Source organism: Zootoca vivipara, chromosome 1, assembly GCF_963506605.1.
Source record: "Zootoca vivipara chromosome 1, rZooViv1.1, whole genome shotgun sequence".
NCBI lineage: Eukaryota > Metazoa > Chordata > Lepidosauria > Squamata > Lacertidae > Zootoca > Zootoca vivipara.
In genome coordinates this window covers 21,435,502-21,723,859 of record NC_083276.1, presented here as the reverse complement: position 1 = coordinate 21,723,859, position 288,358 = coordinate 21,435,502, and the positions used below count along the sequence as shown (strand labels likewise).

At 43.3% G+C, this 288,358-nt stretch overlaps 5 protein-coding genes across 15 annotated transcripts in view; 2 read left to right on the top strand and 3 right to left on the bottom strand.

The window, feature by feature from the left end:
- Positions 1 to 41,024, bottom strand: part of TRIP11 (thyroid hormone receptor interactor 11) — a 42,808-nt gene extending 1,784 nt beyond the window's left edge. Inside the window, exons 1-20 of one of the 3 annotated variants that reach the window (XM_035107268.2) lie at positions 40,579 to 41,024; positions 35,013 to 35,089; positions 34,746 to 34,856; positions 33,940 to 34,218; positions 32,393 to 32,461; positions 31,874 to 32,039; positions 29,827 to 30,168; positions 28,966 to 29,006; positions 27,655 to 27,861; positions 24,152 to 27,205; positions 23,459 to 23,599; positions 22,967 to 23,160; positions 14,755 to 14,918; positions 13,520 to 13,623; positions 12,738 to 12,837; positions 5,033 to 5,114; positions 3,438 to 3,552; positions 2,849 to 2,974; positions 2,440 to 2,584; positions 1 to 338 (exon numbers count right to left, since the gene is read on the bottom strand). The exon at positions 1 to 338 is cut by the window's left edge and continues 1,784 nt beyond it. In XM_035107268.2, coding sequence (XP_034963159.1) covers positions 118 to 338; positions 2,440 to 2,584; positions 2,849 to 2,974; positions 3,438 to 3,552; positions 5,033 to 5,114; positions 12,738 to 12,837; positions 13,520 to 13,623; positions 14,755 to 14,918; positions 22,967 to 23,160; positions 23,459 to 23,599; positions 24,152 to 27,205; positions 27,655 to 27,861; positions 28,966 to 29,006; positions 29,827 to 30,168; positions 31,874 to 32,039; positions 32,393 to 32,461; positions 33,940 to 34,218; positions 34,746 to 34,856; positions 35,013 to 35,089; positions 40,579 to 40,723 — 5,883 coding nt within the window. In that variant the 5' untranslated portion in view covers positions 40,724 to 41,024 and the 3' untranslated portion in view covers positions 1 to 117. Of the gene's footprint in view, positions 339 to 2,439; positions 2,585 to 2,848; positions 2,975 to 3,437; positions 3,553 to 5,032; positions 5,115 to 12,737; positions 12,838 to 13,519; positions 13,624 to 14,754; positions 14,919 to 22,966; positions 23,161 to 23,458; positions 23,600 to 24,151; positions 27,206 to 27,654; positions 27,862 to 28,965; positions 29,007 to 29,826; positions 30,169 to 30,894; positions 31,835 to 31,873; positions 32,040 to 32,392; positions 32,462 to 33,939; positions 34,219 to 34,745; positions 34,857 to 35,012; positions 35,090 to 37,110; positions 39,589 to 40,578 lie in introns of those variants that run through there. The other 2 variants (XM_060272246.1, XM_035107276.2) reach the window with 2 other exon arrangements.
- A 2,090-nt stretch (positions 41,025 to 43,114) lies between these two features.
- Positions 43,115 to 62,006, bottom strand: ATXN3 (ataxin 3). Of its 7 annotated transcripts, none has more exons than XM_035107304.2 (11): positions 61,952 to 62,006; positions 56,338 to 56,498; positions 56,013 to 56,057; positions 54,350 to 54,435; positions 53,786 to 53,852; positions 50,963 to 51,050; positions 50,544 to 50,676; positions 48,987 to 49,162; positions 48,520 to 48,646; positions 47,533 to 47,618; positions 43,115 to 45,659 (listed from the first exon to the last, which is right to left on the bottom strand). In XM_035107304.2, the coding sequence occupies exons 2-11, from the start codon at positions 56,383 to 56,385 to the stop codon at positions 45,565 to 45,567; spliced, it is 951 nt and encodes a 316-aa protein (XP_034963195.1). In that variant the 5' UTR covers positions 56,386 to 56,498; positions 61,952 to 62,006; the 3' UTR covers positions 43,115 to 45,564. The 7 variants fall into 7 exon arrangements, 5 of the variants coding, with proteins under 5 accessions (XP_034963195.1, XP_034963176.1, XP_034963187.1 ...); XM_035107285.2 differs by having other exon boundaries at positions 56,338 to 56,502; positions 61,952 to 62,002; XM_035107296.2 differs by having other exon boundaries at positions 56,013 to 56,054; positions 56,338 to 56,502; positions 61,952 to 62,002.
- A 3,380-nt stretch (positions 62,007 to 65,386) lies between these two features.
- Positions 65,387 to 70,106, bottom strand: NDUFB1 (NADH:ubiquinone oxidoreductase subunit B1). Of its 2 annotated transcripts, none has more exons than XM_035107249.2 (3): positions 69,889 to 70,106; positions 68,691 to 68,835; positions 65,387 to 65,473 (listed from the first exon to the last, which is right to left on the bottom strand). In XM_035107249.2, exons 2-3 carry the CDS (start codon positions 68,828 to 68,830, stop codon positions 65,437 to 65,439), a joined length of 177 nt encoding a protein of 58 aa, XP_034963140.1. In that variant the 5' UTR covers positions 68,831 to 68,835; positions 69,889 to 70,106; the 3' UTR covers positions 65,387 to 65,436. The 2 variants fall into 2 exon arrangements, with proteins under 2 accessions (XP_034963140.1, XP_034963147.1); XM_035107256.2 differs by lacking the exon at positions 69,889 to 70,106 and adding an exon at positions 69,633 to 69,779.
- A 132-nt stretch (positions 70,107 to 70,238) lies between these two features.
- On the top strand, positions 70,239 to 93,984 carry CPSF2 (cleavage and polyadenylation specific factor 2). The gene is made up of 15 exons (XM_035107236.2): positions 70,239 to 70,395; positions 72,615 to 72,769; positions 73,792 to 73,951; positions 74,073 to 74,178; positions 74,695 to 74,824; positions 77,405 to 77,520; positions 78,305 to 78,492; positions 79,129 to 79,419; positions 80,058 to 80,158; positions 81,182 to 81,382; positions 82,071 to 82,223; positions 88,593 to 88,818; positions 89,773 to 90,075; positions 92,745 to 92,879; positions 93,026 to 93,984. The coding sequence occupies exons 2-15, from the start codon at positions 72,621 to 72,623 to the stop codon at positions 93,116 to 93,118; spliced, it is 2,352 nt and encodes a 783-aa protein (XP_034963127.1). The 5' UTR covers positions 70,239 to 70,395; positions 72,615 to 72,620; the 3' UTR covers positions 93,119 to 93,984.
- Positions 93,985 to 167,687: 73,703 nt separating this feature from the next.
- SLC24A4 (solute carrier family 24 member 4) lies at positions 167,688 to 278,552 on the top strand. Of its 2 annotated transcripts, none has more exons than XM_035107222.2 (17): positions 167,688 to 168,735; positions 175,777 to 175,887; positions 233,111 to 233,187; positions 237,794 to 237,868; positions 238,358 to 238,442; positions 239,344 to 239,447; positions 242,037 to 242,111; positions 243,528 to 243,553; positions 244,282 to 244,335; positions 251,750 to 251,835; positions 259,948 to 260,117; positions 262,201 to 262,339; positions 266,777 to 266,943; positions 268,638 to 268,752; positions 270,306 to 270,418; positions 271,731 to 271,796; positions 272,588 to 278,552. In XM_035107222.2, exons 1-17 carry the CDS (start codon positions 168,579 to 168,581, stop codon positions 272,738 to 272,740), a joined length of 1,773 nt encoding a protein of 590 aa, XP_034963113.1. In that variant the 5' UTR covers positions 167,688 to 168,578; the 3' UTR covers positions 272,741 to 278,552. The 2 variants fall into 2 exon arrangements, with proteins under 2 accessions (XP_034963113.1, XP_034963104.1); XM_035107213.2 differs by having other exon boundaries at positions 251,750 to 251,892.
- The last annotated feature ends 9,806 nt before the right edge of the window (positions 278,553 to 288,358 follow it).

The following is a 288,358-nucleotide window of genomic DNA, read 5'->3' as shown; positions in this document are numbered from 1 at the left end:
AAAATGAACAAACAACTTTGTACAAAAGGCCTCTTTGCGGTATATTATATAAACTCAATTTTTCTTTCTTTCTCCTTAAAGTGCTTCTATCATTGCCATCCTTGGACCCAGAATTCTCTATTGCTTTAGCAGGTCTTTTAGTACTGCCCCACCACTAGCATCAGGTGCTACTGGCAAAGGTGTGAAAGATGGCAAAGCATCAGAAATGGGTTTCATAAGCAGATGCCCTGATCCGCCAGTTCCAAGATTCGTTGGGGTGATGAGAGGGACTGCTGCTGATCGGGGTGCAAGGAATGGATTTGCATCTGGTCTTCTGGTGGTTCCTGAGCCTGTTGCATCTGACAGAAAATGCAGTAGTAAAATTGTTGTTGTTGTTGTTATTTGTATATAAAAAAATAATTTTTACAGGAAAGTCATGGCGTAAAAGTGTCATTCTTAGAAAAACACCCTAACATAATGAGACCATACCCCCATCCATCTCCAAGTGCAGGTCATCCACCTGGGTGACCAAGGTACTGTTCCAATCCCAAAAGTACAGGTGAAACTCAGAAAATTAGAATATCGTCGAAAAGTGCATTTATTCCAGTAATGCGACTTATTATTTTTTCTTTTTCTTTTAATTTTTACAAATGCTTTCTTTTGGAAATTCCACAGCAATAAAACAAATAGTTACAATAATACAAAAATAAACATCGCTATTACATTTCATTAATTATATTCCATTTATAATTGACCCGCCTAACGAAAAATAATTACAATTACAACAAATAAAGGCTTGACATATCTTGCTTTGCATGTCATGCATCTATCTCATATATTGGTTTCACCTTTCAAGTTGCATTACTGAAATAAATGCACTTTTCAACGATATTCTAATTTTCTGAGTTTCACCTGTAGATCTGAGAAAACCTAATGAGTTGTTTTCCCCTTTCCCTCTTTCCAGGGCCCTTTCACCACAGCCACTTTCAAAGCCAGGAGGACCACTTCTTTCCCCAAGAGGAGCTGATTACTGCTGCCAACCAACAAGCTATTAAGGGTAAAGGTAAAGGGACCCCTGACCATTAGGTCCAGTCGTGACCGACTCTGGGGTTGCGCGCTCATCTCGCATTATTGGCCGAGGGAGCCGGCGTATAGCTTCCAGGTCATGTGGCCAGCATGACAAAGCCGCTTCTGGCAAACCAGAGCAGCACATGGAAACACCGCTTACCTTCCCGCTGTAGCGGTTCCTATTTATCTACTTGCATTTTGACGTGCTTTCAAACTGCTAGGTTGGCAGGAGCTGGGACCAAGCAACAGGAGCTCACTCCGTCACAGGGATTCGAACCGCCGACCTTCTGATCAGCAAGCCCTAGGCTCAGTGGTTTAACCCACAGCGCCACCTGGGTCCCAACAAGCTATTAGTTACAGCCAAAGGCTATCATCTTTCCTTTGCACTTTGAACACTGCAGACACACCCTCGTGAAAATCATGCAAACAGTAAGTGCAATGGTCTCTGGAAAAGCAACCCCACCAAAAGATAAATAAATTATCAGTTGTAATCAGATCAGTGTGGCAAGATTCTGCACACACAAAGATTTCCACCTGGAGAATTCACAATGCAGTTGCAACACCATTTTGTGTGAATTAGACCTTGTAAAGCTTTAACTACAAGCCTATGAACAGAAATATTGTTTTTCTTCTAAAAGAAGAAGAAGAAAGTCTGTCAGGAGTTAACATCAAGGTCACAGATAAATCTTTTGCTCACTGAGTGAAACCTTGAAAGAATGTATTTATGTCTGATAACCTATTCTTAATATATAAAAGAAATCTTAAAAACCCAAACAATTCTGGGATATAGAATGGGTGTCTGGTTCTATAGGACAATAATCCTGTTCCTGTGTGGACAAAGTCCCTTTGAACATTTTGTCCAGACAAGAAAACTGGGTGACTGCCAAACAAAATATGGCACCTTCAAGCAACGAGGACAAAAGGCATATAAAACATAAATTTATTTAAAAATGTAAACTTTCAAAGATAAGCTTTCAGACTGGAAATTCTCCAGCTTTACTGCAACAATTTGAAACCAAACATTCACAACGACTAAAGTTTAGTTTCAAAGTTATATCAAAAACCATATTCTGCAAGGCCTATTTAACTCATCCATCAGCATCATATAGTATTTATTTGTTGCTACATTGCAACCTGGAAATCCAGGTTAAAATTCATGGCCTTGCAGTAAAAAAAAATGGTAAGAGAACAGTGGCTTTCAGGTCACACAATGGTTATCGCTTTGCTATCCCCAGCTGTAACTTCGCAAGGAGAAAATTCTTCTTATTTTACTTGTCATCCTCCTTACACTGTGCATCCAAATAAATATAAACTTGGAAAGACAACAATCAACAAGTCATCACTCAGATTCAAAGTAACATTTTGTGTATTAGGAATATAAAAATACACTACCTGCAATGTTGCTAGAAGGACTAACAGTGGCTTTGTTGATTCCTGTTGATGCTAAAGGTTTCATGTCATGAACAGAGAGTGTTGGTGGGGGAAGAGTTGGACGGGATTCAGTTTCAAGGAACTTCACAAATAGCTCTGAGAAAGACTGAAAGGGTGGAGACAAATTAACCCCATATAAACATTTCGGGAAATAAATGATATACACCTGGCTCATCTGTTCAAGATGGTGCACAACTATCCTAGTAGCAATATGGTTCTAATTTTAACACAATCAAGTTATTTGACACTGGTTATAAAATGCAAACACCTTCAAGCCTTCTGCAAGTGTAACAATGACCTAGGTTGACAGCAGTTATAATATGGAAGTCCTGCATTTTCTATACAAAAGCAGACAATGGAAAATACTTACACTGTTGAAAACTGAGTGATGGGTTGGTCTCAGAGGTGTGTTGGGGACACTCTTTGATCCAGCACCTCCTCCACCGAACCACCCAGTCACCCACCGAGTAACACCTTTTTGATCTTCTGACAGCAACTAGAGAGCAATTTAAAACAGAAAGAAAAGGTTACAATCCACACCTACTTCTAAAACTTAGTATCAAACAGAATCTTTACTTCAATTTTATTAAAGAACAAACCAACCAAAGTTTGTTTATAAAATTTACTTGTGTAAAAATTTCAGCCAGAACAAAAACTATATACACTGAGAAAGCTACTTTCAAACAGACAATCTGGTTACGTATGTAAGAATTTAAGCCACACGATCAACATCAACAGATGTAGTCCTTTGGTCAACATTTACATTTTTGCGTGGATTTTATATTATTAAAATAATGGTAAACATTGTAACATGTTTAGAAAATATACATCTTGTTCCATTCCAGAATAGTAGATGACTGGCTGTCCCTTGTGCCTAACCCAGCAAAAGAAGACAGCATGCTAGTGTATTGATATTGCAGGAGAGGGGGGGAAATAGCAATGAGACATATCAGAATTACCTGTTCTAATTCATCCTTTTTTATTCCCAGGATACTTCCCATCAGCCTTAGCACTTCATGACGTTTATTCTTTGGGGTGTGGAAATGTCCAACGAAGAGATTCCTCATCAAGACTCTACCAAAGGGGACACAAAAGCAGTCAAAACATCGCTTGGCATTGCTAGTAACAGAGAAAAGAGAGGATGGAGCGCCTTTTCCACTCCAAAGCCTTGTTTATGGCACCCTATCATCCTGATGATTCATCAGTACAAAGAACATGAGGGGAGCCCAGTTGAAGAACCATCTCAGCCCCAGTGACAAAGGAAAAGGTAAAGGCATAAAGTGGACAGGCAAGTTAAACTCCTGAGCGAAAAGGTAAGTCAAGTTAAGCATGCATGTGAGGAAAAGGGAAGTACTGCCCAGATATTTAATTCATTAATCATCAGCTGAAGTTGAAATGAGGCCATCTTGTGGTAGGAGCTAAATCCCAAGGGGTACTCCTGTAGGAATTTACAGGTCAGGAACCTTATGGATATAGTTCCCTAGAAACACAAACTGCTGTGGCAGGGAATCCTTGTGTGACTGTAGTTAATATCAACCAGAAAGCTAAATTAAAACCTTTATTTTGGAAAGGGGGTGAAAACTAATACAGTATATAGTCCTATGCTGACCATATGACACAAGGCTGAACTGAGTATCTCTCTTTATTCTCAGGTGTGTACTTAGGGTTGGTTAAGTTGGCCCACAACAAGGGTGCAGGCCGTGTGCGTGTGTGTGTGCAAAACTCACGTCTCTCAACTCTGGTTCCAAGTGGCTAAGTGCCCACCCACCCACATGTGCATTCCCAGGTCATTCCTCCGCTGCTCTGGGTGGCTGGACAAGGCATAGAACTCTTCTGGGTGCCTCGGTGGAGGAATCTGGTCACTGACATGGGACATCACAGCAGCCCTGCAGGGGCTCCTCCCCAATTAGCCAGGTGTCACTATTAGAAGTGTGAGTGGAGTGTTCAGCAGGGCTCAGAGGGAAGAAAGATGGAGAGAGCCAGGGAGAGTTGCAGGAGAAAGAAAAGGGAGGGAGGGAGGAGGCAGAAGGGAAAGCAGTGAGCAAAGAGAGGCAGGTAGGAATATGGGACTGACGAAGACAGGAGGAAGGAAGGGAGGTAGAGCAGAGCAGACCCGACTCCAATAGCTGCTGAGGCAATGTGTGAGAGGCAACAAAAAGCAAACTTTTTGAGTTTCTGGTTCATGGTGTCTCCCTGCTTCGGAAGCACCGATACAGCTCCTTGCCAATCAGCTCATTGGGGACCCTTTTAAAAATAATCTGAATGTTCTTTAATCAATTTTTTAGTAATAAGTCAATTGAATGTCACAGCCTTAATAAAAGGGAGATAACATTAAACAAACTTTTACTCACATTAGACCCACTGAAATTAATGAACTGAGCTTAGTCATGTTCGTTTATTTCAATGGGTCTACTCTAAGTAAAACTTAATTGAATAACCACCCAGCCTGTTTTAACAATATCAGATGCCACCACAGCCATTATTTTACTGTGCCAAGCTTGTACTTCTCCAAATAACTTTACTTTCAAATTAAAAACACTTAAAAATCACTCACTTGTCCACTTTTCCTTCTGTGCTATTGATGAGGTTCATTAGCTTATTCTGTGCATCTTCTAACATTTCTTGTTTGAGTTCACCTACAGGGAAACAAACTTTTGCTATAATAATTTTATAAACAAAACCTAGCGGAAGAGTTTCTCAAAAATATGTGTTGTGCAAATATGAGTTTAGCTTCCCTTTTATCCATTCTGCTGAAAAATCATGGGTCAAAACTCTATCCCAGTCCCATTTTTCCATCCTAAAATGGAAAACCTGGGTTTTTACAATGAATCATGTTCCCTAGCTTTTGCTGATACAATAAAAGCAAGGCAAGGATTATAATGATGCCTTTTTGCTTTTTACAGTTTGAAGCAATCTGTCCAAATTTCTACACAATGAAAAGGATTATAAATTGGCACAGAGCAAATACTACGTAAGAGTTGTTTCAGAGAAACATGTGGAAAAAGCTTTACTTTTCAATTTGTGTTAAAATACCTGTCACATTACCCTGACATAGGCTGTGTTCGCAAGTCACTTCAAATGGTACACACTACTCAAAAGTTTCTACTCTGCTGTTCCCTGGCTCTTGGCCATCTTAACAACAAACCAAGGTTGGGGAGTTGTTGCTCACAGGGCAGCATGTCCAGGAATGGGGGAAAGCGAAGCAGGAGTTCTGAACAGTGTGCATCAGCATGTTGTTTGTCCATTTTAACCCACAGTTAGACACTCACTGTGATTTTATGCAACATGCAAACTGAGCCACTGTGTGGAGTAAGTCAGGGGCAGCAGGACAAATCTAAAACACATGGCTAGGAAAAACAACAACCCTCAAAGCAGTTTACAGAGAGTGTTAAGTTAGACAAATCCGGGCTTAATAAAGCAGTATATATTTGAACTCCACACACAACCCCTTTGTTCCTCTATTCATACAAGCAAGGAAATAAGCCAGGAAGCCACAATTAACAATAGCTTCACATTCAGTCCAAACTGGGAACTATGGCTAATGGTGTCCAAACAAGCTAGTGCACAAAACCATGGTTTAAAATGGACTTTTGCAAATTGGTTGAACATAACTCCCATATCAGACTGCATGAGAAGCTGCGGAGAACTGTAGCTTCCTGCTTAGCTTCCCTCTCACCCAACTGTGCTTGGGTGCACAGAAATTTTGCATATCCTGGTTGAAAAAGCTAGGATTTGATAATCCAGTCATTGTGAGTACATGTTGATTTTTTGTTTAAATAGGTCTGGTGGACTACATATATATATATATATATATATATATATATATATATATATATATATATGAAAGTTTCTTTTACAAACTACACTTACACCTATGATCAAGATTCACCATTTGAGAAGATAAAAGATTATAAGAATCAACAACCATTTGGCAGTATTTAATTAACTTTTTGGGCAACTATATAAGAATGAAGCTTTAAAACAAACTGAGTGGTGTCCCAACTAACTCACCCCAACAATTTCTGCTTGCGCAATGGAACTCCCCCACCTCCACATGCAACCTGTATCCTCCCCAAACCAGCTCTGGAGGGTTGTGAGAAACCCCAGAACAGTTTTAGGGAGCATGCAGGGGAAGTTCTGTTACACAAATGGAAATTCTTGTGCTGATGGAATGAGTTACTTGGATACTACCCACTGGATGTGCAATTAAAGAATAAAAAAATAGGCAAGGGCAATTTTAGCTAATGTTGAAGTCAGATTGAAACAAAGTACTCAATCACTCCTCTGTCTTTTCTTTGATATAAATAAAACTACAAAAGTAAAACCAGACTAGTGTATCAGACTAGGACTGCGGAGATTCAAGTTTAAATCTCCATTGGGCTATGAAGATCTCACTGAATGACCTGCGAACACCTACTATCTTTCAGCCCAACCTACATCACAGGGATGCTGCTATGATAAAAGAAGGCGGGAGTACCTCAAACTGTTTGGAAGTAAGGATGAATATAAATGAAACAAACAAAAAAAGATTTCTTGATAAATTATTGCTTTTATAAATGATATAATATTCAGCTTGATATTATACATCTACAATTAACTGCTAGGTTGTAAAATCCAAGCACCTTTTCTCCATTACTGGCTAATTCTGCCATAATATCTGTTTCTGAATATAATATGATGCAGGACAGAATAGAGCCAACTTTCAGCATGGGCTTCTGTAGACGAGATGTTTACAATGTTCTCCTGTAATCTGTTAACCATTTATGGAAATTCAAAAACCTGCATCTGGTCTTTCTTATGTTTTTCCATTAATATAATTTGTCCTGCCAAAACAATCCATTTAAAAAGCCTTTAGCAGCTTGGGCCAACAAATCTGTGTCTGGGAATGTATCTGGCCACTGTTCAACAGGACATTATATGTTTTCTTGTATAAATAAGATTTTTTAAATTCAGTCTCCTTCATTATTTTTTTATACTAGCATTCGTCATGTCTGATGGTTGGGGGAAGGGAAGGAGAGCTCCAATCCCATCCCCAACCCAACTCAATATGCACCACCACCACTTGAATTCATACTGTTAGTGTGCATTAGAGCAGGGGTAGGCAGACTTTAGGCCTGTAAAATATCCTCTTTTTTAAACAGAAACTCAAGATCTAGCAGGCAAAGCCAGGTACAAGAGACACAGAGTTAGAACAGAGTGCCCCAAAGAACATTCTGAGCATAGGAATTTGTTTTCGGTACCCAGACTGAACTGAGCTCATAGTCCTTCCTTTCACATATAAGTCTGCTCCCGGTTACCCCAAATTTTCTTCATTTCAGAATCGTTATTTAAAGAGGGAAATGTGCCTGCTGTTCCCAACTGCTAAACAACTGAGAGTCAGAAATCCTTGCTAATCTAACAAATCATTCAGAGATCTACCAAGAGATCCTGATCTGCTTTGTTCTCCATCCTTCCTTCTGCAGACATTCTCTCTTGTCTGTATGACACTCCTTGTGGCACAATTGCCAAAATGTTTACTATCACTGCTAAGCTAGCTACCTAGGAAAAATTTCTTCAACCCTGTACCAATCCTTACCCACCATTCCACAAAAGGTAAAGGGTAAAGATGGTCTGCAACTTCTTCTACCTACTATACTGACAGCCATTTTAAAAAAAGAAAGAATGCGAGAGTGAAAAGTAAGAGGTGCAGAATTCTTCTATCCCCAGCCGTCTCATCCATCTGAAGCCACTGCTACAAGCATAGTCAAACCTAGTTCTAGCTCCTGTTCAATTCAAACTGACCAAGTGTGCTAAGAAAGATAGAAGCGTCCAGAAAATAATGCTCTTCCCTTCTGGCAGATGGCAGCTGCTGACAGGCAGATTAGGAAGAGAATTTCCCCTTCCCCTATTGCTGTGCTGTCTTCTTCCATCATCACTGGGGTAGTTTTGCCCCTGCCCAATGCAGTGCTTTACTTTTCTCCGGAAGGAACAAATTTACAAAGAACGAAACATTTACTTATCTGGTATAAGGTCATGGCATACGCTCAAGTACACCATTGGGTAATATCATATTCTGAAGCAAGAAGCAGGCTTTGCCTCTCTCTTTAGACTGAAGATCTTTTACTTTCTTGCAGAATGCAGTAGCATCACTGAGAATTCTCAGTGCTTATCTGCATAACCCTTCTCAGTGTTCTATTTCTCATTCACAGTAGGGTGATGCAGGGTGCTGACAAGAGAGTAATAAAGATAGGGAATGCTGGGAACTAGTTATTATACGCATAATTATTCAGCCTTGAAGGTTAATGGGTGAGACTCTACTCTTCTTGTGGCTTTTGAATTCTAAACTTAAATTAACAGTAGTCTCCTCCTACTATATGGGTACAGAACAGCACCTGGATACTGGACTGATCAAAAGATTTCATTGCTCAGGCAGATAATCATGTTGTATGTTTAAAACCTTTAAGTTTATCAGCACAAAAAAGTGTTTTGCCTTCCCCCTACTTTCCATCATTTAATGAACTGCTTGGAGAAGGACTTGGTGAACTTTAATTAAAACGATACTTTTAGTTCTTTCAAAAGCTACTCAATCAATTCCTTGCAGAACCCTGCAGTAAGATATGTGTAGTACTAGGCAGCAACTTTTACCATGGGCAACACTTTGGGTTCCTATTGGAAGATGCTGCAGGTATATAGCAAATGGAACATAGGAACTATTTTGCCAGTATTTGCCCCCCAGTTGCTGCAGGGTTAGGGCAGTGGCAATCTTCATTCCTTCCCTGGTTAACAAATGGCATCATAATGGTATAAAATAAGCTGCCACCGACAAAGTTATTTCACTGAATATTTGACCAGCCAGCCAATTTAGTTTACTATCTGATTACAGCAAGAAGTTGTGTGTGCCAATTCCAACAGGGCATTTCAAAAGGTAAAAAGGGGGAATAAACACTTTGATATTTGGTTGCAAGATGCAGTGTGTGCTTTACGTGACATTATCCTACTTCAGCTATAAAAATCCAGACTGCAGTCACACAGCTGGAATTTAGGGCAATGTTTATATAACCAAGGGGTAAATATAATAGTTTTCTTGCAATGTGGCTGCTGATTTGCCATGGCCAAATTTCTTTATACCCTCCATAACCACTAATAGAAGAGGAAGGTGAAGTCTTTTAGTCTGTTAAAAAACAAAACTTCAAACATATGATGAATCCTCTAAGAGCTTTTATATCTTTTGAGATTCCTTTCCTAACTGGGAAGTATGATTGTAAAAATTACAGTTACATTTCTCCCCCTGCCCCCTCCCCAAATGAAGAGCAAAGAAAACAACCAGACAATGCGGCAGAGAGACTAGTGTGAACTGGAGGATATTCTCTCCTGAAGACATTCCAAATTCAGCATCTCAACACTGATTAAAAATATAAAAATATAAAATTTGGAGCATCTTTAATGGTCATCAGCCCTGAGCCATCAGGAATAAGGTAGGCTACAAACTGAAACGAAGATCAAGTGCTTAACACTCTCACCCAGCTTAATAGATACTGCAGCAGCATCTTTGCACAGCCTTGCTCACAGGACTGATGTGATTTGCATGGGGACTACCTTGCGTGAACCAATCTCCAGAAATGTGCACAAGTGCTACTACCTTTAGGTCGTGCCTTGTTACTCAGAGACATTCAAAAGAGCAGGCCACAGGGACCTGACAGAACTCCAAGGGCTATTTTTGCAAATCCAATGGTTAATTGAGCATCACATTAAAATAAAAAAGTAACTCCCCATAACATGAAAGCAGAAGGGAGACACAATTATAGATTTGCATGATGAAGGATCCATAGGGTTTGGCAGTATGTTTGGATTGGCTGATGATATTAATTCTCCAGCACGTATTATGAGAAGTGTCTATTAAGGCACGACTAAGTTATAAATAATTTTCCCACAAAAAGAGCCTTAATTACGTTTTGCTAAAATAGAAGTCCCTATTAATACCATTGGGCTGTCCTATCAAGAAACCATTAATCTTAAACTGGCTTATATTTCATTTCAAATTCTGTCACAAGGCAAAAACGAAAGAAAAAAAGAAAGAAAAAAGGTTTCTCCTGGCAAATCCTTCTACTGTCTGGCCAAGTTGCGTGTTAAAGAAAATACATTACAAAAGCATTTAATCAAAACTTTGGAGTGCTTACCAGGCCCCCCCCCCCCGGAAGTTTACATTGTAAGCAAACCCAACATGAGATTCTGTAGACTGGATTTATGCGTACAAGGCACAGCAGGGAAAGAGGGCACCTTAATTTTACAATTTACATTATTGTTGGCACGTGAGTGAATTTGTAAGCAAATCAGAGGATCTAATTGTTTTTGGAAAAGCGAATTCATGAGCCCTCTCTGGAGAAAAACAGCATTTAACTTCATTGTGGCTCCACACTACTTAGTAACATAGCACACATACAAATATATAGCTTATATGCCAAAATGGCTTCTACACTAGGCTTTAAAGTGCTGAAAACATTTTTGTGCATATTAGCTCAGTAATCTTTGCAACTCTGTAAGGTAGGCCATTTATTATTATCCCCATAAATCTCCTATTTTGATTCTGCTCATAGTTTGTTCAAAAAAAAGGTCCGTGATATTCCACTGCTGTTTAGCTATGGAGGGGGCCTACAGCCAAGACAAGTATGGCATCTCTGGAATATAGTCCACTGTTGTTATCAGGGACTGCACATGTTCAAGTGAATATAGCTAAGGAAATATATAGTAATTTATTATTTATACCCCGCCCATCCAGGGAAACTGGAAAAACAAGAGCCAAACCAGAGACTACAAATCAGGTGAAGTCATGGCAGGTCGTCAGTCTCTCCTCTCTGTTCATACACACAACACAGCATGTGAATACCCCAATCCCTTCTCTACAATTACACAATGCTCCAGTATGCTCATTCTGACAATGAAACTTTTCTCTCCCTGGGAATGTTGGTCCCATTTGGGAACCTTCCACCTTCCAGGCAGGTATTAGTTGAACCACTTGCAATTTAGTTGAATGACTGATTTAAAAGTAAGAACTTTGAATTCTCTTAACATGAGGAATATAGGATAATACAGATCCAAAGCCTTGTGTGATTGGAAAGGCACTTCCTTTGTGCAGTGTTCTCCATGCTGCCTGCCATTCCAACTCCTGGGGCCTGAATCCCATGTCATTTCAGAGGCACCCTTGGCCTTCAAAAGCAGACTTCCAGGGGTCACAGGAGGCTGCAGTGGAAGAGGACTCAGAAAGCCTGTTGCATGACTGGAACTCCACTGGTGTTTTCCTAGACTGAATCACCAAACTGGCTAAAAGTTCACCCTTGCAATGTTGTTGAATTTCTGACAAACTTTTCTGTTGAGTAGTTCAGAGTAAGATTTATGTTCGGGTGCACACAAAAATGGCTGTATATGTATACCGGTATGTACGTATATGATATAGAGCTGCATTTGGAACTCTATCTAGTACACCACCAAAAAATGATCTACAGTAGAGCATTAGCTTGTATTTGTTCCTTCTTCCACTTGCCCAGGAACCTGTGTGTTTTACCTTACGATGGAGAGAGAACCGGTAAGCAGCTGGCTTTAGTATCTCCAGAGATGCAGATTAAAAACTGGTGAGGAGGGGGTGAAGCCATATGTCTGCATTTGGCAAAAGTTTAAGGGCTGCATCCAATGCTGCACCAGTGGGGTTCCACTGGTACAACAAGATTGACGTTTCCTTTCCTCCCACCCCGATTCTGCTCCAGAGCGTCCCCTAACCCTCTAGAGTTGGTTTTGAGGGTGCATGGGAGGTTGAAGGGGACAAAAGATGAAGAAGCTCCATTGCATGCAGCACAGTCCACTGCACCGGTGGAGCCGCAGTGTTGATGGAATGTGAGAGAAGGAAGCAGACATACAAGTGAGGCTCTGCTAGGTGTTATGCAGGCTTCGGTTTGCGCCAAGGCCTCCTGTTTACCATCTAGCCCAGGCATCCCCAAACTTTGGCCCTCCAGATGTTTTGGACTACAATTCCCATCATCCCTGACCACTGGTCCTGTTAGCTAGGGATCATGGGAGTTGTAGGCCAAAACATCTGGAGGGCCACAGTTTGGGGATGCCTGATCTAGCCTGATGAAGAATTTTGGAGGTCTTGAAAGCTTGCACACTGTTTTGCGACATTTTTGTTGGCCTAGTAAAAGGCACTGCCCCCAAAATGCATTTTGTAATTTTTCTTATAGGCCAACAAAGATACCTTCCGGTTTTGGTGCATTGCTACCAAATTCTGTTACCTTGTTTTTTAAGGTCCTCAATTTGATCCTCTTTAAGATCTAGCTGCTCTGCTAGCCTTGATGCAGATTGTAATGCTGCGTTTGCTTCCTCCAGGTTTTCCTGTAAGATGAGGTAGATCATCATAGCAACCATATACTGTGATAACTATGCTACCAATACAGCAGAACAGAGTTTATAATCAGGCTAGCCAAATGGATTAAACACATACATACCAGTATAACTCAGGTCAAACTTTTTAAAGTTTCCTTTAAGCATTATATTCCTTGAGTGATGCCACCAAAATGGGTGAATTCTTACCATATGTGATTAATAGAGCTGAACGTAATTTCTGGCATCTTACTAAGAACTCTGGGTCTTGTATTCTACACCTGCTGGGACGGCCTTAAATAGTTCACTTCACCTCACTGCATGGTAGGGCTGACCCTTTATTTATATAAAATTGTGACTGCAGTTTGATTTACTGCAGGTCTACCACCTATTTTCAAACTCTCAAGGCATACACCTTTCCAAAAATCATGTTCCTCCCCTATGGGAAGAATTTTGGTCTTGGCATGCAGAAAATATTTAACAGCATGATCAGGCAGATTCTATTCCTCTCTCAAATCCTTTCCCCCAATATTTCCTCATACCTTTCTATAGAAATAATCTAGTATCTTATTTCTGCTGCCTTCCACCCTTTCCCATCTGTCCGCTGCTGTCCGCTGCTGCTGTGGTTATTTTGCCATGCCAGTTAAAAGTTAAAAGAAACGAGGCTGCATTATAGAACCATTTCAAACATTACCTGCAATGAAACTACTTTATCTTCTAGTTGCTCTGTTTTTTTCTTCCATTCTTCAGTCTGCCTTTGGTGTTTATGTAGCTCGGCTGAATACATAGCTTTCTCTTCTAAAAATAAAATACAGTATGTACTTTTATTTTTATATATGTACTAGCTGGCCTGGCCACGCGTTGCTGTGGGTCATCCCTGTGACTGCCCCCACTCTGTCCCGACCCAATACCTATTCTGCCCCCTCCCCCCACCCCCAGTTCATCCCTGTGACTATCCCCACCCTGTCCCGACCCATGAGCCATCGCTCCCCGTCCTTACCCCATCCCCTGGCACATCCCTGTGACTGGTCCCAGTCCCCACCCTGTACCCCCCTCCTTCTCCCACCCTGGCTCATCCTTGTGACTGCCCTACCCACCCACCCCTGCGCATCCCTGCAATTCCCCCGGTTCCGGTGTCGGTGTATCCTGGCCTGTATGTCAGGTAATCGGCATTGGGGGGGGGGAGGCAACGGCGGGGTGTGTGGTTGTTTTCGGCCTGGGCTGCCTTGCTTGGTTTTTGCAGCAGCAACGAGGTGTGGTTTGTGGCAGCGGCAGCAGCGGGTGGCTCAGGGTTGCTGTGTCGTGGGCGGGTGGGGTTTGGGCAGCGGCGGCAGCGGTGACCGTTGGGCCTGGCCTGCCTTGTGGGGTTGTTGTAGTGCCGGCGGGGTCCGGTTTGTGGCAGCGGAAACAGGGGGCTGGGTTGGCTCGTGGGGTGCGTGCGGCGGCGGTGGGGGTCGGGCTGTCTCCCACAGTCTGCCTTTAAGGGGTATTGGCCGTTTTGGTGGTTATAGCCTGTCTGGGGGTGACATCATGATTTGGCCCTGCCCTCGGAGACACAGCTTCTGACTTCTTTTTCCCAGCATGCACTTTAGGGCGAGTTGTGAGTTCTGGAACACGGGGTTTGGGGTTTTTTACCTGGTGTAGGTGTGACATCTGTCTAAGGAAACAGTATGGGGTCACTCTCATATTCACATGGGATGTTGTGTCCAAATTTGAACGCAATCGGTCAAGGGGTTTCGGAGAAAAGTGGAGACACACCCACATGCCCAGTTTACATTTTTATATATATAGATGTATGTATGTATGCATTTTAAAAAATAGAAGCCTAATTATGAAGAGCAGATACCTGGGAGAATAGCTCAGTTTTATCACCAAAATACTATTAACTATATTTTTTAAATAAGCTAGTATAAATGCAAGTTAACTTACCCTGCTGAAACTGCTCTAGCACCATCTGCAGGTTGGCCAGGGACACAGCATACTGTTTCACTTGGTCTTGAGAAATTGTTAGCTGCAAGACAGTTTCATCTCTCTGCCTGGTAACAAAGTTCAACTGCTCTTGCAAGGATTCCACCTGCATGCTAGCCTGGTGGCTTGAAGTAAAATATGTAAAATCAACCAAGTTATTTGAAAAACACACACCAAAAAACCCTTAACTTCTGCTGCCCCTGGATCTTTCAGGGGTCTGGATATTTGGCAGTTGTCACCTCGGCTTCAAAATATAAACATGAAATCAGTTCCTGCAGATGTTATTTGCAGGAAGAAGAGCTTACAATTTTCTTCTTTCTTTCGAAAAAGTTTTAAAGAAGTTAATCAAATTTTGTTGTTAGACTGTTATTAGAAAAACAAACTACTCTCTTCTGGAAGCAATTCTAGCTATATATAGGTATTTCATTCTCTTCAGACTTATTATAACCCAGGGGAAAAGAGGGATTAAACTCGCAGAGGTCAGCAAACTTTTTCAGCAGGGGGCCGGTCCACTGTCCCTCAGAACTTGTGGGGGGCCGGACTATATTTTGAAAAAAAAAATGAACGAATTCCTATGCCCCACAAATAACCCAGAGATGCATTTTAAATAAAAGCACACATTCTACTCATGTAAAAACACCAGGCAGGCCCCACAAATAACCCAGAGATGCATTTTAAATAAAGGGACAGATTCTATTCATGTAAAAACATGCTGATTCCCGGACCGTCTGCGGGCCGGATTTAGAAGGTGATTGGGCCGCATCCGGCCCCCGGGCCTTAGTTTGGGGACCCCCAGATTAAAGTGACATCACTCAACAGAAATGCCAGTTTTTATAGTCAAATATTAAATAAATTATGAGATACTAAGCTGGGCTCTAAAGAAGCAAGTGTATTGTCAGTTAAATGTTTTTTCTTTTCTTGGATTGTTTCGATTGTATACTTTATGGAAAATACAAATAAAGGTACAAATTTTAAAGGGCCAATGAGAAAGCAAGTGCTTTGCCACTTGTATGTTTCTGCTATTTGAATGAGGAAGTCGAGAAGTCCGTAACAGCTCAGCTGCATCAAACCAACAGGGACAGTAAAGGCTAGCATCCTGCTTCTTTCAATGGCCAGCTGAGAACTTCCAGGACAAGAAAAAGGGTATGGAGGCAATGGTCCTCTCTTCCTATTGCTCCTCAACAACCAGCAGTCAGATGTGATTCACCTCTTAAGATGGAGGTTCCACTTAGCTCCTTTTCAAATAATCTAGCCAGTGACCATCGGCAAGTATTCCATAAATGAGGTCTGTTGCTTTCTTTGATCCATCCTGATCCATCAGCCAATCACTTTCATTGTCAGGCCGCAAGTTCTAGTGCTATGAAGGAAAATCCCCTTTTGCTCTCTATTTTCTCCACACCATTTTATAAAACCTCTTTCATGTTCTCTGTCTAATCTGAAAGCCTCCAGCACTTATAGCCTTTCTTGTGCTTTACCACATGTATAGATCAAGCAAGGCCCTTCAGGTCCCACCCTAAAGAATAAAACACCTCTCTCTACCAGGCATTAAGGTATGAATTATCCTATTATTGATGCACCATCTAGTTAAGGGGTTGTCAACCTGGTCCCTACCGCCCACTAGTGGGCGTTTCAGGATTCCAGGTGGGCGGTAGGGGGGTCCAGGGTACAAGCTGAATCCTCCTTCCACTGAGCACTGGTGGGCGGTAAGGAAATTTTACCATCAAGAAAGATGTGTTAGTGGGCGGTAGGTATAAAAACGTTGACGACCCGTGATCTAGTTGAAAATATCAGGACTTTCACCCAACCCTGTTTCGAATTCCCTTGCAAACCATTTCTTTCCCCCTTTCTTTTTCAGGCATTACCCTAATTATAAGCTCTTCTGGGCACCAGCATTCCCTTTTGCCTTTAGAGAAGGAGGGAAGGCAGGCAGAAAGGATGGAATAATATGAATGATAAAAATGTATGAGCGGGCCCTATGTTGCAGTTAAAAGTCTGAGCATGGTGACTGTAGTATAGGTAAAGGGTAAAGGGACACATGACCATTAGGTCCTGTTGTGACCAACTCTGGGGTTGCGGCGCTCATCTCGCGTTATTGGCCAAGGGTTCTGTCTTGGGCCCAGTCTTATTCAACATCTTTATCAATGACTTGGATGATGGGCTTGAGGGCATCCTGAGCAAGTTTGCAGACGACACCAAATTGGGAGGGGTGGCTAATACCCCAGAGGACAGGATCACACTTCAAAATGACCTTAACAGATTAGACAACTGGGCCAAAGCAAACAAGATAAATTTTAACAAGGAGAAATGTAAGGTACTGTTGTTGTTGTTGTTGTTTAGTCGTTTAGTCGTGTCCGACTCTTCGTGACCCCATGGACCATAGCACGCCAGGCACTCCGGTCTTCCACTGCCTCCCGCAGTTTGGTCAAACTCATGTTCGTAGCTTCGAGAACACTGTCCAACCATCTCGTCCTCTGTCGTCCCCTTCTCCTAGTGCCCTCAATCTTTCCCAACATCAGGGTCTTTTCCAAGGATTCTTCTCTTCTCATGAGGTGGCCAAAGTATTGGAGCCTCAGCTTCACGATCTGTCCTTCCAGGGAGCACTCAGGGCTGATTTCCTTAAGAATGGATAGGTTTGATCTTCTAGCAGTCCATGGGACTCTCAAGAGTCTCCTCCAGCACCATAATTCAAAAGCATCAATTCTTCGGCGATCAGCCTTCTTTATGGTCCAGCTCTCACTTCCATACATCACTACTGGGAAAACCATAGCTTTAACTATACGGACCTTTGTCGGCAAGGTGATGTCTCTGCTTTTTAAGATGCTGTCTAGGTTTGTCATTGCTTTTCTCCCAAGAAGCAGGCGTCTTTTAATTTCGTGACTGCTGTCACCATCTGCAGTGATCAAGGAGCCCAAGAAAGTAAAACCTCTCACTGCCTCCATTTCTTCCCCTTCTATTTGCCAGGAGGTGATGGGACCAGTGGCCATGATCTTGGTTTTTTTGATGTTGAGCTTCAGACCATATTTTGCGCTCTCCTCTTTCACCCTCATTAAAAGGTTTTTTAATTCCTCCTCACTTTCTGCCATCAAGGTTGTGTCATCTGCATATCTGAGGTTGTTGATATTTCTTCCAGCAATCTTAATTCCGGCTTGGGATTCATCTAGTCCAGCCTTTCGCATGATGAATTCTGCATATAAGTTAAATAAGCAGGGAGACAATATACAACCTTGTCGTACTCCTTTCCCAATTTTGAACCAATCAGTTTTTCCATATCCAGTTCTAACTGTAGCTTCTTGTCCCACATAGAGATTTCTCAGGAGACAGATGAGGTGATCAGGCACTCCCATTTCTTTAAGAACTTGCCAAAGTTTGCTGTGGTCGACACAGTCAAAGGCTTTTGCATAGTCAATGAAGCAGAAGTAGACGTTTTTCTGGAACTCTCTAGCTTTCTCCATAATCCAGCGCATGTTTGCTATTTGGTCTCTGGTTCCTCTGCCCTTTCGAAATCCAGCTTGCACTTCTGGGAGTTCTCGGTCCACATACTGCCTAAGCCTGCCTTGTAGAATTTTAAGCATAACCTTGCTAGCGTGTGAAATGAGCGCAATTGTGCGGTAGTTGGAGCATTCTTTGGCACTGCCCTTCTTTGGAATTGGGATGTAGACTGATCTTCTCCAATCCTCTGGCCATTGCTGAGTTTTCCAAACTTTCTGGCATATTGGGTGTAGCACCTTGTAAGGTACTACACTTGGGCAAAAAAAATGAAAGGCACAAATACAGGATGGGTGACACCTGGCTTGAGAGCAGTACATGTGAAAAGGACCTAGGAGTCTTGGTAGACCACAGACTTGACATGAGTCAGCAGTGTGATGCAGCAGCTAAAAAAGCCAATGCAATTCTGGGCTGCATCAATAGGAGTATAGCATCTAGATCTAGGGAAGTAATAGTACCACTGTATTCTGCTCTGGTCAGACCTCACCTGGAGTACTGTGTCCAGTTCTGGGCACCACAGTTCAAGAAGGATACTGACAAGCTGGAACGTGTCCAGAAGAGGGCAACCAAAATGGTCAAAGGCCTGGAAACGATGCCTTATGAGGAACGGCTTAGAGAGCTGGGTATGTTTAGCCTGGAGAAGAGAAGGTTAAGGGGTGATATGATAGCCATGTTCAAATATATGAAAGGATGTCATATGGAGGAGGGAGAAAGATTGTTTTCTGCTGCTCCAGAGAAGCGGACACGGAGCAATGGATTCAAACTTCAAGAAAGAAGATTCCACCTAAACATTAGGAAGAACTTCCTGACAGTAAGAGCTGTTCGGCAGGGGAATTTGCTACCAAGGAGTGTGGTGGAGTCTCCTTCTTTGGAGGTCTTTAAGCAGAGACTTGACAGCCATATGTCAAGAATGCTTTGATGGTGTTTCCTGCTTGGCAGGGGGTTGGACTGGATGGCCCTTGTGGTCTCTTCCAACTCTATGATTCTATGATTCTAAGGGAGCTGGCATACAGCTTCCAGGTCATGTGGCCAGCATGACAAAGCCGCTTCTGGCGAACCAGAGCAGCACATGGAAACACCGTTTACCTTCCCGCTGTAGCAGTACCTATTTATCTACTTGCACTTTGACGTGCTTCCGAACTGCTAGGTTGGCAGGAGCTGGGACCGAGCAACGGGAACTCACCCCGTCGCGGAGATTCGAACCGCCGACCTTCTGATCGGCAAGCCCTAGGCTCTGTGGTTTAACCCACAGTGCCACCCGCGTCTGACACTTTAATTACTTTCTGAAAGAGAGCAAAGGAAGTGCCAGCAGGACTTCTGGACAAAAGCATACAAGGGTGTTCTCACATCATCGCCCATCTCAATAGGATGTCTGGACAAAACATTTCAACAAAACTAGCTGCTGACTCCCCTTCATGGATCAATGCCTTGTCGTGGCGAAGGGGCTTGAATAACTCAGAGAAGCTATGAGCTATGCCATGCAGGGCCACCCAAGATGGACAGGTCATAGTGGAGAGTTTTGACTAAACGTGATCCACCTGGAGAAGGAACTGGCAAGCCACTCCAGTATCCCTGCCAAGAAAACTCCATGGACAAAGACAACAGGCATATAAAAGTTATGACGCTGGAAGATGAGCCCCTCAGGTCGGAAGGCGTCCAACATGCTACTGAGGAAGAGCGGAGGACAAGTACAAGTAGATTCAGAGCTGATGAAGCGGCTGGGCCAAAGCCGAAAGGACGCTCAGTTGCGGATATGCCTGGAAGCGAAAGGAAAGTCCGATGCTGTAAAGAAAAATATTGCATAGGAACCTGGAATGTAAGAACCATGAGTGGAGGTAAGCTGGATGTGGTCAAAAATGAGATGACAAGAATAAATATCGACATCCTGGGCATCAGTGAACTAAAATGGAAGGGAATGGGCGAATTCAGTTCGGGTGACTATCATATCTACTACTGTGGGCAAGAATCCCGTAGTAGAAATGGAGTGGCCCTCATAGTCAACAAAAGAGTGGCAAAAGCTGTAATGGGATGCAATCTCAAAAATGACAGAATGATCTCGATACGAATCCAAGGCAGACCTTTTAACATCACAGTAATCCAAGTTTATGCACCAACTACCGGTGCTGAAGAAAGTGAAATTGACCAATTCTATGAAGACCTACAACACCTTCTAGAAATGACACCAAAGAAGGATGTTCTTCTCATTACAGGGGATTGGAATGCTAAAGTAGGGAATCAAGAGATAAAAGGAACAACTGGAAAGTTTGGCCTTGGAGTTCAAAATGAAGCAGGGCAAAGGCTAATAGAGTTCTGTCAAGAGAACAAGCTGGTCATCACAAACACTCTCTTCCAACAACACAAGAGAAGACTCTACACATGGATATCACCAAATGGGCAGCATCGAAATCAGATTGATTATATTCTCTGCAGCCAAAGATGGAGAAGCTCTATACAGTCAGCAAAAACAAGACCTGGAGCTGACTGTAACTCAGATCATCAGCTTCTTATAGCAAAATTCCAGCTTAAACTGAAGAAAGTAGGAAAAACCACTGGGCCAGTAAGATACAATCTGGATCAAATCCCTTATGAATACACAGTGGAAGTGAGGAACAGGTTTAAGGATTTAGATTTGGTGGACAGAGTGCCTGAAGAACTATGGATGGAGGCTCGTAACATTATACAGGAGGCAGCAACGAAAACCATCCCAAGGAAAAGGAAATGCAAGAAAGCAAAATGGCTATCCAACGAGGCCTTACAAATAGCGGAGGAGAGGAGGCAAGCAAAATGCAAGGGAGATAGGGAAAGATACAGGAAACTGAATGCAGATTTCCAAAAAACAGCAAGGAGAGACAAGAGGGTCTTCTTAAATGAGCAATGCAAAGAAATAGAGGAAAACAATAGAATGGGGAAAACCAGAGATCTGTTCAAGAAAATTGGAGATATGAAAGGAGCATTTCGTACAAAGATTACCATAATCAAGGACAAAAGTGGTAAGGACCTAACAGAAGCAGAAGACATCAAGAAGAGGTGGCAAGAATACACAGAGGAATTATACCAGAAAGATATGGAGGTCTCGTACACCCCAGGTAGTGTGGTTGCTGACCTTGAGCCAGACATCTTGGAGAGTGAAGTCAAATGGGCCTTAGAAAGCACTGCTAATAACAAGGCCAGTGGAAGTGATGATATTCCAGCTGAACTATTTAAAATCTTAAAAGATGATGCTGTTAAGGTGCTACACCCAATATGCCAGCAAGTTTGGAAAACTCAGCAATGGCCAGAGGATTGGAGAAGATCAGTCTACATCCCAATTCCAAAGAAGGGCAGTGCCAAAGAATGCTCCAACTACCGCACAATTGCGCTCATTTCACACGCTAGCAAGGTTATGCTTAAAATTCTACAAGGCAGGCTTAGGCAGTATGTGGATCGAGAACTCCCAGGAGTGCAAGCTGGATTTCGAAAGGGCAGAGGAACCAGAGACCAAATAGCAAACATGCGCTGGATTATGGAGAAAGCTAGAGAGTTCCAGAAAAACGTCTACTTCTGCTTCATTGACTATGCAAAAGCCTTTGACTGTGTCGACCACAGCAAACTATGGCAAGTTCTTAAAGAAATGGGAGTGCCTGATCACCTCATCTGTCTCCTGAGAAATCTCTATGTGGGACAAGAAGCTACAGTTAGAACTGGATATGGAACAACTGATTGGTTCAAAATTGGGAAAGGAGTACGACAAGGTTGTATATTGTCTCCCTGCTTATTTAACTTATATGCAGAATTCATCATGCGAAAGGCTGGACTAGATGAATCCCAAGCCGGAATTAAGATTGCCGGAAGAAATATCAACAACCTCAGATATGCAGATGACACAACCTTGATGGCAGAAAGTGAGGAGGAATTAAAGAACCTTTTAATGAGGGTGAAAGAGGAGAGCGCAAAATATGGTCTGAAGCTCAACATCAAAAAAACCAAGATCATGGCCACTGGTCCCATCACCTCCTGGCAAATAGAAGGGGAAGAAATGGAGGCAGTGAGAGATTTTACTTTCTTGGGCTCCTTGATCACTGCAGATGGTGACAGCAGTCACGAAATTAAAAGACGCCTGCTTCTTGGGAGAAAAGCAATGACAAACCTAGACAGCATCTTAAAAAGCAGAGACATCACTTTGCCGACAAAGGTCCGTATAGTTAAAGCTATGGTTTTCCCAGTAGTGATATATGGAAGTGAGAGCTGGACCATAAAGAAGGCTGATCGCCGAAGAATTGATGCTTTTGAATTATGGTGCTGGAGGAGACTCTTGAGAGTCCCATGGACTGCTAGAAGATCAAACCAATCCATTCTTAAGGAAATCAGCCCTGAGTGCTCCCTGGAAGGACAGATCGTGAAGCTGAGGCTCCAATACTTTGGCCACCTCATGAGAAGAGAAGAATCCTTGGAAAAGACCTTGATGCTGGGAAAGATGGAGGGCACAAGGAGAAGGGGACGACAGAGGACAAGATGGTTGGACAGTGTTCTCAAAGCTACGAACATGAGTTTGACCAAACTGCGGGAGGCAGTGCAAGACAGGAGTGCCTGGCGTGCTATGGTCCATGGGGTCACGAAGAGTCGGACACGACTAAACGACTAAACAACAACAACAGCTGCTGACTAGGATTCTGGGTACCAATAAGGCTAAAGGAAGCAAAGTTAATACCTGGCATTCTCCACTGCAGTTGATGAAAACTGCAGCTTTTCTTCCAAAACCTGGACCTTCTTTTTAAGCTTAGATTCCCGATCCTCAGCTGCTAAAGCTTCTCGTGTGGAAGTGTCTTCCCTTTCTAAAAGGTGATTGCGCAATCTCTCCAATTCTTGATTCAGACGCTGCTCCTTATCACGTAAATGCTGTATCTGTGTAATTAATTGAGGACACGTTGCTTCAGCTTTTCTTATTCACCCTCAGCTACCCACTCTTTCACTCACTCAATTTTCATCCTTCGATGGTGCCACATGTTTCTACGGAGACTTTCCCTGGTGCCCAGAGTCCCCTGCTTCCCCACCCGCAATTAAGCCTGCAAGGAGCATTATATTGCAACCTACAGACCTGGCCGCAGTGTGTACTTGGATTAGGGGTGGGTGTGACACCCAAGAGTTTGTTCAGTTTGCAAATATTCTCACAAGCCCCCAAAGGTTGGCAACTCTTGCATACCTCATTCTGTAGGGCACTAGTCTCCATTTGTTTCTGCTTGAGTGCTAACATGACTTTATCTCTCTCCTGCTGAAAAGCAACAGCCTTTTCCTGCATTGATTTTGCTTCATTTAACAGCTGGTTCAGCTCTCCTGCTTTCCCCTTCCAAAAATAAAAATAAAGAGAGGTTATTGCATTTTGAAGCTCTATCTTCTTTTAATGTTAAAGGTGCAGCACTGTGACAGGGAACTTGAAAGGATATAAATGTGGAAGTATGGTGATAAATTTGAGAATTAAACTAAGGCTGGCAACCCCGTGAACACTTATCTATGCATAAGCCCCTACTGAACACTGTTGAATTACATCTGAGTACATATGCATAAGATTGCATTGCAAATCAGATCTCCACTAGAATTTGCATCTTTCCTCATTTACAAACTTTACATTCTAAAATATATGAATATTTAAAAACTGATACAAGTCTTTTCCTCAGGAGACCTGAAGATGTTCCTTAGTTTTCAGCCTCTGCAAAAGTATAGACATTTCTCAAGCAAGAATGTCTAGAAACCTACTGACATCCTTCCTGGAATTCTGCATATGCAATTGGGACCCTGCGCCAGATAACGAAAATTAGCATTGCATGTCTTAATAGCAATCACACCTTTCTCCCTTTGACCTTGAACAAAACAAGCAAAAATTCAACTCATCACATACCTGCTCTTTCTCTTTCAACAGTTTTTCAAACGTAAAAGCCTTCTCCTTCATGGAACTAGACTCAAATTCCTTCTCCTTCAACATCATTGAGAACTGCAGGTTAGTCTCCTGTAGCGCTCTAAACTCGGTTTCTTTCTCCTTGCATTTTGCCACTATTCTATCATTTTCTTCTTTTAATTTACGGATGTCCATTTCTAAAATCAGAGTTCTCTCCTTTAGGTTAGTTAAACCTTGCTTCAGCAGTTCATTTTCGTTCTCTTTATTACTAAGATTTTCACTGAGAGAAAGCAACTGATCACTTTTTGATTTTATTAACAGGTCTTTTTCCCTAAGTGACTTCTGCAGGACATCACACTTCTCCTTCAAGTGCTTTATCTCAAATTCAGACCCCTCTTGACCCTTTCTTTCCATCTCTGATGATGCAGCCATAGAATCAGACAGCCTCTGATTATTCTCCTGCAGAGTTCGGATAGTTGAATCTTTTTCTTCCAGTGCTTTACTCATGCGCTCCAGTTCCTCATTTAGTGGTTTGGAGTCACTAGTAAACATCTGAGAAGCAGCACTGTTGGAAGTCTCCGATGACTGTGAAGCAGTGGTAGACTTTACTGGCAGAGGAGGTGTTACCATATCAAGTTTCCCCAGAATAAAATCCCTGGTGTTGTTCAGCTCTCCTATGCTATGCTGAACTTGTGCTAATTCTTGGCTAAATGTTTTCAGCTTTCTCTCATTTTGTTCATAGCCTTGAATCAAGCCATTATACTCTATCTGCAGCTGAGAATTGTTCTCACTATCCATGGAGATCTGTGTTTGAAGCCTTTGCAGTTCCTCTTGGAGATGAGCAGACTCATGTTGCATATTTTGGACAGTGGTCATTACTTGTTTCTTCCACTCTTCCATTTTCTTCACTTGCTGTTTCAAATTATCGCGTTCCTGTAAAAGCTCCTCGAACTGATTGCTGTTAATCCCTCCTAACTCATTGCCTCCATCCACGCTGGATGTCTGGAGGACGGTCAATAAAGTTTGGCATTTTTGACTTAAAGCATCAATCTCAATATCTTTCTCTCGAATGATCCGGGACAAGTTCTTAATAGTTTCTCGGGACATATCTTGGCTGCTGTTTTCAAATTCATTGGCTAGTTTTTGATTTTCTTCCTGAAGCTTTTTCAGAGCTGCTTCCTTAGCTGCTACAATGTCCATCATCTTGTGATATTCTGTTCTTAACTGACTGTTCTCCCTAGTCTTTTCACTAAGAACTGCCAGCACTTGCTCCCTTTCCATGGCATAGGCCTGTAATTGCTGCTGAAGGTAAATAATATCCTGCCCATAAGATGGAGATGAAACCCTTGCATGGAGAGTTTGTATCTCTAAGTTTTTCTCTTGGATGATTTGTGTGAGCTTGCCAACTTCATCTTTGGATAGCTGATCAATTTGTCTACTTAGCAAGACATTCTTTTCATTCAGAAGTTTGATCTCCATTTCTTTCTCCTTGATGCCTTTCACCAGCCTTTCAATTTCAGCTTTAGATAAGTCATGCTTCTCATTTCCATTTTCACCATTAAGTGTCTGAACTTTGGTTTCTTGAAAGAGAGCAGGAGGATCTGGCTGAATGACTGTTCTCTGATTATGCAACTGGTTTTTAATTTGTTCTATTGTCCGCTGCAAGCTTTTGATTTCCTCATCCTTTTCCAAGCACACCTGTTTGTGTGTGATGCTCATTTGTTCACATTGAAATTTGGACTCCTCAATCTCCTTTTTATACTCCTGCAGGGAATGTTGAAGTTGGGCCATTTTCTGATTCTGATCCTCAACCGTTCTTTTGTTAAGTTTTACTTCGTCTTCAAGATTATTTTTATGCAGAGTTAATTGTGTTACTTCTGCTTCAAGTTCAGTGATAATATCTAGGGTTTTGGGCTCAGCCAAAGAGGACAACCTACTCTGCTGGTCTTTCACTCGTTCAATTTCTTCTTTCAAATGATTGTTCTCTTCTTTCATGGTTGAAAGGCTTTTCTCCTTTTCTTCTAAACTTTGTTTTAAAATGTCAAATCTTTTGGAGTCCTTAATATAATCTTCATGCTGCTGCTCTAGTTCAGAAGCCCTGGTTTTAAATTTTTCAACCAACACTTCTTTCTCTTTTATGAGCTCCGTCAGTTGTTTTTGCCCAGCTAAACTAGTCGTTAACATCTCTTTGGTTTCCTCATGGTCAGCTTCCATCTGTTCAATGCTCCTCTTGAGTTCTGCTATCTCAAAGTCTTTCTCTTGGTTGAGTTTAACTAAGCGTTCGTGTTCAAACTGTAACACCGTGGTATTCATGTTACGTGCATTAGACAGCTCCTCAATGGTTTGCTCATAATTATGAGCCTGTTCCAACAACTGGCTTTCAGTTTGACTTAGTTCATTTTCTAGCCGCCTTTTTTCTAGTTTCAAAGCTTCCACCGTGGTATCTTTTTCAAAAGCGATCTTACTCTTCTCACTACTAGCTTCCTGTAACTGCTGTTTCAGTTCTTCACAAGCCATTTGAAGCTTTTCCTTTTCCATCTGAAGCGTTGAAATACATTTCTCCAAGTCTGTATTTATTAGTTTATTTTCTGAAATTTGCTCATTCAGCTTTGAAAATTCTGCTTCCCTTTCTTTGGATGATTGAACGTGAAAACTACTGTTAGATTCTTGACTTCCACTGTTAGATTCTGGACTTATCTTGCTTAACTTATTTTGGAGTACAGAAATTTCTTCTTCTCTTTGTGTTAGGTTTTTCTTTAATTCTACTATTTCCTGCTTATTTTTGGAGCTACAGCGCTGGGATGTTTTTAGCTGTTCTTTTAGCTCTTTTATTTTGTTTTCCAGGTGTTGTTTAGTCATGTGCAAATCATTAAGTGCAAATGTACACTGATCCAATTTCTCTCTCTGGCTTTCTAGCTCCTTGCTCATTTCCAGCTTCTCAGCTTCTAGCTTCGATGTTTTTCTTTTTTCAGACTCTGTGTCCATTTTTAGCTGGTTGACAGTATTAGCGGTTTCTGCATTCTGCTTGGCTAACTGCTCTTTTAATATAATCATATGCTAAAATAAAACACAAACAAATGTTTAAAAAGTAGAGAAAGCCCATACATGCTAAATAAACAGACCTATAAAGCACCCTGAAGAGTGGAAAAACCACCATCATTTCATCATTAGTTTTTCAAAATACTAGAGAAATTATGTTATTGAATTAAGCATTAATGTCAACACCAGTTAGGGTTGTATTCAACTAACTTTTACTCAAGAGTAGATCCGCTGAAATGAATGAACCAAAGTTAGTCATGACCATTAATCTGAATGGGCCTACTCTGATATATTCCATCCAGCATTCTCTGAAAACCTGCATTATTTCTCTGCACAACAAAGCAAATTCACTGACGAGTAATACTGATAAAAGTGACCCAGCCAATAGTTTTAGATTTCAGTACAGATAATGAATATCCTTATACCCACCCAACCCCTTTAGTTTATTCAATATAAAAAAAGATTACCTGGGTAGCTTCTTGGTTCTGCTTGTCCAATTCTTCTAGTTCTGCTATTAATGTTTCTTTTTCAGCAATACTTTCATTAAATTCATGTTCTTTCCTTTCCAAGTCTTGTCTTAACTGATTTAACTCTAAGTTCTGTCCTTGAGTCGATACATATGCATCACTTTCACACGTTGGTTGTAAGCTTTCCAGTTTTGTTTGAAGCCCTTCCTTAATTTAGACAGAAAAAAGACCCTACATTTAATAGGATAAAATCAATTTGAGAATATTCATGAGTATCAATCAGTTGGGTTTTTTGTCTTTTTTAAGAGGCTTTGAAATTATTTATGGAAGACACAAAATTCACTTTAATGACTGAAAGTACTAAATTAGCCAAATGGGAAGACAATGCTATTCATTTGAAAAGAGAGGGCACCATTTATGTTATTCCTGTCCAGTTTGTAACAAGCTTAGAAAACAACCCCATGCCTGGGCACAAATTTCATATTGCATAAACCACTTTTATTACATTAAAAGATTTAAGTGTATTTGCAATTCATACACAGCTTTAGGAAATAAACATATTTCTGAATTTATGGAATTGCAAAAATTACAACATTCTGGAAGCATGAGATGCCCTTTTTTTAAGGGGATGCAAACATTAAATCAGGGAAGGCATGAACATAAATGCTTACTAACTTGCCTTGTCTGGTCAATTTATTGTTTGGTAAGGTCTGAAGAGGGGGAACGCAAGTGTCGCTGTGGTCTAAACCACAGAGCCTAGGGCTTGCCGATCAGAAGGTCGGCAGTTTGAATCCCTGCGGCGGGGTGAGCTCCCGTTGTTTGGTCACAGCTCCTGCCAACCTAGCAGTTCGAAAGCATGTCAAAGTACAAGTAGATAAATAGGGAAGGTAAATGGTGTTTCCGTGCGCTGTTCTGGTTCGCCAGAAGCAGCTTAGTCATGCTGGCAACATGACCTGGAAGCTGTCTGCGGACAAACACTGGCTCCCTCGGCCTATAGAGGGAGATGAGCGCGCAACCTGAGAGTCGTCCGCGAATGGACGATCAGGTGTACCTTTAAGGTCTGAAGATACTGTGCTATTGTGCTCTCTCCATCAGTGTACCATTGAGGACATAGTATACTACTATGCGCTGACAGAGATTGGGGAAACTGCAGCAACCTCCTAGTATTCACATAAATTTGGGTTCACATTTATCTATTTCTCAGTTGCATTAAAACAGAAGTAAGCAACACAGGGCATGTGTGGCTGTTGGAGCAGTTTCATACTATGGAAGGTTATTTGTAAAAGCATGAGAATTTAGTAATCTGTTTACCTGATCTGATTTTTTTAGTCTTGTTATTTCATTTTCCGCATCTGTAAAAACAATAAAAAATAACAGCTATTATTTTTAGAGGGAAGAAGGAGGAGGAAGAGGAGGAGGAGAAGTTTGTATTTGATATCCCGCTTTATCACTACCTGAAGGAGTCTCAAAGCGGCTAACATTCTCCTTTCCCTTCCTCTCCCACAACAAACACTCTGTGAGGTGAGTGGGGCTGAGAGACTTCAGAGAAGTGTGACTAGCCCAAGGTTACACAGCAGCTGCATGTGGAGGAGCGGAGACAGGAACCCGGTTCACCAGATTATGAGTCCACCGCTACACCATGTTGGCTGACAGAGAAGGGAGAAAGTATACAAGAATACAAAGGCAACACCTAAGGTTATAATAGCAAAGATACGATTTTGGAATTTTACATACTACCAAGTTAAAACAAAAAAGCTAGCATTAAAAATAATTGTGTAATTACTGTTTATTTATTTTCTATCACTCATCATTTCTGTGACAGCCACTCCGAAATAAGATAGAAACCAAGGCAGCCAAGTGAATTTCAGTATAACAACATACACATCTCTAATACCGTATGTATATTCTTAGAGGCACTCATTTTCATACACTTAGGCCAGGAACCAGACTCCTCAGCTTTCCTTTCCAGGCAGCAGCCTTATTCCTGAAAGTCAAGGGGAATTTTGGAATAGCATTCCATGAGAGGACACTACTCGAAGAGAAAATGGCCAAATCCCACCCCCATCCTCACATGGGGCTTTCTTCATATGTCTCTTTGAAGTGCATTTCAAGATTGTCCTAAAACTATATGTACATAATAAAATTAGACACAACATTACAGTGGCTTCATACCAAGAAGTGCTTGCTGTAGTCGGAGCACTTCTGCTTGCAGCGATTCTGCTGCAGACTTAGGGACTTCCACCTGTGTTTTTAAATCAGCCTGTTCTTCAAGAAGAGATGCCTGGAATTTATGGGAATCAGATCTGAGTCTTTCATATTCCTGCATTAGTTGACTTTTCTCTGTTTTCACCAATTCAAGTTCTTTCCAGAGAATATTTTTCTCTTCTGCTGCTGATGACAGTTGTTGACTTAAACTTTTTACTTTATCCTGCAAGTCCTTCAGCTGTGATGCTGTCGATTCAGCCACAATGTTCTGTGGGTCACATTCAGAAGAAGTGTCAGCAGCTGCACCAACTATAAAGTAGAAAAAATGCAATTGTAACATCTCCCAGATATAGGGCATTTCCCCATGGCAGTCACAAGATCTACGTGCCAAAGAAATGTAATAATGGGTTGGGTCCAGAGTCAAAACATGCATAATGGGGCTGACAAAACTCAACTTGTCTGCCTTTCCTTCCCACACCACCAGACACCAGAAAATGCTTCATCAAGGGTTTGAAGGGCCATGCAGAAAGATGTAAGCTGTGGTCTAGGGCGCTCGGGAAAACCCAATAACCCACTGACCATTAGTGGAACAATTTCAGGGGGCTGCTGTGGAGAGAGGGGGCAGGGAAGACTCCTTCCATGAGCCCCATTACATATATGTAACTCTGGATCCAACACAATAATTTTGGAATAGCAGGTATTTTCAACCTGTGAAAAATCAGTTTTTTCTCCAGCAGATATGTTGTCAAAAATCAATTATAAAAATCAAAGGTTTAATTAACACTGTTTGGCATTCATAGCTCAATTACAAGTGACCAATTATTCTGGTTCCTAAAATATCTATTTCTCACAAGTACAGAATTAATATTATGTGGCACCTATAGCAGTACCAGCTCTACATATGGAAGCAGCCGAGTTAGTCCCAAGCTGTTGGCTTTATGTATGAACCATAAAAATTGGTGGTGACGCTGATAGGCAAAGCATAAAACAATGACATGGTTCTTATTAGAAAAGACTAAGAAGCTTTTGCTTTACCAGCATGTTGGATCATGTCCCTAAAGATGGCTGAAACAGGAATTTCCAGGATCTACTTCCAACGCTTTTTGAGCCTGCTAGGTAGAAAGGGTATGTTCAAAGGGTGTGTTCAAAGATGAACTGCACTGTGTCTGTGTTTGTGAACCTAGTCATTATGTGAATTCTGTGGCTGCTGAATGTACAGACGTAGGTAGGTAGGATGTAGGTAACTTTAAAAATGACTTTTTCCTAATACAGATGCTAAAAAGCATGTGTGTGTAAACATGCACAGAATCAGGCTGCACATTTTTATTTTATCTTACATTCCCTATGGCCAGCATCACGCCCAGCTGTGTCCAGAGTTAAATGTCACATTGAATAAATAAGACGTGTGTGAGAACAAAACAAGTTTTCCACCTCTCGGCAAAACCGATTGCTAACCCATCACAGACTTGGTTAGGTATCTAGACAGAAAAGTCAGTGTAGGATACCTAGGAAACCATCATTATAATTTCTTCTGAACTTTTGATTGGTTCTTACAACTTATTTAAATGCACCAAGGCCAATAAATGTGCAAATTGTCATACACAGTGTCATACACATAAAGGGTACAGTGGTACCTCGCAAGATGAATGCCCTGCAAGACAAATTTTTCGCAAGACGAATGCGTCTTGCGATCTGATGGTGACTCACAAGACAAATTCGTTTTGCGAAAAATTCATCTTGTAAATCGCGGTTTCCTATAGGAGTGCATTGAAATTTAATTAATGCGTTCCTATGGGCAAAAAAAAAATTTCAATGCATTCCTATGGGAAACCGCAATTTGCAAGACGAATTTTTTGCAAAACAAATTGACTCGCGGAACGAATTAAATTCGTCTTGCGAGGCACCACTGTATTCTTGAATGCCATACATATTTGGTTCTCTCAAGAGCTAGAATCAATGACAATAGATTATCAACAATTCATTTAAAAACTCCCATCAAACCAATAAACAAGACCTTTCTGTAACTGATCCTCAAGTTCTTCTATTCGTTCCTCGTATTCACCCAGTTCTTCTCGATGACGTCGGCTTATTTCTGCTAATTTATGACGATGTGCATCCTGTAATACTGAAAGCTCATGTTGATGCTCATCTATTTCTTGACTCAAGTTCTGTTTTAGCTCCTAAAATGTGCATTTTAAAGAAAGTTACACCATCTGTCTAAGATACAGGATGCAGATTATGTCTTGTATTTTTAATGTGAGCAATAGTTCATGCAAGACTTCTGAAGACTTGGGCATGGTACACATTTTATAACTATATCTTTATATACGCAATATAACAACACAGTTTACTTGTAAGAAACAACACAACATCTTGTTTTAATTCACTCAGATAATTTCTCCACCTCACCTTTAATCGTAGTTTGTCCATAGTTAAGGACGTGAATATCTTGTTTTATGTGAATATTTACAAATTGAAAGAGGATTAACAGAAAATGTAAAGTAAGAGGACTTATTTATTAAAATAGTCTTACCTTGATAATATTTTGCAGCTTGCCGATTTCATTCTGATCTGTATTATTTGCTCCTTCTGCTTTGGAAAACTAAATAACAGGGAGAGAAAACTTTTAGTTTTGAAAATGCTGAAAGATATTCAACTACAATGTATGGGATCTGCAGCAGATTTTGGGAGAATATGGGAGGTTGCAGATGGAGAACGGAAGAAGGGGAAATCAAATTTGTGCAAGCCCATCCTGTGGAACTCTCTCAGATGTCAAGGAAACAAACAACTATCTGACTTTTAGAAGACATCTGAAGGCAGCCCTGTTTATGGAAGTTTTTAATGTTTTAATGTTTTATTGTATTTTAAATATTTTGTTGGAAGCGACCCAGAGTGGCTGGGGAAACCCAGCCAGATGGACAGGGTATAATTTTTTATTATTATTTTTTTTAAAAAATCATCATCATCATCATCATTATCAGAAATCCCACCAGGCACATGGAGGGCTCCATGGGGTAGGGGAGGGAGGGAAAGTGTCATTTGTACAAAAGGAAGTCCATTGTGCAAGAATAATGTTACCAACGGATACCACCCACTAAATGTTTGAAGAATTGCATGTAGTAGAAGCAACATAGAAATCAGTCATAAGTTTATTAGATTTAAATTTTTTAGAGTTGTCTTTAAGTTAGCCGTCTATTGATTTAAATGGGTCTAATGCTGGACCGCCATCTGTCATGGATGCTTTAGTTGAGATTCCTGCATTGGGGTCCCTTCCAACTCTACCATTCTATGATTCTATGATAATCAGAGTATGACTGAGCTGAATTAAACCCAAGAATAAGATTAAGAAATAGGTTAATTCTATAATTCAATGTAATCCAGTGAACAGAATGCCAGAAGAATCTACATTCAAATCATAGCTTAGTCTATTATTTATCAGCTTAAATGTTAACATCTCTCAGCCAATAATATACCACATATTTCTAAGGAAGAGAGAGAGAAGATTAGAAAAAAGCACTGATATTCGAATGCAATACATAGTAAAACAGCATTTTAGATATTCACATTTATGTTTCTTTTTAAAAAAATTCTCCAATAAATACATATAACTGATCTGCTTTGGATCCCCTTTGTCAAAAGAACAAAGCTGCATACATAAGATTCAAAGTTGACATACATTTCTATCCACTTTGACATGTCACAAACATCAAACCACAACACCTGAGAGCTTGAATGAAGCAAGCGTGTGCTTTTCAGAGCTTTACAACCCAAGCATTCAAGGCTAAATGCAGTTCCACCACAATCTTGCAGAGCTTTGCACTCCATGATTTGTAAGAGAAAGTTGGACACTGTCACCACACTTCTGCCATTCATGTATTTATATATATTATAAAGAATTACCCAGTTTTAGAAATAAGGAAGCCAATAATATCTCATTTAATGGAAAAGCCCAGAATAGTTATCTAATTCCTGACAAATCTTCCACCCCAGGAGGGACTGTAGCATGGGTTTTATTACCAGTTAACTCAAAAAGTGTTATAAATTCAGAACACTTGTACGTAACACAGGAAAGTGATCCACCTGTGCAATCTGTTTCCAATGGTCCACTTCCGATTCAAGCCTAGAAACTTCATTTGATAGTCTGTTTATTTCTTGTTGGGACCAGATCACATCTCCGAAGTCCATGTCATCTCCTTGAAAACCAGAAGAACTATGTCTAACCATAGGGACAAAGGAAGCTGATGGAGTGGTTGATGGAGAGGCAGCAGCTCCTAACTGTGCTGACTGAGCAGCTGACTGCACCTTCCGCAGTTGCTCCTGCAGTGTATTCTGCCTGGCTTTAAGATGGCTGATCTCCACCTAAATAGACAGGACACAGTTACATGTAAGATTCAGTATGAAGGAACAAATAATCTCAGAATTTACCTATCACCTGATAAAAGTATTCCCATCTGAGTGGAAGACTTCAGAGATTGTAATAAAGCAGGAAAGGGTCTATGCTACGCTACTGTCTCCTGGAGAAGGAAAACCACTCTGGGATTAGGGCAAACATAAAATGACATTCATAACGTATTTCTGTGCTTTAGTCCTTCATTGAAATTCCACCAACACTGAAACAATTCAAGAAGTATATGAAGAGCTGATTCAACAATTATCCCTATTTCTTTAGTGACAAAAAATTTGACTGGGTAAGCAAATTGTGGGTAGCCAGTGCAGCTTAACTCAGACAAAAAGCCATTGATATTATATTTCAATAAAAGAAACAGTAGTGCGCACATACACACAAAATCCTTGATCACCAACCCTTAGGGTGAAAACTTATAAATCTAATGAATCAATCAATGTACACATCCATGCTGAACAACAATTTCTGTGTCACTTTATACCTCTTTCTGCTGTAGCTGATTCCGGTATTCTATGGACTGTTGCTTTATTTGAAGCTCTGCTGCTTCATGCTTTTCTTCCATATCATTATAAGCCTTCTTCAGCCTCTCATTCTAGAAGGGGAAACAAGTAAACTGAATCGTCAAATAAAAGAATCCTAAATCCAATTTAAACCAGCATTCTACTGTAGTGAAAATAGGCCAAGAAGTCCAGGTTTAAGAACAGGTGTTATTTTTTTCAGTGTGCTTTTACAGATTTATTTTTTTTACCTCTGATCTCAGTGTTCCATGAATATTTTCTACATCCCGCAGACTGGAGCTGGATACAGGAAAATCTGCTGCAGAACCTGAAAGGAATGGAGAAAGGTAATACAAATGAAATCAATTATCACAACAGTATATGTATGTGGATAGGTTTAGTGGCAATATATTAAAAAGTGTCAATTGAAGGTAGACTATTTAAAAGGATTTCTTAGACTGAACTATTACTACTTCAGTACTGTATTAGTCCCCGAGAATCAATTAAAAATAACACAACATTTTAGAATTCATGTGTGTTGGATTTAAAATGGAAACAAACATATAATGGACCGACCATATTTTGGATATTTAACCACTTTTTCAAAACAACAGCAGCAAAAAACAGGAAGGTTGACTCCCTATAATTGTTTCTTACCTACATAAATCTCAGAGATTATGTGTAAACCATATTCTTCCCTTATGATATAGTGACTGTTTGTGTATAATAAAACATAATGCAAGTAGGGATAGTGCTGGAATATTTTATTGGTGCATTTAGTAAATACGTTCTCAACCTTTAAACTTCTATGTCACTGGCAGGTAAAAAGGACATTGATACAGATGCTTGAAAACTTACTGGAAAACTTGGTATTCAAGAAAGTCGCTACACATTTTAAATTCAAATGTATCTTCCAGAAACTGCCTAAAAATATTATGTTCTACTTGTTCTAGGCAACTGATATACTTTGCTTTTTTCACAACACCCTGTTGGAATAATGGATAATCTCCGGAATCTCACTATTATTTGACAAATGATAGAACAGTCACAGTATATAGACCTTTAACACGATGGTTGAACTTTGCCTTCTGAGTGTACACAGTGAAAAATGTCTTATGTGACATCATCTTTCTTTCTTTTGCATTTGAGTGTATATGCATTTCTACCAACAGAAAGATACATAAAAATAACGATGTGCAATACCGTAGTTATTAGACCAAAATTATTTTTGCTGTCCTCCTTTCCCATGTGCCACCTGTTCTCCAAAGCTCTTGACAATTTAAATTGCTTAGTTATGGATAACTTCTCATGATAAATTTGCTAACATTTTCTAAAACATACTATTCTAAATGAAACAAAGCCAACTGGCGATTAAATCAACCAATAAAGAAAACTACACTCAAGTTGCATGTTACTAACCAACACAATGTATTATAAATTGGTACAAACCTTTTATGGAAAGCATGTTTGTATTAGGTAAAGGGACCCCTGACCATTAGGTCAGTCGTGACCGACTCTGGGGTTGCGCGCTCATCTCGCATTATTGGCCGAGGGAGCCGGCGTATAGCTTCCATGTCATGTGGCCAGCATGACAAAGCCACTTCTGGCAAACCAGAGCAGCACATGGAAACGCCGTTTACCTTCCCGCTGTAGCGGTTCCTATTTATCTACTTGCATTTTGACGTGCTTTCAAACTGCTAGGTTGGCAGGAGCTGAGACCAAGCAACGGGAGCTCACCCCGTCACAGGGATTCAAACCGCCGACCTTCTGATCAGCAAGCCCTAGGCTCAGTGGGTTTAACCCACAGCGCCACCTGGGTCCCTCATGTTTGTATTACATGTTTGTAATTTATACTATAACTTCCTATGAAGTTTATATTAGTGGTGTGCTTTCTAAGACTGCCCAGGTATAGCAATATATACAGAGTGAACAAATGAAAACCAAATGCTAAAGGGGACAAAGCTCTGCCAGAAATACAGATATATTTTTTTTTGCCAGTGACATATACATTATCCTCACTTGATCCACAAATTCCACCTGTCATTAAAAATGTAATTTGCCTTAGGCAGTTGTTAAGTGTGAACTCAAAACGGTGGTAAATCTTAATCGTGGTTTAGGACAGAAAGCCTTCCAGATGATCCACTGTTTCCCCACTACTCCCACAACCCATGCTGGCTAGGATGATGGCAGCTGGAGACCAGCAGTGCCTGGAAGGTTCCAGGTTCCCCATCCCTGATCTACAGATAGCCCATTTTACACTTGATGTTTTTTAGAAAAGAAACTACCCCGATTTAGATCTTTAAAGCCCATTACACCAGCAAACAGCACAATATCCAAGGCATTTCTTACTGTTTTCTGCCAGGTGTTCCACACTGTTCCCTCCTTTATGATCTCCATGGTTGACTGCTGTTTTGTGATGTTCTTCATGAATGGTCCCAGTTTTAAAAGTCTTCTGAAATATCCTCATTGTACCTATCACAATAATGCCATTTCCCCCAACCCCCAATATCTAACCTGTTTGGTGCAAGTTTGTGTTTCTGTGGAGGTGCCAAAACAGTGCAACATCATACCAAAAGAACTTCACCAGGTCCCATTCCTGTGTGTTTTTTGGTGAGCAGTCAAGACTTTTCTTTTCAATATACTGTTTTATGAAAATTGATTCTTCGGCTACTTTTTGTGCATAGTGTGCTTTTTTCCTTTATTTAGAAAGGGCACTTTTAACAGTTTGCTTGTTTTGTATTTGTATTTGTTATTGTTTCCATTTGTTTACACTGTTTGTGGCCTTGCATATTTTTGGATGGGGTGGGCAAGATAGTACTTTATTTCAACATTTGTAGCTCCAACTCAACACAATTCTCCCCACCCTTTCATAAGCTTTTGATCTGACTCTGCTACCTTGCCTCCACATGAGAAAAGCTCAGGTGAATCAGACCAAAGGCCCATTTAGTCCAGCATCCTGTTCTCACATAGGCCAACCAGGTGCCTGTGGGAAACCCGAAAGTGGGAACTGAGCATGGCAGCACTCTTCCCCAACTGTGAATCACAGGAACTGTCATCTAACCTTAACTCTGCCATTTTTTTAAAAAACTTTACTTATTTTTTTTGACAAAGTAATAGTAATAAATAAATAAAAATAACAATGTGCACCCCACCCCCGTGACCATTCCATTGTAACTACCCAACCTCCCAAAATTTCAACACGACTTGCAATTGTTTGACCCCTTACCATTTTAACAGTACAAAATCTACAAACACCTTCTATATCTCCTTGAAATCATTTCTCCTACCATATTTCCCGTCTTACCTTAATAGAACATGTCAATTTACCATTAATAGCTACACCCCACACCTCTTTATACCATTCTTCTATTTTACATTCACCTTGCCCTGTCCTACCTACAATAATTTGGGGCAGCTGTCAACAAATTCGTGAGCAAGTCCTTCCTGGCCTGCGAAACTTCCACCCCATCGTAAATCGATTGACAATACTACTTCTGGACTTTCGAAACAAAATATCCCCCCCCCCCTTCCAGTAGCACCTTAGAGACCAACTAAGTTTGTCATTGGTATGAGCTTTCGTGTGCATGCACACTTCTTCAGATACACTGAAACAGAAGTCTCCAGACCCTTATATTTAGTGTGAGGGTGGGGAGGGGTATTCTCAGGAGGGTGGTGCGAATGGGTGTTTGACTGATAGGTGTGGAAACTCGTTGATGATTGTTAACGACTGCAATTTGTCTTACAGGAAAAAGCAAGGGGTGAGATGGCTAAAGATAGCTTTATCATTTATAATGAGATAAGAATCCAATGTCTTTGTTCAGGCCAGGTCTCTCCATGGACTTTTGGTCAGCTTTAACCCAGTGATTTCTCCTTAAACACACTTTGCCAAAATAAAAATAAAGTACATATTTATACCCTTAACTCTGTCATTCTGCCGTGGATGCTTTAACAGCTTGGTAGGTTTCTGGATGAAACATCGGCTCTAGATCCATTTCAGTCCGGCTTTCGCCCTGGTCATGGTACCGAGACAGCTCTGGTAGCCTTAACAGATGATCTCCGTAGACAGCTGGATCGAGGTGGGTCGGGACTGCTGATTCTTTTAGACCTGTCAGCAGCCTTCGATATGGTCGATCATGACCTTTTAGACCACCGCCTTGCCGACGTGGGGATTCAGGGCACAGTCCAACAATGGCTGCGTTCCTTCATCTCAGGTCGGGGACAGAGAGTGGCGCTAGGGAGGGAGTTGTCGCCGCGGCACCCCTTGGTGTGTGGAGTCCCGCAAGGCGCAATCCTTTCCCCAATGCTTTTTAATATCTTTATGCGCCCCCTTGCCCAGATTGTCCGGAGTTTTGGGCTGGGTTGTCATCAATATGCTGATGACACCCAGATCTATCTGTTGATGGACGGCTGCCCTGCCTCGGCCCCGGACACACTCACCAGGTGCTTGGAAGCTGTGGCTGGATGGCTACGTGGGAGCCGACTGAAGTTAAATCCTTCGAAGACAGAGGTCCTCTGGCTAGGTCGGGGCGACATGGGGTTGGGGGGCCAACTCCCATCTTTTGCAGGGGCTCAATTGGTACCAGCGCCTTCTGTCAAGAGTTTGGGTGTAACCTTTGACGCCTCCCTTTCCATGGAGGCGCAGGTTGCATCCACAGCAAAGGTGGCATTTTTCCATCTCCGCCGCATCAAGCAGTTGGTCCCTTACCTCTCTCGCCCCGATCTGGCCACAGTGATCCATGCGACGATCACCTCCAGGCTTGACTATTGTAACTCGCTCTACGCAGGGTTGCCCTTAAAGCTGACCCAGAAACTCCAGCGGGTGCAGAATGCCGCGGCGAGGCTCCTTACAGGGTCCCGGCCGCGGGATCACATTCATCCAGTGCTTTACCAGCTGCACTGGCTCCCGGTGGAGTACAGGATCAGGTTTAAGGTGCTGGTTTTGACCTTTAAAGCCCTATGCGACTTGGGACCCTCGTACCTACGGGACCGCCTCTCCTGGTATGCCCCGCGGAGGACCTTAAGGTCCACAAACAATAATATTCTGGAGATCCCGAGTCATAAGATGGCTAGATTGGCCTCTACTAGAGCCAGGGCCTTTTCAGTACTGGCCCCAACCTGGTGGAACGCTCTTTCCCAGGAGACCAGGGCCCTGCGGGATTTGTCATCTTTCCGCAGGGCCTGCAAGACAGAGCTGTTCCGCCTGGCCTTTGGGTTAGACTCAGCCTGACCCCTGTGTTTTTCTCCCTCATGGCTTGGATTTATGGCCTACTTGAAATGAGGCTGCACTTTAAATTTTAATACTGTATTTTAATCTGTATTTTAACTAATTGTTTTTATGTTTTATTGTGGTTCTGTTGATGTCAGCCACTTATGGCCTACTTGAAATGAGGCTGCACTTTAAATTTTAATACTGTATTTTAATCTGTATTTTAATTAATTGTTTTTATGTTTTATTGTGGTTCTGTTGGTGTCAGCCGCCCTGAGCCCGGTTTTTGACTGGGGAGGGCGGGGTATAAATAAAAATTTATTATTATTATTATTATTATTAACTGAGATTCCTGCATTCCAGTGGGTCGCACCAGATGACCCTTAGGGGGCCCCTTGCAACTCTACGATTCTAGGATTTTAACTCCACCCTTCCCCATCCCAAGAACACATTTGGCATTTATAGACAACTCCCAGCATCAGAGCTACTCCCCTCCGGTATTTATGACACTTTTGATTCCCTCCCCCCGTGTCTTTCTTTTGTCTTCTCTACGCTGAGGACCCCTGAGTGTTGTCACCTTCCCCTCCCTCCCTCCTTCCCACTTTCCTTACCTCCCACCTCCTCCGCGCCGCCTTCCAGCAGCATATCCTTGGTGAAGCTGGAGATCTGACCGGTCAAGGTGGACAGGCTGCCTCCCACCTGGCCCACCAGGGACTGCCCAAGTCCCGCTCCCAGGCCGCCCAGCCACGACGCCATCACCGCTGCCGCTCAGCAGCCGAAGGGGAAAAACAAGGCGCCGCCGCCGCCACCAAGAGCAGCTGCTGCTGCTGCTGCTGCCGCCGCTTCCCCTCAGCGCCGCTTCCCCACGCCCGCCTCGGGGAGCAGCCCAGAGAAGGGAAGGCAGCTGCTGGGCCTCCCTCAGAGCTACAGGGCCGCCATAAAGCACCTCGCGCTTCCCCTCCACCCGGGCTCCTTTCTTCAGTCAGCCGTGGGGCCTCCAAGTTGGGCTGCCACCTCGACGGCCGCCATGACACATCCCAGCTACACCATAGAGCGGCAGCCGCTAGCGCGCCCCTCCGGACGCCCAGGGACGTGGCCCGGAGAGCAAGGCCAGCCGGGATACGGGAGGATAAAGCGGCGGCGCGGCGGCGCCCTCAAGCCGCAAGTGGGAGAAGCGCAGGCAGCCCGGATTTCGCCGAGCTCCAGTCGGTTCGGAGGGCGGCAAGGCAAGGGCGGGAGGCGGCGTAACCAATCTGGGGCACCTTTACCATAGCTGCCAAGTTTTCCCTTTTCTCGCGAGGAAGCCTATTCAGCATAAGGGAAAATCCCTTAAAAAAAGGGATAACTTGGCAGCTATGACCTTTACTCCGAAAGGTGTACTGATTCACAGTCAAATGAAGTTTATTTCACTCCAACTATCTATGCCCCAATCTTATTCAATGTTAATGCAAGATTTCTTTCCCAGTCCTCAGCATCCAATCAACCAGGACTGTCAGCTGTGTCATCTCAAAGGAGGATGTTTAAATCCAGTGAAAGGCGACTTCGGGGTGTGGCGCTCATCTTGCTTTAGGCCAAAGGAGCCGGCGTTTGTCCACACAGCTAGCTCTCCGGGTCATGTAGCCAGCATGACAAAACCACTTCTGGCACAACAGAACACTGTGGTGGAAGTCAAGAGCGCACAGAAACGCTGTTTACCTTCCCACCGCAGAGGTACCTATTTATCTACTTGCATTGGTGTGCTTTTGAACTACCATACTAGGTTGGCAGAAGCTGAGACAGAGCAACGGCAGCTCATGTCGCCAGGCAGTCTCAAGCACGTCGGGCACCATGGTGCAGAGATCGCTCCAGCGCCCCCCGCCCCGCTCCTTGCCGCGACTGGTGGGCGGACACAGCGTGCAGCAGTTTCCGTGCAGCTCCCCCCTACCGGGCCGACGCCCTGCGCCACCCAGACTACCCCTAGAGCCGGCCCTGCATGTCGCGAGGTTTCGAACTGCCGACCTTCTGATCGGCAAGCCCAAGAGGCTCTGTGCTTTAGACCACAGTGCCACCTGCTCCCTCTCTCAAAATAGCACTGTCTTCAACAGGGTTGTTGATGAGCGATGCACACATTCAGTATCAATTTATTTAGAGAATTTTCACATGCGCACCCTAACACACGCACACTGCTGACATAATTCTGGTTTTGAAGGTAATGAATGTGCTGGTGGGTGAAGTATACCTCCATAGCTTGCTCAACAGGATTAAGAGAAAAGATGGCTGAATCAAAAAGCCTAGTCAAAGTTAACGCAGAACCTGGCTAGAATGTTCTGCGTTATCCAATACATATCAGCTTAACATTAGAGGCTTTGAAAGAAACCTGTTTACCTTCCTGCCAGAACTGGATTCTACATTCTCCTAATAGGGAAATTAGGCTATGAAATGAACAGAAGATACATTCAATGCTTCCCATGCTTCAGGTAGTTCTAGTTACAGGTAGGTAGCCGTGTTGGTCTGACGTAGTCGAAATAAAAAATTCCTTCCAGCAGCAACTTAGAGACCAACTAAGTTTGTCATTGGTATGAGCTTTCGTGTGCATGCACACAAAAGCTCATACCAATGACACACTTAGTTGGTCTCTAAGGTGCTGCTGGAAGGAATTTTTTATTTTGTTTCAGGTAGTTGTGACGCTGACATTACTGGACAACAAGTTTAGTTCATAAACTGCAGTCCAAACTAATGGAGAGAGTTCATGTAAGATTTTCAAAGGCTCAAGGCTTTCCGTTAACATAACCCTTAGTTAGATGACTAGAGGTCTGTGATGAAGGAACAACATATCAAGGTCAGGGGCTGCTACCATGCCTTTCAAAAGCATTTTAAAGCTAGTTTTTGCAAGTCTTGTTTCCATATAAAGAAGTCTTGTGTTTCAAAATAACTAAAGGCTACACAAATTCATGTACAGCATTCATTTTGTAAGGTGCGTAAGTTTGAACCACAGTATAAATTATGCAACAACAGACCTCCATCTCTGGTGTATTCTAAATGAAAGGTAGATTTAGAAACCTCTACACACCTTCCATAATTGATGTGGTCCATGTATATACAGTAATTTGTTCTTGGGATATATGCACTCAAGTAAAAGTATCTTGAAAAAAGTGGCCCTAAATTCCACCAGATTCAACTTGTTCAAAAGAACACGATTTATTGGAAAAGTACAAAGGAAAAAAAATCATTTTTACAGACTGGTATGATTTCATGTTTTATATGAATCCATTCACATATTTGTTTTCAAGTAATACCTTAAAAGCAAAAACAAAAAAATCAAAGCAGACAGCTTTTAAAAACAATGACTGTGCATTAAGTTTGGCAAGCTAATTTCTTCCTGTTAATAAATCAAGTAAATTGTGTAGCGCAAAACAGTGTTGCCTTAAGTTTATGGAAATGGTAAAGCTACCTGCATTCTTAAAAGCAATGCTTACCCTCAGGGCCAAATCCCATTATCCATACTTATGCAATGGTTTTTAGAGAGATCAACAAAACATGAAGCATGCAAGTAAGATAAATGGGATTCAGCTTCTATAACTAGCCAAGTATCTAAAGCTCACTGTTGTAAACAAACATTATCAAAATCCAAGTGTTCTTATTTGTAATGTATTCCTTTGTCGTACCATATATTTGCATACAGTTATCTATCATTCAGTAGCTAAGGATGACACTTCAAGATGGTGCAATAATATAATTAATTTTGAAAACATTATCAAAAGAAATTAACACTAGGTTTTGCAATATTTTTCTTGGTATACCTGGCAAATGCCTATGGTTTAAGCAGAGTATACAGTCTGAACACTGTAAACATCCCAAGACCATAGCCATAAGATATATATGTAAACATAATATATGCTTAAAGCACCATTTATAAAATAAAAATAAAAATGTTAAAACTGTTTTTTGTAATACAGAATGCCAAATGTGGTCATCCTCCCGTAGTACTCTTGTATACCTCAACTAACAGAATAATAATAAAAATAGCTCTAAGTTTGCTCCCCCATTTTCCTCAGTAACAGACATGACGATAGAAAAACAACAACTGTAAGGTGCATGAACAAAGGCCATTCATGAAAAGTGGCAAAAATCTTACAGGTAGAGGACATTCATTAACATCTGATAGAACACACACCCACACACATTCATTTATGAATATCCATTCTTAACACATAGGTAACCATGCAGGGTTCATTTCAGAAAGCAGGTATGCACGTTAACAGGTGGCACTGAAGTCATGGCATAAAAATGTTTCCTTATCTTCTTTACTCCTAAAAAAAGAAGCCTGGAATTCTGGGAAGGCCTTAGCTTAGCGGCAGAGTACATGCTTTGCATGCAGAAAGTCCCAGGTTTAACCCCAAGTTTCTCCAATTAAAAGAAACTCAGGTAGCAGGGATGGAAAAGACCTCTGCTTGAGACCTTGAAGAACCCACTGCCAGTCAGAGGAGACAGTACTGGACTAAATAGACCAATGGTTTAACTCAATTTAAGGCAGTTCCTTTTGCTTATCCAGTCTAACACTTGTATAGAAACACAGGAATGGGGAGAAAGGATAAAACGAGGGATCAGAAAACAATTCCCATGCAACAGAATAGGAATTAAAGTAACCGGTTCTGAAATATGCTCCACAACTTGTTACTTCAGCTATTCAACTAATGTTCAGGGAATCACGGAGTGCTAAAACAGTGCATTGAGGGCAGAACGGCCCAAAATTCAGCAGAAAGAGTATAACAAATGAAAATGTTCCCTTTCCTCCTCCAAAAAAGGGAAAAAATATTTACAGTTGAAAAAGATGCAAGATGGGCTTGTTAGTTTGTATCTCTTGCAGTCCTTAAAACAATCAAAATGTGGTTATTTGATTCAGTTCTGGAACCAGACCTTTTTTTGCATCTTCTCTTATACCGGTAAAAGAACTTTATTCAATTTCATCTATTAAAATAGTTTGCATGGGAAGGACTGGGAATACAAGCCAACTTTCCTTTTTTGTTAAATTGTGTAACAGAAATATCTTTCAGAAGTGAAAGGCAAATTATATTTATATAGACTTAAAATATCCAAAATACAGAGGAGGTGTTTGGAATGCCTTAAGGCATGTACATGAGCTGATGAAGCTGCAAGTGTCACCCAATGCTGGCTAGCATCCCAACAGAAAAGCCTCAGGACTGGACCTCTGTGTAACTGGGTACAGTTGATTTCGCTGTGCAGAAACCCACAAGAATACACCACCACAACTGAACAGGGCTCCTACCCCATACAACTATTTGCAGGAATCACTAACTTACCCTAAACATCTAAGGACCAGGAAGGTGAATTGAGATTTTAGAACAAACTGACAATCCTTTTGCTCACGTGCAGCAAATCTACCATCTTGAATGGAACTAGTGGCATGGGGAAGCTAAAACCTTGAGGTGAGAAGACTTTGTTTTTTTATTTGCCTTTTAATTCTGATCCTCAGCCCCATAGGTTTTAGGGCTATATCCTGCTTTGGTACATCAGTGAAATGAACCCTACCTTTATACCACCCGCATAGGATTAATACAGGATTTAGTGTTTTGATAAAATAAAACTAGGAATTTTTGTCATTTCTTTTCTTTTGTGTTCAAGCTGTTTCTAACAGTTTCCAAGGACATATTCATAGCTGCCTGAAGCATATCCTCTTCACTCATATCACCTCCTGGCAAAATAGAAGATAAAATGCATTAGGTTCTAAAATACAGCTATAAAAAGGGGAAATGTATATGTCATTTCTCTTTTTAGATTTTACTGACTTCATAATACCTTTTCCCTGATAAAATGCTCAGATCTTAATAGCAGTTGAGTTTTTAAAAAAATTTCAGCATGCACCCATCTGATAGAGTGTGGGGATTGAAGGGTTATCCTGGCTACTAGAGCATGTAACAAGCAGATCAATAATGACTTGCACTTGTCTTGATCCAACAAATACAATATGGAGAATTCCAAGAAAGGAGAAAATAGTGCTCCATATCAGTTTCTTCCCTGTAATGTGGCATGAAGAAAGAAATCAGACTTGCTTGCTCTGGAGATTAAACAGCATGTATGGCTGGGGTACTCTGGGCCTTCACTGGTGATAGTATACTGTAAGCAACCCCATTATGTTTTATGGCTGCAAACCCGCCCCCCCCCCCAAAAAAAGGTAGGAGGAGAAAGTGCCAACTAGTAATCAATGCATGTCAGAACTGAAGAGCTTGTTAATGTAGTTCTAACAATTTGTATTGTTTTCTTTGTTACGCTGGTCTTAAATGATGGTTTCTTTGGGTAACTACAGTCATACCTCGGACGTCGAGCGCCTTGCGAGTCAAACATTTTGGCTCCAGAACGCCGCAAACCCGGAAGTGAGTGTTCCAGTTTGTGAAGGCGGGTTATGCGGGTTCCGAATCGGAAGCCACGCCTTGGTTTCTGAACGTTTTGGAAGTTGAATGGACTCCCAGGACGAAGGGAATCCGTCCCGGGAGTCCATTCAACATCCGTGGTACAACTGTATATATCTCTTAAGATTTCAAACAGTTTGAATAATATTTTGTTTACACATCAGTAGTTGTCTTTTACAGTTTTGATTCTCTGTAGGTTGTTCCTGAAGAACTTCAGTTCTGCAAGTTTCTCCTTTTTTGTATTCTTTATAGGTGCACGTGCAGTCATGGCTAATGATGAGTTAGTCATTGCTCCAGATCAGGCATCCCCAAACTGTGGCCCTCCAGATGTTTTGGCCTACAACTCCCATGAATTCAAAACATCTGGAGGGCCGAGGTTTGGGGAAGCCTGCTCTAGATTGCCTCTTGATTGACTGAATCATGAGGCTAGACAGTTAGTAGAAAATACACAAACATGCACCGTATCATTCATTCACCTGCTAAACCAGGCATCCCCAGACTATGGCCCATGGGCCAGCTATGGCCTGAGGCGGCAGCTGCCGCCCGCTCTTACCAGCATGGTGTGGCGTTGCAAGGCTGTCCACTTCCGGGTCGCAGGAGCACCGGAAATACCTTGCGCACATGCACAAGCGTCATTTCCAGTGCACTTCCGGGTCGGAGGAGGCCCGTGCGCATGCACACAAGCTATTTCTGGTGCTCCTGCGACCCGGAAGTGCGCTGGAAATAGCGTGTGTGTACCCTCCAGCCCCCCGCCACACAATCGGCGCTGCAGGCACTGGCCTGAAGCCCTGTAAGTTTGGAGACCCCTGTGCTAAACTATACAGATAGCCATACCAAATCTTCCCAAGTCAAGACTGAAATGATGACCCACCAAGTTAGAAAGATCCTAGCTTCATTAACAGGATGATGATGATGATGATGATTATTATTATTATACCCTACCCATCTGGCCACTCTGGACACCTCCCAGCAGAATAGTAAAAACACAATAAAACATCAAACATTAAAAACTTCCCTAAACAGGGCTGCCTTCAGATGTTTTCTAAAAGTCAGATAATTGTTTTTTTCCCCTTGACATCTGAAAACATCATGTAGAAAACAGTAGGCAGAACAGTAAGGTAACACATATATGGTAATATGATAGAAGAAAAGTAATACCTGGATCAGTGACCAGTGTATTTGAATTTGTAACTGGTGCAGCGTGGAAACCCGGGTTGTGAACTTGCTGATGCAACTGCTGCTGTCTAGAACAGTCAATAATAGTTTTAAAAGTGGAATCTACCATAAATATGCAGTTCTAATTTTGACTAAACAAGTTCTGTGATGTTGTAAAGTAAGGGTAAATATTTATTCACATACATACCAGTTTAAATAACATTCACAGCAAGATCTGCCTTTGGCAATGTTATAAAGGCCTGCTACCTGCGTTGTTCATTGCATTCCCATCTTGGCTTTAAGAGTTTCATTCACTGCTGTTGCCTGAGTGGAACCGATTTCCCATTCGCAGACCTCTGCTTGTGCAACAGGACATCTTCTTCCCATCCTCCCCCTGCTCCCCCCCCCTCCAACTGCCCCAGGCCTTGGGGGGGTTCTTTCGGAACAGAATTCTGCTTGTGTGACATCGGATGCAAACCCTTGGTTTGCTTCATTTCCCTTTTCAGTAATGGAACAGTATTTGTGCTAAGATTGTAAAGTACTGACCTAACAAGAGTGATGAGTTGTAGCAGTGCTTTTTTTTGACAGTCAATTATATACATTTTTTAAAAAAATCTACCCAATTCTAAAATATTTATTAGGCAGGACAGAAAAACCTAGCCCAATCCTGTGCCACAACCAAGAATAAAATGAATCAAAAGCAACAAGCTGTTATTTTTGCTGCAGGAGACGAACACAGCTACCCACCTGAATGTTTTTACAAAGTAATCAAGACATCTACAGAATTGAGGAAGCATTTACTAGACAACCACTGATGTGAAAATAGTCTTCAATAAATTAACTGATCTTAAATCAATCAAATGTGATGAGGCCAAGGAGAGGGAGTTACAGATACCAGTAAAACACTGGTATTACTTAATGCAATGGCCAAGTAATGAAATACTTCTGGGACTGCTACGAACAAATCCCACTTTGCAGTCTCTACATTACTTTTCAAAATAGGACTGTCTTCTCCGCCGCAGCTCTTCTGATGTAAGGGATTCAGAGTGGCTTGTTGCAGATGAATGTGGGACGCTTTGTGTGCAAGAATCTGGGAAACCACTTCTAAGGCCGCCTCCTAAAATTCAAACATGCACACACACCATTACTGGGATAGAGCAGATTGAATTCGAAATGATTTTAATTTTCTACTCTTCTATTTACAGTTTTTCAGTGGTTAATAATCCAAATTCCTCCTAAAAAAAGTAGCAGTATATATAAAAAACCCCACCACCAATCCCCTGCTTGGCAGGGGGTTGGACTGGATGGCCCTTGTGGTCTCTTCCAACTCTATGATTCTGTAACCCACTGAAAGTCTTCAGAGAATAAAAAAGTCTTGCCTGTTAAAAAGGATGGTGACAGCTGGGCCTACAGGGAGGTGGGCATTCCAGGGGCAGCAAACTAAAAGTGCTTCTTACCTTGCATACTAAGTTGAATGGCCCTACGGAGATCTGCTTCTTCATCCTCCATATCTATTTCCTGTCTGCTGAGAGCAAGTGCTTTTTGGAAATTCTCTTCATCTTCATCTAACATGCCTGTACCATCGAAGGGAGGATTAACATCTACAGCTGGTTCGAGGTCTGTTTTTTGTACCCTGCAAGGATTACAAAGTTAAAAATGGCTTCACTCTAATGTCAATGATTTCAAGTTATACAACATTTTCAAAGCAGTGGAAAAAACATGTAAGTTCTTTTTAAAAAAAGATTCAAACTTATCGATTCCCCCACCCCACCCCACATAGCACATACAACAGTAGAAAGAGTAGAAAACAACATGAAGAATCTGATGGAGCTACTTTGAACAAAAGCATGCTAAGTATCAAAATAACTCTCAAGCTGAATTCCCAGCTCTAGCCCGGAACATAATAGAGGATAACAGGGAATGGGGTTTTCTTCACGTCTATAATTCTGGAAGAGGGAGGCACTTCCTCCACCAAGTTAGGCAGTGTTGCCACACACCTATTAAACTGCACTACACTTTGGTTAACTGAGTTAGGTTTTCTCCATCATAGTGATAGCTAGCATTCATGTAGTGGCATTTATGTAGTCAGAGACAAGGGTTGTTTTGCCATTCTGGAAAGCTGCAAAACAGGTAACCAGAGCTCAAAATGATGTGCTGACTTAAGATACAGAATATACTTGTATGAATCTAATAACTGAGGATGCCTTTCAACAGAGGTGTGGCAGGAGGAAAGATGGTGAATATCATCATGGGTGGGCTCTTTGGAACAGCCCTCTTTGCTTGGAACCCTTGGTAGATTTGCATTCAGATGGATAGCTATAAACCTAGGGAAGCATGCTCTTTAGAGTTTCTATACAAATGAAGTTTTCCCCACCCCCCCAGCAGTGCACTATACAGACATAACGTAAAACTTGTAATTCCAAATTTGATATATAGGCAACCCCTGATTTGTGTGGGGGTTGTGTTCTACGTCATAGCACACTTCCATGAAAAGGGGTGTAATTGAAAAAGCCTGCAAACACCCCGTTCTGCCCCCGCTACCTACTCTGCCCCCATTCCACCTTCTTAGGGGCGGCTTTTATTACGTTTCTGGGTTACTTCTGAGTTTGGTGCGATGCGCATATACATGGTCAGACACATATTGAACACACGTCAATGGGGGGCTGCCTGTACCTTTTATTGTTCTTATACAACCTTCCCACTGATAAGCTGGCATAGGGAAATATATGTCCTACTTAGTATTGTGTGGAGTGGAGGACAACAGCCACTAAGTCGGAAGAAGTGGCAAGTGAACACTCAGGGACAAGGAAGCTACGGAGTTCATCTCTAGCCTACACAAAAGAGTTTTGCAGATAAAAGCAGACAGAGAGAAAGATGTTTCGAATTACTCTCGCTCCTGCTACACAAGGGTAGTTGTTACCTCTTACTGTATTTCTTTGCTTACTTTCAGAGTTCAATGTTACTCACTGCCAACACTCAACACTGATTAAAATACAAGTTTTTATTTACCTTACCTCTGATCTCTTGATTGCAGTGTCTCTTCCCCAATCAATTTTGGCCGCTGCATCTGCTGCACCCGAACCATTTGCAGTAACTGGTCAGCCTCACAATCTGGAAGGTCACCCTTTACCACAAATATTGAATAGCCTGAAAATAGTAAAAGCAAGTAGCCCAAATATGAGAGACCATAACTTATCAAGAAACAGTACAAAGGGGGAAAAAAGAGGAGGAATAGGGAAGAGAATAAAACTGTCATTTGCCAGTATTTTGCATCCTGTCTTCCCTTCATTTTAACTAGTACACTTAGTGGATGTCATTGTTTTATTCATAAAATTAAGGAAGACAGACTTCTTGCATGAACATCATTGGTTGGCCTTTGAATTTTACTCTTGCTTTCAAATAACAGGGCTCAATATTTCAAAGTTAGCATTACCTTCCTGTTGTAACTGGGCCAGGAAAAGTGCAAGATAAGTATCAGATATTAGTTCTGGACCCGTCAAGAGAGAATTCAAGTTGAACCACTGTAATTTTAGAAAAAAAGATTTCAAATAAAAGTAGTTAACATGTGATTTAGTCCATTTATTTTTGTACATGGCAAACACCTGTCTGCTCTATATGTAATTGCTATGAATACACATAACTTTCAAGCATGAGTGAATGAACTGAGTACTGCTTATTGCCTGCTTCATCTGAAATTTCAGTAGGGTTGCCACTATAGCCTAATAAAAAAAACTGAAAAGTAATTATCTGAATAAAGCTAAACTGATGCTTGGATATAACTTCTGAATTGGTCAAAACTCCTGTCGCCTCCAAAGTTTATGGGTGACCTGCAGTGGGAGCTTTAGCATTTAATCGGGTGGTGGATCTAGGCTAGGCTCAAAGGAAGTGCCATCTATGCATGGGAGAGAACTGTGCACATTGCTGTTTCTGGTGCAGAAGTTTCTATGGCCAAAGAGAAACTACATTAACAATTAGCAACCACTGCATCAGAAATACAGTGGTACCACGGGTTACAAGCACCTCGGGTTACAGACACTTCAGGTTACAGACTCCGCTAACACGGAAGTAGTACTTCGGGTTAAGAACTTTACGTCAGCATGAGAACAGAAATCGCGTTGCGGCAGTGCAGCAGCAGCGGGAGGCCCCATTAGCTAAAGTGGTACCTCAGGTTAAGAACGGATTCAGGTTAAGAACGGACCTCCAGAACGAATTAAGTTCATAACCAGAGGTACCACTGTACCATACAACAACTCTGGTTGCTTCTGTCTAGGAACACTGATCAATCTGCAGGTTAGGGGACTAGTGTACTGAATAGACAACCCACAGAGAAATCAGCTGCAATGCTTTAATATCACAGAGGTGTCAGCTTTACTGAATAGATGGGGGGGGGGGCATTCAGCCTTAGTGACAAAAACTGGTTTTGAATTGGAAGAATGAGCAGGTAGAAGCACAGAGATCAGAAACTGTCAATCATGGCATGCCATTTTGTTTGAACCCATCAAACCATTAGCAAATCTTTGGTTTGTCAGAAATCCGAATCAAATATTGCGAAACCTGATACACACACAAAGACGAAACCTGTGAGCCTGAGGCTTGGTCCTGCTCCTTCTCTTAACATCAAACCATGGCTTTGCTTTACTTCTAAAGCACCATATCAAGATGTATTCTGGTAATAGTCCTCTCTGCATATTGGCTTAGAGCAGTGTGAGAAAAGAAGGTTTGGAGTGTTGTTATTTATAGGAGCTAATATTGCCTTATGTGTTACATACATCGTTTCTTAACAGCGTATAAAAGGCAGAGAAAACTGGACACCAGTCACAAAATAGCATCTAACTAAGAAAGCTGTGGAATTTGGGTACTTCCAAGGTATAACCTATTAGCAATTAATTTAACATTAAATTTCATTGCCACAACTAAACTTTCAACCTAGAACATCCTTTGACTGAACTGATATAGGGTGCATTTTTACGTCTCCAAAACACTTTATGTTCTGGAAACTGTCATGCCTCATTCTTTGCAATGCCCCATCTCCTAGCTTGGGCACAGTTCACCCATACATTCTAGAGTTTTGATTACGTCAGCCAAAACGCTCATGTGATCTGTCAAGGATGCTTTAGCTGAGATTCCTGCACTGCAGGGGTTGCACTAGATGACCCCTTGGGGTGTCTTCTAACCCTGCAATTCTATGATTCTATGTAGCATGATTTGGCTGTTCGCCTAGACCTCAGAAGAAATGAGCAGCACAACAGGCACCTACCAACTAGAGCAGGAGATGTCAATAGGTGACTAAAAGTGTTCTAGGAGTTCATTTTTAGCAACCCCAACACTGTGTTCTGGCACTATTGAACTGATTGTTCCCCTCATTTGTTCATCTTGCCTTTTTTGTCTGACAGACTGAAGACAGGGCCTGTATCTAACGTTTGTTGGTGTACAGCACCTGCCATCAAATTTTTAATGAATTTTTTATATGAATCGGGATACAGTTTTACATAAATGCCCAACTAAACGTGCAGTCTTTGTTCATTTATTGAAGGCAGTCCAAATATCTCATGCTTCTGCTGCGAACGCCCTGTGTTCATGAACACTCAAGGTATAACAATTTGTACCCCCCTCCCCAAATGTTGTTCTGTCCACAGAGAACACATTAAGACTGTAACTGCCTCGTGGAATGTAGTTGCCACACTATTTGGAGCATATTATTTTATGTAACTTGTGACATGGAGGATGAGCAACAGCTCTTCAACATGCCAGATTATCTTATTTTTATTCTCTCTTATTTTTAAGTGGCAAATACTAGCCCTGTCTCCTCACAGGATAAGTTGTTGTTGTTTTTTAAGTGGGTTGCTTAATTTATTTATTTTTAAACTCTATCTCATTTCATTTAGTTCTTTGCATGCTGTGCAGCCGCTGTCAAACACTGAAGTGCTCCCCCATTCTCGCTTTTTTTAAAGAAATCAACAATACAATCATCTCCCCACTCCTCCCAGTATTGGTAGATGCCGTCATGCAATTGATTTGAAAGGAGACTTAAAGAACTGTGGCCCAAAGGCTGGAATGTTGTTGGGATGCTGCCCTTATGCACATTTATGCCAAACTACATGGTTGTTCTGTGATGCAAGTAAACAGCTGTGAATGTTATTCAATTACAGTCTTAGGCTGTCAAATATGCAATTACAATACTTGGTCCCAAAAGCAACATTCTTCTGACACCCAAGCTTGACGTTAATTTTTAAACAAGAAAAAAATAGAATGTCACCTGTTTTCCTAATTTTCGAACTGTAAACCAGTGTTCCTTATAGTTACAAATAAAAGATCTTTCATTTCTAAAAGAAGAAAAACACAACGTATACAAAGAATTACTAGAGCTCGTATTTTAAAGGGTTTTTTTTTGCTATCACTGGTGTCACCATTTTTGTATTTTAAGCATTTTATTAATTTCAGCTATAATTTCAATCAGATATTTGATCATTTAAATATTTTGATGGTTCAGAGTATTCAGATAGCACTCTTTTGATGATATTTTGTATATATAAAGCATATATATTAATAAGACACACACCATGATGTCATAAAGCAGATATGATGCCACATACCATTCAAAGTCAGCATTCTGTGACGCCACAGATACTGAGATGTCATGAAGGCTCAGAGGACAAATGGACATGTAAGGCCTCAATAATATGAAAAAGAAAATGCTGAGGGATAAAACCAGAACTTGATACACTAATTTTCAAAAGGAACTCTGAGGAAAATGATAGGGTTTCTTTTTCTTGCATTTTTTTTGTATAATGGAAGCAGGGAGCTAAAAAGAAATTCTTACATAGGGTCGATCCCGAGCCTCTGATACTCTGGGCTGTTGAAGAGGATTAGTTCTAAACCCCAAACTTTCAAGGCATTGCTTATAACCTGTCAAAAAACAGCACTTTTCATGAGACAAACCAGTCAGTTATAAAATTTAAGCAATGCAACCATTTTAGCCACTATAAAAACAAATATATTGTTTTCACAAAGCTGGGACTGAAAAAAAATTAAGTTTTATTAAAAGGAAACCACTGGGGTGAGAAAATTCAAAAGTTAACCTTCATGAATCTACATTCAGCAGACCACATATATAATACATTTAAGGGTGAATAACGAATACACAATTTGATGAGGAAATTCTCAAAAGGCATAAAACTCCTGAACTGGTGTTATAAACAGCTATACAATTGTCACTTTGTTTTGTTTTGCACTTCATTTATGCCAATTGCCTGAACTGTATGTTGGCAAGCTATTGAGAGGCGATTTGCCTAATTCAGCTAGCTCCATAACCACAATTTTTTTTACTGCAAGATGGTGGCGATCCCTTTGTCTTTTGTATGCTCTAAGATACAAAACAAATACCAACCATGTTCTAAGCAGTTCAGGATATTTGCACAAGAGGTATACTATCCAGAATTACTATTGAGACCTTCCCAAAATACTTTCTGCACGTTTTTGAAGAATGTCAAATACATTTGATTTTACATTTTCAGTTCAAAATACAGTTTTTGGCACACACTTTTTAAAGCAGTTGGGAAATCACAGAGACAATTCGCCTCAGACACCCTGTACAAGAGGAATACTATTTAAAGCAAAGCAGAATTATAAGTTGCAAATTGTAATTGCAAGTCTGCCAGTTTCAAGGATTTCTTTCTTTCTTCTACTTTTTTAACACTGGTGTTTTCTGTAGCATACGTGTGAAGTGTGGAGCTCTCACACAGTTATGTAAATGGATCTGAAGCTCCTGGCCTTAGTTATTTACTCAATATTTTCTTGGCACAAGTTAATTACTAAATATATAGTCCATCTTTTAGTCTAAGATACCCATGAAACAGCTTACAATTCAAACAAGAGAAGTGATTCTTCAGTGTGTGTGTGTATCAACACATCTTTCACATTTTGCATGCCTGATTCAGGAAACATCAGTGTAAACACTAAAACTGTTAGATAGGCCTTGCACAACATGGAGCTGCAATTATCACTTTCTTGCTGCACCGTTCAGAAAAACGAAGAAATATTTCCATTAAATATAAGCCTTAGAGGACCCATGGGCTGATCTATTTACCAAGAGCACAAATTGAAGGGAATTATCTCACATGACCAAACAAAATGAAATTGTATAACTGCATATTTCAATTGTGTAATAAAAGAATCATTCACCACTTTAATGCTTTTGCCACTTTGGAAGATACATGTAAGCCACTAACCCCAAGTACATAGAAGACTTCTGATTTAAAGGAAACGTCTATAAAAACTATAAGGCTGCCTAAATGTTACTGAAAAATTAGTGGCATATAAAGATCTAAATTATCTGTAGGGTTGCAGCCACAGGGATCTGAACTGTCTCCTAAACAGGCTCAAAAATGTGAACATAGATTGAACTCTCACTAAAACACACTGCATTTTCAAAATGTAAACATTTTACTTTTTTTAAGAAGGGAGACTACAAGGAGAATGCTTACTTGAATAGAGAAGAAGCCACTGTCATCCATATTTCCAGAAGGCTGCTGTTCAAAAACAAATGGAAAAGGGGGAAGGTGATTAATCCATATTACTAGAAAGGCTTCTGAAAAAAAAACCAGAAGCTGAGAATGAGTTATGCCCATTCTTCACAATTTATTCATGCTTAAATATATTTTTAGTAAACCGCAAACCACCCTAGGCAAATGAAACAGGTACCCAGGAAATATATTTGGGTGACCCATCCCATTTTAAGCATATTAAATTTGCATAAAACAAGCTGGTGAATTAATGCCAGGTCATCTGAAGAGTTTTAAAGGCTGTTACCTGTAAAAATGTTTGATATTCTTCACTAGAAAGTCCTCCTTCTGCCATCCTTATTCGCTCTTCTTCATCCAGTTGCTGTGCAATAGAAGACAGTTCTACAGGAGTGAAATATTCCCCTTGTAGTAAGTTATTCAAGCAATGCTGGGCACACAGGGAGCCTTCTTGCTAACGAATGGAAATGTAAGAAAAGAAAAGAACGCCACAATAAACATTACAATGTCTTGCCATGGTTTCATTGTTCAAATGCTGGGTTTTTTTAAAGGACGTGTTCATTGAGCTTTCAAAAACAACATTCAGACAAGATACAGTGGTACCTCGACTTACGAACGACTCGACAACCGAATTTTTCGACTTGCGAGTGGGGCAAATGGTCACACGTATACGAATTTCTCGACATCTGAACGGAAACCGTGGTGGTTTTAGACAGGGTTTTTTCGACTTATGAATTTTTAGGTGGGGTTGCTTCGACTTACGAATTTTCCATTTCCAATGCATTCCTATGGGAAATCGTGTTTCCAATGGCACTTTTTCGACCTACGTAGGTGCTTTCGGAACGGATTAAATTCGTAAGTCGAGGCACCACTGTAAATAATAAAGATAAGATAAGACAATGTTTATTATCATTGCCCCCCTGCGGGAACAGCGAAATAATAGGAAGCGGCAATTGGAAAGTAAGAGTCACATACCAATAAGGTAGTCTCATCACACAGAGGCATATGTCATGGGTGGAAGAGTCTATGAACGTGCTATTTTTATTTATAAAGTGTATGAACAGAGACTGTACTGTGTACAACATAAAAATGGTACTGCTTTGTAACCCCTTTTAAAACCCCTGTGATGGGTTAATGCTCACACAAGGCCATGCCTCACATCCTCTTAAACCATTCATTCCTTGATGGACCCGACCCAATGCAGACCTCCAATGTTTGGTGATTTAAGTCTAGCTGCTAGCTTTGCTAACTCCTTCCAATGGCCAGGAGAGCTAATGTTGGTTCCAGGGTTAGAGACCGATTTTTTTTATTGAAGAAAGATTGGTGAATATGGACTACCAATAAGCACACTGACCCTTTAAATTGCCCTGAGGACAGTAAACACATGTATTCAAATGAGGTTTGGGCCTGAATGCCTTCCCCCTTGTACAGTACAGACCTCATGAAAGACCTAGTTTGGGTTATCTTAAACCAACTATGCTTTACGTTGGAAGGTACTGAAAGGTATTAACTCAAGTTACACCTAAGGAATTGAGAATTCTCCATTAATAATCAGCATAATAATAATAATAATTTATTATTTATACCCCACTCATCTGCCTGGGTTTCCTCAGCCACTCTGGGCGGCTTCCAACAGAAATATTAAAATACAATAATTTATTAAACATTAAAAGCTTCCCTAAACAGGGCTGCCTTCAGATGTCCTCTAAAAGTCTGGTAGTTGTTTTTCTCATCAACTGCTTTAGCTGGAATGTTGTGTTTTAAAAAGACTTCTGTTTTGTCACTTTGAGAAATGCTCTCCCTCTCTTGACAGCGAAATGGACAGGTATAGAGACAAAGTTGAACAAACCATTTTCCAATTTCTTCAAGAGCTTTTAAGTCATTTCCATTTTTATTATAGAAGCATTATCCAGCAACTGAAATCCATGCAAAGGTACGTCACAAAAATTGTGCAACAGCAGAAACCCAGTCCCAATCACTTGCACGTTTTTGAATTGCCTCTTTAGGCCTCTCTTCTCTTGGCCTATCAATCCCACATATTTACTGTGCAGCTGCTAGCAAACTAGGCCATGCATAACAGTGTTGCACATATTGGATTCTGTGACAAAATATACACATCAACTGTATTATATAATAAAGTTTACCACTGCTCCAAATGAAGAGAAAATGGACAGGAAAAGCTATTGAAAAAAGTATTTTTAATAATTTGGTCTCCTATTAGGCAGACTGAGGTACAACTCCATCAAGGACTGCTGTAGTGCCAAATGTCAGCAGGCATGTGAACAGCAGTTAACATTGTCAGGCACACATCTATTCATAAATATATGGGATTGGAATTTTCGCTCTTCTTCAATGTGGTTGTCATACTTGATTGAACTTCCCAATGCCAATTATGCTAATAGTCACAGGATACAAAAATATTTAAGTCTTTGGGTCAGCAATCTTTTGTCATATTTTCAACCGAAGACTGAAGGGTCAGCAACATTACCTCTACCCACCCAAGCAATACTTTCAGCCAGCCCAAATCCATTTGCAGCTCCTTCTTATCCCTGCCTCTGCAGGGGAAAACCTGGCATGTGGACCATCAGGTGCCAGAAGGGACTGGTATACTCAAGTATCCTTCCACCACCATCTTTTTAATGGCTTGCAAGCTATTTTGACTAAATAGTGGAATATAGTTAAATTAGTTGCTTGCTTTCTAACCCAATCCTCCTCAGCAGGAAAAGCAACAGAAGCTTTAATACAATCACTCAAATATTCCAGGGATTGCCATGCTTCAATCACTTCTGCTGCTCACAACAGAAAACTGAAAAAAAATACCGTAAATACAGTGGTACCTTGGTTTAAGAACAGCCCTGTTTACAAACTATTTGGTACACGAACTCCGCAAAACTGGAAGTAGTGTTCCGGTTAGCGAACTTTACCTTGGTTTGCAAACGGAAGCCAAACGGTGGAAGGACACCAGTGGCGGGACGCCTCATTAGGGAAGGCGCACCTCGGTTTAAGAACGGCTTTGGTTTAAGAACCGACTTCCGGAACGGATTAAGTTCGTAAACCGAGGTACCACTGTAATCATCACCACCTCCCGTACTAAGACCGCAATCTACATGAGAACAAGCATTACTAACCATGGTTGGGCTTACTTCAGGATAAATATGTATCAGACTGCACTCCAAGTGTGACCACGAACAGAGGCAAGAAAACTAAGCAGCTCCCCACCATGCACAAACTACTCACAGGCAAACAGAGGGATTTATATAATGAGGACAGAGAACTTATTGTGGTTCACAGCTGAATAAGGTATTAAAGAGCCCATTTCCCCATTTCTTCACTTGCATGGGAGCAAGTGGCTAAAAGGCATATGTAATTCTGGGGATGGGAGAACAGTCCTTGGCTCAGGGCTATACTAAGGGACAAATAGGAGGCCAGTGGTGACTTGACTGAATCTTCCAGGCATCAATTGCTCAATCATACTATTGAGTTCAAAATGAAGTAGCAAAAACTTCCTAATTTCAAGAAAAGTATTGATGACAGAACATTTTCATTCAGCCTGTATATAGGGCTGCTTTGCAATGAACGACAATGTCACATTCCAGCTTAGAAGATGAAGAAATAGGGTGTGCACAATGTTTTGTCAGAAAGAATGTGTGTAGGATGATTTATCTTTGAGACATATAATTATATTTGTGCCTTTATGCAATCATAACTGATTTAGCTAAAAGGCTTCTATATCCCTGTGTATTCTTACTTTAGAAAATAGAACATGAGCTCTGCATTTAAATTTCTGAAAACATTTCATACAAAGTTTTTCTTTTCTTTTCATAGAAATGGAATCTTTTCTGAAGAACTTTTTATCATTAACATGGAGCTCAATTTGCTTCTCACACTGTCAAACTGGACAAATGCTCTGGAGCTGCTTTTTTGAAGGCATAAGAGACTACAGCTGTAGAAGGGGGTCCTGAGTAACCTCATTGTGTACAGAAGTGTTTTCCACCTATGTTTGCTATAATCTATTAAACTGTACCCAAAACCTTGGAGGGGGAGTTACTTTATGAGAATATTAATAAAGTTTAAGGCCTGGAAGGAATATCAAGTGGCATCTAGTCCAGTTTCCACTTAATGGGGTGTCACACAGAGTGTTTGACTAGAAAAATAAATTTGCTTTAAATTTGTCTCAGTCCTGAACAAGTCACATCATTTCAATCTGAACTACCTTACAAGCTTGTTGTAAGAGATCAAATTAGTTAGCCTATGAACGGTACAAAGAACTTCTTGGAGCAAGGACAGGATATGAATGTGGTGAATTATTTCCAGTCAATTAACACAAGCAATGCAATATACTCTTGAAGCTAATCAAGTTATGTTATACCAGAAGTGAAATGCAGGAGTGACTAGGATATATCACACTTGCTAATAAATTGATAAGGTGACTGCACCTTAGAGGCAAGCATGTTTGCCTTATCACTAGTAGATATCATGAAAAAATGAAGGATGAAAAAAGTTGTGCCAAAAGAAAAGAAAGTCATGTTATCATGTGCAACACTATTATCAAAGTATTGAAAAAATCACATGTTTTCAAAATAGCAGGCTGGTCATATGTTTAGGACAGAAAAAAATATTTAATTCTGTACAAGTAAAGTACCTAAGGCACAGAAAAGATACATTATACAGGTGTCAGTGGAGCGGACAATGTTTTGAACTAAGCAGCGCCCTTCAAACTAGGATTGTGACTCACCCTCGTCCTTATAGCTGAACCACCACTTCCCTATTTTGTACTCACTGCCACTATCAGCAGGGTTAGTTGCCTCGCACTTGCCCCACCAGCCAGGAACAAAAAGAAAAACACCCCTCTGTGCCACCCTGCTTACAATTAGATGAACATGCTTTAACGGGGGGGGGGGGGTGTTAGCCGTTTCCAATGATCGTTAGTATCCTGTCAGTAGAAAAAGGCGGAGGACAAGAGTTTACTTCATTATTGTTTTCAGACTTTTGAGATCACCCTTCCTCTAACAAATACCAGGGTTGGGTACACAAGGGTGATCTCGAAAATCTCTCTCTCTAAACATTCTCACCTTTCAAGCAATAGGACACAACGATAGTATAGAAAAATAGTGGCTGGGGAAACCCAGCCAGATGGGCGGGGTATAAAAATTATTATTATTATTATTACTACTACTACTACTACTACTACTACTATTACTAAGAGTAGAGGCCATAAAAGCAATTAGGATTGATTCATCCCCGCCAACATTTTACGGCTGAAAATAGAGACGTCCCATTCCATGATGATAATTTCACTATTTATACCCCACACATCTGACTGGGTTGCCCCAACCACTCTGGGCTGCTTCCAACATATATAAAAACATAATTAAACCTTAAAATAAAAAACCCACTTCCCTATACAAGATTGCCTTCAGACGGCTGGGGGGTCGGGGGGTCGGATAACTCCATACCTCCAACATTTCTCCGATGAAAATAGGGACGCTCTAAGGAAAAGCGGGACATTCCTGAATCAAATCAGAAACCAGGACGGCTTCTGTAAATCCGGGACTGAGTGTCCCTGGAAAATAGGGACCCTTGAGGAGGGTCTGCGGATTAGGGAACTCTTCTGCTTAACCTGACCCCCACTAAGTGTCACTGAAGCGTCCCAAAACGAGGCCCCCCGTCGCCCCTCACAAAACAGAAAGTCCATAAACTTGTGCTCAAGCGGAGAGGCTTCCCCAGGAGGCTTCCAATGCAGCCCCTGGAACAGCAAAGATCCGAAGCCACGCGGCTTCCCCCTCGACCTCCCCTCTCTTTGCAGGCAGGCCTCTCCCTCAGGAAAGCCTCTCCCGTTTCCCCCAAAGGCCCCCCGCCTCCGCCGTCACTCTGGGAGCCGCAGGACCGCTCGCTCCGCTTACCCTCTCGTGGAAGATGGCCTCCATGTTTATTTGTCTCCCACCACAGCCGCCGCCGCCGCCTCCACACCACATGATGTACGCCCAGCCAATCCAAGCTTCACCCCGTGACCCGCTGCGGCCAATCGCCGTGGATACCGCTCCCTCCCCATAGGCTGGGCTTCCCTCTCCCCCACGCCGCCACCTATCTCTATGAACGCAACAATCGCCCCAAAGAGGTACGCGAGGGGCAGAGAACGCTCGTGGCTAACCCGGGTAGTCTTCACTTCCGGTTCCGATTGAAAGGGGGGGAGACAGTAAAGTGCGGTGGAAGAGAAGCGTATAGAAGAGAGATTCCCTTTCGACGCCGTGCTTTGAAATAACCCTGACGTGCCCCTCAAAAAATTGATCTTGCTCAGTCGATGGGTCAGCGCCATCATAGTGTGCATGCACACGAAAGCTTATACCCAGAACAAACTTAGTTGGTCTCTAAGGACAATTTATTTATTTCGATCATAGTAGAGAGTAACAGTTCGAGTTGGGGTGGGAGAGAGAGCCTTGAGTTCCCAACAGCCTTATCCTTTATATATATTTAACCCTAAAAGCCTGACTACTAGACTCACACCAGCTGCTGCCCTTTTCATTTCTATCCACTATTTTCCTCCTTCCTTGACAGCTGCACAGCTCTTTTTTTGCTTTTCAAAAACAAAAGCCCAGTGTGTTCGAAAGGGCATTAGTAGCAACATTTTGATCCCTTGTTATTGTTTAGTCGTTCGTGACCCCATGGGCCATAGCACGCCAGGCACTCCTGTCTTCCACTGCCTCCCACAGTTTGGTCAGACTGTTGGTAGCTTTGAGAACACTGTCCAAACATCTCGTCCTCTGTCGTCCCCTTCTCCTTGTGCCCTCCATCTTTCCCAACATCAGAGTCTTTTCCAGCGAGTCTTCTCTTCTCATGAGGTGGCCAAAGTATTGGAGCCTCAGCTTCAGGATCTGTCCTTCCAGTGAGCATTTTGATCCACTTCAATGTATATATATTCACTGGAATGTCAGGGCCACACTGGGAGTATCATTGGGCTCAATATGGTTTACTCCTGAGTAGACACAAGCAGGATTGCACTGTACACTATAAGACTGCTACACAGTTGCCCTCCAGAAGTTGCTGAACCACAACCCCCATCAGTCCCAGTGATGGGAGTTGTAGTAGAGCAAAACCTAGGAGGCAACAGGTTCCCCACACAGGCTGGAAAAAAAGGGGATAAATAGTACATATCCTTAAAATTAGGATTAAAATTCTATTGCAGAGATGTTTGAGAGAGAAATAACAGCCTTAGATGCATGTTTCATAGTTGTACCTGCCACTGCTACATCACAGGTTTTGTGCTAGGGCCTATCAAAAGTTTATCAAAAAATTGGAACTCTCTGCAAATATTAATGAATTCTGTATTCATCCATAGAAGTCAGGATCCTTGTGTGGATTGACGAGAAGTGATTTGCAGGGTGGGGTGGGCGCTTTATGGCATGTGATTACATTGTTATTAACTGTACATGTTAGGCTCATTGAATAGTTATGTACATTATTGGTCAAATTTTCATTATTGCTTCATGCCATCAGTTCAGGCTGGGTCTACACTGATATAAAAAACGCTAAGAAAAAGTTATACTATATACAGTGGTACCTCGGGTTACGAACGCGATCCGTTCCGGATCGCAGTTCGTAACCCGAAAACGCCATTTTGCGCATTCGCAAAGCGCTATTTTTGCTACTTTCATGCTTTGCGCATGGCGCTTCTGCGCACGCGCGCACGGCGAAAATACTTCCGGGTTTGCGCAGTTCGTAACCCGAGGTGTTCACAACCCGAGGTACGACTGTACAGTGTTTCTCCGAAAATAAGACACCATCCTATATTTATTTTTCCTCAAAAAAACACACTATGGCTTATTTTCAGGGGATGTCTTATTTTTTTCCTCCTTCTCCTGCCGCGGCCGGCATTGCTGCTGCGCCTATTACTATGTCTTATTTTTGGGGTATGGCTTATATTCCTTGAATGCTTAAAAATCGTGCTACAGCTTATTTTCTGGCTACGTCTTATTTTCGGAGAAACTGGGTAGCTCTCAGCACAATTTTCCATTGACTGCTGTACAGCGCGCCCTAGAGTCACATTTTCATAACACATTTATGTTATAACTCACCAGTCCCGTCTTTTTTAGAGATTGTGTGTTATTGCAACTGAGTCCTATCATTTTAGGTATTTTTATCCTTCAAAAACTGCTGCCATCTTTGCACATGTTGCAAGAAGCTATTTTTGCTGCAGCCCCACAAGACTTCAAGGACACCACCATTGTACTGATAGCCCATGGAGCTATCAGTACATGAACAGCCCAACTCTTTGCAATGAAAGAGGAAAGCAGCGTTCTGTTAGTAGAGTGGGTTTTTGTGCTGAACCAGTGGTCACAGACACATGACCAAGTGCTTTCCTTTGGCAGTTCCTCCCTCAGTTGTATGATGGCCAGGGCATGATCAGTTTCACCCAGCAGTATATTGAGTGTGAAACCGCCACTGCTCCAGAGTCTCTCTCCCACCAGTACCCGGCTGTTTTGTTTTTCCTTTGCTGCGCAGAGCACTGGTGGCAGGAGGGACTCAGTAGCAGCCACAGGTTCATTCATGATATAACACTGAGTGAAGCCACCATCGCGGTCTGGCCCTCATACCGGTCCAGGCAATGTATCAATACATCACCCAGGCCTAACCAACTATTTCCAGTGTCAGGTATAAACTTATCTTTTTCCAGGCTTCTGATAGACTGTGATGATGAAGTTTTGCTGTTAGCTTTCTGCTGCCCTTGGGAGAGGAGCAGGAGAGAGGATATTATTTCCTGTATTTTTTAATGAACTGCATATGTTTTTGTGTGAATGTTTCAACATTACAATGTATTTTTATTTATGCTGCAAGTCATTTTGAAACTTCTGTGAAACAAATGACTAACAAGTCTAATAATACTCTGAAAATGACTTTGTTGGTTATCACCCCCCTTTTTTAAAACTCCAAATGTCTGTTTAAGTGGAATGTTAAGACATTTCTTTATTTTAATGGAATGAAAAGGGCCCTGCTTGATCTCCCCAGAGAAGGAATTCCACAATTGCAGCATCACCACCAAAAAGGGCCCGTATCTAGCATCTACCAAAATGTTTTATTTTTCTGTTGGAAGCCGCCCAGAGGGGCTGGGGAAACCCAGCCAGATGGGCAGGGTATAAATAAATAAATTGTTATTATTATTATTATTATTATTATTATTATTATTAAATTGTATGGCCAATTGAAGTGTGCTTGAGAGCAGGGTACATGCTTGCTCATGCACAGAGAGATACCGTAGTCCTTCAGGGTTACACTTTAACTGGCTGGAAAGTGCCCATATATTTCTTCATTTCCTCATTTCATTTGATAACACAATCACACACTTCTTATAGATACAGATTTAATTATCTGGAAGCATTTCTCATTTAATACATTATCGCCATGTGACTTCTTCTCCAGGTTTCAATTCCCTGTGAAAAAGAAATAGAGGGCCACAGAATTAGGAATGAATTATTCCAGAACACAGCTTATAAATCTAAAACACGTTCTGTTAAGTAATTAGATGCTTTGTAACTGATTTGGAAAGCAAGACTTAACTTCTGCACTGTTATGTCCACTACTTCTCAAAGACATGAATAAAAACATCATTAAAAACAACAACCACCTTCAAATCAAATTTGTGTAAACAATTTCCCTTTTCCCTTTTATTTAATCAAAGGCATTTAGGTAGTTGTCATTACCCCTCACATCTCCCCAAATTGTGTTCATGACTCATGGCTCTTTATACAAAACTGACTATCCCATTTTATCTTTGTATGAACCCTATGAAATAATTAGGCTGGGAGACAGAGATTGGCAAAAGGTTACCCAGTGAGCTTTACAGCTGATTGGGGACTGAAGCCTAGCTAACTGAAATAGGGGAGATCCACTGCAATGTAGCCCAAGCAACCTGCGAGTTGATATTGTGCAAATGGTTGCACACAAGCTGGTCACAAAGTATAATTTCAGTAACAGTGCTTGGGCAACGTTTTTCACATGCACAGGTCACCCATTTGTACAATTTGTACCTATTTCGGGGGGTTGGCAATAGAAGTGTCGGTCACTTCTATGTTCTACTGAACATAAAGAGAGTCTGCTAGATCAGGCCAATTGCCCATCTAGCCCAGCTTCCTGTTCTCACAGATCCCTGTGATAAACCTTCAAATGACCCCAGCACAAGACCACTTTGCCCTCTTGCAGTTTTCACCAACAGGTATTCAGAAGCATTACTGCCTGACTATGGAGGCTGAACACTGCCATTAGGGTTAGTAGCCACTGATACCCTGTTTCTCCGAAAATAGGACGTAGCCATAAAATAAGCCGTAGCAGGATTTTAAAGCATTCAAGGAATATAAGCCATACCCCAAAAATAAGACATAGTGATAGGCGCAGCAGCAATGCCGGCCGCAGCAGGAGGAGGAGGAGGAAAAAATAATACATCCCCTGAAAATAAGCCATAGACGGTGTCTTATTTTCAGAGAAATACGGGTAGTACCGTACTATCCTCTATGAATTTGTCTAATTTTCTTTTAAAACCATCCAAGTTGGTTGCTATCACAGCCTCCCAAGCCTTTAAAAAATCTGTTGTAGTTTTCTCTGTGTACCTCATTCATCCAAGATGAGAGATGTTATCACCAAGGGAGAAGGTTGGTTGTTTTTATTTTCACCCTTGTTTTAGAATGCCCTCTCCACAGTGGTTTAGATGTCCAGTACAGTGGTACCTCGGGTTGCGGACCCAATCCATTCCACCCCGAAAAGTCTGCAACCCGAGCGGCGATAGGAGCGCATGCGCGAAAGCGCAATAGAGCACTTCTGCCAATCAATCTGTATAAGTCAAAAGAGCCTAACACAAAACCTAAATGGCTCTTTTGACTTACTGCAGATTGATTGGGCCATGCCAGCCAGGGTATAACTGGACACAATTTTGAATAATAATAATAATAATAATAATAATAATAATAATAATAATAATAATAATAATATATTTATACGCCGCCCATCTGGCTGGGTTTCCCCAGCCACTCTGGGCAGCTTCCAACAGAAAAATAAAATACAGTAATCTATTAAACATTAAAAGCCTCCCTGAACAGGGCTGCCTTCAGATGTCTTCTAAAAGTCTGGTAGTTGTTTTTCTCTTTGACATCAGATGGGAGGGCGTTCCACAGGGCGGGCGCCACTACCGAGGAGGCCCTCTGCCTAGTTCCCTGCAACTTAGCTTCTCGCAACGTGGGAACCGCCAGAAGGCCCTCAGTGCTGGACCACAGTGTCCAGGCAGAACGATGGGGGTGGAGACGCTCCTTCAGGTATACTGGTCCGAGGCCATTTAGGGCTTTAAAGGTCAGCACCAACACTTTGAATTGTGCTCGGAAACGAACTGGGAGCCAATGGAGATCTTTCAAGACCGGTGTTATGTGGTCTCGGCGGCCGCTCCCAGTCACCAGTCTAGCTGCCACATTCTGGATTAGTTGTAGTTTCCGGGTCACCTTCAAAGGTAGCCCCACGTAGAGCGCATTGCAGTAGTCCAAGCGAGAGATAACTAGAGCAGGCATCCCCAAACTGCAGCCCTCCAGATGTTTTTGCCTACAACTCCCATGATCCCTAGCTAACAGGACCAGATGGGAAGATGGGAATTGTAGTACAAAACATCTGGAGGGCCAAAGTTTGGGTATGCCTGAACTAGAGCATGCACCACTCTGGTGAGACAGTCTGCAGGCAGATAGGGTCTCAGCCTGCATACCGGATGGAGCTGGTAGACAGCTGCCCTGGACACAGAATTGACCTGCGCCTCCATGGACAGCTTTGAGTCCAAAATGATTCCTAGGCTGCGCACCTGGTCCTTCAGGGGCACAGTTATCCCATTCAGGACCAGGGAGTCCTCCACACCTGCAGTTTCAGTCCCATTATGCGGCCTGAATCCCAACAGGAAGGGATCCAAATGGTCCGGCGTGCCTGGAGTTGTTCAGCAACCACTTGCTCAATCATCTTGCCCAAGAATGGAAGATTTGAGACAGGGCGATAGTTGGCCATATTGGCTGCATCTAAAGATGGTTTTTTTCAAGAAACGGTTTAATAACCGCCTCTTTCAGCGGGTCTGGGAAGGCTCCCTCATGGAGAGAAGCATTCACCAACCCGCGAAGCCCATTGCCCAGCCCTTCCCGGCTAGCTTTTACAAGCCAGGATGGGCAAGGATCAAGGAGACAGGTGGTTGGTTTCATTCGTCCAAGCAGCCTGTCCACATCCTCAGAGGTAACAGATTGGAATTGATCCCACACAACTTGACTAGACAGACCTCTAGCACTCCCCCACCCCTGCTCCCACAGTGGTCTACCTCTTCCCGAATCTGAGCGACTTTATCTGCAATTTTTTTTGCAAAATCGTTGCAGGAGATCATGTGGCCCATGCTGGGCCCCGATGGAGCAGGTGGTTCCACTAAACTGTGAACCACCTGAAAAAGTCTCCTGCTGCTGTTTTCTGCAGATGCAATAGAGGCGGTGAAGAAAGTCTTCTTCGCCGTCGCTACCGCCACTTGGTAGGCTCAACATTGAGCTCTAACCCGTGTCCCGTCAGATTCAGAAAGAAGCAGGTCTGTTGTTGCAAAATAGTGTTAATATCCTATCAAATAACACGTCAGTATTTCACTTAACTAACCTTTGAAATAACTTGCTTTTGTTTCTGAAGAGCGCCATTTTCTCATCATTCTTCCTGTCCAAGTAACACCCCACCACAAATCCTATGGGAACCAAAGTCATGGCCCAGTGGTCTCGCACAAGTTGCAGAATATTCACCATAGTTACTAATAAGAAAGAGAACCAAAAATAAAATAAAATCAACAGATAACTTATGGATGCCTGAAACATTTAAGCCACTTGTAAACAGTTAAACAAAAACCAGAAACATCCTAGAATAAAAAAAAATTAAGGCTGCAGTCCTATACCAACTTACCTGGGAGTCAGCCTCATTTAACACAAAGGGACTAAGTAGACACATAGATAGAGTATGCTTGAATCTCCTACACTGCAAATCAAGTTTAACTGAATGTCCACAAATTCTAGTGCTTTAATGAAAAGGGAGCAAAACCTTTCCTTATGCACTGCATTCCATCATGCATAATTTTAAACATTTCTGTTACAGCTGAAGAAAAGCCTCCCATGATCATAAGGAAGGCCAATTGAATAATCTTGCTCTCAGTGGCCAACCAGCTGCCTGCGGGAAGCCTGCAAGCAGGACCTACGTGCCACTTGCACGTGCACCTACTTGCCCTCCTTGTGGCTTCCAGCCAGAGGCGAAAGAAACTAGGCTTTATTTCACCCACGTCAGTTCGGTACACGCACAGGCTGGCAGCCTCAATGGCGTCCCTCTGGAGGCTTCACCCGGGGCAGGAAATAAACAAACAACCCCGGCTAGCCCCCGACCCCCATAGCTACGGCACTGCTTCCAGCAACGGGGTAGCATTCAGAGGTGAGGCAACCAGGACTGGACACGGCATTTCAAGCGAGGGTGCCCCCATAACTTTGTGTAAAAAATGGCAGCCAGTCTCTTCGTAACAAAAACACGGAATTTGCCTTTTGCTGCACCCCTGGGGGTACACACCTTCACCCCAAAGTCTTGCCGCTTGTCAGTCGCTGCTGGTTCCTACTCCGTTGGCGCCACTGTGAAATCCGTGGTTTTCCGTTCCTTACTCCTGGCTTAACACTGAATCGCAATCGCCCCCTTTTTATGTTTTGTTTTTACACAGTCTGGAGAGACGCGCTAGGAACTCCTTGCATTCCACGCCCCCGTTTTTTTCTCGTTTTAACCCCCCCACCGCTTTTTCCCCCACCGCGCTCTTAATACGCCTAAACCTTACCTGGCCTGAAAGCCTACAAGCGCATCACCGACCTGAGGGCCTCAACCAACCAAGGACGCTTAGAGAGCCGCGCACTGAGCCTCCGGTGACCAGAGCCGGAATGAACCATTCACCGAGCCGAGAGGGGTAGGCGGCCGAAATTTTCTCCGCCGCTCGCAGAGGGATTCCTTCTCCATGGCTTTGAGACTTTTCGAGACTCTGCTTAGAACTCCAAATGAACATCAGGGGCGGGGGGGCATCTTCATTAATCCAAGTTCTCTCCTTCTGGTTCACCCCCCCCGTAAACGCCTCTGATAGTACAGCCCGCTCCTTGGTTCGCTTTCAGAAGCGGCGGAAGCGGCTCCCCCGCCTCCTTCGGCGCGCTCGCCGGTTGTTTCCTCTCGGGCCAAAATGGCGGCGGCCGCTGGAGAGGAGTGTGGCTGAGGCTACAGAGTCCCCCGCTTTTTCCCCTTTCCCCTTCCTCCTCCAGGCTTCCACTAGGTTTTAGGGGGGCCGGGAGTTAACAAGGTAAGGTTGCAATGAGTCTAGCGTGCTGGGGAAGGGAGCAAAGAGGCTTCCCTCCGCTTCCCCCAAAAGTGGCTTCGCATACACTCCTTGGATGAAACATGCATGATTAGTTCCCAACCCGTCTCCTGGTGGAGGATTTGAAAGGGCTACCACTGCAGGGCAGGTGGTGGAATGCAGGTCTCGTTTCTGTGCAGTTGGGGGGGGGTGATTCCTACATTACCTTTCTCCTTTCGCATCCAGACCCTTTGCTGGGTGTCTGAGCCAAGTCTTGGAGAGACACGATCTTACACACATATATGAGGGATCAGAATGCATAAGTGACTTAGTATGTAAAAACAAAATATCAAAAGGTGGCATCCCCATATCTGTTAAAAATCCTCTAGCTGACAAATCTAAGGAGACCCTTAGCTGGGGTATTTCTTTAATTGATGACATATATATCGTATTCTTCCTTCCTTCCAAAGGAGCCCAGGGCAAAGAAGAGAATAAGCTCCATCTAACCTTGTATTTGTCGGGAAAACTATTGGCAGAGTGGCCTTATTTTCATGACAAGGGTTGGGGAGTAGTTTAACTGGTAGCATTCACACTAAACAGAATTCTACGTCAAGTGGGACTGATGGGAGTTGTAATCAGTTTTTAGTTGATTGTATTTATAAATCACCTTATACAGTACAGTGGTACCTCGGGTTACAAATGCTTCAGGTTACAAACGCTTCAGATTACAGACTCCGCTAACCCAGAAATAGTACCTCGGGTTAAGAACTTTGCTTCAGGATGAGAACAGAAATTGTGCTCCGGCAGCAGGAGGCCCCATTAGCTAAAGTGGTGCTTCAGGTTAAGAACAGTTTCAGGTTAAGAACGGACCTCCAGAATGAATTAAGTTCTTAACCAGAGGTACCACTGTATAACCAAAAGGAGCCTCAAAGCAGTTCACAAAGATTTATTAGAAGTCCAAAACACCTGGAGAACACCAGGTTGGGGAAGGCTGACTGAACTAGATGGTTCCTTTGTATTGCCTGTCTTCCCAGCTTTTATAGAACTTGAGCATCTCTTTTGACTTCTTTGCATTCTTACAACTTAAGACATAATTGATTTTTATTGAATTAGAGGTGACTAAAAATTCTAATGCAGTAATAACAACAACAACAACAACAATAAATGATAACAAGGCAAGTGGAGTGTGCATGGAGGGAGGACTTGTATATTGCAGTTCCCCATCTGCTTTCATTTTCAGTTAGTTGCAGCTTATTGTTATGTATGAATCCAAAACTGATAAATCTGAATTATGGTTTTGCAAAACATGCCAATGTCATAAACTACAGTTTGAAGATGGCATGTTTCTCTAAACAGGGGTGTGGAACCTGTAGCTCTCCGTTTGTTGTTGCACTACAACTTCCACCATCCTTTTCCACTGGCCATAATTTGGGATCTTTAGTTCTGCATTTCTAACCTTTCCTATATCTAGAACTTGATACAGCTAAGACCTCTATGGCCATGTTCACATGTAAGGAAAAGCCAGTTTCCTACTTAATGTGAACTTACTGTGAATAAGTAGCATGCTTCTGCACACTACCTGATTGTTGATGCTTCACACCTCCCCTGGTGTAAGCAAGATAAACAGACCAGGAAGCCTGGACTTGCCATAACACCCAACCCAGAGAGTGTGATTTGTTCCCTAATCTACAATTATTATAAGAAGAGCAATGCTGGATCAGACCAGAGGCCTATTTAGTATCCTCTTCTCACAGCCACAAGCAAGACCTGAACACAGCAGCAGATTCTCCCCACTTGCACTCCACAGCAGCTGGTATTTGGAGACTTGCTGCCTCTGACACTGGAGGCATAACATGGCCATCATGACTAGTAGACATTGATTGTCTTATCCTCCATGAATTTGTCTAATCCTCTTTTAAAACTGGTCAAGTTAATTGCCAAGCCAATAACAAACCATGGCTGAAGCTGGGCTTGAGATCATGTCTTGTTGGAGAGAAGCCGCAACCCCTGATCTGGGTGTAATGGGAAACCAATATCAGGTTTGTTTATCTTGTTTGTGCCATGAAAGGAATGAAACAGGAGTAATCGGGCAGCATGCAACTGGCGTGATGTTTATTCACAGTAAACCATGATCAGTTATAAAGTTCGAATTATCATTATGTGTGAATGTAGGCAATGGCAAAGTCTTTTCAGCTTTGTAACACATTTTATTCTCTTTTGGGAAGGAAAAAATGACTTCAATTATCAAGCTAACCACCCTTTCAGGGGTGCAGGAAGAATCTGCTCTGTGTTACTTACTTCAAGTAGATGAATTTCGCTTTCTGTTGGATTGTGGCTGGGATGAGAATTTTTCTATGGACATCATTGATTCCCTACGAAAGTAAGCTAGAACCTGACTTTAATTAAACTGTTATTCCTTTGCAAGCAAGCTAAAAAACAGATGTAATTATTGCATGCTTTATATCCTGATATAAGGAGACATCAATTGTTAACATGTTTAGAGGGATAGAGCCCAGTAACAACAAGAAGATCAGAGAGAGAGAAGAACCAACTAAGCTGTTATAATTAGACATATTTTCCCTTATTCATGCAATGTTGTGCGCATGGAACAACTATTCAATGCATGTGACCTACTATGTCAGGGGTCGGCAACGTGCGGCTCATGGGCCAGATCCAGCCCACAAAGACTGTTTTACCGGCCCATGAGCCGCCCCCAAACCGAGCTGCCCACTCAGCGAGTCCCCAGTGCAGCACGGGGACTCGCCGAGCGGCGCAGGAAATTGCATCTGCGCACGTGCAGATACCGGAAATCACCTGCGCATGCCCAAACGCCAAAAATCGCTTCTACACAGGCACAATTTTTGGCGTCTGGGCATGCGTAGACGCAATTTCTGGCGTCACGCTGTGCCAGTCCGGCCCATGGACGATCTTCGCGGAAGTGATCCGTCCCATGTACTATGGGGTCCCATGCATGTGAAAGCAAAAGCTTTTTGCCTCTGTTAACTTGCCCATTTGTTCTGATTTGGTTCCAAGGCCTTATCTTAATTTTTGCCACACAGCTTTTTTTAAATGAAACATTCTAACGTATGAAAACAATGGCATGGGAGACTTTTGATCCAGTGGAAAATCGTACTGGCAGAAAGGGGAAGGTCATTTTTCACTGATTTCAATACCCTTTCCCGCTTTTCAGAAGATTCCCCAATTCTGCAGTAAAGATTTTCAGGGGGCAAAGGGAGAAATTGGCAAAACACTGTTCACAGGGTGCTCCTGCCTGCTGTTTGGATTAAGACTATGGCAGGTGCAGTCTTTCATTGATGTGCTTTCTTCAGTCACTAAAACACTGCAATTTCTCAAATGATGGAATGGCATGCAATTTTCTCCCTTATTGTTTTTCTTTTATAGACATGTGCACCAGGTTGATGCTGTACTTCTTTCACATCCTGATCCTTTACACTTGGGTGCACTCCCATATGCAGTCGGAAAGATGGGGTTGAACTGTGCTATTTATGCAACTATTCCTGTCTACAAAATGGGCCAAATGTTCATGTACGATCTCTACCAGGTATAGTTCCCTTGAAACTTATTTTTCCTTCCTTTTTTATATTTTTACAAACATAACTGAAAAACTCACTGAATATGATCGTTATATCTTAAGAATAATTTCATGTTCTTTTGTTTGGTAGTCACGTCACAATACAGAGGACTTCACTTTGTTTACCTTGGATGATGTGGATGCAGCTTTTGATAAAATACAACAACTAAAATTTTCTCAGATTGTCAATTTGAAAGGTGAAGAAATAATATTTTAAAGTAATGATCATTGTATTGTCTGTAATTTGCTGTTCATTTTGCTCAAACCCAGATTTTTCTGTCTTCAGAAAAATAAGCCTTGAAAATGGTTGTATGGATGTCAAATGAAGAACTTTAGTCAAAATGAATACTCTGTTTTTAGCAGATTTAACATTCTGCTTGCATACTTCTTTTAAAAAAAATCTTTGTACACTTCTCCAAGGTTAGGAGCTCTAGAGCATTTCATGGGCTTAGTTGCCATAAAAGGATAGTTCACAAATCATTTTCTTTGTCATAGATGTAGAACAGCTTTGTAAAGTTCATTTGTGCCTTGGGAAATACTGCAGAACAAGTTGCTTGTGAAATGCCATTTTAATGTGACTATAACTTGACAATAATGTGACTATAATTTGACTGTAACTTAAATACTAATGCCATACTTTTCACCTGAGATTACTATGTTCTACCACAAACCTTATTCGTCTATGACTGATATGCTGCTCTCCATTCTCATAGGGAAAGGTCATGGCTTGTCCATCACACCATTACCAGCAGGCCACATGATAGGAGGAACAATTTGGAAGATAGTTAAAGATGGAGAAGAAGAAATTGTTTATGCAGTTGACTTCAACCACAAGAGGGAGATGTATGTACACAATATTGATATCGCCTACTGCTGGTTAATTTTATTGCTTAAATGGTTCTGATTTTTAAAGACGACGAGAGAGATCCAGTGCAGTGTGAGTGGGCATCCATTTGTGCAACAGGGCTTCTTGTTCTCCCTCTTACAACCCCCCACTCCCAAAATATTGAGGGACTTTATGGAGCTGATTTTGGGGGTGATGGGCTGTCAGGGTGAAAAAATAAATGGGCAGTTCTGATGCACAAGTGGGTGAACATTATAGAAGTTTGCTCATACAGCCTTTTTTAAATAGAGCACTGCAAATAAGGCTACAGAAATTATTAGCCTGCAAACACATTATGCCCGAGTTCATTATATGTGGAATATCAGTGACCTGAAAACCAGCTCATCTTTATTTTGCAAAGCATTCCAGTCCCTGTAGATAAGTGCTTATTTACAGGTCTGAATCAATAACAAGAATTTTTCATGTCTCCAAGTATGTGGCAAGGATTGCATGGACTTGCGTTATAATGTAAGATCAGTGTTCACTGGAGAAATAAATGATCCTCTTTAAATTACAAGACTTAAAGTTTTAAAAATATTTTGAAATGTAACATAGGTGAGAAAAGTTTGAAGATTCTCTAGGTAAAGGTAAAGGGGCCCCTGACCATCAGGTCCAGTCGTGTCCGACTCTGGGGTTGCGGCGCTCATCTTGCTCTATAGGCCAAGGGAGCCGCCGTTTGTCCACAGACAACTTCCGGGTCATGTGGCCAGCATGACAAAGCCGCTTCTGGCGAACCAGAGCAGCGCACGGAAACGCCGTTTACCTTCCCGCTGGAGCGGTCCCTATTTATCTACTTGCACTTTGATGTGCTTTCGAACTGCTAGGTGGGCAGGAGCTGGGACCGAGCAACGGGAGCTCACCCCAATGCAGGGATTCGAACCGCCGACCTTCTGATCAGCAAGCCCTAGACTCTGTGGTTTAACCCACAGCGCCACCTGGGTCCCGTTGAAGATTCTCTAGGTAGCAGCAAATGCCATTTTTAGCTATCTGTTTTAAGACAAATCCTAAACAATCAAAACCACTTTCCTTAAATCCCATTTAAAAATAAACTGCCTTACTGCATGAGAGAGGAGCTGTCTCTTATATTGAATTTCTTGAAATAAGTTGGTACATCTATCAATAGTACTGTTATAGTGTTACCTATGTTCTAAGTACAGATGTAAATCCCAAAATTTGCGTATGCAAGTTTGTATGATTCACATGGAGAGTCGTAGATTGGGTTTATTTATAGGAAGCTGCTGTGTTCTAAATTCTCTTTGCGGGTTTTATTACAATGCTATTTTCATACTTAGGAATGTTCACAGCTGATTTTTTAAAAAAAGAAACTAAGAATAAGGCATATGGAACAGAGTGAAAATGAGGAAATGGGTAAATTTCTGGGCGACCAGTAAATTGAAAAATTATAACTTAAGAAGTACATTGATAAGTGTTGAGATCCTTAAATGAGAATGAGTGCAAACCCCTCATTGTATAGTCTTACTTTTAAAAATTATGGCACATAGACTAATGCTCAGTTCAAATTGTCATCTTGCTTGTTGTCACTGAAGGCTGACAAGAAGCAAGGAGAAGTGCAGAGAGAAGAGATCCTTCTAATTCTACAGTTATATAATTCTATGATTTGCAGTCTGATTATAGTAGTTTTGTTCATTTTTAAGGATAGTACACAGTTAAACCATCCTGTTAGCACAAAGATTTCTGCTTGCACAACAGGACAGCCCACCTCACCTTGCTCCCTGCCTCTGTGCCTGTGCTCTCAAATCTGTTCCAGAGGCAGAATGTTAATTTAGCATTTCACTGGATTCTACCCTAAGCAAATAGATCAAAATACTACAGTATGCCAGTTACATCGATCCTTCCTTATGCTGTTCTCTGCTTGGCTTTTCTGCCCATATTTTCATTAGGTGTCATCCGGTGGTGTCTGTCTGCTAGTGTTTTCTCCAGTGTTGAGGGACCCTCCAGAGCAGATTGAAGCAGGGATGGGAGGGGCTGCAGAAGGAAGGAGAGAGCAGGTGAAGTCCCATTGCACAAGCAGAAATTTACTTGTGCAAAGTTGGATATCACCAAAAGTCTATTTTAGAATCCTTGTGATAACAATTGACTGATTCTGCCTGTAAAACTAGGTTTTAATGTATGCTACATAAATAATGCTGTATGTCATGTAGAGTGGGACCTTGGTTGTCAAACTTAATCTGTTCCGGGAGTCTTTTCGACTCCCGGAACTGTTCAAAAACCAAGGCGCAGCTTCCAATTGGCTGCAGGAGCTTTCTGCATTCAATCAGAAGCCATGTCGGACGTTTGGCTTCTGAAAAACATTTGCAGATCGGAACACTCACTTCCGGGTTTGTGGTGTTCAGGAGCCAATTTGTTCGGGAGCCAAGCCGTTTGACAACCAAGGTACCACTGTACTTGTGATTAAAGTGATAGCAAATTTTGTTGTTACGGAAACTAACTTTATAAAAAAATTCTGTTACATATTTAATTTGATCATCACCTTTCTTTAACTAAAGCACTGCAATTGTTTGATGTAACTTCTCTTTTAGCCATTTGAATGGATGTTCCCTGGAAATGCTAAGCAGGCCTTCCTTGCTTATCACTGATTGCTTTAATGCTACTTATGTACAGCCAAGACGGAAACAAAGAGATGAACAGCTACTAAGTATGTATTTTTCCATAGCAGCTGGGAAAATTCAGTTTCTAATAGAATTTTAAAACCTAACTTCCATGTGGTGCTCATGAATATTATAAGAAAAAGGAGAAACAATAGTCTTTTTCTCTGGATGAGATTGTGAGTTTCGCACACACACATGCACACACCCCAGTTGAATAGATTTCTAGAAAATTAGCAGCTTAAGATGTTTATAACTTTAATTTGAAATTGCATATTTTGTGTGTGTGTTTAAAGAAAGCCTTTAACACACTGCATTAAAATCAACTGCTTGTAAGTTCCCTCTTTTTCAGGAATTAAGATTAATCTGGCGACATTCTAGGGACTTCTCTCTTGTGGGCCCAGTGCTATATTTTAAATAAATATATATGTTAAATAAATGCATTCAATAAATAAATCATATGGTGAAGCCCAAGACTCCCTACAGAGTTCTAGGAAGTGTGTAAAAACATTTCTTTTTTTTAATTCTTGGGGGAAATAATTTAATTTGGAGTATTTAACTATTTTCCTGAATATGGAGTTGTGAATATGATTTTTAAAAAACTTTATCCAATTTTAATGTAATGTGATGTGAAATTATATTGTTTTTGAGAAAGCAGTTACTATTATTTAATTAGAATCTGATTTGGAAGCCACGTGTAGATTAAAACATACCGTAACCCTTATGCTAATAGGGTTTTCCTCTGATTATTAAAAGGAAATGATTTATATATATACATATTAATTAGGATTCAAATGCTGCCACAAAACTAATACATTGTTTTCTTTTTTCCAGCAAATGTTTTGGAAACACTGAGAGGTGATGGAAATGTCCTAATTGCTGTGGACACTGCAGGCAGAGTTTTGGAACTTGCCCAATTGCTTGATCAAATATGGAGGACAAAAGATGCTGGTTTAGGAGTCTACTCTTTAGCACTTCTAAATAATGTCAGCTACAATGTTGTGGAATTCTCAAAATCTCAGGTTGGTTTTGATAGCAGAATATTAGACTGACTTCTGTAATTATATCAAGCCTTTGCCCATGTCCATAGTATTTTACAGCAACACTGTGTTGCTAACCACCTGAATCGCGCTAATACAGAATAGGTATTTATATTATCCCACATTGGATAACTTAAGATCAAGGAGAACAGTGGGTAGTAAAAGTGGAAAGTCCTTCTTATACTATGACTTGGGGTAGCCAGTTGGAGTAGAAAGTGCTTACAGCATGTAGGCCAGTACAGTTGTACCTTGAAAGTCAAATGGAAGCCGTCCTGTAAGTCTGTTCGACTTCCAAAACATTTGGAAACCAAAGCATGGCTTCTGATTGGCTGCAGGAAGCTCCTGCAGCCAATTAGAAGCCGCGCAGAAGCCCGGTCAGACGTTCGGCTTCCACAAATAATTTGCAAACCGAAACAGTCATTTCTGGGTTTGCGGCATTCGGGAGGCAAAACGTTTGAGAACTAAGCTGTTCGAAAACCAAGGTAAAACTGTAGTCTGATGCCGTATTAAGTAGTTTCATATGTTTGCAAGTACTATTTAAAACACTATTTAAGCACTCTTTTCTACATAGGTGTTGCAACTCAGTACAACTTGCTTTCCCCCCCTTCCCACATACAGGTTGAATGGATGAGCGACAAACTGATGAGATGCTTTGAAGATAAGAGGAACAATCCTTTTCAGTTTCGTCATCTCTCTCTCTGTCACGGGCTTGCAGATTTGGCGCGGGTTCCTAGTCCCAAAGTTGTCCTTGCCAGCCAACCAGATCTGGAATGTGGGTTTTCAAGAGATCTCTTTATACAGTGGTGCCAGGACCCTAAAAACTCTATAATTTTAACATATAGAACTACTCCTGGCACACTAGCACGTTTCCTAATAGATCATCCCTCTGAAAAAGTTACAGATATAGAGGTAAGAAAATTTGGCCTGTTCCGGGAGACTGCAGTCATATGGACCATCATGGGAATTTTGCTTGCTTTTGTTGACTAACTTATGTTGGGAAAAAACTGGTGAAAAGAATACACATCTTTATTCATTTGATGAGAAGGAAATACTCTTTCTCCCTCAGCTTCTTTCAAGAAAACAAGAAGTAAAATCGTGTATGGTAAAATAGAGATTTAGTAAGATCATAAAAATATGTGACAACACTTGGGAACTTGTAGGGCTGTTTCGAGCATTATTTTCTTTCATGTGGATACTTAAGACAGTAATGTATGTATGCACCAGACATATGTTTGGAAATGTGCATGATTTCCCATTAATTGTTCAGCTATTTTTTTATTACAAAGAAGGCATGCTTTTCCATTGTCTCCCGAGACAGGTAAATGCCAATGGATGTGGAAGATTCATCTTGAAGACCAACAATTAGATTAAACTTTGTGTTTTCACATATGTGGCATTGCAAATATGATGCCGCCTTTGTGTTCTGATGTTTCTACTTGAATCTATAGTGTTTATCACTCTTTAGGAAATGTGTTGAGAACTCCTGATAAAAGGTTGCCGCTTATGTCAGCAAACATACCCCTTATTTGCACATGCTTTTCTTTTAGCTGAGGAAAAGAGTGAAACTGGAAGGGAAGGAGCTTGAGGAATACCTGGAGAAAGAAAAACTGAAGAAAGAGGCAGCCAAAAAGTTAGAACAGTCCAAAGAGTGAGTACCTGTGGTGGTTGCAAATGGCCTTTTGAGCAAATACTCAAATACTTTGCCGTTTCTACAGCACCAAGGAAAAAGCACTTTAAACAATTCTAAGCTTATTTGATGTGACCTCAGTGAAACTTACAGCCATAATGCCTTCCAGGAGTATCATAAGTCGTCTTGTCATTAACTGAAACTAACGCATCCCAAGATAAGTAGTAACTCCTCGTAACAGTTAACTGCAATTTGAAGATGGAGTGTTGATGTACACTTTGGTATTATGTTCCACAATACTCTTCTAGTTATCTCCCGCTTGGACTACTGCAATGCGCTCTATGTGGGGCTACCTTTGAAGGTGACTCGGAAACTGCAATTAATCCAGAATGTGGCAGCTAGACTGGTCACTGGGAATTGCCGCCGGGACCAAATAACACCAGTCCTGAGAGATCTGCATTGGCTCCCAGTACGTTTCTGAGCACAATTCAAAGTGTTGGTGCTGACCTTTAAAGCCCTAAGCGGCCTCGGTCCTGTATACCTGAAGGAGCGTCTCCACCACCATCATTTAGCCCGGACACTGAGATCCAGCACCGAGGGCCTTCTGGCGGTTCCCTCATTGCGAGAAGTGAGGTTACAGGGAACCAGACAGAGGGCCTTCTCGGTAGTAGCGCCCTCCCTGTGGAACGCCCTCCCATCAGATGTTTAGGGAAGTTTTTAATGTCTGATGCTGTATTGTTTTTAATATTCGGTTGAAAGCTGCCCAGAGTGGCTGGGGAAACTCAGCAAGATGGGGGGTATAAATAATAAATTACTGTTGTTGTTGTTGTTGATGATGATGATATAGAACTATATGGGCCTAATTGTGTGTGAGCACCCAGGACTGTAGTGTTGTTGGAACTAAGTGGTTGTCGAGCTGGTGTGTCCAGATGACAAAGAGTCCTGGAACCACTCTGAACTTTGTAACATTAGGATAGAAGTATAATATTTTGGTGTTGTTTGCCTTGTGTTTATATGAAACTCTATTTTTGGCTCACATTCTAGAGCAGATATTGATTCCAGTGATGACAGTGATGCTGAAGAGGACGTTGATCAACCATCTGTTCATAAAGCTAAGCATGACCTTATGATGAAAGGTGAAGGCAACCGCAAAGGAAGCTTCTTCAAACAGGCCAAAAAGTCCTACCCTATGTTTCCAGCTCCAGAAGAGAGAATTAAATGGGATGAATATGGAGAGATTATCAAGTACGTGGGAGAAAAGAGATAATGTTTTAAAGTGTTTAAAATTAACTGTGCACCAAGGTAATAGGTGCCCATTTAAAATTTAGGGGAACCTTGCAGGTTCCCATTCAGTGTAGGCAGATGGGATGTGCCAGTGGTCTGACCTAGTGTACAGCAGTTGCCTTTATTGCCAAGTGCTGGTGCTATAATCACACAGAAACTACACCGAAGCAGTAAGCCAAGAACAAACCACCCTAGCTTCCGTTCATAGCTTGTTTGGAGAGAAACAAATGATGAGTGCTGGTTTGTGTATAAAGCTAAGTTATTTGATTTGTTTCCTCCCTGGCATGTCTAAGTCAGGAGTGGGACTTTGGGGCAGCAGGCACTAGCACACTGCTCATTCGCATTCAACCAGGGATGTGAAACCCACGAACCTCCAGAAAAAGGAACCTCTTCCTTTTAAAATATGCCACAAAGAATGCATATTTTTCAATATAATTCTAAAATCGGCAAAACCTTATTTAAAAGGACATTTGTTGAGCCTCTTCCATAGATTTCTGGATGTGTATCAGTGGTCCTTTCTTGAGCTTTGATGTTGTTAAATCTGTTCCTCTTCATTTAGAGAATAGCTATTACGTATATTGTCTTCTTTCACCATAGATGTTTCCTTAGCATTTCCCTAATTAAGTATTGACAACAATCCTTTGTTTAGACCAGAGGATTTCCTTGTTCCAGAACTTCAGGCAACAGAAGAAGAAAAGAACAAATTAGAATCTGGACTTACAAATGGAGAGGAACCTATTCACCAGGATTTATCAGATGTTCCTACCAAATGCATTTCAGCAACAGAATCAATGGAAATAAAGTGAGTGTCTTATTGTTAGTTGCAGCTGGAGGGCGCTATTGGCAGATGAGTAGTGATGGTTAGTTCATTGCAATCTGTCACCTTTTACCAACTGAGACTGCCTGATAACTTGGGCTGGAAAAATTTCCCCATTCCTAATCTATCAGAACACAGCATCTAGATTTTCACGTTCAAAGATTTATGAAAGAAATCGTGTTGATGGCTTATTCTGTATGTTTAACAACATAATGTACATATTAAGAAAACGAATCCCCCTTTGAAGTGAAATGTTGAATCATTCTGTTAAAGTTCAGTACTGTAATGGTGCCAACCTAACCCTGTTTAGCAGAATGAATTGTGAACATTTCCAAACTTTTTCTCAAGGGAATGCTTTGCTTGCATAGTATTTGCATTCTGATTTTGCAGCTGCAAAAAAACAAAACAAAAAAACTTTTCAGTTGAATTTGTTTGTGTGAGGGACAGGGGATATCGCGAAGTCCCTCCCCTCCTGAGTTCAAGCCCGTCCCCGAGCAAAGGGGAAAGCAGGGAGAGTTCCGATTCCAGTGGGGAAGCAGGAAGTCGTGTCCGAGGCTCAGGCAAGGTAGAGGAGCCAGGGTCCCAGGTGGGACAGGAAGGGGCAAGCAAGGGGGGAAGACCCATCCCTCCAACTCCAGAATTACGCAGGAAGAGGAGGGGCAAGAGGATGGGTCTGCCAAAGCTTTTGTGTTGGAGAAAGACGCGCCAAAAGTCATTAGGAGGTTCTGAAACCGACTGACAACATCGCTCCGTGTAAATAGCAATGACTTGAGCACTGTAAATACGCAGCACCAATAAAAGAATAAAATGCAGAGCTGCGTAGCGTCGTTACTCTGAAGTAGTCCACTCCGGCCACTGTGACAGCAACCTCCTAATCATTTTTGGGCTACTTCGGAGTTGCCGGGATGAGCGTGTCCGAGGCGGAGAAGTGGCGGCAGATCGCTGAGCAAGCCCAGCTAGAACTGCAACAGCTGTCGCTGCAGGCGCAGGGAGAATTGAAGGCAGCTAAAGAGGAGACTAAGAAGGTCCAGGACGACCGGCTACAACTTGCGGAACAGGTGAGAGAGCTCCAGGAAAAAGAGCAGCATTTAAGGGCGGTGGCGGTAGACCTCCAAAACAAGCTGGATGCAGAGAAAAACAAGGCGGGAGGGGCTCCCCAAGTCCAAGTGCTGCCAGGAAGGAGAGCAGGGACCCTTGTAAGCAAGTTCAATGGAGACCCGAAGGAGTTTCAGGGCTTTGAGACTGAGATCGTGTATGCTCTTGAGCTGCACCAGAATGAGTTCCCCGATGATGAGCACAGAGTAGCGTTTATTGTGGAACATCTCACCGGAGCAGCCAGGGAGTGGCTAAGACCATTAATCGCAACCAAGAATCCTTGCATGAAAAATGTCCAACAATTTCTAGAAGGTTTGAGGACGATGTATTCGTCCGATAGTCATTTGGACCAGACTAAGGAGGAACTGCATAATTTACGCCAAGGAAATATGACAGTTCGCGCATATTGGGCGAAATTCACCATGCTGGTGCACAGACTGGGGTGGGTTTTGGATTCGCCTCCCATGCAAGCTGCGTTTTACTTGGGTTTGAGCGAGGAGGTGAAGGATGAACTCTCGAGAAGTCCAAAGCCCAGTACTATGGATCAGCTGAGCAAAGCAGCTCTGGCGGTGGGGGTGAGGCAGGAATCCCGGTGGAACGACAAGCAAGCGACGCGCGCAAAGCGGGCTTGGTTCCCACGGTCGCAGGAGAAGCCACTCCCTCAACAACCCTTTCAGGCCACGCCTGGAGCCAGCCAGGACCAGGAGCCCATGCAGATTGATAGCGCGCGCGCGCGGGCTTTTCAAACCCCAGCGGCGCCAAGACGCAAGGAGGGAAGGGGCGGGAATTGCTTTCTCTGCAACTCACCCCAGCATCTCGTCAGAGACTGCCCACATCGCAGGGAGTGGCAAGGAAAGGCGGGAACGGTGGTGCCCTCCCCCACTGACGCAGCACCACAGCAGGGAAACGGGAAAGCCTGGCTGCAGGAGACAAGGGGCAGCAGCCAGGCACAGTCAGCAGACAACAGCCCCAGCCCACCCACCCGCACAGAGAGGAGCAGAGCCAGCCCACCCCTCCCAGAGCAGGAGTGGTTCTAGAAGTGACGCTCACGCTCCCAAATGGCTATCCCCTGACGGTCCTCGCCCTAATTGACAGTGGGGCGTCAGCCAACTTCTTCTCGAGAAACTTTGCAGAAGAGCACCAGATCCAGCTTCTGCAGCTGGATTTTCCTCTGCACGTGGCAACCATTGACGGCAGAGAGCTGCTGGGAGGGGCCATCACTCATCAAACCCCCCCCCCATGAAAATGACGGTGGGAAGGCACTCAGAGACGCTGGCATTCAACGTCACCACCATCTCAGACCCCCCCATCGTTTTGGGCATGAGCTGGCTGGCGCGCCACGACCCCTCCATCAGTTGGCACCAGAGGTGCATCACTTTTGGATCGGACTTTTGCCTGGAACATTGCATGCAGCACCAACCAGGGGAGGGGCCTCCGATAGCCACGGTGGCCACCATGCACGTCAAAGGGGGTGAGGCGATACCCAAGCCGTACTGGGACCTGCAGGAGGTCTTCAGCGAAGCGGAGTCCGACCACCTACCCCCACACAGGCCTTTTGACTGCCAGATCAACCTGGTGCCAGGGGCAACTATACCCCCAGCCAAGCTGTACGCCATGTCAGACCAGGAACTGGAGGATCTGCGCGCTTTCATCGACAAGAACCTCAAGCGGGGGTTCATCAGAGAAAGCAAGGCAGCAGGGGGCAGCCCAGTCTTCTGGGTGGACAAGAAAGACACGCAACAGCGCCGTCTTGTGGTGGATTTTAGACGGCTGAATTCAGTGACAGAGCCAGTGGCTTTCCCCATGCCCAGAGTGGATGATCTCCTGACAGCGGCACGCAGGGGCAAGATTTTCACCAAGCTAGACCTGAGGGGGGCGTACAACTTGATCAGGATCCGGGAAGGCGATGAATGGAAAACCACGATGTTCACGCCTCTGGGCTCTTTTGAATATCTGGTGATGCCCTTCGGGTTGCAAGGGGGCTCAGCATGCTTCCAGGCCTTCATGCACCACGTCCTGGGGTCCCTCCTCTTCAGGAAATGCTTGGTCTTCCTGGATGACATCCTTATCTATTCCGATGACCCAGTGCAGCATGTGAAAGATGTCAGGGAGGTGTTGCAGCGCCTGAAGGAGAACCACCTGTATGTGAAGCTGGAGAAGTGCAAGTTTCACACCAAGGAGGTGGACTTCCTGGGCTACAAGCTGTCAGACAAGGGGCTGGCGATGGACAAGGACAAGGTGCAGGCCATCCTGGACTGGCACAGCCCCAGGACGCGCAAAGATGCCCAACGCCTACTAGGCTTCGCCAACTTCTACAGGAAGTTCAATCAAGAACTTCTCTCGCGTTACGGCTCCCATCACTGACTGCCTGAGAGGCAAGCAGAAGTTCAGGTGGACACCAGAGGCGCAAGCAGCGTTCGAAAGCCTCAAGAGGGTGTTCGCCTCAGACCAGAACCTGTTCCACGTGGTTCAGGACGCGCCCCTACGCGTGGAGACAGATGCTTCTGATAAAGCTGTGGGCGCCATTTTGTTGCAACTGGACGCCAACAGAGAGTGGAGACCCTGTGCCTTCTTCTCCAGGAAGTTGACCCAGCCAGAGCGAAACTACACGGTGTTTGATCGGGAACTTCTTGCGATCCACGCTGCGTTCCAGCACTGGAGACACTTCCTGGTGGGCGCCAAGCACCCCATCCAGGTGTGCACAGACCACAAGAACCTGGAGTTCTGGAGAACTGCCAGGGTGCTCAACCAGCGGCAGATACGGTGGGCAGAGTTCTTCTCGAACTTCAACTTCTCCATACACTACATCCCGGGAGAGCAGAATGTCAGGGCGGATGCCCTCTCCCGCAAGCCAGAGTACATGGAGGAGGAGGCGCCACCGGCACCCAGGCACATTTTCCCCCCGTCAGCATGGTCCTGCGGAGCAGCAGTGGTGAGCGAGGCGGAACTCACAGCACTGACGGCAGCGGATGAATTTGCCAACCGCATCTTCAGAGAACTGAGAGGGGGGGGAGCAGGCAAAAGACTTTGCAGAACGAAGGGGGCTGCTTTTCTACAAGGGGGCACTGTACCTGCCCACCACCCAGCTTAGACGTACGGTCCTCAAGCAGATGCACGACAACCCAACGGCGGGTCATTTTGGGAGGGACAAAACCGCTCACCTAGTCATGAGACACTTCTGGTGGCCAGGGGTGCGGGAAGATGTTCGAGACTATGTATGGGGCTGTGACACCTGCCAGCGGGCAAAGGTGGTCAGAGCAGCGCCACCGGGATTGCTGGAGCCCTTAGCCACGCCACACAGGCCGTGGGAAGTGGTGTCCATGGACTTCATCACAGATCTGCCTTCTTCCAGGGGCAAGACCGCAGTGTTGGTGGTGGTGGACCTCATGTCCAAAATGTGCCACTTCATACCGTGTGCCAGGGCGGTCTCTGCAGAAGAGACAGCCAAACTGTTTGTGGATCACGTATTCAGACTGCATGGATTACCTTTAAGGGTTATTTCGGATCGTGGCCGCCAATTTGTTTCCAGATTCTGGCGGCGGCTCATGAACCTCCTGCAGGTGGAGGTCAGCTTGTCGACGGCTAGACACCCGCAGACCAATGGACAGGCGGAGAGGGTCAACGCCATTCTGCAGCAGTACCTGAGATGCTACGTCAGCCAGCGGCAAACGGACTGGGTGGATCGCCTGCCACTGGCAGAATTTGCCTACAACAATGCGGTGCACGTCTCCACAGGGGTGTCGCCCTTTAAGGCCAATTACGGGCGCGACCTCAGATCTTTCCCAGAGAGGGAGGGGGAGGAGGAGGAGGAGGGCCCACAGGCTGAGGATTGGGCAGAGGAACTGGAGACGGTGCACCAGCAGCTCAGAGAACACTTGGAGAGAGCCAAGGAAGCGTACAAGAAGGGGGCAGATCGCCACAGGCGACTGGGGGAGGTCATTAGGGTGGGGGACAAAGTTTGGTTGTCCTCGGAGGGCCTTCCCATCAGAGGGAGGTGCAAAAAGCTGGCGCCCAGAAGGTTGGGCCCCTTCACGGTCACGCAACAGGTCAACCCGGTGGCATACAGGTTGGCACTGCCAGAGGACATGAGGGTGCACCCAGTGTTTCATAGATCGCTGCTGTCGCCGTACAGGGAAAGCAGCAGGCTCCGAGGCAGCGAACAAACCCCTGAGGGAGGGGGGGAGAGAGAAGGCAGGGAGCAACTCAATGAGGCCACGGCCATCCTGGACTCAAGGAGGGGGGTGGGGGGCCTGGAGTACCTCATGGCATGGGAGGATGCTCCACCGTCCCAGAATGAATGGGTCCCAGCCACTCAGATACAGGAGGAATTCCTGGTAGAAGAATTTCACGCCCTCTTTCCCCATAGACCCAAGCCCTGGCGCATGGAAAGGGAGGGGGAGGGGGAGGAAACACGGGAGAGCAGTTCACCATGGCGCTGGGAAGCGGAGTTTGAGGAACCAGAGGATGAGGTATGGGTGTCACCGAGATCCACCCAGTCAGAGGAAGGAGCAGATTGGCAGAACATTTTTACCCCTACCAGCTCTGACGCCACAGACTTTTTGGGATTCCCGTCCTCCCAGGCGGAAGGGGGGGGCTCGCAGGACTGGGGGGAGGTGTTCACACCAACGGGCTCGGAAGGCACTGAGTTCTTAGGCTTCCAGTCGTCACCGACACCTGTGGGGGACCTGGGGAGGGGTGAAGGAGAGCTTGGGAGGGGGGTGGATGTGAGGGACAGGGGATATCGCGAAGTCCCTCCCCTCCTGAGTTCAAGCCCATCCCCGAGCACAGGGGAAAGCAGAGAGAGTTCCGATTCCAGTGGGGAAGCAGGAAGTCGTGTCCGAGGCTCAGGCAAGGTAGAGGAGCCAGGGTCCCAGGTGGGACAGGAAGGGGCAAGCAAGGGGGGAAGACCCATCCCTCCAACTCCAGAATTACGCAGGAAGAGGAGGGGCAAGAGGATGGGTCTGCCAAAGCTTTTGTGTTGGAGAAAGACGCGCCAAAAGCCATTCGGAGGTTCTGGAACCGACTGACCACATCGCTCCGTGTAAATAGCAATGACTTGAGCACTGTAAATACGCAGCACCAATAAAAGAATAAAATGCAGAGCTGCGTAGCGTCGTTACTCTGAAGTAGTCCACTCCGGCCACTGTGACAGTTTGGTATTTGTTTTATTGTGGATTTGGATTCGTTTTTGTCAAATTAGTCAATAATGATTGCAAAGATAAATAGCCGAGTTGTTTTTCTCCTTACATTGCATTTTAGAGCTCGTGTTACATACATAGACTATGAAGGGCGCTCAGATGGGGACTCCATTAAGAAAATAATTAATCAGATGAAGCCACGACAATTGATCATTGTCCATGGGCCCCCTGAGGCCAGCCAGGATCTTGCAGAATCCTGTAGAGCTTTTGGTGGAAAGGACATTAAAGTATACATGCCTAAATTGCATGAAACCATAGATGCAACCAGTGAGACTCACATATACCAGGTAAGATTGTAGAATTGGGTTAAAAAAATATTTGGCAACCATCCTCATAAAAACTTGTATTTTTTGTTGTATTCCTAGCTTGTGTTTAATTTAATTTTGTGAACTTCCCTGAGATCTTTTGAGGAAGGGCGGTATATAAATCAAATAAATAAAAATAAGAATAACAACTAGCCAACATGCAATGGAAGTGCTAATTCCTTCTAATCAAGTACCTAATCAGAAATACTGTTCATGCTTGCCTGTGACATGCTGGTTTATTGAGAGAAGATGGTTAACACTTTGTGGGCTAGAAAAGGGGTTTGCATAAACCTGCAAGGCTGCTGCATTCTATTCAAGAATAAGGAAGTGTGTGTCTATGTAGCTACATTTCCTTTGGTGAGAACAAAGCTAACACAAGCTTTTTACCTCAAGCAGTTTTTCCCCTTCTCGAAGTCCCCTATGTGATGTTTTCTCCAGGAGTCTCTTAAGTAGCTGGTTGCTGTTGGTACACATAGCTGTTTACCGGACTCAATTATACAGAAGAAAAGGAGTTGCAAAGACTGGGAAAAAATCTTGCCTGTATGCAACAAGAAACACAACTTGTAAATCCTCAAGATTACTTGGTGGTGGAATGATAATTAACACATACATGCCTAAATTGCATAAAAGTTTTATGCCCATAGCTCTAGGAACAAAAACTTTTAGTTTCATTATGTGATTTACTAGTAGTCTACTTGTCCAAATTTCACCATTCATTTCCACGTTCTTGGAAAGTCTTACTTATTTCCTCCCTGAGCTGTTTTGTCCCCCACACTAGTACCATGATTATAAAAGTGCTATGATATGCTGACCATAAAGTTCTCTTCTTAAGAGCGTGACTTTCTGTTGACTTCAAGCATGTAACGATACTGAATTTAACGTATAAAACAGACTCTGTGGTTCAGTAATATATTTTATATATTTGTTTGTGATTAGGTCAGGTTAAAGGACTCGCTGGTCAGTTCCCTTCAGTTTTGTAAAGCCAAAGATGCTGAACTGGCCTGGGTTGATGGAGTCCTGGACATGCGGGTATCAAAAGTGGACACGGGGGTGATTTTGGAAGAAGGGGAACTGAGAGATGATGGAGAAGATACAGAAATGCAAGTGGACGCACCCTCGTCGGATTCTAGTGCTGTTGCACAACAGAAGGCCATCAAGAGCCTTTTTGGAGATGATGACAAAGAAATATGCGAGGAAAGTGAGATCATTCCTACTTTGGAACCCCTGCCACCGAATGAGGTAGAAAAACTAGTTCCTCAGCTAAGCTCCCCCCCCCCCAATGCTTTTTATTAGTTTTCTCACTTAATAAACAAACACATACAATAAAGTAACCAAAATAATAAAATGACAACAAGAAACAACCATATATCCATAAGTTCTTACACATGGACTTATGTCACTATATTCTTTATTCCCAATTCCTTTTCTTCTCTGATAGACTTCCATCTTCCTCAAAGTGGGTCTGTTTTGTCTGTTTGTTAAACTGCTTCTTTTATCATTTCGTCATTTCTACTGTTTTCCAAATACTATACTTATAACCCATTTTATGATTTGGGAATATTAAAGCAAATCCAGGTTTTGACTTGGGGGGCACTGGTTTTTTGAGTTATCTCTATAAATTTTCCATTCTTTTGGAACTTTTGGTTAGGCTATCTCCTAATTTTCTCCATCGTTTTTGCGAATTCGAGATATTCAAATAATTTATCCTGCCATTCCTTTTTTGTTGGTACAAATTCACTTTTACAATTTCTGGCTATTTTGTTTGGGATATCTGAATCTAAAGTACCCAAAAGGAAAGCTTCTGGTTTCTTTATGAAGGTTTGCTTAAACATTTTTTTCAACTCGTATATAATATCCCAAAAGGTCTTAATTTTTTTGCAGGCCCACCACGTGTGGAACAGTGTCCTTTCTGCCTGTTTACACCTCCAGCCAGTATTAGATCTTGTTTTGTACATTTTGGATAGTTTGCTAGGAGTTATATACCCTGTTTCTCCTATTTTAAGATGTAGTCATAAAATAAGCCATAGCAGGATTTTTAAGCGTTCAAGGAATATAAGCCATACCCCGAAAATAAGACATAGTGATGGGTGCAGCAGCAATGCCGGCCGCAGCAGGAGGAGGAGGAAAATAATAAGACATCCCCTGAAAATAAGCCATAGTGTGTTTAATAAATATAAGACGGTGTCTTATTTTCGGAGAAACACGGGTAGCACCTCTAGAACATCTCCATTCTTTATTCCATAATCTTTCCCATGCCGGTAGTTGGATATTTTTACCCAAATATTTTGCCCACTTAATCATTACTTCTTTCACTTCCTCATCTTTCACCTCCCATTCTAAAAGCAAAGCGTTTATTTACTTCTCTGCAAGTTGGGTGGGGTATAAACAGCCCACATAAATATTGCTTTGCATTGTTATCTTGTATGCAGAGGAGATTCTTCATATCCAAATAAAGTACACTTAGAGTTGACCCACTGAGATATATCAGTTTCAGTGGGACTACCAAGTATGGTTAAGGGACGTGGGTGGCACTGTGGGGTAAACCACTGAGCCTCTTGGGCTTGCTGATCGGAAGGTCGGTGGTTCAAATCCATGCGACGGGGTGAGCTCCCGTTGTTTGGTCCCAGCTTCTGCCAACCTAGCAGATCGAAAACAGGCAGTGCAAGTAGATAAATAGATACCGCTCCGGCGGGAAGGTAAACGGCGTTTCCGTGCGCTGCTCTGGTTTCACCAGAAGCGGCTTAGTCATGCAACCCCAGAGTCGTTTGTGACTGGACTTAATTGTCAGGGGTCCCTTTACCTTTACCTTTACCGAGTATGGTTAACTTTGGATATGACTCATGTTCTTCAGTGTTAGAATTCAGGGATTTATTTGTTTTTCGAGCTCTTATATATGTAGCCTGGTTACTTGACAAATGGCCTTGCCCTTATATATCAGTGCAATCACTGCAGTAATTGGGAACGGCACTTGTATTCTTATATAGCCCTGAGTTCTGCTCTGGCGACATGGAGCAGCAGACTTTTAGCATAGCAGCCCCAGTGTTATGAAACATACTTCCATTCAGCATCAAACAGAAGCTGACACTTTTGGGATTTCAGCAGCTTTTGAATAATTTTTTTATTCCACCAGGCCTCTCAGAAGGATAATCGTGGTCTGGTTATTGTTGATTTTGGAACACCATAATGCTCTTGTTTTTAATTTGATTTAATAGGCTTTTATTTGCTTATTAGTACATTGTATTATATATTGATTTCTGTTTTGCACTCAGCTTTGACAGTCTTTAGTGACTTTAAAACAACTCTCATATTGCAAAGTCAAATAAATTGTATAAAACAATAAAGAATCAGTTTACTTCATGAACATATGATAAACAGCATAGTTGTGTACATACTACCTTTGTATTTATCGAAACCAGGAATGGCCAACTTGTTCTGTCTGGTTTTAAATGCATTTGCTGTTTTTGTGTTTTTAACAGTTTTATTTATATTATGTGTAAATCACAGAGTTTTTAAGAAGGCGACTAATAAATTGATGAAGAGAATAATAATGACCATCTTCTCCTTGCACACAGTTCAAGTCTGAAAGCAGAACTTTAGTCTTCTAATTGTGCCATGAAGTATGGAAAGGACTGTTGGTACAAAGCACTGGTCACTTCTATGGTCTTATGGGAGTTCCATGCATTGCCCTGAGGTCTTTGGGGGGACAGATTCCTAGTGGGTTTTGTCCTGTGAGTCCAACACAGGACATAATTGTTAAATGGGTAGATTGCACATGATCTCATTTACTTGAGGCTGAATCTTACCGCTTGTATGAAATGATTTTGATGCTTGTAAGAGTATTTTCATCTTTCACTCTTCTCCCCCTTCTAAAACTGTCAATTAACTTCTGTTTTGCACCTTCACAAAAGGTTCTCGGACATCAGTCTGTCTTCATGAATGAGCCAAGACTGTCTGATTTTAAGCAAGTTCTCTTGCGAGAAGGAATTCAAGCTGAATTTGTAGGAGGGGTTCTCGTATGTAACAACGTGGTGGCTGTTCGCAGGGTAAGCTCTCTCTCTCTCTCTCTCTCTCTCTCTCTCTCTCTCTCGTGTGTGTGTGTGTGTGTGTGTGCTTGCTTGCTTTTATGTGCCAATCATAGCAAATCTCTGTACAGTCTCTAAGTAATTGGATGTAACATGTTTTCTTGCAGACTGAAACTGGACGCATTGGATTGGAGGGCTGTCTCTGTGAAGATTTCTATAAAATTAGAGGCCTTTTATATGAACAATATGCCATTGTCTAAAGGAGGACTGTAAATATGATAGATATGGACATTTTATTTTTATGGAATCCTTCTGCGGCACACATTTGTAAGGGCAATTACCAGCCATTACCAAAGGTTTCCAGCAGAGGAACCCAGCATTGGAACAATATTGGATATATTAAGGTAGCTGTATAGGTATCCTGTACATTTTGCCAGTTTTATTTTTCAGATTTTTGTTAGAAAATACCTGTTAGATTGTTTCACAACATTTCATTTGCAGATATTCTTCTGAGAACTGTTAAAAAAATGAGTTTTATCCAGATTAAGTTAGTTGCACTTAGGTTAAGACATTATGAACTTAACTCCATTGATTTCAGAGGGAGCTAGGTATAACTAACTTTTCCTTAATGGGCTGGATCCAGACTATTTAAGAATGTAAAACATTATAAGTTAATGTTAGATATCAGTTTTGCAATTAAAATATTTCCTCCCATCCTTGATTTTTTTGTGTTTGTGAGGGAATTGTACATTAACTGTTTTGTTAAAACCAAATACGATAGACCATTGGCAGTTAGTCTGTTTCTTGTTAATAGTTTCCTCCCCGAATATGAGAAATCACCAGGAAATCAAAAGTATTTCTTGGTGATGCTTTCAATGTATCTTTCTTCAGTGTTTGGTTTATCCATTCAGCCATTATTGTTATTAACCAACTGGACACTTATGAAAAATTATATGATGTGACGACCCGTGTCCCACTCTACCTTACTATCACTGCGACACAGGAATCCTAAGGGGAAAACACCCACCCTCTGGTCCTGCCGCCTCAAAAATAAACCCCTTTTACTAATGGGTTTCTAAGTAAGGAGAGCCTTCCAGCTTGCGTGGCCTGGTACCTTAAGAAACTCTAGGCTGTCCCCCAGGAATAACCTCTTGCCTCCAGTAAAGGGTCTCCCTCAGTTGGATTTCTCCACTGTAGAAGTTTGCCCTATGCACTCTGGCAACTTCTTGGCACCTCAGGTTACCCTTCTAAGCCTCCTCCGTGTAACTTCAGGACACAAACCACCACCTCCCTGCCTGAGGTGAGTTTGGCCCTCTCTTGAGTCACCACGGCTGTGAGTCCTGGTACCTCGCTGGAAAAATACAGACGGACCTCTTGTTGGCAAAAACAGAGATGAAGTTTTATTGTGTTAAAAACATAAGTGATTCTTTAACGTGTCATTTATTAATTAGCTTTGTTCCAGTTGTACAAAATAAACTCAGTCAAACATTTAACTTTAAGTTTTCCTAGCCTCTTAACTGTCTTCATACAAGCCACCTCATAACATCACACCACACCTTCCTCCCTCTCCCTCCTAACTCACCAAAACCGACACTCCCTCCTTTCAAACCGGGCACAGTCCCGCCCCCATCAGAGTTCTATGCCAGTCAGGCTGGAGGTGGGTTAACTCTTTGCCAGCCGGGCAGAAATAAACATTTTAAAAGTGCTTCAATTTGTCACATATCTCCCCCACCACAAAGACATTGCGTCGGCTTGCTCTTAACTAACTAGAGCAATGCCAAAGCAATGGGCTTGGGGTCCAAAATACTTCAAGGCATTCTATAACATTCATATTACAAAGTCAACTAAATTAACATCTCATAAACTTGTACACAGATAAACCATGTTTGGCTTGTGTCAGATTATAACGCCTAAGCACAAATGTTCTGCTAGGGTTATCACCGTTTCATATAATCATTTGCACCATCGTATACCTCTCAAAAATACCTGGATAAGGCGTCCGCTATGATGTTTTCCTTCCCACTTATGTGCTTACCCTGTGTCTATTACATGAGTTGCTAGGTTGGTCCTCCCTGGGATGTTTGAGAAGATCTGAGCAAACTGAGCAAGGACTAATTTTAACTGCTCCTTTTGCTCTGGGGTCAGACTTTCATCGAATGACACCTCTGCTAGAGTTGTGCCCTTACTTAGCTCTCCCCATCCAGTTAAATGAATTCCTTGGGTCACCTTCCCCTTTACTTGCAACACCAACTTATTTCTGTCAAAATAAGGCTTAAGTAAATTTACATGAAAATTCTTACATCGGTTCCCTTCCCCATCTAACTCTACCAAATAGTTCACCGCCGATATCCTCTCGACCACTTTGAAGGGACCGTCCCACGACATCTCCAACTTCTTTCGACGTCTTGTTCTTAACACGAGCACACTGTCACCGGGCTGGAAAGATCTGTCTCTTGCGTGTGCATCATACCACTGCTTCTGTCGACGCTGTGCCTGCTGCAAGTTGTGAGCAGCTTGCTCCCGTAGCTCTTGAAGGTCGCTCTGCAGCTCCTGTAGATACGTCACAACATCAGGGCTGTCGATCTGCTCCTCCCCTGACCACGCTGCTTTCATCAAGTCTAGGGGTCCTCGTGGCTGTCGTCCAAATAGGAGTTCAAAAGGACTGAACCCTGTGCTCTCCTGCGGCACTTCGCGATAACCAAATAGGAAGTGTTGCAGCCTCTCATCCCAGTCGTTAGGATGATTGATGGAATAGGTTTTTAGCATCCGGCTCAGGGTCGAATTAAATTTCTCCGTCAAGCCATTCGACTGTGGATGATAAGCCGTAGTTTTAACATGCTTAATTCCACAAAGAGTTAAAAGCTCTTCCATGGTCTTGGACGTGAAGGATGTCCCTAAATCTGTTATAATTTCTTTGGGGAATCCCAGCCTTAGGAACACCGACATGAGGGCTTTTGCTACAGTCTTTGAGTCAATGTCCTTTAGAGGTATTGCTTCTGGATAGCGCGTAGCATAATCCACGAGGCATAAAATAAACTTATTCCCCCTTTTTGTAACTCTGGAGATAGGCCCGAGGATGTCCACTCCTACTCTGGAAAAGGGCTCAGTAATTACGGGAATAGACTGTAACAAGCCTCGCGTTTTGTCTGCTCTTTTGCCTGCTTTTTGGCAGATCACACAGGACTTGCAATACTCTTTGATGTCTTTGCCCATCCCAGGCCAGTAAAATCTTGCTTGGATTCTATCACTAGTCTTTCTAATGCCTAGATGCGCTGCTGAGGGTGCGTCGTGTGCCATTTGTAGCACTTGCAACCGGTAAGCTCTTGGCAACACTAACTGTTTCTTCCTTTCCCAAACAGCAGCAGTTTTCCTCCTCCTAGAAATTCTATACAGTCTTCCCTCAATGGTGGTAAATAAGCAGGGGTTCTCCACAGTTACTTCTGCAGTAGGACTTTGTGCTTTACCCCACAGCTCTCTTATAGTTTCATCCTCTTTTTGATCACTCAAGAATTGGGCACCGTGCTCCTGGACCACTGGCACGCTAATCAGCCCTTCATCCTCACCAGGCTCTATGGGTGACTCTATAACTGCAGGAGGATTACTCTCAGTGACTTGAGACTGTGACCTAGTCATCACTTGAATACGGTGCTTCTGACTAGCTAGGTCATTCCCTATTAAAAAGGGTACCTCCAATTCATTTAGGATTCCTACTCTCCATTTGCCACAAAATCCTTTGTAGGTAATATCAACTTCAGCTAATGGTACTTCAAAATGTGGGCCCCATATGCCTTTTAAACTATAGGACTGACCCTTGAGGTACTGCTCCTTTGGAACAAATTGTGATTTGACAAGTGAGACTTCTGCTCCTGTGTCCCTCAAACCTAAACAAGACTGACCATTTAATTCAATTGGCTCCATGTAATCTTGGTTGCACTCCTGCTCAGCCCTCCAGACCTGTAAGACCTTAGAAGTAGTCTCAGCTGGACTGTCCGCTTTCTCTGAGCCTTCTGTCTGAGGCGAGCTATTTTCCTGAGACTGCATTACCAGTTTTACTTGTTTAGCTGCAGAAGGTGTAGTTTGCGACTTAACCAGCAGGGGGCACCTGGCACGTACATGGCCCTCACGATTACAGAAAAAACAAGTGATTTTCTTAGACCCTGTCTTGTCAGAAACTGATTCCCTGACAGGAAAATTTTCTTGCCTGTCTTTATTTTCTCTGTTTCTCCATGGATTACCCTTCTGTGAGTGTTTTGGGAATGCTATTTCATTGAAATCACCTTGTAGTTCGTCTAAGACCTCGGCAACCCCTGCCACAGTTTTCAGTTTTTTATCCCTCAAGAACCAACGCAAATTGCTAGGGATTTGCTTAAAAAATTGTTCTAAACAAATTAATTGTTTTAACTCATCAAAGTCCTTCACTCCACTCCCTTGAATCCATCTGTCAAGTAATTTATCTAAGCGGCTAGCTAGTTGGGCATAAGTCTCTTTATGTTCCTTTTTTGCCTCACGAAAAGCCTTTCTGCTTTGTTCAGCCGTGAGTCCACATCGAACCCTGACCCTTTGCTTAAATACTTGGTAACTTGACAGCTCTTCTTCCCTCAGGTCAGCATAAATTTCACTTAGTATCCCACAAATTTGAGGTCTTAAATAAAGCATCCAGTTCTCCTCAGGTATTTGAAATTCCACACAAACGCGTTCGAAGGTAAATAGAAACGATTCGACATTATCGTCCTTTCCAAATTTGGGGAACCTTTTTAAATTAATTGTGATACTATCATTATTAACTGGGCTACTAGTTAATTCTGATCGCAAACGTATCTCTTCAAGCTTCATTCTGTCCTGTTCTAATTGAACCCTTAATCTCTCGGACTGCATTCTCTCCTCAGCTTCCATTCTAGCTTTTTCCCTCTCACTTTCAGCTTCAATCCTAGCTCTTTCTCTCTCACTTTCAATTCTAGCTTTTTCCCTCTCACTTTCAGCTTCAATCCTAGCTTTCTCTCTCTCACTTTCAATTCTAGCTTTTTCCCTCTCACTTTCAGCTGCTATCTTTTCCCTCTCAGCTTCAATTCGGGCCATCTCAATTCGTAGTTTCATCAGTTCTACCTCAGAACCTGGGCTTCCCTCAGCCCCCTCCGTTCTTTCATCTCCTTTTGCCTCTCTGGGTTTTCTTACGTGAGTCATTTTCCTCACAGGAAAATCCTGACAGACTCAAACCAAACTAGGCGCGTGAGCTTTTAATTTCGATCACGACGCTGCCACCAAAAATGTGACGACCCGTGTCCCACTCTACCTTACTATCACTGCGACACAGGAATCCTAAGGGGAAAACACCCACCCTCTGGTCCTGCCGCCTCAAAAATAAACCCCTTTTACTAATGGGTTTCTAAGTAAGGAGAGCCTTCCAGCTTGCGTGGCCTGGTACCTTAAGAAACTCTAGGCTGTCCCCCAGGAATAACCTCTTGCCTCCAGTAAAGGGTCTCCCTCAGTTGGATTTCTCCACTGTAGAAGTTTGCCCTATGCACTCTGGCAACTTCTTGGCACCTCAGGTTACCCTTCTTAGCCTCCTCCGTGTAACTTCAGGACACAAACCACCACCTCCCTGCCTGAGGTGAGTTTGGCCCTCTCTTGAGTCACCACGGCTGTGAGTCCTGGTACCTCGCTGGAAAAATACAGACGGACCTCTTGTTGGCAAAAACAGAGATGAAGTTTTATTGTGTTAAAAACATAAGTGATTCTTTAACGTGTCATTTATTAATTAGCTTTGTTCCAGTTGTACAAAATAAACTCAGTCAAACATTTAACTTTAAGTTTTCCTAGCCTCTTAACTGTCTTCATACAAGCCACCTCATAACATCACACCACACCTTCCTCCCTCTCCCTCCTAACTCACCAAAACCGACACTCCCTCCTTTCAAACCGGGCACAGTCCCGCCCCCATCAGAGTTCTATGCCAGTCAGGCTGGAGGTGGGTTAACTCTTTGCCAGCCGGGCAGAAATAAACATTTTAAAAGTGCTTCAATTTGTCACATATGTGCAGAAAGAAAATTACAGTGACTTCAAATGACTGCCACCACTGTTTTGAAAATGTATGCTAGATATATTGGTGTGGATATATATCTATAAATTTATGCACACACAAATACATAGAGAGAGAGAGTTGCTTTTCCACTAAGAAAAAGCCTGTTCCATTCACAGAAGTGAGTGCTACCACTATAATTAGGTAGAGTTAGGCTGCTACTCAGGAGGTGCCATGATCTGTGTGTCTTGCATCCCCTAAGCTAGCCTGCTGCCATCAGGTGCAGTAGAGGTTGCTGTCCTGTTGCCAATGTTGAAGGAAGTCAAATTGGCTTTTGTATGTAGAATGGCTAGCAGGAACATGGGGGTAAGGTGGAGCAGGGTGCCATCTTGACTCTCACTTCGGGCAGCAAAATGTCTTGAGCTGGCCCTGGCTGATTCCAGTGCTGCAAAAGAGAAGTGATTCCAAATCCAGAGCAGTTTTTTTCCATCTGCACAAGCCTCTGCAGAAACTCTTCTTGATACCTTGTTAGGGCCCAACAGAGTTTCTGTGTCGTAGCCTAAATTTCATTCACCTCGGATACATTGTGGCACAGTACTTCCACTACTGCTTGGGTGAAAGTTCAAGGATCAGTGCTGATTCATTTTCTGCTTCTGTTCATGGTTCTTTGAATCCAAGCCACAGAATTCTAGATTTAATTATGTTTATGGGGATGTGGGGAAATAAATGTGTTCCTCTCTCTCTTTGTCACTTTGGATATAGGGTTGCCAGGTTAACATTGGACCGAAAGTGTTTTAAAAGATAGATGGGGACATTTTGGCAAGCAAACTTTTTCTATCACTGCAGCACTTCAGGCAACATTATAATTGCTGAACTCTTCTCAGTTTAAATAGAAACCTTTTGGTGTTGTGCAAGAGCATACTGGTTTCACTACTTCCACTCTAGTACATTTGTACCTTGGTTTTCAAACAGCTTAGTTCTCGAACATTTTGGCTCTTGAATGCTGCAAACCCAGAAGTGACTGTTCCGGTTTGTGAACTATTTTTGGAAGCCAAACGTCTGATGGGCTTCCGTGGCTTCTGATTGGCTGCAGGAGCTTCCTGCAGCCAATCAGAAGCCACACTTTGGTTTCCGAACATTTTGGAAGTCGAACGGACTTCTGGAATGGATTCTGTTTGACTTCCAAGGTGCGACTGTAGTGTCACATATTAATCCTTTCCAGTAACAATGTTATTTTAGTAGCAGGCAGCCTGAACGAAATATATTTGGTTCTTAAATGTATTTCACCATAGCAGGAGTTACCTACACAGTGCTTTTCAGATGTTGTACTGCCATCTGCCCCATCCAGCATGGCCAGTGATCATGGTGTGTGTGTGTGTGTGTGTAAGTCATAATCCAAACATTAGGAGGGAACCACGTTGGCTACCCCTGCAGTGTAGCATTCCCACCCCCCAGCATTCAGATCTGTTATGGCATCTTTATCTAATACAGGCTGAGGGCCTTCACCTCTGTACAGTTGCAATATTAGATCAGTTTTCATCCACTTTCTGATCGTTGTCTCAATGAAAAGTACTTTTAAAAATATGTACCATGTTCTTTAAGTTGGCAACCAAATTATGAATTAAAGTCACTGGCGTTTCTGAAACTTAATTTTATACCTGAGGGTTTTTTAAACAAAACAAAACAGGATACTAAAATCTATTCCAGATGTATAGATGCTGTATCTTAATCCTTAGGTGGAAACATGAGGGTTTTAAAAATATATTGTGCTTTGTTAAATATAAACTCTCCAGTTGTACTTCATTCCTCAAACAAGTCTCCTAATTTAATATGGCCTTTTATTTCATTTGACAGTTTACTTAATGGTGCAAGGATTTTCTGACAAACGTTTACTGTTACTGGTGCAGATTTATTACTGGCATCATGTGGTCACTGGTTTCAGCTCCATCTTGGTGACGAAGGCAGGAGCGAAAAGCTCTTTGGGAAAAAGTTTTTCGCTCCTGCTTTCGTCACCAGGATTCAGCCATAGTCCAACCCAGTGACCACATGATGCCATCACAAATCTACTCTTCAGGTGTGTACCAGTTGTACTTTTTCTATATACAGCTTTCTATACAACCAGGTCTTAATAAACTTGGGCCTAATTAATTAAACAAAGCAAATATGGAATAAAGGTTGAGGCACTTAGTGTACTAACTTGTTTTCATCTCTGTGTGTGGGCATAAATCGTACGATCACATCAGTTCGCTGTGCATTGGATTGCAGATTTAAATGATCCCAAAACAAAATGTCATATTCATGAGAAAGCCTCTTATAAGATTGGTAAAGATGTAACTGGCCTTCCTTAAAGTTGTATTTTAAGAGAATCAAAGGTAGAATTGTGTGCTCCCATCTAAAGAAAACTCCCTTCCTTTAACCACAGTCAAGGCTAACTCCTTTCTTTTTAACCACGTTCATGGTCAGGTTAAATAAACTGATTAGCTTCTGCTAAACTGGTGCCAATATATTCCTTAGCGGCAGTTGTGATGAAATGGGAGGAACTCGCTCCTAGAAAGGGAATTGGCCATGCAGGAGGAGTGTGTGATATTGTGGCCTTCTCCCATAAGAAAACCCTGTCTTCTAGTCTTCGCTTGCATTCAAATTGCATGCGTTCATCAGTATACGCAGATCTCCCATGTGAATGGATTTAATTGTTGGGGCCAGTTTTGTGCATGCAATGGACAGGATATGTAAACATGGAGTTTCGTGTGCAGCCCTTATAATAGCTTATATACAGCTCTTCTGTGAAACGTCATGGCAGTGTATAGGCAGCATAAAAGCATTTTAAACTAATCTGAAGCAATCTTTAAAATGACTAGTTACTCTTCCCACATTTAGAGTTCATGCACTCAACTCTGTAGGACAATTTCTGTATATTTGTACATAGATGGCACATAAAATATTAAGCGTTAGCATCCTGCTTGAAACCTGTGGTCCATCTTTTCTTATGTCTCCTGGTGCTGTAGTACAGAACTGTAAAGGGACCCCTGACCATTAGGTCCAGTCGTGACCGACTCTGGGGTTGCGGTGCTCATCTCGCGTTATTGGCCAAGGGAGCCGGCGTACAGCTTCCAGGTCATGTGGCCAGCATGACAAAGCCGCTTCTGGCGAACCAGAGCAGCACACGGAAACTCATGTTTGCCATGGGATGAATGACTCGAAAGCCTTGTCTATTGTATCATGTGAGACATCGTGCAGAGATTCCAGAAGTAAACATGCTACCAGTTAAGACCATACTGCTCCATCAAGCATTTTGAGCAGATGTTTATATTTTATTCCAGAATTAGAGGTTTTAATGAAATCTGTACTCATTGATGTTCAGCTCTGCTTTACTTGTATTGCATATGCCAACTGGATTTTAATTTTAGTTTCCCATAGACTCTTGAAGATATAAATTGAAAATCAGTTATCCTCCCCCCCTAAAATTGTTCTCCACCCATCTTCTAAGGAACTCAGAGCAGCATGTTGGCCTCAGAACAATATGTTCTGTCAAAAACAAACACCCCTCCCTATTGAATTGAGCAGTACTTTTCTAGGGCCAGCTGTTAGAGGTTTGCAGACCCAAATAGAAGGAGCAATTGTTGTAGCAGAGCTGACTGTGTTGCCAAGTAATTTTGTTCATAAATGGTCTTGTACTTCTGCCACTTAAATTGATCTATACCGAGACCAGTTCTGCACAGTCTCTTCATCCAAGTGACATGATGACTATCGAGTGGCAACACTTCATCCTTTGACCATCCACTTGTCTCCTTGGATTCAGGTTGTCCAAATAAGCATGACATGAGTGTAGCTTTTGGGATAGTTTGCTGTTGTGCTTGCGCACAGCTAAGTCTGTCTGTGTGTGGAAGTTGCCTCTAAAGATGGCTAGGGCTGGGAGATGTATTAATACATCATCCAACACCGGTTTGCAGACCACATCGGCACGGAGCCTGTGAGCTGAAGGCAGTCTTGTTGCATGAGTTGGGGGGGGGAGAGTGAGGCCAAAATTTGATGCCTCCCCAGCCCACTTTCTCAAAGCTGAGAAAGCACCAACTAGGCTGTGGGAAGGAGGTGGGAGAATTCTAATTTTTTAATAATCATTTTTATTAGTTTTCAATTACAATAAGCCAAAAATAGCCTCATTATATCAATGCCAAATTATAATACAATTCCTAATTCCAATCATTCAAAAGCCAAATTATATAATTTAGGTGGCCCCCTGTGTGCTAGAATTGATGGTTCAATGATTTACTTTGTTTCTGCGTTCCAAAATTTTAATTGTTTCAATTACATTCCAGTCATAATAGTAATCCCTTATACAATAGCTGCAATGTTTATAACTTCTATTCGTGTTGATACATTAAATGATTTATAAGACTACAAGTGAATACTGTATCCTTGTTTTCCCTGTGTGTGACATTTATTCTGTCCATATTGTTTCTTCCTGTCCCTTGTAAAATATTATGCCCATCTTTTCCCGGTTGTTGCTGCTAGGCATAAAGTTATTCCAAAAATTTCTCCCTCACTCAGTCCTGTGCTTCTTTGTTTTTGCAACTTTTAACAACTTGTTAATTGTTAGTTGTTAATTGTTAGAGGTGGGAGAATTCTAGGACCCTGTCAGAGCCCTCACGCCAACTCCCCAAATCCAAGCACCTGGCTTACCTGGCTTTGGGAAGACAGTGGGAGGGTTGTGGGAGGCGGGGAATCCAATGATGCTCAGGGCCGCTGAGGAAGGCCTCAAGGTATCTGAGGGTGATGGGAGTCGTAGGCCAGAACACCTGGAGGCTACCAGGTTGGAGGAAATTTGCTTACTCTTGTCAGGATTTGAGATGGGAATCTTCCCCACTCGTAACTTGAAGTACCAGGGATCGACCCTGAGACCTGCTGCACTCAAAACACATACTCCACACCTGAGTTGAGCTTCCCCTAAAGTTCTCGGTCCCCTTTCAAATGTGTGAACCTCCAAAAAACAGACTCGTGTCACTCTCTGATCAGAACAGCTTCCCATAAGAGAGCATCTCTTGACACAGTTCATGAGCTTTTATCTGTTTTTCACAACCTGGATGTGTTTATAAAACCGTTAGTGCAGAGCCCATCTCCCCTTCCTTTCTAGAATTGCCTAACTCCAACCTTGTTGCAACTAAGCAATTAAATGCACAATAAAGCAGCATTTTGAAAATACATCGCGGGGAGGGGGAGGGGGTTATATAACCGGTCTTTAAAATGATTATTTAGCGGCTGGAATCCAGAGAAGAGAGAAACAGCACCACATGACTGGGCAACATTGCATATTAATAAACTGGCTCTGCATGGGATCTATTGTGAAGTTGCTTGAGAGGAATGGAAACACGTTGTAGCTTAATGCATGCATACTTGCTTGGAAGCAATTCCTATGAAGTCCAGTGGAATTTACTCCCAGGTCAAGGATGCATGAAATTGCAGCCTTTAATTTTTTCTGTTCTGATATCACCGTGCAAGTAAGTGGCTGGTCAGCTGTTCAATCTGATTGCCAGATTCCCTTGCATTATCCTTTGGATTCAGCAGCTGTGCTTTGCAGGATGCTTGGAGAGGGAGGAGGTGACTGGGCTGCTTTCTCCCTCTGCACTTTGCTGGGTCAAATAAGTTAACGTTGCATAAAAACTGCGGCAATCTGTTTTCCTCACACGCCAGATAATCCAGCTGCATTAGCCAGACAGTCAGTCTTCCGGCCTCTGCTACTTCCATTCATGTAAGGCCCAAACCCTTTCCTCATATTACTGCGGAGGTAAACTTCTACCAACCTGAGTGAGAACGGGATTTTGCATATAGACCTACAGATAGTTTTACATAATTTCATTTATGCTTTGGAGGGCTCTCCCCTCCCCGGCCTTTATAATCCCTATGATTTGACTAATGCACAATATTGCAAATGCATTCCTACCCGGGCCAACAGCCTTTAAATCACTTGTGGATCTCTAAACCTCTTATGCTGATTAAAAGTGTTAAGGTTATTTTTTTTTATGTAACTAGAGCTAAATTTAATTTATGTTGCTGTCAAAGGAATACTCTAATATAGCCTAACATGTTCCCGATTGTGCTTCTGTTGGAGTCAGTGACAAAATCCTCAACTGTAGCTTGATTGGGCTGGATCTGTGATCTCGGGCTTGCCTGCTTCAAGCTGCAGCATTGTAATTCTGGAAAGCTCAGGAAGGTGGTGACTTAATTCCCCCACCCCCCACCCTGTATCATCTGTAAAACTAGTATGCAATTATTTTTCTTTAAAATGTATATAACACTTGATTGTAGAAAACCTCAAAGCCTTTACAAAAAGAATAAATAGGATTATTTCCAGACTCAAAAGAGAGCGGGGCAATTAAAGGCACAGAAGTCCTGTCCTCTATTGAGTCTGGCAACCCTAAACACACACCAGCATGCTAAGTATCTGGGTAGGCTAATCTAAACAAAAAAGTTTTTTAACAGGTGCCACAAAGAATACAGGCTCATGTTAATGAGCAGGGAGTTTCAAAGTGTAAGGCCTGATTCCCAAAGAAATCCGAAGACTTGATTTCTTACAAGTGCAGAATGAATATTATGTGGCACAATTTCCACAGATGTATTCCGCCCCTCAACCCCCGTTCTGACAACCCTGCACTATATATTGTGAGAGTATTAGAATTATCAGGTTGTGCTAGAGATCAAAAAACCTCCGAATTATTCATCTCCAGAAGGAAATGGAAAAGGGCAATTCTGAATTGCATCAATGTGTGGGCTGATAAAAAAAAAGTCCAATCAGGAATGAGAGAGGATGGAAAACGTAGATTTTGAGAGTTTAACTGCTAGATAGGCGGGGGGGGGGGGGGCGTTGTCTGGTAGGATAACCCTGATAAGTTCCTCGGGAAGGGTCCTAGAAAGTGGCCAGACTTGTTTTGCAGACAGGGCAAAGCAGATAGCCATAATATATTTCATAGAAACTTTTGTTGGAAGAGATTCATAAGTAAAGCTTTTGTTTAAACCTGCAACAACCTTTACGGCTGATCCTTTGCTAATGAAACCATTGCACATTATTGCTCATGAGTGTTTGTTAAATAACGTACAGTTTTGTTTCCAACACACCTCAGCTTTACACCCCAAACTGGGAGTAAACTACCTTAGGAACCCCAACACCAAGAGTCCTCGGTGCAGATTCATAGTGTACATTTACATTTACCACTCAGAAAGAATCCCTGAATTCTGTGTTGATTTCTACAGTAGGGGGCCAAGGATATATCTCCTCAGTCTTGTTCCTGTTGCCTTGCTCTCATCTTCACTGAGGAAGGTAGTCACTGTGGCCCAAGCAATATACCTTTGGTTGAGCTTCATCTGCCATTACTATTCAGCCCCCTGGGGAATCCCTCAAAGCCAGGGTTTCCCAAACTTGGGTCTCCAGCTGTTTTTGGACTACAGTTCCCATCATCCCCAACCACTGGTCCTGCTAGCAAAGGATGATGGAAGTTGTAGTCCAACAAAAGCCAAGTTTGGGAACCCCTCCTCTAAGCTTGATAAGAACCCCACAGTTCCCTGGAATGCAGTTTGAAAATTAAGACACAGACCGTAGAATGCAAATGTTGAGGCACTGCATTGACATGGAGTATTAACAGCCAGCAAGTGGGGCCTGGTGAAGAATGTGTGTTTAGAAAGCATGGCTTTATTTGAAGATGACACATCCCACCTCCCACATCAAGCCCTGTACTATGTAATCAGCAATTACTAATTAATTAGCTATTGTCCTTGTCACTGGCAATATTTATTATGTTGATGTTGCCTTGGTTGGAAAAGAAGCTACAGCATGTGTTTTTCCTCCCTTGGATGGGTAATTTATATGGAGTGTGAAATTTCTTGGAACGCATTCATTTCTAGTTTAATCATGTAACTTAGTGCATGATAAAGCAGGCATGAGACAGCCCTCACCCCAAACAGCACATAATTAGCTCCTCGGTTAGAAATTTCTTTCTTTTTTGTTCTCTGCGTCAACTCCCTAGAAGGAGAAGTGTAGCCTGTAGAACTGCATGGGAGAAATGTGGACACATCTTCAGGTGGTAACCTTATTGACAAAATAAAAACAGGCAAATCCCCAGGTCCAGCTGGCATCTACCTGAGAGTTCTGAAATAATTCAGATGTGAAATTGCTAATGTTCTAACAAAAAGAGGTAACTTGTCCCCGAAATTGGCCTCCGTACCTGAAGACTGTAAAGTGGTCGATGTAATACCTTAAAAAAAAAATGACCCAGAGGGGCTGTGGAATTACATAAGTTCTTGGAGAGTGTCAACGAGCATATTTCTAGTTACAGGTAGGTAGCCGTGTTGGTCTGATGTAGTCGAAACAAAATAAAAAAATTCCTTCCAGTAGCACCTTAGAGACCAACTAAGTTTGTCATTGGTATGAGCTTTTGTGTGCATGCACACTTCTTCACACAGAAGCTCATACCAATGACAAACTTAGTTGGTCTCTAAGGTGCTATTGGAAGGAATTTTTTTATTTTGTTTCGACAACAAGCATATTGATAGAGGTGATCTGATTGACTTTGGGTACTTTTTTGATAGCGCTCTGTTAACTTGATTCGTACATATGTTTTGATTTCTGAAGATTTATATTTGGGGTAAATGAAGATACAGAGAGGTGATGGGTAGAAGAGAGGGACCCTTGTGTGAGAGAGGCCAGAGTGGCCTTTCCTCAGGGTTGTGAGGCTGTGGAAGGGGGCAGTTCTCTCAGGTCAGAGCTGGGAAGACTCACTTCTTTGTATGTGGATTGAAGATTGAAGGTATAATTATGATAGGGGGCTATATACATATAATTTTGTGTTTTATTATGATTGTTACTATCATATTTTCTTCTCTCCCTCATTTCTCTCTTGCCTTTTTTTTATTCTATTTGTTCCAGATGCTATTTTATTGCATCGTGATAACTTTAATAAAAATCTTTGGAATAGGTGATGGTGGCAGAATTCCAGGGTTAGTGGCCAAATTGAAACACTACCATATTGTGGGAAATGCTCCATATGTGCATTTCCCACAGTGCACCAGAACAGGGGTTGGGAACCTTTTTCAGCCTAAGGGTGAGATTCCCTCTTGGGCAACTGTCAGGCTTCAGGGACCTCCCCCCCCCCTGCTTTAGTAGTAGATAAGCAGAACAAAGCAAAAGGAGTCTCAGTTAGAAATTTTAATGATCGCAGTGAGAGAACAAAAAATCCATTCCTTGGAATGAAGGTGCTCCCAATTAAGGTTTCCACCCACTTCCTCCCTAGTTCTCCCCATCACTTCTCCATCTTGTTGCCTGATCTCGCAACCACTGTGCTTTCTGTGCTGCCACCTTATCTGCTCTCCTTGACTTTGGGCTGAGCGGCAGGACGCTTTCCAGCAACAGTGAATGTTCTCTCTCTCCCCCAGTTCTCCTCCTCCTAGCTGTTCCCCACCCAGTACCTCCTAGCTTCTGCCTTCTGAACTATGTCCCTCTGCAAATCACTGTTCCAAATCTATTCTACTTTCCTGCTCCTCGGAAGATTCAGGATCCTGATCAGGAGCAGGGGGAGGGGGAGGCTCCCACCATTCCTCCTCCGTCCAACCTCAGCACAGTCCCTGACATCAATGTTCTGAGAGCCCTTTGCCAGTGGAGGGCAGCGCCAAGGCAGAGAAATGAATATAACTTTTACCTTTGTGCAGTAGGCTAATGTCCATGCGCACTCAACCTAACTACCCCTCTCTATCCTCTGTCCAAGGAAGCAAAAGGCATTATCAGAGTTCGAGGACACCTTCCAGCCAGGCAAAAACCCTCGGGGCCAAAGCAAAGTCAGTGAGGGTGTGGCCTGCAGCGAATTCTGAGGGCCATAAAGAGAGGGCTGGAGGGACACATCTGCAGGCGTAAGGTTCCCACGTTGTGGATGGGAGCATTAAAAGGATGGCTAAGAGATAGCTGCATTGTGCTCCTTGGAATGCGAGAGAACAAAAAATAATGGAAATGGAGCCCAGGGCAGGTGGTATCCAAGGTAGGTTCTGCCAAGGCACTGACTGGCAGCTGCCCAAGGAAGGCAAGTGCTGATGCTGAATCTGGCACTCAGTCTCCCCATTGGAAACAACTGAGACACAACATCACCATTTCCATCGCCACATTTCTTAGGAAGAAAGCGAGTTGAGCCGGGAACCCCTGATCTTGACAGAAGTTGTTGATTCTTTCTCAGCCAACTTCAGCTTCTGAGTCATCCTTTGAACGTGAACGGAATTTAGTGGCTGATATTACAGGGTAACTGATAGCATAAACAGACCCTTTCCCACCCTGCTTTAAATATCCTAAATGATGATGTTGCTTCGTTAGGAAACCTCAAGCCTATCCCATTCAAAAATAAAACAAACAGGCTTGAAATATGATTTATGTTGCAAGCTACTTGCCGCAAAATGTTAGTAAACTGACGATTACATAATTTGCTTTCCAGAAGGGATTAAGCAGGATAAAGCCAGCTCCTAATGATTATTTGTTTTGGATTAACAGCGGGAGAAATGCTGGATTAGTGGGAGGTTTGCAAGAATCTGGCTTCTCTTTGCTCATCAGAGGCTCCAAGTGGCGAAAGAGTCACACCTTCAGATTGAAAGCCCAGCCCCCTGTTCACACTTGCTGGCCTGATTGACTGGAAAGTATCACAATAACTTCCGAAGGTTTTATCAGAATCCATGTGCTTCCCAGATCACAGGAGGAATATTATGAACGTTCGTGTGCTTTGAAATGAGTCCCTGTTCTGTATTATTTTGGAGAACGTTCTCTGAAATGTTATTTATTTAAAGCATTTTTACCCTCCCCTTTTACAACCCCTCCATACATCCTTTTCATACCCTCCAGCATTTCCCCGATGAAAATAAGGATGCCCTGTTTAATAATAATTATGATAATTGTTGTTGTTGTTGTTGTTGTTGTTGTTGTTGTTGTTGTTAATAATAATAATAATAATAATAATAATAATACCCCATCCATCTGACTAGATTGCCCCAGCCACCCTGGGTGGCTTCCAACCCACACATACAATAAAACATTAAACATTTGAAAACTTCCCTATCTATACAGGGCTGCCTTCAGGTGTCTTCTAAAGGTTGTATAGTTACTTATCTGCCTGGCTCGGGCGTTGCATATCTCCATACCCTCCAACATTTCTCCAATGAAGGAAGAGCAAAACATTGAAGGATCAAATTAGAAACCAGGATGGTTTCTGTAAATCTGGGTCTGTTCCTGGAAAACATGGACACACTCGAAGAGTCTGCCTTTGTATTGTGCATCAATGATTATTTCTGCTTATGATGCTTGGGCCTTTATGTGTGATTTTGCTTTAAATACTGTTTGGCCTGTAGTAATTTTGGGGTGGTCGCACTGCTTCATTTCCATTCAGTACATGTCCTCTAACTTCCCGCTAAAATCATGCAATTTTTATACCACATAGATGTTCTAGTTTATTTTTGTTCTGCTTTTATTGCGTGGCCATCTTGCCAGGGATTATTTAGCTGTGATTCCTGCCTTGCAGGGGGGCTGAACTAGGTGACTCTTTGTGTCCCTTCCAACTCTGCAATTCTATGATTCTGTGTTGCTCTATAAATCCTCCGGACAATAGTAATAATTGGGGAAGCATGGCAGCACACAATCAAGCAGAATGAACTCACAGCAGTGCACTATTATTGTGCCAGGAGCATGTTGCTGAACACACATGCAATAAAACACCAATCCAGAGGGACTTAAAAAAGCTTCCAGAGCAGCTTAGAGATAAATGAAAACAAGGAATATGGTGGGTATGCTGCTTTGGCTGCAGAGACCGCTAACTTATAACTGCTGCCTCCTGTCTTGTTTTTGCTCCATTAACACCACCGAAGTGTGTATGGTCTTTTTAACCATCTATAGTTTGATGTGGTCAAAAATGAGATGACAAGAATAAATATCGACATCCTGGGCATCAGTGAACTAAAATGGAAGGGAATGGGCGAATTCAGTTCGGGTGACTATCATATCTACTACTGTGGGCAAGAATCCTGTAGCAGAAATGGAGTGGCCCTCATAGTCAACAAAAGAGTGGCAAAAGCTGTAATGGGATGCAATCTCAAAAATGACAGAATGATCTCGATACGAATCCAAGGCAGACCTTTTAACATCACAGTAATCCAAGTTTATGCACCAACTACCGGTGCTGAAGAAAGTGAAATTGACCAATTCTATGAAGACCTACAACAACTTCTAGAAATGACACCAAAGAAGGATGTTCTTCTCATTACAGGGGATTGGAATGCTAAAGTAGGGAATCAAGAGATAAAAGGAACAACTGGCAAGTTTGGCCTTGGAGTTCAAAATGAAGCAGGGCAAAGGCTAATAGAGTTCTGTCAAGAGAACAAGCTGGTCATCACAAACACTCTCTTCCAACAACACAAGAGACGACTCTACACATGGATATCACCAAATGGGCAGCATCGAAATCAGATTGATTATATTCTCTGCAGCCAAAGATGGAGAAGCTCTATACAGTCAGCAAAAACAAGACCTGGAGCTGACTGTAACTCAGATCATCAGCTTCTTATAGCAAAATTCCAGCTTAAACTGAAGAAAGTAGGAAAAACCACTGGGCCAGTAAGATACAATCTGAATCAAATCCCTTATGAATACACAGTGGAAGTGAGGAACAGGTTTAAGGATTTAGATTTGGTGAACAGAGTGCCTGAAGAACTATGGATGGAGGCTCGTAACATTATACAGGAGGCAGCAACGAAAACCATCCCAAGGAAAAGGAAATGCAAGAAAGCAAAATGGCTATCCAACGAGGCCTTACAAATAGCGGAGGAGAGGAGGCAAGCAAAATGCAAGGGAGATAGGGAAAGATACAGGAAACTGAATGCAGATTTCCAAAAAACAGCAAGGAGAGACAAGAGGGTCTTCTTAAATGAGCAATGCAAAGAAATAGAGGAAAACAATAGAATGGGGAAAACCAGAGATCTGTTCAAGAAAATTGGAGATATGAAAGGAACATTTCGTACAAAGATTACCATAATCAAGGACAAAAGTGGTAAGGACCTAACAGAAGCAGAAGACATCAAGAAGAGGTGGCAAGAATACACAGAGGAATTATACCAGAAAGATATGGAGGTCTCATACACCCCAGGTAGTGTGGTTGGTGACCTTGAGCCAGACATCTTGGAGAGTGAAGTCAAATGGGCCTTAGAAAGCATTGCTAATAACAAGGCCAGTGGAAGTGATGATATTCCAGCTGAACTATTTAAAATTTTAAAAGATGATGCTGTTAAGGTGCTACACCCAATATGCCAGCAAGTTTGGAAAACTCAGCAATGGCCAGAGGATTGGAGAAGATCAGTCTACATCCCAATTCCAAAGAAGGGCAGTGCCAAAGAATGCTCCAACTACCGCACAATTGCGCTCATTTCACACGCTAGCAAGGTTATGCTTAAAATTCTACAAGGCAGGCTTAGGCAGTATGTGGACCGAGAACTCCCAGAAGTGCAAGCTGGATTTCGAAAGGGCAGAGGAACCAGAGACCAAATAGCAAACATGCGCTGGATTATGGAGAAAGCTAGAGAGTTCCAGAAAAACGTCTACTTCTGCTTCATTGACTATGCAAAAGCCTTTGACTGTGTCGACCACAGCAAACTATGGCAAGTTCTTAAAGAAATGGGAGTGCCTGATCACCTCATCTGTCTCCTGAGAAATCTCTATGTGGGACAAGAAGCTACAGTTAGAACTGGATATGGAACAACTGATTGGTTCAAAATTGGGAAAGGAGTACGACAAGGTTGTATATTGTCTCCCTGCTTATTTAACTTATATGCAGAATTCATCATGCGAAAGGCTGGACTAGATGAATCCCAAGCCGGAATTAAGATTGCCGGAAGAAATATCAACAACCTCAGATATGCAGATGACACAACCTTGATGGCAGAAAGCGAGGAGGAATTAAAGAACCTTTTAATGAGGGTGAAAGAGGAGAGCGCAAAATATGGTCTGAAGCTCAACATCAAAAAAACCAAGATCATGGCCACTGGTCCCATCACCTCCTGGCAAATAGAAGGGGAAGAAATGGAGGCAGTGAGAGATTTTACTTTCTTGGGCTCCTTGATCACTGCAGATGGTGACAGCAGTCACGAAATTAAAAGACGCCTGCTTCTTGGGAGAAAAGCAATGACAAACCTAGACAGCATCTTAAAAAGCAGAGACATCACTTTGCCGACAAAGGTCCGTATAGTTAAAGCTATGGTTTTCCCAGTAGTGATGTATGGAAGTGAGAGCTGGACCATAAAGAAGGCTGATCGTCGAAGAATTGATGCTTTTGAATTATGGTGCTGGAGAAGACTCTTGAGAGTCCCATGGACTGCTAGAAGATCAAACCTATCCATTCTTAAGGAAATCAGCCCTGAGTGCTCCCTGGAAGGACAGATCGTGAAGCTGAGGCTCCAATACTTTGGCCACCTCATGAGAAGAGAAGAATCCTTGGAAAAGACCCTGATGTTGGGAAAGATTGAGGGCACTAGGAGAAGGGGACGACAGAGGACAAGATGGTTGGACAGTGTTCTCGAAGCTACGAACATGAGTTTGACCAAACTGCGGGAGGCAGTGCAAGACAGGAGTGCCTGGCGTGCTATGGTCCATGGGGTCACGAAGAGTCGGACACGACTAAACGACTAAACAACAACAACAAGTTTTAAAGAAATACATACTTATGTTTATTATTATTCTAGTCTTTCTTCGATTCTTGTCCTGATTTCTTTTGGGGGGTGAGAGGGAGCTCTTCATTCTGGAGCAGTAAGTATAAATATACATGTCTGTTATCTATCTATCTATCTATCTATCTATCTATCTATCTATCTATCTATCTATCTATCATCATCTATCATCTATCTGTCTGTCTGTCTATCTATCTATCATCTCTCACCACCACCACCCCATAGCAATAGACCAGTCGTGGGGAACCTTTGGCGCTCCAGAGGATGCTGAACAACAGCTCCCATCATCCCTGGCCATTCATTGGCCATGCTTGCTGGAGCAGATGGGAGTTGTCTTCCAGCAACAGCTAGAGGACCAAAGGTTCCCAACACTTGCAATAGCTGCCAAGTCTCCCGTTTTTCATGGGAAACCCCTGTATTTTAAACCGTTTCCCGCTGGCAGCCCGGATTGGGAAAAATCCCGTAAATCCCCCGGATTTCCTACCTGCCAGGGAGGCTCCATTTTGGGTCCTGGCGCTGCCCGATTTCCGGTGCCCAGACATGGGTTGCGCAGCACCGGAAGTCACTTCTACGCATGTCCGGACATGCGTAGAAGCGACTTCTGGTGCTGCGCCACTGCTGATCCTGCATTTTTCAGCGGGAGACTTGGCAGCTATGGCAATAGGGTTATATGACTAGTGTTGGATGAAAGGGGATGGAGAATGAAAGCTCACACACAGAGCAATGAAAACTCAAATGCAGCAGCCATCAAAATGACCATGCGCTGCTAAATGGGCTACAGGGAACAGCACACGGTGGAGCAGAGAGACCTGTGGTCTAAGTTAAGAAAGATGTGCTTTGGCACATTAAATCCAGCCCCTTTAATCTTCCAGCAGTGAGGACAGCAGATTTACATCCCCAAACAAGCTGCGTCTGAAATAGCCAGTGGGACGGAGCTCCCAGCAGGGATTTGCAGTGGCTTTGGCCAGCAGCCCACACTCAAGATATTTTCGCCACCAGGGTGCTCCTGGTAAGGATCACAGCTCTAATATGAAAGGAGCGTTAAGAAATGGAAAGCATCTTTTTCGCCACTGGGATTTACTTGCTACTCTCACACTTGGCTGGGGTTACGAAGGCAGTTCCCTGCCTGTCTTCTTAGCTGTTGATCTATTAGCCCAGAAGACTTAAAAGGAAGGTTTGATGAACCATAGACTGGAGAAATCACGCTGACTTTCCACATTCTTCTGCTGCAGAGTCTCGTCAAAAGTGGGAGAGCACAAAGCCCCTGGTCAGCGCTTACTGAAGGGGCATGATGTAGGGATGGGGGAGCAATTTGATTTAGTTCCTATTTAAGATGAATTAGCCATTTTGAAAACAACACACAAAGTATAAAACACAGCCATCCTTAGCAAACCACACTTCTCAATATTTTGCAATGTAGTTCTGAGTAATGTGCAAAAACAAAACAAAAAGCATATGCTAAGGTAAAGCATGCATAGAAATGCATATATTAGAAAATATGACATTGTTGTTTAGTCGTTTAGTCGTGTCCGACTCTTCGTGACCCCATGGACCATAGCACCCATGGACTCTTCGTGACCCCATGGACCCTTCATGGATCACTGCCTTGCCGTGGCGAAGGGGCTTAAATAACTTAGAGAAGTTATGTTTTGACCAAACGTGATCCACCTGGAGAAGGAATTGGCAAGCCACTCCAGTATCCCTGCCAAGAAAACTCTATGGACAAAATATGACATATGATGGGGCATTATATTAGGGGAAATGCCTTTGCAAAGATGTGTACATTAGTAGGGTTGCCCCCGGGATGTCAGTTCTGCCTTTAAAATCCCAGCAATGTCCGAGAAAATCCGCATATATGTCAGCCCTAACATTAGGCAAAAGTAGCAATATGGAGAATTCAACTAAAGATGGGAAAGATGTGGATCTGAAATTGACAGGTTCACCCAACCTTGGGTGCCCCATAGCTGCAGGGTCTTTGAAACTGCCTATCGCTATTTGGCACTGGGCAGTAGGCACAGACCAAGCAGGCATATAGGACACCCCCACTATGGTGAGACATATTTCTATATAACAGAAGAACACAAGAAGAGCCTGCTGGGCCAGGTCACTACCTGGATGCCTGCAGGAAACCCTCATCTCTCTCTCTCTCTCTCTCTCTCTCTCTCTCTCTCTCTCTCTCTCTCTCTCTCTCTCTCTCTCTCTCTCTCTCTCTCTCTCTCTCTCTCTCTTCTCTCTCTTCTCTCTCTCTCTCTCTCTGCAATACTTTTCACTAGTTTTCAAATAATTTATACAATTAAGTACAGAATACAATGAAGTGGCAGAAAAACAAGAATAACCTTAGCTTTGTGTGACACATTCATCTAATTACACAGAGGGTGTGGTAAGCCTATTAACTGCAAACTGGAGACATGAGTTTCCTTCTCCATCTTTCATTTTCCTTTCATCAGGGGCAGGGGTGATTCATCCAGAGTTCAAAAGCGTGCTGTAATTGTAACCAAACATGGGCATAAGCTGGGGATGGAGAACGACCGAGTGAGCTTCTCAAAGAAGCACTGGCTGCCAAACCTTTGCATACTCCAGATCTACATCCTTAAGGTCCGTCCAATGCCTTGCTGTCGTCACTCTGGCTACTAAAAGTAAATGGCTTCATAACGCTTTGCTCCTTATTTCTAATTTTGCTTCTAAACATATAAATTAGCCGCTGCACATTTTATGCAACCCTCTTTTTCTGGTGCTGTGTAACTGGCCATCCTAAACTAAGGTTGCTACCTGACTAGGAAACACCCTCCCTGACCTTACCTGTAGTTCCTAGTCAGGCATAAAAGCAACAAGCAAGCCTAGGTTTCTCTCTTTACCTCCCATCTCTTAAAAAACTATACCTTAGCTGAATAAGCAGCTTTTGTTCTGGGCTCTACTGAAAACCTTTTGGCTCCACATCCAGACCCACTAAAAAGTGCTGCACTATCTATGTCAGGTGGCAAAGGAACCAACCCCCATGACAGGTTGCCAGGAACAGATAAGACAAGGAAAAGTCCTTACCATCTGCTTTTTATTCAATATTTACATAGAGTGGTTTGGAAACCCAGCCTCTTGGAATAGTGGCATTGTCCCGAGTAAATCTCCACCCCTTTCTTCATTCGTCAACAGCACCACCACCCCTACGGTTGCCGCTTAGGGCCATCTGTCTCTCAGCTCTTTGCTCTCCTACTTTTTTAAAAAATAATTTTTATTAATTTTGCATATTAGCAGAACAAAAAACACATATACAATAGGTAACATATTTTCCTCCTCCTTCTAACCCACCCTCCATGAGATCCCTCCTGCCACAAGGTATTCCCATGGACAGTGCGCAGTCAAAGGTGGTGCATTTTATAATTAGGCTTGTCCCCACCCCCCTCTCCTCTCCCCAGAAACCCCCCCTGCCACCGAGGGGTCCTAGGGTAATAAGAAGAGAACAAGTGGGTGTCCACCCAACTATTTATCTAAACTTTATCAAAAATCACCCCCCCCAATGGAAAACACAAAAAAGAAAAAGAAACAAAAATAATAAAAAAGAAAAAAGAGAAAAAAGAACAAAAAGCAATTAATAATTATTCCTTTCTTTTCTTTAAAATCATTGTCTTATGGGCTTCCCCTACCTCCCCCTTTTTCTGATTTTCATTTTTAACACCATTTTAGCAGTTTTCTTATCATATTCCCCATTCTATTTTCCAAATTCTCCAATCTTATATCAATAGTATCCTTATTTCTATTAAGTTTTTTCTAACATCTTTTCCCATTCCCTCCCTCCCCTCTCCCCCCAGCACTCCCTCTGCCACAGAGAGTCCCAGAGGAAAGAAGGGGAGAGGCGATGGTTCTTTTTCCAATTGGGACTTCCCTCCCTTCCCGCCCTCCCCGCCCCAGGAGCCCCCCCTGCCACCAAGAGCTCCCCGCACGCAGAGGGCCGACAAGAGGTTTAGAACTCCCAACCGTCCCTTTAATTATTCATCTTACAGAATTCTCTTTTTTGATACTTCTAAGTAACTCCTAAATCTTATTTCTGACTTATCAACCTTCCTTTCCTTCCCATGCCCCAATTTTTTCCCAAAAACTCCCATATTTTTAAAACCTTTTTACATTCCCAATTCTAAATTTTTCCTTTATCCTCAATTCTTTCCTCTCTGTCCCCTGATCTTGGCCTTCCCCTTCCAGTCCAGCAAGTACCAAAGTCCGTGATCCAGTTTTCAGTCCTTTTTTATCCATCCTATTAAACAACATATATTCCTCCTTCATCCCACCCCCTTCCTGACAAATTTTACAATCCAAACTTCTCTGTTCTCCCCACCCCCATAAGTCCCTTCTTCTTTGCATGATGCTTTTCTTGTGGGTTTTCTGTCTCTTCAAAAATTCTTGCTTGTTCCCCTCCTGAGGAGGGGTATTCCCACTCTCAGCTAAATCTTTGTTCATTGGCAAGTCCTGTATTTCATCCTCATTTACTTCAATTATATGGTAAATCAATTCATCTGTCTTTTTGTCCTCTTGCACCATTTCTTGAAGTATTTCGACGTCCTGTAGATCTTGGTTTGTTCCTTCCGATTGTTGTTGAGTCTTATACATATTAATTCTCATTTCCCACAAGAGTCTCAGAACTTTCTCCTGGAAGCCAGGTGTGTAATCTTTTGTTGACATTTTTCTAGCTTTTCAAGGGCAGAGCAAGGCTTGGAAAACAGGAAGTGGTTACAAGTTGCAATTCTTCCACATAGTCCAAACTGGATACAATATATTCCATGTATTATAACCTCAGCTTTTTAATTATTTCCAACAGCTATCGAATATCGAACCAAAAGTTTTTAAAAGTCAAGTCCTTCCTTTCACTCACCCCATTATATTCCACTCGCTGTTCTGTTCGGGGTGCCGAATTTCAGGGTACAGAGGGGATCTCTTCTTCAATTGAATATATTTGCAGGGATTCTTATTATCTAAAACAGTTCTCCCCCTTTACCCTGCCTCAGGAGGAGAATCTTTGGTCAGTCCTTGGAAATATTCAAACAATAAAGTTATTAACCCCTGGCACTGGGATTCCTCCTTAAGCTGCTTCCTCTTTAAATCAGTAGGGGGGAGATCGGCTTCCGTTTTTTAAATCTCACCCCCGTTCCAAATTTCATATCCAATTTTATTTGAATCCTTTTTACTCACAGTCTCTCAATTTCCCGAGTTCTTCTTTGGAAAAATCCGCCTCCGGCACAGAGCTTCTCTCTGTAAGGGTAGCGATGGCGCTCCAAAATGGCCCCCGCGACTGCGACCCTTCTCACTCTGGAGCTCTTATTAAAGCCTACTGGAGAGTTGGGGAGTCGGGATTGGGGCGCTGCTGGACTATTTCTGCCCCCAGAATGCTCGATCTGGGGTTCTTTGGGGTGCAGCGGTGCTCCCGCTGCTTCCCCCTCCCTTGCAGAGTCGGGTCGCCTCGGAGCTCAAGACGGACCCCGCCGGACGGCGCTGGCGCTGAACCAGAAGCCTTTGCTCTCCTACTTTTAAGACTTGCCAGGTTCTGGGAGGTAGTGGGTCTGGAATGCTTTCTAGTGATAACATGTCAGCCAGCTGCTCCGGCTCTGCCTCCTCCTCTCCCATTCTTTCCCAACTTTCTCCCTGATCTTCCTCTGATTTGTGACCTCCCTCAAACCCCTGTTGTAATGCTGAACTGTCTTCTTTTCCTCTGCAAGTGTCAGGCTGGGGAGGCTGTTTCCACCATTCCTCCTCTGCCCAATCCCTGACAATCTATGTCTAGGCCAAGGGTGGGGAACCTGTGGCTCTACAGAAGTTGTGGGACTCTGACTCCCATTAGTCCTAACTAGCATTGCCAATGGTTAGTGACCGGAGTTCACTGAACACAGACCCTCCAAGTGTCCCTACCGTGTTTCCCGCTTTTTAAGACGTAGTCAGAAAGTAAGCCATGGCAGCATTTTTTAGCATTAGTGAGATCTAAGACACCCCCCGAAAATAAGACATACCTCCATGCGAGACCGCCGAGCGCCCCAGCCAGCCAGAGGGGCCTGGAACTGGCTGCTGTTGCTGCAGAGAACGCATGGAGCGCCCTGCAGTGCCTGGCCTCTTCTTTTCTGTTCTTTTTTTTGGGCTGCCCGAGGCCTGCCGCCCCGCCACCAGAACCGGCGGTTGCAGAGCGGAGCGCTCCGAAGCAGCGAGCGCTCGGAGCGCCCTGCAGCGCCTGGCTTCTTCTTTTGCGGGGGGGGGGGGGGAGCTGCCCGAGGCCTGCCGCCCCGCCGCCGTAACCGGCGGCTGCAGAGCGGAGCACTCCGAAGCGCCGAGCGCTCGGAGCGCCCTGCAGCGCCTGGCCTCTTCTCTTTTTGTTTGGCTGCCCGAGGCCGGCGGCTGCAGAGCGGAGCGCTCCGAAGCGCCGAGCGCTCGGAGCGCCCTGCAGCGCCTGGCCTCTTCTTTTGGGGGGAGAGCTGCCCGAGGCCTGCCCCCCGCCACCGGAAGCGGCGACTGCAGGGCGGAGCGCTCCGAAGCGCCGAGCGCTCGGAGCGCCCTGCAGCGCCTGGCCCCTTCTTTTGGGGGGAGAGCTGCCCGAGGCCTGCCCCCCGCCGCCGGAAGCGGCGGCTGCAGAGCGGAGCGCTCCGAAGCGCCGAGCGCTCGGAGCGCCCTGCAGCGCCTGGCCTCTTCTTTTGGGGGGAGAGCTGCCTGAGGCCTGCCCCCCGCCGCCGGAACCGGCGGTCTGCAGCGCCGAGCGCCCGGAGCGCCCAGCAGTGCTGGGCGGAGCGCCGAGCCAGCAGCCTGCCGTCTCGGTGCCGCGCAGAGCGCCCAGCAGCACCCCGAACCAGTGGCCTGGCCCCTCCAAGGAGGCCTTAAGGTACCGTACAAGACATCCCCTGAAAATAAGACACCGTGTTCTTTTTTGAGTAAAAAAAGTTATAAGACGGTGTCTTAAAAAAGGGGAAACACGGTATTTTCCAGGGACAGTCCTGGATTTACAGCAGCTGTCCCCACTTTTCCTGTTTAATGTTTTGTTATGTTTTCATATATGTCGGAAGCTGCCCAGAGTGGCTGGGGCAAACCAGTCAGATGGCCAGGGTACCAATAACTAGGGATGTCCCTATTTTCATCAGAGAAATGTTGGAGGGCATGTATCAGTTGCTGAGAATCGCAGGTGGAGCAGAGTGCTTATGCAATCAAGTCCTGCTTGTGTACTTCCCCAAAGCATCTGGTCAACCACTGTGAGAATGGGATGCTGCACTAGAAGGGTCATTGGACTAATCCAAGAGGCTGGTCTTACATTCTATGTCCTTAAGCACATGCTGCAAACGCAAGCATCGCCCAAATGACAGCTTCTTCCAATTTTATACAAATCTATCCACGCTGGATAATGAAGCTCAGGTGTTGGTTGTAAGTAGGACTCAGATTTTGCCAGCAGATTTTCTGTGCAGCTTAATGGGTCCCATTATTCAGTCTTACCCCCTTCCTTTCTTCCCTCCCGCAGCACTGGCAAGCCAAGGCAGCCCCTTGAGCATTTTCTAATATTCCTAAATCAAATTGTTGCAACATGTGAACTTGTAGTGACTCACGGCCTAGAAGAGATATGCTTTAGTTCCAGGAAAAAAGTCTCTCCCTTTATCTCTCGGCATGGGAGAGAAGGTTAAAGCAAATTTCAAAATCCTCACTGTGCCATCTGTCCCCTTTATTACGGAGCTGGCAGCTTCTGTGTGGTTAATTTGCCATCGGTGCTCGTTTTTGTTGTTGCTCATCAGAGTTGATTTGCCTTGCTTATGGGTGAGAGCATGACTCTCATGCATTCCTTTGGGATCAGGTCCTCATTCTCTGCAAGCTAGCCATACTTTCCTTGTATACTCCATAGAAACACTGTTGTTGTTGTTGTTGTTGTTGTTGTTGTTGTTGTTGTTGTTGTTGTCGCTGCTGCTGCTGCTGTTTTTCCTGCCCTTCACTCTAAGGTCCCAGATGTGGGTTACAACCATTCAAACAACCATTAAAAAACGGTCTAAAACAACAATCACAGAAATCAAGGGTCTGGAAACCAAGCCTTATGAGGAATGGTTGAAGGAGCTGGGTATGTTTAGCCTGGAAAAGAGGAGACTGAGAGAAGAGATAAAATAAAAAATTCCTTCAGTAGCACCTTAAAGACCAACTAAGTTTTTATTTTGGTATGAGCTTTCATGTGCATGCATACTTCATCAGATACACTGAAACAGAAGCCACCAGACCCTTATGTATATTCAGAGGGTGGGGGGTGGGGTGATGGGAATGGGTGATGGGCTGATAGGAGTGGTAAACCTGTTGATGACTGTTAATGACTGCAATTGGTCTTGCGGGGGGAGCAAGGGCTGAGGTGCTAAGGAAAGCTTGATCATGTATAATGAGATAAGAATCCTATGTCTTTGTTCATTCCAGGTGGCTCCATGGTTTTAAGCTTGCTAATGAGTTGCAATTCAGCAACTTCTCTTTCCAGTCTGTTTCTGAAAATTTTCTGTAATCTTGTATAGAATGTCCTGGGAGATTGAAGTGTTCTGCTACTGGTTTCTCTGTCTTGTGGTTCCTGATGTCAGATTTGTGTCCATTTATCCTTTGGCGTAGGGTTTGGCCTGTTTGTCCAATATAGAGAGCTGAAGGGCACTGTTGGCATTTGATGGCATACACAATGTTAGAAGATGAGCAATTGAATAGTCCTGAGATGGTATGTTGGATGTTGTTGGGGCCAGTAATGGTGTTGTCCGGGTGTATGTTGCAGCAAAGTTGGCATCTGGGTTTATTGCAGGCTCTGGTACCAGTGTCCATGTTAAGTCTGGTGGTTGTATTATTGTGGGTGAGGAGTTGTTTAAGATTGGGTGGCTGTCTGTAGGCAATGAAAGGTCTTCCTCCCAGAGCTTGAGAAAGAGAGCTGTCATTGTCCAGGGGAGGTTGCAGATCTCTGATGATGCATTGTACTGTTTTAACTTGGGAGCTGTATGTGATAACTAGTGGTGTTCTGTTATTTTCTTTTTTGGGTCTGTCTTGCAGCAGGTTCTCTCTAGGTATCAGTCTGGCTCTGTTGATCTGTTGTTTAACTTCATCAGGTGGATATTTTAGTTCTAAAAAGGTGTATCAGTGTATCTGATGAAGTGTGCATGCACATGAAAGCTCATACCAAAATAAAAACTTAGTTGGTCTTTACTGAAGGATTTTTTTTTATTTTGTTTCAACTCAGACCAACCCGGCTACCTACCTGTGAGAGAAGAGATGATAGCCATCTTCAACTATCTTAATGACTGTCATGTGGAAGGTGAAGCAAGCTTGTTTCCTCCTGCTCTGGAGGTAGGACCAAACCAATAGCTTCAAGTTACAAGAACAGAGATTCTGACTAAACACCAGGAGGAATCTTCTGACAGAAAGAGCTGTTCGACAGCAGAACAGTCTCCCTCGGGAGGTTGTGGCCTCTCCTTTATTGAAGATTTTAAAGCAGAGATTGGATGACCAGCTGTCATGGACGCTTTAGTTGAGAGTCCTGCATTGCAGGGGTTGGGCTGCTACCATCACCCTAGTCTCAGACTCTAGGCTTGCTTTCATGGGCAGCCTCCAAAATTGATGAAGATTCCTTGGACTGCCCATTTGGTTTGATGAGTTTCCTAGGAGGTCCCAAGGGTGGCAAATAGGACACCCCTCCATTCCTAGTTCCTTTCTCTGGCCTCTACACCTGCAGCACAATTCCTTCCATAATAACGCCGTTGGGAGCTTATGCCCATCTTTTCTTTTAGACTCAGAACAGCAGCTGGAGTCACATCAGCAATGACTCCACACTGCATTTTCCAGGTGTTAACCGCTGCACGGTTCAAGCCTGCTGTACCTTGCTTCATCCTGAAGTAAGTCTGAGTAAGCCTCATCCATTGGGACTCGCTGTTTTTGCCCGCCAGAAAGCAACTGTTTGCTAGCTTTGCGTTGTGTGGGTGGTCTAGGAACAGGTTGCTGTCTAAGCTGTTTGTTGGCGGAGGCTGCTTGTCTGTAGCACCGCCCTCATTAACTTCTGCAGAAGACCAAGGTCTAGAAGATGCATACAGAGCCTTTCCAACCAATTAGCTGTCAACACCACCTACACTCCTATCCAGAGTCAAAACCAACACATGCCTTCACCCTCTTTTCTTTGAGTTACATAATCTGTTTCTACGGCATTGCACTCACTATAACCAGAAAAGGGCCCACGTTGTTCTGAAGCAATTGTTTAGCCAACAGCAATAAATATAAAAGGGGCAGCGGCTAATGAGTTGGAAGGAGCCCAGCAGATGAACTGGGAGAATTGAGTTATATGATTTTTGTACAAGTTAACTGGCATTAAATTGAATGCAGAGAAAAGGAATGCCACGATGCATCTGCAGCAGCACAACTGGACACCTTCACGTGCCCCAGCTGCAACAAAACATGTCTCTCCGCTATCGGTCTCTATAGCCACAGCAGGTGCCGCAACCTTCCCACAGTTTGAGTTCACCCCCAAAGGTGCACTCCTCCATTGTCTCTAGAGACGGACGGATGCCAACCAAACCGACATAAAATTTCTTTCCCCTTTCTGTGTCATAATACTACTACCAGTACTAAGCATTCAAAGTTTTCAAAGCTCTTTGTGTACTTTATCTAGTGGCAATCCTTACAACAGCACTGCAAGGGAGGGCTAACATCTGCCCTACAGATGTTGCTGGAACACGACTCCCATCATCCCATCATCAACTATTGGATATGCTGTCAGGGGTTGATGGGCGTTGGTGTAAAGTGAATTAGGATTATTTTACACACACACACACACACACACACACACACACACACACACGTATGTATTGTAGATGGGGAGACTGAGTGCCTAAGGCCACCTAGTGGGTTCATGACAGAGGTGAGATTTGAACTGAGGACTTCCTGATTCATAGTTTAAAGGCGGTGTACACACCATATATTCAGAGCACACACCCTTCCACAAAGAATTCTGGAAACTGTAGTTTACCCCTTAAAGAACCCCTGACAGTTAAGTCCAGTCGCAAACGACTCTGGGGTTGTGGCGCTCATCTCGCTTTACTGGATGAGGGAGCCAGCGTTTGTCTGCAGACAGTTTTTTCATGTCATGTAGCCAGCATGACTAAGCCGCTTCTGGCGAACCAGAGCAGCACGCGGAAACGCTGTTTACCTTCCCACCGGAGCGGTACCTATTTATCTACTTGCACTTTGACATGCTTTTGAACTGCTAGGTTGGCAGGAGCTGGGACTGAGCAACGGGAGCTCACCCCGTCTCGGGGATTCGAACCACCGACCTTCTGATTGGCAAGCCCTAGGCTCAGTGGTTTAGACCACAGCGCCACCCGTGTCCCAAGTTTACCCCTTACTGATCTACAGTTCTCAGCACCTTTAACAAACTACATACAGTTTCTTTCTTCCCTTGGCCTCACCCCCACTGCTGTTGACGCAGAAGGAAACACAGCACAGCAGCAGTGGTGCTGTGGGAAGGACAAAATGGACAAAAACCTTCTCCCCTCATTCTCCTCCCCGCCCCTGCTAGCAGCAGTGACAGGAGGAGCACGGGAGACCACCCTGCACTGATTCTTTCAACCCCAGACATTGGAGGTTGAAATAATTCATATGGGGTGGCTTAGATCTTCCCCTTTCCACCCTGCTCACCTGTCTCTCTCCACCTCTGGTTCTCCCCTCACTGCCCTTGCTCATCGACTCTCACTTCCCTACTCAGCCAAACTGTGGCCCAGGCACCCTTCCCTACCCCCCCCGCCCTTAACATTGCTAAAGTCAAAATGGCATCATCAGTGTGAGGTGGGCAGTAGCAGCAGGGCAGGGCAGGTGTTGGGGAGCTGCTCTTGCCTGTTCCTCTGCACTTCTTCTGGACTACCCACCACCTGTGCCACCTGCCTTCTGTTCTGTTGTCATGCTGCAGTTCATGTGATGACATCCTTCTAATTTTATTATATACTAGCTGGCCTAGCCACTCGTTGCTGTTGCTTCGTCTGTGAAATGGGTTCTCAGAGTCCCCCTTCAGATTCCCCTCACCTTCAGAGTCCCCCTTCATTTAGTTGAAATGTTTTTGGCATTGCTGTGGGCATCCCTGGGAGTCCCCCCAGGGTGTCCCAAGGCATGAGGTATCTCGGCTCCTCCTCCCCCTTCCCCTGGCTCATCCCTGTGACTGTTCCCAGGGTGTCCTGGTCCATCACCTATCCCTCCCCTGCTCTCCTCATCATCCAACTCATCCCTGTGAACCCCCCCACCCTGTCCTGACCCATGAAGTATCACGCCCCATCCAACCCCGGGGTCTGGCCTGTGGTGGGGGCGGCAGTGTCGTCGGGGCCTGGGGTGACTTGCGGTGTTTATGCGGTGGTGGGTGAGTCTGGCCTGTGGTGGGGGTGGCAGTAGCGGTGGGTTCTGGTGGGGGTGGTGGGGTGAGGTCTGTGGTGGAGGCGGTGGCAGAGTTAGCGGCGGCCATGGGGTCTGGCCTGCCTTGGGTTGTTTTTGGAGTGGCAGCAGGCGTCACGGGGTTGCTGTGTTGGGGGTGGGGTCTGGGCTGCGTTGGCAGCGGTAGCGGCGGCCATGGGGCCTGGCCTGCTTTGCAGTGCTTCTGTTGTGATGGCGAGGTCCGGTTTGTGGTGGCAGCGACAGGGGGTGGGTTGCGTAGTGGGGTGGGTGCGGCAGGTGTGGGGCTCGGCCTGTCTCCCGCCATGTGCCTTTGAGGGGTAATGGCCGTTGTGGCAGTTATACCATGCTGGGGGGGGGGTGACGTCATGATTTGGCCCTGCCCTCGGAGACACAGCTTCTGGCTTCTTTTTCCCAGCATGCACTTTTGGCTGTGTGATGCGTTCTGGAACAGGTTTTTTTTTGGGGGGGGGTTACCTGGCAGAGGTGTGACATCTGTCTTAGCAAACTTTCTAAGATCCTTCGGACATTCACATGTGATGTTGTGTCAAAATTTCACCTCAATCGGTCAAGCGGTTTTGGTGAAAAGTGGAGACACACCCAGATGCCCCTTTTACATATAGATATAGATATAGATATAGATATAGATATAGATATAGATATAGATATAGATATAGATATAGATATAGATATAGATATAGATATAGATTAGAAAAGATATGAAGATCACCATTGCTCAGGGAGTAGAAGGCAATGCCTATGTGGTGCCCATAGCCTTTCTAAAATTGTAGGGATGTTTGAACCAGGGCGCAATCTAACTAGCCGGACCAGTTTTGGAGTTGTTTCTGCAGAATATATGTAGCATTAACCAAGGCATTGGTTGGATACTGTAATTGGGGTTTCTGTTTGAATCAAAGCCCTTCTGTTCCCTTGATGAAATCTGATTTTTTAAATATATGTTGTGTCAAAAGTTCCGATTGATTGCTTTCCTTTGATGCACATGTCAATGGCCTGGAGTATCTCAATGATTGGTTTCAAAGAAAGCAGCAACAGAACTCCTAAGTAATTTTCAGCTCGAATACTCATTGCAAAAATTGCTTCAAATGGAGAATAAATGGCACCTGTTTTGATCTCCTCTAAATACAATCTTTCATGATCTGTCATATTACCACTGCTGAGGTTTCAATCAAAGGGGGACCTTTGAAAGAGAAAAAAATGCTATTTTGGGAGGACAGTTATTTAAGTGTGTTATAGTTTTGCTGTTAGCTGCTCTGCTTTATGGCTTTGTTGCAAACGGAAATGGCAAAGTTTCAATTCATAATTTGCGAATTCATTGTAGGAAAAATCTATAATCCCAAAGCAGGCAGGAATTTATTATTTTGTTCATTTGGATGTGCCATGTGCATTTAAGAGTACAATTTCTCATGCATATTTCCCCATAGTTGCTCCTCTGTGGAGGAACCAGTGGGTAGTTTACCAAATATCAACTTGCCCTGGTGAATCTGCATTGTCCTATTGAGTAGCAAATAACATTTATGTCACACTTCTGGGCTTGACAGTGCTGCTCTCTCAACCCCCACAACAAAAAGCCACTGTCCTAATACTTATAGCACACCTTGCCAATGCAACAGCCATATATTTTCTGCCAAATTGCAGGGACGACTGCTGCACACAACTCAAGTTCCTTCCGTACCTGAGGTAGGTGTGGCAGAGTAAATGGTCTCCTGTGTTGAGGTGCTCTTTCTCCAAGGATCCCAAAGTCCTCCTCCCACCATTTTATCATCACAACACCTCTGCAAGGCTAAGAGAGTGATTCACTCAAATTCACCCGGTAAGCTTCATAATTGGGGAGTTGAGTGCTGGTCTTTTCAGTCCTAGTCCAATACTCTAACTCAGGAATGGAAGACTCATTTTAAACCTGAGGGCCACATTCTTTTCTGGATAATTTTCTGGGGGCTGTATGCCACTGGTGGGTGGGGTCTGGGGCAAAAGTGGGCAGAGCAATGTACGTAGATTTTAATGCCGTGCAGTAAGCTAGTTTCAGCATAGCTCCACCCTGCTCCAACTCTCATCTAGGCAAACAAGAGGCATTATCAGAATTCACAGATTCATTTCAGGCAGGCAATAGGTTGGCCTAATGTTCTTTATAAGCCATGTTACAAGGGAGTCCTTTGGGGACTGAGAGCAGGGGTGCCAATATGAATAAAATATTGAGGGGGGCAGGTAAGCCTTGCATAATTGATCACTTGTGGTGAACACACAACTTTTCCCATCAACCTTGGGGGGGGGCAACCCCCTCAAATATTTTATTGGGGGGCGCGCGTGAAGGAACGTTGGACCGTAGGAGTTGGCTCCTGTGACTAAGAGTGTTTTGGATATTCAGTCCCACCAATAAATAAAGCAATAACAGCTGATTTGTGACTGAATCGGTCGCCCTGGTCAAAGCAAACTTGTTCCAGGAAATAAAACACAGGAGCCATTACCACCCCTTTCTTGGCAACCAGAGGCGCCAGCTTGTGAGTGTAATTGGGGCTGACATCACGTATGTGACATCACACATGACATCGCACACGCAACATCAGGATGTCAGGAGATGATGGGGGTGGAGCTGAACTTGGTGGCAGAGCAGCTTCAATGGCCAGCAGCTTCTCCTCCTCCTCCTGCCGCTGCTACTGGCAGGGGCTTGCTTCAATCCTCCTTCCCTTCCATAGCAGGAGAAGGAGCTGAACACTGAAGTCACACTGGGCTCTGCATTTGGCCTCCTCTGCCCCCTGATTTGTTTTGGACATTTGGGGATCCTCAAATATTGAGGGTATCTGAAGAAGTGTGCATGCACACGAAAGCTCATACCAAAATAAAAACTTAGTTGGTCTTTAAGGTGCTACTGAAGGAATTTTTTTTATTTTACTCAAATATTGAGTTCACCCTAAAAGGCTCAGCCCCCAGGAGCTGGCGCCCCTGTTCCCCGCTTCCTGTTGTGTACACTTGGCAATGATTCATGCAAACCAGAACACTTTTAAGTCCCATTGATTTCAGCGAGAGATTGAAACATGTGCTTCAGGGTCATGAGGCAGCCAGGGAAATCAATTTTAACACCTCCGAGTTGGAAAACTATCAGGGCTTCTATTACAGACCTTGTTTGGCTATGGTAAAGCTGTACCCGTAAATCCCCATAAAAGCCACTATTATATTTCTTAACTGCATGGCCTGTGAGGCAACTTCTAGGAACCTAGACTGAGTGCTTTCACATCCAACCACTACAACCACTTGTGTTCGTAAAAGCTCACATTTACATACACTAATTTGGCAGATTAGAATGGCGTAACTCACGAAATACCCAGTTTTTCTTCATTTGTGTAGGTTGAAAAGTTCATACAAAGAGTGCCCAAGAAAGCAGATGCTTATGCGTAGAAGAAAAAGTGGAAAATGAAACACAAATAAAAACATTACTAAGGCTTTTTCTCAAACATTTAGCATAGCTGCCAAGTTTTCCCTTTTCTCGCGAGGAAGCCTATTCAGCATAAGGGAAAATCCCTTAAAAAAAGGGATAACTTGGCAGCTATGACATTTACCTGTGAGCCTGCTTTCTCATGACAAGCCAATTGAAATATCTTCAAATATTGTATGGAATTTTGCTTTTATTCCTCCACTTCTAGCTAAGGATGATGCAAGTGTGAGAGCGGCAAGAGAAAAACTGCAGTTTGAGTCAGAATAAAAAGGTCTAAGTGAGACAGAGAAGGCTGTACCCAATCAAGTTCTATAGCAGACCCACTAAAATAAGTGGATATATCTCATTTAGGTCTATTAATTTCAGTGAGTAGAACTTAGTTGGATACAACCTAGAGAAATGAGTTTGGGCTCTGTGTGGTCACACCTACACCAGAAGTTTAAACCACTTTAAGAGTCATGACCTTGGGCCTGTAGTTTGTTATGGGTGCTGGGAACTGTAATTCTGTCCTGGATTTATAGAAACTGTCCTGGTTTCTGAGTTGATGCTGGAATGACCCGCTTTTCATAGAATCATAGAATCATAGAGTTGGAAGAGACCAGAAGGGCCATCCAGTCCAACCCCCTTCCAAGCAGGAAACATCATCAAAACATTCCTGACAGATGGCTGTCAAGCCTCTGCTTAAAGACCTCCAAAGAAGGAGACTCCACCACACTCCTTGGCAGCAAATTCCACTGTCGAACAGCTCTTACTGTCAGGAAGTTCTTCCTAATGTTTAGGTGGAATCTTCTTTCTTGTAGCTTGAATCCATTGCTCCGTGTCTGCTTCTCTGGACGTCCCTATTTTCATTGGAGAAATGTTGGAGGGAAATGTATGGAGTTTTGCGCCTCCCTGAGTCAAGGAGATAAGTACACACCCTTTAGAAGACATCTGAAGGCAGGCTTGCATAGGGAGTTTTAAAAACTTATTTAATGTTTTATAATGTTTTAATATATGTTGGAAGCTGCCGAGAGTGTCTGGAGCAACCCAGTCAGACGGATGGGGTATAGATAATAAAATTATTATTATTATTGACTAGGACCCCCCATTTTCATCAGAGAAATGTTGGAGGGTATGGTCTCCTACCAACTTCCAGCACCCTTAACAAACTACAGTCCCTAGGATTATTTGGGTGGGGGAACCATTACTTCTAATGTGGTATGAGAGGGCTTTAAATGTATGGTGCGGATATGACCTTAGCTAATGGCATCTTGAGGTGCCGGTTAGTAGCAGTGGACTTTGGGTGCATGTTGGAGGGCACCTTTGGGCAGCTTCATACCGGTGGTGGGTAGGTCTGGAGGCAAAAGTAGCTATGGCTGTGTGACTCTGACCTTTGCATTAGAGGCTACATTCCAGCCATGCAAAAGTAGACACGCCCAAACACCTGCACCCTCCATCTTGATGAACAAGAAGCATGAAAACAGTTCAAAGACACATTGCAGCCAGGCAAAAGCAATCCAGAATGCGTCAACTAGACTGGTGACTGGAAGTGGCTGCAGAGACCATATAACACCAGTTCTGAAAGACCTACATTGGCTCCCAGTACGTTTCCGAGCACAATTCAAAGTGTTGGTGCTGACCTTTAAAGCCCTAAATGGCCTCAGCTGGGTTTCCCCAAAGGGGCGTCTCCACCCCCATCGTCCAGCCCGGACACTGAAATCCAGCTCCTAGGGCCTTCTGGCGGTTCCTTCACTGTGAAAAGTGAGGTTAGAGGGAACCAGGCAGAGGGCCTTCTCGGTAGCAGCACCCGCCCTGTGGAATGCTCTCCCATCAGATGTCAAGGAACTAAAAAACTATCTGACTTTTAGAAGACATCTGAAGGCAGCCCTGTAAGTTTTAGATGTTTGATGTTTTACCGCGTTTTTGATATTCTGTTGGAAGCCATCCGGAGTGGCTGGGGAAACCCAGACAGATGAGCGAGGTATAAATAATCAATTACTACTACTACTACTACTACTATTACTACTCAAGGAGAGTATGGATCAGGGCTGGTGTGGGATGTGGCCTGGAGAGAAAGGTGTGGTCTGGGGAGCAGCATGGCATAGGGAGAATCCAGAGGCCCAAATGGAGATGAATGGGGAGTTCCCCACCCTTGGTTTAAGCTGTGCCTCTGCCTGAACTCCACCTGTATATTTGTAAATGAACTCAAATATTGCAGAACGCCTTCATCTTCCAGTGAGTGACCTTCCTCCTAAAGAAACCCAGCCCAGATAAGCACTGCTCTCCTGGAATAGCTCACCACTCAGAAAAGTGGAGTGAGCATAATAATATACGGTAACCCTGATCAACGGGACTGAATCCTCAGATAGACATGGCCAGGACTGTTACAACATTATGGAAAGATGTTCAGGCACAGCCTCAAAGAACACCTCCCCGAAACTGGCGTTTTGTAAGTAAATAAAGATCAAGCAGTGCTCCAGGTCCCCCACCCCCTGTAGTCATGATGAGTGTTGGAATGTGGTGTTTCAGGAGTGGGCAATGGGCCGGACTTTGGTGAGATCTATGCTCAAAGCCCTGCCCCAGCCATAGAACTCAGTGCGTGACTGTGGGCCAGTGACTGGCCTCATTTGGGCATTACAAGCATGAGCCAACTGGAGATTTGGACTTGCATCCTCCCTGCCTCCTGCAGTGTCACCACAAAAAAGAATTTGGATCCCCCCCCTTTTGTTTGAGATTAACCACAGCTTGTTGCATTGTCTGAACCTGGACAAACCAACTTGAAACTGTCATTTATGGCTTGTTTCAAATAGCTACAGTTAGAATTAACCATGGTTTAAGATTCAGACAATTCACTAAACTGGGGGGTCATTTAAAATGGAAGCAGAAGTTTCTGGTCTCAGGCTCTTGCCTTCCCCCCCTTTCACTGATTCTCTGGGTGCAGGCAGGGAAGAGGGAGAGCATAAGCCCAGGGGTTGCTGACATTCATCATGCTAGACCATGCGACATTGTCCTGAGATTTTTGGGTGAAGGTTGAGGATAAAATAAAATGGAGCAGTGACTCTCTAGAGATCTACCTCTAGTCTCAGGATCCTAGAAACTGGGCTCCGGGCCAGCCCTTATTATTCTGAGATGTGCTAGAAATATTTGTCATTTATTTGCTTTGCTGCTTAGAACCAGGCTTCTATTGTTGCTGTCAAGGAGTCAGTTGTCAGCCAAAGACTTTCTACCTGGCAAATTCTTATGAAGCCTGTTGAGGATACAGCTCAGTGCCTCTTGTGCAGCAATTAAGTGAAAATATAAGGCTGCGCTGCCTGTTTTTGCAAGCACCAGAGTTTTCCCTTAAACATTAAATGATGGGGAGCACTGTAGATTCTTTTGATGATCCATTATTCTCCGGGATATTTTTATGTTTCTCAACTTTTTCTGTATCTCAAGTGCCACACTTAACCTTGAAATGTCGCATTATATTTTCCTGTCTTGCCACCTAGGATTTTATTGCTATCTTTTTGGTATATCTGTAATTTTGCAAAATGCCATTATTTTCAGAGAGAGATGTAAAGCTATCTAAAGTAGCTTCCTTTCTAGAATAAAGCAAACCTGGGTCCAGCCAGGTAGGAGACTGCCACTTAAAAGCACTATTCAGAAAACAGAATCTTCTGTTTTCTTCTCTAACATAGGCTGTATTCACAGTGTACTGTATTCCATTTTCCTAACATTTAATTTCCTCATTACATTTGAGTTTTCCCACTATCTAAAAGCCAATTTCAGAAACGCATCAGAATATAGTGCAAGCTTAGCATTCATTTCCCTGTCATTTGCAAATGGATTTCCCCCGTAGTTTTTATTACACGCCCCCCTTTTAACAAATACACCTCCCAGTGGTTATTGTATTCAAAGAAACTTTACCCTGTCACTTTCCAAACTGCAAAAATGACAATTTCTTTTCAAAAGTGGATTTGCTCAACTAGGGCAACAGCAGGGAACTTTAATCAGCTTTAACTGTGTAAACCTAAATTTCCTGGTATACATTATGACATCCAAAAGGATATCTAGCAACTGTGTTGTACAATTATCTTGGAGACAGCTGACTGTGACAGTTTGTGCCCGTTTTTCTCCTCTGGGACTGCTATCACAGCCAAACTATCAAATGACATTAGGAATCTAAAGAAAATGACAACCAAGTCTGAAGTCACAATGCACTGGTATTTAATCACAAAGGCATTTCCCCATAAGCCTTGTTTCTGAGCAACTTCCATTCATTTTGACGGGCACTATTTTTGTTGATTATTTTATAAAATGACAGGAATCGGGGCTGCAAATTCTCCGAAAGTCACATCAACTGATCCGATTACCCTACCTTTCCATCCTAGATGTGTGCGTAGTGCCTGTGCATTTGTCCAAAAGCACTTTTCCTTTCTCCGCGACCTATAGCTCAATTTTAAGTCTTCACTGATCAGAGCTTCTACCCATCAAAAGCAACGGCTGTTGTGCAGTAGATGCGCTCGGAATGCTGTAAAGCAGAAGGTGGAGCAGGCCTGTTCCCTGTTGCTCCTAAGGGCAGGATTAAAATCAAATGGGTAGGAATGGCAGGGAAGCGGATTTTGGATAGACATTAAAAGAGCCTTCCTAACAGTATGAGCTGTTAAACAGTGGAACAGGCTGCCCTTATTCCCTTATGGGGTACACAAGAGCCCTTACAGAGTCCTTTGTAGGTTCTCCATTGGTAGGAGAAAATAACAGAGGCCAACCAGAGAATATTGAGAAGCAAAGCAGCTAGTAAGCCTGATCTTTATTAAAGCTGTTGCAACAGGGTGCTCACCTCACATGCAGGAGAGAGGAGGAGGACCCAGAACAAATGTGTGTCTGCCCTTATATTAGACATTTTGAAATTCCCTGCCCTGGAGCTCAAGACCACCCCTCCATACATCATACATACAGCACAGAAGGGGTGTAGCCCAAGACCACCACCCCAGATACATCATACCTGCATCATAGAAAAGGCGGTCTACAACAGAAATCTGAGTGCTTTGTTTATCTCCTGCCTGCCAGGTTATCTGATAATGCCTTATCTGATTGCCTTTCCTGGTAGTCTGGCCATTCCTTTGAGATGGTAATCATTTAATTCCTGAGACAATGGGAAGGTTCCCTCACTCCCTCACTCCTTGCAGAGAAACATTTGGTCAGTTTGAGAGTCAAAATGGTTTCAGGTCAGGACTGTCTTCCTGTGCTGCTCCAGACGTGTGGTTTATATATTTATGTACGTGTTTGTTTGGTACATTTATGAATATTTATTAAATATCTAAGACCTTAAAATTCTTATAACAGAAGCATTAAGCAGAGGCTGGAAGGCCATCTGCCAGGGATTCTGCAGTTGCATCTTGCATTTACAAATTCTGCATTGAACTGGGGGTTGCTCTAGATGGAATCTAAGGTTCTTCCAACCCTGTGATTCTACAATTCTAAATGTGCAAAACCCAAATTATTGCGTACTAAATTTACTTTTAAAAATTTTAAAAATATTTTTCAGGTTTATAAACTAATTTTACAATCATTTTAACATTTCAAAACTTGACTTCCTTTCCCCTCTTTCTGCGGTTCCTTAAATTTATTTTTAATATCTTCTGCATATCCAAATTAACTTAATTTGCTCATTTATTCATCTTCTTTAAATATATACTCTTATGAAACTGCAGGTTATTATTTCCTTTCTTTTATTAAAAGTTTGTTATCTTGATTTCTTATTTTTCCTTTAGTTCTTATATCCCATAAGTTTTTGTATCCATTCTTCCTTTGCTGGGACTTCTTCTTCTTTCCATTTTTGGGCAAGTAACATTCTTGCCATTGTAGTAGCATACATTAATATGTTTCTGTACAGTTTAGGTAGTTCTGTCCCTATAATTCCCAAATGAAAGGCTTTTTTTAAAAAACAAACAAACGAAGGTTATTTTAAACATCCTTTTCATTTCATTATATATTATTTCCCAGTAAGCTCTGACCTTATGCTTACTAAATTTACTAATATCTTATATTCATTTTGTGCTGTGGAGACAAAGAATGGCAAACTCTCCAGTCATTGATATCAGTAGAATTGCTGTGTTGAGGCAATTTATGTCATAAGTGAATAATAATAATTATTATTTATATGCCACCCATTTGACTGGGTCACCCCAGCCACTCTGGGTGGCTTCCAACAAATTAAAACACAGTAAGACATCAAACATTCCCTATACAGTGTATCTGAAGAAGTGTGCATGCACACGAAAGCTCATACCAAAATATAAACTTAGTTGGTCTTTAAGGTGCTACTGAAGGAATTTTTTTATTTCCCTATACAGGGTTGCCTTCAGATGACTTCAAAAAGTCAGATATTTGTTTTATTTCCTTGACATCTGACAGGAGGGCCTGTTAAGAATTCGAGGAAGCCCTCTGCCTGGTTCCCTGTAACGTTACTTCTTGCAATGAGGGAACCGCCAGAATAAATGCAAATAATAATAATATATTGCGATATTTGGTAAAGTATTTGCATTCGAATTGCATGCCAATAACCTTCTGAAGTATTTGGTAGAAATCTTTTCATAGTGTCTGGTTGTACAAGTGTGTGTGTGTGTTTGTGTTTTGTTGTTGTTGTTGTTGTTGAAGAAAAATGCCCCTTTCTCTCAATGAAGATGTGCACTCTTCAAAAACATCCTCATTACATCTTTAGCAGGGCAACCGGAACCACTTGGTCTCTTGGGCAAGCAGTCTACCTGATTACGCATTGACCCAAAGCACAGTCTCTCGAGTAAATAACAAGGCATTTAGAGCTCTCCTAATTAGATATTTACCACAGAAAAGGGGCCTCTCAAGCAGCCAGACGCAAATGTGGAGAATTTTAAATTGAGTCTACAAATTGCGGACATGATCAAATGGAAAGGATATTTAAAAAATAGTTCAAAGCAGGCACCCCCAAACTGCGGCCCTCCAGATGTTTTGGCCTACAACTCCCATGATCCCTAGCTAGCAGGACCAGTGGTCAGGGATGATGGGAATTGTAGTCCAAAACATCTGGAGGGCCGAAGTTTGGGGATGCCTGGTTTAAAGCCTTGTTCAATTATGCTAACTGACAGAAGAGGAGGGGCAGGGCTGGCCTGAAGAACTGCATTGCAAAATTCAGATAAGTGGGAATTTTGAAGGACGTCTGTTTCAGTTCTCCGAATTGTCCTGAAAAGTGCAAATTGGATTGATTTGGCCTTGAATGTGAATTTATCCCCTGTCTCTAGTCCTAGCCTCTCAATAAAGAAGCTTGGAGAGCCATATTTGGCCCCCACACTGCCCTCTACACCTGCCTTAAGGAATGTGATATAGGAGAACCTATGGAAAGAGGAATTCTTTCAGATATTCTGAAAGGTTGAGAATGTGATTCTTTGGATCGGCAGCATTCTATTTTATTTATTTATTAATTAAAAGTCTGTGTCCTTGTTTTGCTTTTTCAAGCTAGCTTACTATGAAATACCGGCAACACAATAAAAATACTATTGTTCACTGACAATTTAATTTGGGCTTGCATGCACCTATAACTGAATTGTACTTCAGCATTTTAAAATCAATCAGTTGCATCTACCAGGTTGTGGGGTTTTTTTTTTTTTTGTGGTGCAGGGCCGGGAGGGGGGTTTTACCCTGATTTGAAAACAACTTGCACCTGCTCATGCATTGTTTTTGGATGCCTTTATCACTGATAGGAGGGTGTGCGAAGTGGGAGCTTTCCTGACCTCAGCTGTTGCGATGTGTCCTGTCACTGATGTGGCAATATCTACCTTCCCAAGGCAGCTGAGCTGCTCCCTGCCTCCTACGCTGCTCACGGGAGCAGGTGAATTCTGTCAGAAAAGAAAGCAGCTGACAGCCATCCCAAAATAAATATTTCTCCTCATTATCTGAGGGCCAACATAGCAGCTGTTCTCAGGCCCGTCTTAAGCATATGCGGCACCGGGGTGCAAAGATCTGCCCGTCCCCCCAGGCTGCCCAGAGTTGTCAACCTTTTTTTAGGGAGCTGACACTATACTTATCTCTGCTCAGGAAAAGAAAACAGAAAACATGAGGAGCCCAGCACAGCAAACCAGCCCAAGGCGTTGGCATTGGCGACTGAGCAAAGCCGGGGGCCTTGTGGTGTAAGCAGCATGCACTGGGCGGGCCTCTCCACAGCTCTACACCAATCCCAGGTGCACAGGAGGGCCGAGCCAGCCAGCTGTCTCAGTGGCTCCCTGGCCCGCTCGTTCTGAAGCTCGCGGCGCAGAAGAGCCCGCCGCGGCGCTCCAACCGATGGGTGGGTTCTTCCCCAGACTCCAACTCTCGGGCCCCGGACTCTCGGCCTGGCACCCTTGAGAGCCTGTCACCTGGGTGCCCTGCAACCCTAGTGCCTATGGTTAAGATGGCCCTGGCTGTTCTCCATAACATTCCACTCAGGACACCACACCCTACAGAATATCATAGGGACTGGTGACCCCAAAAGAGGCATTTTCTGCCATTGCTCCTATATTATGGGATGCCCTTCCCCTTGCCCTGTGTGAGGCAGCAACCACCAGTTACTTCAGATGCTTTGGGAAGACGTATCCTTTTGCTCAGGGTTTCCCTGGACTCTGATTTATGTTTTTGGTCCCCCTGAATTCTTGTCTTATTTGGGTGGGCATGTATGTATTTATTCATTTCATATCCCACTTTCCCCCCGCTAATGAGCTCAGGGTGCTATGCATAGTTCTCCCCCCTTCCCATTCAATCCCCACAACAACCTTGTGAGGTAGGCTAGGCTGAGAGAAGCAGCCTAATGTGTTTCATGGACAAGTGGGGATTTAAAGCCTGGTCTCCCAGGTCCTAATCCAACAGGCTTACCATGATGCCACACTCCAATATGTTCTTTTATTGGTTCCCAGGGCTGTACCTTTTCTATTTCTTTGTTTTTCTTCTGGTCAGAATGGTTTGCAATTTAAAATGTGATCCGTATTCAAAGGGTTCCAGGCATCCTCATCTGAAGATGGGAGAGTCAGCAAAATGGCATCTATAACCAAACAAATGACTCTGGATAATCCGTGCATTTCAAACACATACTGGGTCAAGTCATTTTTCAGTGCTTCGTTACACAAATCAGTTCCCCTTTCCCCTTTCATTAGATGCATATGTCCTGCTCATTCCCACACATAAACTCAAGGTTTATGTCATTATTTCATTATATTCATTATATCATTATTTTGTTTATTCATGTCAGTTATCCAAGTTCCCATTAAACAGTCATTACAATACAAACTAGATCAACATACTTCTCAAGAGCAAGCTAGTTTTGTGACAGCGGCTCCTCACACGCAGGGGCCAAGTTCAAGATATTTGGTACTAATATGTTGAGCCCTATACAGCTCAGGACTGGGTTACTTGAGAGACCACCTTATCTGTAAAATAAAACAAGTAAGCCACTGCATTCTGCAGGCATTACTCCATGAAGTCCTCAAGCTCCAATAACTCGGAGCAGGCCTTTCACTATGGCAGCCCCTGTTCTCTGGAACTGTTGAGATACGACAAGCACCCACTACCTCCCCTTTCCAGAAGCGATTAAAGACACTTCTGTTTTGGCAATATTTTCTAGCAGCATGAAGAGGTCTCTGCCTTCACTGTTCATTTTGCATTGTTTTAAAACCAATTTTTTAGTTGCTGTTTTTCTACTGTTTTTACAGCTATTTGGGCTGCTTTTATGGTATGTTTGCAGATTGCCTTGAGACATGTGGAAAAGGTGATTTGTAGATTAATTAAATAGTGTTGGTGATAATAGTAATGATAAATCTCTGGGGTCTCAACACATGCTTGAGTTTCCACTGTATTCCAACACTGGATCAATTTTGGGAAACGTCAGATTTGAATAATACAGTTCTAAAAAACGTTTGCAGACAAATCTCTATAGATATTTTTAGGTCACAGAAATGTCTTATATTGATATACTGTAACTGAAATGAGTTTTTTCTGGATAAAGTAGATCTTTTTAGCCAGACGGCTCCATCCTGCTTCCTAGACATGGGATCATGCTGCATTAATAGCAGCGCAAGTTGCCATTGGTGTTGCTTCAGCTTAAACTGACCAATAGGACTGGGGAATTGGAATTCTGAATATGCTGGAGTTATCCTTCATCCCTGAAGTGTTCATAAGCTGAGACGTGTGTTGTGGGTCTTTAGCTTATATTTGCAAAGCGCTTAGAAATCTGTCAAGACATCTGCTCTCAAAGTGTAAAAAAATGTTATTTGCTCAAGCCCTGCACAGGAACATTCTTCCCATTTTTTTTACAGGTTACTTTGGCAACGTGGGGGTGTCCCGCTTACAGACATCTGGTGTTATTTCATCACAGGTAAAAAATAAAAAGCACCACAGCTCTTTCCAAAAAACCTGGGCCAGTTTCCATGGAAGTTCTGAAGTCTTCCTGTATGCTGCATTATAGATATATAGACAACTATGGAAGCTGGAAACTATTGGAACCATTCAGTGGTCTTCTAAGATGGATTTTAAAAAATCCAGAAAGTGAGTTGTAAAAATAAAAATAAAAATGGAAGCCTGGCATTTTTTACAGCTGCATCACGGTGATGGCAACACAACACTGCAGAACTTACCTATCATAAAGTACATGCAAGCACTTTGAACTCTACAAACCATAGTTTATATTTCCTGGCTCGGTTTGCTCTCTGTGAATGTCCTCTCTCTCAGTCTCTGAAATTGGACTCTTGCAGACTTGACTACCACTGCTTAAAATGTTCACCTCCTATTCTCTTTTCAAGAGTTGGGAGGATCTTATTTCATGGGGGGCAACAACCCAAATGTACATGTGGGAGAAAGTGTTTGAGCCATTTGAGCATAACAGCAGCCTTCTCACTGCATTGGCTCCCTTTTCCAACTTCATCCCACTCTCTAAGAGTTCATGGAAAGTACAGTAATATGATATATATATATATATATATATATATATATATATATATATATATATATATATATAATATCATAGAGTTGGAAGAGACCACAAGGGTCATCCAGTCCAACCCCCTGCCAAGCAGGAAACACCATCAAAGCATTCTTGACATATGCCTGCCAAGCCTCTGCCATAGCTGCCAAGTTATCCCTTTTTTTAAGGGAATTTCCCTTATGCTGAATAGGCTTCCTCGCGAGAAAAGGGAAAACTTGGCAGCTATGGCCTCTGCTTAAACACCTCCAAAGAAGGAGACTCCACCACATTCCTTGGTAGCAAATTCCACTGCCGAACAGCTCTTACTGTCAGGAAGTTCTTCCTAATGTTTAGGTGGAATCTTCTTTCTTGTAGTTTGAATCCATTGCTTCGTGTCCGCTTCTCTGGAGCAGCAGAAAACAATCTTTCTCCCTCCTCCATATGACATCCTTTCATATATTTGAACATGGCTATCATATCACCCCTTAACCTTCTCTTCTCCAGGCTAAACATACCCAGCTCCCTAAGCCGTTCCTCATAAGGCATTGTTTCCAGGCCTTTGACCATTTTGGTTGCCCTCCTCTGGACACGTTCCAGTTTGTCAGTATATATGGGAAATAATTCTGTGGATTGTCAATTAGGTCTGTAATCTTAGCATATTGATTGAGTGACTTTGCTTGCTAGGAGCATATTCAAACACCTCCTCTCCCATTCTCTGGACTTGCTAACAAATGGACTAATTGGTTCCTCAAACAAGTTATAATGAGCTGCAAAGAAATGTTACAGCTGGCGATATCCATGAAAACCAGCGCCTGAAGCTTGCGGGGAAAATCATTGTGATGAGAAAATTATGAGGAATTACACAATTACAGCAAATGAGGTGAACTGAAACCCTTTCTGCAAAATAATTTACTTTCTTGGGGAGGGGAGGGGGGATAAGGTGCTCATTTCCAGATCTTGCAGTCTGCCTTGTATGTTCCATAGCTCAGGCACAGCAGTTAATAAAAATCAGGTTTAGGAGTACTGCCTCAGTGTGGGGATGCAGCTGGTTCCATCACACTAGTACTGGAACCACTCCCAGACACAACGCTGGCAGAGGCACAGTAGGGCCCTCTAGTACTGCGGTGTTGATGTTTATCTAATACCTTATTTTAGCTACCAGGCCATGTTCGGTGTTGTGATGTTAACATGTACCGAGAGGCAGTGTGGTGTAGTGGTTAGAGTCGTCGGTTCTGTGCTAGCAGTCATGTGCATGGCGAGTTGCCTGTATAGACATGTAGATCACTTAGATCATTGGGGGAAATTCTTCTTGTGGCACCGCACCCAACTGACCTGAAACTGGACATTTTCTGCTGATGCCTCATGTAACTGTAGAATTCCCTTCCCTCTATCATACATGAAGCTGTAACTAACATATATCCTTCAGGCAGTGCTTTTTTTCTGGGGGCACACGGGGGTACGCATACCCCTAAACATTTTGTGAATCTAGGTTTGGCCTCATTGAGGGGCAGTATTCCAATATGAGTAGGAAAATGAGAGTACCTTTAAATATTTTTTTAATGGAAAAAAGCACTGCCTTCAGGCATCTGAAAAAGACTTATATTTTGGAATCTTCTGAATTTCTATTTGATTTGATCTAATAGGCTTGTGCTTGTGTGTGTGTGTGGTTCCCCTCTCCATTTTCATTTTTATTTAACACTTGAAACAACAGCAATATTTCAAATAAATCCCCTCCACACAATTAATATTGACTCCCCTTCCCCCGCTTCCATGGTGCATTTTATTACATTCTTTTCCACTACGTATTCTGATTCCTCCATATATCTTATTTTCCCTCATATCTCAGTATTTTTTAAACTGCTGAATTTATACTATTACTGTTAACTTTTTTGTGCGTTTACAATATTTCTCCAAATAATCTATAAAACATTTCCAATCTTCCTCGAATAATTTTTTTATCCTGATCGCTTATTCTTGTCATTTCCATATTTTCTATTAGCTCTGCCTGCCATTCTTCCTTCATTGGTATTGTATCTTCCCTCCACTTCTGAGCACATGTGTGTTTTTGTATTGCTTTTTTACTTGGTTTTATGTTGTGTTTTAGTTTTAAGGATATATTGCCCCTCCTTTTTTTTAAAAGACTGTACACCGCTTAGAGATTTTCAAAATATTAAGCAGTACAATCGTACCTTGGAAGTTGAACGGAATTCGTTCCGGAAGTCCCTCTGACTTCCAAAATGTTTGAAAACCAAAGCGGGGCTTCTGGTTGGCTGCAGGAAGCTCCTGCAGCCAAACGGAAGTTCTGGAAGCCCTGTCAGAAGTTTGGCTTCCAGAAAAATGTTCGAAAACCGGAACACTCATGTTCAGGAGCCAAAACGTTCGAGAACTACGGTAGGCTGTTTGAAAACCAAGGTATGACTGTATATAAATGCATTTCAATCATTGAACAACAATTAAGATTCTTCCTAAAGGACTTAAGTGACACCTTTGTGTATTTTGATACCTTTGTGCATCTCATCTGAAACACTTCACCTGTTTGAGTGGCCCGTGAAAGAGAAGTCCTATAGAGAGGAATGTTTCATTGAGGCGAACTAAGCAGGCAAGGAAGAAACCATTGAAGGGCTGCCAGAACATTGTTGTTGTTGTTTAGCCGTTTAGTTGTGTCCGATTCTTTGTGACCCCATGGACCAGAGCACACCAGGCACTCCTTTCTTCCACTGCCTCCTGAAGTTTGGTAGCTCCGAGAACACTGTCCAACCATCTCGTCCTTGTGTTGTCCCCTTCTCCTAATGCCCTCCAACTTTCCCAACATCAGGATCTTCCAGGGAGTCTTCTCTTCTCATCAGGTGGCCAAAGTATTGGAGCCTCAGCTTCAGGATGTGTCCTTCCAGTGAGCACTCAGGAAGGACATCTAAATATATTTAGGATCGTTTAACAGTATTGAATTCTTCTCTCCTTCTTCTTCTTCTTCTTCTTCTTCTTCTTCTTCTTCTTCTTCTTCTTCTTCTTCTTCTTCTTCTTCTTCTTCTTCTTCTTCTTCTTCTTCTTCTTCTTCTTCCAGTTCCCATAATCCCTGACCACTGGTTCTGCTAGCTAGGGATGATGGGAGTTGTAGTCCAACAACAGCTGGAGACTCAAGTTTGAGCTGGAGACTCAAGTTTGGTCTGGATTATGTTTACAATGCTGAAGATGCAATAATTTGCCAAAGATAAAAGGACAATGCTGTGCAATATTTGTACGGTGGTGCTCCTTTTGGTTTACAACAGGCACCCCCAAACTTCGGCCCTCCAGATGTTTTGGACTACAATTCCCATCTTCCCTGACCACTGGTCCTGTTAGCTAGGGATCATGGGAGTTGTAGGCCAAAACATCTGGAGGGCCACAGTTTGGGGATGCCTGGTTTACAACATGATAAAATTGAACAGAGACGCTGCACAGCAATATCTACCTTTTAGTCATAATTCAGGAGCGGATGATGTGGTGCTTGCCAGATGTTGTGGGCCACATTTCTTCTCACCCCTGACCATTGGCCAGTTGTAGTCCACAGCATGGATAAATGCGTATACCAGGGTTGCCATATAGGTAAAGGTAAAGGGGCCCCTGACCATCAGGTCCAGTCGTGTCCAACTCTGGGGTTGCGGCGCTCATCTCGCTCTATAGGCCGAGGGAGCCGGCGTTTGTCCGCAGACAGCTTCCGGGTCATGTGGCCAGCATGACAAAGCTGCTTCTGGCGAACCAGAGCAGCACACGGAAACACCGTTTACCTTCCCGCCGGAGCGGTCCCTGTTTATCTACTTGCACTTTGATGTGCTTTCGAACTGCTAGGTGGGCAGGAGCTGGGACCGAGCAACGGGAGCTCACCCCGTTGCAGGGATTCGAACCACCGACCTTCTGATCAGCAAGCCCTAGACTCTGGGTTGCCATATATTGAAGTGCAAAAAAAGAGCACACATTTGCCAACTTCTACTTTTAACTATGGATCGCTATGACTGCCCATGAAAAAGAGGACATATCCTGGAATAAGAGGATATATGGCAACCCCATGTAACTCCTCCCTTTCATCCACATTCCTTGCTGATACTGTGGAGGGCATGGAAACTTGCAGTGTGGTGATGGGGAGGGGTTGCCTACATTAGAAGTGGAATGGAGATGGCTTGCTACCCAGGCGCAAGTTACAATTTGTCCCTATGGCAACTACCAGTTGTCATTCAGCCCTTCATTGGGGTGCATAGCCACTCCATGCAAAGGCTAACTACACTTTTTTCATACAAATGCACTTAAGAGATCCCATCATCACTGCTGTTATTATTTTTTAAATGAGAAGCCAGCACAGTGTGTGGGAACACCGCTGTTTCTATTGCACTCGTGTTGGAGCCGTTCCCAGACACAGCATTGTCACAGCAGCACCCATTAGGACTGCAGGCGCTTATTATTCTAAGCCCTCATCTTAGGCATCCTTTAAATCATTTGATGTTTGCGGGATGGTCCTGCGAGTGGAAGGAGGCACAACAAAGAAACCAAACAAACATGTATGGCATGAAATAGCAGCCTCGTAGGGTTGGTGGGATTGTACTTGTTAGGTTGGAAGAAAAGAGAGGTTTAGACAAATCATTGGAGGAGAAAGCTATCACTGGCCACTAGCCTTCAAGGCTGCGTGCTACCTCCACCAACAGGCCCAGTATTCCTCTGAATACCAGTTGTTGGGGAGCCCAGTTGGGGAGAGTACTGTTGCACTCATGTCTTGCTTGCAGCTTCCCCATTGATATCTAGTTGGCCACTGTGAGAACAGGATGCTTGACTGGGTTTGTGTCTGATCCACGATGCCCCTTCTTATCTTATCATGTTCTCAGGAAGCCTAGGTTTCATCTAATGAGTGTCTGGGTCACTGGGATAACTACAGCTACCCCAGCACTTGCCATCACAGTGGAATTGCTTACAGATTGCTTTCCCCCAACAACAAAGTCTTCTTCTTTGGCAACCACTCATAGGCGAGTAAGATTGTCTTCCATAAACACGGTTTTAACAATGAGTCAGACTGCAAAGTACTGCAATTTGGGCACCATACATTTGAAGCACATTTCTCTCTCCCAAAGAATCCTGTTAAGGCTGTTGGGAATTGTAGCTCAGAAGGGGGGTGAGGTAAACTACAGTTCCCATGATTCTTTTTGGGAGGAAAAAATGTGCCTTAAATGTGCTGTGTGTATGGAGCGGTGTTGGGGAAATACAGTTTTTCAACCATAGAAGCATTTCCTCAAGATAAAGGATGCTTGGAACTCTGGGAAAGCTTTGAAATGACTGTGCCGGAATCAGTTTGAATATGACATTATAAACTGCAATCCTAAACCCACTTACCTCAGAGTGTTTGTTTGTTTCATAACATTTATATACCACTTGATCATTAAGAAAGGAAGAAGGTCAAAGCAGTTTACAAAATGAGTATGCCACGCTGATATCAAGGGGACTTACTCCTGAGCAGACATGCATACAAACTGCCAGGTTTGTAGTCCTATGCATTTGCACAGTGGGGATTATCTCTAATTATACGTGGATAGGCTTGCTCTGTACTGCTGCTATCCTAGGCACACAGTGGACCTTTCTTAGATATGCACAGGATGGCAGCACAAGAGACACTGCAATCGTCAAAGTATATTATGGGTTGGATAAGCCCATTCATTGTTTCTTTGACTATAAATCACCCAGGGACACCTGAAGGCTAGGAACTCCCTCTTGACTATGTCTCTTAGGAAACTCTTGCATATTGTTTACTGAAGTACCGGTAGCTACACAGAAGATCACGGACAGGCAAAACGTTGCACAGCTCATTTTAAAATCTGGGTTGTTCAGGACCAAGCAATGCTGTCTCCCATTGTTCATATCTCATTTCAGAAGATTACTGCGGAAGAAATTTATCTAATTACTTTTATCCCATTATTTTATCCCATCTGGGGAGACTCAGCCAGATGGGCGAGGTACAAATAAATAATAATAATAATAATATTCCGTCCAAAAAATAAAACAAAACTATGGTTTTTTTGTTTTGTTTTGTTTTAATTTCTTTTAAAAAAAAAATTTCCCTATACTTTTTAAACAAGAACAACCCTCCAGATATGTTTTTTATATAAACTATGGTTGAGGTGTGCATGTGTGGGAACTAGGGTGATGACTTTTTTACAACCTCATTTCCCTGTATCATAATTTGATGAGCTTTCATTAAAGATTAGATAAAATCTTACTTTCAAAGAGATTTGATAAAAAAACCTCACGCACAAAATGATTTTAAAATTTTTATTTATCAGTTTTTTGACCATTTTTGAAGTCACTGTAAGCAGATATAAAATTGAACCCAAGCTTTAGAGTCACATATATACAACATGATATAGGGTCATCACAAGGAAGCTTTTTTTAGCTGCAGTAACAGTATAGACACCGCTAGAGGACGATGTTTTGTTACCTCTCCTGTAGGTTCTTTTTCCAGCATGCCCAGCAGGGTCTGCTGGCTGAGTTTTGAGGTCCCCAAAAGGGGCTTTTACCTTGCGCAGGTGTGACATTTGTATACCCTATGTTGCTAAGAACACTCCTCGTTGTGGAATGTGGTGTTGTGTCCAAATTTGATACGAAATATATAGGGAATTGTTAATACAATTTTATGAAATGGTAAAATGGCATACAAAAAAAAACGGTTTGTGCGTAACCTTTTTAAATATTTCAATGGAATATACCTCATTTTAGTCATTAATAGGCAAAAGTTCATCCATTTGTGCTACAGGAAATAATTTTTGAGGAAAAAATGAAAAAGACATCACCCTAGTGGGAACTGAACAGCACAAGAAGAAAACCTCTCCTCCTCTCTCTACTTGCTTGTTTGTGTTTGCACATTCAATGGATGTTCCTAAAGTTTTCTCTGTGAAACTGCAAGTGCTGTGCTAATTAGCAACACACTATATGAATGAGTATCTGAAGAAGTGTGCATGCACACGAAAGCTCATACCAATGACAAACTTAGTTGGTCTCTAAGGTGCTACTGGAAGGAATTTTTTATATATAAATGAGAGACAGCTTACCTGGAAATCGACAGAACTCCCTCTGAGGTTGAGGCTCATGTTGTAAAGCATCTTAGCTGAGTTTCTAGGGTTCCCCCTCTAAAAAATAAATAAATTCGATGGGCATTTCAGAAATAGCACTATTAGCCTAAGCACAGAACCCTAAGCACCCATTAAAATTTATTTATCTATTACATTAATATCCTACCTTTTTTCCAAGTAGCTCTTTTATCTCCACAATGACCCTGGAAGGTCGAAATGATCCAAAGTTATCCAGATTCTATACAAGGTTTAACAGCAGCAGCAACAACAACAAATCATTATCAAGAACCATCACTCTTTTCCTTTCCATAGTTGAAACAGAAAGCTAAGAAGGAATTAAATGGTCACAGCTGATTCTTTTGTGACAAGATGATCAGTGATATCATTCACACAGTGTCTTTCATCCTTGTAGGCTCATCCTTGCCCACCTTTATTTTGGAATGTTCTGTTAAACCAAATGGGAATTTATTCCCCCTCCAACTAGTAGTCAGTATTAGTCCAGTGTCTTGAAACCCCCTCGGAATTTATATTTTTAGTTCTACCCTGTTTCTCATATTTTAAGACATACCCATAAAATAAGCCATAGCAGGATTTTTAAGCATTCAAGGAATATAAGCCATACCCCGAAAATAAGACATAGTGATAGGCGCAGCAGCAATGCTGGCCGCGGCAGGAGGAGGAGGAAAAAAATAAGACATCCCTTGAAAATAAGCCACAGTGTGTTTTTTTGAGGAAAAAATAAATATAAGACATGTCTTATAATATGAGAAACACGGTAGCTCCAATACCATTTTTAAAAGACAATTTGCTCCAGTAAACATGCCCCTGATTGGCACAGCTGCCTATTTTGCTTTCTGCCCTTTTCTATCTTCTCTCTCCCGCCCCCAGGACAGTTTCATTGGTTCACAGGTACACAATAAACAAGACTCTTACATTCATTTATCTACAATGCACCAATCCTTTCAGTAGATATAATAATAATAATAATAATAATAATAATAATAATAATAATAATAATAATAATAGATAACCCTTGCTCTTTCCCTTTTACCTCTCTCTCCTTAACTTTGCTCAGCACCTGTTATATATTCTGAAGACTGGTCAGATAGCTCAGTTGGTTAGAGCGTGGTGCTGATAATGCCAAGGTTTCCAGTTCGATCCCCGTATGGGACAGCTACATTGCAGGGGGTTGAATTAGATGATCATCAGGGTCCCTTCCAACCCTATAATTCCATGATTCTATGACTGTCACTTTACAAAACACAAAATTACACACACACACAACCCCTCCCCAAATCGTTCCAATTCAGATACATACACACACTTGAGAAACTGGATGTCTTTTCCTTGCTTCTCACTGTGTGGATAATGTCATTATATAGTTTAGTCACTAGGTGGCACTGGATTTAGCTATAGCTCAGGGGCACCAGACGTTTCCAGTTATTATTCTGTTCGTGTGTGTGTGTGTGTGTGTGTGTGTGTGTGTGAGAGAGAGAGAGAGAGAGAGAGAGAGAGAGAGAGAGAGAGAGAGATATGAAGTTTTGGTCTAGTTTCCTGACTAAAGCATCCTCTAAGCTTTCTATGACAATCCCTGTCACCATCAGCCTTTTCAGAACTGATCCTTTGAGAGTGTCAGCTGCTTCTTTCCACACCCCAGCTGTCAACCTAGAAGTAAGAGATGTGCGTTGAGGGAAGGTCGGCATGGCAACGGGACTTGCTGGCCGTCTTCTTTGGGACTGGGGCATGAAGCTGGTCCACTGTCTTTAATTTTCATCTCCAACCAGGCTGCCCATGGAACTAGTTGCTGACCAAGGTTTTACATCAGGGGTCATCAACCTTTTTTGCTCCAGTGGGCATATTTGGAATTTTGAGAAAGTGCTCTGGGTGCCAGAGACCAGTCACAAAATGATCACTGTGAGGACACGGCACAACACAAATTGGCTGCCATATCTAAAAGAGCAGAAAAAGAGACAGGGACACAAAATGGTTTGTGCATGCCTTTCCTCAGACTCCCCATTATTGGGAACCAGCCACCACTGTGTTCACTCACAGAGAGAAGTTCTTTGGGTTTCCAACATGTTTATTTTGGCATGCTCAAGGTAAGGGAGGCTGAGCCAATGCAAACACAAACTGAAGAGGAAGAGCAAACAGATTAACCTGCGTTGTGAAGTTTTGAAAGGATATTTACCAAGACCTTTCATGGATGCCATAGAGGAGATACTGCTGTGTCCATTGGCATCACATTGATAACCCCTGCTTTATATCCACAACTTGGGTAATATTGAACCACCACCCTGCCCACCAACTCATGTCTATTCACCTGTAGGGACTGTCGTGTTGCCTGAATAACAGCTGGTAGAGGATGTCCTCCTGCTATGGGATAACTGGAAAGATAAAATGATCACACACAGGGTATTACGAGAGATTGAAGAGTAGCAGCATGCAGTTCTGAGCAAAAGGCAGTGGACCAAAGGAAATTTTCTCTGTTGTGATCAAGAATCACATTCAACCTGCAATCTGGATAAAGAGAGAGAGCGAGAGAGAGAGCGCAAAACAAAAACAAAGCATGGCTCTCTGCCTTTCTTGTAGGGGAGAATTTCAACTCCCACTGAGCATATTGCTGTGAAACCACTTAGGTAGCAGCGCAGCAACTGATAGGGATGCAGGCACAAAGGCATCTGCCTAGGGATTGCCTCATTCTTTAATGCAATGGCAACAGTCCAAACCAAGAGAAATAAATAAAAGCTCTGTGCTGCAGTAGGGTTTGCAAAGGGCATTAGGGTTCCTTTTCTAGGTAGCAGAGCTCCCTTCCCTGCAGAACTCTGGCAAGGTCCATGGTGGATTCCTGCTCATGGCAAGTGGGTTGCCTTACTCATTTTCTGCAAGCAGGAGCTGTGAGTTTTTGCATGCTTCTGCCAACCACCTCTAAGTGCACTTTGGGTGATGTGCAGAGTGGATGACATTTGCTCATGGTATATGTATGAGTCAGAAAATACACTCTCTGCGAACTAAATAGACTGGTGGTCTGGTAGTGTGTCTGTGTACAGTCCACACAGCATTTCCTCTGACCCCCCTGTAGTTTACCTGGCAGACCAGAATAATCAGAGGCTTTGCCAGGATAGAATAGTCAATATGTCAGAGAGACCTGCAGCATTCCTATCACAGATTCAGAGATTGACCTAGTTTGAGCAAATGTACTTTTCATACTTGGACCAAGCCATAAGCTAAATTTTTATTTACAAAAGCAGAAGTGGGCTATAAACCATATATTTATTTCCAAATGGGTTGACATGCACTAGTACTTTACTTTATCATGGTTTTCACACCCAATAATGTAAAATGTGAATGGAACAAGTAGGTGTTTGAAAACAGGTACATTATAGAGTACCGGTATTATCGTCAGAAAGCTGGGGTTGATTGTGGCTTCCTCTTGAGTGAAGAGGCAAAACAAATTAGATACTGAGCCAGTTCCAAGCAAAGTGACTGAATAAGCCAGGGCAAAACAAATGATCTTAAATGGAGGAAAGGTTTTATGATGGGGAAACAGAAGAGAATACACATGACGAGGAGTGCAAGAAAATGAACAGAAAAGCTCACTTAGAACTTTCAGTAAAGGCCAAACTAGATGTGATGTAAAATGTGTCATTAACAACCATGTGTATGAGAGAGATAGTATTAGTTACAGGTAGGTAGCCGTGTTGGTCTGCTGTAGTTGAAACAAAATTAGAAAATTCCTTCCAGTAGCACCTTAGAGACCAACTAAGTTTGTCATTGGTATGAGCGTGGCACAATGGGTCATTGCATCTGAATTTCCAGTTGTGCTTTCAACATACCAACCATTTTGGACAAGACATCTACCATGTCTCCCTTCCCTAACTGGGTCTACCTCTTAGAATCATAAATTTGTAGAGTGGGAAGGGACCCTGGGGCCATCTAGCTCAACCCCCTGCAATGCAGGAATCCTGTCCACAGCTGTCCCTGAGTGGGCTGTTAAACCACCAGCCTCCTGGTTAGCAAGCTCCTTCTGAGACAACCAGTTGGTGTGGAACTCTTCCCTTCTAATTCCTGCAGAACGGGCAAAGGCAAGGATGGATACTCACCTTTTAAATGTGACCACCTCCTCTCAAAATGACATGCTCCATTATCAGTGGAGAGTGACAGCAGCCCTACAATTGCTGCCATTTATGCGCAAAGAATAAGACAGACTCTTTTGTTGAACATCCTTTTATGTGCTGAGGATTTTAGAAGGCGGAAAAGCACGCACAACCTAATTCATAGTGGATAGAAGAAGTGCCATCTCATGCAATGATAAGAAGATGGGCACAAAGCACATCCACAAACACAATTAAATAATGAATCCCCCCCCCCCCCTTTAAGGATGGTCCAGGACATCTCTGGATATTTTAATGCTGGATAACCGGCTCTCGCACTCAGCCACCTCATCCAGGTTTCCATGGTGACATGGCTCAAACATCACTTCATCCCAAGAAAGGTGTAAATGTAGCTTAAGATTTAGGCAATTCGATATTTAAATGAAACAAGGAAAAAGACATGCAAAATGAACCATGCAAAGGGCAGCTAATTGATACCCTCTGCCGTCCTGTTTGCTGTTTTTATTTAAGATGACACAGGAGTGTGGCATTACTTCTGTGTCCAGCTAGTGCCTGACTTGGACAGGCCAGCCTGAATGCGGTTGTTGCTTGAATGCTGGAAGGCAGCTTATTGCTGATACTTTGCAATAAGTGAGACGGGTGTCAGCATCCATGAAAGCAGAGCTTAAAATACATTTGGCACACTTGCAAAAGAGCTGCATGCCAAAGCTACACACTTTGAAAGAGCGTGCAGGTAGAAAACGCTTCTACTTGATATTATTCTGTTGCAGTAATTGTCCTCCTTATATCCCCAGATGAATGCCTAACAAGGCCTTCGTTCTCTCTCTCTCTCTCTCTCTCTCTCTCTCTCTCTCTCTCTCTCTCTCTCTTTTGAGGCTTTCTGTTTCCAAGTTCAGTGGTGAAGGTCACAGGGTGACTTTGGGTTAATCTCTCTCTCTCTCTCTCTCTCTCTCTCTCTCTCTCTCTCTCTCTCTCTCTCTCTCTCTCTCTCTCTCTCTCTCTCTTTGAGGCTTTCTGTTTCCAAGTTCAGTGGTGAAGGTCACAGGGTGACTTTGGGTTAATCTCTCTCTCTCTCTCTCTCTCTCTCTCTCTCTCTCTCTCTCTCTCTCTCTCTCTCTCTCTCTCTCGGAAAACCTGATCTTTAGAGCTGAATTAGAACAAATGACTATAGTTTCCAGGGATAAACAGAGGGTTTGTCACTAAAGAGTGGGTTTTCCAGGGGAAAGCAGTGGGCCAAAACCGCTCAGATCAATGCCTAGAAAGTGGGGGACAAGCGAAAACCACTCAGGCCCCTGGTGTCTAAGCCCGGGACAAATGGAAATGGGGCATAGCTGTCAAGTTCTCCCTTTTTTAAAGGGAAATTCCCTTATGCTGAATAGGCTTCCTCACGAGAAAAGGGAAAACTTGACAGCTATTAAATGGGGACAAGCCCTTACTTTCCTTACAGGCAGGGCTTTTGTTTTCAGCCGGAACTGAGTTCTGACACCTCTCAGGTGGGTGCCATTGCCATTATAAGTGAACGAGGGAGGTCCTCATGGTGGGTTCCGGCAATTCTTTTTCTAGAAAAATTGCACTGCTTACAGGGTTGTTGTTGCTGTGAGGACAGGGAGGAAGGGAAATCCATGTATGTGTGCCACCATGAGTAAGTACCTCAGACGAATTACATAATTCCACCTTTGAAGCCAGGTTGGGTTGCTTTTCTTTAAGTTTACAGAAATTGGTGTAGCAAAATATTTATGTTTGGAGATCTATTTTGATTTGAATTCCCCCCCCTTCATTTTAGATAATTTGATGACATGTATATTGATATATGTATATTGAAGCAGAAGTCTTTTTTGGCATATACAGTGGTACCTCTACTTACGAATAACTCTACTTACGAATGTTTCTACTTACGAATGGAGCTTTCTACTTACGAATTTTTAGATAGGGTTGCTTCTACTTACGAATTTTTTCTCCCAATGCATTCCTATGGGATTCGACTTACAATTTTTTTCGACTTACAAATGTGTGTTCGGAACACATTAAATTCGTAAGTAGAGGTACCACTGTATTTAGTTATAAAAATCATTACTGTATCATCATCAGTTGTTAACATGCCACCTAGACCCTTTCCTCCTCAGGGTCATCATAACGTTAACTTGGGCCTACCTGAATGTTTTTCAGGGAGCACCTGTTTGTGAACCCTCTTTGGTGAAACTGAGCGTGCATCTCATAACTTTTATTTCTCCCTATAATTTTAGACAGGGTTAACGTTTAATGAGCTCCAGGCCCTGCACTAAATAATACTAGCATGGGTGTACCCAGTGAGGGGCGCCCCCCCAGAAGCAAAAAAAAAATTAATTGGTTATAAAGTGATGAAACGAAACAAAATTAGGTAAGGCGATGGCGAATAATCAGTTGTTTACCACACTGAAATGGTGTAAAAACTGAGAAGTATCTAGAGCACGGGTGCCAAACACAAGGCCCGGGGGCCTAATCCGGCCCGCCAGACTTCGTCATGTGGCCCGCATAGCCGCCGCCGACAATAGCCGCTGACAGTAGTTCTGGAGCCTGCGATTGGCCGAGGGTCAAAACCGGGGGCGGGGCTGCAGGCGGAGGCCGGGGCGCTGGAGCCGCGCTGACGGCCTTGGCCAGGGAATTTCAATTTCGAATGAGGCTGAGGGAGGCGGTGGCACAGTGGCCAGACGGGGAAGTGAGATGCAGGAGGAGGAGGAGGAAGCCCGCCGAGGAGGTAGGAAAGCCCTACAGGCGCCGCCGGCAAAGTTGGTGCCGGGACGGAGCAGCGCTGGATTTTTTTTTGGTGGGCTTGGCTGTTGTCTCCGAGAGCGAGTGAGGTGGCACTGGGGAGCCACCGCCTGCCTGGATTTTGCTCTGCCCCCCAACCCCGAGTCGCCCTTTGGCTTCTCAGTTCCGGCGGAGCTGCTCCCCGGGGGGGGCGGCCGGGAGGGAGGCGACGGCGACGGAACGGGTTCCTGCTCTTCCCGCTCTGCCGCCGCCTCCTCTCAGCCCCTCGTGATGTAGGGCTCCAGATGGAGTCGCCTCGCGGTTTGAGTAGGTGGGAGGGGAATTTTTTTTGGGGGGGAGGTTTTCAAGCCTCCTCTGCCTGCAGTCCCGGTAGGGAGAGGCGGCGGCGAAGACGACAACAGCGCAGGTGGGGGGGAAGAGCAGCTCTGAGGCGAAAATGCACGTCCGCTGGGGCTGCCGCCGCCTTCCTCCTCGGGAAATCCGCTGCCCTCCCTCAGCGCGAGGGGAAGGGACTCTGGCGCTGAGGAGGGAGGATGCAAAAGCAAAGCAGGGAGTTGGCACTGCACCGCATGTTCCTGGCCCTCTCCAAAGCACGGAGTGGGTTGCAGCGTGTGGCATCCTGCCTAGCGGGGTTTGGGTGTGCGCAGGGCGGGAGAGGGAAGCCCTCTTTCCATCTGCAGGTTTTTAATCCCAGCAGTGGCTTTCTCCTTCCTGCCGAAGGTTTAGTTGAGCCCCCCCCCCGGAAGCCGTCGATCCCCACCTTTTGTTCAAATTTCCCTCGTTTACATCCCCTCCCACACACGCGCCACGACGCAGGAATGTGATCCGCGTGGGGGCGGGAATGAGCTTACATTATTACAAAAAACAGTAATAATTGAATGCAGTGACAATAATTTATGATAATAAAGAGTGGACACATAGTCCTACAGACACAACCGGCCCTTTGAGGGTGACCAAACTGCTGATGCGGCCCCCGATGAATTTGAGTTTGACACCCCTGATTCTAGAGCCACCTAGTGACTGGTAGACGAATCTATGTCAGCCAGCCATTGGGATTCAAGGGAGGGAGAGGTCCCTAGCGGGCTCTAGCAGAGAAAAAAGGGAATCTTCTAGAGGGGTCTGGTGAGTTCCACGTCACTAAACGCTATTAGTTTACCTTCTTATTTACATTTAGAAGACATCGAGGCTATCTAAATGGATATAAGAAACTGGTTCCAAAAAGGGAAGTTAAGTAATTTTTGTAGAAAATTACATTTTAAAGGGTAAAGACCTGGCTCAGAAGTACAATGGGAGAGGACAGACCGACTGGGTTGTGTTTGATGAGCGTCCATTGGAAATTCTTCAAGGAAAATCAGGACTGGATTGAAAAGAAAGTTTTGAACAAGTTTTCTTCAAACCCAAGAAAAATGATATTAGTATAAGACATGTAACTAGAATAAAAATTTTCAAGCAAATTATTGTAATAACTACCGTAATAAAGCACTGCTATAATTATATATAATTTCCTTAAAATTTTGGTTTCATTCACCTTTTCCGTGCTGAAATGTCACAACCTGAACGACCATGGCTTGCCCCCCCCCCCCGTTTTGATCCTGGGTACGCCCCTGAATACTAGGACATCCTTTGACCTGGAGGACTTTCTGCCTCCCTCTAATCCCTTATTTGTTGGAGTTAGTAAAAGTTACTTTTTAGTGAGCCAGGGCACTCTGCGTATGCTCAAGACACCAACTTCTACATTATTACTTCACATTTCATTAGACTGATCCTTGGCAATGAAAACTGGTGCAATCTGTGGATAATAGCCAGAGCTTTTAGTCAGGGCTGGTTTGCTCATGATTTTCTTTGAGTGCCACTACATTCTCATCAAATGAACTGATCTCACTTATCTTCTCAGAGGGAGTTCCCTGGCTGAAAGGTTTATGGCAGCTGTTTGCTAGCAAGTGCAGAGTTTTCTTCCTAAAGATAAGTTCCTGCTGTAAATCTTAGGCATGGCAATTGGATGAGGGAGAATTCATTGACTTTTGAACCTGAGAAGTTCATGGTACAAAAAGTCTCGTGTTCTCTCCTCTGTCCAAGGAAAGGAAAGAATCACATCAGTGAAGCTGAGCAGGAAGACTTGTCATCTGGGCAGCATGGGACCTCCATACACACTGCTCAGACTTGTGTAAGATTATAGCCAGACTTTTAAAAAATAAAAATGCAAAACTGCATTGTAACATTAAAATAACTGGCCAGTAAGAAATATAAAATAAAGGAAGAAAAACAGGGGGGGGGGGAACTATACAAAAGACAACTGGGTTCACAGCTGTTTCCACATAAAATAAAGTACATTCTCAAGAGTCTACACAATAAACTCGATGTTACAACATGAACCGACCAGATATAAAGAGAGTACAAAACAAATGTTATGAATACCAAATAATGCCATATTTCATCAGGTCTTGCAATCCCTGTGATTGACTTCTTATATGAATAGCAAATGGCTGCCAAACACCCTTAATTTTTGAGTCAATTCTTCAGAAATTGCTTTATTAAACCAAATATTTAAAGAAAAACCTAAGGACTCCTTCTAACCCTGTGATATGGTCAAATGAGCAGCTATGGACAGAAAAATTGTAAGTGGTTCACATATTAAACCTATATTCGACCCATTAAAAATGGAAAAAGAAGCAATTATATCCAGTATTTATTGAGCATTTCTTCTTATTTGTTTAAGGACACTTATACGGCAATGAGCATTCATCCAGATTTGTTTGTAGTGTGTTCATGTCTTCCTGTTGGTCATTCGTTCATCCCACATTTTTAAATATCTTTGTCTTGCTTCTGTTTTACTACACACACACACACACACACACACACACACACACACACACACAGAGAGAGAGAGAGAGAGAGAGAGAGAGAGAGAGAGAGAGAGAGAGAGAGAGAGAGAGCATTGTGGAAGCATCACAAACGAAACGAAAGCGAAATAAACCTGCCACAATGCACTACTATTATGCCGAGAACATGTTGCGGAATACACCTGCAATAAAACGCCATTCCGGATGAGACCCTAAAGTGCTGGTATGTGACAGAATCAGCCTTGGCAAAATACCGGCAGTCTGTAGGCACCCTAAGAGAGCAGCCCTGCTTAGTCCTCATGCTTAGTTGTACATGCATAGCCAGTTACCACAACCCACGCCTAGAGATCAGAGTGAGCAGGTCAGAAGATGTCACCTCTATGCAGACTTGAATTCTTCAATGTGGGGGAACTTTTTTTTTTTTGTATCCAGTTATAACCTGCTCAGAGGGGGCAGAACTCTGTGCTCATCTCAGCTATGTCTGCCTGCAGGGTTGGGATGCCAGGTTCTGTATAAATCTTATCTGGTATGTAGACACATTTACTGACTCGCACTTTGATCACTGACTGCTGATTAATCATGTGGTTTTGAAGTATGAATTATTTTTGCGCCTGGAAGATTAGTATAATTCCAGCTTTAACTGCACTATTGTAGTCATATGATCTGAATGGAGATTACTTCTTATGGTTAGTGGGTTTCCTTTGTTCAGCTGACTCACAAAACATCGTTTCCCTTTCAGTTAATCTCCGGAGGGTCGTGCATCCCCAACAGGTTCTTAAAGCTGCACAACATTGCATTTAAAGCCAAGAGAAACCTCTCAGTCGAGAAGGAGGCCAGAAATTTGCCTGCCTGTGAGCAACCACATGCTTAGTTAGGTCTGACCCTTGTGATTTCCATGAGACCTGACAGCATTAATGATAATCCCTCACATGTTGGGTGAAAGGAAGTGGCTTCTAACAATACTGAACATTAATTCTTTCCTCGTTGTGGCATTTGAAATTAGGGAATGTGCTTCTGCACCGTTCATTTGCAGAAGCACAAAATCATAGCAACGTCTTCCCATCCAATACCCTCTGCTGCTCGATACAAACCTGCCATAGCCTGACCCGAAGCAGTACTTGAGATTATTTTTAATAAGACCAACCTAGTGAAATACAGGGAAGCGGGTGGCGCTATGGTCTAAACCACAGAGCCTAGGGCTTGCCGATCGGAAGGTCGGCCGTTCGAATCCCCGTGACTGGGTGAGCTCCCGTTGCTCGGTCCCAGCTCCTGCCAACCTAGCAGTTCGAAAGCACGCCCAAAAGTGCAAGTAGATAAAAACGTACCGCTCCAGCGGGAAGGTAAACGGTGTTTCCGTGCGCTGCTCTGGTTTTGCCACATGACTGGCCACATGACCCGGGAAAACTGTCTGTGGACAAACGTCGGCTCCCTCGGCCAGTAAAGCGAGATGAGCACCGCAATTCCAGAGTCGTTCGCGACTGGACTTAACAGTCAGGGATCCTTTACCTTTACCTTTTTAGTGAAATACAGCATTCTCTTTCTTTTTATAATTACTTACAAGATTACGATTCCTAATTTTTTTGGGGGGGGGTTCCGTTTCCCACAGTAGAGCTTTACAGTGAGACTTGCCCGTGTCACTTGACATGTTTCCCAATTCATACAGTTACAGAGCTGTCTTCACTAACCTGATACCTTCTTTTCTTTCTATGGCTACTGTTGCACCCTTTTCTCTGTTAGTGAATCAGCATAGGGAGCGATATAGCAGAGATATGGAACCTTTTTGGCTCCATGGGCTAGATCCTTATTTGGATCGGCCTCACAGGCCAAATTGAACATGTGGGTGGGGCTAGTCAACTATCAGCCACATGGCGTTAATATAACTTCACATGAATGACAGGTTAGTGGCTCCACCCAACTCTCAAAATCCCTTGTGCGGGGTGTGCCCAAAGGGCTTTTAGCCCCTGAACTCCTGTTTGAGTCTTTAAACAGGAGCATGGGATTTGTCTTAAAATCCTTTGCAAACGTGCTCTTTGAAGTAGTTCTCAAACAGGCAGGTGAGTGGCAGGGGGTGGGTGAGAGGAGCTACCAGCCACTTAAAGAAAAAGCATGGAGCTGCTTCAAATAGTGCTTTTGAAAAGGGCTTTAAATCTTGCTACCTTAGCCATGCAATCCTGTTCCCTCCTAGAAAAAGGGCATACAACCAAGGCAGGATCAGCTGATGGGCAGGTGCAAGCAGTTTGGTGGAAATGGCCTCACAGGTCAAATTAGACCCCCTTGCTGGCCAAGAATGGTTCCTCATTCCTGCTCTACAGGCATAGGTATTGCAGCTGCCCAGCGTGGTCAGAATATTGGATCACTATGCCTGTTTGTGATTTTTTTTTAGGGCAGGGGGCAGGGTTTGCAGGGCAGGATACTTATGGACTTGGTCTTCTGATTGTGGCCATAAAATAAATGAGAATTCCATAGCATTAGACTGGTCATTAAATGTCACGGTAAATCTCCTGTAAACAGCACAAAATTGGTTTCATGGTATGTTTAGATCTAAAAGATAAAAGATCCTATGAACTGTTCCAGGTTTTTGTTTTTAGTCCACAAGAACACACTGCTTTTGTAGATAACTTGGGAGTATCTGAGGGCATCTAAACAATTATCTGTGCAGAGGAAATAACAGCAACATTTCAGTTAAGGTTCCACTTCTGTGCTGTAAACTTTCCCCCTTTCTTTGCTTTTGCCTCAATGAAAAGCATAGGGATCTCCAAAGTATTTTGAATAAACGTTCAGTGAAATACCACTCAATAGTCGTGCTCTTTGTTACCCTTTGCATGTCCTATCAGTTCTGCTTCTGAGAGCATAATCTACCGAGAACACTTCCTTCTCTGGAGGCCTCACTGTGCTTCCATTCATTTCATATGACGAAGCGTCTCAGCCCCAGCTGACAAAGAGCTAAGGCAAGTTAAGCAGACATGCAAGGAGGGGGTAAGCAATACCCACTTATTTAATTAAAACAGCCCAGAGACTAATAAGGGCACAGTAAAGTCAACGTGTGGTAGGAGCCACATCCTGAAAGCATTTAGAAGCTAAATTCTAAGTGTAGAAAGCCTGCGGGAACCTGCGCTACCCCAGCAGAGAAGTTTGAGGGGCCACAGAAAACTAGGATAAAAACTCCAGTTTTGGGAAAGGGGTGAAAAGAATAGTCCGCTGTGCATATGGCTCCACACAACTCAGATCTAGCTAGTGGGAGAGTCAGCTTAGTTTTCGAAAAGGTAGGGCTATAGAAAGTGCCCCCCCCTTCCCTCCAAGGATCGGTATTCCTAGCAGGAATCAAAGCAATGTATACTGAACAATCTGCAAATATATTAGTAAGTAATAATCTCTCAGACGAATGTTTAATAAGAAAAGGAACTAGGCAAGGCTGCCCTTTATCCCCGTAGTTGTTTATTTTGACGTTGGAAGTAATGTTACAGAATATAAGAGCACCTCTCCAAATCAGTGCCAGATTACCAAATAAGCAGAGTAGGCACCAGCCTATGGGCCCCATGCCTTTTAGGGACCCCACGACAACAGATCAAAATAATATTGATTTGATCCTGAAAGAAAATTACAATCAAGCTTTCTAAGTTCAACGTTATCCCACTAAAGCATGTGCGCGAGAAACCTCCGGATATGAAGTTTTCAAAAATGTATTAGGACATAATTTGCGAGGGTGCCCCCCCCCAATATTTTGACTCCACAGAGTTTAATCTGGCACTGCTCCAAACTGAGTGAGTGAGGAGTAAAATGGCAAATGCAGTTCAATGTAGATAAGGGTGATGTGATACATGTCTTGGCATAAAATCTTAATTTCACATATATACTCATAGGATATGAACTGGTGGTAACTGACCAGGAATGAGACCATGGGGTTGTGGTACATAGGTGGATGAAGATATTGACCCAGTGTGCAGCAGCTGATTCTCATTGTGATCCATACAGTCAGTCAAAATGGAAAGTTGATGACCGGAAAATCTAACTAACAGTTAAAAACTGGCCAAATCTTTAACTTTTGAGCTAGTTAATTAGCTAGCAAATTTCCAACAACTGATGCTGAGGAAGAGCTTAAAGTTCTTTGGACAGAAACATCAGCTTTTGCAGATAAATCCACTGGCATACATGGGCGTACCCAGGATCAAAACTAGGGGGGGCAAGGGGAGGGGCCAAGGCACGGAAGGGGAGGGGCCACAAAGTGGGCGGGAACAGCGAACTCGCGCTCCGCCGGGCTGTGCCCCTCCCTAGAAGCAGGGCTGGTGGGCGGAGGCGGAGCCCAGCCCAGCGGAGCGCGAGTTCAGCGTTCCCGCCCGCCGCGCCGCGCTCTCTGGTTCCCCGCCGCGCTTGGCCTTGCCAGAGGGCGCGACGGGGAGCTGGAGGGAGGGCGCAGCGCGGCGGGCGGGAACGGCGAACTCGCGCTCCGCCGGGCTGTGCCCCTCCCTAGCAGCAGGGTTGGTGGGCGGAGGCGGAGCCCAGCCCAGCGGAGCGCGAGTTCGGCGTTCCCGCCCACCGCGCCGCGCTCCCTGGTTCCCCGCCGCGCTTGGCCTTGCCTGAGGGCGCGCCGGGGAGCTGGAGGGAGGGTGCGGCGCGGTGCGGCGGGAATGGCGAACTCGCGCTCCGCCGGGCTGTGCTCCGCCTCTGCCCACCAGCCCTGCTTCTAGAGTAGGGCAGCTGCCCTAACTTGCCGCATGGTGGGTACGCCCTTGCTGGCATATGTAATGACTTCGATGCCATATCGTTCGCAGAATCAGTGATGGATGCAGCCAGGAGACTCTAGTTTAGATAGTTTTGGATACCTTTCAGCTAGTGCTATTTAAAGGATGTAGAAAAGGTGCTTGAGGCTTTGGGGACTACCACCTGTGTACTGGACTCTTTGCCTATCCTGGCTATCAGAATCTGCTAGGACCAGGATTACTCAGAAATTATTAGTATTGCTTTGAGAAAAGGAATTATTCCTGCTGCACTGAAAAGGTGGTGGGTGAAATTTTGCATCCCCTTGGCTCAGTGCCCTGTGTGGGATAACCTCCCACACTGCCCTAAATCCAGCACTGCTATCCATGTCACAATTAAGTCTTCCCTGCTGCTGAATGAGGAATGGGCACTCCGGGATAATTAATTCCAAAGTGTTGCACAATGCATTCATTTCAGAATGAATTAAAGCTGAACCAAATGGGTCCCAATCATTTTATTTTTTCATTCATTTTGAATGCCTACCAGAATACTGGAATACTGTGTCCAGTTCTGGGCGTCGCAATTTAAGAAGGATGTTGACAAGTTGGGATGTGTGCACAGGGGGGGAGACCAAGATGATCAAGGGTCTGGAAACCTTATGAGGAACGGTTGAAGGAACTGGGTATGTTTAGCCTGGAAAAGAGAAGACTGAGAGGAGATATGATAGCCATCTTCAAATATCTTAAGGGCGTTCACATGGAAGAGGGAGCATGCTTGTTTTTCTCCTGCTCTGGAGGGTAGGACTCAAACCAATGGCTTCAAGTTACAAGAAAGGAGATTCTGACTAAACATTCGGAAAAAACTTAATGACAGTAAGAGCTGTTTGGCAGTGGAAGGGACTCCCACAGACTCCCTTCTTTGGAGGTTTTTAAGCAGAGGGTGGATGGCCACCTGTCATGGATGCTTTAGCTGAGATTCCTGCATTGCAGGGTGTTGGACTAGATGACCCTTGGGGTTACATAGTCTGATTCAAACTCTGAATTACCTGGCATACCCTTCCCAGTCTCAGAATCTGTCAAATCATTCTCTTCTTAAGAGACATCTTTGTGGATTGAATGTTAGTGGTTTTAATAAAGTGTGTGTGTGTGTGCGCGCGCATGCTTTGGGTCCTAAAGGATAAAGAACAGTTGAAAAACTGAAACAGAATATGTCTAACCACACACGCTCTGCAAATATTTGGGGATATTAGTAAATATCATTACCAACTTGTTCCATTGTTTTCAGTGGGTCTACTCCAACCATGGCTAAGTCTGGATCCAGTCCCAGGTCACAACCTATTTTAAAAGCAGGATCAACTGAAATGGGTAATTTGCAGCATTATAGTTACAGCACTTCAACTATGACAAACCAAGGCTACTCACTCTTAGAGCTGTTTTGGAGTCCTCCCGTTCTGATTTCCTCCCATCCCCTTAGTTTCTCCCACAGGTGACTGCCAGCAAATTGCAAGGAGGGTGGGGAATTGTGCTTCGTGATGTCAGCAGCTTTAGTCACACTGCAGAGACAGTATGTGCCATATGGAAACTACTGACTTGTTCTCCTGCTTTTGCAGCCCTCAGAAACAAACGTCACACAGCAAGGCATTGCTTTATTCAAATTCTGCACCCCATTGGAGACTGGCATGATGACGACACATTTTTACATGAGTAGAATGTGTGCTTTTATTTAAAATGCATCTCTGGGTTATTTGTGGGGTACAGGAATTCGTTCATTTTTTTCTCCAAAATATAGCCTGGCCCCCCACAAGGTCTGAGGGACAGTGGACCGCCCCCCTGCTGTAAAAGTTTGCTGACCCCTGAATAGTATGTTAGCAAGCTTTGTATGAGGCATTTTTTGTGGAGCAAAGTTACCTGAAATGACAAAGGATGGGAATAATATTAATCACCATGGACTTCTACAATGTAGAAAGCCGATTTTCACACTCAGAAGTCTTACGTTTATTATACGAACACATGATGAATCACTCCTTGAATTTGTTAATTTCAGCACTCAGATCTTGCTTCCTGCCATATTTACGGTGGCTAGTAATTATAGGGTTTTAAAATATTAAGCTATCCATAATTTAAAACAGTTCATACAAGCAAAGCTGCCAATTCCAGTTTCCAAGAAAAAGAGGGAGCAGTGCTGTGCCAGGCAAATGAGTGTACTTGGCAGGTGAGTCTAAGAACGAGGTACAGCTTGAACACACACCATCAGTCAGTACAAACAGTTCAGAAACAAGTGCTATTAAATAGATACAGCTGGAGCTTTGAAGGATTTGGTGACGTTGCCAGATGTCATTTTTATGACCTGGCTTTGGACTTGTCCTTCTCCTCCTATCATGAATGTCTCTGGAATAGAGTCGGGTTAGGGTTCAATTGGAGGGAAATCAGACAATTTATGAATAAGGTGACTCTGTTCTAGTTTTTAGAGGACAGTCATCTATTTCAGCAGCTGTCTGGCCTATTTTAAAGATAAATTACCATAAGAAGGGAGAGCAGTGGCTGTGAAGTTGCCCATCAACAGCACTTAGACAGCAGACTGTCTTAGATACCTTACCCACTATGGTGAGATGTATTTCTGTTCAAAAGTAGATCCATGGCTTTTTTTCAGGGGGGGGGGACTCACCACACCTCAGTTCCGGCACCTCTTGTGTAGGTGCCATTGCCATTGTTAAAGAAAGAGGGAGGCGCCCCTGATGAGTTCCAGCACTCCTTTTTGTAGAAAAATAGCACTGCGTACTTCTATACCTATAAGTTAGTATGTACAAGTTTTATGCATATGCATCCTCTGTTGTCATTTTTGGTAATGCATAAGTGGCCATGCTACCTATGGATAGTGCCCCCAACCTAACTAAAGTCGCAGTGCTTCAACAGCAGCCCACTTCAAGCATCTACCTGGTCTGCAATACCCAGCCATCATCTGCAGCACTCTCAGTATTGTGTCTGTTTAACATAATCACCTTCACCTGCCTGTCTTCTTTGTCCACCCTCTCTTTTTGTTTCTTTCACTGTGTTGGTTCCATCTGCCTAGTAACTGCAGCTGGTCATTTTATGGGAGGGCTCTAACTTTTAACTACTAACCATGTTGCAAAATTCCCAAATGCTGCATTTCCCCATAGGCTTAGCTTGAGACAATCTATGATTGCTTTCTGAGCCCACCAGTCCCGGCTCGCCCATTGACTCTAGTGGCACAATGCACCATGGCGCCTGGGTGATCAGGGGGCGCTGAGGGGCGCCCCAGCAAGTGGGGGAGCTTCGCGGCGGCCTCCCTTTTCCCTCCACCAGCCGCGCCGTGAGAGCAGGGAGGGAAGCGAGCGCACCGCTCTGCAGTGCCAGGGTGCCCAATGACCTTAAGACGGCCCTGGAGCCCACCCCCCTTTTATACCAATCTTATGTGTTTTATATTCTGTAACCTTCTTTTTGTGCCAGGTGGACCATAAATAAAATATATTCATATTCACTTAGTACCTTGAATATAGGTATTTATGATAGGGATCGGAAAAGGAAGTAAATGCTGAGGGTGGCCAAGAGGCAGATTTGCAGTTCTTGTTATGTAACAAAAAAACCCCCAAAACTCACATCAACTTTATGTAGCAAAAATTGTCAGTTCTGTTTAAATCCCATTGAAATAAATGGAGGAAGTTAGTTCCTTTGATTTCAGCAGGACTTAAGCATGACTGAAATTACTGGCTACTGACCTAATACTAACCCCCCATAAGAAATTCACCAGTCTTTACCTGATCTTCGGTTTCCTGACATATAACTTTTTCTAATATGAGGATTTATCTTTAGGTCAGAAAAAGCATATTTAACTTCTCTCCCTGTTTTATATATTGCACATTATGATAGGGAAAAAAATCTGAACCAAAAAGGAAAAAATGAGAAAACCTATATTTCCACAATATATAAATGAAAGCCCACCTGGATTTGCCCTGCTTGGGATTTTGATTTTTAAAAACAAAACAAAACAAGTTTCTCATTGCATGACATTTCCTTGCAAAGAACGAGAGCCTCTTTTTGGAATAAGAAACTTTCTGGTTGAAAAAAGAAAGTGGCAGCCTGTGTCCCTTCCCCCATGCTGTAGTGCTCCAAATGTCACTTCTTTGATCCCCTCAGCTCCACATGCTCAGGAAATGCCTTCAATGGATTTTTCAACATCACAACCACTCTTATACTTAAGGGATCACAATAAACAAAACAAAAACCCTCTTTGGTGACCATGAAGTTGAGCAGGGCGCTCAAAGTTTGTAGAAGGCAAATGAGGAAGTTTATTTAAAGCAGGTGGTCATTATAAGCGAGCAAATGAATCCAAATGTAAAAATAATTGTCCTTATTCAGGTTTTTGATGCTAGCTCCCAGGTCACAGTTTTGACATCCTAAACACTGCACTGTACTGTCTCAGACTGGTGAAACGTAGGCAGCAGAGATGGAGTCCAACAATGTATGGAGGGCCAGAGGTTCCCCAGGCCATGAGCACAATAGCATTGTTCTGCTTTTGACCCCCAGCCACTGTTCCTCAGAAGCATACTGTTTCTGAAAGTGTAGTTAGTTCATAGGCATCATGAAAAGTAGCCATCTGTAGGCTTGTCCTCCAGGAAAAGGCACCTGTGTTGTATCACCTTAAGTGGCTGTCCGTATACAGGAGCTAATGCCTCTTCTCACCTGCTTTCACTCGCTTTTAGAAATACTTCCCCCCCCAAAAAAACGCTACAAAAGGAGCCTCTTTACTCACTCAAAACGTTTTTATTCAATAAGTGTTCAATATGTATAACATATACATATGTATACGTATATGTATATACATATACATATACGAAGAGTTGGACACGACTAAACGACTAAACAAATGTATAACATTAATGGACTGAGGCTGTAATACAAAGATATAGTTTGCATTACTTTGGTGAATTTTGTCGCCTTTTTATTTTTTGCAGTGATTGAGCGAACCTTATGAGGGACCATACTGCAGATGCCCCAGGGTGGTATTCAGTTGCCTTTTACTCAAAGCAAACCCACTGAAATGAATAAACATGATGAAGTAAGGGTAAGGCCCATTCATTTCCAGAGGTCTACTTGGAGTAAACTTCATTTTTCATCGGAGAACTGTTGGAGGGTATGCAGAGACCCAACTTTTTGCGTTCAACGAAAGGCACTGTTTGAAAGAGCCCACAGGAACCAGTGTTTCTGATTTCTTCTTCTTCTTCTTCTTCTTCAAATTATGTTTAAATGTCTGAAATAAACATTTTCACCCAAATCGGCAGCTTCGTACAGTCCCCAGTCCACCTCAACCTTCCCATCATTTCGTCATTTCGAAAAGGCGGGATTCATCCATGGGCATAGCCAGGATTTTTGTGGGCGGGGTGAGGACTTTTGTTAGGGGAGGGGGCAGAACCGGTCAGTTAGTGAAGTATTTCTATTATTTTACTTTATTTGAGGGTACAGCTGCTCCCCCGCTTGGCTACGCCCGTGGCTTCATCCCTGAGGGAATTCATTCCACCTTGAGGGAAGGATGGCAAGCAACTTGGGTGTGAGCTTGAGTGTGACAGGGCTAGGCTCAGCTGCGCAAGCACATGCTCTTGCACGCTTCATCCCCGAACCCACAGCACTTGCCAAGCGCTAAATAGAGAAGAGATAATTCCTGCGCCATTTAGGGGAAAAGATTAATTTGGTCAGTTAATCCCCTCCTCCTCTTCCCCCCGCCCACCGCGAAGACCGAGCGCGGGAAAATGCACAGACGGTTCTGCAGGTGACCGTCAGCGCGAGGCGCAGAGGGAACATTGTGGTGCCCGGAGAGGAGGCGCATGCGCGTTGGCTGCGCGGGCGAGTGAGTGAGTGTATGGGGGGGGGTGGCGGCTTTGCGCGCGTTGAGGGAGCGCTAAGGTGCTTCGGAGGGAGAGAAAGTTGCCCGCGAGCGGGATAAGAAGGAGGACCAGGAGGCGTTGTTGCAAGCCAGCCAGCCAGCGCAGGAACTTGCCCCTTGCTTGCTGGTGCCTCCTCGCCCGGAGAAAAGGGCAGGGGGAGGAGAGCGCGTGGCTGGTGCGCCCGGGAGCCCGACAACTCCGAGCCGCCAGAGGGATGTGGAGCCTTATGAGGAGGAGGCGGAGGAGAGTCGCCGCTGCAGCCGCTGATGCTTCGCAAGCCGCTGGCGAGGGAAGGAAGGGGGCTCTCAAACTTTCCAGCGGGATGCTGCGTGGAGCTGCGCTGCTGCGGCTGCTGCTGCTATCCTGATCGCTCTCTGTCCTGAAGCGGCGCTTGCCTGGGGTTTTTCAAGGGCACTTTCGGCTCCTACCTCCGCCCGCCACCGCTGTGGTAGGCAGCTGCTGGATGCTACTGCTGCTGCAACTGCTTCTCTATCGCCGGCGGTGCTATCTTGCCTGGATATTATAATATTTTTGGCCTCTGGCGCCGGGCCTGCCGTGGGGGCGACGACGGGCTCCTGAGCCTGAGCAGAGCTCGCGAAGCCACCCAAAACTCGCCACCTGCTGCTGTCGAGGAGGCTTTGCCTTGCTGCGCACCGGCCCGCTCGCCGACCCCCCCCCCCCCCGTCCTGCGACTCCCTGTTGATGCGCACCCGGCTCTTCGCCGTGGGGATGGAGCCCTCCTCGGGGACCCCCCGCAAGTGAGCCCCGCTCGCGAAGGCGCGGAGGGGTGGGGGAGAGAAGGAGGCTGCCTCCTCTTGACCCGCAGGACCTCCCGATCCCGTGCAGCGAGCCCCAGGGTCGCCATGGGGCTGGAAGTGCAGCCGAGCGGCCCGCCGAAGGCGCCCCTCTCCACGCTGAGGAAAGTTCGCAAGAGGCGGGAGATGCTCCTGCAGCAGGTCGGCTTCATCTGCGCGATCCTATTCTTCGTCTGGGGCATGTCCACCCTGCTGTCTAAGCTAGGTAGGTGGCTGGCCAGAGGGGGATGGGTTGGGAAGGGAGGGTGGGTGGGTGGGTGCATAGGAACCAACTCCTAGGGGCCTGGGTCCCTTCTTTTCCCCCCAATGAAATATTTGAGAGGGATGCGCACCCCAAAGTTGAAGGGCATTGCCATTCAAATTGGGTCCATGCATCACATCATGTGATCCGTTATGTGGGGAGGGGTACCCCCCAGTATTTTATTCAAGTTGGCCCCCCTGGTGGGTGGGTGGGTGGATGCTGAGCTGGCAGGGACAGAAGGTAGCATCTGCCTGTGTCACTTATCTTCCACTCCCCAAATCTGGCCAGGATGCTTTCCCCACCAGCGCAGCCCGGCATGCATGCACACCTGGGCGATCCTGTGTACCACCAGACATTTCCCAAGAGTCCTGGGAATTGTAGATTGCCCTTCATACTGCTACACTTCCTGGGATTCTTAGGGGCTTTCAATGTATGGTGTGTATGCAGTGGGATCAAAGCAAAGGGCCATGTTTCCTACAGCAGCAACCAGCTGGATTCACCTGGGAAGCCCACAAGTGAGATGTGGAGGCAACTGGTAATAGTCAAAAGCAAAAGTGCCTCTGGAAGCTGGTGGTTCTGTACAAAAGCAAAAGTGCCTCTGGAAGCTGGTGGTTCTGTACAGCCCATCTAATTAGGGTCATCCTCAGTGTTATCTTCAGTTAATTTGCCTTTCCCCCCCCCTTCCCCCACGCTAAAGCCATTGAAGCTAATGGATGTCACTAGTACATCTTGTGGCAATGAGTTCCACAAGTGAATTACACTATTGTGTGAAGAAGTGCTCCCCCCTTTTGTCCTGAATCTTCTGCCAGTAGGAATAGTGAAGTGTCAGGCAGCTCTTAGGTCCTGCTTGCGGTGAAATCCTATGCTATGCTTACTCAGAAGATTCAATGAGATTTACTCCTGACCAAGTGTGTTTAGGATTGCATCCTTTGTCACCCATGGGATAATGCTTCATGCTTATAGGGGTGAGATTGCTCCTGAATATTTGAGGAAAATGTTAAGGATTGGCTACCAGCAATACAAGGCGGATTTGTGTACATTTTTTCATAGAGGAACGAACGAATCTTGGGGGGGGGGGGAATTAGCATATCCGTATAAAGTAATGTACACTCAGTTTTGCAACAGTCCTGTGACTTGTGCATTCAAACTGATTCCATACCTGCGAATTCCAGAGTCAGATCTGGAGATGATGAGTAGATGGAACATTTCTGAAACAGAACATTGTATTTCCCTGGGACGTGGGATCCCATTTTAGGAGTGATTTTTTTATGACTACTAAATATAATGTGCAAATGACTGTGGCTAAGTATTAGTTTGGAAATGTAGAAAGAACAGAACAAACCTGATGAGGAAGAGATCCCATATAGCAGTGCACCACGTCTCAGCAATAGTAACCTGATGACTTTGTGTCCCATTTATTATATGTTGCATAAAAGCTACAGCCCCAACAGACAACTTTCAGCAAAGAAAAAGAGAGAGAGAGATTTTGCTGGAAAATGCTGCTGCTGATCTAATGTGCTTCATTCCTGCCTTGCAAGCTGAGTTGGCGCAAAAAATCCCCACTGAAATATTTTCTGTTTGCCTGCTGTGCTGCTTGCTGTAGGCTTAGAACAGTAATTCCAAAATGGGCAGATTAGAACAAGGGTTGCCAGATCAACATGGGGATGGAGTGGGGGTGGGGGAAGGAACCAAGGGATTTTGCTCCCTGTTCTACAGAGTTTGACAAAGCAGGGTCAAATCAGAAAGCAGGTGTTCCCAAACTACAGGCTCTTGAATAAATGGACATCTCACAACCTTTGCTGTAGCGCTACTTCCTCCCCTTCCCCCACCAATGGGACTCCTTGGTGAGAGAGCCAGTGTGCATAGCTGCCAAGTTTTCCCTTTTCTCGCGAGGAAGCCTATTCAGCATAATGGAAAATCCCTTTTAAAAAGGGATAACTTGGCAGCTATGAGTGTGGTGTAGTGGTTAAGAGTGGTAGACTTGTAACCTGGGGAACCGGGTTCGCGTCTCCGCTCCTCCACATGCAGCTGCTGGGTGACCTTGGGCTAGTCACACTTCTCTGAAGTCTCTCAACCCCACTCACCTCACAGAGTGTTTGTTGTGGGGGAGGAAGGGAAAAGAGAATGTTAGCCGCTTTGAGACTCCTTCGGGTAGTGATAAAGCGGGATATCAAATCCAAACTCTTCTTCTTCTTCTTAAATGAGAGAGGCAGTTTGGCAGGTGCGGTGGCTCCTCCCTTTGTTGCCAGAAAAGCAGGCTGTTCCAAACATTAGTCTGCCAAGGCCCAGGTAGTTATTAAAGGAATGACCTGTCAGGCCATGTGTTGGCAGACCTCCTTAGCTTAGCCGCGGCTGTGCTACTTATCCTGATGCTAACAGCAGGTGCTGGGGAAGTAGAGCATCAAAAGCCACACCAGGAAGTGGACGTGCGTGGCCATTGGGAAAGATAAATATTCCTTCCGTGGCTTCCCCTGTTACAAGCTGGCACAGCTTTGCGGCCAAGGATGGGGCATCATATACACTCTTAGCTGGAGTAACTGAAGTTAATAGGACTTAATTGCAAGTGGACATGCATAGGATTGTGCTACGTCAGGGCGAGCTGTAAATTAGAACGTCCCCGAATCGAACGAAAAGGCAACCTCTGGATTTTGGGTCCTCTCCTGGGCCTTAACAAGCAAAGGGCAGAGGACGCTCAAATGGAAGGCAAACCCAAGAGCCCTCTGGCAGGTGACACGTGCAAGTGACCCCACACATTATGGAAGATGCAGAATGACGGCTATGTCATTCCAACAGTGGTTGGAGGCAACATGCCTATGAATACCAGTTGCTGGGAATCACAAGGTAGAAGAGCACTGTTGCACGCGGCTCCTGTTGCTGGCTTCCCATAGGCATCTGCTTGCTTGCTTTGGGAACAGAGAGTCAGAATAGAGGCGCCTTTTGCTTGATCCAGCAGGACTCCTCTTATGTTCAAGCAAGCGAAGTCACATACCAAATTCTGCTTTGGAAAAAAAAGGCCACCTTTCAGTTTTCAGTAGCGTAACTGAAAGGCAACATGCACAGTGAATGTTAGGATTAAGGGTAACATAAAGATGTCCTTGTCTGAAGGTTTTGTCCAGTTTTCTTAGACACCTCTTCTTTGCAGATCCATGCCTCCCTTTCCCCAGCTTTAGTTCCCTGAAATCTGCCCTGCCTTGTTGCCTTCAGGAGTCAGCCATAGATTCAATTTTTACCTCTGCCACAAACTCTCAAGATACTTAGAAAGTTGCCTGACAGAATAAAGACTTGTTTGTCATTGTGATGCAGTATTGCCTGCGTTGATGAGTAGTGGCTCCCCACGGCATCAGGCAGAGGTTTTTCATGTTGCATTGCCACCTGATCCTCTTAGCTGGAGATGCCAGGGACTGAACTCGGGACCTGCTTGCAGAGTAGGTGCTCTGCTTGTTGAGCTATGGTCCCCTGCCTTAGGTCCTTCCATTATTCTTTCAAGCCTATTATTATTAATAATATGGATATGTATACACGATAACACTGATCTACCTTACAGGGTTGTTGCAAGGCTTACTGAGATATGTGCATAAAGCATTTTGGACACCAAAACGTGCTATTTGAATGTAATGTATTATAAGTACTTCATATATATGTATTCCTGCGCTATGCCATCCCTAGGAATATAATGCAGAGACAGGTATCAGTAGGATAATTTTCCCGTTTTTGTAGGTATTTGATCAAAACACTTTGCTAAAACCCCATCTGGCCATGCCCCTAAACTTCAAGTGTGGACAGTAAATAATTCCAGAAATTGTTTGGTTTTTGTTAGTCTCCAGACAAAGGGAATTTCAGTGGCAAGGTATACAACTTCTCCATTCACAAGGGAATCACTATGGAATTCCCTATGCATTCTTTTGCTGTTCTACTTTGGAGAACATATGGTTTTGTTAAGAGGGCACTGTTGAGTGGCCTTAGACATTTTCTGATGGGACAAGAAAGAGGAGGTTGGTTAAATGCCTGAAGCTGCATCCCTAACCCCATTTACCTGGGAGTAGCTCAGTTGGGTAGAACGTGAGACTCTTAATCCCAGGGTCGTGGGTTTGAGCCTCAGGTTGAGTGAAAGATTCCTGCATTGCAGGAGGTTGGACTTAGATGAGCCTCGTGGTTCTTTCCAACTTTGCAAATCTGTGATTTGACTTGCTTCTAAGTAGGCAAGGTCAAAACAATGGAAAGAAGATAGAATCAGTCTTCAGTTAATCTTGAATGATAATGAGTCACAAGCGGTTTTACTTACAATTAAGCAGTATATAATTTTTTGATAAATAAATAAAGTGGAACTTGCAAACAAAATGTTGCATTTTGAGTCCCTTACAGGAGTGCTCCTGTTCAGTTTTCCAGCCATGCTTTCTTCCAGAATATATAAACTGGGAGAGACTCAAGTTGGCCAGTTCCCTTTCTCCTGTCAGAGCTTTCTGTTTGCTTCCAGCTAACTCTTAACATTCTGTGGCTTCTGCTGAACACTGAGCATGCTCTGTCCATGTTGGGCTTGGGTTTTTTGGGGGGGTATTTCCTTCCCCTCCTTTAGAGGAAAGTGTACTTGTACAAATGTTAAGATACCTGAAGCAAGGCGATAGCTCCTTCTAGATTCACAGTGACTTTGTTTTTGTCCCAGTCTAGTTGGCGGGGTGGGCTTTAAGCTACTGAATAGAAGGCATGAAAATACTTCAATGGAGGAGGAGGAGCGGAAGGAGCATTCTGTTCTATTGTAATAATATGAGAACTTGAATAAAGTTATCATATTGTTTTATATATATATATAGGGCAACTTCATGCCTTTAACTCTATGGTCTGTTGGAGCATTTAATATTTTATTGGGTTTCCTTATCGGAAAGAAGGTCACTTGAATGATACGTTTTTAATCATGAATCGTCCTTCTGTACCAGTCATAATGTAATAAACCTTTGCCCCTGAGAATCTGCAAGCCCCCAAAAGGACGAGGATACAAAAACTTAATCTAGTACCTAAGGACCAAGCCCATATTGTTGCTGAAGAAAGAGAGAATGAAGGCAGATGTAATATTTTAACAGTGGAAGAGGTGGTTTGATGGAGCTGTCATGACGTTAATAGCAAATGCATTTTTCTAGGCTGTTATAAAAAGGGGGAAAAACAAAGTTCTTCATGTTTGGTTTTTCTGGTACAGTTTGAATGAGGGAAGCTGAGAATTTTTGCGTAGTGCAATGTTGGAAGAATATACTTTTTCACACAGTATGTAGTTAAACTATGGAATTGGCTTCTTGCAGGAGACAGTGACGGCTACCAATTTGGATGGCTTTGGAAGAGGGTTGGAATAATACATGAAGGGTTAGGTGACCAGTGGCTACTAGCTATAATGGATAATATGTTTTTCATCCACTGTTGGAGGCAGTACTGAATGCTTTTGAGTACCAGTTGCTGGTTGGTCACTGTGAGAACAGGAAGCTGGACTAGACAGGCCACTGGCCTGATGCAGCAGACGCATCTTCCCCACCCAGTCAGTTTTGCTACAGTTTTTGAACTTCTCCCTCCAATCCAGTTTAGGGATAGATGCATTCCACAGAGGAGGGTGTTTTCTTCCATAGAGGGCCACGTTCCCCTTAAGGGGGGGCCATATACATCTTTAAACCCACATCAGCCAGCCCATCTTATGCATGAGGGGAGAGCAAGTCTGAAAGCTAACACACCACCTTAGCTTGGGAAGCAACTCGCTGATCTTGCTAATGTATACATTTATAAGAAAAGTGGCCAGTCTAGATTTATGTTGCTGGCAAAGAAAACTGCTTTGAGACCACTGTTGTCAGTTGTGCCATTTGTCAAGGGGCATATTTCCAAGTTGATTTTCTCTTTCAATTCATTTATTTTCTTTTTCAATCTGATATTACTTGCAATACAAACTTCTTTTTTATTCACTGTCAGACATTTGCATAGTTATCTAAGATTGGAGCACGAAGTGATCATGATAAGGTTATTGCAGGTAATCTACTCTGGGACAACCTGGTGTGTTTGCAATCTAAATAACTTATATGGTGCATTTAGTTCAAGAATGATAAACTTTAAATCTTATCTGGTATATGAAGCATATCCACTTTACAATCTGCAAACAATAGGTAACTCCAATGAACCCTTCTCTTTCCTGATCGAAGAATTGTTGAAAGGGAATTTCCACACGGTGCTTATTGTGTAAAATGACCTGTGTTTGAACTGCCTTTCCTGGTTGGAACTGAAAATCCATTCTCTCTCCATTCAAATGTGTATTGGTGTGTAGATCTTCCACAGGAGGACAAGGCTATCCATGCCTTGATGGTTTCACCTGATCCAGAGGCAATATGCCTCTAAATACCAGTTGCTGGGGAACACAAGTGAGGAGAGTGGTGTTGCACGCACATCCTCTTTGCAGGCTTCCCATAGCTAGGCCACTGTGAAAAGAGAATGGACTAAGTTTGCCTTTCGTTTGGTCTTGCAAAGCACTTAATGCTTGTTCTTTGTGGCTTGGCTTGATTTTAGTGGGATTGCTGGCTTCAGTTTCATGTCCCCTGATTTGAACATTATATGTGTATATATATATATATATATATATATATATATATATATATATATATATATATAATGTTAGGTTTTTCAGACTTGCATTATAATCAGGATTATTACAGATTTCCTCAGCCAGAGTTCAGTACTCATACCATAGCTTGTTCTCCGGTATGCATCAACACTTATATAATGTGTTGTTTATCAACAGAAGATGCCAAGCTTTGCTTTAGTCACAGAGAACCTTTATCTTAACGCAGCCTGTGGATGTTGCTGGACTACAACTCCCATCTACCCTGAACAATGACCATGTTGTCTGAAAGCTGATGTGAGTTGGAGTCCAGATAGGGGAAGGCTGATCTAGTGAAAAATTATATGTACAGTATAGTTATCTAGGGGCAGCATTTTTATTTTTTTATTTGCCAGTGCAAATACTGTCTTTGTCTTTTTATGCAGGACAAGAATCAACTATTGTCGACAGAAATATCCTGTCAGAGTTATGGAGGAATAGAAGATTGATGGCATCAAATAATGAGTCACATGAAGAAACGAACTGCACAAAGCCAGGTAAGAAATGGGGAGCTTAAAAGTATATTTCAGTTCTGCTGTAGCAAAAGCTGCAGTGGTTTGCCAGATCTGAAGACTGTGCCATGTCAGAAGGTTTTCACGAGCACAAAAGTTGTTGAGAGACACAACTGACACAAGAACTTAAGGCTGTGCCTAAGCAAGCAGGAAGGTAATTTTCCCATCACACAAACAGTGCTCAGTACAGTGGTTTTCCTGTAGATACTTATACCTTGTGAATGCATAAGTTATTATTTGTGTCTGGGTGTTGAGACAACAAAATGAATTGCAGTATGGTTTTTTTTATAAAAAAATTATTATTATTGAGTTATGCGACTTTGAAAAGTTATCTATCTTCTTCTGGTTTGGTGATGCCTTGATCTGTGTTATAAATGAATATATTTAGCGTAGCCCAGTTTTACTGGTATATACATAATGTTTACAGAGAAAGAGGGAAAAACCAAAACATCGCTTTTATCACTAGCAGAGCTGAAGATCAAGAGACAAGCAGATACTGACCAGCCACATCTACACCATACAGTGGTACCTCTACTTACGAATTTAATGTGTTCTGAATGCACATTCGTAAGTCAAAAAAAATTGTAAGTCGAATCCCATAGGAATGCATTGGGAGAAAAAATTCGTAAGTCGAAGCAACCCTATCTAAAAATTCGTAAGTAGAAAAAAATCCTATCTAAACCGCATCCAAGATGGCGGATGGAGCTCCGTTCGTAAGTAGAAACATTCGTAAGTAGAGTTATTTGTAAGTAGAGGTACCACTGTACATTCAAAGCACTCTTTAACAGGCATAGTTTCCCCCAAAGAATCCTGGAAACTAGTATGCTAGCAGGAGTATTGACCTCACGGATCTACAGTTCCCAGTACCTTTAAGAAGCTGCAGTTCCCAGGACTCTCCATGACTGTTAAAAATTGAATAAGTGTGCTTTAACTGTGCAGTGTGACCCAGGTAGATAAAATAACTTGGAAAGTGGTAGGCAGTCACATCACCTAGTAGTTCGGTTGATAAGTTTGGAGTGTGCAAGTAGTCCTTTCCAGACCAAAGCAGCAAGTTACTCAGGCTGTATCCACATTAACAACTTAAAACACAGCGAGGTTGTTACACTTTGTGGTGTTTCAAGTTGCATTGGCATGTTGCTGTACACACCAGAGAGAGAGGTGGGGAGGAAGATGCCTTCACCCGATGAATATTACCTGTTGGGTTTCCCTGCACCTGCAACCCCCTGGACTCCCATTCATGAAGTTGTCATCCACACATACACTGTGGTCTGTGCATGTGCAGCGGTTGTCTGAAATGTACACACCTCAGCTTAACTGTGCAGTTCGTGAGGTTTATGTTTCCAAATCGGACAGGAGGTGGTACAAGGGAAGACACATCAATTAGCAGTATTTCTCGAGAGACTGCAGAATAGATATGGAGTGTGGCTGTTGTCATGTGTGCACAACTTCAAGTACCATCGGTGGGAGCGCACTGGAGCTGGAGTACTGTAAATGGTAATGCATACACAGCCTCAGATTGAGGAGCCACTGTGAAATTAATCAAATGTATTAGCCTTAAATTAATCAAATGTATTAGCCTTAAACAATCTATGGCCTTTTAATTTATTGAGAGGGCTATTGTTTTTGTTCGGTGTTGTGTTGTGTAGTTTTGTTTGTTTGTTTATATTGTAATGCACCCTGTGGGTCCTCAGGTGAAGGTGGTTTAGAAATTTAACTAATTATAATTAATTTTTAAACTTATTAGCCTCTTATCACCTAACAGATCTCCAAGCGACTTACACTGAAGAACATAGACAAAAATACCTTGTAAAATAGATTAGCAAAAACAAAAACAAAACCATATACAGTATAAAGCAGGCATCCCCAAACTTCGGCCCTCCAGATGTTTTGGACTACAGTTCCCATCTTCCCCGACCACTGGTCCTGTTAGCTAGGGATCATGGGAGTTGTAGGCCAAAACATCTGGAGGGCCGCAGTTTGGGGATGCCTGGTATAAGGTTTACATTCCATATACTGTAGCGTGCACACACACACACACAGGCCTTCCCTCCCCCAATAACAGTGATAACAGCATTGGCAGTACTGTACAAAAAACAAATCTATATTATCGCAGAGAAAAATAAAAGCTCAAACACTGATATATTCCTCTCCTTGGCCCAGGAATCCCTAACTTAGAAGAGTCAGCCTCAGCTCCCCCCCCCAGTGTTCCTGGTTTGTATTTTTTAAAAAACTTTCCACCCAGAAGTTCGGGGTCAAGGCTGGCTGCTGTAAATTAGTATAGTGAGGGTCCTTCTCCAGGGATGATCCCAATAGCTCTCCTCTATTGCAGAGATAGCAGCAGCAAATTGAGAGTAGCAAAAGTTCCGCCTGCTCTGCAGTTGTTCTGGCTGCTGCTCCTCCTCCTCTCCTGCCACTGCTGGGAATCCAAAGGTTTATAGGACCATGTGCCCTCTTGGCTTCTAAGCCTGGCAGGGAACATGTCGACAGCTCCCCCCACCCTGCCCTACCCTTCTTGGTTAAGCTACCATGGTTGCATCAAGGGCAAGGCACTTGACTTTGACCCTTGTTGCCACAGCCTGGTTCAAAACCTCTTGTGCTTTGCAGTCACATCGGCTTGCTACATTAAACTGTTTGATCACAACCTTTGTGATTATAATTTTAATTCTGATCCAAGTTATACACATTAAAATGTTGACGTTCTAATAAAAACACTAAATTATGTCACACACGCACCATTTTTCAGTGTAGCATTTTTCACACCAGGAATACCACTTATATCGTAATTTCCTTGTGGCAAAAAGGTGTGTCTTTTAAGTCCACATCTGTTTGTAGAGCTGGAAATGCTCTTTCAGTCATTCAGATGGGAATGGCGCTCTCACCTGAGCTTATAATTGCTCTTTCTCATATTCACAAATGGAAAAAAATAGCCAATTAGAGAAAAAAAGATGTTTTTAGCATCTCTTGCAGAAGCACTTGGAGACAGTGGTCAAGACCAAATCAAAAGTTTCTGCGGGTACTTACTCCGGGGCCACAGAAGCCTGTGATCCTTAAATCTCACTTCCCACTTTGCCAGCCTCCACATTACTATTTATTGCGAATGTAGCAATATGCACATGTTCTGATTCAGTCCTAAACTGCAGAGAGGGTTTTTTTTAAGGGTAGGAAGGACCTGCTCTCTGCTCTAAGAAGCCAGTGGACTCTTTCGGCCTTATTTGGCTGTGACCTGTGCTCTGTAACCACGTTAGTGTACTGGTTAACTTCAGGAAGAAAATGTGGCTTGCTTTAGCTGGATATTTGAGACATTTCCTCACTGGCTACCCCACTCTTACCATTTTCCCCTTTCATAGAATCATAGAATTATAGAGTGGGAAGGGACAACAAGGATCATCGAGTCCAACCCCTTGCAATGCAGGAATCTTTCACCCAACATGAGACTCAAACCCACCCCCCACCCCAATGCCTGAGATTAAGGGCCTCATGCTCTACGAACTGATCTATCCCTCAAGTTAATTCTTTTCAACTCTCTTGGATTCACGATAGAATATAGGCTCAGGGTTTGTAGAATAGAATATAGTCTGAAGCCTACATCATGGCTTATGGTCGCCCACTGAGTGAGAACGGAATCCACTCCCAGAAGCTGACAGAATCAATTCCATTAATTCTACCAAGCACAGATTACAACATTGGGATTTTGCCAAGCTTCTATACTTAGATGCCTCCTCAAATAGTATTCACTGTTTTCTTACGCGTGTGCATTTCTAAAGGAGCTTGATGGACAGAAATCTTTTGTTAGCCTTGCTTTCCCAGCGTGAGGTTTCTTTTTTCTATAGAGCTGCTAAATATAAAGGAAAATGGGAACCATGCACCACCCATATGACGGTGTTTTGTATGCATAAATATGCAATTCAAGATCAGATCAAAAGCCCACCCAGTCCAGAATCTTGTTTGTATCATTGTGCAGACAGATGCTTCAGGGTAGTCAACAAGTGGAACACAAAGTCAGTGGCCTCCGTGGTTTGTCCTCAGCATTTGATATTTATAGGCTTCTTGCCTCTGAACATACTGTATGGGTTTCATTTAGCCTGTGGTTAATAGCTGCTAATGAATTTGTCTAATCCCATTTTAAAGCCACCAGGCCTAACCTATATTGTGGTAGCGAGTTGTGTAAGTTAATTACGAATTGCATAAAGAATTATTTCCTTTTGCTGGTCCAGAATTTTACTTTCATTGGGTGATCCTGACTACTAGTACAGTATTCTGAAAGAGAGAAAACATTCCACTGACTGAATGAGTTAGTAGGGTAGCACCCAATACAAATAGCATAACATCATTCAGATTGCTTCCGATAAAAAGTGCACTAGGTTTTTTTTTATTCAGTTACTGTATTGGATAGCACACACTTTATGGAATTTGCTAGAACAGCGCAATATTTATGCACACACAGCTTGAATTTGTTTATTTTAGCCAACTATTTGGAGATACTTCCTAATGGTAAGAGCTGTTCCACATTGGAACAGACCATCTTGTGGGTAGTCAGTTCTCCTTCACTGGAGCGGTCTTTAAACAGAGGCTAGACAACCATGCTGGATTGTAGATCCTTTGTTGAGCATTTGGTTCAAAGGGGAACTTTAATGGAGCCGGAAGTAAGGGAAACCAGATAGGCAATCTGCTGATAAGCAAGGAGAACCAGGAAATTCTGTAGCAATTGAAAATTATCCACATACAATATTACCTTCTCATTTTTTTTGATAGGAGCAGGTTAGCAAACCAACTCGATGAGAAGCCTGGTCTTACTTTCAAACATCAGTCATGTTAATTTAATTGCCATTCATAGCTGCCAAGTTATCCCTTTTTTTAAAGGGATTTTCCCTTATGCTGAATAGGCTTCCTCGCGAGAAAAGGGAAAACTTGGCAGCTATGTTGCCATTTAATATTTTTATTGTGGTTGTCTGTAAAGCTAGCTGGCAAAAGCATAGGGTTTTATTCATTTTTAAATAAAAAACCATCCCAGGAGGTTATCGCCTAACATTTCCCTAAAGTTACAAGTAACTTCACCACTGTTTCCCCGTGTAAGGGAGGGAAGACTGCAGGACAAGCACAACATTTAAAAACCTTTCACTTTGTTCTCAGATCAGGCACATGCTGAGGCTTGGGTTGTGGCTGTAGCTATTACCCTTAGCATGAAATGAACACAATCCCCTCAATAACGTCTATCGCACAAGCACCATTGAAATGAGCTATGCAAAATCACAGTAGTGGAAAAGTCCTGCTAGATTGTGCCTGGTGACAACAATCAGGAAAGAAGCACCTGGCTCCACTGTTCACATGCCATCAATGATTGAAGAACAGATGGTTCCTGTACTCCACCTCCATGCTAGCTCTTCCAGGACAAAGTGACGCAGGCCATTTTCTGTTGCTTTGCGCTCCAAGTGCCTATCCATGAAATCTCAGCTGAGTTGCACATGCAACTCCCAAGGGAGCAGAAGAAGGAGACATTGGGACTAATTTAGCTCGCATCCATTGCTTGGCACTGAAATGACTAAGCTGTAACTGGCTATTACCTCTCTCACTCGCTAGCGTGTAAGATCTTCTTATAGGGTTGTATGAAATCATGAGTTTGTTCTAATCTGTGGGAAGGAGTCCATGAGTAAGAGTTTTAATTATCCTTGTAAGATAAGCAAATAGGATAACATCCTTGCACAAAGATAAAAGAGATCCCACAGGCCTAGTTCTTTCAGAGGTGATAAATCTGTATCTTGACTGTACCACTTCCTTCTGCAGTCTAGGCTCACATGATCAAATGCTTCTCCGTACAAAAAAGCAAACAAATCCCCAAAGGTTCATGGATTGTCTGGGATCCCAGTTCACACATATTGCTAAGGCAAACCATGGTTTAGTGTGAATGAGCAAATGGGCAGATTCCTACAGTGACAACTGCAGCTGCTGTGCTCCTTCCTTATTCCTGCTGCTGTGGTATCCACTACTAAGCTGTGGTTTGGTTTAGTGTTATGTGCGAACTGGGTCAGAGAGTTGTGGAGATATGAAACAAGGAGATATGAGAGAGAGAAGGCTACTTGTTTAAAAGGCTGGTGGTTAGCACTCCTGTTGAAGAAGGGAGTTGGTGATATTAGGTTAGGATATTAGATAGAACCAATATTTGATGTTCCTTATAAAATAAGGATCTCTCCATAAAGATATAGTTATTTTAATTCATGAATGTGTTCTCATCTAGGGGATTCTCAGAATATCATATTTTATCCCATGTGGCACCTTTGATTTTTACATAGTTGAACATATAGAAGGATGGCCCCACTGCTCTCTGTAACATTTCTTTGCTACAAATCATGGCTTGCCTAGAATGCCTAGACAAACTATGAGCCTGAGTTTGGACACAATGCTAAGCCAAATCATGGTTTAGTTCTGGGTTGTGTGGCAGCAGCAGCACCAGGGGAGAAGTGAAACGATCATGATTTTTTCTGTGAGTAGCCACAAATTCTGTGTTCATGCATAGCCATGATTTGGCTCAGCCTCATGTCTCAACCAGGCCAAAGAAGACAAATAGCACTTATTTAAAGCAGTTGTAATTAAGTGGATTATTATAAATGGATTGTTTTATTTATCTGAACCACAAACCAGCACCATTTTAGGAGGGCACCTAGGGTGGCATTGTGGTCAATACCACAAATTTCTACTCAAGACACAGGATAGTAGAGTTTGAAAAGGCTGTTCTCCCCTGTATCTAAATTACATAAACCATGTGACGGTTCTTGACATTTCTTAACATACTCCAGAGACAGCAGCTCTAAAAACTCTCCGAGATAACTTGTTCCTTCGTCCAAGAGCTTGAGGGTATCTTGTGGGAAGAATTCTCAAAATGATTAGAAAGCAGAAAGTATGAAGTAAAACGTACATCAATTTACATTGTGTTCTCTTCAGCCAATTATTAATGCTTCTGGAATTGCTGTATTGGAACAGAAAACATTTTAAAGTTCTAGTACAGGGGTCAGCAAACTTTTTCAGCAGGGGGCTAGTCCACTGTCCCTCAGACCTTGTGGGGGGGGGGCAGACTATATTTTGAAAAAATAAATAAATGAACAAATTCCTGTGCCCCACAAATGACCCAGAGATGCATTTTAAATAAAAGGACACATTCTACTCATGTAAAAACACGCTGATTCCCAGACCTTCTGCAGGCCAGATTGAGAAGGCGATTGGGCCAGATCTGGCCCCCGGGCCTTAGTTTCCCTACCCATATTAGTAGTACTTTAAAGAATTTTTTAAGTAGCCTAGGGCTGTGAGGAGGCATGGAGAGAAACAAAGAACAGGAGTCCATCTGTTTGATAATATTGGTAAAGTAGATAGAAAGGGAATGCAATTTTAGCATTCTGACATTCAACAGAGTTTGAAAAGAGCTCTGCAACTTTTTAAAATCAAAGGGTTGGATTCAGAGAAATTACATTCACATTCTGGTGGTGTCAGAATGTGAACCCCTCCTTCCTGTGTTCTGCTCCTTGAGGCTATGAAAAGCCTTTCTTGCTGAGTGGGGTGGCTGTTGGAATTGCAAAACCTGGGACTTCGCTATCAGCAGCATAAGAGAACTGAGAGGGAATTACTGGAGTTCGGGTGAAGGCACCTTCCATGAAAGGGAGGTCTGTTCCTAGAAGGTCTCTTTGCTGGGTTTTAGGGATCTCCCCTTCCCCCACAGCTTCTTGTGCCACAACTCACCCCATTTAGCAGGGTCCCCTGATTCTTTGGAGAGGCTTTTTGTGGTGCACCAAGAACTGCTGAGAGAGGAGGGGTCAGGCAGGGATGTGCAAATAGGTCCATTCTGCTTTCTTGCAGTTTCTCATTTTTCCAGTCTTAAATTCAGTTCTCCACATGTTCACAAAGCTTTGCAACCCGCCTCCCAAAAAACATCTTATGAAAATTCACCAGCACTTCACTGTGAATTTCTCCAAATATATACATTTTTTGCCAAGCAATTTTCTCTAATATAAAGCATTTTTGCATGTTATTCTCACTAATATATGCCTTTGTATGCACCTGTGCACAGCATATGCATTTTGGTACACATTACTTCGCTGGAAAACCGCATTGCAAAATTTGGAGAAGTGTGAATTATGAAGGATGGCTGTGTTTTGGTTTGTGCATTGTTCCAGAAATAGAAAATTAGTTAAGTTCACCTTTAAATGCAAACTGAATCAAATTTCTCCTCCATCCCTGGGTCAGGAAAGTCAAGTTCCCCCTTCTGTCGATATTTCCACTGGATCCAATGCAGTTACTCCTTGTTGTTTTTATACTGTGAGTCCCTTGGTGGCTTACGAAACCCTGTAAAATGCTATGCAGATGGCACTGAATAACAACTGCAGCAACACATAGCACCTATAGGTAAAGGTGAGAAGTACAGGGCTTCCCAGCTGTCTGTTCCAGGAAATTGTACCTATCTGTTACATCCTGAATTTAGTCTTCGTGTTACCAGGCAGTGAAGATGAAAATTGGGGAAGATTCACCTTATTGTTTCTCAGTACACTTTGGGAAGTGTTGAAAGAATGACATTTCTGAATGCACGCCAAAGGCCAGATCCTGCACATGACAGTTTGCGCACACTATTTGCCTTGAGCTGGAGTAGCTGGAAGCTTACACTGTGGGCAGAATTTTTCTGGTCCCCGCCATTTGCAAAGACACTCTTGAGAATAAGCCCAATGCTGGAGTTTGCCTTGTGCAAATTTCATAGGTTATATTATTCCTAAATTCCTCAGATGACAGGATCTCATCATGACAGTGTGCCTTCGTTTATTTGCCCAGCTGTTGAACAGCCACAGAAACAGATGCGGCTGGGGTTTAGATCAAGATGTCAACTGGCAGGTCTGTCTCCATGGTTTTGTTGTTGTTTCTGATACTCATTTGTTGCTTTCACTGTACTGTAGACTTCATCTTCTAAAAATGCAGTTAGCAATGCAATGACTGGGCTGCTGCACCTACCGGTACTTGAACTTGTTTCATCTGTGGCTGGAGTTGTTAGGCACTAGTCTGGATGGAATGTGCTGCACAAGAGGGAGACCAAAATGATCAAGGTCTGGAAACTAAGCCTTCTGAGGAATGGTTGAAGGAGCTGGGTATGTTTAGTCTGGAAAAGAGACTAAGAGGAGATATGATAGCCATCTTCAAAATATCTAAAGGGCTGTCACGTGGAATATGGAGCAAACTTGTTTTCTCCTGCTCTGGAGGGTAGGACTCAAACCAATGGATTCAAGTTACAAGAAAGGATAACTTTCTGACAGTAAGAGCTATTCAACAGTGGAATGGTCTCCATTGGGAGATGGTGGACTGTCCTTCCATGGAGGTTTTTAAGAAGAAATTGGATGGCCATCTGTCATTGATGCTTTAGTTGAGATTCCTGCATTGCAGGGGTTGGACCGGATGACCCTTTGGGCCCCTTCCAACTATACAACTTAATGATTCTATGATTCTATACTCAACAGTTAGCAATCAACAGAAACCTGTTTCCAGAGCGGGGGTGAGGCGGTGAGGTAGCAATATTGGACTGGCTCCATTGCATGGCACATATTCCTTCAACGGGAGCTCAGCTGTATAACAAAGCTCATCCCATAATCAAGGAAAGCTTTCTCCAACCTGATGCCCATCAGATGTTGTTAAACTCCAGCTCCCATCAGTCCCTAGCAGTATGGCAAGTGGCTCAGGGATGATGGGAGCTGAAGTCCAAACAACTAGATGGCAGCAAGGTGTGGAAGGCAAGATCTAGCAGAAGCTTAGAGGAACGTAGGAAGCTGCTTCATACTAGATCTAACTCGTCGGTGTATTGTCTACTCTGACTGGCAGCATCTCTCTGGGTCTTCAGGTGGAGGTATTTCATAGCAAATTTACAAAAGCTATTTGGCCATTCTTTTGGGGTGTGTGTGTGTGTGTGCACATTAAAATAGTTAGGGAGGCTTTCTATTTGCCTTGGTAGTAGTCCAGTGTTGATTTCTTCTTTTATTACTACTTTGGTGCTCTTGCATGTGACTTCAGCAAAGTTCTTCTTGATGTTTGCTGGCTTACAGATGCCATTTTTCCCTCCGAATGTTGTGGTCATAGCATCATTCCAGGGCATTCTGAGAAAAACTGAGGACACTGACCTGGACTTTTGCATCAAATGATGCCATTTCATGTATGGACTGGCCCTCTGTTAATGTGCCGGTTGAAACTTCAGCCTCTTAACTTATTTATGATGTCTCATCCTGCCCACTCATATGCACACACCATGGAACTGATTCTGCTTGCTAGTAGAGACCTCCGGGTATAGGGCTGTGTATAAGTTGAATAAATAATAATATTAGTAATAGTTGCAGCAGTTATTTACATTTGTCAATATAGTGAATGTTATTTGCTTACACACATATGGTTTTACCCAGAGATGACAGACAGACAGACAGACAGACAGCAGTCTCCCAATGAGATCAGGTAGAGTTGAGCAGAGATTTGATCATGAATGTCTTTGTTCAGTATTCTAGCCAATACACCAGACTGACTGTTTTTAGTTTCAGGTTCTTGCTTCCGATGTAGTTTTCATTCAGAATCTCCTCATATTTCCCTATGAACACATGGAGCTGCCATACCTATACAGACTAGTTCCTCATCTTTTAAGTTGGAAATGTCAAGGATAGAACTTGGGACCTTTCGCATGCAAAACACCTGTCTATATCTGAGCTATGACCCTTACCTCATATTAATGAGATGAGCCTGCTTTACACTGAGGGTCTCATCTGAATTGTCTAATCTGAGTGACAGTGGCTCTTCAGGTAGAAGTCTTTCTTCGTTCCGTGACCAGGGATCCTTTTCAACTAAAGATGTGACAGGCTGAACCTGGAACCTCTTTGTATGTGTCACTGAGCTGTGACTGCTTCAGTAGCGGATGCTACTGAGAGCAGCAACAAACTTTCTCGAAATCTACAGACATAATTTGATGTACTTCCATATCTTATCCAACTTTAGAATCAGAAAGGCTGGCTGTTCTTTTTACTTCAGTGAACTGAATCTAAATTGCAATTATGTTCAGCTTGTTGAAATTGGATTCAAACCCGAATAAAAGCTGATGCGTTATTGTGGTGTTAATAATAATAATAATAATAATAATAATAATAATAATAATATGTGGTTCATTTCCTAGTACTGTGCATGGTAGAATGGCAGTTTACTGTGCAACATATTTCTAGAGTGTTTCGTTTGCTTTGGAACAAATTATACCATGCACTGTCTTTTAGAAACAAGATTGATCATAGCCTTCAGGTAACAGGAAAGAGCCCAGATTGTCTTGAAGAAGGCACAATGCATTTGCATTCAAAGAAATCTTCTGTTCTAGAACAAGAACTAAATATTCCAGTACAAAGGGCATCTTCTACCTTGAAATGTCCCAGCTCTGTTAACAAACGTTGCATATGCTCATGCCCATCATTAATTTCTTTTGGATCTTGATTTATAAAGCTGTATGCCCCGGTTGTATTTTATACTACGCTGAATATGAGTTTTCCTAGGTTCTGCTCTGTTCTAAGGTGCACCCATTGCCTTAATCTGAACACCATTGGAAGATAAAGCAAATATATGTATTTCAGAAATTATGGACAGAACTGCTTTGATTGCCATAGCCTGGGCCTGTACAATTTGTGATCCACTAAGCTGAACTCAGTTCTACAAGCCATCTATGAATACCTGCCAGGTACTTGATGATGCTCCTGTTTTTGCAGTGCCAGGCAGGAAAAAGGAGATATATCAAGACCCTGGTGAGCTGATTGACAGCTCTTTGGTTTCGTGGGTCACAGTTCTTCAGTCCTGCAATTTTCTTTCCCATTTTTTTCCAGTGTCACTGGCTAAAGTATTATCACCATTACTGTACTTAAATTGTGTGCTATTAACCAATCTGTTTTTTTAATGTGAGAATTAAAGTTATCTCCAGATTTGGAAGTTGTAGTTCTTTGGTTTTGTTGACTTTGATTATGTAGCACAGCTGTAAAATGACAATTAAAAATAATAATAATTCCTACATTTTTACTTGTTAGCACAGAATTAAAATCCAGCATCAAGACTATTATATTATGCAATTTATTTTGCTTCCAGCATGTTGTGTAAGAAACTTTTCCATTATTCCTCTTTCCTTTTATTTCTCTCTATTAGATTAACATTGCAGAATGGCAAATAGCAAAACAGGAGTGCTTTCTCCTTTCCAGCCGCCCCAATCCCCTAGTCTCTTCTAATGAGCATGCTAATGAGCATGATCAACCATCAATGGACTGGTGGGTTTTTTTGGGGGGGGGAATGCCCCTTCAGTTCATTTTAAAAGAATCTTTTTAAACAACTTCTGCAAACCTTTGTGGTTCCTTGAACATGCTGACATTGTTTGTTGGTGCTCCCATTTTTTATCCAATCCTGCTAGCACACAACACCTGAGTTCATTATTAGAGGGACTGATCCTGTACTAAATTACCCAGCAGAGAGATTTAACAAGGCCCCACCGGATTCCTTTATTACTAAAATGTGCAGAAGTTATGCAGCTTTTATGCCTGGTTGGAGAAAAACAACAACCCTCCAACCCCCACAGTTGTGGTCATTGTTCCTTAGAGGAACTGCTTTGTAATTTTGGTTGTGTGTTTGTTCCTTTATGCTTATCTTTTGCAGTGTTTACCAATACTAGAACATAGCTACGTGCTCCAAGAGCCAGAAGGGGGAAATTCTCCTCTTCCTCTTTCTCAGTACCACACAGAATGGTTCTCATGCTTCATTCAACTGTTCCTGGAAATGAGTTGAAAAGGCATTATAAATCAAGCTGCGCTCTTATTAATCCATGTTTCAGTTCGGGGGCCAGTCTAGGATGAAGTCTGTCTGAGGCCCTGGGTTGCCTGGGAAGTGCTTACCCATAGCAACTGTTTTCTGAGAACATAATCACTAAAGTAGGAATTGTGGTTAAGCACTAAGGATGCCATGCAGGGGAGGTTTGACTGCTGCACTTTTCAAGCCACCTGGCTTCCTCACTTACCTGCCTTGAGCTCTGTGGTGGTGCCTGTGTTTTATCTCCCAACTTGCACATTTTCCTTACCTCAGCTTATCCTTTCTTAGCAGTAGGAGAAGAGCAATGCTGCTTCTTAAACAGCATTCTGAGCAGGCATAGCAAATTGTCATAATGCTCTTCTTCCTCCGCAAATTGCTTCGGGCAACGGATAATTGTGTGGTGGCTTTAAAATTCACCTTTTCCACGGCTTATTTAGAATCAGCTGGTACTTGTTGTCAGAAACCCATCTTCTTCTGCACTAAGAACACATTCTGAATTTGTTACTAGGCCCTCTGAAAGTTCCCGGCATTTTATCAAGTGCCTGGCAGAACTTCCAGCAAGGGGGCATTTGAAACGCTGCAAACAGATGGATAAAGGTAAAGGTACCCCTGACCGTTAGGTCCAGTTGTGGACAACTCTGGAGTTGCGGCGCTCATCTCGCTCTATAGGCCAAGGGAGCCGGCGTTTGTCCACAAAACTGCCGTTTACCTTCCTGCCAGAGCGGTACCTATTTATCTACTTGCACTTTGACATGCTTTCGAACTGCTAGGTTGGCAGGAGCTGGGACCGAGCAACGGGAGCTTGAATACTAGAGGCTGGGGAGAAATAATGGCTGTTTCCCTTACAATTTGCAAGGGCCACAACAACTCCCCCTGTTTGATAGTGGCTGTGTCAGAATCATGCCAAGGGGCCAAACTCTCCTTGCATTCTCTCCTTGTTTGCTAACACACACTTCCCAGTTTGGCTCTAAAGTGACAGGATTTCGCTTTTTGTTTTGACTTAAGTTTGAGGGGTGGGGGCAGGGGCACAATGAGTGTGAAATTGGCCTCTTCCCCACCTTATTCCCTCATGCAGTGCTATTTAAAGCAGTTTTTCCTTTCTTTTTTCTTAACCCGTGTCTTTTCTAGTATCAGCAGGACTATTGGAAAGCTATAAAAAACTGAAAGCAGGGGAGTCAGGCAGATTTCCCCACTCCCTGTCTCCTCCTGTCCTCCACTGCCCTCCACTCCATTTAATCTAAAATGTGTTTTTTTTAAATTTAAAAAAATACCCCTCTCATAGCCAAATAGATCAAGTTTGGTCCAAAATGAGAAGAGGTATCTATAGTAGTGACTTGGGTTCAGTCCTCCTTTTACATTTCATATTAATTATTTAGACAAAGGAACAATTAGAGAATTGGGAAATATGCCAAACTGCCTAAACTCTCTCTCTCTCTCTCTAAAGACGCAGAAATTCTTTTTGGAGGTTATTTACAAGGTCATCGGTTTACAATCCATGTCTTTATCGATTTGAATCTGATAACATCTTTTCCTTGCGATAAGGGTCTGAATCGGGTTGATTAAATTGAGGACTTCAAAAAGAAAATACACCATCATTTGAAATAGGATGCTACCTTGCCATTAAAAGGATTGTCTAGCTTCAAAGCATCAGTGCACGTTTTGAAGTCAAAATAAAAGCTGTTACCATATTTAAAATGTTAAAAATGGACCGCTTTGCAATGTTGGGGCTTTAGAAGAGAGGGAAAGAATTTGAAATATGGGAGAAAAAGTTCATTTTTCAACTGGTACCACTTCATGTGTTGTTTGAACATTATATTTTCACACTTAAAGTGAAGGCACACTGTAAATTCTGAGTTGGCTGCAATAGAAGTGGATATTTGGAATTTGGGTCTTCTTAGTTCCTCTTTCCCCAATAAGCATTGGGAGATAATTTGCCTTTCTGTTGATTTTTAAATATATATATATATATTATATATTATAATAATGCACAATGAGCTCATTCTTCTTGTCTGCTACTCTGCAATTCCACATTGTGATCCATCCACTCACAACAATCTGTTTTGCAATGATTTGTGATGGAACCTTTGTGGGATTATTTCACTGGGTGGAAATTGTAAATGGAAAAATAATGAGCAACCTACCAGTGGCATAATGGCTGTGTGAATCAGCCCAGAGATAATGCAGAATTCAGTGTATGTGTTTTAAAAGAGCGGGAGATGGGTTAAAGTAATAAGGACATAACATCCCTTGGACAAGAAGGGACAGCTCAAACCCCAGTGCTGATGAAGGTAGGAAGAAGGAGAGAGGAGTAAAAGGGTATGCCTACATCTTGTGCCTCTATCCGTTGTCTTCAGAGCCTGGCTGCAAATATGGGCTCGGATCCTGAGTTGTAGGGAGGGGCGTTGCATGTGCAATGGTAGCCTATCCTTTTAATGATGGTTCTGTATTGTTTTCAAATGTGTTTTTTTTAATGTAAGCTGCCCTGATATTTTGCAACAGGGTGGCATATACATACTTTTATTTATACATAAATATATACATAAGGGAAGGGAGGGCCAAGTGTCTTCTTACGTTTTCTGCTCCTATACTGGGCAATGAGCCTTCTCAGCCTTTCTTTGTAAAGGAGAATCACTGGCCTGTCTTTAAAGACACAGTATGGAGGTGGAATGTGTAGGGGGACACCCCCAGAAGCTGTTTTATTTATGCAAAATCCTACTATTGTTCCACCTAGATGAAATCAATAGTTCGAGTTAGACATAACTAAGCCATAACTTAGTTGGACAAGGTATGTAAATGCAGCAGTGCTTTCTGTTTTTGATAGGAGGAAAATGTATATTTTGTAGCTAAAGCTTTCTTCAGCACTACGTGGCATTGAAAGCTCATTCGACTCATCCAATGCAAACCCCTGTTCCTTCAAAATAAAACAAGTTATCTACATAGAAAGGTGTCAAACCATGATATACCATGTCAAACCATTGTTCCATCTTGGTCAATATTGTCCACGCTGATTGGCTGCTGCATCCAGATTCTAGGCAGAGGTCTTTCCCAGTCCCCTGGAAAAAGCAAGGGAGCTGCAAACTTTTTCCACAGGAAACGTGGAGTCCATGTTGTAGAATGAGATTAAATGTGGGGCCCATGTCTGGAATGGTTGAAGTCTATTGCTTTAGTTCATTTTGACCCTGTTGGCATTAGGAAGTTGTACATCGGCTATTAGTTTGACATATCCATGCAGCGTGTGTGAGCGGTCTATTCACCTTCCCTTTGAATTACTCCTACAGGCTTACATATTATTTATATAAATGATATATAGCAAATCCAATCTCTTTTCCCCGTGTGCTATTTTGGTTACATGGTGACTTCATATTTTGAACTAAGACCCTGGATCTTGTTATTATTTAACAGCCACGGACAAAAGCCTCTTGTAATTATAAGATTAGCCGGAGTTACACTGTGTTTTCATTTTGCCTTAAGTCCATGGGTGTGTGAATACATGTGCTCTTTGACCGAAAGCATGATCTGACCTTTTGGCTAGGAATCTGCTGTTAGCCAAAAGGTTTTTCTACTGTTTAAAAGGCTTAAGGAGCAGGGCTGTGGCATTAGGCAATGTTTACACCCAGTTTCAGTGCCAGAGGGGGGAAGTAGGCACAGATGCACACACTCTTTGGAGGGAGGACCATGTGGATGATCTGAAGAGGAGGTGGCAGAAAAGGACAACCAGAAGCGGGCTGGAACAACTCCACTGTGAGGAAAGGCTGCAACATTTGGGGATTTTTCACTTAGAAAACAGGCGAGCAAAGAGGAATGTGACAGAAGTGTATGGAAATATGTGTTGTTGTGGATAAAGAGACCTCTTGCTATTTTATGATACTAGAATGCAGGGCGATCCAGTGAAGCTGAACTATGGGAGAGTTGTTGGCATCTGTCTGTCTCAAGAGACAATGGATTGTGCCTATGGGGGTGAAGTAAAACTGCTGCATTAGTAGCACTGGTGACCTCTGCAAGGTGCAAGGCTGAGCAATGTGTATGGAGATCTTGGGCTGCCCAAGCGACCAGGACCCCCCCCCCACACACACCTTGGCCTCTCTGATGTTGTCCAAAGGAAAGCAGAGCAAAATCAATACATTTGGCACAAGTTTGGCTGCAGGAGTTGCCAGAAGGAGGCATACCAAGTGCCACCCAACCATCTTAGGGACTCCACTCCAGATTTGTGTAGGGTTTGCTCCTTAGCCTTTTCTTTTCCTGAAGATGTCCCACAAGGTAGCAGATCAGAGTTTTCCTTCTCCTAAATGGGCCACCTTCCCAGGTCAATGAGCCACGTCTGCCCCTCACTTCCCTTTACAGCACAAGCAGAAGCTGCTTTCTTGACCATTGGACCCACGTATTAGTTGCGTCTGCTCAATCCTCTGGATGAGGGGTTTGAGACTCATCTGCTACTCTCATCTTGTTTAGCTGGCCAGTTGAAGCTGTTTCGCAGGGTGTGGCTGTTGTCGGATGCTGATGGCTTCTAGGAGCCACAGTAAGGAGAGAGAGAGAGAGAAGAGAGAGAGAGAGAGAGAGAGAGAGAGAGAGAGAGAGAGAGAGAGAGAGAGAGAGAGAGAGAGAGAGCATGTGCACTACACAGCCTGCCCTGCACCTGTGGAGTTAATCTGCTGCCTTCAGGTGGACTACGAGAGGATTCTGAATCATTGTCAGTGTTGAAGTAAGATTCAAGTGCAAGTCTTCTGGGCTTCTGTATGTGGAATAGCGGTGGGTGAGGAAGGTCTTGTCCTTCCTCTCAGGGAGCAATATGATTGACCTTCCGCACCTCTCCTGAATGGGTTTTGCTGTGTTCTTAGGCTCAGAGAAGAAAGTCAGGCAAATTTGATGAGTGAGGCCAATCTTTCATTATGATCAGGTATCCCTCTAAAGGTTCTTTGCCAGCCTTTGAGGTACTGCCAGGAACAGACACAAAGCAATTGGTACAAAATATCTGAATTGTTGTTCTTGATTTGCATAATTAGCAAACACTCTGTATAATTATTCAAATCAGTCTGTCTGAATTTGGGGGTTTGGGATATGGAAACCCTACTACTCTCTAGTGGACAGGTTTGAATTTGTTCGGTAATATTCATATCTTGAGAGAGCCATTAAATTCAAAGGTGGAAATGAAGTGATTCAGCCCAAGAAAAATTGTGATAAGTGAAGGTTGGTATTTATTTATTTATAAAAACAAGCCACTTCATCTTCATTGTTTAATATTTGTAGTTACATTTTCAAATTTATCTCTATGAGAGTTAGGAACTTGCTTAAAAATATATATGTAAATATAAAAATTGGATCCGTTAATAAGACACAGAACATGTAACGATGCATAAGAGAAACATATGATCATCAGTCCCTTTTCTATTGATTTCCACTATTTGGGTGTTTGAAATTAGAGCAGCCACTCTCTAGAATCTAGATTGTTTCTAGATTGTGCGCTAGAGAGTCTAGTTTTCTGGGAAAAATTGGGAAGTTGGGCAAGAGAGATTTAATGAAGTCAGAAATACCAAGTACTTTCTCCTTTTATTAGGCAGATCACTCACTAACAGACCCAACAGAAGGTGTGAGACATTTCTTCTTTGGGTTTTGTCATACCAGCTCCAGGCTCTTGTAGTTCAGCAACCCAAGGACTGGATCACTTGGAGATCCACAAGTCTTTGAATCCAGGACAGTCAAAGCTGTTGCTGCCCAGCAGCAATATATTCAGTTTCAGGGGTTTCTTCAGGCTGCTGCTGGTGGTAGCTGACCTCCTACTTTGATAGAGCTGGGACCTTCTCTTCAGCAGAGCCACCGCCACATATCTGTTTGCGTTGGTTGACTGAGAGGCAATTGTTCACCATCCAACAACAAGGGAGTTTGGATTGCTCTGTAAACAGCAAGATCATATCTGAAAAAGAGCCTGTCCATCCACTCCAGTGGGATGGTGTGATCCAGGTATCTTTTTGAAAGAAGGAAACAAAAGCAGACAGACTGCAATTTAGGTTTTGGAGGCTGTGTAAACACCATAAATTTAAAGCACATCCCCACCACCCCGGAATTCTGGGAACTGTAGTTTACTTCTCACAGCTACAATTCCCAGTAGCCCACCCTTAACAAGCCACAGTTCTCAGGATTCTTTGGGAGGGTGCTTTAAATGTCTGGAGTGTATGGGGACAGAGAGTTGAGTTTGGGCTCGGTTAGGATGGCGCTTCACTAGTGGTCTGATGTGAGAGCAGTAAATTTGGGGTGTCCAATGGAATGTTTAAGCTGTGCCTCCATATCAGCTCAACATGTATATATTAGTAAATAAACTGAATATCATAAAATGCCAATAAGCCTCCAATGACCTCCTTCAAAAATAAATCAAACGCCAGTAAGTGCTGAGCAACTTTCTCACCACTCAAAGTTATGGGATGAGTGAAACAGTATTTTCACTTTTCTTTCTCCCCCACCCTCTCTTTGGAAAGAGAAATATATGCAATTAATGAAGGAAGATGCTTTTATATTTCCACTTATTTTGGACTGCCAGGTAACAAAGTTCAAAGATGTGTAGGGTGTGTGAGAGGGGTTATTGAAACAGTTTGAGTAATTATTTTGTAAGCTATCTGTGGAATGACCTGACATGTTTGCATTTTTCAGGATTAACGTCAATAAACATTTTGCTAGAGGATGAAGTTTAAAGTATTGTATTCTTCTTCCTTTTTGTAGTGCCTACGAAAATCAAGCTGTTACTTATATTCCCCCAAAAGAACACCCTAATTATATCTGTTACTTGTTAGATTGGAAACAGAAAACAATTACCACGTTTCCCAGAGTGGTTTAACAATCAATCCCTGTATTCAGGGAACTCTGTTAATTGTAGCTCTGTGAAGGAAATAGGGGTCTCCTAATAACTCTCAGCACCTGATGCTTAGAAGACATCTGAAGGCAGCCTGTTTAGGGAAGTTTTAAATGACTGACATTTTAATGTATTTTTAATCTTTTGTTGGAAGCCGCCCAGAGTGGCTGGCGAAACCCAGCTAGATGGGCAGGGAATAAATAAAAATATATTATTATTATTATTATTATTCTTATTCTTATTCCCAATATTTAAAGTGGCATGGTACTGCTTTAAATGTACAGTGCAGATGCAGCCTTAAATGATTGATGTCAGTAGTCAGAGTCTACAAATCTCAGCCAGTTTTTTCTTTTACATAAAAAAGATTTAATGCAATCTCTCAAGCAAAAGGTCATAATTTTAACCTAAAATCATAAATATAGGCTGTAACATGTTGGCTTGCATCAAAGCTGGATTTCATTTTGGTTCATGTCATTTTTAATAGGCACTCACTATAATTTGAATGTTTAATTTTAAAACGATCACTGCCCTGGTCACCGCCTGATTGCTTCAGCATCAGGATTTTTTTGTGCCATTTTCTTCTCTAAGCCAACTGAAGATCACATAGTGCACAATTACCTATATACTGCAGACCCCGTTTTTTTTCAAAAGCCAAGCCAAGGCCCCCTTTACTTTTGAAAATTTTGATATCTCTATGATAGTTTTTGTTACGTGAATGGTGCCACAGACCCACTGGGTGGGTTACACAGACCCCTTGACATAGTGAGCATGATGTCCTTATGACTCAATGTAGCCAATCACATTTGGCTCTATGATGACATCACAGAGATTGTGTGAGGGCAATCTTTTCTGGATCAACACCCTGAATGACCAGTTTCTTCCCCCTTTTGTGCCAAGTACCTCCTGAAAAGGGGGCACTCCTTGTCCATGCTTCAGGCTTTCACAAACAGCACCCACACTCCTTTTGGCTCAAACCAGGGAATGTGAAATAGAAGCCTAAGTGGAGTTCAGTGGGCAAGGAAGTTATTTTCTACTCTCTGTAGAATGCCTGGCACATTATTCATTAAGTTTTTATCCCATGGTTTCCCCAAGGAGCTCATAGTAGCATGTTAACCTAATGATAACCCTGTGAGGTAGAACAGGTTGCGAGGCCATGGTTTTGCCCCTGGCCTCCAAGTGAGCTTCATGGGGCTATTGAATATATAGAATATCAGCCTTGTGTAAGTAGCCATTATTTTATGCTGGCATATCTCTGAATAGATATTTAAGGTATGATTAAGGCAGTTGAAGGTGAACAAGGTTCCTTGCCTTTAACACCTGGCCTCTCACCCCCAAAAAAGATTAAGTCTCTCTTTTTGCATTGCATTCATTCAGCACAATAAATGGACTTGCCAAGCATATTGTAAGTGTACGGTGCTCAGACTTTATGAAAAGTGAAATATGTCAGGAATTTTAATCTGCAAGTGGCCACATTAAGTCTTCTGGAGGCTGCACAGCTTTACATAGTTCTCTGTGTAATCCCTCGGTACACTTTGCTATTATTATTGTTTTCTGAAAAGGGGACATCTGACCACCACTAATGTATTGAAGGCAATTAAAAAGGAATATTTGTACTCTTAATGCCAGAGTACAATCCGGAAATCAAGGTGAATTTAAACATAAGAGGGAGGTTTGCTTCGTGGCACGAGCAATGTAAAAACGGAATTTTTGAATAGAATTTATCTGCTTACAAAATCATTTTCAGCAAAATTAGAGTTTTCAGAAGTTTTTTAAAAAAGCTTGCCACTTAAGTCCTATACCAGTTACCAGAAAACAAGTCCCATGGAGTCGACATGTATAGTGTTGAACTGCAAAGTAGTAATCTTGAAAACAGATACAGTTGGACTACAACTCCCATCATCCCTAACCACTGGCTGTACTGGCTGGGACTGATGGGAGTTGGAGTCCCAACAACATCTGGAGGCTACACATTCTCCATTACACATTATTAGAAAACAACGAAGAAAGCAACCTACGTAATAGAAATGTAGTGCCCCAGCAGGACTTACAAGTTGGTTAGAGCTTCATAATGCCAAAATCCCTTAAAAACCAGTTTTAGTATAAATAGAGGTCAGATCCCACTGCTAAACATATGCACATTGTCCCTGCTGGGAACAAAATTTAATTTGTCTCTAAGATGGGAAATTAAGACACAAAAGAACCGATACTGGATGTTATCATTAACAACTTTGAGAAAAAATGAAGCCAGGAACATAGGAAGCTGCCTTACACCAAGTCAAGCCATTTGTCCATCTTGCTTATTATTTATTGCCTACACTGACTGGCAGTGGTTCTTCAGGGTTTTGGATGGGGGTCTCTCCCACCCCTACCCTGGAGATGCTGGGGATTGAACCTGGGACCTTATGCCTGCAAGGCAAATTCTGTACCGCTGAACTTGCAGGGAGGTAGTTGCTGCTGCAGCCAAATCAGGAAAGTTTATGCTCTCTGAGCTGATGCCTATTCTGATGCTAGCGTAGGCTGGTGAATTCAATGGGGAGACCACCCATGCCACAACCATACATTTGTACTATGCTGGCTGCAGCACCCTCCTGACAAATTTTATAATCACTGCTAAAGATTATTGCCATGTTTTGTTTTGTTTTGTTTTGTTTTGTTTTGTTTTGCTCAATCTGGATTTGTTGGCATTTTTTTGTAACCAAAATGTACTAAAAGCAAACCATTTGGCTAAGCTTTGTAATGTGTCCTTATGTGACTTGGGTCGGCGGATGTGTTATTTATGCAGGAAAAGTTGGAACTGAAGTAAGGCAAAGAAAGTGTCCTAGTATACATTATTTATTAGCCTTGGTGCTTTAGAGGGTGTTTTTGAAAAGTATTTTGTTGCCTTGTATTCAGCTGAATCACATCTGACACTCCATGGGAGGAAAAACATTCCAAAGCAAATTGGTTCTTACAAGGCAGGTTAAAGGTGCTTGTCAGCTTTCTTTATAAAAAGTCTTAAAACCAATTAGCTTTTGCTTGTGAAGACCTTTAAACCTCCCCCTTAAATAAATTCAGACAAGACTCAAATTTTGGTTTGGTTTTTGGCAAAATTTAGGCCACAACTTTATTGATTACAGCAAGTGAGTGGTTGCATAGGTTCTGGTTCGACTAGCTCCCTGCACCGTGGCAGGTAGCGCTGACCCAGAGCTCCATCATAGGTCAGCCTAGGGTGAACACCTGGAATGCCAGAAAGCCGGGGACATGCTATGTCCACCACCCAGATGTCCCCCTGGACTCAGGCACGGGCACAACCCCACACAGAGTTGACCAAACCATTGAGTTCCTGGATTCCTTTAACGGAATACTCCTTCGCATAGGGATGGCGGGAACATTTCCCCATCCCTATCATCTGAACCAGAGCCTATCTGCAACCTTACAAGTTGTGATGAATTGCTACGTGGCAGGTGAAACCCAAATGGTACCAGCCAATCAGCCAAGTGGGGGAAATTCCTGCCATGTCCCTGTCCCAATGACAGACGACACACAACAGCATAGCAAGGTCAAGCGCTCAATCCCTAAATATAGGGAGAGGTGGGCGGGTGTTCCGATACACTGGCCAAGAGTGAAAGCTCAGGGTCACGTGCATTGGCATATATAGGTCCCTTGATCCATTTTGGCTAGTATCCCCATTGGTCAAAATGAACCCAGCATCAAGGGACCTACCAATAAGGTGTTGTGGCTGGCCAATCGTACCCACCCACAACACAAGGGTCTCACCGCAACCTCTTTAAGGGAGGACCCGATTTCACAATTCTGAAAAGAGGTTAGAGTTGCTGTGCTTGCTTAATTTGTTACAGAGGTATATATATATATTTCTTTTACAAAGCTTAATAATGTTTACATGGTTTGCCCTCCAGATAGCTCATGATATTTCAAGTGTATGTAATATATACCGTAGTCTTGCAAGGTAGAAAGAGGAAAGGTAAATGCCTTCTAAACCCAAGTATGTCTAAAATGACTGTACATTTCTTCTGTGGAACTCAAGGCAGGGTAGTATGGCATGTAGTATCCCATCCAGGCAGGGCCGGCTCTAGGGGAAGACTGGGTTGCGTGGGGCTGCCAGGGGGCGCCGCGCTGTGTGCTGCGCCCGCCCACCAGCTGTGGCAAGAAATGGGGCGGGGCGGGGGTGCTGGAGCAATCTCCGCACCACGGCGCCCGGGCGCCCGACATGCTTAAGACGGCCCTGCATCCAGGAAGCAACTGGATCAAAACCTGCTTAGGTTCAGCAGAATTATTGCATTATATGCCTACATTATATGCCGTTATAGTCTGAAAGGACATAAGCAAACTAAAATAAATTTAGATTACCCTTTGTCCATTTTGCCTACACACACACACACACACACACACACACACACACACACACACACATTCTAAGTGTTCCTCCCATTCAAGTGTCAAATAACCCTTCCTTACAAAACCTGGTCACAATCCACCAGGTCACAATCCACCAGGATCTTCTGTGAAAACCACACTGAAATAAATGAGATCCATAAGAGTGTTATAGAAATATACGCAGCCTTGGATCAGTATTGAGACCTGTGCTTTTTAACTTTTTCATAGACGATCTAGAGTTACGAGCGAGCAGTGAGGTGGCAGCCAGGTTTGCTGATGACCCTAAATTGTTCGGGGTCATTGAAACAAAAAGAATCTGTGAACTCGAAAAGGACCTCTCCAAACTGAGTGAATGGGCAGTAAAATGGCAAATGCACTTCAATGTAAACAAGTGTAAAGTGACGCATGTCAGGGCAATAAAATCTTAATTTCACATATACACTCAGGGTGTCTGAACTGGTGCTGACTAACCAGGAACGAGACCTTGGGATTATAGTAGTGGCTCGATGAAGACATTGACCCAGTATGTGGCAGCTGTGAAAAAGGCAAATTCCATGCCACAGGTTACCTGTCCATGAATTAGTGTTCGCGGTTGACAAGAAATAGATGATGGAAGAAAAATTATAGTTTCTACTATGATGCAGTGATCTGGATAAAGTAGCTGAAAATGGTGTCTGTCCGGTACAGTACTGTAGAAAGTTAAGGCTCTAGCCCCATGTCCAATGTGAGCTCATTGGGGCTTCCTTCTAAGTAGACACGCTTTGGCATGACCTAGTTTCAGCTATCATTCTATTTATATGGCTGCATTAGGCTACCAAGATAGCAATTGCTTTCTCATTAGTCAAACTTTCTATTTAAGATAATTTTATAATCCGATGTTAAAATAAAAAGCAATGGAGAAGTAGCTAAGCATTGTATTACTCATCTTAGATGTCACTCTTGAGCTTTTAAATAGACCTGTTCTTCATTGCATTGCAAGTAACAGCAAAAAATATAAAAAAAATAAAAATCATTTCTGAAATATAAATTTTGATGTGAAATTTCAAAGAAGATCTGAATGCTGTGTAGAGGGGCTCTGAAGGGATTATAGAAAAGGACAGAACTGTGTGCTATTTAAAGCCTCAGCATATTACAAAAGGAGATTGTATAATGCGTTACCGGCTAGGGAAAAATCACAATAAAGCCCATGTCCTATGTACCCTTGCTACGTTTACCAAGAAAACCATGTGTTGTTGTTGTTTTATCTCATAAAATGTTTTTTTTTGAAGAATTGCTATTCTAAGCATCTGTCTTTATGGTATTGTGATTTATTTCATATCTAGATTTCGAATACTGTATTTTTTTTCATGGAAAAAAGAACAATTCTGTGTTTTTAAAATTCTGTTTGGTACTTGCTGGCTAGATGCTAGCCTACAGAAAGATTTTTAGACTCCAACACCCCACATTTTGCCCGGAGAGGGGGGGGGGCAGCAGGAGGGACTGCCTCAGCCTGTCCAAGCCAAAATCCCAGACATATGCTTAAATATTTAAAAAATTCCCCCAGATGCCCATGTTCCGTGTACAAGACGACCTCCAATTTTTTACTACTTTTTAAAGCAAAAATCCTCGTCTTATACACGGAAAAATACGGTATGCCTCTGAATTCCAGTTGCTAGCAGTCGCAGGTAGAGAGAGTGCTGTTGCATTCAGATCCTGCTTTTCAGCTTCCCATAGGGATCTGTTTGTCCATTATGATGCTGGACAAGATGGACCATTAGCCTGACCCTCCAGGGCTCCTCTTATGGAAACGGCGGCCCTCCAGATGTTGGTGGGATTCCAGCTCCCATCATCCCTGACTGTTGGCCATGCTGATTGGGGGGGTGGTGGGTGGTAATGGGTCCATCATCTGTAGGACTGCAGGTTCCGCTTCCTTGGCGTATAGGGTCATATTTCTTCCATGCGAAGCAATATTTGGAAAGACAGAATCCTTGCTTGGAGAAATGATCTGTTTTGCAAGTGAATGCTGAACTGGAAGCAGCACCTAGGGTTAGATTTCCAAAGGTTAGGTTCATACTTGGGTGCCTCCCTTTAATTGAATTCCAGCAGAAGATAGGATTCAAAAATGCATCATGACCTTTAAAAAATTTACCTATTCAGCATTTATTAATTCCAAAGCATGGCTTAAGTCGCCTCATTCTTCAGAAAGACATAACCTTGAGTGCCTCATAGAAGGAAGGGTTTCAATAAAATAATGAAGGCAACAACAAAAGAGGCAAGAGATCAAGTGGGAGCCTGAACCAAATACATGAAATAGCAGTGACAAAGCAACTCTGGGAGCAAAAGCGTGCAAAGCTTCTAACGATCCTCTTTGTGCTTCGTGGTAGCAGCTGGCAGAATATCCTTTCCCTGTAAAGTACCGTAGGGGAGACCTTTCCTTCAAGGTGGGAAACCCAATTTGCCACTCTTTCCCCTATACCTTTTACAGCCACTAAACATTTGTACAAGGGGAGGCACCCTCGTCACACTTAATGTTATCTTCTCCCACAGCAAGCTGTGGGGACCAAACAAAAAGAGAGAGAGAAAAAAACCTCATTCTGCAACTGTTCATAGTGTTTGAAGTAGGGAAATTTCCCACACTGAACAGTTAAAGTACGGAATGTGCTACCAGAAGACCCACAGAATCACAGGATTGTAGAGTTGGAAGGAACCACAAGGGCCATCTAGATATTTTGCTCAAGGTGGGGATTGAACCCACAACCCTGAGATCAAGAGTCTCATGCTCTACCCTCTGAGCTATCCAAGGATAGTGATGGCCACCAACTTGAATAGCTTTAAAAGGGGGTGAGAGAAAGTCATTGAGGATAACAATAGCTTTGTAGCACCAGCTGTGCCAGAGGCGCCCCCCCCTCTGAATTCCAGTTTCTGGAGGTTCCTTGAGCAGGAAAGTGCTATTTGCCGTTATTTGCTGCTTGTAGGTTTCACATGTTGGCCTCTGCGAGAGCAGAATACTTAGGGCCACTAGCCTAATCTGCTAGCAGGGCTTTTTTATGTTATAGAACACTTAGTTAGTGCCTGTGCCATCTCCCCTACGCTTTCCCTGTAGCATATACAACTGTTTTAATTATATAAAGGGGAGAGTTGTAAACAGGTAAGATACACGAGGGGAAAGATGAGTATTTGTTACTATCCTGTTCAGGGCCGGCCCTACGTGCAGGCTGGGTGGCGCAGGGCACCACGTCGCCGGCCCGCCGCGCCGCTGCGCCCACGGCAACCGCGCTGCGCCTGCCGGCCCGCCCGCCGCGCAGCAGCGCCTGTGGCAGCTGCGCTGTGTGCGGTGCCCACCCGCCCACCGCGCTGGGAAACGGGGTGGGAGGGCGCCGGAGGGATCCAGCGCACCACGGCGCCAGGGGTGCTTAAGACGGGCCTGATCCTGTTCCTCATTGGGAAGCTCAGAAACACTTTTTTTGGGGGGGGGTCTCCTTCCAGGCGTTGGTGCACACCCACTTGCTTCAGTGGTACTTATGGCTACATGTGACCCCATACCATTATTTGCCATAGATTTATGTTCCAGCACTGAAGAATAAAGCACACAGCTTAGAGCTACATTTCATTTTTTTTTTGGAAAAGAATGGAAAAAAGGAGACAGCTTGGAAAGAGGAAAGATTCATAAAGGGCTAGGATAGTATTGCATAATTTCTGATTTTTTAAATAAATAACTAAAATAAATAAATAAAAATACTTTTTATCACTTTCTAGCCTTCTCAAAGCAGCTTATAAAAGATCCTTACAATAAAAACCGCATCTCGGCCTGTTATCCGAAACAGAAATAGCATGATGTCCCTGTGGTGCCGAGATTATTCAGTTAGAGGTCCATGAATGCAAAAAGTCCCGCATCTTATCCTCGGCATTCTCCAGGTAGGTCTGGGAATGTCCTGTGACTGAACTCTTGGAGAGCTGCTTCTGGTCAGTATTGACAATGCTGAGCTAAATGGACCAATGGTCCTACAGTAAAAGGCAGGCTCCTATGTTCCTATATTGTTCCTTTGTAACCATGTGGGGACAGCTCTCCCAGAACAGTTTGAAGAGCAAGGAGAAGAGTCACTATACCATTGTCTGCAGACAAACGCCGGCTCCCTTGGCCTGAAAGCGGACATGAGCACTGCACCCCATAGTCAAATTGGACTGAACTTAGCCATCCAAGGGGTCCTTTACCTTTTTTTTTACTTTTTAATATGATGTCACATCAAGCAATTGTTGTCCTACAATTTGTCTAGTGCATTTTCCTGTCACTTTCCTTACCTCAAAAAATCCATTGTGGGGGGCGGGGAGCAAGTTTGTTGCACAAGATCACCAAATCCCCATTCATCTGTGGAACCTGAATTTGCTAGTACAGTATGCAGTTGTCAGGGAACCACCAGGGGTCAGCGGAGAGCCTGGAAGATCAGGACAGGGGCTCTCAGACTATGCTGGAGCCCCAGAGCCTAGCGCCTGGCAGCTTCCTCTGGAAGGTGGGACTGGGGCTCAGGAGGAAGTGCAGACCCTTAGGGTTGTTGAGGAGACGAGAGCTCCAGAGGGAGAGTTGCAGAGGGCAGACCAAAGCACTCAAGAGAGGGAGGCTCCAGAAGCTACAGCACCAGTCCCTCAACTGAGCAGCTCTAGTGGAGAGGGTGCTCCACCAGCACCCTCACCCCAACAGAGGAGGGGGGGAAAGAGGAGGGACCAACGGAGGAGGTTCAGGGTGCCCAGGGGTCTATTTTGGTGGAAGTCACGAAGGGAGGCGCTTCCGGATTCTGAATCGGATTAGTACAGTCATGCTTTTTGACTTGTACATATGTATATAATAAAACCCTGTAAAAACCAAGCATGGGGTTTGGAGCTGCTTACTCGTGAGGAAGCCACTAACAACATTACAGCAGTTGAATCCCATATGCTAAATAGCGACTGTCTGGAAGTGCCCACAGTAGGGGGGGGGGAAATGAAAGTTTTCTGGGTTCTACTGATTCTTGCATGTTGCAATTTAGCAACTGAAAATTCATGGGCTGTACAGTAATATGAACCCATGCTGTGCAAAGAATCGTAACAGCTATTTTGGACTGAGGGACAATAGAAATGAGGCTGGATGTTTTACGCTTCTACCGGTATGTGAGCGTTGAGAGTTTCATCTCACCTTGTTGATGCCTGTGGGATGGGTACTATGCTGCTCCCACAGAGACAAGATGCACTGGAAACCTCTGCTTTTTAAAATGTATAAAGAACCATTATTATTATTTTTGCCTCTGTTCTCATACATTGCGGGACTCCAGCAAGTATCTGTGGGCCATCTTACTAGGAAATGGGCACTTTAAACTCTAAAGATAGTTCCTCACCTATGGATATTGAGGACAAGCTATCCCCTCCATCTTTCTTCTTAAGGAAGAAGTGTGGTGACCGTCAGAAAGTAAATGGGCCAAACTGCAAGTCCTCCTGAATGGCTTGGGTCCAGGATATTGGGAGTATGCCTCCTCCCGTATCAACCTGCTCATTCTGTAACAAAAGGTGGAGAGCTCCTCCTCCTCTGTATCCCGTACAGAAAGAGAGACACGATTGATGGTGACAGATGATATGGTCTTCTCTGCCTAATCTCTGTGAGACAGGTGGGAGCAGGAGGCCTGCTCTGTGAAAGTTCCCGGTGCAGCTGGCAGTTGCAGTACATTGTCATCTATCTGAGATGCACTCATGCAGCCATAGGAAAACAAGTACCAAGAAAAAGGAGCAGCGGATGGTGGTGGGGAAGAATGCTTTAGAGAACTGCTAGAGTGGGGAGAGGGAGAGAGGGAGAGAGGGAAATTCATCCCTGCTGCTTTTGCAAAATTGTATTAATTTATCCTGGTGCTTGTCTGGATCCTGTAATCTCAGATCCCCACTTAAGTGAGCCTCGTCAAATCAGGTTGGTGATGTTTTTTAGTTAGAACTTTTGGCTTTTTTTCCTGCCGTGCCTGCATCTGCTGTGTTCTCTTTTGATACAACTGTGTTTTATTATTATTATAATATATTATTATTATTTTAATTGTTGTAAGCTGCCCAGAGCAATCCATAGGCATTAGAAGAGTGCTATGAACATGCATACATATATTTGTTTATTGCATTTATAGTCCACCTTTTCCTCCAAGGAACTCTAGGTGGTTCTCTAATTTTATTCCCACAACGAACTTGTGAAGTAGGCTAGGCTAAGAGGCAGTGACCCGCCCAAGGTCACCAAATGAGCTTCACAGCGAAGCAGAGATTTGAACCCTGGTCTACCAGGTCCTATTCCCAACACTCTAATCACTATACCATACTTAATATAAAAAGCAGAAAGAAGAGGCTAGGATAAGGTGCAGTGTTTGCCACATGAGTAGAATACTGTAGCCCATATAGCATTATGAATTAATGCTTCACTAGAGCCTTCACCAAGCTGGTGTCCTCCAGTTACTTTGGACTACATCTCCCAGCAGTGCAACCATGCTGCCTGGGGCTGGTGGGAGTTGTAGTCCAAAACATCTGGAAGGCACTCGGTTGGTGAAGGGTATCCTAGCTTCATGCTGTAGGACAGTGATGGTGAACCTATGACACGCGTGTCAGATGTGACACGCAGAGCCCTCACTGCTGGCACGCACCCCATCGGCCCATTCGCGCTCTTGTTGTTGTTGTTTTCCCCCCATTTGTTCTCCTGCTCCTCCTACAGCTTGTCTCCGCTAGAGCTCGTCTCCACTGTTAAAACCTGGATCCTTTTTGTTGTTGTTGTTGTTGCTGGTAGCCAGAGAGATTGGGTTTTTAACCCGTTCTGTGCTGAGTTTTTTGGCGCTTTGGCAGACTATGTCGGTGCTGCATGTTAGTTCCAGCGAAGATATTATTTGTCATTTTTTTCTGTTCTCTTTCCTCCCCAAAAAAGCGCAGCAGCTTTGGGGCATCACCCCCCAAAAAGCAAAGCAACTTTTGCACCCCCCCCAAAAACCTCCAAAACTTTGGTCAACAGCTCCCCCCATAAAGCTCAACAACTCTGGGCACTTTGTGATAAATAAGGGTTTTTTGGTTTGGTTTGGTTAAATAATTAGTTTTTGGTTTATTAAATACAGTTATATATTACAATTATACATTTTTGTTATTTAAACGATAAATATCGTGAAATTATGGGGTTTTTTCTCGAAGTGACACACCACCCGAGTTATGCTCAGTTTTTTGGTGAATTTTGACACACCAAGCTCAAAAGGTTGCCCATCACTGCTGTAGGATAACGAGGCACAAGATGGACAACTTGAGAGTACTATGCTAGGAAGAGCCAACATTCTGACATGTTGGACAGCACTGGGCAAAGGTTTTTGATATTTTAATTTCAGGAAAGTAAAAAACAAAAGCATAAGAGAAAATCGTGGATTTTGAACACTGCTCATGAACCTTAGCAGCAATGATGAATAACAGCTAGCTCCAAATTAGCTTTGAGCTCATGATGGGGCAAGGCTGAGTGAGGCTGTGTCATATTCATGTTCAGGCTAGAAGGCGTTAAAATCACAGAGCTCGCTGCCAATTGGAACTTAATTGGGGATCCCAAGAGATCAGCTGGCATCATAAAACATTTGCATCAAGAGTTTTCTCAGAACATTTCACTCTATTAACAAATAATAACACTGGTTTTTCTCAGTACACCATGCTAATGTGCGACTTGAGCAATACGCCTTAGCTCCACATCAGAAGGCAGAAGCCTTTATTTCAGGCAGTACAGTTCCAGATTGTCACCTTTGGGTTGAAAATTTTGACCTAGCAATCAGTGAGTGTCGGATGCCACGGTTTTACATTTGATTAGAACTTGTGGGATTGCAGTTGATTAACGGCAGAGTAGAATGGACTTGACTTGCTCAGGGAGATGGTCCATGTCCAGCAAATGCTTTAATCGCCTACAATAAGCCCTAGGGGGGAATGGCCACAGTAAGAAGCCAGATGAATCTGGCAGGAGACACATCCTTGCACTCGGTCACTTAATTAAGTAAACTGAAATTTTAAAATTGGCTGTTCCCAAAAGCACACATTCTCCGGTCATTATTGGCATTTTGGATTGCCTCAATGCCTTACATCAGGTGTGGGCAGAGGGAAGATCACACCTAGGTAGGTTTCTGGGTGAATTGCAGTAGATTGGCAACACTTTCTCACTACCAGTTGTCTAACAATAGCAACAACTGCTAGGCTGCTAGAATTGAGCCAGCCTGAAGGAAATTGAGGAGTGGATCTTTGTTTGAAAGAACTGGAAGCACAATTATGGAACTGGAAACAAATTCTTGGACTTAGTATGCACCCAGAGGCAACATGTTCTTTAGTTGTAAGGGTGTGTTCATATGCCTCCTGCGTCTCTTCTTTTCCCTTGGCTCTGGATGTTATACCTCAGGGCAGAAGCAGCTCGCTAGATGGAACGGGACTGTTACACTACTTCCTGGCAGGTAGGTCACTGTCGCATACTGGGAGGGAGAGGGCCAAGATGGTGGGGAGGTTGGCATGGTGCAAAGGCACTGGCAAGGGGTGCTGGCCTGGCTCTACTGGTGCATGTTCAATGTGCCAACCTCCTTTCCAACTTTCCCCTCTCCTGGTGTCAGGGACTGGGCAGAGGAGGAATGGTGGAGACTGCCTCCCCATCCCAACCCTTCCAGGGAAGAGGAAGAGGAATAGATGAGGCATCCCCAAACTCGGCCCTCCAGATGTTTTGGGACTACAATTCCCATCATCCCTGATCCTGTTAGCTAGGGATGATGGGAGTTGTAGTCCCAAAACATCTGGAGGGCTGAGTTTGGGGATGCCTGGTATAGATTTACAACAGTGGTTTGCGGAGGGTCACAGCTCAGAGGCAGATGAGGGGGAAAGTTGGGAAGGCAGAACTAGAGCAGCAGCTGGCTGTCATGGTGTCATTAGAAAGTATCCCGGACCCTTGATTCCCCAGAACCTGGCAAGCCTTAAAAGTAGGAGAGCAAAGAGCTTAAAGATAGAGGGCACATAGCAGTACCCGAATGAGGAAGTGGGAGGGACAGGGGTGGAGATTCACTCGGGACAATGCCATTATCCAAGAGGTTGGGTTCTATAGCCTCTCTATATAAATATTGAAATAAAAAAGGATGGTAAGAAGCTTTCAGCCACTGACAGCATCTTGACACCTGGTAAGCAATCAAGTGACTCACCTGCTGAGATGCTAGTATACCACTTCAGCCTTAGAACTGTAATTAAAAAACAAAGTAGCCTGAAGTCTGCTCACTACTGACTTAAAGGACAATATCAAAAGAAAACAAGTATCTAAATAATTCTAGGTCAGACAATAATTAATAAATCTCATAGATTACATGCATCTGCCCAGATTCCACCTGATGTTTGCAAGAAGGAATGTTACTCATAAAATCAGGGGATAAAATTGACAGGAGAACTGAATCCTTCCATTAGGTATGTCCCTGTGGGCTTGGACACCCCCCTAGGTACTTATCATCTCCCCTGCATATATACACTGAGAAAGATGGGCCATTGGTACCTTTCCAGATGCCAGAGGGGTGTGAGTATCCCAGGTGGAAACTGGGATAGATTTCATATTTACTTCTAGTAGACAGAACTGTCGGGGAGGTGAATTTAGGTATGGATGATACTTGAAATGTGCTATGCATTGGGGAAATTTGGGCATCGTTCTAGGTACACTAGATTCTTAAAGAGGTAAATGTTTTATTTCCCACACTTACTATTTAGCGAGAGTGTTTAGCATCCTCAATCCAATCAAATGAAAACAATATAGAAGAAAAAGAAATGAAATAGCATCATATAAAGAAAAGATTAAAAACCAAAAAGGTATTGTGCAAGAATTGGAAGCGTAATCAGAATGAGCAAAAATAGTGCATTTGGCTTAGCAAGTTACATTTGTGGTTTAAGAGGATTTTCCTGAAAACAAACAAACTGGATATTTTAAACTATATGAAATATTAGAAGTAGAAAGTCCGCTTGGCAGTCAGTTGTATCTCTAGATCGCGAAGATATAAAATATGTACCCATGAGAGAGATAAAGATATTGCACATTCTTTGCATCCAAAATGAAACACATCTGGACAGTTCTCTCTGCAGGACATGCATCTGAAAAATGAAACCAGATTGAGAGACCAAAGTTGAGAATGAAGTAATAAATGAGAGCAGAGCTGTTCCAATAATTGCAGCTAACCATACACCCACCCACCCACCCACCAGCCATTTGTGGGTTGGGGAAGATGAAAAGAAAGCTCCATCCCCAAAAGCAGGTAGAGATCCTGAGTTGTATTCAACTAAGTTTTACTCAGAGTAGACCTGTTGAAATTAATGGACCCAAATTTGCCATGCTTATTAATTTCAGTGGGCCATAACTTCTGGAATGCCCACAGGGCATGATGTAGTCCTTATGGAGTCCCCGAACAGACTACAATGATGTGTTTATTTTTTTAAAAAAATATCATTAAATAATTGAAAGTGCCTTGGGAAATTGTCACGCTTAGCTTTAGGGGGAATTGTTGACCCAGAAGGGAGAATGGAAGCAACCAGCCACATCACCAACTTGAGAAGCTTTGACAGCCACTTGAAGACGCAGTGTCCTTAGAGAGCCAAGCTCTCTTTGTCACCACTACTGCCACCCAGTGGGTGCAATCATATGTGATTAAGTGATCTTGGTGGCTACTGGTGCATTTTTCCAAGTCTGTTTGGCTGTGGACAAGGATAGCCTTGCTATGGTGATCCACACTTTGGTAGCCTCCCATTTAGACTAGCACAATCTCCATGGAGTTACCCTTGGAGGTGCAGGCATGAGAGACAAGATTTGTATATTGTACAGTATCAGCAACAATATCAGATGTCAGCAGGGTGCTCATAAAGAAGATCACATGTGTCGTTTAGCATGGACACAGCCGGTGGAAGTGTCAGGCCAGGGGAAGGAGTTGCATTTTGTCAACAACCACAATAATGGTGGCAAACTTACGTAGATTATCCAGCAGAGGCAGAAGGGAAGATGACCATAGCTGCCAAGTTATCCCTTTTTTTCAGGGATTTCCCATTATGCTGAATAGGCTTCCTTGCGAGAAAAGGGAAAACTTGGCAGCTATGAAGATGACATATCCACAGCCAGTGCTCTCCTAAAAATACTAATTGTCTGCAGAGTGACTTGCATATACAAAAAAACACATTGTACTAATAACTAACTTGTGGAGTTTCAGTAAAGTAAATTAATAACAAAATAAAACTGCCACTGTTCCAAGAAATATGTTCTCACTTTGCAGTTATTTTAGCTGAGCAATCTTTGGCAAAGGATACAGAGTTTGTTGCAGTGATCAACTCCAGGGGTTTTTTTGGAGATGAAAGGTGGTTAAAAAATTTATTAACATCATAAATGCAACACTTAATATGTGTGGGAGTACCATGGTGAATGTAATTTTTTTGAATACTGAAGACATCTTTGGCATGTGATGTTGGTGCTTTTCTGTTAGTATAGTTTGCCGTACCAAAATAAATATCCCAAGCTCTATAATTGGAAAGATGTATTCTTTAAAATGGACATGGTTAAATATATGCCTCACTTCTATTTTAATGAAGTTTAGATTTAGACCGCCTTTAGATGTTATATTATCCAGCAAGATTAATAGTGTCCTTTGGTTGTTCCTGCGCTGGTTTAAAGTCTTCCACCTAGATGCTTTTTTGAAGCCAAGTAGTAGTTAAGCTGGAAAAAGACAATAGACATCCAGGTTCAACTCCCTCCATGTGTTTCGCTTGTACCATTTCACCATAGACATGCTTCACATGGGGCTACCTTTGAAGGTGATTTGAAAACTACAATTAATCCAGAATGCGGCTGCTAGACTGGTGACTGGGAGCAGCCAGCAGGACCATATAAAACCAGTCCTATAGGATCTTCCCTGGCTCCCAGTATGTTTCCAAGCACAATTCAAAGTGTTGGTGTTAACTTTCAAAGCTCTAAATGGCCTCGGCCTTGTATACCTGAAGGAGCATTTCCACCTACATTGTTCAGCACAGACACTGAGGTCCAGGTCTGAGGGCCTTCTGGAGGTTCCCTCCCTGCAAGAAGTGAAATTACAGGGAATCGGGAAAATGCCTTTTCAGTAGCCGTACCCACACCTTGTGGAATGCCTTTCTGGCAGATGTCAAAGAGTTAAACAGCTATAATTTTTTTTGTAAATATCTGAAGGCAGCCCCATTTCAGAAAGCTTTCCATGTTTGTTTTCCCCCTGTATTTTTCTCAGAAGCCACCCAGAGTGGCTGGGGCAACCCAGTCAGATGGGTGGGGGTATTAGAAATATGTTGTTGCTATTCTTGTGGATGTGTTCACCATATGCTGGGAATGAACTTCCTGCAGTCAGTTTATATCTGGACAGATGTTTCACTGTCCATTAATACTGCCATTATCTTGCCTTTCTCCATTTTCAAAGTCTTTCCCTTCAATTAAAAAGCCCCTTTATGGGAGTTTGTTCATATTCACCATTTGCACCTCTTCTGGTTCCTGTTCTCTTCCAGAGCCCTGAGAGTGTCACAATGAGAGGCTTCTCAAGATTCTGCCTGTCCTTTGCATGCTGTTTCAACATTGCCAGCATGAGTGGAATATGTATTACGGCAATTACACACACTCTTCTTCAGACCTGCCTCCACCTCCCCAACAATAATTTGGCTTCTTTCTTCAATATGAGGACTTGTTACTGTTTAGAGCTGTAGTTTGGCTTATCCATTTCAGTCTGCAGTAATTTATTTATGAAAGTATTGCTTCATTGGTTCCGACATAACTTTTATAATAGATTCCCACCCACCCCCTGCGATGCTTCTCTGGTATTGTTCATGTTTTGAGATCATATTTTTATTTTTATGTTATGTTATTTTGATTTTTTTTACAGGTAGATATACATTTATAGATAATTGATTATAGATAATTTATTACTAGCAGTTTGCTGTTGAGGAAAAGGGAATATTAAAAACGATCCTTTTGAGCCATGACTTTGACTGATACTTTCAAATGAGCATTTTTATTTTCATTAGCATACTTCAGACACCAGTGTGAATGGAGTTTGAGTAGGTCAGAGTTGTGCCTTTGTTGCAGAGCTAATAATTAGCTTGTAGATTCTCCTAATGCTTTTGATGACAGGAGGAGCCTTTAAAAAGAAAAGAAAAAAAGAAAAGGTGTTTTCAAGGAAGGACAAAATATAGGTTAGTGTATTCAGGTCACAGCACTTGCAACTCAATTTGTTATCCAACAATTGCTATAAGTATATGGCAGGCTATTACATGTACCCTTCTAGATAGCGGTCTCCCCTATTTGTTTCTTCATTAAACAGTAATAAATATTCTGTTCATGTCATGCTAAACAAATTTTAGGAGGAAATCTACATCCATATGCCAGTCCCTAGGCCATTTCTCAGTCCTGATCCAAGCTCATAGTATCTGCTACTGAGTTTTGAATTTCTTTCCAACTTATTTCAAATGGCAGAACCCCAGTGCATTTTTTCCTTGCTTTTCCCTTTTGTTTCATGGAGGTTCACACAGGAGAATATTTGACCTCCATATGGTATATTGCAAATCCCATTTAACAATTTCATAAATGAAGTCTAGAAATCTGTGAAGCTGGCCAACTGAACTAAACTAAGCCGCTTACTGACTCAGTTCATGTGTAACAACTAACCATGGTTTGATGTCCTGGCCTGTTAACTTACTGTGGTTCCTACAAACCACAGTTTCCTGTATTCAGACAAAATAGGAAACTGCTGCTCAGAACAAACCAGGTATGGAAGATTTAATTCTTAAATGCAAAGGGAAGGAGGAGTATGCAAGCTTTAGTGAAGTAATCACTAATGAGCTCAATGGGACTTATACCCAGAGAAGCATGTATAGGATTGCCTCCCTAACTGGAACTTAAATCTGTTGAAAACAAAATGCTAAAATGCCAAACAGTTATTGGATATGGGAGATCAAGATAAAGTACAATTAGCATTGTAGTTCAGGTTTCAAGTGATTATTGTCTTATACATACTATCTAGGGGCTGGTGTACATTGTCATATATGGATCTATGTCTAATATCAGACTGTCATTTTACAACATAAAGCTGACCTGCTGGTTAAGTGGCCTTAGATTGGCATACTATGCAGCTGCCTCCAGGATAGTGAAAACTTGACAAGAATCTAGGAGTACAGAATCTAGGAATTTGCCTGGAGCCTTGGGTCTGCACAAACTGTTGCCTCGGGTAAACAGGTACTGTTAACTATTTATTACTTGCAGGAAGTTTTGTTATGTGTTAAGCAAGAGGTTTTGAAACTTGGAAAGCTGACTCAAGTCACACTGTAATAATCTTGCATCTATATTTGTAAGAAATGGATATTATTTCCTTAATCTTCCTGTTGATATTCTTCAAGATGAAACTCCCTGCATAAAGTTCACCCAAATTTCCCCACAATCACTTAAATACAAGGTGTTAATGGATGTGGTGCTTTGCTTTGAAATCATTTGCTGATTTTTTTGTTTTGTTTTTGGAGGTGTTTTCCCCCAGTCCCATTATTAGAACTTCGGAGCAAATTCACAATGCTGCTGTAAATACCAGTTAAAATATAACATCATGTATCCACAGTAGGAAGGGCCTGTCATTTTTGGTTCTCTCAGTTTCATATTTTCCTAATCTTAAATTCAGTTCTCCGCATTTCTTCTATCTGTCTACCTACCTACCTACCTACCTACCTATCTAAAAATCCTAATGAAAATGCATCTTCATTTTGGTGCAGATTTCTCCAAATAAGCACAGTTTTTGTATGCAGTTTTTACAAACATACATATTTTTTTTGCAAAACAGTTACCCCCAATATAATGCATTTTTGTGTGTTATTTTCACAAATTTATTCAATTTTTATGCCCACTTTAACCTGATATATGTGTTTATGAAAACATTTTTGGTTGGTTGGAGAACTGCTTCACGAAATTCAGAAAAGTGTGCATTTCAAACGATGGCTGTGCTGTAGTTCTGATACTGTTTGGGAAAGTGCAAATTTGCTACATTCACCTTTAGATGCAAACTGAATTGAATTCCTCCCCCATCCGCAATCCACAGGAGCTCTTTGCAGTCATCCCTGATCACTGTGGATGCCAACTGGATCAATAGTCTTCCACTTAGAGAAATAAGCTCTGTGGCTTCTTCAAGGATGATCCCATGCCCTGCATCCTGGAGTCTGTCGGATTCTGCAGCTTGGAGCAATGGCACATTCATGTCATATGCACCCAAAGGAATATTTCCAAATGACTTCTGTTATTGGAGTGGAGTAGTGGGAAATCACACCTGATACAGCGATACCAATAAAAATGTATTGACTCCTTCTTACTGTTTCAGCAGCTTGTTGTCTCGGACTCATTCTTTTTGGATGTAATCTCCTTGGGGCTTTGTTGAGATTAGAAGAATCATAATATTTATATAATTATTTATAATATTACTATAGTATTTTATAAGTGGGTCCTATGACAAAAACAAAATGTGGTATGGAGTGCTCCTGTTTAGGTTTCTAGTCGGCCAGCCATATCTTCTTCAGTTACACTTCATTCTGGTCCCCATTCCTCCATGGTTTTCCATTTGACCATCAGCACTCTGACCAATGAGCTTGGTTAGTTGACCTTGGGTTTTGAGTTTCTCCCTGCCTTTGAGGTTCTGCGCCCCCCTATCAAACATTATTTGTGCTTGTCCTGAGCGTGCTCAGCCTAAGCAGAACAGCTGCCCCATAGTTTAATTCTTTATTGACAAAGTATGAACTTACAGTAGCTCCTGAGGTGCACTAAATCCGTGGCACGCACACACACACACTTCTGGTGGCTAGGCAACTGATGTGATGTCCCTCCCCGGGCTTGTGCTCTGACCTGGATGGCCCTCATCTGACGGTGTGAGTGCAAGCATCCTGCAACTTCTACATGCAAGTTGTCACTGTGCCTGCCTCTTCAAGCACCTCCTGGTTCCAGGGGACAGTGGGGGGAGGAGGACAGAAGGGATCCTGCTGGCCCCCTCCTTTCAGGCACCATCTCTCAGCTCCTGATGCAACGTGTCCTTCCTGCAGCTCCAGCTCCTGCCCCACTTCCTGCACCTCCTCCCTTGTCTCTGACTGCTCAGGCCTTCATCCTCCAGCTCTGGCTCCTGCCTCTCAGGAGGCACAGAACCCCATAAATCACTACCTGGTTTCCCTGGATCAGCTGCTACATCTCCTACCCACTCCTTGGAGCCCTGCCAGTGCTCTGCAAAGCTTAGTGTTTCTCCAAGCCTGCTAGGATTTGTCTTTAGCACAGACTGTGCTGCTTTCCCAGTGGTATAAGTGCAGTTGCAATCTTTCCTTGTTAATACTTACTTTTTCTCCATCACCCCTCCCTCTGCCCCAGCACCCATCTTCTCCCTGCCATCTTCCAAGTCTTCTGAGTAATTTTCTCTCTTCTTCTGCGTGGTTACATAGACAATATTCAGAAATGGTGGCTGTGCTGCCACTTTCTTTCCTAAAGTTTATCTATTTGGCCCCTTTCTGCCTCTCAGGGACATGTGCCAGGCATTGCTTGCTATGGAAGCAAGTGCACATGTGCTGAAACAAAATTTCATTCTCAGTTGCTGTTAAAATTTCGCCCTCAGTTTCCATTCTCTTCTGAGGTTTCAAAGTAATTCCCTGTGTTCTTCTGCATGGTTACATAGGTAATATTTGGAAATGCCCACTGGACCTCTTCCTTCCTAGACAATATATATTTGACCCCCTGCAGTCTTCCAGGAATGTGATCCTGTGGAAGCAAGCACATTCATATGGAAACAAAACTCTCAAGTGCCGCTTTCTTTTGAGACTCCCAAATAATCCCCTGCCTCTTTCTGCATGGTTACATAGATGATATTAAGAAATGGTGGCCATTTCCCATTGGATCGCTTCTTTCCTAGTGTATATATTTGACCCACTTCAGTCTCTGAGGAATATGTGCCATGTGGTCTTGTGGAAGCAAGTACACTTATACGGAAAACAAAATTTCACTCTCAATCGTCTGTTGGGAATTTTTGCAATCTTCCCAGGAGCTGTTTTCTCCCGTAGCACAGCAATATAGTGAAAACACAACAAAACGCAATAGAAGGAAAGGTTTTGAATAGGTTTTAAATAAACTAGCTGTCTTCATTTCACTCCAAGATACATTTTCTGCTTACTTAAATATTACAGCATTCCAGCCACAATGGAGAGTTTCAAAGAACTGTTTCAGGAGTGCTTGTGGGCAACAGGGTTTTGAGGGTGGAGGTGTGTGGGTGGGTGGGGGTATAGGACACCCAATATGTAATTGAGAATCTTTTCACAGTGCTGAGTCGCAGAAAGAGTTACACTCCCTTTTGAAAGAAGCGCCATAAAGTATATAAAACTGGCTCACAAAGGAAAGATGCCTAGAATACGAGGAAACATGTAGGCTGAGGAGAAAGACACAGCCTTGTCACTGAGAACCAGGTGCCTTCTTTATAGGTGGGATCAGACACACCTCCTCCAATGAAGCATGCATCTGCATTGGGCCAAAGAGTGGCAAGGAGTGAGCTTGCCTCACCTCATCTCTAGAAGCTTAGTGGGAGGAGCAGGTCAACTGGTGGGACATCTTTGTAGCTTCCATCCAATTATGAACCTTGCTCTTATACCTGGGACCCGTGACTTCTGGACTTAGCTTGCTACTGAGTCTGTACCCCTATTAATCTGAATAAAGATCTCTTCCTTCATTATAAGGGAGTGTGACATCCTGATGCGTTTGCGCAAAGCGTACATTGAGGTTACATTTTACTGAGCAATCATTTGTTGTGGGTTAAACCACCTAGCCTAGGGCTTGCTGATCAGAAGGTCGGCGGTTCGAATCCCCGTGACGGGGTGAGCTCCTGTTGCTCAGTCCCAGCTCCTGCCAACCTAGCAGTTCGAAAGTACATCAAAGTACAAGTAGATAAATAGGTACCGCTACAGCGGGAAGGTAAACAGCGTTTCCGTGTGCTGCTCTGGTTCGCCAGAAGCGGCTTTGTCATGCTAGCCACATGACCTGGAAGCTGTACGCCAGCTCCCTCGGCCAATAATGCAAGATGAGCGCCGCAACCCCAGAGTCGGTCACGACTGGACCTAATGGTCAGGGGTCCCTTTACCTTTACCTATACAACAATGAGCTTTCATCCTGATTTGCTTGCTGGGTGTTTCTACATCTTCCTGTTAATCATACCACACTTTTCAGTGTATTTTCCTGTCACCTTCCTAACGGCAAAAAGTAAGGTTTTTAAATTTATTTATTTTTAAATAGATTTTTTTTGGTGTGTGTGATAGGGCAATAGAGCACTTTAATCCACTTTAATTGCACAAACCTAACTTTCCACGATGTGGTTGAATCCCTCCTGAAAAATATTGACAGTCTGGAGGTGACACAAGCTACTTTCTCTCCAGCTCAGTGCCTCCATCTGTAAAATAGGGTTGATAGTACTGAACTACCTTTTAATGAAATTAAACAAAAATCCGAATGAATTAGTGCTGCATTTATTTCGCTAATCTTGACTTTTACACAAAGAATGTTTATAGTCAGAGCAAAAGAGCATTTCTGGAGTCTTGTTTCTTTAAGACACAGTACACCATCCTTTCAGAATGCAAACATTCGGTGGATTTAATAGTTTGCCGTTTGAGTCCGCCGTTTGCTTTGTAACCTGCCACTCACCGTGACAAAGATAATCGCATTTGGCAGACTTCTCTTGGTTGAGCCAGGCAAATTGAATTAATATACTGCAGAGATTAAATGTTTTAGCAATTGCTGTTGCTTGCAGAATTGGGAGAGGGAGAACATGCAGGTTTCAGAGCACAAGGAGCTTACTTCCTGTCCTGCCATATGGTGCTCTGCCTGAGAGAGAAGGTTTGATCTTTGGCTTCTCACCACATCAAATTGATTACTAAGAAGAAGTGGGGTGGGGTGGGGACTGCAAGCATGCTAAGTGCTGTTTCATTCCAGGCTCCTTTGCAACCACTAGTCATTGTCTTAGCAGGGCGGCAGCCCATTAAACCTGTGTGCAGAACGGCTCCCAAAGGACTTGCCCTTTGCAGCCTCTTTCAGTGTCGCTCTGTGAAGTTGTGTGTTGCTTTGAATTAACGGGCCTGTAACTCATCTTGCATCTCTCTTACAAACTCATTGGTTCGCAGAAGCAGAGCTCAGGTGTTTTCTGCCCACTGCTAAGAACTGAAAAAGAAAGGGGCGGTTGTTTTGGAAAAGACAGTCTGATTAGGTTATTCCAGAGGGGTAACCATGTTAGCCAGTTGCAGAAAAAACAACAGAGTATTGTGTGGTGCCTTTATTCTGGCAGAGCTCATTTTGTCAGATGCATGAAATGACCCTTTGGGAGAAGGTGGCCTTCAACTAAGTTTTTACTCACCGATCAAAACTATTGGCCGTGACTTAATAATGTTTATTGATTTCAATAGGTCTACATACCCTCCAACATTTCTCCGATGAAAATAGGGGCGTTATATTCAATGATGGTGGTGATGATTTTATTATAGTTCTATATGATAGTTTTTTGTGTTGAACTTTTCAGTCTCTTTTGTGATGAGATTGTGTACTGTATGCTTTTTTATTTTTGGTTTATTGAATGTAATGAATTTGTAGAATCAGTTGATCTTTGGACAGAGATAGTCTGGCCACACTGCTGTTTGCTTTGGCCCTCCAGTTGGATTGTTGCAGTGGGTCATTCATGGCACTGCCCTTGGAGACAACCTGGAAGCTTCAGTTGGGGAAGAATGCAGAGGTCATAGTTATGACTGGGACTGCCAGGTTTATTATACCTGGTACACCAATTTTATAATTGGTGTATCAGGAAGTTTTTAAATGTTTGACGTTTTACTATGTTTTTGTATGCACTGTAAGCCACCCATGGTGGCTGGGGAAACCTAACCTGATGGGCGGAGTATTATTATTATTATTATTGCTCTGCACCAATGCAAAGTGTCCATCATTACCTTTAAAGCCAAAGATAGTTTGGTATGTAGATTCAAGGAGCATTTCTTCCCATTGCAATGGGCCCATATCTTTTACTGAGATCCCCTGAGTGTTTCCCTTAATAGAGGTGCTCTATTCAGTAACACGGGACCCAGGTGGCGCTGTGGGTTAAACCACAGAGTCTAGGGCTTGCTGATCAGAAGGTCGGTGGTTCGAATCCCTGCAACGGGGTGAGCTCCCGTTGCTCGGTCCCAGCTCCTGCCCACCTAGCAGTTCGAAAGCACATCAAAGTGCAAGTAGATAAATAGGGACCGCTCCGGCGGGAAGGTAAACGGTGTTTCCGTGCGCTGCTCTGGTTCGCCAGAAGCAGCTTTGTCATGCTGGCCACATGACCCGGAAGCTGTCTGCGGACAAACGCCGGCTCCCTCGGCCTATAGAGCGAGATGAGCGCCGCAACCCCAGAGTCGGACACGACTGGACCTGATGGTCAGGGGCCCCTTTACCTTTACATTCAGTAACAAGGGAGAGAACTTTCTTAGTAGTGGCAACTCAGTTATGGAATGCCCTCCCTTGACAGTCTCACATGATACCTGTGAAACATTTTGGCCTCAGGCAAAAACATTTGCATTTACCCAGGCATTCTAATATGTTGTAAATCCTACTTTCATTTTCAATGATTTTGTCTGCTCTATTATTTATATCATGATATAAAATGGTTGCATACTGCCCTTAAACCCAAATTAAGAATGGTATAGACATGTTTTAAATAAATGAAACAGGTGCTTTTTATTCTCCTTAATAGTGGTTGGCAGGAGATTCCTTTCCTACTTATGAAGGAGTAATTAAATGCCTACTTGCTGCCACTAAGCTATGCCTTGCCTAGTTATGGAGGTTATCTAAGGTCCCTACTCTCTCTGTGTCAGCTATGGGACTTTGCAATTATGAGTAAATTAACTGAACAGATCCTAGTTGCAGGAGGACAAAAAACAACAACAACCCTGCTTCCTGAATGTTTGTTACTTTGGTTTCATGTACTAATATAAACAAGCAGACATTTCTCAAGCCAGAAACTGATATATTGCAGTTTGGTTCCTTTAGTATTTGCCAGTTTTTTTCACAAATGTATGTTAAGCAATGTTGGAATGGGGTAGGGGAGGAAATGTTCTGTGCAGTGCCAACAATCTAGAAAGACCTAATGACCCACCCATTTACAGTAGTAGATATCTCCATCTCTGCATGCTATATTTTGATTGCGCTTTTTTAAAACAACAACAACAAAAACCCACAGATCACTTAGAATCATAGTGTTGGAAGGGATCCTGAGGATCATCTAGTCCAACCCCCTGAAATGCAGGAATGTGCAGCTGCCCCATATGGGGATCAAACCTGCAACCTTGGTATTACCAGCACCATGTTTTAACCAACTGAGCTATCCAGGCTTAAAAGGTTTATTAACAGGTAATTGGTGATGACTGAGACACGGAGCCTCCATGTTCATGGGCAGCATCTCCCTGGTGATCAGATGCTGGGATGAAAGAACAGATGATGGATAATTCAATGTCCTGGTAGTCGGCTTCCCAGAAACATCTGCACACTCCTCTCTCTCTCTCTCTCTCTCTCTCTCTCTCTCTCTCTCTCTCTCTCTCTCGTGTGTGTGTGCACGTGCGCTTCCTGGATAGTGAGTCTTAATTAAAATGGACCCTATTTATTTCATGTAAAACAGAAATAAAATGAGCAGGTGAGTACTCCTGCACCTTTAATAATAAACTGCACCTGGTGAAATTTCATCTTCTACACAACTATTAAAGGTGCAGGGGCCCTGCCATCTTTTCCAGCCTGAACAGAAATTAACCCCAGGAAACAGGATGCTCTACAAAAACAAGCAAACAAATCCACCTCTAGGATGCTTCAATTAAACTGCAGAATAAGCAAGAATCCTCCAACAACTTGCTCCTTATCAACCCAGACGTCCTGCCTAAAATAACCCATAGCCCAGCCCGTTATGTATAGCTATTTAAAATCAGGGAGGCTCCTGTAAAAGGACTGATCCCACTTGCAATAACTGTGTCAGGGAAGTCACAGAATGCCCTGTACAATCACCATCCTGCTGAGGATTTCTTGCCTCTGTGGGTGAATCATCTGGCGATAAGGTGAATAAATCACATGCCTGGATGGGTTATAAAACAGCAGTTCCACGTGGCTGGTGAGATGTTCTGTCAGGCTTATGAGATTTTGGAACTTAGTCCATTGGCAGGCTGCCTTCAGCAGTATAGACAGGGCATATGGGAGCAATGCTCTCGAGCTACACATGAATGTCTGCTGCAATCATTATCTAGTACAACCATCCTAAGCAGGTGTCAGTCACAAATCCACACACCCCCTTGCTCCTGCAGAGCCACTCTACATTTGAAAACTAGAGGAGACACACAAAGTGGTCATTTAAGCAATGCACTTCTGTTTAACACTTCTGTGTTGATAACCCAGTTGTCGAGAGTGTTTTTCAAAAAAACAAGCATGATCATCTGCAGAGTTGTCCAGGGCTTGTTTAAAAAAGGAGATCGATCCGTAAACACAGAGATTGATACAGAAATTTTCATGGTGTTTTAACAAGTAGTGTAGTGGCAAATTCAGAAGTGCCGTGTCAGGGCTGGTTCAGCACAGAAATTCAAAAGTGAGCAAAAAGGTTGATTCTTTATTCAGAGAGACAAAACACAGCAGAGAACTTGGCAGGCAGAACTAGCTCATAGAATCATAGAGTTGGAAGAGACCACAAGGGCCATCCAGTCCAACCCCCTGCCAGGCAGGAAACACCATCAAAGCATTCCTGACAGATGGCTGTCAAGCCTCCACTTAAAGACCTCCAAAGAAGGAGACTCCACCACACTCCTTGACAGCAAATTCCACTGTTGAACAGCTCTTACTGTCAGGAAGTTCTTCCTAATGTTTAGGTGGAATCTTCTTTCTTGTAGTTTGAATCCATTGCTCCATGTCCGCTTCTCTGGAGCAGCAGAAAACAACCTTTCTCCCTCCTCTATATGACATCCTTTCATATATTTGAACATGGCTATCATATCACCCCTTAACCGTCTCTTCTCCAGGCTAAACATACCCAGCTCCCTAAGCCGTTCCTCATAAGGCATCGTTTCCAGGCCTTTGACCATTTTGGTTGCCCTCTTCTGGACACATTCCAGCTTGTCAGTATCCTTCTTGAACTGTGGTGCCCAGAACTGGACACAGTACTCCAGGTGAGGTCTGGCCAGAGCAGAATACAGTGGTACTATTACTTCCCTTGATCTAGATGCTATACTCCTATTGATGCAGCCCAGAATTGCATTGGCTTATTTAGCTGCTGCATCACACTGTTGACTCATGTCAAGTTTGTGGTCTACCAAGACTCCTAGATCCTTTTCACATGTACTGCTCTCAAGCCAGGTGTCACCCATCCTGTATTTGTGCCTTTCATTTTTTTTGCCCAAGTGTAGTACCTTACATTTCTCCTTGTTAAAATTCATCTTGTTTGCTTTGGCCCAGTTGTCTAATCTGTTAAGGTCATTTTGAAGTGTGATCCTGTCCTCTGGTGTATTAGCCACCCCTCCCAATTTGGTGTCATCTGCAAACTTGCTCAGGATGCCCTCAAGCCCATCATCCAAGTCATTGATAAAGATGTTGAATAAGATTGGGCCCAAGACAGAACCCTGTGGCACCCCACTAGTCACTACTCTCCAGGATGGGGAGGAGCCATTGATGAGCACCCTTCGGGTTCGGTCAACTGCTCAATGAAGTAGTTGCCAGAACTGAGGATCTGAGCCTCCTACTTCCTCCTAAGGCTTCTCCCCAGTGAGCTGCCTTCCCAATAGTAGCAAACTCCTTTGTGGAGGGGCTGTCTATGCCTTTTCTTCTGCTGCATGCAATGCCCTCCTCATTCTTCAGGACAGAGGGGGGGGGGAAACTGTGGAAGTGGCAGATTGCTGGGGATCTGTTGCTGCCTCCTCCTCCTCAGCTGTCTCGCTCTCAATTAAACCTATTGCTTGCTCAGCCTCCAACCTGTCTGCCCCCTTTCTTCCTCTGACCTATTTTCTGAATCCCACCACTATTCTCCTGACTTGGAGCCTTCCCACTTTGATGCTTCCCTGGGGGGGGGGGTTCCCTGGCTGAGGCCTCCCACCATTCCTCCAAGTCTAGCCAGTCCCTGGTACGCAGGGTCCATTCATACAAATCACAGCCACTCCCCTCTCACCGCTATGCTTCCTTCTAAGACTTTACAATCCACTAAGATTATACAGTAATCTTATAATTATACAATAAGAGCAATTAAGGATGCATGTGCTACTATTTTCTTGTGCGTGTGCACTGGAGAGCTCCAGTCTCTTCTTTCAGAGCGAATGGTGTTTTCCTTGAAGTTCCGTCGTACATAACAGAACTTGGAACACCCTTTGTTTGCAGTGTTCCCAAATGCTTAGCTTTGGAGCATCCAGAACAACAACTGGTTGATGTTCTTCCCACGTGCCTTCTCCAGAGTTGCCCAAGGAGCTAGTCCTCAGTGGCTGACTCACCTTTCACTCTGATTGGCTTGAATCAGCACAAAGGGGGAGACGGCTCCTTCTCAGTGGCTGGAAAGCTCCACTTTCATGCTGACTGGGTGGTTCTAGGATGCTAGAGACAGGCACCTTGCTGAGAACTTGCAAGAAATAGTAATAGCTCTTTGATCCCCTGAGACAACTGAGCCACGCACCTCTGGTTTTAATGAACGAAAGACTGTGTTCGGTCACCATTCATTGTTTCTGGTGCTTGCAGAAGACTATTGGGAAAAAGTTAAAAGAACAGAAAATGAGTTGAAAGAAAAACCTAAAATGGCAATTCACAGGGCATATTTTGGGTGTGCTTACTTGGAAGTTGTTTCCACTGTGTCCAATGGAACCAGCCCGAGATGTTTTGCTGCTGTAGGCAAAATGCCCTGATGCCACGCCCCACAGACCCAGGCCTCCTCTTGCCCAGTTGTTGCACTTGTTCTGCCACCAGCCCTGCCAGTGCAACTGCACAGGGGCCTGGGGCTGTGCCACACTGCTGCCACAATGCAGTGACAAGGGTGCAGTGGTGCGAGTGAAGCCGGGGGGGGGGGGAGGTTGGCAGCAGCTCAGTGGCTGGGGTGGGGAGAAGGTAGGGAAGGGGTCGGATCTGCTACCTGAGGCAAATGGCTTCACCTTGTCTCATTGATGAATGGCGCTCACCCTCTGATAAGTTTTAAGGTGGCTGCTTAGTGATGCAGTTCCTAAGCTGCAATCTTATGTACAATTATTATTTTAATAGAATTATAGCTTGCCAAGTGTATACTCTTTTATAGAGAGTAAGCCCTTTTGAAATTACAGTGACTTCTGAATAAACCTGCATTATTATTAATAATATCACCACCACCACCACCATCATTGCAAAGGATTGCTCTGCTAGCTTGTCGGTGTGTTATCGTGCATATAGTGTTGGGCCAGAAATCCTTACGTGGCTTTGCTGTGCAGCTTCCTGGAATCTGTTGAGCAAGTAATTAGCATTTAGACTAACCTACCTGTAGTGCAGATCAAATGGGATCACTCCAGGGATGCTATTGTGAGCTCCCTGGAGCAAAGGTGGCTTGCAAATGAGATAGACAAATAAAATAACATACATCCTGGGCTTACTTATTTGAGGTCAGGAAGTGGGGATGTAAGGACATAAGAAGAGCATGCTGGATGAGGCCAATGGCCAACCACATGCCTGTGTGAAACATGCAAGCAGGACCTGAAGGCAAGGGCACTTTCCCATCCTGTGGTTTCCAGCAACTGGTATTCAGAAGCATTACTGCCTCTGACCATGGAAGCAGAGCATAGTCATCACAGCTAGCAACCATGGGTCGCCTTATCCTTCATGAATTTGTCTAAACCTCTTTTAAAGTTGCTGGTTATCACTGCCTTATGTGGAAGCAAGTCCCATAGTTTGACTATGTGCTGCGTGAAGAAGTACGTCCTTCAAAATTCAGCTTCATAAGATATCCACAAGTTCTAGTGTTATGAGAGAGAGAGAGAGAGAGAGAGAGAGAGAGAGAGAGAGAGAGAGAGAGAGAGAATAAAACTTTTCTCTATCCACTTTCTCCATGCCTTGCATAATTTTATAAGCTTTTATTGTGTCACCCTTTACTCGCCTCTCAGGAGCCGGAGTCAGGAGCAGGTCAGCAATAAACACCTGGTGTCAGTGAAGTTAACTCGAGATTCAAAGAAACCAAAACAGTGCTGGCCTGGTGATCACAGGAACACTTCCCAGTGGCTCCCTGCTTTCCCACCTACTCCCTAAGGCACTTCCCTCCATTCCTTCCCCAGCAGCCTAAGGCTCCATTGTCTTCTCTCTCTCTCTGCTCTGCCCTCTTCATTCCATGTTCTGGGAGACCAGAGGGGGAGCAAAGCTGGCCACAGCAGGAGGGGGAGACTTCTTGAATTCTTCAGCAGTCTGCCTCATCTCTGTCTCCTGGGCCCCCTCCTCTCCTGCCTCTGATTCTGGACTGCTCTCTACCCAGCTTCTTCCTGCTTTCCAAACCCTGTTGCCTATTCCACTTCAGACACCTCATCCTCCCAGTCTGCCCCCTCTTCTCCCTCTCACCACGCATTGTCATCCCACCATCAATCCCCTGGCTCTGACCCTTCTTCCTAGGGGGGTTCACTTGGGGGTTCCCCGGCTTGATGGAGAGACCCTACCATACTTCCTTACCAAGGCCCAGAGGCCACAATGAGTTTGGATGAAAGGAAGCAGTGCCAGGATTGGAAAAGGGGATGGTTTATTTCTGAATCAAGTGTCCCTGAGTCCAAAACCATTAACAGTCCACAAAGTGCAGAGGAACATTGCAGACTTCCAGACGCACCACTGGTGTTACTTCCAGGCAATTGATCCCTTCACAACACAGCTGCATTGATTTGGGTTTTTGAAGCTTTCTAATGAAAGACTGGGAGGAACTGGGAGTAATTTAATTAAGCTGGCTATAGTGGACACGTGTTCCTTTTTCTCTCCCTTACATTTTAGGTGCATAGACATTGTCCTGTCGTTTGGTACCAGCTTTGCCAAGCGACACAGTGGGAATTTAGTTGGTTAATCATAAATGGGGACGCATGCTGCCTTTTGTACTGAGGTCTGGGAGAGAGTGATAAATCCCGAGCGGCAGCACAGGGGGCAGCTGTAAAAGGAGGATAATGCACTGCCTGATGCAAGTGATTTGAGGGAGTTGCTTGATTTAGTAACATCAGGTTTACATAATGTGGAGCGATTCTGGCCTCTCGAAAAATCGGCAACAGCCACTGAAGATTACCGCACGCCAGCAGCCGTTTTGTGGATTATCTGCTTCAACGTCCCAGAAGATTAATAATGTCACTTTCATCCCAGTGTCAATATGCACCATCTCCTGATGAACATGGTGCCACAAATGCTGCCAATCTCCCTTTCCCCTCATCTCTGCTGCTCAAAACAAACACACCCTCCCACGCCCCTTGTATATGGTTCTTCCAAGCACAGAAGGAGAGAAGTAAAGGAGCTAGTCTGAGAATTAAGTGTTGCCTCTTTGTGACTTTTTTCCACCCTTTCATTAGGTGAGAGTCATTTCAGAATTGACCTCATAAGTGCACCATTTTTCTTGTCTCCTGAATTCTGCACCCCCCCCCCTTTTTAACGTAGCACAGTATTTGGGGCTGTCTTTGAAAATGTTCTGGAAATTTAAGTTGCTTACGAACTAAATATCTCGAGCTAAGCAATGTGAGCACATTGGATCAGTGCTTTGCCATCTTCACTGGTTCTCCATTGCTGGGCCCTACCCGTGGTTTTGAACTTTAAGCTCCTTCACAGCTTGGGACCAGCTTGGGGGTGAGGGTCCTCTAAAAGAGAACTGCCTGTCTCCACAGGTGCCTGCCTGGACCTGTGGGCACACTCAATTGCAATTCTTGGCTGGAGCTTTCGTTGCACCTTTAAGCAGATAAACACATATGGCCCTATTGAGAAATGGCAAAAATCCAGCAACAGTCAGGTTGTGACCAATGAAGGCCAGTTCACCCTAAGGCTGCACTATTTTGGGATGCAAAATGTGGCTTCATACAATATATATGTTTTGCATGTGCTTCCTTTGTCCCACAGCCTCCACTTGTAGGTAACATTCTCAAATTATTTTCTGGGCTACTCTCTGGAATGTTAGCTAGTTGTTAGCAAGAGTTCTGCATAGCATTGCCTGATCAGAATTTCAAATATAAAAAGAAGCAGTTAGCACATCATTTCTATGGAATTGCAGCAGAGCCTAATATATTCTTTTCTGTAATAAGCACGTCTTCAGTGGTCCATGTGGTTCTGGAGAAAGAACATGCATGTGCATTGCTGTTGTTTAGTCGTGTCTGACTCTTTGTGACCCCATGGACCAGAGCATGCCAGGCAATCCTGTATTCCACTTCCGCAATTTGGTCAAACTCATGTTGGTAGCTTCGAGAATTCACTGTCCAACCATCTCATCCTCTGTTGTCCCCTTCTCATTGTGCCCTCAATCTTTCCCAACATCAGGATCTTCTAGGGAGTCTTCTCTTCTCATGAGGTGGCCAAAGTATTGGAGCCTCAGCTTCAGGATCTGTCCTTCGAGTGAGCACTCAGGGCTGATTTCCTTAAGAATGGATAGATTTGATCTTCTTGCAGTCCATGGGACTCTCAAGAGTCTCCTCCAGCACCATAATTCAAAAGCATCAATTCTTTATTCTGTGCTAAAAATATGGATTCTGCAACTGATATTAATCATATACGCTGAGCTTAATATATTATACTTCACTTTTACTGCTTTGCTTAATTAATTCTGTGTCGGCCATTCTTGGCGGGAATGGGGGAGGGGGGAACTATGTTTTGCAATACAGTACTGACTCCCCAACCACTTCAAATCTCACTCAGCCTCTCCCTGCCCCAGCTTCTCATATTTCAGCAGTGATGGAGGCTAGGAACTTGTGACATTTTTTAAAACGAATGTTGAGATTTCCAGGTAAGCTGAAATATGCACTCTGCTAGACTCACAACATTAGGGTTGCCATATTTCAAACAGTGAAAATCTGGATAGAAAAGTTGTTGTAAATTAAGGTGACTCTTCATATAAGAATTGCTAGGCAATTCTGGTTTGATAGCAATGATGAAATATATTGCAGAACACAAAAACAGCAATAAGCACCCTGTTTCTGTTATATGCCAAGTTCTTGTATTCCTTCTCCCTCTCCTTCTTGCTTTATTGGCCGCTGGATTATTTGCATTTGTCTTGAATATTGGCAGAGAGGTTTGTAAAAATACAGCTTTGTCTTTGGGACTTCAGAAAAGATTGACGCATTATTATTCTTTTATTCTGTGATGATGTTGCGCCATTTGGTGCCCATAGGCATGAAAAGTGCAACTGGGAAGGTTTGTATCTGTATCAAAGCAACATTTTATGTGCTTCTCCCAATTGATTGCCTATTGAATTTTGAAGTGATTTATCGGCTATGCTCCTGAACATGTTATGATTAATTCAGTCCTTTAATGCAGTTTGTAGCATTAACACAACTTTATTTAGTTCCTTTTGGCTGGGTTTCCAGAGGTTCCTGCTGTTTTTAAAGGAGCCAGGCTTGGGACTTAAAAAAACAAAAAACAAATCTGATTTGCAGTACTTGGCAACACACTCTGAAAAGCAGGTTTGTTGCCCTTCTGCTGTTACAGGTGCACCAGAAATTTTAAATGCAATGGGCCTCCCCTCCCCCCCCCCAAAAATTTGTACGTTCACATCGTTATCGCAAACAGATTTCCCTATAAATCAGACCAAGATTTTAACCACAATTTGAATTGGGTTTGAAAATCATGGTTAAAATTTGAGGGGCCAATTTGTAATGTGAAGGGATGGTTTCACAATGCATTGTCAAACCAGAAAAGGAAAAAGGAAACTATCCACTGCAAAGAATACAAAGATTTGCATAAAATTTGCATGTGCTGGTTTATGTGTCTAGATCAGGCACCCCCAAACTTTGCCCCTTCAGACTACAATTCTCATGATCCCTGACCACTGGTCCTGTTAGCTAGGGATCATGGGAGTTGTAGGCCAAAACATCTGGAGGGCCGCAGTTTGGGGGTGCCTGGTCTAGATGCTTATTTATCAATAATTACCTTAATTTAAATAGAAATACAATTTATCTCACCATAGCGGGGAAGGCTTTGGCTAGCTGACTCCTGTGCCTGCTCTGTCCTCTGTCCAGGGTTGGCTCCAGACTGCCTCTGTTTTGTGGGAGGGATTCAGTCACATTCCAGAAATGTAGGTTGGGGCAATTAAAGTGGATCAAAGCGCTCTGCGCAGCAAATTCTCAAAGAACTGACCGCATGCTTTTAACTGTAGGGACAGTGTAGAACCAAATGAACATGATGGGATAAGGGAAAGAGAAGGTAGCTCACACTTAGGGACATGTCCTTGAGAGACAGAGAGTGGCAGGATACCCAGTGGTCAGGGAGTTGCAGTGCAACAACAGCTAGGGACCCAAGTTTGAGAAACACTGCTGTAGAGCAAGGGTGGGGATCCTCCTGGGCCCAAAATGCAGCCCCCCAGGCCTCTCTGTCGGGGCCCCAGGACACACCCTCACCAGCTCTACTCCTAGCCCTTTTCATGGACTTTGGCCTGGCTGGAATGCATCCTTGAATGTTGGTCATGCCTCTTGTTTGCCTGAATAGAGGACTGTGGGTGTCCAAACACCTAAAATTTGCATGAATGGGATGTGGCCAACGGTACAAAGATGAGAGACACATCCTTTGCCCCACACTGGCATGTGGATCTCAGCTGATTCCTCCTTCATAGAATCATAGAGTTGTAGAGCTGGAAGGACTACAAAGGGCATCTAGTCCAACTCCCTGCAATGCATGAATATTCTGCCCAACAATGGGCCTCTACCAACTGAGCTGGAATGCTCAGTTTGGTGTTTTTTTTTAAATTCCCCATCCATGCTGTAGGGTGACCATAGGAGACAGTCTAAAAAGAGCTACGGGGAAAAGGCTGTAGCTCAGTGATAGCACTTCTGCCTTGCATGCAAAAGGTCCCAGGTTCAATCCCCTGTAGGTCATGGAGAGCCTCCTGCCTGAAACCCTGGAGAGATGCTGTCTATCTGTGTAGACAATGCTGAGCTATGTGAGCCAATCATCTGACTCAGCTTCCTGGCAGCTTCCTGTGTTCCCAAGAGCTGCTAGTGCTTCTTCTTCAGCTCTGTTGAACCAATTACAAGTAAAATGGAGTAAAATGGAGGCACGCCCAAAACATCCTCTTGCAGCCACTCAAAAATCATGGGGAACGTGGTAGTAACCATGGCTTTCAGTCACTTAGAGGCTGCAAGAATTAAAAACAGCAACAACAACAAGCTTTCACTTTAGCCTCGCAAATCAGCCTACAGAAGTTACTATCGCACAAATTAAGTATTGGGTATTGTCCAATCTGGTGTTGATGGAAAGGAGATCAAACACTATGTGTGTGCCTAAATCTGCTTGGTGTAAGGGATTCCCTGCAGTCCTATTGCCTCTCATGTGTGCATTGGCTTAGGTATGCTCTCTGCATGCAGATTATTCCGTGGTGTATTGAGGCCAAAATCTCTATTTCAGGAAAATTAATTGGATTGAGATTTATTTATTTGAGGTTTAATATTTGTTTCCCAGAGACAGAATGAAAGTGTTGCGGTCTGCAGTGTACACAGCTAATCCTAGCCTTTCCTGAATGTCAGTGCTGTTGCCATACAGAATCATAGAACTGTAGAGTTGGAAAGGACTCTGGAGGTTTTCTGGTCCAACCCCTGCAATGCAGGAATCTCATCTAAAGCATCCATGGCAGATGGCTATCCAACCTCTGCTTTAAAAACTCCAGTGAAGGAGAAACTACCACCTCCTGAGGGGCTCTGTTCCACTGTAAAACAGCTCTTCTATCAGAAAGTTATTCCTGATGTTTAGTTGGAATCTCATTTCTTGTAACTTGAAGCCGTTGCTTCATGTCTGACACTCCAGAGCAGGAACAAAATAAAAAAAATTCCTTCAGTAGCACCTTAAAGACCAACTAAGTTTTTATTTTGGTATGAGCTTTCATGTGCATGCATGAAGTGTGCATGCACACGAAAGCTCATACCGAAATAAAAACTTAGTTGGTCTTTAAGGTGCTACTGAAGGAATTTTTTTATTTTGTTTCGACTCAGACCAACACAGCTACCTACCTGTAACTCCAGAGCAGGAAAAAACAAGCTTGCTCCATCTCCCAAGTGACAACCCTAGGGATATTGGAAGGTGGTTATCATCACTCCTCTCAGTCTCCTCTTTTCCAGGCTAAACATATCCAACTCCATCGAGTTCCCCATAAAGTTTGGTTTCCAGACACCTGATCATCTTGGTCACCCTCCTCTGCACACATTCAGCTTGTCAATACCCTTCTTAAATAGTGGCACCCAGAACTGGAGACAGTACTCCAGGTGTGGTCTGACCAAGACAGAATAGAGGGTGACTATTACTTTCCTTGATCTGGACACTATACTTCTGTTGATGCAGCCTAGAGAAGCATTAGCTTTTTTTTTACTCAAGTTAAGCTTGTTGTCTGCTAAGACCCTTAGATCCTTTTCACATTTACTATGTTTTTATATGTGTTGGAAGCCGCCCAGAGTAGCTGGGGCAGCCCAGCCAGATGGGTGGGGTATAAATAAAATAATTACTATTACTATTACTGCTGCTGCTGTGGCTACTACTACTGGCAAGCCAAGTGTCTTCCATTTTATATTTGTGCAGCTGGTTTTTCTTGCCTAAGTGTAGAACCTTACATTTGTCCCTGCTGAAATTCATTTTGTTAGTTTGGACCCAGTTCTCCAATCTGTTAAGGTCATATTGAATCCTGATAATTGTTTTCTGTGGCATTCACTACCCCTTGTGGTTTGGCATTATCTGCAAATTTGGTGTTACCGGTATCTGCATCACCCAAATTCCTTCATCCAAGTTCTTTATAAAGACATTGAACAGCAACAGGGCCCAGGACAGAACCCTGCAGCGTCCCACTTGTCACTTTTCCCCAAGGTGATGAGAAGCCACATCGTTTACATATAATGCTACTCTTCCCCCCTGTGATTGTTTGTTTTTGACTCCCTAATTTAATCTTTCCTGTTCTTTCTTTCTTTCTTTCTTTCTTTCTTTCTTTCTTTCTTTCTTTCTTTCTTTCTTTCTTTCTTTCTTTCTTTCAGCAATTCACGAATTTCCTGATGATCTATTCACAAATAAGGAAAGGCAGAAAGGAGCAGTATTGCTACATATTATTGGTGTAAGTATACCTAACTTTTCTCATATATGTTGCTGCTATTGTGCAGATGGTTAGCTTAAGTGCAACACTGATTTATTTCTTAACTGGGGGTGCAGATGTTGTTGGACTATGACCCCAATGACCCCTAACTTTTGCCTGTGCAAGCTGGGGCTGATAGAAGTTGGAGTCCAAAAACATTGTGGGGGGAGCACTGATTCCCACCTATGTCCGTAATTTATATATGCTTTCCATTTATAGCCCACCTCATCCTGAAGGGTTGGAGAGAATAAGTTCTTTAAATGGAGCTCTGCTTTCAGTTGACAGACTTGCTGGAGACTATGAAAAGCCACACAGCCAGTCAAAACAGAAAAATACTTGCTTAGATGGACAAACCATCTGACCTGATACGATGCAGTAGGAGTGCCCACAGAGCCTCAGCTCCTAAAAAAGCTCAGGGCAGAACCTCACACGACACTTAATATGGGCTAGTAGTTGACAGAAACGCTGTAAGGTGTCTCTTCACCCTGTATCAATGGCTTCTGCTAGTAAGGGCAGGGAAATTCAGTGTGATGATGCTAGGAAGCTCACAAGTTTTGCTGCAGGTAGGAAAGGTGAAGGGAAGAACCTGAGACTTGCCTGCTATTTCTAGCAGCCTCATAATGTGTGGTTCTATCCCGTTTTATTTGCCTTTTAACTTTGGTTATCCTGATGCAAAACATGGAGAATTCTCCTTTGCATCCTCCTTGTGCTTCAGGACCAAATTACATGTTGCGTGCGAATGCATGGAACAGAAGTCTGATGGAGATTATTATTATTGTAAAAGCTGATTGGGATCATAGATGCAGGGCTGAGCACGTAACCCTTTCACTTCTCCTCATGTAGTTTCAAATGTCTTTTGCAAGCATTCATAGAATCATAGAATTGCAGAGTTGGAAATGACCCCCCAAGGTCATCTGGTCCCTGCAGTGCAGGAGTCCTGGCCGTAGCCGTCCCTGGGTGGGCTTGAACCACCAACCTTCTGGCTAACAGCCATGCACACTGACCCCCAATTCATAACATTCATTGTAGTTTAGCTCTCAGAAAAAAGAATAACAGTATATTTCCAGGAAAACCTGTTACAATTGTGGTGCAACTTTTTCCTGGTTTATAAAAAGAAAACCTGCCGTGTGCCCTGCAGCTGTTGATTATTGTGAAATATAGATCCTATATTGTTATATATAGATTTCATTGAGGTGGACACAAAATATCCCATACAGGGAGCAGCAACAAAATAAACAAAACACCAAGTGGCAACCTTCTTTATGGTGCATTGCAAACTTTCTAGAAAGAAGACCATTGGGCACAACCCAGTTTTCTTCATCTAGGATTGGTAAATGGATCCCTCCAAGCAACCAAGTACACATGCAGCCTGATCATATGCACATTGGTCAGAAATAAGCCAGATTTTGTCCAGTGACACTTTCTCCTAGATCAGCTCGCACAGAATTTCCAACTTTAAGGTGGTTTGTGTGCAGCAGTGCATCACAGAGCTCTTGAACACGCAGGCCTGCTCATAGACTTCAGAGGAAGATGCAAACCCATATACAGTGGTACCTCTACTTACGAATTTAATGCGTTCCGAACACACATTCGTAAGTCGAAAAAATTCGTAAGTCGAAGCAACCCTATCTAAAAATTCGTAAGTAGAAAAAATCCTATCTAAACCGCATCCAAGATGGCGGACGGAGCTCCATTCGTAAGTAGAAAAATTCGTAAGTAGAGTTATTTGTAAGTAGAGGTACCACTGTAAATGAACTGGAGGAGAACTCTTGCAGGTGCATTTTCCAGGCTGTGAGATGGGTTGCACTAAGAAGAGACCTACGGCACGTCTTAAAACCATAGCTGCCAAGTTTTCCCTTTTCTCACGAGGAAGCCTATTCAGCATAAGAGAATTTCCCTTTAAAAAAGGGATAACTTGGCAGCTATGCTTAAAACAGGAAGACCAGCCCCAAGCCTTGTGTGTATATTGACACACACCACTGTGGCACATACCTGGATCCCCATTCCTGTCAATGGAAGAGACAGTAATGAGCAAGTGGAACCATCTCTCTGTAGAACTGAATAATGAAGATCTTGCAGGCGGGGGGAGGGGGGGAGAGTTGCTTTGGAGTCCCCATGCCTGCAAAACACCCATGTATTCAATTGACTATGTGTAGTTCAAGGAAGGGACTTGCCAATTTTATTTATTGTTTAGCATCTAACATACATTTCAGGTGCAATTTCTGCTTGTGGAATGCATCAGAAGGGGGTGGTTTTTGTTGATTCTTCTCCCCTCTGCAACTTACTGTGGCCCCCCAAAATCTAAGGTTAGAAGACCTTCTAAAACAGTTTGCTGGGAGGGTGTGGATTCTGTGGGGGGTGGGGGTGGAACAGAATGAGCAGAAATCACCTTCCTTCTCCCTTCCACCAGCCTTTAATGGATTGAAGGTCCTTTTGAAAAACGAAGGACTCCTTCTGTTCACAGAAAGCACACTTAGGGTCCAGGTCTATAATATGGCAGCAAGTTACAAACCCATTTCCGTTTTGGATTTCAGGAAGTAGTAATGTCTTGCCTATGATAAAGCCTCCTCTGCTCTTCAGCAATTCTACAAATTTCTGAACTAATTCAAAATAAAAAAATTCCTTCAGTAGCACCTTAAAGACCAACTAAGTTTATATTTTGGTATGAGCTTTCGTGTGCATGCACATGCACATGAAAGCTCATACCAAAATATAAACTTAGTTGGTCTTTAAGGTGCTACTGAAGGAATTTTTTTATTTTGCTTCAACTCAGACCAACACGGCTACCTACCTGTAACTTGAACTAATTCAATTCAGTATCCATAATCAGGCTCAGTTATATTTACATTTCTGCTTTAAAGTCGCCTCTTCAGTGGTTTCACATTTTAAATGCAAATTGTTCTTTTCAATTGTACTGTTTTAAATAATAAATCTGAATTTCATGTTTGTATTTTGAGGAATCAGATGATTCAAATGGCCTCTGGCTAAATTGCTATTTTAATAATAAAGGAGATTAGAAGTCTGTCGGTGAGGAGAACTGGGAGAGTGTTTTGGCACCCCGTACTGCTGCTATGACTAGCAGAAGGAGGTATGGGGCCAGGGGTTGATCAGACTAGGTAAGAAGAAGGGGCATAAGACAGTTGAAGGTCATTTCCCCTTCTGGGCCATCTTCCACACAAAAGGCTTTGGGTTGTGTTATGTACTGAGCAGGTTGCCATAACCAACAGTCCTCATCCCTGGTCCTGTTGCTGCTAAGTGCCAAATCAGCCCATAACAAAAGTTCCCTGACCTACCATTTGATAGTTGATGAGGTGGCTGATCTGGCATGTATTACTAAGACCTGGAGGGGTGTCCTCAGAGGCTTTGCCCTTCTGGTTACTTGGTGCAGCAGCCACACAAGTTGGAGGGCCTAGGGTAGGGTCACTGTTGTTCATAGCATTGCAATCTTCTTGACCAGGAAACCCATCCGGCACATTTTGCGACAAGGAATTTCATTAGCTCGAGCAGTTTCTGAGCTCTGGGTGCAGTACCTAAGCCTAAGATTTCAGATTAAAACTGCAGAGTGGAAGGAAAGGAGGACCTTTTTCTGCCTCCCCACTTCCAGCTACTCTCTCAGGACTGGAGAAGAGACCCTCTTAAGAATATTAGGGGGGCAAGCAGGGGAAGCATGGCTTCGTATTTCACAGTCTTCACATGAGAACTAGACCATGTGAAAAATGAATATAAGATTTTAGCTGCAGTTCATTCATTTTCAGCTTTGTATTCTTCCTATAAAAAAGTGCACCTAGACATTCCATTGTTGCACCCATAACCTAGGTTTAAGGTGCCATTTAGCTCCTAGCTTTCATATCTCAGTTTCTAACAGTATCTCAGTTTCTGAATGCTTTGATGGTGTTTCCTGCTTGGCAGGGGGTTGGACTGGATGGCCCTTGAGGTCTCTTCCAACTCTATGATTCTATGATTCTATGAACACTATTTGTTCATAGTGTTGGGGCCATCAGGAGCTCCCTAGTGCAGCTGATGGGTTCACTGTCAGTGCCGATCAAGAAGCCTCACTTTGTCCATTCGCAGGTGTGGTTTGAATCCAAACTGTGCTTGCAAACACGACTTCAAAGCAGCTCACTGTCACCACCAATCAGCAGTTATTGCAAGCCCTTTTGAATTTTGACCACTCTCCTGACCTGTCAGTGTTGACCCATGGGGGTGGGAATTAAGAATCTAGCCTGCTGGCCAAATCCAGCACTCCACCCCTGAAACAAGGAGATAGAGGACTCAGTAGAAGGAGGTCACGGGAGGCAGGAAGGCTAAGGGAAGGGGACCTAGGTGAAAAGTGGCTAAAGGAAGGGAGCACACAGTAGAACAGGAATGGGGAACTTGTGGCCTTCCAAATGTTTATTAGACTCCAGCTGCTACCATCACACTGCTGCCATGAAGACTTGGTACTTGTAATGGGGATTCTTTCTAAGTGATTCAGTTGTCCTTTGAGTTCAGGGTTCATTTGTTTAATTAGGATCAGTACTCAGTACTAAGTGAGTTTCACTTGTGACCAAGTTTTGTAATATATTCTTGTTTTTTCTCCACCCCACAGGCTCTGTATATGTTCTATGCCTTGGCTATTGTGTGTGATGATTTCTTTGTTCCATCTTTAGAAAAGATATGTGAGGTACGTGAAGGAGGATTTTTGCTCTTTAAAACCTATGCATTCACAGTTGGTAGACTTAAGGGGGAGAAACTACATCCCTGCCTGACAAAATGGAACCTATATTATTTCATCCTTCACATCAAACACAGGACTGTTTGTTCTAACCAGGGATTTGGTGTGTGTGTGTGTGTGTGTGTGTGTGTGTGTGTGTGTGTGTGTGTGATTCAGGTCTCATTTGAAGCTGAATCTACCAAGGTCACACTTTCTGAAACAATATGTGAAGCAAAACATTAATCAAAACTGCATATCATTTAAAAAAAGTGTTCATTGTTGGAAAAATGTGAAACTGAGAGAACCAAAATGGGCAGATCCTTCCATTCTTAGTTCTAAATGTTTGTGGTCTGCTTCACCCCAGCATCTGAAGGCCATGTCAGCCAAGGATGGCATTTTAAGATTTAGCATTGCTGCCAATCACATACTGGAATAATGAGTCCCAAATGCTTCTTTCAGAAACTACATCTGAGTGAAGATGTTGCAGGAGCCACATTTATGGCTGCAGGAAGCTCAACCCCAGAGTTATTTGCATCTGTCATAGGTAAGGAATCTCCTTTATAGTGGGTGGAACGATGGATGTAACTTATGTTTGTACTGTCAGCTACCCTTCAGCCACACACAATGTCCAGGAGGGCCTTCACCCCTTTTGGGATGTTTTTGGCTAATGGGGAGGTGCTGGTGGCTTTTGAGCGAAGGAGAAACTTTTTCCTCATGAACTTCCTTAAATTCACATCCAAGTCTCTATTTCATTATGCACCAAAGTGACCTTTAGCCTTAAATGCAGACTTCTCTTGGTTTTTCTACATACTTTATTGTCTTTCTGCTTTCCTCGTTAGACTCATATGCTAATCTGTGTGCATCCTTCCTCTTGCTTCCCCTGCTTCGATTCTGTACCCTTCCCTCTCCCCCTTCATTTTTTCACCAAATCCTTATGCTGCTCCTCGTCTCCATGCTTCCAGATGTTGTTGGCCAATGGTTGAAGAAGGTGGGAGTTGTAGTACAACAAAATCTGGTGGGCTATATGCTCCCTTTCCCTGTTCTTGCGTTTCCCGCACTCTAAGCAGCCTTTGGCCCCTCCCATGTAATAATGTATATTATTTTGGGGACCTCCCTCTCTTTAAGTACCTGCTGCTGTTGATGTTTTGTCATACTGCTACTCCTCTGGCACAGCTTCTGGGAACGCTGTGTACCACGTCAGTCCATTGGTCCATCAAGCTCAGCTTTATTTACACTGACTGGCAGAGGCTTTCCAGGGGTTCAGGCACAAATCTCTCCCAGCCCTACCTGGAGTTGGTAGGTATTGAACCTGGGACCTTCTGCATACAAAGCAGATGCTCTGCCACTGAACTATGGCCCTTCCCAAGGATCATGTCATTTAGTTGTTATTTTTAGCATATCTATTACTAATGCCCTCCTTCATTTCTCTCTTTCTCTCTGTCCAGGTGTGTTTATCACTCACGGTGATGTAGGAGTTGGAACCATTGTTGGTTCAGCCGTTTTCAATATTCTTTGCATTATTGGGGTCTGTGGACTTTTTGCTGGACAGGTTAGTAGGTTTTTTTCATTTTCTTTACCATTACTTCTGCATAGGAGAGTAAATCAGATAATATAATATGGAATAAATCTTATTTACAAATCAAAGGAATTGTGTGATTGTGAACATAATAAGCTCTGTTTATTCCCTGATGATACCTAAATGAATCAACTTGAAGTAGCTTCACAGTGTCCTGGCTTGTTTAGCCAAAGTGTGGTTTGTTTGTTCATCTGAACCCAGCCCAGTAGACTAACCATGGTTTGTTTTCTGTTGTGAAGCCGTTTGTTGTTGGTTTCTGAACCATAGCTTATTTAACTGTGGTTGGGTGGTATATCCAACCCCAACAGTCTTGCTTTGGCATGGTTTACATGGACACATCTGCTCGGGTGTTCACCAAGCTATAGAGCAACAGCACCTGGAAAGCAACACAAATTTTGGAGGAACAAGCCATGACTTGTTTGCTCCACTGTAAGATTTATTGTGGTTTGTTGAACAGACCATGGTTAAAATAAACCATGACTTAACATTATGTGCAAACCCAGCTGGTGTGTGTGCAAATATAAATACACTTGTTTATAACAAATAAATAAATATTGGCTTGAGGAAGACATATCCTCAGTGCTCATGGTGTTGTGCCATATCTAATGGTTGGATTCATGTCCTGCCTCTTAAGGGAAGTATTTATTTTGGCCTTATTCACAGAAACAAGAAACTTAACAAATGTGCTATAAGTTTTGGGCTTGCTTTAGTTTCTGTTGACCAAAGTAGATCTGATGCTAAACTTGGCACTTCTATTTGTTCAAATCTTTTAAAAAGATGAAATAAGGGTTGGAGGGGGGGGGCAGCAGGGTTCGGATTATGATATATACATTTTTAAACCTTTCCGTCCCACATCACAATTCTAGTGAAAATCCCCTCTCTCCGGAGGTGCTTTTCAGCTCTGGAGGGGAATCTGCTCCTCCTCTTTCCAGAGTGCCTCTCTCCAACACAGCAGGCTGAGTCACAAAGAACTGTAGAATATTCCCCTGTAGCTTTGTTGACACTGACCTTCCTTGGGAATGTGTGTGTGTGTGTGTGTTGCACCTGTTCTTCAAATATTAATGGACATTCGTTACAGTTTACCAAACAAGTAGAAATGTTCAGGTTTGACATGAAGAAAAAAGCACTATGAGCTCATTCGAATATAAGGAGAACATTAGGTACTTCTGCTATTCAGATGAATGTTCTTTAGAATACTTCGGAATTACTAAAGAATTACTTCTTTAGAATATTCATCCGAATAGCAGAAGTACCTAACGTTTCCCCTTATATTCAGCTGAGCACACATCCCTTTCTCTACATTGCAAACCTGAATATTTCTATTTTCATGGCAAACTGTAATAAACAAGAGGTGCAGTCCAGCCAAAATTAAGCACTTTGAAGTCCATTGCTTTCACAGGAAAAGACTTGTGCATATGCTCAATATCCCATGGTTGTCAGTGGGATTTAAAAGTGTGCTTAACTTTGAATTATGCCCACAAAGCAATCACACTGTATAACTGTTTTCCCAGTGGAATTAAGACCATGTTGTTCAGAATATTTCTTACGTCAGAGTGAAGCAGTTGTTCCGTAATAGCCCTGAATACCCCACAGCAGCTGTGGGGGACCCTTTGGTCCTCCAGAAGTTGCTGAACTACAACTCCCATCAGCCCATTTAACTCCCTTTTGTTTACCCCAACTGTCAGTGGCTCTGCATGGTCTACCTATTACTGAATTTTGGCCCTTTCCATTGAGATCCAGAACTCCCCTTAGGAAAAAAAAGAGCCCTTGCTGAATCTAGTTCAACATCCTATTTCCCACAGTGGCCAACAATATGCCTGGACATCAGGCATCTCCCACATCTATCTCCCACTGTTGTTCCCCAGCAAATGGCACTAAGAGGCTTCCTGCTTCTGATCCTGGTGGTACTACATAGCCATGAGGACTAGTAGCTATTGATAGCCTGCCCGGGGGGGGGGGGGGGGGAGAGAGACAGTTCCTGTTGAAAAACTTGCCTGTGCTGCTCTGATAGCAAAAGAAGGTAAGAGACCATGCGTGTTGTGTTGGGTGGGCAGGATTGCGTTGAAATAACCCATAGACCATATTAGCACGGTCCTTACTACATTAACATGGTGCCCTCCAGGTGTTGTATGACTACAGTTCCCATCCTCCACAGCCAGTATGGTCAATGGTCAGAAATGATGGGAGTTGGCATCAAACAGCATTTGGAGAGGACCAGGTTGGCTATCTTGTCCTAAGTCAGGCACCCCCAAACTTCGGCCCTCCAGATGTTTTGGACTACAATTCCCATCTTCCCCGACCACTGGTCCTGTTAGCTAGGGATCATGGGAGTTGTAGGCCAAAACATCTGGAGGGCCGCAGTTTGGGGATGCCTGCCCTAAGTCATATGTGATGAACAAACAGGGAGATTTGCTTGCATATGTGAACCGGCGCTTTGTTCATTAGCATTGCTCACGTATAGTAAAGCTATACAACCAGGTATTTTCAGAATCAGTCCTTTAAAACACTGAGATAAAAGGATGGCTAAGGAGTAATTCTGGAGTAATTCTGTCCTCTTTACAGGTGGTCCGTCTCACCTGGTGGTCTGTGTTCAGGGACTCTGTCTACTATACCCTTTCTGTGGTCGTGCTTATCGCGGTAAGTTTCCATTTTTGACCTGCTCCTCCATGGAGTTGTGAAGGGCCTGAATTTGAGAAGTGCTGTTGCCACCAGAAAGTTCTTGTTTGTTTTAGGATTTCTTATGAAAAATCAGTAGGTGGGGTCACTTATGATGCTTAAAACTAAATTTGAAACTAAATTTAAAAGCTTTAAAAACTACTGAGCTGTAAATCTAGCTGCTGTTCCCATCCTCAACTGGAACTGGAAGTCCTCCCACTTATGATGTTACCTAGAGGAGTGCACTGTTCAAGCCACATGCAGTCCATCAGAGCTGGCTCCATGTTTGAGAGGGCCCTGGACAAGATGGTCTTTGGTGGCACTTTGATTAACTCAGTTGAGCTTACCTGGCAGTGGTAGAGGGAGCAACGATGCTTCAAGCAGCTCTGGCTGGCTGGCTGGCTGGGTCAAATTGCCATTCTCACAATGTTCCCGGAGCAGGGAACTGCATTCTATTGTAGGGGAGAATTGCATGTTGCATGCAAATGCATGAACAAAGTCTTAACTTTTTCCCCCCCCCCAAGGTGAAAAACCAATATTAAAAACATATCTCCGGATTCCAACAGGAGTAGGGAAGAAGTTGGGAGGCCAGTTTAGAAATGATTGAGTAAAGCAACCTGCAATGTTGCTACTCAAAACTACAGCCTTCCCAGGGCCACTTTTCATTCAAAAAATAATATATAACATCAAGTAGAATAGAAACATTGCCACCTGACCCCACCCCCACTCGCCATGCTCCCCTCCACCTCTTTCCCCCTTTTCTTCCTAATGTAACACTAAATGTCTCAACAAATGAAACTGATCTGTAGAAAATGTAACAACAACAACAACAACAACAACAACTTATTACTTATACCCTGGCTGGGTCCCCGCAGCCAACAGGAGATTAAAAATACATGAAAACATCAGTCATTAAAAAACTTCCCTAAACAGGGAAACAATTAAGAGACATTGCACATACTTTTGTAAACCAAGAAATCTTTAATTAAAAAATATGTTTTAAAAAATGAAAACAAAATGCCAGGGCTTCATGGTACACCTGTGTGTAATATTTGATATACTCACCACCACCTCAGTGCTGTTAAACCTAAGGCACTATCTGTGAGTCTGGATCTGCATCCGTACAATATAATTGCCACCTTATTTTGCCACAAATACCCAGTATAGATATGGTGTTGAATTTGGCCTTGACTGCCACAACAGTTATACAGTATCAAACATTTATAGTGGTTGAGAGTGAAAGTCCTTTTCTGCCCAGAAACCATTCTATGCCAAACATTAATATCGGCCTCTGTTAAGCCTTTTCATGTGCTGTGTAATGTACTGGAAATTCATTAAATTGTGCCAGAGAAATATAATTCTTCTTCTTCTCTCTCTCTCCTTTCTCCTCCCTTTTAGTTTATCTATGATGAGAAAATTGTATGGTAAGATATGGTTCTTATTTCTTTCAGATGGATTGAGGATTAGAATGTAACCTTGTCTTAAGTATTTTGGGCCATACGACAAGAGAGAGACCCCTGGCTTGAGCCCATTCTGTCACTGCAATGCCGATGACTGAAATAAGCGAATGGTTAGCTGGGGTGAAGGGGCAGGGGAAGATCACATAGCATTAGATAAATGAATAAAGTGATGCTACAGTGTTTCAGGGAAGTCTTTGCTGAAGAAAGGTGTCTCATAAGAGGGAAATAGCTTGGCAAGCAGAGGCTGTTAGGCCTAGAGAATGCCAGTTCACTGGGCAACAGAGAAAATGGAGCTGAAAGCAGAAAGGATGGCATGAGAAGAGGCTAAACAGATGAGAGTCCCAACAAGCCAAAAAAAGTAATTATGAACAAATTGGGATCCGAACTTCCAAATAATGCAGATAATGAGACAAGGTGCAAAGGGAAAGGGGGAGCAAAGAGCTTTTGCCCATGACAATAGATAGTTTAGTTAGCTTATTAAATTTATGAATTGCTCCCCGTAACAAAAAGCCCCAAAGAGGCGAATCTGTTTCCATGAATGATGGGAGCCCTGCATGCACAAAAGGCAGAAAATAATTGCTCGCAGTGGTATCAGTGGTGCTTTCCCATGAAAAGTATGCTTTGTGGCTTAGTGACAGCACTGCTAATTGCACCTGGTACTTTACTAATTTCCTCCTTTTTATTTATTTGAGGTGGGAAAGTCTTGTGCTCATCATTATGTATTCGTTCTATATACTTATCATGAAGTAAGTACTTTTCTTTTCTCCCACTGTTCTTTAATTATGTTTGGCTATCATTAATCTGGGGGTGCATTGTGCTTTAATGCATGCCTAATGATTACTCAGATAACATCACCTTTCTCTTTTATTGCTGTAACATTCCCCAGGCTGGATAGAATTTTGTCTAGATATATATTGTGTGTTAAAAAGCAAAGAGAGTTAGTAGTTTGGCCCTGTGGAGGCTGTCGTAGTACTGAAGGGAGTTGCAGCTAAGAAGAAATACTTCTGTGGAAAGTGGGTTTCTTGCCTTCCATTGTCTCCTTAAGCTAAACAAACCCTCCACTCCAAATCTACTCCAAATGATTACTGGTAGGGGTGGGGAAGAAATTTGATTCAGTTTGCATTTAAAAGCAAACCTATCCAATTCTGAGACAAATGGAAACTTAAAAACAGCCATCCTTTGACATTTACACTTCTCTAAAATATGCAATGCAGTTTTCCAGCCATCCACTCTGTACAAATATGCATAACAAGCTGCTACGGAAATGTGGGGAACTGAACCTAAGATTGGAAAAATGAGAAGCTGAGAGGAACCAAAACTGATGGATTCACCCATTCCAAGTTAGGGGACCCTCTAGGACAGCATGGGAGGTGGTTTGGTGTGGTGTGCGGACTGCAAAGGGGAAGGGGATTTGGTAAAAATGGCCTCCTGGGCTGTTCCACTGATGAAAGGCATCCTCTAGATCAGTGGTTCCCAACAGGTGGTCCGGGGACCCCCAGGGGTCCGCAAGCTATGCCAGAGGGGTCCGCAAGATGCTATTAGAATAAAAAATATATTAAATATATTTCGTATGATAACAGATTTTTTGTTTTGGCCGCTTCCTGCATGAGCAGAGTCTAGCGCAAAACTATAATTAGATAGAGGCAGTAGTTCTGCTGTATGCCGTTAGGTGGCGCTTTACAAACACTACTGTTTTGCAAAGAGGCAGCGCGTGTATTCTACTAACGCTCACCTCCCCAAGATGCTTTGCGCGCGTCGGCTTCATTTGTGCGCTACTGCGCAGGTACCCTGTCTTCTCCATTCCCCTCCCTCCTCCCTGGCGCGCACTGCCTCTTTGCAAAACAGTAGTGTTTGTAAACAAAGCGTTGTTTTTCGCGGAAGCTACAGTTCGCGTAGTTAAAAATGGACCGTTGGTTAAAAAGTGGTTCATCTCATTAAGAACTGAAAATTAAAACTAACTGTATACTGATGGAGTACTCTGTTGTAACTGTAAAAAACGTATAAATATAAAATATAAAAAGACTCTTAATTTGGCTCTCTCTTTTTAATTTTAGGATTAGGAATTAATGGGGGTCCTTGTCACAATAGCGGCTCGATGAGGGGTCCTCGAGAAAATTTTGTTGGGAACCCCTGCTCTAGATCAAAGAACCTTTCATCAGTGGAAGGAGTGGGTGGCGCTGTGGTCTAAACCACCGAGCCTCTTGGGCTTGCTGATCAGAAGGTCGGTGGTTCGAATCCACATGACAGGGGCTTCCGGTCCGTCGCGGCGGAGACAAGGACGCAGGGACTTCGCGTACCGAAGTCCCTGGCTTCGCGGAGGGGGGGGAAGTCCGCAGAGCGAGCGGGCTCCCCGTAAAAACACCGGGTAAAGAGTCCCGGTGACTCACGCGCCCAGCGGCTGCTCCGTTTTGCGGATCCCCCGCTGCCCGAGAGCTCAGTAGAGCGATCGAGAGCCGGCGGGGTGGAACCGCGGGAGCCATTTTGGGCTACATCTTACCTCCAAGAAGTGAAGCTCCGAGTCCTGACCCGGCAAGTGGCAAAAAATGGACACAAAAAATGGAACCTTGGAAGTGCTGTGCCCTGCAGGTCCCTCTTGTGGCAGAAGGGGGCCTGTGGGAGGGCAGCATGGAAAAGGAGGAGGATTGAGTCAATATTATAAGAAAAAGATTTTGAATTGGAATAGAAAACCCGCCACAATTAGTTTGAGAAGTTAGGAAAACCAGGAGGAAGAGTATCGAGGAAGCCACAATTACAATGTTAAGACCATAAGAACTTGGGAATTCATGTTTTCCCTACTGTTGTGTGTGTTTGTTTAAATGTGTTTTTCTTTTTGAAAAAGCTGGGGGGGAAACCAACTCTCAGAGCTCCTCCATCCTTGTCCTTTCAGTGGCAGGGAGGGGATAGGGGTGTCGCGAATTTCTTCACGGCGCTTTAGCAGAGATGTTAAGAGTTCCAGTTTCTTTAGTGCAGTATATTTATTGTGAGCTATATACAAATATCTACAGGCAGTTCATACACAAGCAGTTCATACACTCTCTAAACCTCTCACTGACCACACCCTTCTACAACACCACCACACCATTGCTGGATAGGTTTCCCTTTTAAACCACTGACAACCAATCAACTGACAGCACATTACTGCTGAGTCATTCTGACCCAGCACTTCTACAGAAAGTATTGCATCAGCCAGTTTCACTTTACTAGTACACTCAGGCCTGCAGACTTACTATTTCACACAGCATTCTGTGGATCCCAACACTCCTCCTTAAGTCAAAGGCTTGAGACCTAACAATTCTCTTAAGTCTCGAAATTTAGAAGCATCCAAACATTTTGTATATAAGTCTGCCACATTACATTTTGTGTTACAATGTTGTACTTTTAACACATTTCTTTCCAAAGCATTTTTAACATTGCCATATCTTATTGCAATATGTTTACTTTTGCTCTTAAAGTTCTGTTGGTTGGCAAGCTGCTGTGCTGCCATGTTATCACTGAGCACAGTGATTGGCATTTCTGAAGGTATTCCTAGTTCTTTTGTTAGGCAAGCAAACCACTCTATTTGTGACACACATTCGCTTATGGCTGAGTACTCTGCTTCACAAGTACTTGTGGCAACAAACGTTTGCTTGAGGCTTTTCCATTGAACCAGGGCATTTCCAATATATATGGCATAGCCAGTGGTAGATTTTCCATTTTCTCTGTCTCCCCAGCTGGCATCAGCATATGCATATACTTGTTGATCACACCCTGTATCTAGCACCAGTTTGTAATCTTTTGTGCCTTTCAGATACCTCAGGATTCTTTTAAGTGCTACCCAATCTCTCTGAGCTGGGTCTGCACTTCTTTGGCTTAACATGTGCACTGCCAATGTTATGTCAGGTCTCGTCCAGCAACTTAAATATAACAGAGAACCCAACAAAGAATGAAATGCTGTTGCATTCTCACATTTCTGCCCCTCTGGTTCATTTTTATACTGTGTAGTTATGGGAGTGTCAGCCTCATTTGCCCTTTCCATTCCATATGTCTTCAGTAATTGTTCAATCTTTTCCTTCTGACTTAGGGAGTAGACACCCTCTTCATTCCTCTGAACCTCTACTCCTAAGTAATTTTGGATTTCTCCCAAATGCTTCAGTTTGTACTTGTTACCTAGGTTGTTCATGAACCAAGACACTTGCTTTTGTGCAGTTGTTATTAGACAAATATCATCAACATACAAAAGTAAATAACAAACGCTTCCTTGTACTGTTGCTGAATATAAACAGGAATCAGCCAGGCTTTGTTTGAATCCTATCTTTTTCAAAGTTGTGTCTATGCATTCATGCCATAGACGTGCACTTTGGTGTAAACCATATAGTGCTCTCTGCAGCTTTAAGACTATGCTGTCTCTTTCCAGCTCATAACCTGGTATTTGCTGCAAATACACCTCTGCATCAATGGGAGCATTTAAATATGCTGAGGCAACATCAAAATGATTAACTTTTAACCCCCTCAGGCTTGCCATTGCTAAAACTGATTTAACTGTTTCAGATTTTGTTGTTGGGGCAAAGACTTCATCATAGTGAATCAGTTTCTTTTGCGTAAAGCCTCTGGCAACTAGCCTGGCTTTCCTTTGGCAACTACCATCAGCCAGCGTTTTCACTTTAAAAACCCATCTACAGCTTATGGGCTTTTTACCTTTAGACAATTCAGCAGGTACAAACCCACTGTTGTTTAGCAAAGAGTCATACTCAGCCTGCATTGCCTTTAACCACGCCTCTTTCTCTAGAGTAGGTAACTCTTGCAGTTCTTCAAAGCTTTCTGGCTCAATTACACACACCTGGTTTATGCTGTCTGTGAACCCATAACGGGCTGGAGGTTGACCTTTATTACTTCTCTCAGACCTCCTAGGTTCATTAATCTCACTCCCTGGGCTACCTTCAGGACTGCTTTTGGGGTGGATTGACACTGGAGATTTACCTCCTCCTGTCCTGGTTACACTTTCTTTTTCCCCTTGCTCCACTCGAGTAGTTGGAGAAAGTTGCTCAGTCTTTACCTCCTCCCTTTCAACTTTACTGGGAGAGCTGCCAATTCTTAGCTTTGTTTCAACTGCCTTATCAGTTACACTCGGCAGCAAAACACTTTCTGGCAGTTGGTTTGCATGTATCTTGGGCCAATTTCTTTGCTCATTAAAACTGGCTGACCGACTAAAACTCAAAAGGTTTTTATCGTTTTCAAACCGGTAAGCTTTTGTTCCACTTTCATACCCAAGAAATAACAACTGCTGTGCTCTTTTTCCACCTTTTCTTCGATTTTTCACAGGTATATCCACCCATGCCTTTGTTCCAAAGATTCTCAAATGTTGCAAACTGGGACTTTTGTTATAGAGAACCTTGTAGGGTATATCATCTAATACACTTGACCATAGGCGATTCCCAATATAATTAGCTGTTTTAATACTCTCAGCCCAATATTTAATTGGAAGATCTGCATCTGCTAACAATGCTTTCATTTGTGTCTGCAAAACTCCTCCCCTACGCTCTGCTACACCATTCTCTTGAGGAGTTGCCACATTGGCAAGCCTATGTTTAATCCCTTGGGTTCGCAACCAGTCTCTTAGAGAGTTTGCCATAAATTCACCTCCCCTGTCTGTCTGAATAGAAAACACCTTTTGGCCAAATTGCCTTTCTACCCTTCTTACCCAGAACTTCAAAGTTTGGGGCACTTCAGACTTTTGCTTTAATGGGTAGACCCAGCCAAACCTAGAGTAGTCATCCACCAGAATTAAACAATACTTATTACGGGAGACACTTGGTGGAAAAGGACCTGTTACATCGGCATGAATCAACTCCAGTGGTCTTTTGGTTTCTCTCTGGCTTGCTCTTGCTACTGGGCAAGCCCTACTCTTGACCTCCTTGCAAATATTGCAGTCCAAGTACTTACTACAACTCTTAATGTTTTTCATCCCCCCACACAACTCCAACGTTTTGTTCAGCACCTTAAAGCTAGCATGAGCCATGCGTCTATGCAGGAGATGAATACACATATTGTGGGTTGGGACATTTTGCACATTTGCAACCTTAGACTCACTCCGTAATACATACATATTAGTTCTAAGGTCAGCATTTGCCAACACTGCCCCATTTTGCTTTATCTGGCACTGGTCTCCCACAAAGTTTACTTCAAAGCCTGCTTTTGCCAAGTCAGGAATGCTTAGGAGATTGTTTTGCAAACTAGGCACACACAACACATTCCTGAATGTGTGTCCCAGTTGTGGGAACACAACCTCCCCCTCACAAACCACATTAGCTTTCTGGCCTGTAGCAAGACTTACATGTTTTTTGTTTGAAGCCCTAGCATCAGTCAGCAATGCTTTTCTTTTACAAAAAGTTTGAGAAGCTCCACTGTCCAGAACCCACAGCTCTTCATTTTCTTGACCATCTGCAGACACCCAGGCGGTAGACTCTCTCTGCTGCCTCCTGTGCTTCTGCTGTTTTTGGTGTTTTTTCGGGCAGTCCCGAAGCAGATGTCCACTGGACTTGCAGCAAAAACACCTTTTTACTTTGTTGACTACCGGCTGGGCTGCAGCAGCTCCTCCTGGCTCATTCTCTGGCTGCTGGCACCTCTGCTCCTCCCGGCTGTTGTTCCCTCTGGGATGCTCCAACAGCTGGGCTGAGGTCATCTTTCGCTCGGCACGCCTGTCCTCCTCTGCATACAACCGCCCGGTGATGTATTCCAGGGTCAGCTTATCAGCCTCCACCGACTCGAGAGAAGTGACCAGCATATCATAGCTGTCGTCAAGGGAACTCAGGACTATGAAAACTTTGTCCTCTTCCCCCACTGGCTTCCCTCTTAAGGCTAGCTCCTGGAAACAGCCTGTTAGGAACTTTAGGTGGTTTACCAGAGAGTCGCCCGGTTTCTTCCGACACCAGTACATTCTCCTGGTCAGCGTTATCAGTGAACCAGCTGTCTCACGCACATGGACAGCCCTGAGTGCATCCCACGCCTCCTTCGCCGTCTCCTTATCTGCTACGTAGACAAGTTGGCTATCGTCCACTCCAAGGACAATAGTAGACAGCGCTCTCTCATCCTTTTCTAGCTCGGCCACCGCTTGTGCCAGCTTCTCATCATCGTCCCAATCCTCCTCAGGGGACTGTGGCGTAGTTTCCACCACCTTCCACAAACCCTCACGCTTGAGGAAGTGTTGCATGCGGACCGACCAGACACTGTAGTTTGTGGCCGTCAGCTTCTCTAGCAACACGCCAGCTCTGGACTGCTCCATACCTGCAGCTCACCTCCAGCTCCTCACGGCTAGACAACTGCTACCTGGACTCTTGCGCAGCGGAAGCGTGCTGGGCCCATAACCCTGTCGCGAATTTCTTCACGGCGCTTTAGCAGAGATGTTAAGAGTTCCAGTTTCTTTAGTGCAGTATATTTATTGTGAGCTATATACAAATATCTACAGGCAGTTCATACACAAGCAGTTCATACACTCTCTAAACCTCTCACTGACCACACCCTTCTACAACACCACCACACCATTGCTGGATAGGTTTCCCTTTTAAACCACTGACAACCAATCAACTGACAGCACATTACTGCTGAGTCATTCTGACCCAGCACTTCTACAGAAAGTATTGCATCAGCCAGTTTCACTTTACTAGTACACTCAGGCCTGCAGACTTACTATTTCACACAGCATTCTGTGGATCCCAACAAGGGGGAGGAGGGAGGGGGGAGGTCAAACCCAGCTTACAATGGACCCCCTTTGATTCTCAATGCCCACAGGTCCTACTGGTGGCAGAAGTGGACGGGTGGGTGGAGGGAAATTGAAGGGACAGTGTTATATTATATGTTTTGTGTGTCTTGTTTGTATAAAACTAATAAAAAATTATTATAAAAAAAAAACGAATCCACATGACAGGTTGAGCTCCCATTGCTCTGTCCCAGTTCCTGCCAACCTAGGAGTTCAAAAGCATGGCAATGCAAGTAGACAAATAGGTACTGCTGTGGCGGGAAGCTAAATGGCGTTTCCGTGCGCCCTGGCACTCATCACGGTGTCCCGTTGCGCCAGAAGCGGTTTAGTCCTGTCGCCACATGACCCGGAAAGCTGTCTGTGGACAAATGCTGGAAGTTAACTATCTACCATTAGAAGGTTACATTTTTCTCCCTCTATTCATCTAGGTACAATGTGAGGATGCAGAAGTTCTTTACTATCAAAAGCATGAATGTTGGCAATGGCAACACTGTCAACAGCGAACTGGAAGATGGTAATGAATCTTTTGACATTAGCTGTGATGACCCTTCATTGCCATTGCTGTGGAAAGGTAAGGCTAAGCAGACAGGAGCTGGACAAAAGCGTGACGAGAAATATTGTTCTCTGATAGTGTTTCTTCATACATTGACAAGTGGCACCTGCAACTACTGTAAATGTTGTGATGGGGAACACTCCTCTTTTCTGCCCCAAGTCATCCAGCCATACTCTCCTTCATGACCGGGCATTCTGTTCCATTTTTATGTCTTGGTTCTTTGCCCAAGAGCCAATCACCGTTCTGTGGCAACTGAGTATGTTCAGTTTTCAACTGGGCTGTTTTTGATGTGTGTGGGTGTGTGTGTGAGAGAGAGATGCAGTTTTGGCTCCCGGAACAATGCTACTCATGCCTGAACATCAGAAATAGAGGGTAAGTTAGCCAACTCCCACAGTCTTAAGCAGAATTATATAATATTTTCCAGTTCTTTCTTTTTCTTCTTCACTACTCTCTGAGAATTGTAGCTAATGTTAGCCCTACTCAAAGGAGACCCACTGAAATCAAAGGGCATGATTAATTTAGGACACAGGGGCATGTGCTAGGAAAGGGAATGCAGCCTAAGGAGAGTTCAGAGATGCTGGGACGGCCACATGGAGCCCCAAAGGCCGGGTGGGGGGGGGGAGGTTTTATCCACCTTTGCTAGCACAAGTGTTCACATGATGCTAACACGGCTCATAATGTCTGTGCCTGTAGCTTTGCTGTGATTTATTTATTTATTTTAGATGATTAATAGGCCACTCTTCGAGTGGTTCACATCTCGGAATGGTTTGCACCAATCTAAATCAACAATCAAGTCAATGGAAGGTACCATATAACCAGCATGGACCAAGCAGTGACGGAAACAAAAAACTAGATTAAAACAAGTGATGCAAGCTGCTCAAACTGCTGCAGAAAAGAGAGATTTTGCGCCAGGCAGTTCTCTCTTGGCACCTGGCAAATGCCCTATATCACCCGTCTTGTTGGCATTCTTGCTCTCAGGTACGGCTACACTTGTAGTGATGCACCTCAAGATTCCCACAGGTGCTATTGGCTTCTCTTGGAATCTCAGGCTTATTTCTTGAATGGAAGTTGGCTTGCAGGCACACTGTTTCTTCACTGACTGACATGCCCTTGTGGCCACATAGATCATTCATGCAGATACATGCTCCCAGATGTATTATATATAGCACCGCCTTGGGACTTAGGATAGCATTGTTTTTCATGCCGCATTCTGGAGGACCCTGGAGAACATCAGTAATAGGAGACAGTCATCTCTAAAAAGACAGCTTAGCAATGTACAGCTACAGCAGAGCATTTTATGTATTCCAGGAGGCCATGCCCTCAATTTGCACAGAGCCTCAAAAAGGCCCAACATGCCTGGCAACGGCTCTCTTGCACCTAAGAACATGCAAAAGACTCTTTTGCAACATGCTGGGGTTCTGGTGCAGGTGTGCAGGAATCCCTTGACAAGTCCATATGAATGATGGAAAGCCTGGAAACTATTTTAATAAGGCACCAAACAGAAGAACATTTGTTTCAGCATTAATGTGTGACCGCTGAGTGAGGAACAGCAGGAAAACTGAAGCATCCATAAGAGTGCTGAATTCCAGTGTGGAGCAAGTGTTCTGGCACTTTGGTGTCATGTTGTGTCCTGAGAAGCAATTACTGGCTCCCAGCTGTGCAAGATATGCTGCCTTTCACAGGCTTGTCTGTGAAGTTACTAGCAATTCCTGAGTGGGAAAGTAACAGCCAAGAGACTGGTACATTAGGTGGTACTACGAAGTGTTTGGATTTTTGAAGCGGATATTGAGAGGTGGCTCTCACCATATACAGACAGTCTCAACGCTTGTATGATGAAAAGTAGACTTTTTAAAACTAAAAGGAACTGCATCTTTTTCTGTCTTTCTCCCCCACCCCCTTCCTTTTTTCGTTTAAACTTAATGCTGCATGGAAGACTATATTTCCGACCCTGTTTCTTTGATCCTGAAAGATTTCCATATCTATCTATCTATCTATCTATCTATCTATCTATCTATCTATCTATCTATCTATCTATATCTATCATCTATCTAATCTATCATCTATCTATCTATCTATCATCTATCATCTATCATCTGTCTATCTATATCCTCCTCTTTACGGAAAAGAAACGCTTTCACACAACAGTTATCGCTAGCTTTTTCAGTAAGGGTTCAGGCAGTGAGAATACCAAGAGGTCTGTCTTCCTTGCTTCGGTTTTTCTGTAATGTTTTCACTCAAGGGGGATTGTTAATACAGCGTGATAATCCATCTAGCATTGTCCGTTGTAAGAGCACTGTGCAAACTGAGCCAGAATGAAGCTATTTGCCATGTTAAAGCTGCACAATAGCTTGCCTTCATTTGACCTCCCCTCTGCACAACTAACTGCCTCCAGGCAGCCTTTTTGCTGCTAGCTGAAATATGCCCTACTTGTAGCTTTGAGCACAGCCTCCAGCAAAGTTGCCCAGGTCCTTGGTTAACACCTCTCTTGGGTCAGTGGGGCTCAGATCTCACCTTAATCTTCTCCTGTGTATGAGTGCAAGGTCTGATTATTTTCTAACAAAGAACACCTGCTCTCTACCCAATGCATTCTACATCCTGATGGTGGGAATTCTATTACTTGAGGGTGCAGATAAAAGGGAGGTTCACAGACTGCTGAGCGGCCTTTGAAGCTTGTAACTTTTATTGCTTCCTAGAGCTTCGACTGGAAAAACATAAAAGCTTCTATTACTGGATTCTCATATATAGAGAGCTTTTCACCCAGAGGAAAATCCAATTTCAGAGACAAGCCTTCTACACAAGAAGCGAAGATTTGTACCTTTGCTGTTAATGTCCATGTTTTGACAGTAATAACATGGTGGCTGGACCCCCCTGCTTTTTATTGTGATGGTCCATAGCTTGGCTTTGATTTCTAGCTAGTCATTAGAAACCCCATAGTGATTAAATACATTAGGCCGTGGAATTGTGTGGAATAGAGGTCAGCTGCTTCAACAACTTATTCACCTTCCAGAGGGTGGCATTTATCTTTTTCGGCAAAAACGACACAGAGACGTGTGGCACTCTGAAAGATTAACAGACTTGTTGTACCATCGATTTCCCTGGGCTAGAGCCCACTTTGTCTGATACAACTTGCCCAAATCAATTGGGGCAGTGGTTCCCAAACTCCAGCACCACCCATGGGCCACTTGAAAATTGCTGAGGGTCTTGGCAGACCACTTAATGACATTTCTGCCCATTGTACCAATTGTAATTTCTTATATTGTATTACAATCTGAATTCTAAGAAATGAAATAAGCTATTGAAAGTACAATAAAAAATCAATTTGAATATTCAGTGCTATAGATGTGCAATCTCCCACCTTCAACCACAAATCTGCAGACCACCTGGATGAAGCTGGTGGACCACTGATGGTCCACAGACCACAGTTTAGAAATCCCTGGACCAGGGTGCTCAGAAGGAAAAAGGACAGGATTTCTACCTATTTGATAATTATGCAGAAGAGGACATTATATATTTTTGTAGCACTTTTATGAGAAGTAATTCTCATTTTCCCTGCCCCACTTTACTCTAGAAGGTTGTAGCTACCCATGGCAGATGCTTGCTTCCTCCTGGGGAATGACCTCCTAGAAAGGACTACTTCAGGGTATACTGCAGCTTACATCTTAGTGGAACAGCCAAGGGGTAAAATGCAATATGTGCTCAACACTCTCCTAGACCTTGAAACCTGTGTTGCAATGCACCGTGGGGCAAATCCACTTGAGACTACAGCAAGTTGGTGGAAACAACGGCATTGTTCTCCCAGGTCCCAACTCCACCCACAGAGGCAGCACATTTCTTCCCCCAGCCTGGCTTGGCTAGAAATGCTTATGGGTCATGCCTGAGTCTTTCCTTTAAGCAACAAACAAATTCTTTCCTCCATTCCCATCTGCAAAGCTCTTCAAATTCATTCCAAGCCTCAGCACATCCCATCTTCTTTGCCTGTTCACCAGTCTCTGTGCCTGCTTGTCCTTCAGCTCTCCCTTCCAGGCTTTCCCATCTTCTCCACCTGAGAAGTTCCATTTCATCCTGCTGAGATTTGTGCCAGCAGCACCCTGGTTTCCTTGGTACCCATGGCTTGGTACTGATGTATAATCTCAAGGGGCAAAGAGAATCAGTTTGAAGCAACAAAGCCAGAGGACTTGCTACAAGCAGAAGAGTAATGTGCTGTATTTGCAGTTAAGCTGCAGTTGGTGATGGGGAAGGAATATGATTCAGCTTGCATTTAAATGAAAACTTACTTAATTTGCACTTTCCAAAAGAGTACAAGGACTGAAACACAGCCATCCTTTGAATTTCATATATGTCTGAAATTTGCAGGGCACTTCTCCAGCCAAGTAATGGGTACAAAATGCATTTACTAGGATACAGTGTACATAAAAATACATATATCAGTCAAAATAACATTCAAAAATGCATTATGCTAGTGAAAACTGCTTGGTAAAAATGTGCATATTAGGGAAAACATTTTTTAAATGTGTGTGTTAGGAGAAATTTTCAATACAATGCTGGTGAGTTTTCATGAGGACTTTTAAGAAAATTGCAAATTGATATGCAAGGAACTTAAGATTGGAAAAATGAGAAACTGAAACTGAGAGAAGCTAAAATTGACAGATTCATCCAGCCACAGCCAAGTCTTCCTGGGTCCAGAACCCAGGACCTTGATGCCTCTATACGTATAGTACAGCCTCCATCCTTCTATATCCTCCCTCTTCCCTCTTCAATGCTCATTCCTCAGTCGCGTTGGGGCTCCTCAAGAAAGTTCCATAGCAACTGCATTGATGCTTCTGTGTTGCTTTTAATAATGTGCTTCACCCGAGAGAAGCTTCCTTAGTAAGATTAGCTCTTTAAAAATGCCATGACTTCTTTTTCCACTAAAATCCAGTGATAAGCATCTGTGGCTGTCTCTTGCTCTTGATAATAATCATACTTAATGGCACTTAGGCACTTAGTACTTGTCGAGCACTTTTGCCTAAGTGCTCAAGTGCTTCTCATAGATTATTCTCAGTAATGCCTGCAACAATTCCATTAGATAGATAGAACAATATTTCCATCCTTATTAAAGGTATTGTGGCTAAAGCTAAGATAGTGGCATGCCTAAGGCCATCTATGTTAAGTTCACGGCTCAGCTGGCATTTGAACCAGGCACTTCCAGCTCATATATTCTGGTTTAACCACCAGAGGGGAGACTTTAACACTGGAGGTGAACCTTTGGACCTCTGGATGTTGAACTGCTGAACTGCAACTCCCATGAGCATGGGCAATGGTGAGGGATGATGGGAGGTCTAGTTCAGACTTATAGGTGGAGGACCCAAGGTTCCCCACACTGTCTTTAACCCATAGCTGCCAAGTTTTCCCTTTTCTCGCGAGGAAGCCTATTAAGCATAATGGAATTTCCCTTTAAAAAAGGGAGAACTTGGCAGCTATGCTTTAACCAGATTCCTGAAGATTAAGAGTACCTTCCAGCACCTATGGCAGCCATTGCCCTTGATCCAGAAAGAGTGAGTTGTACTTAATTCCCCACTGAAATTAATGGGGCTTCATGAAGGCATGACTAGTGTTGCCTCCAGGTTTTGGAGGCCCTTGGGCAAGACACCCTCCAGGGGCACTCCTCTATTAGTGAATGTAGCTCTTCACTGCAGCAGATTCAGGGTGACCCTTGGGATGCCTAGCTATGCTGACCCTTGATGGGCATGACTAACTTTTCAATGCAGCCCAGGTTCAGTTAACTTAGACTTCATACCCACCAACCTATGAGGAGCACAAAGGTGTCGTTTTTCTCAGTCCGGAGTCGTTCGTGCTAATCCTCAACATGCTGCTTTCAGTCTTGATTAATTCTACATCTTACCTTCCACAAAGTTACTTAATACACATTTGAAAACCCATCCCTTGATTAGGTCCATAGCTGCCAAGTCTCCTGTTTTCCCCGGGAAACCCCCGTTTTTAAAGCCATTTCCCACTATCATCCCGAATTCCGAAATATCCCGTAATTCCCCCGGATTTCTTCTGGTGCCGCTCAGCCCATGTCTGGGCACCGGAAGTTGCTTCTACGCATGTCTGGACATGCGTAGAAGCGACGTCCAGTGCCAGCGCTGCTGATCCCATATTTTTCTAACCAGGACTTGGCAGCTATGATTAGGTCCATAGCTGCCAAGTTTTCCCTTTTCTCACGAGGAAGCCTATTCAGCATAAGGGAAAATCCCTTTAAAAAAGGGAAAACTTGGCAGCTATGATTAGGTCACCCACACCTTTTACTTCCTACACATGCCTCAGGTTGCTGAAGGAGGTGGTGATCTTGCCATGTCATTGGGCAGGTGTAGATACACACACACACACATATCGCTGGGACAACCTACATCTGTTTTCAAATGACTACACTGGGGCCCCCAGTTCAGTACAGAATTGTGTAAGCAGGGGGCAGGGACCCGTCATCTGAGCTTAGCCTTGGGAGATGCTTCAGGTGATGGCCTGATACAGTCTGAAACTAAATGTTAGTTTTGACCCCTTCCCCACCTCTCTCACCGGTCTTCATCTGTTTTAGATAACTGGCATGTGATCACCAGGTGTGCGATTTTTCTGAGGGTTCTTCTGTTATTCTTTTATTTGAGTTGAATGTTTTCCCTGATCTCCAGTGATTTTGAACTGAAATTCTACACTAATGACTCATTTGTTTATTTCATTTTCCTGTTGACTAAATTTTCCTGTTCCTGCTAATGTAAGTAACCTGCTGTAAACGTTTATGTATATATTTATCCAACTTGATAAGTGAGGCAATAAAGAATGGTATTGCCCCTCCGTTCTTTTCCTTCCCCATTGTCCACATCCCCTTTTTCTCTGGGGTTAATATTTTACTTCATTGCAATGTGTTTTCTAACACCACATGTCTCCTGTCTGCTAAGCCTTGCTACACTTGCTATGTCCAGCTGGTTGCATTTGTTGTTAATACTTGCATGCATTTATTATGTGTTCCTTTTATTAATTCTCAGGGCTGCATGTCCCCCTGACCCCTCTGGTTTAGTAACAAAGTTAAGGATAGCTTTAAGCTCCCATTTATATATAAATTGTCGCAAATCCATCAAAACAAGTCTTTGCTAAGCAGCACAGTAACCTGAAAAGTTACAGTGAAGACAAAAGCACCTTCTAAAATCATAGTTGAGGCTGAAAGGATTAAATCATTTGGTTGCTAGGGCAATGAACAGGCTACAAACTTGATCATTGTTTTGTTGAATAGTAATACTCATTTTTGAGGAGCTGTCTTCTCTGTCTCAGCAGTGATTGACATTTTAGTGTTATTATTGGGTTGGACCCACTATGTGTGTGCAGAACTACTCCCATACTATTCTCCATGTTGTCCTGCTGACAGAAATGGGAGAGGGGATTTTCAGATATTCCCCTCCTTTCCCCTTGCAGCCCCCTGTGTCCCCTAAAAATCTCTGCTCGAGTGTCAGGGGACAATCTAGAAACAGCATGGGAGAGCAATGAGCGAAAGGGGTAATTGGTGAATATTGCCTCCTATGAAAGGGCAAGTCTGAATACAACCTGTTATAATGAGTTATTTATTATGATGATGCATACAAGTTATGCACTTTTAAGACCTATTAATTCTGATGACAGAGAGGTAAGCACATGCTAACTGTTTCTGTTAAGATCAATGAGATGGAACTCGGGATAGATTGCAGCCGTGATTATAAATTTACCACGTGAAATCAGTAGGTGCTATACAATAAGCTTACGTTATAACCGGCAAATTACCGGTATTAAGCAGTTGATTAAATTAATCAAGGAGATTAGTGGCTCAAGGTGAAGTGCAAAGGGGAAACCTGTCTGTTTCCACACATACCCAATCTCTTTCCACACAACTGCAGCATAAAATGGCATTGTTGACGTACTACCTTATTTTGCTGATTCACGATTTTTAAGGCTCCAGGTGACATTATACTTCAGCAACCTATAAGAGCCATTAAGGGGCAAGTAAGGGGAGAGGCAGGCACAGAAAAGCAAGCAAATTGTATAGCTAACCATTGGCATTGTGGTCAATAGTGAAGGGAACGCAACAGTATGGCCGAAACTCCGTTGTGATGGTCGATGAGATCATTTGTTCCAGTCCTCCAAAATATCGTTTCCCTGAAGCTGGCTTGCGAATAATGATTACAAACAAATTTGGGCCGAGAACCAGGCTACGGATGGCAAGCAGGATTATTATTAATGAGGTGAGTCTGCAAGGGTGGGAATAATTAAAGCGCTTACTCAATCATTTTTTTATTTTCCGCAATTAATTTCATCACTGTTATGTATTGTTTATGCAGCGGTCAATGTATATGATGGTTTATGGAATAATTTATTTGGAAAGTACTTTGCCCAAAGGCATTCACAGCCTACTAAAGTTTTACAGCGAGGAGAGAATTGGAAAGAGGAGGGATAGGGGTGAAAAAGGTAAACAAGGGAACAAATACATGTAATTTGTTGAGGTTCCATATTTCATTGTCTGAAATACTCCTTCACACAAGCTGCAATCCTGAAATACTTATTCACACATGGATGTGGTGGCAGACAACACCTTCGGTAGCTTTTTAAAAGGCATTAGATAAATCTGTAAGGGAAAGATCTACCAGTGAATATTAGCTGCAAAAGTGTACAGAACCTTTCTGTCCAGAGGCAGTATGCTGGGGAGAAGCAATGGGAGACTGCTCTTGCCTTGACAGAAGCATTCAGCTGACCACAGGGTGGAAACAGGATATTGGACTAGATCAGGGTTTCCCAAACTTGGATCTCCAGCTGTTTTTGAACTACAGTCCCCATCATACCTGATCACTGGTCCTGCTAGAAAGGGATAGTGGGAGTTGTAGTCCCAAAAAGCAGCTGGAGACTCGAGTTTGGGAAACCCTGGACTAGATTAACCCTTTGTCATATCCAGCAGGCCTATTTGTATTTTTGTGGGTTAAGAATGAAGATGTGTGACAGCTTAAGTACCACTTAACTGGATTTGGACTCTTGTTTCCAGTGATAATGTCTAGGCTCATTGTTTCTGACCATTGGCCACTTGCCAACAACATCTGGTGAGCCACTGGCTCCCTACCCCTGGTCTAAGCAAGATAAACAGGAGGGCATTTTAAAGTGCACTTCTAGTGATGCAAAAATATGGACCAGATGAAGATTTCTTGTCTGATTTCATCTGATTTCTTCAGTAGCACCTTAAAGACCAACTAAGTTTATATTTTGGTATGAGCTTTCGTGTGCATGCACACTTCTTATTTTGCTTCGACTCAGACCAACACGGCTACCTACCTGTAATCTGATTTCTTGTTAACCTAGATGCCCTTTTTGTAGCATACAGAAGATCCTATCTCACTATACTTATTTAAAAAATAGTAGTTCACCTTTCCTCCAAAGGCAGCATACAGTGGTCCCTCGACTTACGAAGTACTCGACTTACAAAATTCCAAGTTACGAATGAAAAAAAAACCTGGTCGCACGCTTACGGCTTTTTTGACATCCGAAAGGAAAACCATTGCGGTTTAGATGGGGTTTTCTCGACTTACGAATTTTAGATGCGGTTTACTCGATTTACGAATTTTTTCGTTTCCAATGCGTTCCTATGGGAAACCGCTTTTTCGGCTTACAAACTTTTCTACCTACGAATGTGCATTTGGAATGGATTGAATTTGTAAGTCAAGGGACCACTGCACATGATTCTCTCCCCCTCTCACTCAAATTTTATCCTCACAACAACCCTGGGAGGGTAAGTTAGGCTGAGATAGTGACCTTCATGATTGCAAGGGAGTTTTGAACCTGATTCTCCCCAGTTCTTGCCTGAGATTTACACCTTTACTGTAGGCGTATTAAATATTCTTCTCTCTATATTTTATCAATGTGCTACCTCTCCAGTTTTTGAGATACCTTTCTTTTCTGCATTTCCAATGTTCTATCAGAGCTCAAGGGAAGGAATAAATCTCTATAGTTCTTGATACTATTTATGTTGATGCAAGAGGAAACCTTAAAATTATATAGCAATAACTTTGGCAGCAGCATTTCATATATAACAACAGGATTTTCAGTCTGAAAGAAAGAAAGAAGGCCACACATGTGCTGAAAATATGCCAGAGTAAATCTTTGGATCTGACCATAGAGGACCAGAAATGGCTAACTGGTGAATTCTAAAGCCAGAATTACTCAAAGATGACATGGAGGGAGGGAGTACTTATGGTAAAATTATATAAACAAACAAAAACAAGTAAGATTAGGAAACACTCCAGAAATGGTGTATTCACTGGATTTGGTTCACATGTCTTCTAGCGCCAGCGACTAATTCATGCTGCCAATGGCAAGCTGATCCAGAATGGGAAGCATGAGAATATCGAAAACGGGGCCATCCATGTTGATAACCAAGAAGAGGTGCATGAACATATCAACCTGTCTCCGTTTTCACCACCAGGTAAATCTCAATTGTATTACAGAATGAATGGGTGAGCAAGATCGCTTTGCCACATGGAACCAGCCATGGCATTCAGCTTCCAAACTATCACCACCACCCTCCAGCCAGCCAGTTCCTCTCACTTCCAGATCTAAGAACATGAAAAGCTGGACCAGACCATTGGTCCATCTAGCTCAGTATTGTCTACACTGACTAGCAGTGGCTGAGGCCAGGGTTTCCGGCAAGGGTCTTTACCAGCCCGACCTGGAGATGCTGGGTATTAAGCAAGGGTCCTTCTGCATCAAAAGCATGTGCTCTGCCACTGAGACCCAGCTCTTCTCTTTTTCCTTTGATCACCAGTTACGTCGTTTCCCCATTCTCCTACTCTGCTTTGTCTTACTGGTTGGCCCAGCAAAAAGGAGAATAGGTATATTCAAGTTGCCTACTTGAGTTGCCTACCATTTGGGGGCTCCAGCAAGCGGTGTTCATTAGCGTACGCTCACCCAGGGGCCAAGGATAGTATGCAAGGCAAACTTTTCACCTGTATACAAGTGAATCTTGTACATATGTTTGGAATTGTTTGGCTGCAATAAAAGTAGTCTCCAATATATGATCTCAGTGAGTGAATATTTGGTCTCCTTAATCAGCTTTATATTTCCAGAAACGATAGCTTATATTTGTTGCCATTGCAAGTGGTCTTAGTATTTTGGGTTAGGAAATGTGCACAAAGGGAATACCTGAATCACAAACTGATTTAATAAACAGCCCAGGAAAGTGCAGTTATGTGAAGATGGCAAAGAGAATTCTCAGCTTTCTCAGCAAACTAAAAAAACACACACACCAGGATTCTTTATAGGAAGCCAAGGCAGCTAAAGTGCTATAGAATGACCGTACATTTATGTGAAGATATGCCCCAGAGACTGATTGTGGCATATGGATGAGTCTTACGGGGTCCATTCAGACTATTTCCTGCAAATCCATGCTTCCTTCTTCAACAATTGCAGGCTTCAGGTTCCCCCTCCCCTTTAAATGCTGAAGTTGCAATATTGCACCCACATGTCCCCTTCCTTGAAACCCCTTCAAATAAATTAGATGCAATTTGCTGTAGTTTAAAAAAAATGAAGAGTAAGACCTTGAGAGGGGGAGGGTCATCAAATGGTGCAGATCATGGAAGTAGCTAGATTTTACATCTATTGTACTGTGCTGGTTTCTGTGGACCAGAACCTACTTCATCAGATGCCACAGGGTTCTTTGTTGTTTCTGCTGCAACATACCCACCCGGAAATTATTTTAATGGAGCACCCGCAGCAAATTGTGCCCAGTGGGTCAAATATTTATGCCTTCCACTTCCTGACTTTAATTGGACCCAGTTCATCCAGCCCTAAGAATAAATGACTGCCGTGAAGTGTTATGAAGACGCAAAACAAGAACCTTAAGGTTAGAAGAAATTGCTAACAACAGCTTAAAACCAATCTGTGGTTTTTGGCTATTGGTTTAGCTATGCTCCAAGCTGTGTTCTACTCTCCGTGTTTCATTGGAAAACTTGTATAGTCTTTGATCTATATTCAATATGTAGCTAGTGAATTACATTGCTCGTATCTTGTTAAGTCACTTTGAAACCTTTTTTTATTTATTATAAATTGACTGGAAAATGTAAATTATAGTCACAATCGTAATGGCTCTTCCCTCCTCTCCCCTTTTGGGATTTGTTTAGCTCCCTGAACATCACCATCATCATTATTTTACCAGTTGCTGGTAACCAAAGGATAGCAGAGTTCTTTTGTGCTCAAATCCTGCTTGCTGGTTTCCCACAGGCATCTGATCGGCCACTGTAAGAACAGTATGCAGGGCTAGATGAGCCATTGGTCTCATCCAGCAGGCATATATATATATGCAACCTGCATTTTTTTAAAAAAGAGAGAGAGAGAGAGAGAAATGAACAAACAGAACTTCTTACATCCTATAAGGCATAGTGGTTTGAATTAAGAATAGAACTGTTGGTTTAGCTACTAGCTTAATTTTAATTTGTTTATTCGGCTTCTTCAAAGAACATCCCTTACAATAGTTGATGTACAGCTGACCGCACTGACCAGCAGCTCTTATGCTTCAGACTACAAAGGAGCAATGGATCAGTTAAGAATTCAAGGGTTTACATAAGAGCCCTGGAGACCTGTGGCATAAAATCACGAGTTTTTTTTTTAGTATCTGTTCTTCTGCTGTTGAATTTTGTTGATATTCCAGGACTTCTGCATGCACAATGAGAATTCCTTTCCTTCTCCTCTCCCCATGCCCCCCCCCCGCAAAAATCTGTTCTCTGTTTCCCACCAACCTTCTGGGAAAAAAATTGGGGTAGGGTAGGGACACATGGAGAGAGGAAAGGTAGAGGAGCTCCTGTTGTACAGGCAGAAGTTCTTGTGTTAACAAGATGACTTTGCAAGATGCAACCTGTATGTCTACCCCCACCTTTGGTCTGTAACATCTCAAGGCCAAACTAGACATTCAAATTTCTGTAATGGTTTTTTTTAAATGAATAGTTGGTGGAAGGCCAGGGGGGAGAAGACAGATCAGAATGTCGTCATAGACGAGGGAGGTTTTACCCTTTCTTCACATGAAGCTCATGATCCACAACAACTGTTCACAAAGAGAGGAAAGCAAGCATTACCCCCCACCATCCTCCAAAGTGGCCCAGTCTCAAAACAGTTTTCACCCCTGCAAGTTGTTGCTTTTAGGAAGAGATAGGGGTTTTCAGGTGTTTGTTTAGAAAGGCTGCATGGCACATTGACACAAGTGCAGAATTTGGCATGAATTCAACATTAAGGTGTCAATGTTTAGGGGTTTATTCTAAGGCAAATATTGAGGTTTCCTGGCTTACTGAATTATTTATTGATAAGTTTAAGCAATGTGGGGATTGCCTTTTAAATTGTCCTACGTAAAGGTTCTAGGATAAGCAGTTCTCCTTTTCAAGTCTGTGCTACTCATTGTGATCCCAAGAGCAATTTGGAAGGTGCCTTGAACATCACTGCTAATCAGTGACAGAACTATTCCTGCTAGGCAATGTGGTGGAATTGACAGAGTATTAGACTAGGACTGGAGAGACTTGGATTGAAATATCTGTTTGGGGCCTAACTCAAGCATCATGTCGGTGAAAAAGAGGACAGGGCTATAGACCTGCTGGAATCTTCTTGTTTACAGAACTGTTGAAGCTGTGGGAGCCTTGTTGCATCTGGCCACTCTAGCAGCATAACTGTGTCTTAGTTTGCTTTCACACTAGCATTTTCCCTGGTATTGACAGCACTAGTAAATGGCATAGTGGAGCAGAGGCACTTTGCCTGATCTCGTGGCAGGTAAGTCATTGTTTCTTACCAAGAGGGTGAGGGTGGAGGCCGTGGGGAGGGCACCGCAGTGCAAACGCAGTGGCCAGGAGCATTGCATTGACTCCGCTGGTACATTTGCACTGTGCTGCCACCTCATGCCTCCTCCTACAACAAAACTGCAGCAGTGCAACTGACTGGAGGTCATGTCTCTCCATCCCACCATGCTACTGATAGCCAATCTTTCTCCACTAACTTTTACGGTGCATTCAAGCATTGTCAGCCCAGTGCATTATAGTATTTTCTGTCAGTTTTGAGTTCAGATGAATTAAAAAAACAAAAAACAAAAAACCCACAACTGCAGCACCAACTATCTAGTGCAACAGATCTAGTGCAACTGCTTCATGGGTATGATCTGTTTTGTGGCTTCTTGTGGGTCGAGGCTGAGGGGTTTTCCATTGCACAGGGCTTCCACTGACAGAACCCATTAACTGAATCCTGTCCAATAGGTTAACTGTTTTCTTTAAAGGTAAAGGGACTCCTGACCATTAGGTCCAGTCGTGACCGACTCTGGGGTTGCGCGCTCATCTCGCATTATTGGCCGAGGGAGCCAGCGTATAGCTTCCAGGTCATGTGGCCGCATGACAAAGCCGCTTCTGGCAAACCAGAGCAGCACATGGAAACGCTGTTTACCTTCCTGCTGTAGCAGTTCCTATTTATCTACTTGCATTTTGACATGCGTTCGAACTGCTAGGTTGGCAGGAGCTGGGACCAAGCAACGAGAGCTCACCCCATCACAGGGATTCGAACCGCTGACCTTATGATCAGCAAGCCCTAGGCTCAGTGGTTTAACCACAGCGCCACCTGGGTCCCTATAGGTTAACTGTTTTCTTTACATGCACACTAAAGGCCAAAGTAGACATGAGGAAAGAATGTGGTTGATAACGCTAATGTGGAGGATGGAGCAGGGATCAGGGCCATGTTTTTGTTGGCATCTCCTTTTATTCTGGACAGTTGCTGTAGTACCATATGGACACCAATAAATTGCATGTTGGTTTTTTTTTTTTAAAAAAATTATCAACGTGATCACATTTTATGTTTAAGTACCAATATTCAAATTGCTCCTTTTCCCTTTCTCACTTTTCAGAAGGAAAAATGGACAAAGTCAAGTGGCTTCTGACCTGGCCACTGATAATCCTCCTCTTTTTCACCATCCCAAACTGCAGCAAACCACGATGGGAGAAGTTTTTCATGCTGACGTTTCTCTTATCCACCCTGTGGATTGCTGTGTTTTCCTACTTTATGGTGTGGCTGGTGAGTGCAGAGACACATTTTAACATGAAAATTTATTTTGAAATACAATTCAGAATACAGGTTACAGTAAGGAATAACTCCACTTACTAACACAGGAGGTAGGGAATAGATGACATGATAGAGGCACCATTGGCCATGATATGCACTCATCCCATTATCATCTCTGCTCACACAAACAGGGACATTTCTTTGTTGGGTTCAGTAACCTGCAAAACAAATTTGGCCAGCGACAACTATGGGGCAAAAGTGTGTGTGTAATTGTAGGCATCTACAGATTTACTATATAGTTTTGTAGCCTTCATTATATTTTATGGTCATTTGTTTAAAAAGAACATAGGCAACTAAACCTCCATCTTACCACCACCATTTAATTATTTTAAAACAAGTTTATGCATCACATTTTTATTTTGCCTTTCCTCCAAGGACTGCACATACATTGTTCTCACTTGCTAATTTTACCTTCACAACAAGCTTGTGAGACATGTTAGACTGAGCTATGGTGGCTGGTCCGGGATCATCCAGGCAGCTTCAGGGTTGAGTTGGGGATTTGAGCCTCAGTTTTCCTAGTTCTAGTCTTCTATAGTAGCTCAGGCCCAGGGACACGTCCTCTCAAGTCTCTACCCTTCTCCTGGGACTCTCATCAGGCCAAGCTCCCTCTCCCCAAACCACAACACCTTACCCATCCAGCTCTGTGCCCTCCTCAACAGGGCTTTTGCCCAGCGGACTGTGTCCTCAAACCATAACAATGCTTCTTGCTTGTTTGGATGGAGACAGGTGTCTGTGTGTGTCTGTAAGCCTCTGATTGGCTGGAAATTACCCTAATGGACAAAGGTAAGAGACACACCTATTGTTCTGCCCACTTTTCACCTACCTGCCTGCTGCAACCACCACACCATGTTTGGGGGTCCCATCTGCACTATACAGCTAAAGCACTGCTATGCTACTTTAACAGTCATGGCTTTTCCCCAAAGCATCCTGGGAGCTGTAGTTTGGGTGTTGAGAGATGTTAGGAGACCCCATTCCTCTCAAAGAGCTACAATTCTCAGAGTTCCCTGGGGAAGAGGGATTGTTTGTTGAACCTCGTCTGGGAACTGTGCCTCTGTGAATATGTTTCTCCTAACAACTCTCTACACACAGTTCCCAATATGCTTTGGGGGAAGCCATGACTGTTCACAGTGGTATAATAATACTTTAAATGTATGGTTGCCTGGCTTTCTATGGTTTTCCTGCTGTGTTAGATCAGCAGCGAAGAGTCGTGTCCATTGGAGGAGAAATATATAGGTATTTAGGACTGCAGAGTTGAACCATCCCAGGCAGCTTATGTACAGACTGCCACTTTGCATGCTTTTTGATGTCTCACATGGGCTCTGGGAATGTCTCCTGCACAATTTCTATTAAATGAATGGGAGGTAGGTACACAAAGGAACACACCACACAGCTCTCCTCTTGTGGATGATCCCTGTTATCTGCAAGCACCTTTTGGTTGCTGTTGTTCTAGGTGGTTAGGCAGATTATTGCTGCAATTTAGTTCCATTACTGAAATTCTCATGCTTGTGCGTTCGATTCACTTTAACTCCCACACACTTAAGGAGTTAAAGTATCCTGTGAGTCACAATTCTTATCGTGAACGCAGGGCCACCAAAAAAGAGGCTTCTCTATTGTTTTCAGCTACTGTGTTTTCCTTTGTCGCGTAGGTTACGGTGATTGGTTACACTCTGGGGATCCCTGATGTTATCATGGGCATTACCTTCCTAGCTGCAGGAACCAGTGTACCAGACTGTATGGCCAGTTTAATAGTAGCAAGACAAGGTATGGTCTGCATCGGATTCAGGGAAATGGGGCGCGTGTTCTTGACACATTCGAGCAATTCTCTTGCATATGATATAAACAAATGGATTTGACCCTGTTTGAAAAGCAATGTGCAGCTAAAATAGGGTTGCAGTGGTTAATCACTTAGATTAATCAAATAAATACTTTTCATTAACTAAATGGGTGCTCTTGATTAATTGGTAGCAGGTATATGTATACACGTGAGGAAAAGGATAGAATACCTCTTTTAAGATGTTGCTGGACACCTGCAGTTTTGTAGAAGTTAAAAATTACAGTGGTGCCTCGACTTATGAATTTAATCTTTTCCGAAGGCACCTTCATAAGTCGAAAAATGCCATTGGAAACGCGATTTCCCATAGGAATGCATTGAAAACGGAAAAATGCGTAAGTCGAAGCAACCCTATCTAAAACCGCAGCAGTTTTTTCCCGGATGTCGAGACATTCGTAAGCGCGTGGCCATATTCATAAGTTGAAATATTCGGTTGTCGAGTCATTCGTAAGTCGAAGTACCACTGTACTGGTTCTGGTATGTGTATGCAATTTCTAAACCAGTTTCTATAAGATCTCTGCTGCTATGCACATATTAGATCATCTAGAAAGAAAGGGGGGGGGATTCCATGTCATACTAAAACAAATGTTCAGTCAGTGCAACATTTCTGCTTGCCTGCCAGAATAACCTCCCCTCTCCTATCCTTGTGTGCTGTTCTGGGGGGGGGGGTGTTCTCCCAGAAGTTAACTCTCCAGGTGTTGGGCTGCATCTCCCACCATCCCTTTTAACCATGATGCATGGGGCTGGGAGCTGGAGTTTCAATGACATCTGGAGGGCCACAGGTTTCCCATTTCTGATTGGGTTTTGTACTGGTCAAGGGAAGCAATCAGTGGAGAGCCCTAGAATCCATGCTCAAGTTTTTACTCCAACCTCAGAGTTAATGTGGCATATCTTAAATCAACTTTTTGACCTTTAACTGGGTCTCTTCTGGCTATTATGAAACAAATTTGAATCATCAGTCCAGAAAATAATTACAGCTGAAATAAAAAGTACTAGCTATTAGGATTAAGTGAATGTCACTCCATTAAACTACATGACTAAGGTGCCAAGGGTGTCACATAATACTCCAAGATATAGTATTTGCATACCTTAGGACTACAACTATACTATGGTTTTGAACCAGTCCAGATGGCATAGGACTCATTCCCACACTATGAGCCATGAAGACTATTGTTTTATAAACCTGGTGAGAATTCTCAGAGAGATCCCTGACCAGCACACAAACCTATAGTCCCCAAGGCCATGACAGCTAAGCCCATCTAACCCTTGGTTGATAACAAGAGTTACTGTATCAGTCTGATTTTGGGGGTGGGGTGGGGTTTCAAATGTACCAGGAGAAAACCATAAGAATAAAACACGCAAGAATGGTGATGAGCTTATTGTCTAAACATGACTTGTCCTCTCTACTTCTTGCTTGGTTGTAAAGACAGTCGTTGCATGAATCAATGTGCTTGTTTTAATTGTGAAATTATTCCCTTTTTAGGCTTAGGTGACATGGCAGTTTCCAATACAATTGGCAGCAATGTGTTTGACATTCTGGTGGGCCTCGGAGTGCCATGGGGCTTGCAGACGATGGTGGTTAATTACGGCTCATTTGTACGTATACAAACTTAGACATTTCTCATTAAACTTCTTGTTTCAGAAGCAGATACAGTTGAAAGACCATTATCTGGGCACTGCTTAGCTGAAATTCCTAGGTGTTCAAATTCACTGTGTGTTCAGTCCTCCGAAAATTCACACACACACAAGAGAGAGAGAGAGAGAGAGAGAGAGAGAGAGAGAGAGAGAGAGAGAGAGAGAGAGATCACTGTACATAGATTCCATAATTTGATTTCTCCAACCCAGATCTTTCTTGACCAAATACTTTGATCCCCAGCTATGACACCACTATAGTTTGGGGAGTTGGGACTTGCAAGGCAGGGGTGTAGAACCATTGGCCCTCCAGTTGTTGTTGGGCTACAACTCACATCATTATCCCTGACAGTTAGCCATGAAGGGCCTTGATTAAGTAGCCCTACTATGCACTACATTTCTCACTTCTTCTCACTTCACATGGGCCAGCTGCCCAACTGGAAGTAGTGCCTTGACTGTTGCAAACTCTGCAGTTACAATATATGTCCAATGAGTTCAGCCACACATAAAGCAGAAAGTCACCCCAGAAGCCTCCCCAATAATACAGAGGCATCTGCAGTGTCCTTCTGTTTATCATGGGTACCCAACAATAATCCATTGAACAGCCAGTGGGCTGTGCCTGGCCTAAGGCACTGTGTAGCTCAATATAATGGGTGGTTCAGATGTTGAAGCTCCCCCAACTGCAACTGGTTTCTCATTCGTTAGTCTTCAGCTCCTGGTTTGATAGGATTGCTCCCTCTGCTGTTGCCAAAGATATAGCCTTATCCTCTCTTCATTTTGCCCAGTCAAAAGCACAGAAAGATCAGATGCAGACTTTGGGCTCCGAAATTTCAGCAGCGCCCTGTGCCATGCTAAAATTTGGCACCCCTCCCTTGCCTCTCACGCTCCATTCTACATCATTGTTGTGGCATCCCCTGTAGCACTGGCACCAAGTGTGGCAGAGGGAGTCCTGCTACCCTAAAACCGCCTCTGCAGAGGTGCATTACACCTCAGGTTCCTGTTGGAAGCTAATTTTTGTTGTGGAAAAAAATGTCTGATCACTGCTTCTTTCTGGTTCTTTAATCAGATCCTTTTCCCCTGATGTCCATAGCACAGTCCCCATTGACTTCAAATGAGCAGAAAATTTCCTGTTGACTTTGTTTATACGGAACTAAACCTCGTTCATTATTTTTGCATGTGCCATGTTACGTAGAAAACAGCAGTTTGCTAGTTAGTGCATCCTTGAGGTAAAGTGGCATAGTTTTCAGCTGCATTTTTCTTCTTCTGGTTTCCATAGGTCAAGATAAACAGCAAAGGTCTAGTCTATTCTGTCGTCCTTCTCCTGGGATCTGTAGCTCTTACTGTAAGTGTGTATTGTATTCTCTGCATCCAGTCAGTTTCATGTGATACAGCTATATAATTTGAATGTGATTCCGGAAGCCGGGTTCTCCAGAGAACTTCACAATTCATGTATTTTTAGATGCCAAAGCTTCATTGAAATCCATGAACTCTCAAGAGGTATATTTCCTTTATATTTTAGGTAACACTAAAGACAGCTGCGAATCTCTCCTGACTAGAGCAACATGCTGTCATGTTTCAAGGCTGTCATTCAGTTAAATAAATCCTAATTGATTGATCACATTAATTGTTGTTAATCAATTAAATTTCCAGACATGTTTTAATTTAAGATAAATAATGGTTCTGAAGTGATGGTGATGATGATATACTTCCTTTGGGTTTTATCCAACATTGGGGCTTCATGCAGAATCTACAACATGGGCTGGGTATTAACCAAGGTCCACACCACAACAGGTGACCCCCCCCCCAAAGCCGTATCTCTCTGCATATCCTCCTCCTCCGCTGCCACTTTTGTACCCTTTTATGCAAGTAAACATTGGACAATATGCTCCACTTCTGCTCCCATCCTGCTGTTTGTATACTGCAGAGCTTCACTCGGAAATCCCTGACAGTCTCTCATCCGCTACTGGTGTGGGTACGGTGGGGTGGGGTGGGGTAAAAATCCTCATGACATCAGAATGCACGGGTGCAAGTTTCCTTGTGCAGCGATTGAAATGCAAATTTAGAAAGGTCCTTCTAGACTGAATCGTTTGTTTCCTCCAATACTTGTTTAACTCATGCATCATTTTCTTGCAGGTTGGCGGGATCCATATAAACAAATGGAAACTTGACAAGAAACTGGGCATCTACGTGCTCGTTCTTTACGCCGTTTTCTTGTGCTTCTCGATACTGATAGAGTTTAACGTCTTCACTTTTGTCAACTTTCCAATGTGCCGAGAAGATGACTGAAAGAAACCGCCGTCAGATGTCATCTATATCATTGTGCTATAAATGACAGGAGACATTTTACATTTCTACCTGCTTCTTATCCAAAATCTCAGTGTCTTTCCTGCTTCATCACCTTACAGGCACTTTTCCTCTACTTGGAAGGAAAGCAGATGCTTCTTGGAATAACAAGCTCAAGGCAACCAAAGCATTTCCCTCTTGCTCCTCTTGGCTGTGGATCTCAAGCAAAACTTGCAAAAGCCCAGTGGTATCCTGTTTCAGGCTCATTTAGGCAGTCAACCATCCATCAACATTCATATGAAGCTTGTTGCGGGCTATGGCGGGGGGGGGGCATACCTTCCTTTGGCTTTCCAAATAAGAGGAAAGAGAAAGGGTCAAGATTTTATCTTGGGTCCTTGCAAGCATCTTGGCCATGGCCTCTAATGAACTTACTATGGCATGCACTACTAAGGACCTCCTATTCCCACCCACCCCTTTCAAGTGCTCTGTTTATAGAGAACTTTCACTGACGCTGAGGAGTCATTGGTGGTGTTCAGTAGTACTTTGTCACCCTGTTTTTACTTTTTTATTTTATTTTTTAAAAGGAAGGTGCGAAAGGTGCAGCAACAGTAAGAGAAGGAAAAAGGATAATACAGCACTACTGATGATGTACTCTGAAAATCATGGAACCTAAAATGGGGCTGTCCATACTTGAAAATAGCAACAACACATTGTTCTGCAATCAGTGAGGAACAATTGCAAATATCAAACTTGACTATACATGGAATATTAAGCTTACAAGTCAAAATGTTGTGCCAGCACCAGTAACCACAACCCCTAATTTTAGAGGAAAACTGAAAACTTAAATCCTGGGTGCTTAGTCACTAATTGTGAAGGTAATCACCTGAGGAAGAAGAAGAAGAAAGTCAGTCTAATCCACATGCCTTCCAGGTCTTCATAGGTGCACTGTGGATTTAGAGGTCTTTCACATATTCGTAATAGATGTAGCTGTTCTAAAAGTTGTTGCACAACCCCTGGTTTGTTGTTGTTCTGCTGTGGGGGCTCATCTCCACCATCCTGAAGGTGAACTGAAGTTTCAGCTGCGTCTCTTTAAGTGCCCAGTGGAAATGGCTGTGCAATCGCTTTGCCACATGCTCAAGCATTTCTTTTTCAAACAGGCTCGTGTTTTAGCAAAAGGCTTTGGGGGGGGGGGAACTGGGCAGTAGGATCACAGTAAAAGAGCTGTTAGCCTGCTTAAAAAAACTGGGACCTGAGCACACAGTGAAATAATTGTGGGGCACTGCATGGTGTGCGCAGGTATACATTATTTATTTATTCATGCCCTGCACATTTGAACACACTTTTGGGCACAGCCTGTGCCTGCTTTGTTAGCACTGTGATCGTTATCGGCTAAGAGTGGCAAGACTAATTGATGCCCCGTATCTGCTAAGTTTGGCAAGCAGCACCACAGTCCCAGTCCAGTGAAAAAACTGAGAAACTTTGGGGGGGGGTGATATCAATTGAGAACCCTTAAATCCAAGCACATGGGCAGTTTCATGGAGGAAGGCAAGGGTCCCAGCTATTTACCTGCTTAATTGCTTTGCTGCCATATACTGCTCAGCACTTTGCAGACTAAATTCTCTCTCACCAAGGCTGTATCTGCACCATACCTTTTAAACACTCTTATGGCACTTTAACAGCATGACTTTCCCCCTCCCAATTTTTTGGGGGGGAACTGTAGCTTGTTAAGAGTCTTGAGAGTTGTGTTGAAGCCCCTATTCTTCACAAAGGGTTGCAATTCCCAGAGTTCCCCGGGCAGTGAGATGCAGTGGTGGAGGAAGGTGGGTGCGGTGGGGGTGGGTCTCCCTGTGTGTCACCACTGAGGGGGTGACAAAATGCCAGGCAGCACTCACCGCAGGGCCTGCAGTGCGCTCGAGCCATGTGTCGCTCCTGGGAGAGACGTGGTGGCTTGGGCACGCACAGGCTCTGCTCTGCCGAAATGGTCTGCCCACTGCCTCCCTCCAGCTGTAGGGCAGCTGAGTGGGAGGAGGCAGGCAGACTCCGGAGGCCCCATGGTGCACCCCGCCCCTATGGGCTTCTCACGCCGCCCCTAGGCGCGCTGCCCCAAGCACCCAAGCGGCTTCCTCCACTGCTGGTGAGATGAACTATTAAACTACCCTGGGAATTGTAGCTCTATGAAGGGAACATAGGGCTTCTAACAACTCTCAGCACCCTTAGAAAAAGAGTTCCCTGAATTCTTTAGGGGAAGGTGTGACTGTTTAAAGTAGTACAATAGTACTTTAAATGTATGCTGCCAATATGGCCCAAGTGCACTCTGAGAATTTATATTAGCTTAATCTGCATCCCAGATGTGTTTATTTATTTGTCTGTTTGTCTGTCTGTTTGTTTGTTTTGCAAATCATGACTGACTTGGGAGTGGAGTTAAGAATCATAGCCCCCTAGAGCCACAATCTGATTTCCATTTCTCACCAGCATATATCACAAATAAAATAAGTGTAAGGTTGTTGGGTTTTTGTTTTTTATAGGAGGGGATGTGACCAAGAGTAGAATACCTCTTTCATCCTGTTTTTGCTCTTCGTGTATAAGCAAGGAGATGCGCATCTCCAGCATGTTGAGGTGCACTACTTGTACCCACATCTAGAGCTTGTGTCTAGATTGTGTAAGGGAAACACAAAAGGCCCCACCCTTAGACCTTTAAGGAGAAGCATAAAACACAAAGCGCATAGGAACGTGGGAAGCTGTCTTATACTGAGTCAGGCCATTGCTCCATCTAGCTCAGTGTTGTCTACCCCAGGCATAGGCAAACTCAGCCCACCAACAGTTTTTGGACTACAACTCCCATGATCCCAAGCTAACAGGACCAGTGGTCAGAGATTATGGGAATTGTAGTCCCAAAACATCTGGAGGGCCGAGTTTGCCTATGCCTGGTCTACACTGACTGGCAGCAGCTCTCCAGGATTTCACACAGGGATCTCTCCCAGCTCTTCCCAGAGCTGCCAGGGGGGTTGAACCTGGGACCTTATGCATGTAACACAGGTGCTCTGCTACTGAGCCACAGCACTTCCTGATTACATCTGGGGTGGTTCACCTTGGCTACATGGAATGCTGAAACGTTGATTCCACCAAGATTTGCCAAAAAACATTTAATATTTTAATTACCACTCCTTGGCTCCAAAATAATGTAAAGTTATGCTGATAAATGCAGTTTCTACAGAAGCACAAGTTATCTTTATAAATAGCTTTTTATTTTTTTAATCTACATTGCTAAATAAAATATATTGGATAGCTAAAAGATTTTGTGAATTAAGGAAAAAAAATTAAATATATTTTTGCATGCTCAGCTATTTGGCAGAATTCCTGCACTTATTGTATCAATGACAGAATACTATATACCCCATGGCAGGAGGCAAGCAGGGCTTCTCGCAAGGGACTTTTAAACTGCTTGAATTATTACACACAGATCTTTGGTGATGCCACTAACCCTCCTGCTGTCTATCATTCTCACTGTTCACAACTCGTCGTTTTGCACTGTAAAGGTCCACACAACCACCCCCACTAAATAGGGTATTCTTTTCCCTTTCACCCATCCATTTTAGCCCATGCTGGCCCAATTCATAATGACCTTAGAGGAACTTCTGGAAAGGAAGGAAAGAAAAAAATTATGCATTAAAAGCCTGGCCTCAAATTTCAGTGTACAACTCCATGGGAAATTAGAATAGTGTGTTCCACATAGGGAAGGGTTTCTGCTCACGGGAAGCATTTTGAAATGCATCAAGATTGCAATGCAGATTTAAATCTCCCCTCTTCCATTTCCCTCTAGTTCTCCTGGGCATGTTTCATCACCTGGTGTACATCAGGTGTGAGTGAACCATCAGGGATGGAACTTCCATAATGCTTCTCCTTAGACACAAGATTTCTCAAGGCAATTGAATCTCACAGGGCTGTTTCACACATTACATAGAGGCAAGCCTGGGTTTGCCAAAGTGTTGTACACTCAGCAGAGTCCTGGCCCTCTGCTGAGCGTATGATAAAAAAAACATATTTGCATACATGTAGCTTGTATAGTATCCTAAATGTGTTTCCGTCATTCACAGGTGATTTTCAGTTGGTCCCCTAAAAATGTGTGAGGTGGCTCAGCATCCAAGCGTTCAGTTATCAGATTACGGGCATGCATATCTGAATCAGCCCACATCCATACAAGCAGCAGGGGGAAGCTTAAAGGCACTGCTAGAGTCGGTTGTGGAAAAGTCTGCTGTAGGCTGTCTCCTGCATGCATGAATCACTCAAATTGCACAGAACTGCTGATCCCTTTCAATGCAAATATGTGCACAGGAAATTCATTATACTGGGAAGTGTGCTGTAAATAGGAATTATTATTTTCAAACACATCACTTCATTTTTAATTGGTATGAGGAATTCATTGCTCATTTTGAACCTTAGTTTTATGCAAAGGGAGAAACGTACTACTTAATCTTCTTTTGTCTTTCATGATGACTATCAGTATTTACCTAAGCTGGCAAGCGTATCCCAAGAATCAGCTTCAACTGCCCCTAGTGCAGGAGTTTGCGTCAGAAAAGTTGAAACTGCCTGTACCCTATACTTGGCACATGAGTGTGTGTGGGTAGAGATGCCATACTCCGCCCCATATACCTGGGGGGCGTAGGTACAGGCAAATGTTTGTGTGTTCCTTTTCTGCCTCTAGAGCAGGGTTTCCCAAACTTGGGTCTCCAGCTGTTTTTTTTGACTACAGTTCCCATCATCCCTGGCCACTGGTCCTGCTAGCTAAGGATGATGGGAGTTGTAGTCCAAAAACCGCCAGAGACCCAAGTTTGGGAAACCCTGCTCTAGAGCCAATGAACAGCCCTTTACATGCTGCTTAAGGTTGCTACTTGCCCTCCTCTGCCCTTGTACCCCAGCCCAATCCGACCATGGCAAAGAATAAGTGGAAGAGCATCATTGAATCTGCAATGATTGCCACTGCATCTATTAAGCTGGGATGGTGTTCTTGTGCTAGAGCAAGGGAACAAGATGTCCCCGCAAGCTGACAGTAGGCTCATGCTGCTGCCTAACTGTGGACACTTATCGGATGAGGCTTTTAAGTCTCTGATTGGATTAGCCCTTCCAAAGGATACCAACAGGATAAGAAAGGTTTGCTTATATGTCAGGTAGGCGTGATTTGTATAGTACAACCTTGAAGCATTCAGGTGTCTTTGAGTTATGGCATCAGGGGGAACATCTGTATAATACATAAGCCAGAGTACATGCTAAAAGCACTTTCTTCACATTCTAGGAATGCCATAATCTAAGGTAAGGCCCAGAAGTAAAGACAAATGATACAGGAAGAGGCATTGTGTTCTTGTACTGTTCCCTCATCACCCCTGAAAAGGAATGGTCTATATATGCATAAATTTCCTTCCTATTTGCTTATGGGCACAATAAACAAAAACTCCAGCCACAGGTCTCATTTCCTGGCAGACTGGAAATTGCCTGCACTTTAAAGGAGTCTGCATTTGGATTCCAAAACCCGACAACCCCCAGATCCTGAATTTTGTTCAGTTTGTTATTTTTATTGCTGGTTATTTTCTGACAGAATGATACTTATACTCTCACCCTGATAAAAGGTTTATTATATGTGGTATTTGATTACACTGCATTATATTTGAGTACACACACACAAATACATGATCTGACAAAAATGCATATAGGATGGCAATGGTTATTTATGTTGAAGAGTCCCATAATATAGTAAATCCATATGCAAAGCCCATAGAATCAAAACCATGCAAACATAGTGAGTCTCCTGTCTCCCAAGATCTCTTGCATTCTTTTTGGGGGTGGGGTGGGGGTGGGGGTGGGAATCTCTTAAGTTGGTCTCAAACTTGTGCCTTGTGTGTGCTTCTGAAACAGATTCACTTGTGTGGTCTGAAGAGAAAATACAATTATTAATGTATTTTGGGGTGCGGGGCAGGGGGAATTCCAAACATTACTGGAATTCCAGTAATGATGTGTTTAAGCTGTGTTTATTGGGGGAAGCTGAGTAAGTTTTAGATTGACCGTATGAAATGTGTTGCATGGCTCCTGAAGTGGATGAAAGAAAAGGGTCTCTACTCTGATACCAAAGTGGCCGATAGATTAAACATGAAAATATTTCTTTACTTGGGAACGTATGCTGCAAAAAAGAGAGAGTACAAGATGGATGAATTTTGCATTAAGGCACTGAATTCCCCAAAAGCAGTCCCAGGAAGTTGTACTGGTACGGTACAGTTTCTCAGTGCAGCTAGCAACTGTGAGTAGTAGCAGTGACAATATACAAAATGCTTGTGTGGCAAGAGGGGGTGTATGCCTATCTGTGCAGCATTTAAAAGGCATTTTTAGGCTTCTTGTTCTAGAATCTAGGGACATGACTGTAGCTTTGATTGTGACGGGCAGAGTCAAAGGTTTCGGTTCACAGCTAGTCAAAGCACACGGCCCTTCCAGCATTTATTTATTGATTTTGGAGGGGGAGTTATGAACAGGAGGGGGAGAAGGGACTTGCATTTTCTTAGGAAGGAAGGGAAGTGTTGCCCTCACTCTAAATTGACTTTATGACATCATAATGTCACCACATTTGATTGGCTCTGTGGCATCATGCAGAGCAGCCCCTAGCTGGCCAGGTCATACTGCCAAGTAGATGGAGCCTAAATATAATAATATAAAAGACAACGGAGAAGCAGACTGCAGAAACTAGCAGTTGCCCTCAAGCAGCAAATAAATTGAGAAAGGAGGTGGTTTTGAAAACATATTGGTTCCCACTCACCCCAAAAGGCCTCTTTTCATGGGCCAACCCTTCTGATATGCAAGTACTTGAATGTTTAGTTAAATGTTGTGGTTTGAGACCTACTTAGGAAGCTAACACTATGATCCTAAACTCTTTAAAGGTAAAGGTAAAGGGGCCCCTGACCATCAGGTCCAGTCGTGTCCGACTCTGGGGTTGCGGCGCTCATCTCGCTCTATAGGCCGAGGGAGCCGGCGTTTGTCCGCAGACAGCTTCCGGGTCATGTGGCCAGCATGACAAAGCTGCTTCTGGTGAACCAGAGCAGCGCACGGAAACGCCGTTTACCTTCCCGCCGGAGCGGTCCCTATTTATCTACTTGCACTTTGATGTGCTTTCGAACTGCTAGGTGGGCAGGAGCTGGGACCGAGCAACGGGAGCTCACCCCATTGCAGGGATTTGAACCGCCGACCTTCTGATCGGCAAGCCCTAGACTCTGTGGTTTAACCCACAGCGCCACCTGGGTCCCTTCCTAAACTCTTTATTTAGTAGTAAATCCTATAAATTGAATTGAGATTTACAACACAACCCTATGCATGCTTTAGTCTAAAGTAACTTCAGTGGGGTTTACTCCCTGGTAAGTGGGCGTAGAACTTCAGCTCAAAATCCATGCCAATGTACTTAGGATAGCAGCCTGTTACTTGCTTTTGTCACAATTTATATAGCCTTTCTATATCAGACTATATACTTCTCTTTCTTCACTTCTGAACTGATCCACCTTACCTTGTTTTTACTCTGTCTTAAATGAAAAACGAGTCCTGTGCAGGTCTGTGAGTCATACTAAATATTCCATGCGTGTTTACTCGGAAGCAAGTCCAATGATCTTCAGTAGAGCTTACTTCCTAGGCCAGTAAGCATGTTTAGGATTACAGTTGATTAAATATGAAACTGCTGCTACACTCACTGGGGTGTGAGATAGTTATAGGACTGAGTTCCTCTAAAAGATAATTGATAGCTAAATGCTTGATAAACCACAGAGGGCAGGAAAACTGGATGCAAAGCAGTTCCTTACTGTACCTTTCTCAGAGACTTGAAAGTGGTTTAAAAGAGGGATCATGGCTTGCAGTTAGGGTTGCCAGACTCAATAGAGGACAGGACTTCTGTACCTTTAATTGCCCTGCTCTCTTTTGAGTCTGGAAACCCTAAAGAGAAACCAGCAGACCCTTTGTTTAATTTCCAAGCAAAGGGTCTGCTGGTTTCTCTTTAAGGTTTCCAGACTCAAAAGAGAGCAGGGCAATTAAAGGCACAGAAGTCCTGTCCTCTATTGAGTCTGGCAACCCTACTTGCAGTGTGTCTTCTGACTTCTGCACCCAGTAAGCAGGTTTTGCCTCATTTGGGGTTTGTTTTTTGCTCTTTAAAATTCATGCAAAACTTGCTTATTTATTTATGTGGCGATTTATATATCCCGCCTTTCATACTAACCTCAAGGCAGCTAACTCCTATAAAAATCAGACACCATACCATAGCTGCCAAGTTTTCCCATTTCTCGCGAGGAAGCCTATTCAGCATAATGGACAATCCCTTAAAAAAAGGGATAACTTGGCAGCTATGCACCATACATTGACCAGCAACGAAAGTGAGACAGAAGAAATTACTGTGTGTGTAGTAAGGGGAGGTAAGGTGGTGCTTGCTCTCTCTCAAACCACTTTCAATTATCTTTCAAAAACTACTGCGTTTCCAGCCTTCTGCAGCTTTCTCAAAAGAGCACAGCAGAGTAGAATGTAGTATGGCTGTTGGGTTTTCGTTTTTTGCAATGTCCCTGATCCTGCAGTGGGAATCTGCACTTCAAACCTTACCAAGAGGGAGCACTACTAACTGAATAAATGCTGCAGGGCCAGGGTTTGGTTTTGTGGTGCTGGGTTGTTGGGTGGTTTTTTCTTTTTTAATTGTATGCAAGAGCTAGTTTTGTGTTTATTTTTATGACTTTGTGATGATCTGAACTCTGATGTTGGCTTGCAAGTCAGCCTGGAAGACTGCCTACCTGAGTCTTCCCTTTGGATCAGCATTTTATCCTTCGTGTCACTCACTCTTAATCATCATTGTGCCAAGTTTATTTTCTTTTTATATGATTTCTTACATCCACTGCAGGTACAACAAAATAAGTAGCTAGTTTTTCCACAGTGGATTTTTGATGTTGTTTGGTCAATTTTAAAACATAAAGACACAGGAAAGGGTTCCAAATTATAATTATTTTCCTTAGGTCGTTTTTATACTGAAAAGTGTACAGAAAGTTGCATTCACCTCAACAAATTCTATTGTGAATGTAGAAATTGGCACTCCAGCCCTCTCTGTTTCAGTTTCCACAACCTACTGTCATTTTCCATCTAAAGGCTCTTCCTTCTGATTTACAGTGGTACCTCGGGTTACAAACACCTCAGGTTACAAACACTTCGGGTTACAGACTCTGCTAACCCAGAAGTAGTACCTTGGGTTAAGAACTCAGGATGAGAACAGGAAAATGCGTGCCAGCAGCTCGGTGGCAGCTGGAGGCCCCATTAGCTAAAGTGGTTCCTCAGGTTAAGAATGGTTTCAGGTTAAGAACGGACCTCCGGAACAAATTATGTTCGTAACCAGAGGTACCACTGTAAATGTTAAAGATTAGGTTGTTCCAACAGAACTTTTGTTTAGGTCATTGTTAACATTCCCTAAGCGCTGAAGTTAATGCAGGAAATTAAAACTCCAATGTAATTTTAAAGCAAATTATGAATAATGTTTGTACCCGTGTGAAACCAAAGATTTTTGCCATTTAAATTGCAGCACCTTAAAAGTTCAAAATTGTATAGTAGAAGGCTCCTTTGCTCCTTCATATTCAAACCATCCCAAGCTGCTTGATTCCCCTTTTCAGTTAGGGCAAACTAGTGTTTGGTAGGGTTTAGAAATCTGCTCTTCTGTTATCTTATACTGGTAGTTTGCAGCATTGCTATTTGTGCCATTTACTTGAACAGAGCAAGCAACTCCTGTCTAATGAACTAGAAAACCATTGCCCTGCAAATAGAGGACCATGTCAAAACCTACCCTAAAAGGGCTGATTAGATCAGTCTTTAGTGTTTATATCAGGCTTCCTCAAGCTAGTGCCCTCCTCACGCTTTGGAACCACAACTCCTATCATCACAACTCCAACATCTGAGGGGCACCAGGTTGGAGAAAGACTGGTTTAGATGCTATCATATTTCTGGTTTCTTCTGCAGATACAAAGCAGTGGTTTTTAAACACAATACTATCAGGGAATCCTTTCTGCATTAACTTTTCTGGTAAAAAATAATAAAATCCAGTGCAATGCAAAGCATTCTGGGTGTAGGGGAGTGCTTTGATGTGCATATACTGCTGTGTTGTGACTGAATGAAGTGCAACACTCAAGACTCCTATGCAGATGCACATTAAAGGGCAAAAAGGTGGTTGTGATAGACAAACTCTTTCAGAAAAAAACAGCTCCCATTTTATTTATCTTCCCTGATAATATTCCAAGGAGCCTATGATTTCTTGGAGCACTGTCAGAAAACCACTCCTCTAATGAGTAGAACCTGATTCACCACCAAATTCGGCAAGGCCTCTGGGTCATTGGTCTTGCAAAGGACACTTTTATGTGCACTACCTTTTATTTTATTTTTTGTACTTTGCATGTTCTCCATGCTGCTGTCCTGAAATTCAAAGCACTTTCTGAAAGAAAATTGATTGTAATCGAGAGCTACTGTCATTTTCCTAACTCCTTAATGGAAATTGCTAGCATGTTGTTTTTGTCTGTCTGTCTGTTGGCTTGTTTGTTCTTACGCCCGCAGAAAGAATGTAGAACTAAGGTCTGTCAACTCAAGATGCTTAAAAGGTGGATAGCTTCTGACATTCAGTGACCTTGAATTGTGGTGAAATCTGAAAGCATCAGAAGCTGACATGGCCAGACAGGCAAGGTCTTCAAATGAGACTACAGTATGCCCATCACCAGTCTTTGGATGATATCCAATATTAAGCATACTTTGAGTAAAATCAGTGGTTTCAGTGGCCCTACTCTGAGTATGACTGAATATACATCACACTCCAGCGCCGGCCCAAGACATTTTGGCGCCTGAGGCAAACCACAAAATGGCTTCCACTCCCTGCCAGGGAAGAAGGGGTGAGCAAGGATCTGCATCAGGAACAAGGGGAGAATAAAGATCTACATTGGGATCTGCTACCTCTGTGGATCCTGCCACCTGAGGCGGTCATCTCATCTTGCCTCATGGGTGGGCCGGCCCTGTCACACTCACTTTTCATTGCTACAAGATTATGGCCTTTATCTTCATCAACTGTATGTGTCCCCCCCCCCCTTTTTAAAAAGTAAAAGCAAAACCATATATAGTTCTTCAGAAATCAGCAGTTTTGTTCCGAGTGGCTAAAACTCTTCAGCAAAGCTCTCCCTTTGTTGAGTGAGATGATTCAGGGACATTTCCAAGCACAGAACTAACTGCTGATCCATGTAGTTTTCTTTTTCCGTTCCATGTACAACAGGTGTATGCAGTGTGCATCCCATAATGGGGTGTGGTGGTACCTCGTCTGAAAAAAAATGAGATGCTTTTTATAGTGCTGCTCAGAGAATGGAAAGTGACAACTTTGTAAACTGTAAATTACACAGAATCTATTTATCATGTTATTTATTTTTTCAATGACTGTGACCTTATGCACTGTGAATGCTTTTGTGATATGGGGGTTCTTTGTACAGATCTGTATGTCATTATAAAGAAAATTCCAGCCGTGATAATTTGTTACATAATATTGGCATGACCTTTGATTATTTTTATCGTGGAAAAGGAGGGGGGAAACAATAGTTAATATGAAATGAAGATTTATATTTAAAATAAACCTAGCAGTCAGTATTGTAAGGCACTATATATATATGTATAACAACACATGTACACTGTCAATAAAATATATAAGGATAACAGGAGAGTGGCAGTGTTTTCCCCAGGAAAAGTGTGTCCAGGCACCAGGAATGAACACTCTGCTATTTAGGGCTGCATTCAAGTTGTAACTTGTTCCTTATATGTGCTCTATTGTGTTTCACGGATTCCTGCAAAAGCTGGAAATGATTTTGAAGACAGCTGCAAGACTGTTAAAGGGTTACATGGAAAATATTCCTATATGCAAAGCTGTTTTCAACACGAAGAACAAGAAATTGGCAGCAGCTCTTGAGGGTCTTGGACAGAGTCCTTTCCTGCTACTTGCCACCTCACCCTTTTAGCTGGAGGTGTTGTGATTGAACCATAGATCTGCATTCAGAGCACATGCTCTACCACTGAGCTATGCCCCCCTCATTACAATCTAGGGCTGAGGTTCCCAGCGTGGCACTTGTGTGCCATCACAACACCCTCTGACACCCAGCTTGTTGCATTTAAATGCAAGAACTGGGCATTTCAATAAGAAGAAAGCAAACTGGTTGTTACTTTTTAAAAAATTGCTCACCACATCCAGAAATAAAGATGCTCATCGTCGCATGAGATCAGAGTGAGGGAAAGACTGGGAGCAGAGGAAGAGGTGACTACTGCCCCCCTACCCTGTGCCACCAAACTTCCTGGGAAAGCACAACTTTGACATGCAGGGCTGAGAAGCAACAAAGCCTTCTTCTGTGTTGATGCTGGAGCCGAAAGGAGCCCCAATAGAAATCCAAGGGATCTGGAGAGATGGTCCATAGATTCTTAAACTGGATTGTATGACATAATAAACCACTAGGTTAGCTGAGCAAAATATAAATTCAGGGCATTCTTCCCACAGGTAGGGGTGTGTGTGTGTGTGTGTGAGAGAGAGAGAGAGAGAGAGAGAGAGAGAGAGAGAAGGGAGAGGGGGAGTGAGGGATCAGATCCTGCCTTTTATTTCTGCTTGGGGAAAGGTTAGCATTTGTGTGTACACTGATCATTAAAGGCTCTGTATTGAGAGACAGCCCCATTCCAATGTGCAAAATCACTCAGCCAACAGTTTGACTCAGCAGGCTTCACTGGCCAGTTATGTAATGCGGGTTTGTGCTATAACGGGCTTGTAATCTGCAGATTAACAGTACAGGAGCCCACAGCAGCTCGTCCAGCGTCCTTATGCGGCCTGCAGATGATATATAGCAGCTCACAGACAGAGGGGGGAAGTATTATGATTACGCAATCTGCACATCAATTGAGGGCACTTTAGTAAAAGCCAATCTTGTCCTATCTTTTCCCTTTGGCACTTGCTAAAGTTCATGAACGTTACTGAAACTCATCATTTGGAAAGAGATCGTGCAAAAATGTTTTTTTTAAATAGATATGCTATGCATAGATGATTTTAAAAAAAATGCCCACCATTGCACTGTGCAAGTGAAGAATTCACTCATTTATTTTATATATTTACACACACACACACACACACACACACACACACACACACACACACCTCATGCCCTTCAGTATTTTCTCTACTTCTCAAGCTAGTTTACAGATAATCTTAAAACAATTGAAGCAATAAAAAGTAGCCCTGAAAAAAAATCACATCAAAATAGAAAATAAAAGCCAATAGACACAGAATTAAAAACAATACAGATGGTATTTAAAGCCAGGGGGAGGGGAGATAAAAACAAAAACAAAAAACCTTTGCCAGGTCCCAAAGAATGGATGCTGTCAGTTCGTTCAAAGTCTGATCAATGTACAAATTGATTGTGTGTGTTGTACACATTCACCAGGTGACACATATTAAACCCAGCTCACCTCTACGCACACAGATACACGCACACACACCATTTTAGACCTCGTGATTACAGAGAAAAATTGAGGAAACTGACAGGCAGCTTGTTCAATTGCGAGAGACAAGAGAAACCTCTTGTTAGTTTTTTTTTTTTTAAAGCAATAGACGAGGTGCAGCCACTCTTCCGAAGCCTGGTGGAATCAGTTGGAAGTGTGCAAGGCAAGCAAATCTATGCAAATCTGCCTTGGTTGTGTACTTGCATGTAACCAGTTTCATGCATACAAAGGGACTGTGTGGTTGCACTTCTTGAACAGCAGCCCCTCCCATTCATGTCATATGTCGAAACCCCTTCTGAAAGTGAAGTGGGAGAGAAGAGCTGGCTGTGCCATTAAGCTTCAGCTACCCTCCTGGATGTTGCTGAGACGGACAGCAGAACCAGACCAGAGCCTGGTGATGCAGTCCCCCTGAAATACCACCAGAGTGCTGGACCCTCTCTCTGATTGTAAACCAAGTCAGATGGCCACAGAAGAAGAAGAAGGAACAGCATTTCAGGAGAGAGAACAAAAGGAGCAGTTTCCAAGGGAGTTAGTTAGGGCTTGGTTTAAGAGGAGTGATAGGGAGTAGGATGGGATTTGACTGAGGGAGAACTGGTTCTGAGTTAAGTTAAACATCCACACGGAGGAGACTATCCATAGCAAGAGGACAGAGCCCTGAAGCTTGGATAGGGGGACCATGTTGAGGGCCTTGGAAAGGTAGGACACAGGTGGCGCTGTGGTCTAAACCACTGAGCCTCTTGGCTTGCTGATTGGAGGATCTGTGGTTCGAATCAGATCAAAGGTGGTGAGCTTCTGTTGCTCTGTCCCAGCTCCTGCCAACCTAGCAGTTCAAAAGCATGCCAGTGCGAGTAGATAAATAGGTACTGCTGCGGTGGGAAGGTAAATGGTGTTTCCATGCGCTCTGGCATTGCATGCACCAGAGGCAGTTGAGCCATGCTGGCCACATGACCCGGAAAGCTGTCTGTGGACAAATGCCGGCTCCCTTGGCCTGAAGCGAGATGAGCGCCGCAGCCCATATTTGCCTTTGACTGGACCTAACCATCCAGGGGTCCTTTACCTCTTGCCTCTGGAAAAGGTATACAGACAGGAGTGTCCTAGGAGGATTGTGACTGAACGGGGAGAGGTTGAACCTGCGGGGATACAGGATACCTGGGTCTCAGTATAGCCGGGAGGGGAGAGTTCAGCTAGGTACTGACTCAGTAACAAGGGGTGAGGTGATCTCCTGGGTCTGTTATACCATTTGGAATACCTCAGATGTGGGATTGCTTAAAGAGTATGTAACTGAGGGAAAGTGCTCCTCACTTGTGAACCAAGCTAGTAATCGGTGACGGAAGCTGTATGGTCTTAAAAGTATTTAACTGTATTTAACAAAGTAACTAAGTAGCTACCAGCATGAGTTTGACCAAACTGCGGGAGGCAGTAGAAGACAGGAGTGCCTGGCGTGCTCTGGTCCATGGGGTCACAAAGAGTTGGACTCAACTAAAGGACTAAACAACAACTAAGTAACAGAAGCTGAAGTATAACAACTGATTTTGAGTAAAGAGAGGTAAAGAGAAGCTGTGACTGTAAGACTGTGTTTAAGCCTGAGTCATCTTATAGTTAGTTAAAGTAAATAAGTTAACTCTACCTGAAAAACCGCATTTCCTGACCCACTTTGTTTCATAACCCCCCTTTTTTTGTTTAATAAGCTTTTCCTGTTTGTTTGATCATTTTCTGCCTGAGACTCTAATCATTTAAGTTTTCTCTCACACAAGTCCCCCACTAGACATCCCATGGTAAATTTGTAAAACCTCGTGTTCACTGGTGTATACATTGAGGTGTGTGCAGTATATTGAATAGGGGGCAGTTAGTGGGGTGAGTCTGCCGCGTTATTAATTGGTGATAAGCGGTTGGATCCACTACAGTTGCCTCCTTTTTGTCCCCTTGATGCTCTTGGGGACACCTTGATTAGTTATTTATATCCAGGCCCTGATTTATTCAGAGCAGGACGATTTTCTTGCCACAGAATTCAAATTCTGTTTGTGTGTGTGCTCAGTGTCTCATACTCAGGCTGCGGAGGTGGGAGAAATTTGGCTCAGTCCA

Coding starts and splice junctions, on each gene's coding strand:
- ATXN3 (XM_035107285.2), bottom strand. CDS start 61,975: ATGGAGGCCATCTTCCACGAGAGG. Junction 50,677..50,962: donor GGCCCAGTTACAACAGGAAG/GTAATGCTAACT, acceptor TACTATTTTCAG/GCTATTCAATATTTGTGGTA. Junction 48,647..48,986: donor CATTCAACTTAGTATGCAAG/GTAAGAAGCACT, acceptor TTTGAATTTTAG/GAGGCGGCCTTAGAAGTGGT.
- NDUFB1 (XM_035107249.2), bottom strand. CDS start 68,830: ATGGTGAATATTCTGCAACTTGTGCGAGACCACTGGGCCATGACTTTG. Junction 65,474..68,690: donor AAAAGCAAGTTATTTCAAAG/GTTAGTTAAGTG, acceptor TCTTTTTCACAG/GGAATTGAAACCTGGAGAAG.
- CPSF2 (XM_035107236.2), top strand. CDS start 72,621: ATGACTTCAATTATCAAGCTAACCACCCTTTCAGGGGTGCAGGAAGAA. Junction 73,952..74,072: donor TCATGTACGATCTCTACCAG/GTATAGTTCCCT, acceptor TTTGTTTGGTAG/TCACGTCACAATACAGAGGA. Junction 88,819..89,772: donor GTGAGACTCACATATACCAG/GTAAGATTGTAG, acceptor GTTTGTGATTAG/GTCAGGTTAAAGGACTCGCT.
- SLC24A4 (XM_035107213.2), top strand. CDS start 168,579: ATGGGGCTGGAAGTGCAGCCGAGCGGCCCGCCGAAGGCGCCCCTCTCC. Junction 242,112..243,527: donor CTGTGGTCGTGCTTATCGCG/GTAAGTTTCCAT, acceptor CCTCCCTTTTAG/TTTATCTATGATGAGAAAAT. Junction 260,118..262,200: donor GCAGGATTATTATTAATGAG/GTGAGTCTGCAA, acceptor CATGTCTTCTAG/CGCCAGCGACTAATTCATGC.